The sequence below is a fragment of the Mauremys mutica genome, chromosome 2, assembly GCF_020497125.1.
Source record: "Mauremys mutica isolate MM-2020 ecotype Southern chromosome 2, ASM2049712v1, whole genome shotgun sequence".
Classification (NCBI taxonomy): domain Eukaryota; kingdom Metazoa; phylum Chordata; order Testudines; family Geoemydidae; genus Mauremys; species Mauremys mutica.
Window position 1 is genome coordinate 170,756,693 of NC_059073.1, and position 288,358 is coordinate 171,045,050.

Consider the following 288,358-nt stretch of genomic DNA (forward strand, 5'->3'; position numbering starts at 1 on the left):
CAACACCCCTCCTGTCATAAATACACAGATCAGGGTTAAGGTCTCTTTTCCCTGGAAAGCGTTAACAAGCTCAGTAACCTGAGAAACACCTGACCAGAGGACCAATCAAGGGACAGGATAATTTCAAATCTCTGTGGAGGGAAGCCTTTGTCTGTGTTCCTTGTTGGCTCTGTGTTCTCTTTTTGGATCTAAGAGAGACCAGACATGTCTCCAAGTTCTCCTGGAGTAGTTCCTACTATCCAATAGTGAGTATTAGTTAAAAAGGCGAATTAGTCTTTTGAGTTGTTTTCTGTATCTGCAATTGTGTGTTTGCTATAGAATTTCTTTAATTCTGTACTGTTATTGCTTTTACAGAGAAAGAAAGGAGGGGGGATTCTCTCCAGAGATTGATAAATTTAGACTCTGTGTATTGTTCCATCTGGGTATTACAGAGACAGTTACTTTCTTTTTATTCTTTAATAAATCTTTTCTGTTAAGGACTTGGTTGATCTTTCCTTGGGTATTCTCAGGATCCCGGTATCTCTCCTAGGAAAAGGGAGGGGGGAGAGAGAAGAAGGGGGGAATGGTTTATTTCTCCTAGGTGTAAGAACTCCATGGATTTGGGGCTCTTGGGATCCCCAAGGATTTTGGGGAAGGACTGTGTCCCAATACATGTACATTATTGGGTGGTGGCAGCTTTTACCAGATTTAAACTAGAATTTAAGTTTAGAAGGATCCATGCAGGTCCCCATCTTGTGAACTCAACAGCTCCAAGTGGGGGTGAGACCTATGACACCTCCATTAGTCTCTTTAATGTAGGGGGCACATTGCACAAGCCAATCGGCACATGGATCCATTTAAATAGCCCCCAAGGTATTGTTACAGCTGTGCTTACCTAGTCTTGGTCTTCCACCGCAACCTGGCAGTAACCAGATATCAGACTGAGAGTTGAAAACAATTTCACACTTCCTAACACATCCAGTGATTCTTCCACCCGGGCTAGTGGGTAGGCATCCTTAAAATCAACTCAATTTCCAGTAGGCACAGCAGAATTGCATCCCACCGTCCTTTTTGATTATAACAACTGCAGGCGATGTCCAGGGGCTGTGGCTTTCTTTAAGGACACTTTGAGCCATTAGGTCAGGGATGGGCAAACAATGGCCCAGGGGCTGCATCCGGCCCTCCAGACATTTTAATCTGGCCCTCGAGCTCCCGATGGGGAGTGGGATCAGGGGCTTGCCCCACTTAGGCAGTCCAGCCAGGGAGTGAGGTCAGGGGCTTGCCCACTTTGGCACTCCAGCCAGGGAGCGGGGTCAGGGGCTTGCCCCAATCCACGTGGCTCCCAGAAGCAGCAGCATGTCCCACCTCTGGCTGTGCCTGCACGTAGGAGCCAGAGGGGGGACATGCTGCTGCTGCTTCTGGGAACTGCTTGAGGTAAGTGCCTGCATCCCTGACCCCCTCCCACGCCCCAACCCCCTGCTCCAGCCCCGTTCCCCCTCCCACCCTCCAAACCCCTCGGTCCCAGCCTGGAGTACCTTCCTACACCCCCAGCCCCTCATCCCCAGCCCAGAGCTCCCTCCTGAACTCCTCATTTCTGGCCCCACCCCAGACCCTACACCCCAACCCCCAATTTTGTGAGCATTCATGGCCCGCCATACAATTTCCATACCCAGATGTGGCCCTCGGGCCCAAAGGTTTGCCCACCCCTGCATTAGGTCCTTGATGTGTCTTTTTACCTCTTGTAACACTTGCAGTGAGATCCTCTGCTTTACTGGGACAGCATTTCCGGTGAGTATTTGGTGTGTCACTGTGGTGGTGTAACCAAAGTCTCGCTCTGCCCTGGATAAGACCTCTTGATGTTTCTCTACTGGTGCCCACAAATGGCCAACCTGTTTAGGGGTTAACCCTTGGATATCTATTTGGACTGGAACTGGTAGCATTCTGCCCTGTGTCACTAGCAAAAGGATAAACTGTGCTTCCTTTTCCACCTTTGCCACTTGCAGTTCATCCCCGTCTTCCAGTGCCACCCTCCTTCAGGTCACTCTAGCTCTGGAACTCTGGTTCAAGGGCACATCTTTACGGCCTTCACACTTGAGTTTAGCAGCCTTAGTGGCACTTTTCCTTTGGGGACATTAGTGAGTACATTTGGAATGAAGAGCCCATTACGGAGTCTGGCTCCAGGTGTTGGCTCTACAAGTAGTCGGTACCCGACAGTGTTTCCTGGTACCTGGCAGCATCCATCAATAATCTCATTCCAGGGAGTTATAACCACCTTCTATCTTTCTGCCACTTTAACATAGCTGATTTCTCCAGTGGGACCCAGGAAATGACCCTGTTTCTCCACTTGGATCAGTGCCTGCTTCAGTGTAGCATCCTTCTTAGGTTGCACATGACAGTTCGTCTCCTGCATTCCTTCTCCTACTAGTAGTAATTCTTTCAGCTGTTTTATAATACTCATTCTTAGAATTCTCGGTACCCTATTCGCCATTAGAGTCTTCTCTAGAGTCTTTTAGGATAAAGATGCATTTCCCTAGGACAGTGGTCACCAACCGGTAGTTTGCGATCAACTGGTTGATACTGGAGCTTCTGACAGTTGATTGTGATCTCCAGCCACTAAAAATCTGGTACTGTAGCAGGGCTAAGGCAGGTTCCCTGCCTGCCTCAGCCCCACACCACTCCCGGAAGTGGTCAGCATGCCCCTGGGGCGGGGGGGGGGGCAGGGGCAGGAGTCTCTGCTTGCAGAACGGGGAACTGTGGCCAATGGGAGCTGTGGGAGTGGTGCTTTCAGGCAGGAGAAGCAAGCGGAGTCATGTGTCCCCCTCAGGGGCTGCAGGGGCATGCTAGCCGCTTCTAGGAGTGGCGTGGGGCTGGGGCAGGCAGGGAACCTGCCTTAGTCCCACTGTGCCACCACCCAGGGGTCACCTGAGGCAAGTGCTGCCTGGAGCCCACACCCCTCTCGCACCCCAGTCCCCATCCCTGAGCCCCCTCCCAGAGCCAGCACTCCATAGTCCCTCCTGCACCCCAACTCTGCCCCAGCCCAGAGCCCCCTCCTGCAGCCAACTCCCTCCCAGAGCCTGCACTCCTTCCTACACACAAACTCCCTCAGAGCTTGCACCCCTCATCCCCTCCTGCACCCCATCCCCTCCCTCCCTCCAAACCCCTCGGCCCCAGCCAGAGCCCGCAGCCCCTTCTGCCCCAGCCTGGTGAAAGTGAGTGAGGGTGGGGGAGAGTGAGCGACAGAGGGAGGGGGGATGGAGTGAGTGGGGCGGGGCCTCAGTAAAGGGGGAGGGTAGATTCTGGGTTGCATTTAAATTCAAAAAGTGGCTCGTGTGTAAAAAGGTTGGAGACCACTGCCCTAGGACTATTTGGCCCATGTACCCTACATCAGCTTCAAGACATCCCACTATCCATTAACTGCCATTAGCTGTACAAATTGGGTATTGTGTGTGGTCATCTCTCTCTCCTTTAAGTAATTTTGGCAGTATGATTCAGAAATGGTGGTGACTTCTGAGACAGTGTCTATCAAACTGTGGGTCCTCACCCCTGCTATGGTTACCTCCACTGTCAAGCAGTCCTTGAATGCTCAGCCACAGAAGTCGCTGAGCACACCAGCATCAGAGTTCTTCTTATTGTTGGCATGCACTGCCCTTTTCCTAGGGACAGCTGTAGAAACCCCTGTGTCCCTACCTGGATCTCTTGTTTCTGGTGCCCCTTTGATTTTGGGTGCCTGGAACTCTCGTCTGCTTCTCAGTGGACATTTTTGGCTAGTATGCCCAGGCATTTCACAAGTGTAACAAATGTACCTTCCCTGGTCATCCTGCAGCAGGGATCTTCGGGATCCCGGTGCCCTGGGATATTTTGGTGTACTAGTGGAAATTTTTTCTTTCATCACCTTGGTCATCATTTTCAGTATCTCCCCTGTTGGACTGTCAGTTTCTGCACGGCTTCATTTAAATTTTCCAGTGTTAACTGTGTTTTTGGCAAGGGCCTTTCCCCCAATAACTACATTCACTAGGCCCACATTTTGTGTATGGGGGTTGGGCATGGCCATCTCTTCCACAGGAACTTCCTCTCCTTCAGACCACATAATGGCAGCTTGCATTAGTTCATGGAACTTCTTACTGGCCTTTTCTTTAAACTTCTTCTTCATTTCATGGCAGAGGGAGTCATCCCAGAGCCCTAGCATTAATTACTCTTTTAGGACCATATCTGCATTTGCCACTCATTTAGGGTCTCACTGCTCCACTTTGCTTATTCTCTCCGAGGAGGTCATATATGTAAGCTTGGATAGTTTCACCAGACTCCTGTTTTCTCTTAAAGAACTCCTTTAGTCGTTTTCCTATAGGTACTTTGTTTCCAAAACACTTCTAGGAGAACATAAGAACATAAGAACGGCTGTACCGGGTCAGACCAAAGGTCCATCTAGTCCAGTATCTGTCTACCGACAGTGGCCAATGCAAGGTGCCCCAGAAGGAGTGAACCTAACAGGCAATGATCAAGTGATCTCTCTCCTGCCATCCATCTCCATCCTCTGACAGAGGCTAGGGACACCATTCCTTACCCATCCTGGCTAATAGCCATTTATGGACTTAACCACCATGAATTTATCCAGTTCTCTTTTAAACGCTGTTATAGTCCTAGCCATCAAAACCTCCTCAGGTAAGGAGTTCCACAAGTTGACTGTGCGCTGCGTGTTGTTTTAAACCTGCTGCCTATTAATTTCATTTGGTGACCCCTAGTTCTTGTATTATGGGAATAAGTAAATAACTTTTCCTTATCCACTTTCTCAACATCACTCATGATTTTATTTACCTCTATCATATCCCCCCTTAGTCTCCTCTTTTCCAAGCTGAAGAGTCCTAGCCTCTTTAATCTTTCCTCATATGGGACCCTCTCCAAACCCCTAATCATTTTAGTTGCCCTTTTCTGAACCTTTTCTAGTGCCAGTATATCTTTTTTTGAGGTGAGGAGACCACATCTGTACACAGTATTCGAGATGTGGGCATACCATGGATAGTGTGTGTTTGTTTGTGTTTGGGGGTTACTTGCTGTGTGCTGAGCTTGTGTTTGTCAGTCTGTTTGTTTGTTTGTTTGTTTGAGGGACCGTGTGCTCTGGCAGTTGGAGGCAGGTTTGAAAGCTCGAAGCCTCTGATAATTGGCTGAGCCTTAATCAGTGGGCGGGGCATTCACTCAGGCCAGGGCTTTATAAAGCCGCGCACAAGCAACCAGGGAGCTTTGCGAACAGGGGCTGCTAACAGGGAGTTTCGCAAGGGAGTTTAGAAAGGGAGTGGGAAGGGAGCGGGAGTCCCTCGCCGGCCGTAACCCCTTCCCTGTAGCCCCCCCCTAAAATCCTAAAACCTATAAACCAAACTACATTCAAAACCTCTTTCTTTAAACCACCCTTACATTAACTAGGAGACAATGCAGGCAGAAGCCCAGCAGCAGGGTGGGGGCTATCCAGTTTATTGCGCTGAGTGTTGCATGTATGATTACCTGCCCTGTGGGCGGGTGGCATATGTGTGCAGTCGATGCAAGGAGCTCCTGGCCCTCAAAGACCATGTACGGACTTTGGAGGCCAGGGTGGCGGAACTGGAGGAGCTAAGAAAGGCAGAGAGGTATGTTGATGAGGCTTTCCGGGACACTGTAGAATTGTCCCACCTCTGCTCAGACAGCTCCTGTGCTGTTGAGGAGGAAGAAAGGCCCAGGGAAGCAGAGCAGTCGATGGGAGCAGAGGGAAACCTTCCCGTAGTCGGAACCCTCCTTCCAGTTGGTGCTGGGGTTGCCTCTCGCACTGAGGTTGCCTCTCCGGGGGAGGGAACTTCAGTTTCTAGGAAAAGGCAGGTGTTAGTAATGGGAGATTCGATTATTAGAAATGTAGATAGCTGGGTCTGTGATGACCGGGAGAACCGTATGGTGACTTGCCTGCCTGGTGCGAAGGTTGCGGATCTCTCGAGGCATCTAGATAGACTTTGTGTAGTGCTGGGGAGGAGCCGGTGGTCGTGGTACATGTAGGTACCAATGACATAGTGAAGGGTAGGAGAGATGTCCTGGAAGCCAAATTTAGGCTGCTAGGGAAGAGACTGAAATCCAGGACCTCTATGGTGGCATTTTCAGAAATGCTCCCAGTTCTACGCGCAGGGCCAGGTAGGCAGGCAGAGCTTCAGAGTCTCAATGCGTGGATGAGACGATGGTGTAGAGAGGAGGGGTTCACATTCATTAGGAACTGGGGAAACCTCTGGGATGGGAGGAGCCTATACAGGAGAGATGGGCTCCACCTAAACCAAAGTGGAACCAGACTGCTGGCGCTAAACATTAAAAAGGTTGTAGAGCACTTTTTAAACTAGGAGATGGGGGAAAGCCGACTGCTGCAGAGGAGCGTGTGGATCGGACACAGACTTCTCTTAGGGGAGAGTCTGATGATAGAGAATCTCCAGGTTATAGTCAGGAGCAGAGGACTGAAAAGTATAATGTAAGGGCCGGATCAGATGATAAACAGTCACATAAAAAAGAATCTGGCACATCAGAAAAAGGCAGGCTAATAAACAGGGACAAGTTTTTAAAGTGCTTGTACACAAATGCCAGAAGTCTAAATAATAAGATGGGTGAACTAGAGTGCCTTGTGATAAAGGAGGATATAGATATAATAGGCATCACAGAAACCTGGTGGACTGAGAGCAACCAATGGGACACAATCATTCCGGGGTATAAAATATATCGGAAGGACAGAACAGGTCGTGCAGGGGGAGGAGTGGCACTATATGTGAAAGAAAGTGTAGATTCAAATGAAGTAAAAATCGTAAGCGAATCCACATGTTCCATAGAGTCTCTATGGATAGAAATTTCATGCTCTAGTAAAAATATAACATTAGGGATCTATTATCGACCACCTGACCAGGACAGTAATAGTGATGATGAAATGCTAAGGGAAATTAGAGAGGCTATCAAAATTAAGAACCCAATAATAGTGGGGGATTTCAATTATCCCCATATTGACTGGGAACATTTCACTTCAGGACGAAATGCAGAGATAAAATTTCTCGATACTATAAATGACTGCTTCATGGAGCAGCTGGTACGGGAACCCACAAGGGGAGAGACAACTCTAGATTTAATCCTGAGTGGCGCGCAGGAGCTGGTCCAAGAGGTAACTATAGCAGGACCGCTTGGAAATAGTGACCATAATACAATAGCATTCAACATCCCTGTGGTGGGAAGAACACCTCAACTGCCCAACACTGTGGCATTTAATTTCAAAAGGGGAACTATACAAAAATGAGGGGGTTAGTTAGACAAAAGTTAAAAGGTACAGTGACTAAAGTGAAATCCCTGCAAGTTGCATGGGCCCTTTTTAAAGACACCATAATAGAGGCCCAACTTCAATGTATACCCCAAATTAAGAAAAACAGTAAAAGAACTAAAAAAGAGCCACCGTGGCTTAACAACCATGTAAAAGAAGCAGTGAGAGATAAAAAGACTTCCTTTAAAAAGTGGAAGTCAAATCCTAGTGAGGCAAATAGAAAGGAGCACAAACACTGCCAACTTAAATGCAAGAGTGTAATAAGAAAAGCCAAAGAGGAGTTTGAAGAACGGCTAGCCAAAAACTCCAAAGGTAATAACAAAATGTTTTTTAAGTACATCAGAAGCAGGAAGCCTGCTAAACAACCAAGATCTTTTTCCTGACTCGTTGTAGCTAAATTAGCCCCCATCATATTGTATGTATAGTTGGGGTTATTTTTTCCAATGTGCATTACTTTACATTTATCCACATTAAATTTCATTTGCCATTTTGTTGCCCAATCACTTAGTTTTGTGAGATCTTTTTGAAGTTCTTCACAGTCTGCTTTGGTCTTAACTATTTTGAGCAGTTTAGTATCATCTGCAAACTTTGCCACCTCACTCTTTACCCCTTTCTCCAGATCATTTATGAATAAATTGAATAGGACTGGTCCTAGGACTGACCCTTGGGGAACACCACTAGTTACCCCTCTCCATTCTGAGAATTTACCATTAATACCTACCTTTTGTTCCCTGTCTTTTAACCAGTTCTCAATCCATGAAAGGACCTTCCCTTTTATCCCATGACAGCTTAATTTAGGTAACAGCCTTTGGTGAGGGACCTTGTCAAAGGCTTTCTGGAAATCTAAGTACGCTATGTCCACTGGATCCCCCTTGTCCACATGTTTGTTGACCCCTTCAAAGAACTCTAATAGATTAGTAAGACACAATTTCCCTTCAGATATCTTTTCCAAACCTTTCTTGTCACCCATTGCCATGAACTTTACTGTGGAATTGGCCTGGCCCTTGAGGTGCTCCTCTAAGAAGTACATGTGATCTTCTTTGGGTACTCTTTGCATGCACATAGCTGCCTTCACAGACTTGATCCTCTCCCCTACTGTAAAGTCTCCTGGTCTAGTTGGGAAATAACTGAACTCTGTGACCTTCTGCTCCTGTGGGACATTAATAGGGTTTTTCTTAGCTTCCACTGTCATAGAATCATAGAATCTCAGGGTTGGAAGGGACCTCAGGAGGTCATCTAGTCCAACCCCCTGCTCAAAGCAGGACCAAACCCAACTAAATCATCCCAGCCAGGGCTTTGTCAAGCCTGACCTTAAAAACCTCTAAGGAAGGAGATTCCACTACCTCCCTAGGTAACCCATTCCAGTTCTTCACCACCCTAGTGAAAAAGTTTTTCCTAATATCCAGCCTAAACCTCCCCCTCTGCAACTTGAGACCATTACTCCTTGTTCTGTCATCTTCTACCACTGAGAACAGTCTAGATCCATCCTCTTTGGAACCCCCTTTCAGGTAGTTGAAAGCAGCTATCAAATCCCCCCTCATTCTTCTCTTCTGCAGACTAAACAATTCCAGTTCCCTCAGCCTCTCCTCATAAGTCATGTGCTCCAGCCCCCTAATCATTTTTGTTGCCCTCCACTGGACTCTCTCCAATTTATCCACATCCTTCTTGTAGTGTGGGGCCCAAAACTGGACACAGTACTCCAAATGAGGCTTCACCAGTGCTGAGTAGAGGAGAATGATCACATCCCTTGATCTGCTGGAAATGCCCCTACTTATACAACCCAAAATGCCATTAGCCTTCTTGGCAACAAGGGCACACTGTTGACTCATATTCAGCTTTTCGTCCACCGTAACCCCTAGGTCCTTTTCTGCAGAACTGCTGCCCAGCCATTCGATCCCTAGTTTGTAGCAGTGCATGGGATTCTTCCGTCCTAAGTGCGGGACTCTGCACTTGTCCTTGTTGAGCCTCATCATATTTCTTTTGGCCCAATCTTCTAATTTGTCTAGGTCCCTCTGTATCCTATCCCTACCTTCCAGTGTATCTACCACTCCTCCCAGTTTAGTGTCATCTGCAAACTTGCTGAGAGTGCAGTCCACGCCATCCTCCAGATCATTAATGAAGATGTTGAACAAAACCGACCCCAGGACCGACCCTTGGGGCACTCTGCTTGATACTGGCTGCCAACTAGACATGGAGCCATTGATCACTACCCGTTGAGCCCGATGATCTAGCCAGCTTTCTATCCACTTTATAGTCCAGTCATCCAGCCCATACTTCTTTAACTTGATGGCAAGAATACTGTGGGAGACCATATGAAAAGCTTTGCTAAAGTCAAGGAATAATATGTCCACTGCTTTCCCCTCATCCACAGACCCAGTTATCTCATCATAGAAGGTAATTAGGTTAGTCAGGGATGACTTGCCCTTGGTGAATCCATGCTGACTGTTCCTGATCACTTTCCTCTCCTCTAAGTGCTTCAAAATCGATTCCTTGAGGACCTGCTTCATGATTTTTCCAGGGACTGAGATGAGGCTGATTGGCTGGTAGTTCCCTGGATCCTCCTCCTCTTTTTTTTTTTTTTTTTTTTTAAAGATGGGCACTACATTAGCCTTTTTCCAGTCATCTGGGACCTCCCCTGATTCCCCAAGATAATAGCCAATGGCTCTGCAATCACATCCGCTACTCCTTTAGCACCCTTGGATGCAGTGCATCCGGGCCCATGGACTTGTGCTCATCCAGCTTTTCTAAATAGTCCTGAAACACTTCTTTCTCCACAGAGAGCTGGTCACTTCTTCCCCATACTGTGCTGCCCAGTGCAGTGGTCTGCGAGCTGACCTTGTCCAATGACCCAGGGCTCCTTCCCAGGACCTGGATTTGCTGCCGTGATACCATGGGTAAGATACCTGCTCTGGTGGTGGCTACACACCCTCAGGTTCAAGATGGTGAGACCCTTCTCAGTATTGGCTCTCCTGTCAGGTTTGCACTCCCGCCCCTAGAAATCCAGCCTTCATGGCCCTCTTGTCTGACAATATCTTCCTGTGTTTGGCCCTCTTTGCCCAGGGTCCCCACTTTGCTCTCCCCAGCCGCTCAGTGTGCTCAGCTCCAGTATTACTTGTGGCATGACCAGCCTTCTGCTATCCTGGTTCTGGCCCTGCAGCTCCCCACTGTAGTTCAGTCCTGGCTCACCATCAGTGTGGCCGGTCTCTGCTGCTCTGGCTCTGGGCTGCTGCTCTGCATCCAGCTTAGATCTGCCTCTGGGCTGCAGCACTCTCCCTGGTTCTGCCTTACTCTGTCCTGGCAGCTCCCGCTCTGACAGAGAATGTGCCCTGGGCTCTCAACTCCCTCATTGATCTACCTGCCCTTTCAATCTGGCTGAGTTGGAGCACTCTTCCCATTGGCCCTGGGGACTGTCAGTCTCAGGATCTTGACTTCTCTTCAGCCCTTCCCCTTTCTCCATTTTTGGTTGGAGAGGGCCAACCAAAGTTTCAGTAAGGGGCCAACAGCCACTGTTAAATGTGTGCCTTATTAACAATTTGAATGCTTCCAGCCCTTGGATCTTTTTATGCCTTTGTCTGTTAGATTAAAGAATTCTCTACTATCTGAAATCTCTTAGTCACATAGATACTTGTAGAGTGTGATCAAGTCACCTCTTAACTTTATCTTGGATAAACTAAATAGATTGGGCTTCTTTAGTCTATTATTGTGAGGCTTATTTTCCAGTCCTTGAATCATTTCCAGACCTTGAATCACTTTTTTCTGAACGCTTTCCAATTTTTCAACATCCTTTTTGAAGTGTGGACACCAGAACTGGACACAATATTCTACTAATACTCACACTACTGCTCTCTATATAAATAATACCATCTTCTTACTCCTACTTGATATTCCCCTTTTTATACAGTACTTACAAGAATCAGGTACATTTCAAGCTCCCTTCCATGTTTCCTTTGAGGGTTTACACCAGTAAAGTATTTTGATTGCTGTATAGGGATTTAATTTTACATATTATTTAACATTTATATCCTTTCTGATTGTTGTGACCATTGCAGTTAATCAAAAACTTAAAGCAAAAAAGCAAAAGAAAACCAAACACTTTGTTGTGTTTTTTTTTTTAATTTGGCTTCACACTGAAAATTCAATTTACAGCCAAAGAGTCACAAGGAAAATGTCCCATTGAGCAAAATGAGCAGTGATTCCATAATGCACATTAACACTCATAAGGAGCCCCTGGAATAATTCATAAATACTGATGTCAATTCTCTTTTAGTAAATCAGCATACCACTCAAAGCATGGTTTAAACTTATGTAATTACATTGCTGCTTGGCTCAGTTCAGTTTATAGCACTTCATAGTCAATATCAAAGAAGACATATTTTCAATTAACAAGAAAACATATTTGCTCAAGTTGAGGTATTTCCTTTATGAAATTACTTACTGAACATCACTGGTATTATGAGGTACTGTTAGACTCAGACTGTTTAAAAATTGAGAAAATATACAAAACACAAATCCAGTTTTTTAAATATGCTGTTTTCCATGCATTTTAATAAAAACTATAGAATCATTTTTTTAGCACTGAAACTATACTTCATTTGGAAAAGGGTTAACATCTAGTCAAAGCACCTCCACTATCCGAACAATACATTTGATTACTTTCCTTTTTTAAAAAAATTATGAAATATAATTCAGTTCAGTTCAAAGATAATGGTCTATGTACATATATACCATAGAAACTTGCTTGTAGGGACATCTACAGCAGAAAAAAACATCAATATTATGCAGCACTGAAATTTATGAGAGTTTTATGCCATTGACTTCAACTAGAGGTGGAATGGGCCCCTAATACCTATTAAGTGGCTTCCTACACAACTGGCTTTCCTCAATAAGAACATAGGAACTGCCATATTGGCCCAGGTCATTGGTCCAATTAGAATTATTCTATTTATGGCAGTAGTCTATACTGGAAGCAGGAGTAGTAAAAATTTAAAAAAGAAAAAGAAAGAGACAAAGTTTTCTACCCCCCAATTTAAAATCTGTTTAAAAATTAATAATGTAATATGTCACAATAAATCATAACTCTGTGTTGATCCTAGTTTAATGGTTATTCAAGAGATTTTAAAACATTAAATATTTTGTTCTGAAATATTTGCAACTTGCTTGACCAGTCAACTTTTATTCTTCCAAAAAAAGATAACCCAGTATCAATGATCAAACTAGAAGTGTTTCTTAGACACCTGGAGGGACATTAGGAATTACAAAAAGGTCAGAAAATGGTCCCACTGAGCAGAATGTTGCAACACTGAAGTTAAATAGTATATAATACAAAGTTAGTAGATAGCCTTGGTCCTCAGAACATAAACTCTTCTACTTTAAAAAGATTACTACATTGTTTAGTTGTAATTTTCTAACATTTACTGATTTGAGAGGGGCTCTTAAAACCCCTAAAAAGTTATTACAGAAAGCCGTAACATTATAATATAAACAAATCACTAGACAAATTACTACGCAGACAAGCAGCTACAGTAGCTTAGCTTTTTTGTCTACCTAAATATGTATGGTTGCTAATAGACTCAAGTGTAACTTCTTTAAGGAATTTTATTCTACCTTTTTTAAAAAAAAAAAAGTTTCAGTTTTGGATTATTTAAAAACTGATTTTCTGGTTAGAAAAGTAGTCACAATACTGACTTGCTTAAACCTTCCCTCCAGCATATATACTTACAGCATACAAGAGCTTTACAGTTTATTTCTTCAGCATTTGAAATACAAAATTATTTTAATGCTAGTGAAAAAAAATGTATTTGCGATTTCCCATATAAACTCATAAACTTAGAAATTCCTTAGAAGTCAGATGAATTCCATTTTCAGTACTATGGTAACATGAAAAGTCTTACAGCTTCACCTTTCTCCAGCATCTGTGAGAAAAAACTACTTACTACATTGTCAACTCTTAGAGTAATGGGCACTCACCACCTAGGGTGATAATAGTAAAAAAAAAATCAAAAAAAAATCAGTAACTATTACACAAAATACACAACTTAAATTTTGTAGGTCACGTGTTTTTCTAAAAATCCCCAACTTCTTAAATTACACAAAACCTCTTTATATGCAAGCTGTAGATTTGGAATGATTTCAGGTGCTTGGTAAATGGGCATTTTCCTTCAGAAAAAACAACTGCTCTTAACTGATCCCTTTGTTATTTTGTTTGTTCCTAATGCTACATTTTTCTTATATCAGAATAACACTTCATATGTTTCTACCTATAGAGGATAGCAGTAACCTAAAGGTCTCCAATCAAATAAGCTGAAAAATTACTGGAGAGGAACTAACTGTATGTCTTTGACGTGGTTTGCAAAGGAGAGCCATTCTAACATCTGATATCTTGTCCTGCATAGAAACCAGGGATTTCTTATAGGCTCTTGTGACTCACTCCACTGAACACATATGCAAGGCTTGAATGTGTGTGTGTGTGACTCTATAAACACAATTAGCCATTTGCCTAGGGCTCTGCCTCCCAAAGTCCTGTGATGGCATCAGAGCCTCAGCTTTCATTTCAAAAGTTTCTGATCATCATGGTTGTGAAGAAAAGTTTGTAAACATGATCTGAGTATAACAGTTGCAGTGATGTCTCAGCCTGAACAGTGCCAACAAGATCCAGGATGGAAGAAGCCTGGGTCCCACATTAGCACCCTAGCAGACCAGGTCGCCACTAGGCCAGACTGCTCAGTGGGGAGGCACAGATGTTGTATTGGGCCCTGTGGGATTGGTTCTGTCTTTGTGGGGCTCAGAAGTCCAACCAAGTCATCCTCTGGCTTTTTGGCTCTATAGGTCAAGATTGGAGTGGAGAAAAGTGATGTTACTCTCAAATGCCACCCATTCCACAGAAAATTAAATTTAAGATGAACTTTCTGAGACAGAAAACTTAGTCACATTAGAAAGCAAGCACTACCCTGCCACCCAAGTCTGGTCCCATTGCATATGATGAAAGAAGCCCTAAAAAATGTTGAGCTCCCTGCAAAACAAGGAACACTCCTGTCCCCCTGACTGGTGAAAGCCAAACAGAACTCAATTCAATGCCATTGAAATTATTAACATCACCTTTACAGAAAGCAAACCTTCCAGTCTTCCTGAAAAATGCAATAGTCTACTTGACCTTCACCAATACTTGATACAGGAAATTTCTACATGGACACAAGCCTTGATAGTGCTAATAGATTATCTTCTCATGGCTATAATAGAGACCCAGTCTCAGTGCTCATACTGTTAAATCTCTGAATCTTTTCACACAATTGATCACAAGTGCTTTTGATCTATTTGCATGATATGGCTAGAGTACATACACCAGTATTACAAGGGCTCTAGTCATTCCTCCCACTAGGTTCCAGAGGGTCATACCTCTTTAGGAACATTTCCATGTGGCGACCCAGAGAGGTCTAATCTGTCTCCTTCTTTTCAATATATACATGAGGCTACTTGAAGACATGAGAAATCTCAGACTATGGTCTCAATGACCTCCAGCTGTATAGTTCCTTTTAAACAGACACAGCAAGTTGCCCTCACAAGATGTCACAATGCCTGAAAGAGACTGGCAACTGAACAAAGAGCAGCTGGCTCAAACTGCACACAGGCAAGACTGGAGTAACGCTGCCTGGAATTAGAAGAATTAGCTGACATGCTGTCCTCATTGTGACATCCACCCTTCATTTGTCAGTAAACCAAACCATGGGGCCTTGCTGGACTCATCAACCTAGTGGTACTGGTCAGAAATGCTTACCTTCACTTTCAACTTGCTAGGAGCTTTTTCTTCTTCCTTTCAGAGGAAGGAAGGAAAAGCCACATGGAAAAACGAGGCCATAATGATACATGATCAAGATTTTTAGAAATAGCTCAAGTTAGGCTCCTAAATTCATAGTTAGGCACCTAAAATAGGTGGTCTGAGAGACAAAAGGGCTCGGCCCAGTGGGGCCTGCAATTTTGAAAATCAGACCATTTATTTGTGTCTAAATATGTATTTAAAACCACAACTTTAGACTCTAGTTTTCAAAAATCTTGGTTCATGTGTTTATCACCTCCAAGCTGAATACTGAAATACATTATACCCGACTGTGATTCTCAAAATGGTCAAATGGGACTCGGGCACCTAAATACCTTTAAAAATCTGGGCCCTAGAGCAAATCATCCCTGAACTCTGCATCCTACATTGGCTCAACCATAATTTCTGATTAAATTCAAAGCCCGGGTCCTCATCTTCAAAGCCATGAATGGAGCAGGACCCTAGTACATCAGTAGCGGCCTTTCCATCCACAACCTGCGGTTCTCTATGCTGATGCAACTAACAAAATACAGGCAAAGTACATGGAAGCTGGAAGTAACATGATGTCAGCTGAGAGAGTTTTTTTAAATGGAATGAGCAACCTGAAAATAAAGACAGCCAAAGTCTTGACCTATTATAGAGCATGCCGGAAGACCCAACTATTTGTTAAAGCTTCCACTCCATAACTAAAATGTTTACAAAAAATAAACCTTTGTTTAAAAAAAAAACAGACCTTCCTAGCTTTGCAGCACTTTAGATATTACTTTAATGTGCTCTATAGAAAATGATAATACAGGAAGGTAGATAAGGAGAGCTGCACAGTAATTGCTATGTTCAATATTGCTTTTGAGGCCTTAGAGTTCTTTTCAGTACATTAATCACATTTGATCTGAATCTAATACGTATTGTATGTTCTTATAGTCACTACAAATTAGAAGAATAAGAAAATCAAGTGATCAATAAGTCATTTGGGACAGAAAATTAAAAATTCTTTTTTATTTCCATGGAATGGGGTAAAAATAGTGTTTTAATTATGGAAATATTTAGTATTTTGGTGTAATAAAATTACAGTACTTAAACAATGAGAAGTCCTTGTGACACCTTAGAGACTAACAAATTTATTTGGGCATAAGCTTTTGTGGGCTAAAACCCACTTCATCAGATGCACGGAGTGAAAAATATAGTAAGCAGTATAAATATTACAGCACATGAAAAGATGGGAAATTAGTGCTGTACTTAATATATGATAGCATAATTTGTGAAAATCCTTTTAATGAGGAGATTATCAAAGGTGAAACAGTACAGATTCTGTCTCAACTGAACATAGAGATCATTTGACTTTCTTGATCAAGGCAACCTCTATGTTTATTGTTTGGAATATTTACTAGAACTACTTCAAGCAAACATCAAAATACAACCATTTTTTCTACAGAAGCATATCTACTACACGCTACTATGAAGTGAACAATGTGCAAACTTATTTATGTGTAATTTTGACCAACTCTGGGAGTGAATCAGTTTACAAATGTGATGAGCACTAAATATGAACTGAGGTCTTGCTCTACTCCTACAAGCAAAACCAAAACCTACTCCTACAAGCAAAACCATTTTATTTACTTCTCTTGGTAGTTATTTTGCCTCCTGACAGGAAGCAAATCAGTTCCCTATCACCCAGTTTTTTCCCCATAGAAGTAATTTTGTGGCTTATGAATATAGAATTTTATAATGGGATTAGTAAACGTGGCAGTGACAGAAGACTGTACTCCCTTTGAGCACAGAGAAACAAAATTCTGACTACAGATTATAATATACACTGGAAATGCTATGGTATGAGACAATTTCTGATTTAGTTTACAAACTAATCTCGCAAAAAGGCATGCTCAGGAATTCCTTACAATTTTTAAAAATTGGAGGAATAAACATTTGCTGTGGCCAATATAGTCTATTACAAGTAAATAATGTAACTTGACTGAATCTCCCAAGATCCACATGTGGGGTAGAACTGCTTGCAGTGAAATACATGGTTGGTTTCCTCCATATTTTACATGACATATCTTTTACATGGCATACACTCTTTCTCTGAATGTGGTGGAAGGGACAGAAGGAGGATGTGCACTGTGCCCCAACCAATACCACTGGGAATTTACCAAAAAGTTAACGCAGCCTCTAGCTGTGGCTTCCAATAGTATTATGTGAGAATACCACATATAATTTTGGTTACTTTAGGTGCATAATTATTCAGTTACTAAAGTGATGAGCACAATAGAGAAAGGAGAGAGATAAAGAGGAAGGCCATGGAAGTGGAAAGAATGGGATCCATTCCCATGTAGAATGATAGGTCTGCTGAAGTCCTTGCTCCCCATAGCATTTTAACTTACAAAAAATCTAAGGAAATTGTCAGACAAAAACTTAACCTGAAGTTCTGATTGAACAGACCAATAAAGTTACCATTTAAAAAAACCCCTAAACTTTGAAGTCCTTGGAAAGATCCCAAGTTAAGATTCCATTAAAAAAAATCAGTGGAAGGTACAGAAATACCTCTTTAAAGTCATCCAGCCAATAACCTTAATGAAACCGTCCTCATCAAAACAAGGGGAAATTTAGATACAAAATTATTTCCCATGAGCAAATAGGTAATCAGTGACCCTAACAATTAAGAACCATCTCTTACTAGATTACTCCACTTTTAATTTTGCAGGACCAGATTATATCAACTTTACAATGAGTAGTAGTTTGCTCTGTATGTAATCCCATTGATATTAGTGGGATTGCATGTGGAGTGAAGAATTAGTCAACATAAGTAAGGGTGACAGAATCTGGTCCCCAGTGATTACATAAGGTACTATTCAAAGATAAACTGGATTTGTTTACATCACTGACATCAGGATGACATAAACAACATATATAGTCCACTGTTCCCTGAAGTTAATATGTAAGCAATTGTGCGTGATTAGCCATAGAGCTCATCTTCCTACCTTGGCACCTAAACCTGATTTAGGTGCCTATGCCTGGGTTTAGGCACCTAAATCCCAGTTTTAGGATCCACTACAATTCACAAAACTCCCACTAAATCCTCTAGACACTTAAACTCACTCGGCCTATATTTTCAGGGTAAAAGTTTCCTTGCTGCCTAAGTTTCTGCCTCTGGCCATAAGCACTGCTGCCTCCCTCTAGGCATCTAGATGCCTATTTCCAGCCTAAGCCCCAGAGCAATTCAGAAAATGGGGAAGATAGGGGTTTATCTGCCTAACTTGTGTGCAGGGCCTGATCCCATAGGTGTACTCAGAAGCTACCTACTGGATCGGGTCGCATTCAAAATCTGGCTAGTGGAGGTAAACTTACAACTTTTATCTCAATGGTTAGAGCACTCATCTGGGGGGCCCAGGTTTCTCATTCCTCTTTGCTAGACAGGGAGAAAGGATCTGAACAGAAGAGTGATCTAACATCTGAGCTATGGGAGAGTCTGCTGCAGGGATTCCTCAATCTCTGCTGGTAAAGTTGTTCCACTGTGTATAAATAATTAGAGTCACTAGGAGCAGGCAGACTTGACCCTGGCTATCTCACCTCCTAAATGGTTGCCCTAGCCAGCAGGCTATAGAGTCATTCTCTCACTCTCTGGCCCACTAAGTATTTATCCAATATGGAATAACTTCGCCAGGAGAGACTGAAGGAACCCCACATAAGAATATTCCATAACTCAGTAGTTAGAGCACTCCCCTGGGAGGTGGGCAACCCCTCTTCAAATTCTTTCTCCCCTTCTCCCCGCATGGCGGACAAGGGAATTGAACATGTATCTCCCATATCCCAAGTTATAAAATGGGTGGTGGTGGCAACACACACGTATGTTTTGTGTGGAGTGAAGCAGGTGCTTAGCTAATTCTCACAAGCAATACCATATGTGCCTAAGTTGCCTGACTCCAAGACAGGAGTTCCCAGTTGTGACTCACTAGCAAACATAGGCAACTGAATCCAGGCAGGCACCTATCTCCATGAGATGAGTGGGCTTTAGGACACACCCCTCTCATTGGCATCTCCCGCTGACTAGCTTAGGTCAAGCCCTATCTAGTAAGCAGGCTTTTGTAGATCTCCCTGTGCACTGTATAGGGAGCCTAACCACCTAAATCAGACTTTGCAAAGTGCAGTGTTGTTCTTGTGATTTTCAAGGGGCCTAAAATTTAGGAATTCCTTTATGTATCTAGCCCTATTCCCTCAGCCTCTATCCCTTACTTAGGGGGATAAAAGGGAAAGGTGAAGAATCACACATGGCATTAGATGTATAAAACCAAGACTATACAATCCATGTTATATTGGCATTTCCAAATGTAAGAATCACAGACACAGGCTAGCCTTTTTAAAGTCTTTACAAAAATGAAAATTTTAATTAAACATTCAGGAAAAAGTACTAATTAAGAGATCACATCTTACATGGCAGGTATGTAAGGAAAGAAGGAAGGCTGGAATATGGAAATTGGTAACAGTAGCGGGCTAGAGTTAAGATTCTTTGGGAGATCTTCACTAAGCATTTCTATACCTTCTAATGTTTTTCAGGGGCGGGGTGGGGGGGGAGGTTACAAGTGGAATATTTGGATAGCTTGGGTTTCTAAAGTTTTACTTTTTTTTTTTTTTTTTTTTTAGGGATTTTCCAAAAAGGTTTGTTATATAACTTCAGATTAATGAATCTTTGGCTGAGTCTATAGCTATCTTCAGTACATAATACATGATCATTTAGTCTGCTATAAGGGCTTTATTGGTATAAGATTAGGATGGCAGCATTACTAACAACAGGAAAAGCAATAAGCCAGGGGTCTCAAACACGAGTTATTTGCTGCAGCCTGCCAAGCTCCCCCCCACCCCCAGAGTTATTTCCTGTGGCCGCCAAGCTCCCTTCCGCCACCATGCCGTTTTCCCGCTCCTCTGCCTACCTCCAGGTGCTTTCCACTGCCAAACAGCTGTTGCTTTCCAGGAGGAAGAGAGGAGGAGTGGGGAGCCGCATGCTCAGGGGAGGAGGCGGGGCAGGGGTAGGGATTTGGGGAAGGGGTTGGAATAGGGGCAAGGAGGGAGCGGAGTTGGGGTGGGGACTTTGGGGAAGGGGTGAGAAGAGGTGGGGCAGGGGCGAGGCCTCATGGAAGGGGTGGAGTGGGGGTGGGGCCAGGGCGGGCTTTTGTATCTTTATATGAAAAGGTATCATGTGGCCCTCGTGGTGACTTGAGTTTGAGATCGCTGCAATAAGCAATTTATGTAGGTCATCACAAATGATTCCTGATAAAAACATTAAACCTCATTGCACCATGTATTCTGTATATCCCACGTGTCACAGAGAAATGATTTTAAATTAAAATTATTGGAACGTTTTTATATTCCTCCACCTGTAAATCTAGGTGCTGCAGAGAGCATTAGCCCAAATGTAAGAGTGCCAGAAGGTGCCAAAACAACATCTAAAATTAACCCAGAATATTTTTTCTTGTATTATACCTAAAAATGTCAAAATTTCAATATTTTTCAAGCATCTAAAAACTCTCATTTTTAGCCCTGTCTTGCTGCAAGTTACTGGATTTTAAATCTGTCAGTGTTTCAGGACCGAATATTGTTCACTGTGTTTCTCAGTCCACTGTGGCTTCAATGTGTCGGTAGAATTCCCTATCTGGGGAAAAGAAGGAATTTTTTTCTCTCAGGTTAATTTCCTTTTAAAAATGGTGGCTGGTTGAAGCTGCTCAGAAATTTATAATGTTAGAGCAAGTCCTGGGGCTGGGAGTGGGAGGGGGAGGAGGATAAGTAAGCAAAATGTAGGTTAGGCATTAATTAATATTACGGTAATTTTACATTTTGTTACACAATATACCACATAGAGAGAGCACGTCCACATATACAGGAGAACTTCAAAGTTACAAACACCTCGGGAACGGAGGCTGTTTGTAGCTCTGAAATGTTCATTACGCTGAACAAAACATTCTTTCAAGTTTACAGCTGGACATTGGCCTAATATAGCTTTGAAACTTTACTATGCAGAAGAAAAATGCTGTTTTTTACCATCTTAATTTAAATGAAATAAGCACAGTTTCCTTACCTGGTCAAATCTTTTTTTAAAAAAAACTTTCCCTTTCTTTTTAGTAGTTTACATTTAACACAGTGCTGTACTGTATTTTTGTGTGTGTCTCTGCTGCTGCCTGATCGCGTACTTCTGGTTCCAGATGAGGTGTGTGGTTGACTGGTCAGTTTGTAATTCTGGTGTTCATAACTCTGAGGTTTTACTGTATGGTATGTATAGTATGTAGCATACCATACACACCAATGTGCTACTTGTATGATAATTTGCATATATATGTGCAATAATTTATTACTTACTTTTAATGAAATCATCTGCCCTCCACATGTTAATATGTCTCTCCAGAACACATTCGAAACCGTAACCAGTTTCAAGCAACTGCCATTTTAAAAAACCAACCTGCCAGAGAAAGGTTTCCTCCTCCTTCTCTCTCCCCTCTCCACCCATGGCCTGAAATTAGCACGGTTTGTTGGCCCAGGATGGACAAAATTCAAATCCTAAGTCAGTGGCTGCTTTTCTAGTTATAAAAATGCCTGAGTTTTAAAGTCTGATATAGTGCAGCTCTACAGGGTTAGTAATGGGGTTACTAACCGTGCAGGATTAAGAATTTTTACCATTAAGGAGAGAAATTCCTTTGGTCCCATTGGGACCCAGCATTACTTCTAGCCCTTAAAGGCACATTTTGGGCTTTCAACTTCTGATGTTTTTATATTCAGAAAAACTACATCATTTTGGGAATTTTTTTATATTAGTTTTGATTTCTCTCTCCCTCTGAGCCCTGCTCAGTTTTATTCCTTGTAACTAAAGTACCTGGATTTACAAAAGGAAAGAAATAAGAAATAGTGCCAATAACATTTTTTAAAACTTCTGTAAAACATTTGTAATTTTTTTTTGGGGGGGAGGGGGGTAACTTCTGCATCATATAGAATATACACCATGGTAATATCAAGTTTTAAGGCATTCCTTTGGGATGTCTTATATAACTCACTTATGGCTTTGCCACTCCTAACTAATGCAGTCTTTCCAAATTCATGCTGATACAAATTATTATTCCATATTACAACATGTATTTGACTGTATATGCACACATGTGCATGTGTATCTGTTGTCAGATTTTTACCAAAGAAGCTGCACCTGTGTGATTCCTGGTTAATATCTAAATTATATACATAAGCAATTAGTTTATAATAAATTCCTCATATAGTTAATAAGTGGAAATATTTGAATAATTTTACAGAAAAACATGGAAAGCATAGTTTGCCACACATTTGTACACATAGACATATCATGTCTGTTTTGAAAGCATTCCATATTTCACTGTGTTCTGCAGATAAGTATATGAGAATAAATGTATGAGAGCTAAAGCCCCTTCCCTTTTGATTCTACCATGTAATGGACTGAAAGACAAAGACAACTTTATCATTTAACAATAAAAATAAAAAGCAAGTAATCCTTGGTCAAAAAAAAAATCATAATTGTTTCTTGCATTATTTACTGAAACCAACACAAGGGGCCAAAATGTGCTTGCTTTTCTCATGAGAATAATCCTACTGAAATTGGTGAGACTGCTATGTGAATAAGGACAGCAAATCTGGCCCTAAATAAATATCTTCCTAAACAGGGAAAAAAACTAATCACCAAAGTGCACTCACCACCATATTAGCTACAATTCATTATACATGCACACTTTGTGCAACATTCTGTACATGAAACTAACCAATCAAATATAAATAAATATGTAGCTTCCCTTTAAGTATGCACATTAATAATGAAGCACATCACATTATTGGCTTTCAAAGACCTTTCTGAAAAAAATAAAATAAAACCCATCTCCTGACAATTAAACTTGAAGATATTGATAAATACAGCATGTGGGAATTAAAGAACAGTATTAAGGTAGTAAATCTTTCACACACAAAAGTTATAGTTGCTGTATAGTTGGAGTGACTATGAAGATTCCAGGAAAGGAAATATTCCTCTCACCAGGAGAGGAGTAGGATGGCTGCAGTATTAATTCAGTTTCTTCTGCAGGGGATTCTTTTTATCGTCAGCATTTTCTGGGCTGAAGTCAGTACAGAATCCATTAGGGGCTGGAAGAGAAGTCTTCAAACAATTCTCAACTTCCATCTGATCATGGTACAGATACTCTTCTGCAAAGTCTGGATACATTTCTGTATATCTGTAGAAGTCATCTAAAAAACAGACATTTTTGTTACATGGAAGCTACTATCACTAAAACAAAGACCATCTAACTTTTGGATACTTAGAGCTATTCACATTTCACTGATAATTTTCTTCTACGAGAGGAAAACTGTCACTATTGTCCTCCTCCCCTTCCAATATCCAGCCTTCCACAACTGCTCCTCTAGTAAGAAAGTATATTAACAGATAATATATTCATTTACTAATTCAACTAAAACATTTCACTTCGTAAGTACAGTTTTCCTCATTGTGAAATGCCTGATTTTTATTTTTTTCTATTGAAGTGATGATGGAAAGGAAACAAACAAAACCTCTTTGTGAAAAAGGGTTTCCTTTTCATGCCACAAAAGCTTCTGTTCTGTATTAATTAACTGGCACTGGCACCTTGCCACAAAGTGTTGTGCTCATATTTACTCAGACATGACTTGAACTGTAAAATACCTTGGAGAGCTCAAGTCATAAGAAGCAATTTTCAGATCATAAAGAACACTGACTTTGGAGGCAGCAAAGTGCAAATTCTAGCAATTGCTATATTCACACTATGCCTCGTAGTATTTTACATACAAATATGCTATATTAGGGATCCTTAACCTTTGGCACGCGGCCCATCAGAGAAATCCACTGACGGGCTGGGATGGTTTGTTTACCCGCAGCGTCTGCAGGTCGGCCGATTGGAGTTCCCACTGTTCATTATTCCAGGCCAATGGGGGCTGCGGGAAGTGGTGTGGGCCGAGGGATGTGCTGGCCACTGCTTCCTGCAGCCCCCATTAGCCCAGAACGGCGAACCACGGCCAGTGGGAGCTGCGATCAGCCGAACCTGCAGATGCTGCAAGTAAACAAACCATCCCGGTACGCCAGTGGATTTCCCTGATGGGCCACGTGCCAAAGGTTGCTGATCCCTGTGCTATATTAACAGTACTTGAATATGTCAGATCACTGCACCATTCCAGAAAAGCTTGGGGAGGGATTGTGCTTCATTTCCCTGGAGTGCTAGGTGTGTGAGGGCTGCACTATTCTTTAGGGAAGGTCTATCCTACAGCCTAAGTTGATAGAACTTATGTCTCTCAGTGGTGTGAAAAAGCCTGTCCCCTGAGCAACACAAGTTTTGTGCTGTCCACACCGGCGCTATGTTGGTGGGAAACACTCTCCTGATGACACAGCTTCCGCTTCTTGCTGAGGTGGAGTAATTATGCTGATGGAGAGCACTCTCCCATTGGCATAGCGTGTCTTCACTAGACATGCTACAGCTGCATCAGTACAGCTGCGCAGATGTAGCACTGTAGTGTAGATTTGTGTAGATTAGCGTACAGCAGTCTTTCATTGCACTGATATCTGAACACATCCTCACACCTTGCTAAATCAATTGAAAAACCTCATTCTGTCTAAAACATCTATTTAAAACAGGGTTTAAAAAATTCTAATTAAATGCAATTAAATATTTAAAATTTTTTAATACACATTAACTAATCTATCAGAACTGGTTTACTACACTCAACAAACATGATCGTTACAAGAATACTAATAGCCGAAAGCTGTCACACAGGTACAATTCATACTCACGTGAGTAAAGAGGCTGAAAATGGCAGAGAACTTAAAAATTGGAGGTTAACAGATTATGAATCTCAGTGATAAATGAATTTGGTGATATTCTAAACACAAAGAGCACTCAACTATGCTTGTAACTGTTTCTATCACTTCACAGTGACTCAGACATTCTAGGCTTCAGAGAGATGTTTGGGGTTATTTTGTGTGCTGGCTGTGTTGCTGTGTGGGTTACTGTGTTGATTTGTGTCTTGGGGGGTTGTGCTGGAACAGTTGTGTGGATGGTAAATGAGGAGTGTCTGCTGTGGTGAGGGGCACGCATGTTTGTGGTTATTGTGTATGCTAGTTGTGTTGCTATGTGCGTGATTGTGTTGCTTTGTGCAGGTGGCAGCTGGACACATGGGTGTGGCAGCTGGGCCAAGTAATCTACCACCTCTGCAGTTTTCCTCACACAACCAATGAAACTGTGGCATGCAAATAAACTACAGAATAAGGGTGGTGACTGGCTGAGTTACCTCTGATATCATAATAGTCTAGGACTCTTGGCATGGCCTTACTGTAGCTGTACACTGCAAGGATGTAACGTCAAAATGTCTGAGAATGTAAAAATCAGACAGTAACAGACTATGAAACCCAGTGATGATTGAACCTGGTGATATTCTGAACAAAAAGAGCTCAGCCATCCCTGTAGCTATTTCCATTGCTTCACACTGACTGACAGATAACTGGCTTCAGAGACAGAGTGACAATCCTGAAATCTTATTATATAGGTATAATGAGACACATGGAAGATAGGACTTATGTAATGCAAAAGAAGGCAAGAGAACACGAGAAGAACCTAAAAGAATAGCAGTCCCATTGTTGTAGTCAAAATTTGCAGGAGTCCCCATCTTCATTCTGCAGCATAGGAGGTCATAACAAGATATACGCCATTTTTTCTGGGGGGGGAGGGAGGAGAGGTTTAAAGTCATCTTCATCTTCTATGTTGTCCATTCTGCTCTCCCTATGCTTAAAAGGGAATAAAATTGACCTATACGTCAATTTATGAATCACCTGCACAGAGCACTTCAGATATAGTTGCTTTAACTTTATTGCTAGCACTCATAGCAAAGTGCGGAAAGGCAAAAATAGAAAGAGAGGTTTTATGAGGCTGAATGATTACTTATCTTGCAAAAACTTGTTCTTAGAGATATTTTGTCTATGTCCCACTTATGGAGTGCATGTGCCTCACATGTATGACTGGAATTTTTTGACGAGCCTCCTGCGTGTCCACATGCCCTCTGATCCAAGGGCATACATGGTAGAGTGGCCCTGACCCTTGCTAAATCATAAACCCAGAAGAAATGGACTCTGATGGAGCAGGGATGAGGGCAGGTCATGGGACTCAGATGGAAAAAAAAAATTTCAAAGAACAAAAGTTACTGGTAAGGTAAATAACCATTCATCGTTCAAGGCTTTGTCTGTGTGAATCTCACTTATGGTAATGAGGTAGCAGTTGCCAGATTAATAAATGGTTCTGAGGAGTTGTACCTACAGTTATCTAAATAAGGACTGCAGAAATAAGGATTGATAGAAATAATGGGTAGGCCCGATAGCTTCAGTTGAAAGCTGCAGTTCAAAATCTTGGGAGTAAGGTCTTCTAATAGATTTGCAAAATGTAGTGAAGCCGAGATGGATTTTTTTTTCCCCACATGGAACTATACAATAATTTTGTAGGGACTTCACAGACTCACAGAGTTTAAGGCCAGAAGGGACCCGTTAGATCATCACGTCTGACCTTCTGTGTACCACAAGCGCTTAAATTTCACACAGTTACTCCTATATTGATCCCAGTAACTTGTATTTAACTAAAAAATAAATTCCAGAAAGGCATCCAGTCATGGTCTGAAGACATGAAGAGCTGGAGAAAAGACAGTTACCTTTTCCATAACTGGTGTTCTTCGAGATGTGTTGCTCATGTCTATTCCACAATAGGCATGCCTGTGTGCACTGGTGCTGGAAGTTTTTCCCTTAGCAGTACCCATAGGGGAGCGCCCCAGCGACCCCTGGAGTGGCACCTCCATGGCATGGTATAAGGGGTGCTGCGTGCTTCCCCCCACCCTCAGTTCCCCCTTGCCAGACAACTCCGAGAGAAGGGAAGGAGGGCGGGATGTGGAACAGACATGAGCAACACATCTTGAAGAACACCAGTTACGGAAAAGTAACTGTCTTTTCTTCTTTGAATGATTCCTCATGTGTATTCCACAAAAGGTGATTCCAAGCTATATCTGTTGGAAGTGGGTAGGAGTCCACAAATTCTCAGGACAGAGCACAGCTCTGCTGAACCTGGCGTCATCCCTTGTCTGGGAGATGATCGCATAGTGCGAGGTGAACGTGTGAACTGAAGACTACGTGGCAGCCCTACAAATGTCCTGAAGGGGGACATGGGCCAAAAAAGGCAGCTGATGAGGCCTGCGCCTGAGTCGAGTGCACCTTTACAATTGGTGGAGGGATTCCCACCAGGTCATAACAGGTACGGATGCACGAGGTGGTCCAGTTGGAGATCCGCTGAGTGGAGATCAGCTGACTTTTCATGTGCTCAGCTGAGGCAATGAACAGTTGGGAGGACTTTCTGAACGGCTTAGTCCGCTCCAGGTAGAAAGCCAGAGCCCGTCTCACATCCAGCGTGTGGAGGCAGCGCTCCTCACTGGACGCATGAGGCTTGGGGCAGAGGACCGGCAGAAAAATGTCCTGACCCATGTGATAGGCAGAGACCACCTTCGGGAGGAACGAGGGGTGTGGGCAAAGCTGGACCTTATCTTTATGAAACATCGTGTACGGGAGCTCGGAGGTCAGGGCACCTGACGTGATTGCAACCAGAAAGGCCACCTTCCATGAAAGGTGGAGGGGGAGGGATAGCTCAGTGGTTTGAGCATTGGCCTGCTAAACCCAGGGTTGTGAGTTCAATCCTTGAGGGGGCCACTTAGGGATCTGGGGCAAAAATTGGTCCTGCTAGTGAAGGCAGGGGGCTGGACTTGATGACCTTTCAAGGTCCCTTCCAGTTCTAGGAGATTGGTATATCTCCAATTATTTAAAAAAAAAAAAAAAAAAAAAAAAAAAAAAAGTGTGACCAGGAGCACATGGCTAGCAGCTCAAACGGGGGCCCCATGAGGACCCAAGTTTAGGACTCACTGCTGAACTGGGGGCCTAACATATGGGGAGAGATGATCCAAACCCTTAAGGAATCGGCCAGTCATAGCATGGGAGAATACTGTGTGGCCCTGCACCGGTGGATGGAAGGCCAATATGGCCACCAGGTGCACCTTGACTGACGAGGGCACCAGGCCCTGGGCTCTAAAGTGAAGGAGGTAGTCCAGGATAAGCTGGATTGGGGTGGCCACTGCGGAAACGCACCACTTGTCCACCCACCTGGAAAACCGAGACCACTTTGCCAAGTAGGCTTGGCGCATGGAGGGCCGCCTACTTTCTAGGAGGACGCGCTGAACCCCTTCCGAGCATGTCCTTTCCTACCTACCTAACCACTGAGCAGCCACTCCGTGAGGTGGAGTGCCACTAGGTTGGGGTGGAGGAAGCAGCCCTGATCCTGGTGGGACGGCAACGGCCATGGCTGTCTGGATCATGCCGGGGCAATCAGAAGGACCCGGGCCTTGTCCGTCTTTATTTTTTCCAAGACCTTGCCGATCAGCAGGAACAGGGGAAAGGCATAAAGAAACTGGCCTGACCAGGACAGGAGGAAGGCATCGGAGATAGCGCCCCATTCCAGCCCCACCCCTGGAGTAGAATCGGGGACAGAGACGGTTCTGACGAGTCGTGAACAGGTCCACCTGAGGAGTTCCCCACACTTGGAAAAGTCTGTGCACCACCTCTGGGCGGAGAGACCACTCGTGCTGAGAGGAGAAGTCCTTGCTCAAGTGATCCACCCTCTTGTTCCGGGCGCCCGGCAGATGGAAGGCCTGCAGGCGGATGTCATGGATTATACAAAAGTCCCACAGCCTGAGGGCTTCGCAGCAGAGGGCAGAAGATTGGGCCTCGCCTTGCCTGTTGATGTAGAACATTGAGACTGTGTTGTTCGTGAGGACCCTGACCTCCTGGCCCTCCAGGTGTGAGCGGAAGGCCATGCACACCAGTTGTACCACGCTGGGCTCCATGACATTTATGTGGAGGGTCAGAGCCTGAGCTCATCACAGACCTTGGGTATGAACATTCCCCACATGGGCCCCCTATCCCAGGTCTGACACGTCGGACACCAGCTCCAGGGCTCTACCCCTGAAGCATGTTTCTCGGGGAAGACCACCACCATAGGGAGATGATCACTGGTTTGGGTACCGTGAGGACTTTGTCCATCCTGTCCCTGGCCTGGGAGAACTCCGAGTCCAACCAGAGCTGGAGGGGCAGAGTCTGGCATGACGGATCACATATGTGCATGCCAACATATGACCCAAGAGCTGGAGGCACGCTCTGGCCGTTGTCACTGGAAACCTTGTGACGAGTTGATGAGCCCCTTCAAGGTCTTGAACCTGTCCGGTGAGAGGGAGGCTCTGGCCGATGAGGTGTCCAGGACCGCCCCAATTAACAATATGCATTGAACCGGGACTAATGTGGACTTGGTGTTGTTTACCAACAGGCCCAAAGTGGGGCACATGGACTGAAGGAGTGCCAGGTGATCCCATACCTTCGACCGGGAGCTGCTCTTGACCAACCAGTCGTCCAGATAGGGGAAGGTCTGGACCTTCGGCGCCTGAGGTGGGCCGCCACCACCAACATACATTTCATAAATACCCTGGGGGCAGTGGATAGGCCAAACGGGAGGACCATAAATTGGTAGTGTTCCTGCCCCACCGTGAAATGGAGGAAGTGTCTATGCCCCTTGAACATATGAATGTGGAAGTACACATCCTGCAGCTCGAGGGCGGCATACCAGTCCCCGGCATCCAGGGAGGGGATGATGGAGGCCAGGGAGACAATGCGGAACTTGAGCTTCATCATGTACTGGTTTAGGCCTTGCAGGTCCAAGAGGGGCCTGAGCCCCGCTTTGGCCTTCAGGATAAGGAAATAGCAGGAGTAGTACCCCTTGCCTTTGAACTCCCCGAGTACCGCTTCCACCGCTTCTAGGCCCAGGAGCCGTCCCACCTCCTGCTTGAGCAGGACCTTGTGCGAGGGGTCTCCCAGGAGGGATGGGGGTGGAGGGTGGTTGGGCGGGGAGGAAGTAAACTAGAGGATGTAGCCCTGGGAGATGGTGTTGAGGACCCATCAGTCCGAGGTCAGCCACAACCACTCTGGGAGAAAAGTGCACAATCGATTGGAGAAGGGAAGCTTTATTGGGGGTGGATCCCTGATGAGAACTGGCAGGGTGCCCCCAGCTGTCCCGTCAAAACTGCCTTTTCCCCACCTGCTTGCCCTTGGAGGACTCAGGCTGTGGGGGCAGGGTGAGACTGCCTCTGTGGGTGCTTCTCATAGTCCTGCAACTTCTTATAAGTGGTCTCATATTTTGGGTGGGTGGCCTGAGTGAGAGTCTGCTGCAGCTTGAACTTAGGTTGAGCTGGAGCCGGAACATAGAGACCCAGAGTCTGGAGGGTCCTGTGGGAGTCTTTCAGGCCATGCAGCTTTGTATCCCTTTGTTCCACAAACAGAGCTTTGCCGTCAAATGGGAGGTCCTGCCGGGAGGTCTGTGCGTTGTTGGACAGCCCAGAGAGCAGGAGCCACGACGCCCTTCTCATGGACACTGCTGAGGCCATGGACCGTGCAGCTGTGTCCGCTGCATCTGAAGCTGCCTGCAGGGTTGCCCTGGCAGCTGCTGTACCCTCCTCTACCAGCACTTTGAACTCTTTCTTGTTGCGCTGCTGGAGGGAGCCCTCGAACTTGGGCAGGGAGCCCCACAGATTGAACTCATACTGGCCCAAGAGAGCCTGGTAGTTCGCCACTTGTAACTAGAAGCTCGAGGACCAATACATTTTCCTTCCAAATGAGTCCAGCCTCCGTCAATCTTTATTTTTTGGGGTAGGGGCTGGCTGGCCCCGCCGCTCCCTGTGTTTGACCGACTCGACCACCAGGGAGTTAGGAGCAGGGTGGGCGTATAAGTATTCATGTCCCTTGGCGGGTACAAAATACTTGTGTTCTGCTCTCTTGGAGATGAGGCCAGTGAGGCCGGTGTTTGCCACAGGGCATTTGAACATTTTGCCCACCCCCCCCACCCCCCTTCATGGAGAGGGAAGACCACCCTGCCTGGTGCCGAGGAGGACAGCACATTAAACAGGGAGTTGGAGGGCTCCTCCATCACCTCTGCTTGGAGGTGCAGGCTTGATGCCACCCTTTTTAAGAGTTCTTGGTGAGCCTTAAAGTCCTCCAGCGGAACAGAGGGAGGCGGAGGAGTAATTGCCTCATCTGGGGAGGGTGAGGAGGCCGGCGCGGTACCTTGGATGTCCACTGGCACCGGAGGTTGGTCTCTAGGCACAGTGCTGAGGATGTACGTTCCACCGACTCCTTCCTCAGAGGTCTGGAGAGGGAGGCTGATGGCCCTTCTGAGGCTCCAGCCACCAAGGTTCCCACAGGTATCATTGGGCTGGCTACGGGGCCCAGTGCCAGTGCACCTGCTGTGGCACCAGCGGGGCCAGCTGTTCGGCTTGGCCCATCGATGGACAACTACGAAGGGAGGCCGGGTTGACATACGACCTGCCTCTGTGCCCGGACTGGGAGGAGCGGCAGCGCCGACCACAGCACCGCGATCCTGACATGGAGGACTGGTACCATCAGTAACAGGTGCTCCATGATTAGCTCCGGTGGGTGGACCTGCAATGATGAGATGCCGGCGACTGACGCCCAGGGCTGCGGAGGCGGTGCCATGGCGGGGTTCTGGAGTGGGACGCCGAACAGGAACGACATCGACGTCCGTGCTGTGACCAGCTACGATAATCCCTCCGAGACGAGGACCATTGGCGGCATCTACCTCGGTCTCATCGGTGCTCGCTCCTCGAGGTGGAGCGGTGCCGACAGTCTCAGTCAGACGGAATCCAACCAGACACCCTGGTAGGCGTCGACAACGATCCATGCAGACTTTGCCCTGACGGGTCGCTGGGCTGCGAATGGTGTCGAGAATGTTCCCGAGACCGGTACCGAGTTGGAGGCGACTCCAGAGATCCCAGTGGTGGCTTACCTCTGGAGCACGGGGCCGACATCAGCAGTGCTCCTGGTAGTGGCATGGACATAACATCCCAGGCCGCCTGCAGGACCTCCAGAGTGGAGGGCACCTGGACATCCGGGGAGGCCTGCTCCGAATGGGCCAGGCTACTCCGCTCAACTTGAGTGGGAGGCCTAGTGGTTGGTTGGGATCGAGGACTGCCTGACATGGGTCTAGCCTCTGTCCCGGATTTACTCCAGTGCCGCGGCAAAGAAGGCCTCTTTCTAGCCTTCTTGGCGTGCCCTGTGGATGGGGAGCAGTGCCGACTAGTCGATGGCGCCGAAGTGTCGCCACACACTGACACTGCAGTGCCCGGTGCTGACTTGGAAAGGTGCGCCAGAGTCAGCGCCGACTCCATCAGAATAGCCCAGAGCCTAATGTCCCTCTCTCTCGGTCCGAGGCTTAAACGACTTGCAAATCTTGCAGCGATCGCTGAGATGGGTTTCCCCCAAATAGCACAGACTGTCTGCGTGCAGATCACTCAGTGGCATAGAATGCCTACAAGTGTAGCACGACTTAAAACCTCAGGCATGGGGCATGCCCCGGCCCAGGTGCTCTAGCTAAACTAAACTAACTAAAGGTACCATACACTGAACAAACAAGCAGTTTTGTGGATGAGCTACAGCAAAGCTGGAGCAGAGCAGTTCCGAATCACCTCCACTGGTGGGAAGAAGGAACTGAGGGTGGGGGGAGTGCGCAACGCCCCTTGTACCGTGCCATGGAGGCACCACTCCAGGGGTCGCTGGGGCGCTCCCCTACGGGTACTGCTAGGGGAAAAACTTCCGGCACCGGTGCACGTGGCGAGCATGCAAACCTATTGTGGAATACACGTGAGCAATCACTCAAAGAAGAATTCACCACTTCCCTTGATAGTTTTTTTCAATGGTTAATCACCCTCACTGTTAAAAAATTGTGCTTTATTTCCAATTTGAATTTGTCTGGCTTCGGCTTCCAGATGCTGTTTTTTGTTAGGCCTTTCTTTTTTAGATTAAAGACCTCTTTGGTATAGTCTAAATACCTGCTATTTTTCCCCATGGAAATACTTATACACTGCAGTCAAGTCATCTCTCAATCTTTTTGATAAATTAAACAATTGAGCTCTTTAAGTCTTGCGTCTTGCAATGCAAAGCATTTTCTCCAATGCTTGCATATTTTTTGTGGTTCTTTTCTGCACCCTCTCCAATTTTTCAACATACTTTTTGAAACATGGACACCAGAATTGGATGCAGTATTCCATTATCAGCCTCACCAGTGCCCTATATAGAGGTAAAATAACCTTCCTACTCAGCACTCCCCTGTTTATACGTATAAGTATCATATTAGCCTTTTTCCCCACAGCATTATATTGGGTGCTCATGTTCAGCTGCTTATCCACTATGTCCCATAGATACTTTTCAGTCACTGGTTTCCAGAATACAGTTCCCCATTCTGTAGGTATGGCCTAAATTCTTAATTCCTAGATGGATCCCTTTGCATTTGGCTGTTTTAAAATGCTTCTAGCTCCATAGTACCCAGTCAGCCAACTTCTGAGCTTACAACTCAGATGTAAAGACGTTGTGTTTGGATAGAGAATTTGTTTCTCTGGGCTCCTGGTTTAGAAGAGTGAGGACTCTTTCTGAATTTCTCTGATCTCTCCTGTTCCAAGGAAGATGATCAGTGCCATGAGTTGCCATCAGAGTGAAGCTCAGATTTGCCCTGCCATGAGGTGGTGGAAGCATTAGTGGGCTTCAGTGCTGAACTCCTAACTAGTACCAAACTTGATTTGGAGGACTGAGGATGACCCATTGAATGAGTTGAAGATCCTTTCTTGGCATCTGCAATGGGAGCTTTCAGGGTAGAGACTCTGCTTACACAGATGCTGAAGGAGTGGGTTCTTCGAGATGAGACTTCCTTTTTGGAGTTAAAAGAATGTCTTTCCAAATCCGACACTCCTCTCAAGGATTGCTCCTGTAAGCAGAGTTTTAGCCAGTTCTGGAATGGTAAATTCTGATGAAGAAGGATCAGCGTATGGGGTAACAGTCCAGAACGTGGCTTTCATCCAAGCAGAAAAGGGGTGGGGGCACGTGCCCTCCCCAGGTGACTCCTCCTTGCCCCCAGCCCCACGCTATTCCCGTCCCCTCCCCATGATCCATATCCATCCTCCTGCTGCGCTGGAGGCTTCTGCTGTACAGGCCCTAGGCAGGAGGACTCAGGAGATGCAGCTGTGTGAAAGGGCTGGGGGCGGTACACCCACGCCAGAGACGCTGCCGGCCTGGGGCTGCCCAGTGACCCCAGGTTCTGCTCCTTTTGCCACTGCAGTTCCTGGCAGAGCCTTGCCCTTCCATGGAGCTGTCTCTCCTCCATCTGTACAGCAGCCCTGCTGAAGGGCGGGGCTGGGGGCAGTACAGCTGTGGTTCCCAGCGGGGAAAGGTGCAGAATGCCAGCAGCTCCGTCTGCAGTTGTACCGCCCCCAGCTCCACCCCACCCCCCAGCCCTGTCCTCTGGTGGGGCTGCTGTACAGATGGAGGAGAAGCAGCTCCGTGGAATGGCTGGGTATGGGCTCCTCCCCGTCTTTCCGTTACACCATGCCAGCTATAAATATCTTACTGGTATGGCATACCGGACGTACCACCGTACTTGCACCACTGGCGCAGAGTAGTAGTCAGAAGAAAGACAACAATGTTGGGGGGGGGTGTGTGTATGTTAACAGGGCACAAAAATATTTCTAAACTAAATAGATTATGTTAAATGCTAACATGTAAAAATATTTACAAAACTGATTGTGGGTATCAAGCACTACCTGAAATAAGATCACAATGCCCCCGAAGTCCAAGGAGCTAGGTCTACAGAGGGATTTAGGTGGTGCAATACTTCAGACACCTTTAGGCTTAGCTGGCAACTGAGCAAGGTTTTAAGGATCGCAGCGATGCCTAAATGTTAGACTTAGGTACCTAAAGTGGAATTTAGGTGCCAAGGTTCTTTTGTGGTTTAGTCCAGGCCGACTCTGCATCTCTGACACTGGCAATAGTAAGTACAATGCAGAAAAATACCGTTTTTGTCTTATTTATATCCTCACTTAAATGCAACTCCCTGCTTTCTCCTCCTGTATATTAATGCCCTTCCAACTGCTTTTCCATCTCATCTTACCACATCATGCACTTCACCCACAATCACTGTCTAATCTCATTCTCCATCCTTGTCAACTGTAGCTCCTAAAACTAAAGCTGGCACAGTGAGCAAAGCCCCATTCACTGCACTCTGCTTCTCACCCTAAAGACCCAACAGCTCAAAGACAGTATACCACTAATAAGAGGAATCAGGAGCTCTTTAGGAGACTCTTTTCTTTGGGGAATAGGGAGGATTAGTTCCCTGAACCTTCTGATGTGGAGAGAGAAAAATCCCTAGCCCCTAACAAATGGACAAGAAAAGAACGATGTAATCAAACTGCTTAAAGAATGTCCTTCTGCAGTGGTTGGGTGAGGGGGGAAGAGGAGTGTGGAGTTCAAAGAACAGCTTGAACCAAGGGTCCTTGTAGCAATTCTTCGTTATCCTCTGTATTCTGTCCACTATCTTGGGAAACCTTAATGTGGAGTGGATCTTCTGTAGAATCCCAAAGCCAAAATACCTCACAAAAGGTTTTACTAACTTGAAAAGATATTGGGACAAACTATTACATTTTAACCCCAGATATTACTCGGACACAGCTCTGTCCAAGTGAATTCTGCAGAAGTTTATCCAAGAGATCTGGTCTAGTCCCAGCTTCTGAACTCTATACTTAAGGTGGCAGTAAGGAAGGCTAATCTATTGTGAGGGTAGTCAGGCATAAAGAGGAAGGCAAATAATGTTTCCAAACATGTCCCTGAGATTGCCAACATTTCTTTCCAAAAACTGAGCCATACTGCAAGCTGAGCCTAAATTCTATCTTCTGATACAGACAAAAAAGCTGTAGCAATTTCATTTAAATTTTAAAATGTAGGTTTTTAATTATGTACAAAAATGAATAATACAGTCTCTACAGCAGCCCTTATGTTATTTATTTTTACATTAAATTGAATGTATTCTATGCGGTCCTATTTTCAATTTAACAGAGATGAATGGGACAGTTCATATTTCTCTGAGGTATGGTTACAGGCTTTTTGGAGATTCAGGAAGACAACATTGCATCACTTTATATTTCCTTTACAGTTTCAGTATTTTTTTCACAACAATGAGATCTAAAACATTGAGAAAAGACATCTTGTATTTGGAGCCTAGTTGTGTGGCAATGGGGTAGATTCTATGTAGTCCAAATTCCACACTAGAAGACTACCATTGGACTCTGTAAATGAGCTGCAATCGCAGTGTAAGGTTCACTTCTACAGAAACTGTTACCCTTCAAAAGAGGACACCCACTGATATCAAACAGGCTACGGGTGGCTTTTACAACTGGAAATACCCCATATCTGGATTGAGGAATTCCCTTTACTTCCCTATCAGAAGTCATTTTTCTGCATGGAACCAAAGAAATCTGTGAAGGACATGAATTCTGTTCATGCACAATGATGGAGAATTCCTCCAAGAATAAATCATCAACAAAAGGACTAAAGACTCTTATTGTTGTTCTGCTCTCCTCCTGTGAAGATGAGTCATGCAAGTGGGCTCTTCCCATCACCTGAATTTGCAGCTCAGAGGACATGGCACGAGGAGGATAAAAATCAAAACCAAAAAAGAAACAAAGATCTCTATGCTGCATGGACTTGGGAGTGGTGGTGGTGATTTGCAAGGTGTTTCTGGCCATAAGCAAGATATCCCCAGCTGCTTAGCCTAACGGACAAATGGAGCTTGTTGATTACAGAAGCCCATATTACCTTTTGAAATTTAAGGCTGGAACTCATTCGAGTATCTATGTTTGCTTGCTTTTGTAAATAACTCTCTAACTTCCTTTTCCTATTTAAAAACCCTCATACAGTTTACTATAGGATTGGCTACATGCATTGTCTTTGGTGTGAGACCCAAAGCACATCTGACCTGGGGTAAATGACTGGCCTATTGGGATTAGGAGTAACCTGAATATTATTGTGATTCGTGGCATAAGAGGCCACCTATCACAGAGATACAGTCAAACAGGGGGTGGGGTGAGGGGGAAGGGAACAGACTGGAGTACCCAAGCATACTGTGTGCATCTGTGTTAAGGCTGTTCATGTGCCTGAGGAATTTGCACTTCGTGCATCTGGTTGGTGAAATCTAATCCTCAAACTCACAACCAATTTGAGGTTTGTGCCCTGGTTAACAGCCTGCCTTGAGGCTGGTACTCACGTGCTTGCGCCACTGTTGGGAGCATCATACTGGCATAGTTGTGGCAGGTTTCGCATACCACAGGTCAATTAAATTTAGAGACCATAACCCCGCGCTGTTAAAATTTAAACTTAATATTGAGAATTTTAAAAGGCAAAAGAATAGACATAAGAAGTGAACTGGAGTTCACGATAGGAAAGATCCTTTAAAAGGAAAACTCCAGATCAGGAGCTGAGAACTTTGCTCGTAAGTTTTGATCAGGTGCAAAGGGAAGAATATGAGATGGAGTCAGATCCAGAGTGTGAGAACCATCCTATCTCAAAGCCCACAGAGGCAATTGGGCCAAGTGCAGAACCCGAGAGCCAAGGAAGAACATGAGCACCAGAGACTGATGGCAGAATTGCAGATCAGGGAGACTGACTGCATAGAAGAGTACCTGTCCTCCTTTGAAAGATTGTATGGGATGCACAATATCCCAGTGGATAAACAGATGCCTATCCTCTTAACCAGATTAACTGGGAAAGTGAGACAAATTTTTAATTATATGGAGAAGGGTGATGCTAAAGTTTACAAGAAATTTAAAGAAATTGTATTGAAAAGATTTAGGATTACCCTTGAAACCTATTGATTGATGTATAGAAACCTCAGCCTATTAGACAATATTGCTCATATTGAATATGTGCATAAAATGTGTAACTTTATAAGAAAACAGATAATGGGGGTAGGGGCTGAAGGTGATTATGGAAGAGCGTCTGATCTGATGGCCCAGGAGCAATTGTTATGGATAGTTACAGATGAGGTAAAAGTAGCCATCTGTGACTAAAAACCATTCACAGTTTTATAGACTGCAGAAATTGCAGATCAATATGTAGTATCAAGGGCCCATAGGGGGTACAAATCCCAGAGGAAGGGAAATCCCCTTGTTACCCAGGTTAAGCAAGGAGAAAGGATTGAAAATAAACCTAACCGTATTGGGGAAATTAGGTTTAGGTTTTATGATGACCCAACCATTCCCAGTCTTTATTCAGGACTAATCTGATGGTGTCCAGTTTGCAATTTAATTCCAGTTCTGCAGTTTCACGTTGGAGTCTGTTTTTGAAGTTTATTTTGTTGAAGAATTGCCACGTTTAGGTGACCAGGGAGACTGAAGTGTTCTCCCACTGATTTTTGAATGTTTTGATTCCTGATGTCAGATTTGTGTCCATTTATTCTTTTGTGTAGAGACTGTCTGGTTTGACCAATGAACATGGCAGAGGGGCATTGCTGGCACATATCACATTGGTAGATGTGCAGGTGAATGAGCCCCTGATGATATGGCTGATGTGGTTAGGTCTTATGAAGGTGTCCCTTGAATAGATATGTGGACAGAGTTGGCAACGGGGTTTGTTGCAGGGGTTGGTTCCTGGGTTGGTGTTTTTGTTGTGTGGTGTGTAGTTGCTGGTGAGTATTTGGTTTAGGTTGGGGGGCTGTCTGTAAGCGAGGACTAGCCTGTCCCCCAAGGTCTGAGAGAGTGAGGGATCATTCTTCAAGATAGGTTGTAGATCCTTGATCATGTGCTGGGGAGGTTTTGGTTGGGGGCTGTAGGTGATGGCTAGTGGTGTTCTGTTACTTTCTTTGTTGTGCCTGTTTTGTTGTAGGTGACTTCTGGGTACCCTTCTGGCCCTGGGAGAGGCTGGGTCATTACAAAACCTAAACCTAATTTCCTCAATATGAATTTCCCCCTACTGTTACTCACACCTTCTTGTCAACTGTCTGAAATGGGCCACTCTCATTACCACTTCAAAAGTTATTTTTTCCTCCCTTGGTATCCTGCTGTTAATTTAATTGGCTTGTTAGACTGACCTCACACTTGGTAAGGCAACTCACATCTGTTCATGTATTTATACCTGCTCCTGTATTTTCCACTCCGTGCATCTGATGAAGTGGGTTCTAGCCCATGAAAGCTTATGCCCAAATAAATTTGTTAGCCTCTAAGGTGCCACAAGGACTCCTTGTTGTTTTTGCTGATAGAGACTAACATGGCTACCACTCTGAAATCAGTCAAAAAGTGTGTGGCTGTGTCTTGCTTGGCTTGGACTGCAGGGAGGATGGTGAGGGGATGCAACTCAGAATAATACCCTGGCTGGTGTAGATTTTTTTCTAGAAGGAGGTTTGTTGCACAGGGAGGCTCCGGTAGGGACAAAGACACACCTGGTGAGGTTTTCAAGCAGCTGCTTTGTGCCTGTTAAGTACAGGACAGAGTTGCTGCAGGTAGCTCATGACTGTCCCTTTGCTGGGCATTTAGAAGTGGAGAGAACTTGTGATAGGCTTAAACAGAATTTCTACTGGCCTCACATGTTTGAGACAGTAAAAGATTAGTAAAAACAATGAGGAGTACTTGTGGCACCTTAGAGACTAACAAATGTATTTGGGCATAAGCTTTCGTGGGCTAAAACCCACTTCATCAGATGCATGGAGTGGAAAATACAGTAGGAAGATGTATACATGGTGCATGAAAAGATGGGAGTTGCATTACAAGCAGGGGGTCAGTTCTAATTAGACAATTCAATTAAAGTGGGCTATTATCAACAGGAGGAAGAATCACTTTTGTAGTGGTAATCAGGGTGGCCCATTTCAAACAGTTGACAAGAAGGTGTGAGTAACAGTAGGGGGAAATTAGCATGGGGAAATTAGTTTTTAGTTTTTGTAATGACCCGTCCACTCCCAGTTTTTATTCAGGCCTAATTTGATGGTGTCCAGTTTGCAAATTAATTCTAGTTCTGCAGTTTCTCGTTGGAGTCTGTTTTTGAAGCTTTTTGTTGAAGAATTGCCACTTTTAAGTCTGTTATTGAGTGTCCAGGGAGGTTGAAGTGTTCTCCGACTGGTTTTTGAATGTTATAATTCTTGATGTCTGATTTGTGTCCATTTATTCTTTCGCGTAGAGACTGTCCGGTGTGGCCAAGGTACACGGCAGAGGGGCATTGCTGGCACATGATGGCATATCACACTGGTAGATGTGCAGGTGAAAGAGCAACTCCCATCTTTTCATGTAATATGTATATACAATCTTCCTACTGTATTTTCCACTCCATGAATCTGATGAAATGGGTTTTAGTGCACGAAAGTTTATGCCCAAACAAATTTGTTAGTCTCTAAGGTGCCACAAGTACTCCTCATTGATTTTGCTGATACAGACTAACACGGCTACCACTCTAAAAGATTAGTGTAAAAGTTGTTTTATGTCAAAAGCATAAGAGGTTACGGGGACCCTGCTAGGCACCTTTGCCCATCATTAAGGAGGTGTTTTCCAGAGTGTACATAGATATTGTGGTACCCCTACCCAGACCATCCAGAAATGAAAAGAAATATATATTGGCTGTGGTGGATTCTACCACCAGGTACCCTGAAGCCACAACTCTAACATAGAAGCTGAAACCTTGGCTACTCCCTAATTACCATTTTAGCAGGGTATGTTTTCCTATGGAAATCTTGTCCGACAGTGGTGCAAATTTCTTGTCTATGGTTTTCAAGAAGTTATGGGAGTTGTGTGGAGTACGGCATATAAAAGCCACCCCTGATCATCCAGAGACCAGTGACTTGGTAGAAAGATTCAATGGAACATTGAAGTCTATGCTGGGAATGTACATCATTTGGTAAGAAAATGACTGGGATGTGTTAGGGTAGGTCTATACTTACAGATCTTTTGCACTGTAAGTTTCACCAGTGATAGAGAACTGGTGAAAGTAAAGCGCTGGTTTGTGTACTCACTCAATTCCTCAGGCGTCAGAGTGTTTACACTGCCAGCACTTTCATCACCAATGAGAGCAGTGCTATAGGGCAGCTATCCCACAATGTAGCTCTCTTGATAGGTCTTGTGGAAAGCGGGGTTGAGTGGAAGGCATTCTGGGTCCCTGCTCAGTGCCCCGTGCTGCCCAGCTTCATGTCCCAGCAGCCCCATTACTTCCTTGTTCCTTTCGTGGCATTTTTAAAAAAAAAACCCTGCTGTCTGGCTGCTTTCCCTGCCATATCTACAAACAAAGGGAAAGGGAGTTTTAAACTTCCCAGGGCTTACAGGGGGAGGGGCCGACATCTGTTTACTTGGCGTCAGAGCAGTGGAGATGCTAGCCAGTGCTCACTTTTGGAACTGTGGAATATCCTTTGGAGGCCAAAAGGTGTTTACACTGGTAGACTGTGTATTCGCTTTCACAACAGTGCAAAAAGAACAGCGATAAGAGCTGTATGCCTCTTGTGAAGGTGGTTTTCTTTTTGCAGTAAAACTTCTGAGTTTTACTGCAAAGAGTCATTAACAAGTATAGACGTTCCTGCGGTTTTAGCACAAAAAAGGGACTTTTTGCGCTTTAAATGGTAGGAGTAGACATAGCCTTACTGCCTTATTGTTATTCACATACAGCATTGTCCACACAGTTTGCTCCCTTTGATCTCTTTTACAGGAGACAGAAAAGGGGACCCTTAGATTTAATTCAAGGATTATGTGAAGGTAGTACAGAAGATCCAGGTAAGCCTGTAGGAAAGTATGTGACTTGTTTTAAAGACGATTTGAAGGCTATGTTAGACGTAGGTGCACCAGAACCTTCAAAAGAATCAGAACCCTCAGAAAACATGGTACGACAGACAAGCTGGAGAAACATCTTTTGATATTGGTGACCTGGTGCTATTGTTGACCCCAGTGAGGAAAAACCAATATGTAAGACTATTGGGAGGGATCTTTTGAGGTGATAGAGTGAATGAGATCACTTACGATGTAGAAAAGCTCTATGGCAGGGGAGCTTTGCACATGGTACATGTCAATAGGTTAAAAACTTATCATGAAAGAGAGAGATGGTGGTGATTATGATTTGTTGTCCTGATGAGGGAACATTTACTAGCCTTTAATTAATTTAGTCAGAAAGAGTAAGGAACAGAATCCCCTAGACAACATTGAGGTTTGGGAGTGGTTGGACCCCACCCAAAAGCAGGAGATGTCAGCCCCCCTTGAAATGCCACAGACAAGCATTTTCCAACCTGCCAGGTTTAACTAATAAAATGGTGCATTCCATATGTCCTCTGTCCCTAGCAGAGTATACTGGGCTAAAGGAGAAATGGGAAGACAATTTCAAGATGAGGTGGACAGCATGCAAGTTATGGGGATGATTACTAAATCTAATAGTCCCTGGACATCTCCCATTGTAACGGTACCCAAAATAATTAAAACCATGAGGTTTTATGTAGATTTGAGAAGGGTAAACGCCATCCTTACCTCAAACTTCAGACAGAGGACCCACTGAGTGGGGTGTGTGAACAAAATTCATAAGTACTCTAGATTTAACTTGCAGCTATTGGCAAATTCCCTCAGATGCTGATGCCAAGGAAAAGTCAAGTTTTATGTGGAATCTGACCTGAGTTTAAAGCAACGCCATTTGGACTGATTGATGTGGCGGCTACCTTTCAGAGGCTTATCAATGAAGTGCTACAGGGTTTGCAAGCATTTGACTGGGCCTACACAAATGACTTAGCTATTTTTTGCAACTCCTGGTAAGACCATCTGAATTGTGTTGCAGAGGCTTAGCGAAGCCAACCTCACTGTCAAAGAATCCAAATGTAAGACAGGGTCCAGAGAGGTACCTTATTTAGGAAGGAGGGGGAGGGAGGAAGTGGGTTTGTTTGCCCTAATCCTTTAAAAATAGAAGTTATTTGGAACTGTCAAGCAAACCAGGAAGCGGGTCCAATACTTTATAAGCCTGGCCAGCTACTACCTAAGGTTTGTAAAGGGATTTAGTGACATTGTGGTTCCTGACCTTACAAAAAAGAGGGAACCAGACAGTGTGAGTTGGACTGAAGCCTGTAAAAGAAAGACTTCAAGGACATAAATGGCTTTGTCTAAATAGCCAGTTTTAGTCAGCCCTGATTTCAGCAAACCTTATGTGCTGTGTACTGATGCTTCTAACATTGGGTTAGCCACAGTACTTATGCAGGCTGGGGAAAGGCACAAGAGGCACCTCATTGCCTTCTTAAGTAAAAAGCTGACTTCCATTGAACAGAACTATGTTGTCATTGAGAGGAAATGTTATGCTATGATTTGGGTTATTAGATAACTTAATCCATAATGATATAATAAAAAGTTTAAGGTTCTAATGGGCCGCTCCCCACTAACATGGTTGCACAGGACCACAGGGATCAATTCCAGACTACTATGTTGGAGAGTGGCTTTGAAAATAATCCATATCAAGGGAAAAGAAAATGAAGTGGCTGACACCTTCTCAAGAATAGGGGGACCCTGAGGTGTATTCAGGAGTGCTGGTAACATCTCTTCCTACCCCATTTTTGCATTGGTGTAATGCTGGCAGGCCAGGTGCCAGCTCATGCCACAGCCCCATGTCTCAATTGGACACTGACAGATACATAGCTGGAATCTGCCTTGATCACTTGTGGGTTAATACTGATAAAACAGGTATTAGAATTATAAGGAACAGTTTAGTGTTTAGACTATCGAATGCTTGTGAGCTGCTGCATGCATTCATCTTACTTGTAATATTTGTATTCCATAGTGTAGTGTAGTGTAATATTTGAGTTGGTGTATGAATTGCCACTACACAGAAGAGGCACATTAGACCTGGTCTACACTACGAGTTTAGGTCAAATTTAGCAGCGTTACCTTGATTTAACCCTGCACCCATCTACGTGACAAAGCCCTTTTTTTTCGACTTAAAGGGATCCTAAAATCGATTTCTTTACTCCACCCCCGACGAGGGGATTAACGCCGAAATCGGCCTTGCCGGGTCAAATTTGGGGTAGTTTGGATGTAATTTGACAGTATTGGCCTCCGGGAGCTATCCCAGAGTGCTCCATTGTGACTGCTCTGGACAGCGCTCTCAACTCAGATGCACTTGCCAGGTAGACAGGAAAAGTCCCGCGAACTTTTGAATTTCATTTCCTGTTTGGCCAGTGTGGTGAGCTGATCAGCACAGATGACCATGCAGAGCTCATCAGCAGAGGTGACCATGGAGTCCCAGAATTGCAAAAGAGCTCCAGCATGGACCGAACGGGAGGTACGGGATCTGATAGTTGCATGGGGAGACGAATCTGTGCTAGCTGAACTCCGTTCCAGTAAACAAAATGCCAAAACATTTGAAAAAATCTCCAAGGGTATTGTGAAAGCTATTTGGGGTAGCCACCCACCCCACTTATTAATAGTTTTTGCAAACAGCCAGTAGGTGGAGGCAGAAGCCTCCAAAAGGCCTCACGTACACAGTCCCTTGAACTTTGTAACTAATCTTTTCTGCTTGCTGTCGGAGACAGAAAAAGATTCCGCTTCAAGCCAGTCTTTCTTGAACAGATAACGGTATTACGGGGCTTGACACCCACCAATGAAGTGTTAACACGGCATGGTCTTTGTCTGAAAGTGTATAAAAAGCTTGTGAAACTTGTGTGCAGTAGAGTTTTCTGTATTTACTACAGGGCTCTCCTTTCTTTTGCAGAATAAAGCATTTTTCCTTAACCCTGTCAGGCTGTTATTGGCTCTCAGTTAGGCAGACCCGATATTTCGGTAACAGCATGAAGGACAGAGGCTAGAACAGGGACTCACAGCAGTGCCGCGTGAAAATTATGGAGCTCAGGCAAACCTACCAAAAAACCAAAGAGGCAAACGGCCACTCCAGCTCTCAGCCCCAAATATGCCGCTTCTATGATGAGCTGCATGCCATTCTAGGGGGTGCAGCCACCGCTACCCCAACCCTGAGCTTTGATTCTGTCAATGGAGTAGAACACAACACAGAAGCGGGTTTTGGGGACGAGGAAGATGATGAGGAGGAGGTTGAAGTTAGCTCACAGCAAGGAAGTGGAGAAACTGGTTTCACCAACAGCCAGGATCTGTTTCTCACTGGGGACCTGGAGCCAGTAACCCCTGAACCCACCCAAGGAGGGCTCCCGGACCCTGAAGGCGGAGAAGGAACCTCTGGTAAGTGTACCTTTGTAAATATTGTACATGGTTTAAAAGCAAGCGTGTTTAATGATTAATTTGTCCTGGCATTTGGGCCAGTACAGATACTGGAAAAGACTGTTAACATGTCTGGGGATGGAGCGGAAATCCTCCAGGGACATCTCCAAAAAGCTCTCCTGGATGTACTCCCAAAGCCATTGCAAAAGGTTTCTGGAAACGGCAGCCTTATTCTGTCCTCTATGGTAGGACACTTTACCACGCCAGGCCAGTAGCACGTAGTCAGGAATCATTGCAGAACAAAGTATGGCAGCGTATGGTCCCGGTGTTTGCTGGCATTCAAACAACATCCGTTCTTTATGTGTTATCCTCAGGAGTGAGATATCATTCATGGTCACTTGGTTGAAATAGGGTGGTTTTATTAAGCGGACATTCAGAGGTGCCCATTCCTGCTGGACTGTTTGCCTGTGGCTGAACAGAAATGTTCCCCACTGTTAGCCACGTGGTGGGGGGAGGGGTGAAGGCATCATCCCAGAGAATTGGGTATGTGTGTGGGGGGGTTAGTTGGGTTTGTGCTGCACGTTAATCTGGAAACCGCAGCCCCTCCTTTTAAACTGCCAACCCATTTTAAATGGCTAACCCAACGGGTGCTTGGTATGGGAAATGAGGGCGCTGCTGTTTGAAACCATTCCCACATGTTATAAAGGTTAAAGAAGCCAAAAGACTGTGGTTTATCGTGACTGCCTGCAAGCCGAATTCTGTTGCCCGGCCCTGCGTGAGTGATCTCTCACACCAAACTGGCATAGCCTCAATAAGAGGCAAAATGCGACCTTGTAATGAAAGCACATGTGCTATGTAATGTTAACAGCAAGGTTTACTGTGAAAGAGTGTACCCATTGTTCTATAAAAATGTGTCTTTTTAACTACCACTCTCCCTTTCTTTTCCTCCACCAGCTGCATATGTTTCTCCTTTGCAGAGGCTAGTGAAGATTAGAAGGTGAAAAAAAACACACTCGGGATGAAATGTTCTCTGAGCTCATGCTGTCCTCCCACACTGACAGAGCACAGCAGAATGCATGGAGGCGGACAATGTCAGAGTGCAGGAAAGCACAATATGAATGCAAGGAGAGGTGGTGGGCTGAAGAGAGTCAGTGGCAGGCTGAAGATGATCGGTGGCAGAAGATGGTTGGGAGATGTCCAGGTAATCTCCACGCCAGAATTTAACATACAGAGGGAAGAAAACGAAGTAAGAAAGGATACAGCCATGGGCATGAGAATGGACATAAGGAGGAAGGGTAGTGTAGATACTAGTCTAATAGGTGATAGAATGTCTGTGCCTAATCGGGTAAAGAATGTCAATGAAGCCAAACAGCAAAAATTAAGATGTTTGTACACTAATGTGAGGAGCCTAGGTAACAAAATGGAGGAACTAGAGCTACTGGTGCAGGAAGTGAAACCAGATATTATAGGGATAACAGAAACATGGTGGAATAGTAGTCACGACTGGAGTACAGGTATTGAAGGCTATGTGCTGTTTAGGAAAGACAGAAATAAAGGCAAAGGTGGTGGAGTAGCATTGTATATCAATGATGAGGTAGATTGTAAAGAAATAAGAAGTGATGTGGATAAGACAGAGTCTGTCTGGGCAAAAATCACATTGGGAAAGAAAGCTACTAGAGCCTCCCCTGAGATAGTGCTTGGGGTGTGCTACAGGCCGCTGGGATCCGATTTGGATATGGATAGAGACGTCTTTAATGTTTTTAATGAAGTAAACCCTAATGGGAATTGTGTGATCATGGGAGACTAACTTCCCAGATATAGACTGGAGGACAAATACTAGTAGTCATAATAGGGCTCAGATGTTCCTGGATGCGATAGCTGATGGATTCCTTCACCAAATAGCTGCTGAACCAACAAGAGGGGATGCCATTTTAGATTTGGTTTTGGTGAGTAGTGAGGACCTCATAGAAGAAATGGTTGTAGGGGACAACTTTGGTTTGAGTGAGCATGAGCTAATTCAGTTCAAACTAGATGGAAGGATAAGCAAAAATAGATCTGGGACTAGGGTTTTTGATTTCAAAAGGACTAACTTTAAACAATTAAGGAAATTAGTTAGGGAAGTGGATTGGACTGAAGAACTTGTGATCTAAAGGCGGAAGAGGCCTGGAATTACTTCAAGTCAAAGTTGCAGAAACTATCAGAAGCCTGCATCTGAAAAAAGGGGAAAAAATTCATAGGCAGGAGGTGTAGACCAAGCTGGATAAGCAAGCATCTCAGAGAGGTGATTAAGAAAAAGTAGAAAGCCTACAAGGAGTGCAAGATGGGAGGGATTAGCAAGGAAAGCTACCTTATTGAGGTCAGAACATGTAGGGATAAAGTGAGAAAGGCTAAAAGCCATGTAGAGTTAGACCTTGCAAAGGGAATTAAAACCAATAGTAAAAGGTTCTATAACCATATAAATAAGAAGAAGTGGGACGGCTAAACACTGAGGATGGAGTGGAGGTTAAGGATAACCTAGGCATGGCCCAATATCTAAACAAATACTTTGCCTCAGTCTTTAATGAGGCTAATGAGGAGCTTAGGGATAATGGTAGGATGACAAATGGGAATGAGGATATGGAGGTAGATATTACCACATTCGAGATAGAAGCCAAACTCAAACAGCTTAATGGGACTAAATCAGGGGGCCCAGATAATCTTCATCCAAGAATATTAAAGGAACTGGCTTATGAAATTGCAAGCCCATTAGCAAGAATTTTTAATGAATCAGTAAACTCAGGGGTTGTACCATACGACTGGAGAATTGCTAACATAATTCCTATTTTTAAGGAAGAAAAAAAAAGTGATCCGAGTAACTATAGGCCTGTTAGTTTGACATCTGTAGTATGCAAGGTCTTGGAAAATTTTTTGAAGGAGAAAGTAGTTAAGGACATTGAGGTTAATGGTAATTGGGACAAAATACAACATGGTTTTACAAAAGGTATATCGTGCCAAACCAACCTGATCTCCTTCTTTGAGAAGGTAACAGATTTTTTAGACAAAGGAAATGCAGTGGATCTAATTTACCTCGATTTCAGTAAGGCATCTGATACGGTTCCACATGGGGAATTATCTAAATTGGAAAAGATGGGGCTCAATATGAAAATTGAAAGGTGGATAAGGAACTGGTTAAAGGGGAGACTACAATGGGTCATACTGAAAGGTGAACTGTCAGGCTGGAAGGAGGTTACTAGTGGAGTTCCTCAGGGATCGGTTTTGGGACCAATCTTGTTTAATCTTTTTATTACTGACCTTGGCACAAAAAGTGGGAATGTGCTAATAAAGTTTGCAGATGACACAAAGCTGGGAGGTATTGCTAACACAGAGAAGAACCGGGATATCAGATAGGAAGATCTGGATGACCTTGTAAACTGGAGTAATAGTAATAGGATGAAATGTAATAGTGAAAAGTGCAAGGTCATTCATTTAGGGATTAATAACAAGAATTTTGGTTATAAATTGGGGACACATCATACAGAGGAGAAGGACTTCGGAGTATTGGTTGATCACAGGATGACTATGAGCCACCAATGTGACATGGCCATTAAAAACGCTAATGCGGTCTTGGGATGCATCAGGCAAGGTATTTCCAGTAAAGATAAGGAGGTGTAAGTACTGTTATACAAGGCACTGATGAAACCTCATCTGGAATATTGTGTGCAGTTCTAGTCTCCCATGTTTAAGAAGGATGAATTCAAACTGGAACAGATACAGAGAAGGGCTACTAGGATGATTCAAGGAATGGAAAACCTGTCATATGAAAGGAGACTCAAAGAGCTTGGCTTGTGTAGCCTAACCAAAAGAAGGCTGAGGGGAGATATGATTGCTCTTTATAAATATATCAGAGGGATAAATATCAGAGAGGGAGAGGAATTATTTAAGCTTAGTACCAATGTGGACACGAGAACAAATGGATATAAACTGGACATTAGGAAGTTTAGACTTGAAATTAGACAAAGGTTTCTAACCATCAGAGGAGTGCAGTTCTGGAACAGCCTTCCAAGTGGAATAGTGGGGTCAAAAGATATAGCTGGCTTCAAAACTAAGCTTGATAAGTTTATGGAGGGTATGGTATGATGGGATAGCCTAATTTTGGCAATTAATTGATCTTTGATTCTTAGCAGGTAAATATGCCCAATGGTCTGTGATGGGATGTTAGATGGGGTGGGATCTGAGTTACTACAAAGAATTCTTTTCTGGGTGCTGGCTGGTGAGTCTTGCCCACATGCTCAGGGTTTAACTGATCACCCTCCTGTACTCTAACCGCCCTGGTGTCTGGCTGCACGTAATCAGTGGCCAGGCGATTTGCCTCAACCTCCCACCCCGCCATAAACATCTTCCCCTTACTCTCACAGATACTGTGGAGCGCACAGCAAACAGTAATAACAATGGGAACATTGGTTTCGCTGAGGTCTATCCGAGTCAGTAAACTGCGCCAGCACGCTTTTAAACGTCCAAATGCACATTCTACCACCGTTCTGCACTTGCTCAGCCTATAGTTGAACAGCTCCTGACTACTGTCTAGGCTGCCTGTGTATGGCTTCATGAGCCATGGCATTAAGGGGTAGGCTGAATCCCCAAGGATAACTATAGGCAATTCAACATCCCCAATGGTTATTTTCTGGTCTGGGAAGAAAGTCCCTTCCTGCAGTTTTTGAAACAGACCAGAGTTACTGAAGATACGAGCGTCATGTACCTTTCCCGGCCATCCCACGTTGATGTTGCTGAAATGTCCCTTGTGTTCCACCAGTGCTTGCAGCACCATTGAAAAGTACCCCTTGTGGTTTATGTACTCGATGGCTTGGTGCTCCGGTGCCAAGATAGGGATATGGGTTTCGTCTATCGCCCCACTGGGAATCCCATTGCGGCAAAGCCATCCACTATGGCCTGCACATTTCCCAGAGTCACTATCCTTGATAGGCTTGTGTAGCCTAACCAAAAGAAGACTGAGGGGAGATATGATTGCTCTTTATAAATATATCAGAGGGATAAATATCAGAGAGGGAGAGGAATTATTTAAGCTTAGTACCAATGTGGACACGAGAACAAATGGATATAAACTGGACATTAGGAAGTTTAGACTTGAAATTAGACAAAGGTTTCTAACCATCAGAGGAGTGAAGTTCTGGAACAGCCTTCCAAGGGGAATAGTGGGCCCCTTGATAGCAGCAGCTCTTTGATTGCACTGGCTACTTGGATCACAGCAGCCCCCACAGTAGATTTCCACTCCAAATTGATGCCCGAATGACCAGTAGCTGTCTGGCGTTGCAAGCTTCCACAGGGCTATCGCCACTTGCTTCTCAACTGTGAGAGCTGCTCTCATCTTGGTATCCTGGCACTTCAAGGCAGGGGAACGTAAGTCAAAGTTCCATGAAAGTGTCCTTATGCAAGTGAAAGTTTCGCAGCTACTGCGAATCATCCCAGACCTGCAACACTATGCGGTCTGTGCTTGTTTCCCGGGCCCAGAATCGGCGTTCCACGCCATGAACCTGCCCAATTAACACCATGATGTGCACATTGCCAGGGCCCGTACTTTGTGAGATGTCTATGTTCATGTCCTCATCACTCTCCTCACCGGGCTCCTTGCCTGGTTTCACTTTTGCAGGTTCTGGTTCTGCATATCCTGCTGGATAATGCATGTGGTGTTTACAGTGCTCATAATTGCCGTGGTGATCTGGGCAGGCTCCACGTTCCCAGTGCTATGGCGTCTGTGCTGAAAAAAGGTGTGAAACGATTGTCTGCCATTGCTCTTATGGAGGGAGGGGCGACTGACGACATGGCTTACAGGGTTGGCTTACAGAGAATTAAAATCAACAAAGGGGGTGGCTTTGCATCAAGGAGAAACACAAACAACTGTCATACAGAATGGCCCCCTCAAGGACTGAACTCAAAACCTTGGGTTTAGTAGGCCGTTGATTTCACAGAGGGAGGGATGGAGGGAGATGGGAGTAAATGAATACAAAATAAATCTGGTCTATTTCTTTTTTTGATCCACTCCATCTGTCTTATACATCTTAGGCTGGCAGCACACGGTGCAGTACGACTGCTAGCCATCGTCATCTCCTGGGTGCTCAGCAGAAGATGGTGCATTATGATTGCTAGCCATCATCATCTCCTGGGTGCTTGCCAGAAGACGGTGCAGTACAATTGCTAGCCATCATCATCTCCTGGTTGTTCACCAGAAGACAGTGCAGTGTGACTGCCGGCAGGACTGAGTCTCCATGAGATGAAACTTGAAAAGGGAACGACCTGGCTGAGTCATTACCATGTCTGCCCAGGCACCCCGACCGACCTCACTGAGGTCGGCTAAAAGAGCACCCAGGAGTACGACGACCACTACCAATCGTAATGCACCGTCTACTGCCAAAAGGCAATGAGCTGCTGCTGTGTAGCAATGCAGTACCATGTCTGTCAGCACCCAGGAGACATATGGTGACGGTGAGCTGAGTGGGCTCCATGCTTGCCGTGGTATGGTGTCTGCACAGATAACTCAGGAAAAATGGCGCGAAACGATTGTCTGCTGTTGCTTTCATGGAGGAAGGGAGGGCCTGATGACATGTACCCAGAACCACCCATGACACTGTTTTGCCCCATCAGGCATCGGGATCTCAACCCAGAATTCCAATGGGTGGCGGAGACTGCGGGAACTCTGGGACAGCTATCCACAGCTACCCACAATGCAACACTCCGGAAGTCAATGCTAGCCTCGGTACTGTGGACGCAGTCCGCCGACTTAATGCACTTAAAGCATTTTATGTGGGGACACACAATCGACTGTATAAAAACGAGTTCTAAAAAACCCACTTCTATAAATTCGACTTAATTTCACTGTGTAGACATACCCTTAATTAGTGTGAAGAGCTGCTCTACTACAAAAATGGTTACCCCCTGCCCTGAAAGAGGAGACTGGGTGATTACCAGAGAGCTATAGGTAGATCTTACAATGGGAAACTCCACATATATGGATTGAGGAATCATCAACAAAAGGACTAAAGACTCTTATTCTTGTGCTCTCCTCTCTGTGACTCAATCACCGGAGTTTGCAGCTCATAGCACTTGGCAGGAGATGGATAAAAACTAAAACAAAGAGGCTGATAAAGGAAGTGCTGTCATCATCATGAACAGGTCTGACTACCAAAAGGAGGCCGCCAGACAACTCCCCAATACCAAATTCTACAGGAAATCCTGGACACCCCATCATCTTGGGTATTGGCATGCTCACTGAAGGACCGTCCAGATATGTGGACTCTCTACTCAGACCCTACACTACCAGCACTCCCAGCTATCTCCGTGACACCACTGATTTCCTGAGAAAACTACAATGCATTGGTGACCTTCCAGAAAACACCATCCTAGCCACCGTGGATGTAGAGGCTCTCTACACAAACATCCCACACACAGAGGAATACAAGCTGTCAGGAACAGTAACCCTGATGATGCCACAGCACAACTGGTAGATGAGCTCTGTGACTTTATCCTCACACACAATTATTTCAAATTTGATGAAAATATGTACCTCCAGACCAGTGGCATCGCTATTGGCACCCGCATGGCCCCACAATATGCCAACATTTTTATGACTGACCTGGAACAACGCTTCCTCAGCTCTCGTCCACTCACGCCCCTTCTCTACGTATGCTACATTGATGACATCTTCATCATCTGGACCCATGGGAAGGAAACTCTGGAAAAATTCCACCACGATTTCAACAGCTTCCACCCCACCATCAACCTTAGCATGGACCAATCTACACGGGAGGTCCGCTTCCTAGACACCATGGTGCAAATAAGTGAGGGTCACGTTAACACCACCCTATACCGAAAACCCACCGACCGTTATGACTACCTTCATGCCTCCAGCTTCCTTCCCGGACACACCACGCGACCCATTGTCTACAGCCAAGCACTGAGGTACAACGGCATCTGCTCCAACCCCTCAGACAGAGACCAACACCTACAAAATCTTCACCAAGCATTCTCAAAACTACAATACCCACACAAAGAAATAAGGAAACAGATCAACAGAGCCACACGTGTACCCAGAAGCCTCCTACTGCAAGACAAGCCCAAGAAAGAAACCAACAGAACTTCACTGGCCATCACATACAGTCCCCAGCTAAAACCTCTCCAATGCATCATCAGTGATCTACAGCCCATCCTGGACAACGATCCCTCACTTTCACAGGCCTTGGGAGGTAGGCCAGTCCTCGCCCACAGACAACCCGCTAACCTGAAGCATATTCTCACCAGCAACTACACACCGCACAATAGTAACTCTAACTCAGGAACCAATCCATGCAACAAACCTCGATGCTAACTCTGCACGCATATCTACACCAGCGACACCATCACAGGACCTAATCAGATCAGCCACATCATCACCGGTTCATTCATCTGCATGTCCACCAATGTAATATACACCATCATGTGCCAGAAATGCCCCTCTGCTATGTACATCGGCCAAACTGGACAGTCCCTACCTAAAAGGATAAATGTACACAAATCAGATATTAGGAATGGCAATATACAAAAACCTGTAGGAGAACATTTCAATCTCCCAGGACACACAATAGCAGATTTAAAGGTATCATTCTGCAGCAAAAATACTTCAGGACCAGACTTCAAAGAGAAACTGCTGAGCTTCAGTTCATCTGCAAATTTGACAGCATCAGCTCAGGATTAAACAAAGACTGTGAATGGCTAGCCAACTACAAAAGCAGTTTCTCCTCCCTTGGTGTTCACACCTCAACTGCTAGAAGAGGGCCTCATCCTCCCTGATTGAACTAACCTCGTTATCTCTAGCCTGATTTTTGTTGCATATTTATACCTGCCTCTGGAAATTTCCACTACATGCATCCGACGAAGTGGGTATTCTCCCACAAAAGATCATGCTACAATACGTTTGTTAGTCTATAAGGCGCCACAGGACTCTTTGCCGCCTTTACAGATCCAGACTAACACGGCTACCCCTCTGATATTTAAAACAAACAAGGATCTCTATGTTGCTTGGACTTGGAGGGGGGCAGGCGACGCAAGGTATTTCTAGAGATAAGCAAGAGGTCCCCAGCTGCATAGCCTGGGTTAGCTCTAAAGGACAAAGAGGGCTTGCTGATTATAGAAGCCCCTATTACCTTCTGATACCTATGGCTGTAACTCATTCATGTGTCTATAGTTGCTTGCTTTAACCTTGTAAATCTCTCTCATTTCTTTTTCTTGTTTAATAAACTTTCATATAGTTTACTATAGGATTGTCTACAAGAGTTGTCTTTGGTATGAGATCTAAAGCACAATTGACCTAGGGTAAGTGACTAGTCCATCGGGATCACGAGTTATCGGAATATTGTTGTGATCGTTGGTGCCACTGGAAGTAACCACAAATAACACTGCCTTGTCTTGCTTGATTTTCCTCGGGACTCTTGGCAGGAGGGGAATCGAGGGGAAAAATGCATATAACAGTAGTGCTGATAATTGGACAAGAAATGTATTCTCCACAGAGTGCTGGCCCCAACTGCCCTTGAACCAATACTTCTGGCACTTCTTGTTTTTGTTTGATGCAAAATGGTCCTACGATGGATGGCCTCGCTGCTGGAATATAACCTGGTTTACGTCATCCAGCTCCCATTCGTGGTCTCTGGAAAAACATCTTCTCAGACTATCAGTAAGCATGTTTTGTGATCCAGGTCGGTGAACATCAGACAGGGGGACATGATGGCAAATACACCCGTTCCTGATGTTGACAGCCTCTATGCATAAACAAGAGTATCTTGTCCCTTCATGCCTGTTGATATAATAAACTGTTGTCTGACATAACTAATGTACATAAATCCAGATCAACTGCAGACAGGGCTTCCACACTGAGCACTGCACATAGCTCCAATACATTGATATGGAGACTATGCTCTTACAGTGTTCAAGCAGAGTGGATAAAAATTGATTATTTTTAAAAAAAAATCTAAAAAAAATTTCAGATTTTTAAATTAAATACAGGTGTATTTTTTTAACCCTATTTAAAACTAAATTTAAAATTGACAACCTATGTTAAAGCCTAAACTAATTATCATCTATTCAAATCATGTAAACACACACACAAAAATATTAAATACATATTACTGGCTGCCAACTAGACATGGAGCCATTGATCACTACCTGTTGAGCCCGATGATCTAGCCAGCTTTCTATCCACCTTACAGTCCATTCATCCAGCCCATACTTCGTTAACTTGCCGGCAAGAATACTGTGGGAGACCGTATCAAAAGCTTTGCTGAAGTCAAGGAACCATGGGGGGTCCAGAAGGGGTCCACAAAGTGTCTAGTTAGTATACCACATCACACTCTCCTCTGTAGCAATGCTGTGCCTATGAATAAAATGTATTCAACTAGTTCCCCACCTTTTCAGTGTTAACTAGATGCTTTCCAGTTGAATGATGAAATATAATTTGGGAGTTTTCTTTTTCATTATTTCATGGGTCATGGGATATTCTTATAATTGAAATGGAGGATAAAAGAACAGGACCATCTTAGTCTGATAAGTGGTTTGGCGTCAGTTTGTTTAGTAGCAAAAATTTTAATAAAAGTCAGTGCCTATATTATATCCCTTATTATAACATCTGTTCTATAGATAGCTGTTGATTTTGTCCTCTTCCTACATTTTAACACCGTTATATTTCTAACCAAATGTGACAATTTGGGGGAATCTGTACAATTTAACAATTGTTAGACATATACAGAGTTCATAATCTCAATGTCAGACTGTAAATTCTATTTTGAGTGTGCATCCTCTCAGCCTTCTCTATTGGCTGATTGTCTTCATTTTTGACTGAACTTTCAGAGGCTCATGGCAAAAGAACAAGAAATGAGGGTCATTGACGTAAAGTGTTCTCCTTATTGAAATGGAATAGCTCTAAACAGACTGGCTCCCAATCAGGAGAACTGGTTTATCAGGAGAGAGGTTGCCTTGGCAGCAAAGTCACCTGCTGAGACTCTGGTCACCTAAGGATGACGAGGGAGTCACTTGACTGAGGGACTGGAATGTTATAAAAAGAGCAAAAGCTGCTCTTTTTGTTCTCTGTTCTTCTTTTCTCCAGCTCAAGTGGAAGAAGAAGAAATAGGTGCTTGATGAGACCAGAGATCCTGCTTACCTTCCTAACACGGATGGACTTCCAAGGGAAGTGTGCGCTAGGGAGGGGCATTTCATTTAGGAAATTTGTTTTGTTCTAAGTGATTTGTACTCTCTTGTGAGTAAATAAAAGAACAACAGTGTTAGAATCTGTGCAAAGCGTCTGTATCTTATATGCTTTACAGCTACCATGTGGTCCCTGGAAGAGGTAACTGAGAAGGCTCACACCTTTCAGTAGAGTTCTGGAGGAGGGAGTGTTCAAGCAATAGGGGGTGCCAGGAACCCAGGTAGCTGAACAATGGGTTCAGTTCTCAGGAAGGGATGCCAGACAGTGGGTATGTGCCCTGAGATTATGCTTGCGGATACAAGTGACGGGCAATGGCTGGGCTCCATTCAGGATCTGCAGGCTTAAAAACACCCAGCAGCTGGGTCGCATCATAACAGTCTAGTTGCGTGGCCATCTATATTAGGGTTTTCTTTGATTACTCCTATTTAAAGGTTAATGACTGATGACATGTAATGAAGTCTGCTCCAGTGGCCACAATTCTGTAGCAATGCAATACATTTTAAAATTAAAACGTTCTTAAAATAAACAATTTGAAAAATTATTACAGTAAGAAATTATGTTAATTAAGAAATCAGAATAGCAAAAATATGTGCAAGTCACAATCACTTCTATTTGGGGGATGCTGCTGCCCTTAGGTTTGCAGGATCCAAACCATATCTGAATCAGTCACGGGTAGGTTGGGCTGTTTGATTATTATTATTAATTCTTCTTCTTCATATAAGTAGTGCCTGAAGGTCCCAACAAAGATTAGGGATTTATTATGCTGAGCAATGTACATACACATAGCGAGAGATATTCCCTGCTCCAAAGATCTTACAGCCTAAATGGACAAGACAGACAAAAGGTGGGAGAGGAAATAGATAGTGATTTGCCCCAGGTCACAAGTAGAACCTGGAATACAACTTGAGTCCCCTGACTCCCAGTGCAGTGCTCTGTCCATGGGATTACACTGCCTCTCTGCTGCACTGTTCTCTCCAGGTTATCTTGGTTATGACTAGAGCTGAACAAATAGTTCACAACAAATTTATTCAAAAGCGTAACCTTTTTTCCTGAACTGTTCCTGAACTGTCTACAAACAGATGGGGGGGAGTTCCTGTGTCCCCACATCTCAGACGGATGAGAATTCAAAGACAACAGGTAAGAGATACAAAAGCAAAAAATAGAGGGAGCAGTGTAACACAAATAAAAGAGGACAAGAGGAAAATCAATCACAGAGCAGGTGTTGCCTAAGAGCTCATCCATGATCACCTAACCTAAGGTAAAGAAATTAAATAAATATTGAAACTGAAACACCTAGTTATGGCATTTGATGTTTTAGACACATACTTTTGGCCTAAGTAACTTGGCAAAAACACTGCAAATGACACATTTTTAGCTATTATAAAACAAAAGCAAAAGAAAAAAAGTTAGCAGCTACATCCTTGATAATCCATAGTTGTGTAGAGATTTTCAAATCCATTTAATTACTTACCATATGTGATTTCCCCTTTTTCTTCTGCATCTATAGCTTTAAAAAGGTCTGTTACATTAAGCTCTGACACACCCAAGGAAGTCTTCAGAATGCAAGCTAAGTTGTTTTCTATTATGGTTCCATTCTGTGATTCATACATCTATGAAATAAGGCAGGAAGACAAATCATTGCAAAGCCAAGTACTAATTTTCAGAAGAGCAACACATTTAAAATTATTTTATATGGGTAAGATTTGTTTCTGAAAAGTCAAGTTAGTCTCAAATTGATAATGATCAAGTGAGAGCTTGTGGGTGGCCTATCCGAAATAAAGGGTAGACACAGCCAAGTCATTTCTGAACCACTGTGTACTTAGTGAAAAGATTGTGATTAGTCTTTCCCTGCTAGATGCTGAACTGATGATCTTTTATATATAAACAGCAGCAGCTCTACCACTTGAAATAAACGAAAATGGCTAAGAACTGCCAATAATAATAAAAATAAAATAAAATAATAGTAGTAAATCTTTACTCACATACAGTGCTTTCCATGTGAGGCTCTCAGAATACTTTATAGTCATTAATGAATAAAGCATTATAAAAATTTGTAAAGTAGTTGATTATGCCCATTTTACAAGAAGGAGGCATAGACTTTGGAGCCCTGCTTGAAATGCATTGGGCCTAATTTTCAGGCCTATCATAAAGATATTAAAAATAACAAATGGGTTAGAGAAGCAGATTGGAAACTTCTTTTCAGTCTTCTATAATACAACAAAATGGGGATAATCAATTAAGCTAAAAGTTGGCAAACTTTATATGGATAAAAGGAAATACTTTGTCACACAAAAATTAGCATGTAGAACTCATTGCCGCAAGACTTCAAAGGCCAAGAGATTAGTAGGATCAAAAAGGATTAGCCATTTTATGGATAACAAGAATATACATACCATATATACTTGTTCATTAGCCCATTTGTTTATTAGCCAACCCCACAAAATGGATAGGTAAAAACAGCAAAAACTGTATGACCCTTTTATAAGCTGATCCTATATTTCAGGGGTTGGAAGCCGCTGGCGGGTTGGGATGTTTTGTTTACTTGGAGCGTCTGCAGGCATGGAGCCCTGCAGCTCCCATTGGCTGGGAACAGCGAACTGCGGCCACAGGGAGCTGAGGGGCTCCATGCCTACAGATGCTCCAAGTAAACAAAAACAACAATGTATTAGATATTCAATTCAATGATTCCAGAGTTTAAAATAATCAAATTTTGGTGTAGACCTGTTTATACGCTGACTCCCGCTCTTTGATGTGTCACTTTTTTACCAAAAACATTCGGCTTATGAACGAGTATATATGGTAGTTACAACAGCATTCTTGCACTTTCTCCCTAAGTAACTAGTACTAGCCACCGCTGGAGACAAATTACTGCAACATAAAAACTAGTTTGATGTAATTCCTGAGTGCTCAGAGGCCAATACTGAAGGTACGGGTCCCAAGCACGGTCAAGGGATATCATCCTGGGGATTGATTTCCAGCACCCCACTCCTTCCCTAGTAACTGAAGGAGAGAGGGCCTTGGATTCACACTAGCATGCTGCCCCTGGACTTCAATACTGAATCTCTTCCCACCTTTTGGGATTGCTGTATCTAGCAGGTTTCAATCTCTGGCTGGTAAGCATATGATAAATTTTTCAAGTCCTAAAGGAAAATATTAAAACCTTTCACTTTAAGAGATTATTCAACTAAATTATATCAGTAACACAACTGATCACACACTAATACGTGTTAGCACATGGCTGAGGACGATTGTGCAAAGACACATACTCAAGGATCAGTTGAAACATTTTGACAATCCCAACAAGCTGTGCAAAGATTTAAATCCTCATTTAAATTACCTAGGTTGGGAAAAATAATTAGAGCGGTGGCAGGGGGGCATGAGATTGAATATAACTAGCTTTGGCAGAAATCGGAATGAAGACAGGAACAGGTGGGTGAGAGAGGGAGGATCAGAAGGAGAAAGAGGAGAAATTATTGCCTGTATTTCTGCTTCTTTGAAGACTTCATCTAGTAGGTGTCTCACTCCTGGAGTTGTATTTTCTAGAATACATCCAGCAGAACTTCCATAGCTCAAGTCTTTTGGCCTTTTAGGGCAGCAGTAACAGGGGAGAGTGTGAGCCAGGCTTCTTACAGGCTGTTGCATGTCACCCTTTCTTAGGCTATATTATGAAATTACTGGTCGCAGTTACATAGTGAGGGCAGAGTTTTGCCCTTGACACAAGGCTTCAACCATTTCATTATTTATTTAAAAAACAAAACAAAACAAAACAAAACAGTGTATCCTCCCCAAATCTTACTCTTTGAATACAGAATGAGAATAGAGAATTTTGTGAAAAGTTACAGTAAATCGGTTTATAAATTAAAATTAACTTTAATATGGGTCCTTTAAGAAATTTAGCACCAGGTGTGAAAGCTTTTCTTTCTCCCAAATAATCTTGCTAACAGAATAATGCAGAAACTGCAAAATTCCTAGAAATCTTGTGCATCAGCTACATCGGAAGCGTATTTATCTATCTAGGCTGAGCCAGCCCCTCAGCCCGACAGTATTAGCCTTCACACTTGAAATAGGAGTTGAGAACCACATCTGTCTGAGCAAACATAGAGCTATGAGGCTCTTCCAACCCCTTCTGCCAGAACCTATGTTACCAGAAGGATTCATGGGAAGATGTACAGCAGTGTTCCTCCACAATTAATGGAGAAGGAATTCCTTACTAGAATATTGAGGTCCACCTGACCTAGGCCTGGAGGTATCCTCGGGGGTCCTTCAACCTTTACAGTTAGGTTGGTTTATGCATCCTGATTGACAGCGATGGGGGTCCAAAACACCAACCCACATTGGGAGGGGGCTTTGGCCAACAATGCCTACCTTAAGGTGGTGTAAGATCATTCGCATGCATATTAACCTTTCCCTGTAAGTGGGGAAGAGAATTATTAACTAACAGGCTAACATATTGGGGTCCTATTGCTTCTTCTCACATGTGGCTGAGCCATGCAGCACCCATTCACAGATGAAACTGATGCAAGGATTCATCTTTAGGTTAGATAAAATTGCTACCCCAGCTTCCTCTGGGGGCTGCGTGTGTTCCAACAGGGATACTATTTCTTTAAAGGCTTTTTGCCCTGTCCTATACTCTGAGGGTAATGTACTCCACAATGCTTGGTCAACAGTGAGCTGTAAGATTTTAATGCAATCATCTTCAGGCAGCGTAAACACTAAACCTGTCTCTTCTACATACTGTGTGCACACAGCGATGGAAGAATTTTCCACTGGGCCAACCTGTTTGGCCACCAAATCTAATGTTTAATGTCTGTGACCACTGCAGTGGGGCATGGGGTGTCAGGAGAATTGCTATCTCCAGAGTGCTCCTCAAAATATAATTCCTGGAGGTGCAAGTATTGGTGGAATAATCCCAACTAAGCACAAACTCCTCATTGACAGCATCCCCATAGCAGTGAAGGACGACTCCAATTCAGTGATAGGACGAGGCTGAGGTGGGTACAAAGGGTACAGTTTGGGTAAACACAATAGATGGGGAAAAAGCCTGTGTGGTCTGGGTGTAGGTATTGGCCATGACTAAGTTGCCAGTATCCTTTGCAGGCCAGGTGGCTGCAGGTGACCACCTCCTTGGTGAGTCCTGAAGAGGCTGCATTCTCCTGAGCTGGATGGCCCTAACTCAAGAGATGAGGATAATGCTCCTAGCTTTGTCTTGCCCTGTGGCACTAGGGTGGGAGTGTTTCTTTTTTTATTGGTTTTAGTCAAGAAATCCCAGCCTCTCTTGCAGTGGATGTCTGTGACACTGCGTCTTCTAATCCCATAACAAAATTGATTCGGGGGGGGGGAGGGGAATATATCGATTGGTCCCCCCTTTACTTTACTACTTTACTTGGTTGAAAGTATATGCTGCTCTTTAATCTGTCTCTGCCCCCAAACTGAGCTCCAGCTCCGTGTCAGTCTCCTGACTCCCCTCAGAACTTCCCTCTTAGCTATCAGTCTCCACCTCCAAAAGAACAAGTTGGGTTCACTTAATTCCTCTTCCACTTTTGCTGTACTCAGGCCCCCCTGTTCTGTTTGCGAGTGACCTATCACTTCAAAATAATCCACTTCCTCATTTAACTTCCCTTACTGCAGGGGAACTTCTCTGCTCTGTAACTGGTAGCCTTCCAGTAACCTTGAGCAAGCAGAAGCCTTAGCCTGCCAACAATGCGCTCCGTCCCAAACATCCTATGTTTGAGTCTGACTTCATTCTAATCTTTTCTCCAATTCCTGTCTCTCAGTAAAGAGTCAGCTGTTCCCCTGTAGAGGAATGCAGCTGGTCTTTTAACTGCTGAGTAACTTTTCTCTCTTCCTCAAGAGTCTGTGGTGTCTGGCTAAGCTGATACACTCTCCTTTTTAACTTAAGTGCCAACACGTTAGATGCCACAAACAAACATTAAATCAGTATCCCTTTCAATTCTCTAGCCTGCCTTCCCTTCCTTTTTCCTCAGACACCTGGCAACATCTCATGGGTTAGGATGCTAAAAAATTGTTTGACTGTCCTTCAACTGCATCAAGTCTCCTTCATAATTCTTAACGTTCCTTTTCACAAAAGTCTCTAACGCCTTGTTGAGGGTGACCATCACTAGCTCTCCAGAAGTCTCAGCTGACTCCCTTTCCCATTCCCTAGCTAATAAGCTTCATCTCACTTGCTGAATTCTAAGTCTGTACAATATTTAGCACATAATATGGACATCCTTTCCAAAATGGTAAACCTCTTATCTAGTTAAGCGGTTATAACATTTACTCAACTCTGAACAGTCCCGAAGGCTAAACTGGCTCCATGCCTAGTAGAAGGTACACAAGTCCAGAATTAACCTGTAGAAGGATGGGGGTTACTTCCTTCTCCTCCCTTGTTGGCTACCATGCTCTAGCAGCTCAAGAGGCATTTACCCTGCTTGGGCCCACCGGGCACTGTGGCTGCTAGGGGTAAGCTGGCACAGTCTTTCCACAATGTATGCCTCAAGGCTGCAGTCTGGAGGAGCTGTGGGACTTCTGTTAAACTCTGCCAGTCTACTCACACATCTTGTCAGGTGCCAAACTGCTGCGGCCTATTGGCAGCTAAAATAAAATCAGCTCCCTTGCCAACTCAAAGTGTGGGTCACCAGGCCCTGATGCTACTGCTTATTCAACTTTAAGTACCTTTACTTAGTTTCACAACACAATTCAACTTACAAAGCCACCTTAACACATGTATAAAGCTTCAAACAGCATGAAATCCACCCCCACTCTTACTGATTATATTCATTTTAAAAATTTCCACTTAGTCACTGATTAAAATGTGAGGGTTTTAAAAGGTTCTAGTCCCAGAACCAGGCACAACAGAATTAAGTTCAATATCTGGTTGGAAACCCTGATGTACACAGCAGCAATACTCATACTGAGGGCAGAGCAAAATTTAAATACATTTAGTAGCATAATTATTAAAAACACAAATGCTTCAACCCAAATGAAGGCATAGTTATAGTGCAGTATGAATGGTGTCCTGCACCATCCCTTACATATAGTCACAGTCCTCTCAAGGAGACCTAGTAGTGGGAGACAGGTTGTGTTCCATGATGGTTTAACCCTGCCTCTGGCATATCAAACAAGTCTGATGGTCAAGATTTCAAAGCTTACGTGGTCGTTTCACCTATTATAGGGCCTTGTGACTGCCATGAATATTCATATAAACACCTGGCCTTCTTTGTCCATAACTGACTTACTCACCCTAATAACGTTGGGGTGTCCTTATTCTATAGGCTAGTATATTAATGATCTCAACTCATCATATATGTCAATTTGTTGCCAAGGCAAATTTGTGGTTACACACCTGCTGATGTTCCTATCCTAAAATGTTGAAAAGCTGGTATTAGTTCATATTCCTGCAGTTACCTGGTATCATTTTATACAAAAATTCCTGTAACATAATATTTCCAGTTCCCCGGTAACTCAGGGTCTCTGTTGGGTAACTCACTTATGCTAAAGCTCATAGACCTCAAAGCCTTATGCTAACTTCTCAAGCTAGATTACAGGATAGAGGCCTATAGGTTTCTTCTGTTACAGCTACATAAAATACCTTTAAGCTTGCTCTGTGGGCTACCGGTCTTTTCTCAGTGCTAGAAGCAGAGCACTGGAAGTTTCTCATTCAGTCTGGTGTCAGACAGGCACTTGCAGTTTGCCCCACCAGAAGAAATTCTGATCTGCCACACGCTAATCTGTGCATTTCTTACAAGGAACTATAATGGATTCACTCAGTGTCTGAGATTGTGTTCTCGTTCTCTGCCAAGTGCATGGCAACTCGGAAAGATTTGTGGGACCGAGTCCACTCCTGCAGCTGCAGGAGTTTCTCACACAGGGGTGTGACTGCTACCTCCCTTCTTATAAAACATGGTGGCCTAATTGTCCTTTGACTTGGGACCTTTCAGAGACCTGGTATCTTAAAAGTCCTCAGAACGTACAGGACAGCCTCATCTCCAGAACCTACTATGTGCAGCAGCTACTCCTGGAAAGACCATGCCCCCTGGATGTGAAGACTTTCTGCATGATCTCATCAGACCAAACACATCCATAGTCACCACAATATAGACCAGTAGTTTTTTGGAAATCCAATCCTAGTGGTAGATTGTCCCTGATTGCTACCAGACCTGAGAAACCTTGAGACTTATTAGGATGCAACACAAAGAATCTCTGAAACCATTCCATTTGGAAATGTATCATGGGAACAACGAAGTCAGCCCTGTTATGGCCAACAGTCTCAATGTTCATAGCATGGCCTAAGCTGTCACCTGCTGTCTCTTGTTTATTCTTTCTACCAGAATGGAGATATCTTGGATTCTGCGCCAGGGCAGGAAAGATTACAGTTTTGAGTACAAAGCTCTACTAGACATACCTAATGTCTAATAGGAATAAATTAGGACTTTGGGAAGTTTATTATGAAACCTAATGACTTCAGCACCTCAATGGTGACATAACTGATCTTTCTAATCTCTCCCAAATGCTGCCCATCAATCATCTGAGTAAGGAAATGTGGATTTACAGCCTTGACAAGAAGGATATGAGTGCTTCCTAGTACTTCATGAAAACAAAACATTAGACAAAAAGGGAAAAAAAACCCAAAAATTGACAATCTGAAATGCTTGCCAAGCACTGGAAGTCTATTTGCATGTGTGTGCCTGAAAGTCCAAAGTCCACATTGACTTTCTTTAAAAAAAAAAAGGGGGGGGGAGGGGGGGAGTGCTGGCTCCCAAAATGATTGTCTTGACTTTTTATTTTTTTCTACATACTAGTTCAGTTTCCCAATATCTAAGATTGGCCAGTGCCCTCCTGCCTTTTTGACGATCAGAAAGTAACTAGATTAAAGCCCCTTATTTCTTTTGCGCAATGTCATAGGCCTGATGGCTGTCTTTACTAGGAAAGATCTATTTCCTGCAACATCACTTCCTGATATTGAGGTATCTAAAGAAATTGCAGGGCTGGGGAGAACTGGAGAGTTGTTTTTATTTTAAAAAAATCCAAATGTATTGTCCAACTAAACAGTGCTCAGGACCCATGTTTCAGTGATGATTGGTGGGGAGTGAGGGAATCACTGGGACTAAAAGCCTCAAAAAGTCTGATCTTGAGATAGAGTTGGCAGGCTGTCCACAACCTCTCCAAAGCACTTCAAATTTTAATGCTTGGAAAAATGGAGCTTAAGAGCCTTTGCCTTATGTTAGTGGTGAAGCCAAGTGTCCTGACAACGGGGGTACTGAGCTCCCTTGAAGACAGTCATAGATACGAAGGATGGATTTCAAAGAGAAAGCTTTTCCCGTCTGTCCTTTAGAGGAAAGCCATGAGGGATGAGACAGACTCGAAAGAATGTAATGAGGCTTTAGCATATTTTGAATTTTGTTATGATGCTTCTATCTTCTGCCAGTGAAGCTCTCCTTGCTATATGGAAGCTCCTGGAGCTTCTTCTGGACCTATAATCCAACCGCCTACAGCCAAGACCATCCCTGTGGAAATCCACCTCTGAAGTAGCAGTCCCTTCCACACTGACATCAAAGGCTATCCAAACTTGATACTAGGCCAGGTCTATACCCTCCATAAGATTCTTGAGTTTTTGTGTGCGTTTCTCCTTAGGGAAAGGAATTAACCCAGGGAAGACCTTCACAGTTTACATGTGTAAGCCTGGTAATCCACAGTTCTGAGGCTGCAACTGCAGACTGATAAACCATCTTTGAAATGGATTTCAGTTTCGCAGGTCTAAAATCTGAGGTGCACAGCACTGGGCATAGACCTATAGTTATAACCATCTCAAACCACCAGGCTGTGTCATCTTTGCAGAGGCTACATCTCATCCGAGGTACTTGAGCTCAGTACCATCAACTTTGAATAGTGGAAATAAAAAACAAGGACTTTGAGGAGCTTTGAGGGTGACTGTGCTGGGTGCTCTGGAATTAAGGCTGCCTCATGGGACTTTGCAAGGGGAGGGTGTGACGTTATCGGATTAAATACAACCATGTAGATCACTGTTGCTACAACTGTTATAGAATTGCAACAAATCTTGTACAAATGATGTCAAGTAAGGTGTCTATGGAAAGGTTAAGATTTGCTGAATATGATTATGCTATTTGTATGCATGTATCAATTTTGTATTTGAAATTATGAGCATTGGCTCTATACCTGTATTTCAAACTTGTTTGCTCCTGGGATAATGCCCACAAGCTATTTAGCCTGCACATCATAAAGGGACTGTTCAAATTAAGTGGCCCATTAAGGAACACTTAACTCACAATGGACCATGGAAGATGTCTATCTACACTTAATGGACTTTCCTATGATGACTAAGCAAAATCATGCATAGACATGTGACTTGCCCATGGGACTCCAAACATCATCTTGCTGCCTGTAATTTTCCACTGTGCTGAGGGCTTTGTTTGAAACAACAGATTTCCCTCCAAATGGCAGAAGCTATAAAAGGCCTGGGAAACACCTCCATTTTGCCTCCTTCCTTTGGACTATGAACTTATACTAATGGGACCATTCTAACCAAAGGACTGAGGACCTTCCATTGATTTGTAAGCAACCAGAGACTTGACTTAAGCCAGACGTTTATTCCATCACTGCTACAAGCCTGATCCAAGAACTTTGCAATTATTGTATGTATTCGATTCCTTTAGCCAATTTTAACTCTCACCTTTCTTTTTAAATAAATAAACCTTTAGATTTTAGATACTAAAGGATTGGTAACAGTGGGATTATTGGGTAAGATCTGAGTTGTATATTGACCTGGATGTGTGGCTGGTCCTTTGGGATCAGAAGAACCTTTTATTTGATGAAATTGGAACCATTCATCTTTAAGTCTACTGTTTCTGGTAGTGATACAAGGACTGGAATACCTAACAGAACTGCTATTCTGACTTCTGGTTAGCCAGTGTGGTGAAACAGAAGTTTACTTTTGTTGCTGGTTTGGTATATCTTATGGGAGAATAACCACCAGTTTTGGGGTGTCTGCCCTATTTCTCAGCAGTTTGTCCTGAATTTGATATTCTGAGTTGTGACCCACAAAGACATGGTTACAGTGGCATAGTCAGCAGGATCCACAGAATCAGGTTAATTAAGCTTTGGATCAGAACCCCACGCTTTTGAAATTTGATATTGAGAGTTTTAAAGGTTAAAGATCAGTGACCATGAGCCAGATGGCATCAGCAGAAGCAATCAAACTGCAAGCCCCAAGAGAGAGCCTGTGTCTTGAACATGAACAAAGACTGGCAGAACTTAGAATGCAAGAGAAGAAAGCCTTGGCCCAGCTGGAAGAAGAAGCTGCAAAGAGAGCCAAGCAAGCTGAAGAGAGAGCCAAAGAAACTTACTAGAGGCAAATGGAACGGCTGGTTGCTGAGGAGAGGGCTCGCTAGATGCAACAAGAAACTGCCAGACTTAAGATCCAAATAAAAAAAGCAATGGAAGAACAGCAGAAACTGTATCCTCTTGGAAGTCCAGTTTATAACAATGCTGGTATGTTGTATGACTCTAATCAGTTGTCTGTGTTTAACCAATTATGCTATGACTAGGGAGACTGTCTCTCTAACCTTGGGGAGGTGGAAAATAGCTGTTTGTACAAAAAAGCAGTTTATATGTAAATTAAGTTTCTGAATGTCTGTCTACTATCTCAGAAGTGAATCTGGAATTAGATGAAGCACAGAGAGAACTCATTGATCAGGAAAATGTTTCTCTAGAGCAGATTAAAGTTGATGATCAGGTTAAAGTCCTAATTGAGGAAGAAAAGGGTAGGTTTTTTTTTTGTGGGTGAAGGACTGTTGGCAAGTGAAGTTTGTGAATGTAAGCCCAAACAAGGTAGAAGTAATTTATTTAAAGTAGCTCGGTGTAATGAGACCATCTGTGGAGAATAGCAGTTTATCTGTTGGAAGTGGCAACTTGCCTGTAAAGGAAGCTGTCTCACTTTCCAAGTATATGTCTGAAATCAGCCATGGGTGCTGGGACAAGGGAAAGGATATCTCCAATTGTTTGTCTATTGAGAATAGCAGCACGCCTGCTGAGGAGAAGTTTTTCTCCAAATCTTTGTCTGTGAAGCAGACTGAAGAAGTCTGTCAACCTATGATGACTGAAAATTTATCAGCTGCCTCAGAGTTGGTTCTGGATTTAACTAAAGCCCAGGAAGGAAATGTTCCTAAGTTTGTGTCTGCTAGGGAGAATGACATTGTAACTAGGGGTACGTCCAGACTACCCGCCCTATCGGCGGGTAGCGATCGATTTTTCGGGGATCGATATATCGCGTCTCATCTAGACGCAATATATCGATCCCCGAACGAGCTCCCGTAACCTGCATGTTGCCAAGGAGGGAAGCTGTAAAGGGAAAGAGAGTGCCTCTAACCTTTTAACTATGGAGTCCTGTAGCTTGCCTGAAAGGGGGTTGTGTAAAAATCCTCCTAATAGGCCAGAGATGATTCTGGGTGTAACAAACTCAGGAGTTGCTTGTGGCTCAACAGAGCAATGCTTCTGTGAAGCAAGATAAAGGTGAATTGTTGCTAAAAGAAGCTCCTAAGGAGAAGAATCCTCATTCTAGTTTTTGCAAGCAGTTTGCTGTAACTGAGGGGTGTGGAAGTGAATTAATTGAGGTAAATCGGAAAGAATTTCTGTCTGTAGCAGGCAACAGTTAATTATTGTTGAGAAATTTGTTTTAGTTCCTAACTGCCAAAGTCTTTCAGATGTATATGAACTCACTGAATTTGCTTTGGAAAAATCTAGTGTGGATAGCTTAAAACAGGGGTTCGGACCCCTCAGAGGGCTGCAAGGTTATTACATGGGGGGGTCGCGAGCTGTCAGCCTTCATCCCAAACCCCACTTTGCCTCCAGCATTTATAATGGTGTAAAATACATAAAAAAGTGTTTTTAATTTATTGGGAAGGGGGTCACACTCAGAGGTTTGCTATGTGAAAGGGGTCACCAGTACAAAAGTTTGAGAACCACTGGCTTAAAAGAGGTTTAATTAACTGATATTATGAACAGTTTATGTCTCAGGTTCAAAAGAAAGGCTGGATTCCTGGCTTTACACAGTAGAGCAGCCTTGTGAATAAACCCATAGATGCTTTGGATATGTCATGTGATTTCTTAGTAAGCTCTGAGGCATCTAATGCCTTGTGGATACAGAAATTTAGCTGAAAAGCAGGAGAACTGTAGTTCAGACATGACGATAGAAAATGGTTGTCTCTCTTTAAGGCATGGTGTCTACGCAAACTACCTAGCTGGTAAGGAAGGAACAAAGTTGCCCTTAACTGTTAGCAGAGAGGACACACCTAGCCAGCCAATGGATTTTGTTAAGCAAGAAAGCTCAGAATTTGACCCTACAGGACAGGGAGGAAGGGAAAAACTTAATCCTGCAAATGGAAGCCACAGATTAACGCTAAAGTGCCAAAACCCCAAGGGTATTGAGCCAAAGGCATGGCATGACAAAAATTGCTTGTAAATGTACACTTGTAATGGATTTGATGTTAATATTAATGATAATATTAACTCTTGTGACTAATGTGTTGCTGATACCAAAAACTGTATAAAAAAAAAAAGTACAATGTGCATGAGCTTTTGGAAAAACCCTTGAACATGTTGGGAGTAATACATAAGAACTCACTATGTGCTAGAAGCCTTTATGGTTTCATTACATGACAACATACTTTATGTTAAAAGGTCCTGTGATACTGATATTTCACAGTTAATGCCTGTAACCAGTCTTGAAACTGTACACAGAAGAAAGGAAATTACACACCTAATGTCCTGTATGAAAAGGGAAACTGAGGCACACTACCATGTTGCTTTCATGGCTTAATGCCAAAAATCCTACACCATGAAGAACATTAATATCTGATTTGATGTTATTGGGTTCCAAACATTTGTATGAATAAGTTAGCTATTTTTATAGCTCATGGCAAGATCACATGAGACATGCAGAAATTATGCTGCAAGAGGAGATCCAATCCATTACTGGTCTAGCCAAGTTTTACCTTGGATTTGTAAAGGGATTACATAATATTGAATTAAATACGTGCATAATGAACCTTACAAAGAAAAAGCCTGTTTTGATCAAACTATGATTTTGATAAAGCATTTCTGTTATATACTGATACTTCTAATATTTGGTTAGAAGCTGTAGTAATACAGGACCAAGAATGGGAAGTTCCTATGATGCATTCAGCAGTGTCTGGGACACTCCATCCTGCATCAATTTTGTGTTGGGGGTGTGATGTTATCTGATTAAATATGACCACGTAGATCATTGTTGCTACCACTGTTACATAATTGCAACAAATCTTGTACAAATTATGTCAAGGTTATGATTATGATTTGCTGAATATGATTATGCTATTTGTATGCATGTATCATTTTTGTATTTGAAGTTATGATCATTGGCACTATACTATATTTTAAATATGTTTGCTCCTGGGGTAATGCCCACAAGGTATTTAGCCTGCACATCTTGAAGGGACTATTCAAATTAAGTGTTCATAGTGGATATAAAAACCAAGGACTTGGAGGAGCTTTGAGGGGACTGTGCTGGGTGCTCTGGAATTAAGGCTACCTCACGGGACTTTGCAAAGGGAGGACCCCAAGTCTGCACATGTGCCACTGGTCTTGGCACTCAAGTCTGAGCTGACTCAAATACATGCTTCAAAGATCCTTCCTTCATTGCATTCTTGACCAGCCTCATGAGAAACTTATGAGAATCTCTGTGGTGTGTTTCAATCAGGGAATGGAGATGCTCACCATGTTTCTTGGGCATGCAGGGAGGTATCTCTTGATGTATATTGCAACCACGCACATCATGAGGCTCCCAGCCAGAGAACACAATGGGTACAGCCATCCCTTCTTGGACTTGGTTCTATCAAAGAGATAATTTTTGAAGCCGAACACCTTTTTTCTTTCCTTCTTGGAAAACATCATGTTGGAAAAGAAAAAATACAAAACCCTTCTAATTAAATAATGCACCAAAGCAGCAACAGTGAAACCTGAAGATGCTGAGGAGGTACAGGAGTGAAGAGACACTGATGTGCCAAACTGAAAGTACTGAAGATTCAAGATATCAAGTATACAAGATGCAGGCAAAAAGAGATCAAAGCCACAGAATACCAAAGGAGCAGTGCAAAGTGCTGAGACAGCAGTGCTAAAGTGCCATGGCAAAGGTAATGAATCAGTGTACTGCAAGCAAAGCTGCTGGAGTGCCAAACATTAAGGAAGGGGAGTGAAGTGCAGATGCACTGAAACAGGTGGCATGGAGGCATGGAAAAACCTACTTGAGCCCTGAATGAATCAACTTAAGCAAAACTAGTTGTTGACTAGGAAGGTTAGACAGAAATAGATACCACTGAGCTTATCACAAAGATGACCATGAAGCAGGGCACTCCTCTACTGCCTGCAGCCAAGGAAGAACTGGCATAGAATGTCCAAGCAACGGTGACATAGTCTAAGGCAGGGGAATGTAATGCAGAGGCCTGGATCAAGCTCCATCCTGCTATTGTTGCCCTCAGTGGACAAGAAATCTGACTTGTGGGAGTTGGAACTGTTTTGCGCTAGATAACACAAACCTAAGAGTGAGAACACTGTACAGATGTCGTCAACTTCTCCCTCATCTCAAAGTGCCAAACTACCATTTCAGCAGTGGTTTGGAGCTTCCAACCACTTATTACCAGCTTTCTATTCAGCAACTAAGGACTTGTCTACATGGTAGAGTTATGTGCTCTATAGGGGTGTGATTTCCAAAGCACACTAATGTGCTGCACATTAACTGGTCTGTGTAGATTGTGCTGGTGTGCACTGAAGGTTCCCTAGTATGCTTCAACGTAGAATAAATAGTACCATGTTTAGGTGTAGTAAGGAACCTTTAGTGCATACCAGCAAGGTCTACACGGACCAGTTAATGCACAGTGTGTCAGTACACTTTGGAAATCACACCCCTGTAGAGCACATTACCCCACCGCATACAGAAGCTCTGAGACTGGTGTCTGTTGGGACACAGAATGCTAGTAAAAAGCAGCTGTGCTTCATATAGGAGGAAGGAGAACTGGTCCAAAAGGGTCAAGAAACCTTAAGAAAAAGCAAAGAAGGATAACAAAAATAAATTTTAAAATATTCAAAGTAGTAGGGAAAAGGAGTTTCTAACATTTCCCCTACTATTATCTCTTATCCTTTTGCGGGGAAATATTTTCCATTTCCCCTCTCCAAACTAAAGGCGTATTTTCTTTTTAAAATAAGGCATTTTAATGAATAAGCAATGCTTCCGAAGATACAATCTATTTCAGGATCTGTATTAGTAGCCTACTTATGCATTTCTCAGATGGATGAAGGTACTTGGCATTTAGTTTTGGTGCTAACTTGGGCTTATACCTATAAGCCTACTAATGCAAACTGTTGTGTATTATTGGTATGGAAGGAAATGGTGACTATATCATTTACAATATCAGGAAGGGCATCGTTCTTTATTCCACTGAACTATGTCACAATACCTCTTTCTAAAACCTGCAACATTTTGACTGCAGCTAAAGCAGACAATGCTGCAAAGCATCAAGTTAACAAGAGAGTGGTTTAAGTTAAAAAAAATAAAAAAATAAAAATAAAAATGGACAACAGCCCCCAGTTCACATTATTTCCAGCTGTATGCTGCATCAAGTGGCGGAATAGTAATTTCTTTCTTATCTTCTGAAACACACTTTGCTCTTTAAGAATTTGCAGTACAGCTGTAATCCTTACATGGGTCAACATATGACACTAGAAGAGCTGTTGTAATTAATCTAGACTTTACAAGTAGATACACATTACACAGAGAACAGGATAAAAAAAAATAGAGATGTCATGTAAAATACTTACAATGATATAACAAAGTCTATAATATACTTTTACTCTGATCATCTTTTATTCCTTAGCCACTCATGCTCATAATTCATATTTAGTTATGAATGCAAGACTTGCAAAATTCAACCAGAGTAACAACTCTAAGAGTACATCTTTAATTAATTTAAGTCCTGAATAGCGACATCTCTTGCTTAAGGGTGTGGGTTGTTTTTTTGCAAAATTTGTATTTCACTTAGAGAACTGATATAAGTGATACCATCAAAAGAACTCTTTTGCCAGTATTAGCTGCATCTACATTAGCAGGGATTGATGGCATAGCTATACCGGCAAATATTTTCTAGTGTAGATCTGGTCTTGGGATAACGGAGGACAAATATTAACCCCTCCCAATTTCCCCTATCCCCTCCCCCCAAAAATAAAAAAAGCCTGTTGAATTTCATTACTTCTGCCCCTGACAAATGCAAAGAAATCACAAATAGTAAAATAAATACATATGGGTTATTTCTTTACCACAGTCTCCCTTACAAACAAAGTCAAGTATACCCCAGTATACTCTCTCTTAGAAACTAAGATAGTTATAACTGGCCAAGTCACACATATGGTGTAAGCCGCTAACTGCCACCCTTATAAATAAGAGGGACTATTAAAGAAGCTAATGTATCTTGGCTCTGACTGATAAGATCACAATATGACACAGAGCTAGCTAAAGACAATACTATATCAAATGAAGTATTAAGTTATCCTTTTTAATTAGAATGCAATGGAGAAAGTCACACCAACGCTGCAAATATGTACCACATATTTGGTACACAAATAGACTAATGTGGATTTATTTTTAAACCCCTACAATATATCATTATTAGTGGATCTGACATTAAAGATTTCCCTAATGTTTAATATATAATGCATTTTACTAGGACCTCAGAAGGTGAGCAATGATCTCCAGTCAGATAAGTTATTTTCCCTGAAAGACTCCAAAAAGTGATCCAGACTCTGCCAGCCCCTTCTCAGCTCAAGTCTATCCCCGCCTCCCCACTTCTGTCCCCACTCTCTTCCAGATCTTGTGCTAGTGTGGTCTATACTGGTGGCTCCTGTGACTTACAGGAGTTGGGGGGTGGGGGGGAGGAGAAGAGAGAGACTGGCAATCAAAGGTATCTCAGAGAAGAGCACCCCTGTGAACCACAAGAAGCACAAGACCCTGGTGGTAGGGTTGGGGATGAAGGGAGCAGTAGCAATCTAAACAAGGAGATGAGGGAGAAAGGTGAACTCCCATGAATCAAACATGTAAAATTTCACCCCAAAACGTAAGAGTTTCAGAAAATTTTAATCATGGGGCGGGGGGGGGGGGGGAAAGAAAGGTTACAACCGAAACACATTTTAATAAGGCATAAGCACAAGGGATAAGGGGTAAGTTTGGAGGTTTGAACATAACGGCTCCCAGTCCTCCAATGCAACATGCTAATGCAGACCCCCGTAGAGACCCACCAACTCAATGGGTCTCGGCTCATGCAGAGGAAAGCATGCTACAATCATATGATGGGACTAGTGCCTAAATCTGTATTTAATTATTCTGAGGTGCTTGATCTCTGAAACTAAGCAATGTATTAAAGCTTTTTTTAAAAGTGTAAATGTGAATTAGAAGAATATATAGAATAAAATTCAGTTAAATCAAATTGATTTTTAAAAAAATAGTTCTGTATTTTCTACATATTGTAAGAAGAACGTTGTAAGAAGTTGCTACTTGCCTTAAATGCCAACTGAATTGTTTCTAAAGTTTTGGATGGCCTACATACTACAGATAGAGCAGTCACATATTCCCGTAGATCAATTACACCATCTTCATTCTGTAAATAAAATAAAATAAATCAGAATTCTTTCATCTGCCTCAGAACTCCATAAACATTTAACAGCTATTAAAGGAATGTTAAAGATTATTAAATATACTAAACACATAAACCCACATGAAGATATTCTGAAAAATGTTTGTAAAATTTAGAGGTTGAGATTTTTCAAAGATGACTAAAGAGTCAGATGCCCAATTCCCACTGAATTCCACTGAAAGAGGGGGGCCTAACTCTCTTGGTTTTCTTAAAAATACCAATCAGAGGGTATAATTCTATGCCAAAATTTGCATTTCTAACTTGGAGTGGAGTGGACTGGACTGGAGAATGAAATGTACCATAGAAAGATATATACTGATCATATATTTTCTAACTGACACACATGAAGCTCAAATTACTATGATCAAAATTCAGTCAAAAAAGTTTTAACAGTGAAAAGATTTTATTTTATTTTATTTTCTACCACGTATGGAGAATGGTCATCTTCCTAATACCTTGTTTGGAAATGGATGTCAGTTACAGGGTTTGGTGCTGTTTTGAACTTGTATGGCCAAAGATGTCCTTATGGATCTGATGGAATAATCTCTATTTCTTCCAGGGGATAAATATACCTTGTTTTGAAGGATAATTAGGCAAGTTAAGATTCAATTAGCTAGAGTACATTTTGATACCTTGTCATCTTTGTAATGGAGATGTTACATAATGCAGAGGCTATGGACTCCTACCCAGATGTGTTGTGTTAAAACCTGGTTATAGCATCCTGGAAAAACGTGCTGGTACTGTCAAATGCAATCCACTCCTGGCATCCAAATGGAATCACTCACAGTATATTATGCAAATCTTCATAATATGATTGTTACGTTCTCTGACCAGCAGTGAAATAGCTGACCTTTAAATCATCATTGCTGGGCATATGACTTAACAGTTCAGAGAGATGGAGAGGTATATACTTCAACTTTTCAGCATTTCCAAGAAAACCAAAATTATCCATCCATGAACTAGCAGACACAGTAATCACTGACATCAATGTCTTGGCCCAACAACCCACCTTTCCTTGCACTGACCTAAAATATCTCTATGGTTCATCAGTGAATTATGGCAGATGAAGCATGCAGTCAGATTCAAACTCTAGGATCGTAAAACCTGATTTGAACCCATCTGCTGGGTTTAGTACAGGATTATGCCACTTTGCTAAAGGAAGTGAAAGTCCCTGTCCTCTGCCATTACGGCTGCAAAAATCAGCAAAATTATTTTGCATAATGAACTTGGAAGTCACTTGGCTTACATAAACCAAACATCAGACCGGAATACTGATCACCGAAAAGAGCTCTCTTCCCATTCCATAGAAAATTCAACAAATATAAAATGAACTTTTTGAAACAGAAAACTTAGTCAGATTAGAAAGCAATAATCACGCTGCCACCCAAATTTGGTCCCATTGCATATGATGAATTACAAAAAGCCCTGAAAATTGTTGAGTCATCACTTGCCAAACAAAACTTCCACCCCAACTGATGAAAGCCCAACAGAACTGAGCTCAATTCTATTGAAATTATTAACACTTTCTTTAGAGAAAGCAAACCTGCCAGCCTTCCTGAAAAATGCAGTACTCTGCTGGAACCTCACCAACACTTGATACTGGAATCTCTCTTTACCTCCCTTTAGAAAAGACGGTTACTCACCGTTGTAACTGTTGTTCTTCGAGATGTGTTGCTCCTATCCATTCCAGTTAGGTGTGCGCGCCGCACGTGCACGGCTCTTCAGAAGATTTTTACCCTAGCAACTCCGGCGGGTCGGCTGGGCGCCCCCTGGAGTGGCGCCGCTATAGCGCTAGATATATACCCCAGCCGACCCGTCCGCTCCTCAGTTCCTTCTTGCTGGCTACTCCGACAGTGGGGAAGGAGGGCGGGCCTGGAATGGATAGGAGCAACACATCTCGAAGAACAACATTTACAACGGTGAGTAACCGTCTTTTCTTCTTCGAGTGATTGCTCCTATGCATTCCAGTTAGGTGATTCCCAAGCCTTACCTAGGCGGTGGGGTCGGAGTGAGACGTGGCAGAGTGTAAGACTGCGGAGCCGAAGGCTGCATCGTCTCGAGATTGTTGCACCAACACGTAGTGGGAAGCGAAGGTGTGGACAGAAGACCAGGTGGCCGCTCTACAGATGTCCTGGATGGGGACATGGGCCAGGAAGGCGGAAGACGAGGCTTGCGCTCTTGTAGAGTGAGCGGTGAGGTGGCTAGCTGGCACTCGAGCAAGCTCGTAGCATGTCCGGATACATGATGTTACCCAGGAGGAAATCCTTTGAGAGGAGACCGGCTTGCCTTTCATGCGATCAGCAACCGCCACGAATAACTGGGGCGAACGCCAGAAGGGTTTTGTTCGCTCTATGTAAAATGCGAGGGCCCTGTGGACGTCGAGGGTGTGAAGCTGTTGTTCACGACTTGAGGCGTGTGGCTTCGGGAAAAAGACCGGGAGAAAAATGTCCTGGTTTAAATGGAAGGCCGACACCACCTTAGGGAGGAAGGCCGGGTGTGGCCGAAGCTGTACCTTGTCTCCATGGAAGATGGTATATGGTGGACCAGACGTTAGGGCACGAAGCTCGGAAACTCGTCTGGGTGCTATAGCGGCGCCACTCCAGGGGGCGCCCAGCCGACCCACTGGAGTTGCTAGGGTAAAAATCTTCCGAAGAGCCGTGCACGCACGGCGCGCACACCTAACTGGAATGCATAGGAGCAATCACTCGAAGAAGAATCATAGAATATTAGGGTTGGAAGAGACCTCAGGAGGTCATCTAGTCCAATCCCCTGCTCAAAGCAGGACCTACACCAACCGAATCATCCCAGCCAGGGCTTTGTCAAGCTGGGCCTTAAAAACCTCTAATGATGGACATTCCATCACCTGCCTAGTAACCCATTCCAGTGCTTCACCACTCTCCTAGCGAAATAGTGTTTCCTAATATTCAACCCAGCCCTCCCCGACTGCAACTTGAGATCACTGCTCCTTGTTCTGTCATCTGCCACCACTGAGAACAGCCGAGCTCCATCCTCTTTGGAACCCCCTTTCAGGTAGTTGAAGGCTGCTATCAAATCCCCCCTCACTCTTCTCTTCTGAAGACTAAATAACCCCAGATCCCTCAGCAGCTCCTCGTAAGTCATGTGCCCCAGCCCCTAATAATTTTCGTTCCCCTCCACTGGACTCTCTCCCATTTGTCCACATCCCTTCTGTAGGTGGTGGGGGGGGACCAAAACTGGACGCAATACTCCAGGTGTGCCTCACCAGTGCCGAATAGAGGAGGATAATCACTTCCCTCGATCTGCTTGGAATGCTCCTACTAATACAGCCCAATATGCCGTTGGCCTTCTTGGCAACAAGGGCACACTGCTGACTCATATCCAGCTTCTTGTCCACTGTAATCCCTAGGTCTTTTTCTGCAGAACTACTGCTTAGCCAGTCAGTCCCCAGCCTGTAGCGGTGCATGGGATTCTTTCTTCCTAAGTGCAGGACTCTGAACTTGTCCTTGTTGAATCTCATCAGATTTCATTTGGCCCAATCCTCCAATCTGTCTAGGTCACTCTGCATCCTATCCCTACCCTCCAGCGTATCTACCTCTCCCCACAGCTCAATGTCATCTGCAAACTTGCTGAGGGTGCAATTCATCCCATCATCCAGATTATTAATAAAGCTGTTGAACAAAACCGGCCCCACGACCGACCCCTAGGTTACTCCACTTCATACCAGCTGCCAACGAGACATCGAGCCGTTTATCGCTACCTGGTGAGCCCGACAATCTAGCCAGATTTCTATCCACCTTATAGTCCATTCATCCAATCCATACTACTATAACTTTCTGGCAAGAATACTGTGGGAGACTATATCAAAAACTTTGATAACGTCAAGATATGTCACATCCACCTCTTTCCCCATAGCCACAGAGCCAGTTACCTCATCATAGAAGGCAATCAGGTTGGTCAGGCATGACTTGCCCTTGGTGAATCCATGCTGACTGTTCCTGATCACCTTCCTCTCCTCCAAGTGCTTCAAAATGGATTCTTTGAGGACCTGCTCCATGATTTTGCCAGGGACTGAAGTGAGGCTGTAGTTCCCTGGGTTCTCTTTCTTCCCTTTTTTAAACATGGGCACTATATTTGCCTTTTTCCAATCGTCCAGGAGCTCCCCCGATCGCCACAAATTTTCAAAGATAATGGCCAATGGCTCTGCAATCACATCAGCCAACTCCCTCAGCACCCTTGGATGCATTAGTTCTGGACCCATGGACTTGTGCATGTCCAGCTTTTCTAAATAATTCTTAACCCGTTCTTCCACCATTGAGGGCTGCTTACCCCCTCCCCATACTGTGTTGCCCAGTGCAGCGGTCTGGGAGCTGACCTTATCTGTGAAGACCGAGACAAAAAAAAGCATTGAGTACTTCAGCTTTTTCCACATCTGTCACTATGTTGCCTCCCCCATTCAGTAAGGGTCCCACACTTTCCCTGATCACCTTCTTGTTGCTAACATACCCGTAGAAACCCTTCTTGTTACCCTTCACATCCATTGCTAGCTGCAACTCCAATTGTGCCTTGGCCTTGATTACATCCCTGCATGCTTGAGCAATATTTTTATACTCCTCCCTAGTCATCTGTCCAAATTTCCACTTCTTGTAAGCTTCCTTTTTGAGTTTAAGCGTTCCAAGGCAAAATTATCGAGAAAGTACTAAAAGCCAAGCTCCAGATAAGACACAAATTCAGTGGAAATCTTCAGTCCTCCTGTGATTAGACTTTAAACTTGATATGGCATGGACCTCAGCCCTTGTAGTTCTATTCGATTATCTCCTCATGGCAATGAGAACCCCCGAAGTCTCAGTGGTCATCGAATCATAGGACTGGAAATGACCACAAGAGGTCTTCTGATCCTGTCCTCTACACTCATGTCAGGATTAATTATTATCAAGACAATTCCTGACAGGTGTTTGTTTAACCTGCTCTTAAAAACCTCCAATACTACTACTTGATAGTACTATCATACTACTTGACCCCTGCAGCTTTTGTCAACGGATCACTTAGATATATAAGTGGGTAAGTAACATTAGTGTAAAACTCATGGAGTAGAGACAAGAACAGGTTTATTGTCTTGCACTAGTAATGTTTCCCTCAAACTGAAAAGAGATCACTCTGTATAACTGACCTGTCCTCTTAGTTACAAATCCACCAATCTTAGTGTCATATGCAATGATTTTATACTTTCTTCTAGATCACTGATAAAGATAGTATTGAGAAGAACATGCGAAACCCCCTCCCCCCCACACACAAGGAACACTCCCTCTATGTAATATACTTGGGCTTGTATAAGGCATTTGACTTGGTACTGCATAACATTCTCATTAAAAAAGTCAATGCTATACAATACTAATAAAGCACATATTTAATGGAATGAGAAGTGGCTCAAAACGGGGGTATTTTTAGTGAGATTCCACCTGAGCTCTGGACCGGATTAGCCAGTCATTGAGATATGGGAATACATTAACTCCTTTTTTTGAGGAAAGCCGCTACTACTTCCACACATTTGTTGAAGACCTGTGGGGTGGCCGACAGGCCAAATGGGAGAGCCACAAACTGGTAATGGGTCTGGTTCATGGCAAATCTTAGGAACCTTCTGTGGACTTTAGGAAAATTGATATGTGGAAGTATGTGTCCTTTAGATAGAGGGTGGCATACCAATCCCCTAGATCCAGCAAAGGAATGATGGCGCCCAAGGAGACCATGCGGAACTTCAAGCTCTTGAGATAGCAGTTGAGATGATGCAGGTCTAGGTTCCGTCTGAGATCCCCTTTGGCCTTTGGAATCAGGAAGTAACGGGAATAAAACCCCTTTCCTCTTAGATAGTGTGGAACCTCTTCCACGGCTCCCACCCAAAGGAGGAACTGAAATTCTTGTTCCAATAGTTGCTTGTGAGAAAGATCCCTGAAGAGGGATGGGGAGGGGGCGTGGGAAGGCAGGGTGGATAAAAATTGAAGGATATAACCAAATTCTATTGTGTTTAGAACCCAACAGTCCAAGGTAATGTGGGTCCAAGCACTGAGGAAGCGGGAGAGTCGTCTGGAAAACAAAGAGGTAACTGGATCCAGAACTGAGGGAATTGATATGTCGTCCTCAACAGTCTCGTCAAAACCAGTGCTTCTAACTACCTGAGTGTTTAGGGACAGAATACATCAACCCTGAAGAAGAGATTGGTGGAGGGGTGTCTACGTCACAATCTTTGCGCTTCCTCATCCGCTGGTCCTACCAGGCAGGTTGCGCAATATAGTGTCCTGTCTGTTGAGGCCTGTACTGTTTTCTGGACACTGCCGGTGTATACAGACCCTGAGATTTTAGGGTTGCCTTGGAGTCCTTAAGTCCATGGAGTTTGGCATCTCTTTGCTCTGAGAAGAGCAAGGGCCCTTCGAATGGGAGATCCTGGAGGGTTTGTTGAACCTCTTGAGGAAACCCTGAAGACTGTAACCATGAGCTTTTGTGCATGGTAATAGCCATAGCCATTGATCTGGCCCCAGAATTGGCAGCATCCAAGGCTGCCTGGAGGGACGCCCAAGCTACTGTCTTCCCTTCTTTGACTAGCAAAGAGAACTCCTGTTTGGCCTCTTGAGGGAGCATGTCCTTAAATTTCTGCATCACCTCCCACATATTAAAATCATAGCGACCTAGCAAAGCTTGCTGGTTCACTATTCGGAGTTGTAGCCCACCTGTTGAATATGCTATTTGGCCAAACAAGTCCAGCTTTTTGGGGTCCTTTGCCTTGGGCATGGGGTCTGTTTGACCTTGATGGTCCCCCTCATTGGTGGCTGTTTAGTTAACTGGATTTATTTAGACTTACTAGATAAGAAAAAAGCACAAGGATGTCAAGACTGGGATTTTAAAAAGTGCTCAGCACAGGCTGTACTCGCTCATAATGAAGTCAATGAGTGCATTTTTTAAAATCCCACCGGAAAGACAAAAGAATTAATTTTTAATTCTCTGTAACATTCTGGTATTTCTTACCTCGACAAAAAGAGCAAACATGTTTTCTAATGTGTCAGAAACTGGGACTTCCAAGTATGCAGCAAGCTCTTTAAGACTGACTCTTTTCCCTTTCATTTTCTTGGCACTTTGAGAATATCTATCAAGATCTTTTTCAAGCTTCTCTGGTTTCAGCCTACAACAACAAACAAACAACAAAAAAGGAAAACATTTGACATTTTCAGACTACTTTAAAAGGAATATTATGGTCTACTTCTAAAATCATTAAATGTTCCTTGCATTGTGTAAAACAGTGAATGACAGCACTATAAGATATTATGCAAGAACTCACTTATCCTGATTCATAATTAACCAAAATACCCGGGGCGCCATAATTAAGGCTCCAAAGCCAAATCACCCACTTAGTTTCCAACATAGCTCAAAAACCTAATATTCAATATTATTATTTGTATTAAGTGTAGTGTCTAGGAGCACTATTCATGGACCAGGACCCCACTCTGCTGATTCTTTACCCTTTCATGCAACTGTCAATTGCAGACTATTAGTAGAAGAGTGACATAAATGAATAATTATTTCCACTCTTGCTAATGTTACTGAATGAGAAAGACCTGATGCATGTTGTTTAAAACCAAGATTACTAATAGTGATTACACTCTTAATCCTGTTTGTCAGAGTCATCACTTTTCACATCCTACCCTGCAAATGCAGTCACTGATAGTATTTGGGGCCACCTACCAACAAGCAAGGAGGCCAAAAGATCCATCAGTTGAAGCTAGTTAGTATATAATCATGAGTTCACTCATTTCCTTTCCAATTACAGAGCCAGACCTGGTCTACACATACATTTTGTACTGGTATAACTGTTTTGATTAGGGGTATGACTTTTTAACTATATTACTATTTTAATTAAAGTGCTAATGATGGAAGCTGAAGGCTTATAAAATGTTATAAGTTCTGTACCCTTCCACCATAGCATCCACAAAATCTCAACCAGCAGATTTGTTTTGAATGGTGGATAGCCAAGTTAACTCAGGACAATGTGGCCTTTCCAGTCAGAGGGCAAATTTTTATTTCCAAAAGGCAAATGCAATCAATACAGTTGGGCAGTTTCTATGCCCTAGTTTGTTCCCCTTTCTGCTACTGAGGCAGCACATAAAGGGAGCAGGAAACCCACTGGGGATTCCCCCCATGTTGGGGCAATTATGGGCGGTTTACAGCTGGCACAGTCAGGTCATGCAACTCCTTTCTTCCTTGCAGGCCCTAGTGTTGTGGTCTGGCTATCCCCAGTGGCTCAAGTCAGAGCAGTCCCTATCCTGGATTGGAGGAGACAATCAGGAAATCAGAATGGGCTATTGATCCCCTGCAACTCTCCCCCTTTCCTGGCTTGCCCAGGATTGCTGCGAGGAGGGAGAGGGGGTGATTCTTGGCACTCCTCAACGCTCTGCCAGGGGCTGTTGAGCTCCTATCCAGCTCTCTATGAGGCCCACCACTCATTAAGGGAAACACACAAAACAGCCAGACCTATTCTCTCTTCCCTTCCTATGATGCAGTAATCAGTCAATGGAGGATCTGCAGCAGGGAAGGGAGAATAGCCACTCAGAGTGCTCTAACCTCAGACCAGAACTGTTCTGAGGCTGCAGTTGAAATTGAAGGAGGAAGTTAGGGAGACAGTGCCCCTAACCACTTCTCTACAGCTATATGGCTAGTTCAAACTCTTCAATTTAAAAATTACAGGATGTAATTTAGGAAGTACATTTCAATTCATAATCCAATACAAATTTCCTTCTTAGCACCATAGTCTTAATGGCCACAATTTAGAGCATCAAGGGCCATAAGTGTACCACAGGCTGGAAACCACTAATCTAGAGATTTTGGCTGTTGCAGTCTAATTGCACCAAAGTACTTGAAGCAAAGGTCTCAAAAATGTAGAGAACTGACCAGACCTGACTGGAATGGAGGATCTGAAAAGGATATCTGATGAGTTATTTGGATTTAGGAAACAGCTAGTGATTGCCAATGAGATATTCCCGCAACCAGCTCAAGGAATTGACTAGAGTGTTTAGAAGCCAGAGTTCATACTTAGGAGGTGATGTGTATTGGCCAACAATGGGCCTGCCTCGTGCCTTACTCTGTAATCATTAACGGTAAGAACCAAACTTAAGAGCCAAGGGAAATGTGTCAGTTTCATGCTACACAAAGGTAACCTGGACAACTAGGAGGATCTTACAAGTGAGACTCCTAAATAGGTGGTATTTTTAGAGAAGAGCACTTTCAAGGGTTGTCTGGACACCACCATTATGAGGCCTACATTAGTAGGGATAGTCTTTTCTGACTTCATTCAAGGGAGATGGAAGCACCATTGCCATATATTGTGATTTAACTAGATGCCTAGAAATCTACAATCCCACAATCACATACAATTGGTTAAAAAAAAATCCTAGTTTAGAAGGGAAGTGAAAACAACCATAAAAATGTATAGAGACACGCAGAAAAAAGGTGAAGTCAATAGCAATGAATATACATTAGAAGTTAAGAATGCACAAAATTGGTAAGGGAAGCTGTAACAGGGTGCTGGCTAGGAGATCCAAGCCAGGCCCCTGTTAGTCCAGCTCTGCTTAAAAGGGGGGTTAGGACTCACCCTAATCACCTGAGGGGATGCACCTGGGGGCCTGAGTGGCCAGCCTGCTATATAAAGCTGGCTGGGAAGAAGCAGAGGGGGAGAGATAGGAAAGAGAGGAGCAAGGAGCTCTAGATCCCTGCTGGCAGGAGAAGCTAGCAGTCTCCTGGGTGTTGGTCTGTAAGATATGTAAATAGTAGGTGGTGGGGATAGGCATGAACAATAAAAAGGCACTGGTGCATGTACTTTGGAGTGGTCTGACTGAGTTTGTGGAGGGGCTGGGAGAAGGCACCACTACACGTGGGGGCTTGTCCAGGATTTGGAGCCAGCGACCGTGATTGGCAACCCTGGACATAGAGGAGACCCTCAAATGGCTGGTGAACCAGGAGGAGGGAATGCAGCAGGCTCTGCGAAACATCCAGCTGTCCCACCAGATGGAGAAGCAGACCTTCCTGACGCGGCAGGCGGAACGGCAACAGAGTTAGCAGGACTTTATCAGGGAGCAGACCAACGCACAAGCACAGCTCCTACTGTGGGTGGTGAGTACTGCAACTGGCCAAGGCACCCGACCCCCGGGCTGGGCACTGTGTAAAATGAGCCCAGCGGATGACCCAAACGTGTTCCTGGGGACATTTGAGCGGGTAGCCATGGGCATCGGGTGGAAGAAGACAACCTGGGCCCTCCGGCTTGAGCCGTACTTGATGGGAGAGGCTCAAGCGGCCTACATGGCGCTGAGTGAGGAGCACGCCTGGGATTATGAGACCGTACGAGCTGCCATTTTGGACTGCATGGGCCTGTCGGCCGAGTGCTATAGGCAGAAACTCTGGGCCATATGGAACCATTCAAGTAGTGGCCTTGCCAATGCCATATACAGGAGTAGTAGAACCTCCATATCCCTATTTGATATTTCCTTGTTTATACATCTGGGGTCTGCTTTCGCCACAACATCAAATTGAGAGCACATGTTCAGTTAGTTATCCACCATGACCCCCCAGGTCACTGTCAGAGTCACTGCTTTTCAAGATACAGTTCCTCATCCTATAAGTATGGTCTCTGTTCTTTGTTCCTAGACTTAGCTCTGTTAAAGTGCATGTTGTCTGACTGTGCCCAGCTTACAAAGTGATGTAGGAAACTGTTTAAATGGCATGTCCTTTTCATTTCTTAGAACAAAGCTTGGTGGAGTAGTATCTGCAAACTTTGTCAGCAATGATTTTATATATTCTTTCAGGCCATTGATAAAAATGCATAACAGCATTTGGTGAAGAAACAATCCCTGCAAGACCTCATTGGATATACAGTAATTCAGTGATGATTCTCCATTTACATATATATTAGGAGATTTATCATTTAGCCAGTTTCTAATCCATTTAATACAGGGATAGTCAATAGGTGCACTGTGGGCCAAATCCAGACCGCCACATGCTTTGAACAGACCCCGAAATCTTTTTATTTACTTATCATTTTTTTATTATTTTCTCTGTAGGCTGGACCTTAACTATATCTTGACTAAGAAACTTGGACTTTGACAAAAAAAATAATTGACTGTCCCTGATTTAATATGTGCTATATTGATACTGTATAGTGCTAATTTTTTATCAGGATGTCACATAGTACTAAGTCACAAGCCTTACAGAAGTCTTAATATATTTATTTCAACACAGTACCCTTATCTATGAAATTTGTAGTCGGAAAACAGTATTACTCATACCAAAGTGCCCCCTTTGTTCTCTGCAATGTATTTTTTAAAATATTACCCTCCCCTTTTCTCCTCCCGCAGGGGCAAATGTTTCAACGCAGCCCCTATCTACTCCGTCCCAGAGGCTGGTCCAGATTAGAAGGCGGAAAAAATGAACTCAGGACAACATGTTTGCTGAGCCCATGCAGTTCTCCCGCACTGATAGGGCCCAGCTGAATGCATGGAGGCAAACAATTGCGGAGTCCAGTAAAACATTACAGGAACACAAAGAGGAGGGAGGTGCGCGATGAGAGCAGGCAGGACGCTATGGTCAAGCTCATGGGGGAGCAAATTGACATGCTCTGCTGTGGATCTAATGGATCTAATGCAAGAAAGGCAGCAAAACCACAGACTTCCATTGCAGCCCCTGCATAATCAAACTCCCTCCTCCCCAAGTTCCATAGCTGAATTACAGGATGAGGAACTGTATCTTGAAAAGCAGTGGCAAAGATTGTGAAGAGAATTTTTTTTTTCCAAATACTTATATAACTATGCCAAACAGGACATTCTCATTGATGAGAAGAAATGTAACATTAATTGGCATTTCAGAAAGCTGGTGGAATGATTAACGATTGGAATGTTAAAACTGCTGGTTATAACCTGTTTAGGAAGAATAGAATGGGTAAAAGAGGAGAGGAGGGTGGCACTCAATATTAAGACACCATTATCTGTTTTAGAGTTATTGATAACTCTTCCACAAATCTTGAATGCATATGGCTGAACGTGCTAACTAACAGAGCCCAGGAAGGGATGAAGGCCTATAGTTACCCAGGTCATTCTGCTTGAATATTGGCACAACATTAGCATTTGTCCAGTGTTCCGGAATTTCCCTGATATTCCAAGGTTTATTAAAAATGAACATCAGCAGGCCAGAGAGCTCCTCAGCCAACACTTTAAGGTCTCTTGGGTGGAAGTTTTTCAGGCCTGCTCATTTAAAATTGTATATCCCTATCTGATGTTCTTTCTAGTCCATTAATAACTAAGTAGTATGTTAAAGTACATCATCCTCATGTGATTAGCCTGACAGATCTTGGGCAAAATACTGGAAAAGTTGCTACGAGGTTTAATTGATAAAGAATTAAAGGATGGTAATATAATTAATACCAGTCAATGTGATTTTATGGAAAGGAAGTCTTGTCAAACAACCCCTTTATTTCATTTTTTGATGTGATTACAAGTTTGATTGATAAAGGGTAACTGCATAAATGTGTTAGCACTATACAATATGAATAATTAAATGAATTGTGTAAATGTAGTATACTTAGACTACTCTAAGGCATTTGACCCTAGTACCACATGACATTATGATTAAAAAATTAACACTATCAATATCAGTTAATCACACATTAAGTGGATTAAAAACTGGTTAACTGACAGATCCCAAGAAGTCATTTTCAATGAAGAATCATCACTGAATAGGGTTGTTTTTAAGGGGATCCGCAGATACCAGTTCCAGGACTTTTGCTGTTTTTATCAATGATCTGGAACATAAAATCACTGCTGATAAAGTTTGCAGATCAAATTTCAACAATGACAGTGGAGTGGTAAATAATGAGGACAGGGCAGTCACACATGGTGATCTGATGAGCGTTGGCCTGCTAAACCCAGCGTTGGTAAAATGAGCCCATCCAAACAAAATGATTTTTAATGCAGCCAAATGGAGGGTCATACATCTAAGAACAAGGAATCGAGGCCATACCTACAGAATGGGGGACTCTGTTCGAGAAAGCAGTGTTTCTGAAAAAGGTTTACGGGTCATAGTGAACAAGCAGCTCAATATGATCTCCTATAGTCCTTTTTGCCACAGCATCACAAATATATGATCCTTTGATGTATAAACAAGGGGTCATGAGTAGGAGTAAGGATGTGATTTTAACTCTGTACATGACATTGGTGAGAGTGATACTGGAATACTATGTCCAGTTTTGGTGTTCACATTTTAAAATGGATATTCAATAACCAGAGAAGGTGCAGAAAAGAGCTACAACTATTATTTGAGGGCTAGAGAAAATGCTTTACAGTGAGAGACTTACGGAGATCAATCTGATTATCTTATCAAAAAGATCAGGGAGTGACTTGATTACAGTGTACAAGTACCTTTACAGGGTGAAAATACTGGCTATGAAAGGCTCTTTAATCTGGCAGAGAAAAGCATAACATGGCTGAAAGCTGGAATCAGATAAATTTCAAATCAGAAATGAGGCACACATTTTTAACTATGAGGGTGATTTGTCATTGGAACAAGCCACCAAGAGATGTGGTGAACACTCATGATGGCTTCAAAGCAACGTCTCTTGATGTCTTCAAAGCAACACCGGAGGCCTTTCTGGAAGATATGCTTTAACCAAACAAGTTACTGGGCTTGATTTAGGGTTAACTGAGTGAAATGCAGTGGCCTTATAATACACAGGAGGTCAGAATAGACGATCTAGTGGTCCCTTCTGGCCTTCAAAATCCACGAATCTATGAAAACAGAGCAATTCAATGTAGCAGACAAAGCTATTACATGATCAAGTGACAGGAATTCAAAGCTAGATAAATTCATACTGGAAATAAACTGTAAATGTTAACTGGAACAACCTACTAAGGTATGTGGTAAATTCTACATCATTTGAAATCTTTATAATTAAGACTGGATATCTTCCTAGAAGTCATGCTCTTGTTCAACCACAAGTTTTTGGGCTTGATGTAGGAATTATTGAGTGACATTTTAGGAGGTCAAACTACATAATTGCAACAGTCCTGTGGAGGCCAAGAATTAATTAATAAAGGTTTGAAGGGATCTTAATGTATGTTAGCTAATTAGCAGAGGTTAAGCTGTTACCCTGTATCTGGTGCAGAGTGAATTGTGTGAAAAGTCGTACGTTTCTGGCCTTTAAATCAATGAATAAACTGCATAGTGACTGCACCTCAAGCAAGTGTATGTTGAGCGTCCCACTGCAAACTACATTCCACTATGCAAAAAAACAGGATTGCAATCTTCCTATTAGTGGGGAAAAGCCAAGAACAGCTGAGATTTTCCATAATGTACAGATGCCATGGTGGATAAAAATCCATGATTTAAAAATAAATGATTTTTTTTTAATTTAAATCAGATTTTTTATTTTATTTAAATTATATTTTTTCTTTGTAAAAATAACCCTGTTTAAAATTAAGTATGAATTCAATATAAAACATGATATGGCCTAAACTTATTATAATCTCTTAAAATATATAAATAAAAAATAAAGTATTGGGGGAAAACATCTAACTTTTGAGGTTTAGTTTTATAAATATGGTCAGCCTAAGTCAGTCAGGAGACTGTCTCATTTTCAAAAAACTTATGCGAATAGGGACTTAAACTCCAGTCCCTTTCACTTAGGTGTATTTGAAACACATTTCCCAGGATGACTTGAAATAATCAGTTTAATTCACTGACTACAATTAATCCCTCTGTTTAATAAATAATTTAGTTATAAACGTGAAACATGTTTTGATAAGAAAAATTTACTTATCCAAAATATTTAAGGTTTTGTTTAATAAAAATAAAAAAAAAATGTATATGTGGTTTTTTGTTTAATTAAATTCCAGTTACCATCCTAAGGCAGCATGACACAAAGAATGAGCCAAAAGTTAATTGTCTAATAAACAAGAAATATATCATTCAACATTTATATAACATACTAAAACTGTACAAATAATAAGTATCTGAAAATATTAAGCCATATCATTGCTTAAATAAATGTATATAGTTATAGGGTACCACACTAGCTAGCAAAAAAGATGTCCCAAATATAGTATAAAGGCTCTATTGTAAATCAACATTTTTTAATGCTTATATCAATCACTGAGAACGCACCCTTCTTTAGAAAATAACTGGAGTACAAATGGAAAATTTGATTAAAACTAATTATTTAAATCAATGCTTTCCACTTAGTGATTTAACTCAATCCATCCTGATAAACACCTAAATTCAGGGAGTCTATCACCTTGATAGACACCCAAATCAGGGAGTCACAGAGCCTCTGAAAAATCAAGGAAAAATGCCCATTTAGCAGAGTTTCATAGTTGGTTTTGGCAACAGACACTAACATCCAGAATTCAAGAGGACATAAATTGGGCGAACAGCTTTGAGGCTGACTGGTAGCCTGCTGAGCAGGCACAGAAGCCAAGCAATGTTGCAAGGAGACTAAAATGAGCCCTAGGATTAGCACCTGCATACTAAAGGAGAGGGGTTTACTTTGAGTACAGGTCAGCTCAGAGCCTTTACAGATAAATTTGGTGTGGAGAACAGAACGTTCCTGCTGACTCCCTGTAGCATTCTCTATTGTCCTGTTGGAGATCCTTTTAGGTGCAAGGTCTCTACAGAAAAAGCACTTATCCTTACTGTTGGTCTTCTATCTTCCCTACACTAGAAATTATTTTCTCCTTTCCTTCCTCCTGTGTACAGCTGCTGGAAGATAAAGGATTAATTAGTGAAAGGAAATAATTAGAGTTGGAAAAGGAAACATGAGGCTATAGTCCATGCCTCCAGGTGAGGAGGCAAACAAGAAAACTTGAAAGAAAGTTGCCAGATTGGTGTCTCAGATGATGAAAATGAATATGCGTTGGTCTGCACTGCTTTGGATTGTTATTGAGTAGAACCCGTCATCAGCATTGATGCATATTCTTTGGAATGGTGGTTGAAGCATGAAGGGTCATGTTAATGTTTAGCACATCTGGTATGTAAATATCTTGCGACACTGGCTACAACAGTGCCATGAAAACACCTCTCTCACTTTGAGGTGACATTGTAAATAAGAAGCAGGCAGCATTATCTCCTGCCTTGTTTGTCTGAGACATTGGCTGAACAAGAAATAGGACTGAGTGAACTTGTAGGCTCTAAAGTTTTACATTGTTTTATTTTTGAATGCAGGTTTTTGTTTTGTTTTTTTTTAACATAATTCAACATTTGTAAGTTCAACTTTCATGGTAAAGAGATTGCACTACATTACTTGTATTAGGTGAATTGAAAAATACTGTATTTAGTTTTTTACATTGCAAATATTTATAATAAAAAATAAATATAAAGTGAGCACTGTGCACTTTGTATTCTGTTATAACTGATATCAATATATTTGAAAATGGAGAAAACACCCAGAAATATTTGAATAAATGGTATTCTATTATTAACAGTGCAATTAATCGTGACTTTTTTTAATCACTTGACAGCCCTAGTGCTTACACATCAGCCTTAAATCAACATTGGCAGAAGACAGAACCATAAGCTGTCCATAGCTGCTTTTTCTAGGCATGCTGGGAGAGGAGCAACCAGTTGAAGCACTGTGTACATTTGTTGTCTTATAATACAAGATCACCTGAGACTTGTCTGAAGTGTAACAAGTGTGGGATTTTAAAAATAAATCCAGTGAGATAATTCCAGGCACTTGAGGAAGACAGACAAAACACTAATAATATTGTTTAGCTAGGCCACACCTTAACTAAGTAACACATCTGGGAACTATTGAGCAACAAGACATCTAGTGCAGCTCATCCTTCTTTCTGTAAGTTGTGCCACCCAGATGTCCACTACTGGCACCCTCATATCTTTCTTTACTACCGAGGGAGGGCTGCCCCCAGCCCACTCCCCCACACAGTGACCCAGCACTGTTTGCTGCGTTCTGACTGCTATTCCCTTGTATGAAAATTAAGGGAAGAGGGGCTGACTCCTTGCCATACAAGACATTAGGAGCCCCAATTCCATTTCCCACTTTCTTTAGGGGATGCCTTCTAATCTGCAGTGGAACTGGACCCCCTATCAAATGAGTATCCACGAGGCATTCACCAAATTGTGACAACATTAATTTTACAATCTGACCGAACCCACCAGTTCCTTGGGCTGCTCAGGAGAAAATGAAACAACCCCATACTGTATCCAGGCCAATCTGGCAGTGAGGGAAAAATTCCTTCCCAGCTTCCCAAAAGATAACTAGGATGATGCCCAAAACCTGGATATCCTGCTCTCATCCCAAGAGGAAGAGCTTTGTTCAGGGTGCAGAATGACACCTCAGACAGGGGGAAGGGCTTATAAACTGACAGCTGATGGCTCAGGAGCCAAAAGACTAACACTGCAATCTTCTGTCCTTAAAGGAGCCAAAGATTTTATTTCACCTACTGGTCCAGACAAAACTTCTCCAACCTTGGAGGGTGCAAGGAGGGGACCTCTAGTGAGGTACTTCTTGAAATATACATTAGTGCTTCCTGTTTGTAATATAAAATTCCATTTTCTAGTCATAAAGGTAACTAAGACAGTTGGTTTGTATAAATGTTAGTAAATAAAAATCATTTTATATGCTCACCCAAGGCTTCTCACAAGCTTTGCAAATTCTAAAAGGCAGGTGTTTGAAGGCAGACGAAGTTGTCCTTCAGCCAAAGCTAGCTGGCAATCTTCAAATGTGTAGTCTGTTACTGAAACTCCCAAGGCCCTTGAGTAAAGAAACCCGATACAGTAAATATAATCTCTTTTGATACACACAAATCTATCGCTTACACACACCTCTACCCCTTTATTACCTTGGCTGTGTACAGCATTAAACCCTATACAAATATATCAAAGGAAAAATTTAAAAAGTGAATAGCCAACGGAGAAAATGCTCGTACAAAAAACGAAAGATACATTCTATGGAGACCTGCTGCAGAATGTTTACTTTGACTCTTCAGATACAAGTCCAAGGAGATACAAAAAGAACACTAAGGATAATATAAAAGGTGAACAAAAATAAGGAAATAAAATTCACATAAAAGCTTCCTGAAATATGATACAAGGAAAAAGTAACACTGACCTACAGGGTCCCAGAGCCTGAGCTCCAGCCCCAGCCCAGATCTCTACACAGCAATGAAACCACCCCACAGCCCGATCCCCTGTAAGCCCGAGTCAGCTGGCATGGGCCAGCCATGGGTTTTTCTTTGCTGTGTAGACATACCCAGAAACTGAGGAGGGTGGTGTCCTAAGGTGAAATTTGACACATGAAAACCAGAGACTGTGAAATTGACCAGGCATCCCAGAGCTGAAGTAAAATTGATGAAGGCTCCTTACTCATAGGTGAAACTGACAAGAATGCTTGTGAAAGTGATGATGGCAGCCTATGAGAAGGCAACATCTGCTGTTTATGATTGAGATCACTTGATCATTGCCTGTTAGATTCACTCCCTCTGGGGCACCTGGCATTGGCCACTGTCGGTAGACAGATACTGGGCTAGATGGACCTTTGGTCTGACCCGGTACGGCCTTTCTTATGTTCTTATGTTCTTATGACAAAACATTACAAAATGGATGCAAGAGTGGAGGACCTCAATATAGCTGCTTTGCAGATTTCCTCATGAAAACTGTATTTCTCCCTCCTTTCTCACTCCCCAAAAAGTTAAAAATAGGTCTTGTAGAGAGAGCTTTTATACTAAGAAGAAATGTTTTCTCTCTTATAAGAATTAATAATTGCTTCTCAGACATAGTAGGCAATAATTGCTTTTGAAGCTTGAGACCTCAATTCATGCCAGCATAGGTGATTAAAGAAACACTCGTTTTTTGGAAATACTTTTTCTGCCTAAGTAGAATTTTATAGCTCAACAGATTTAGGTAATGCCATCTTACTTCCTTAGGAGGATTAGAGCAGAATGAAGACAGTGTAATCTCTTGCTTTAGATGATAAGGTAACACTGCTTTAGGAAGCAATGCAAGTGTTCTCCAAAGAACTACATTGTCAGGAAAGAAGTCAAGGCTTTCTTAAAGGATAAGGGAAGCAATTCACTGGATCTTCCTTGCCCAAATTATGACCCCAAAGAATGCAACTTTAAGTGACAAGAACAATAAAGTACCCACCATTGATTTAAAAGATTATTTCCTTAACCATGCCAGTTCCACGTTAAGCTTCCAACTAATAACAAGTACTTTAACTGGAAGAGTAAGTTTTACCACTGCTTTGATGGATCTGAACATGTGAGGGTTAGAAACTAAACTCTTATTTTGGATGAATGGAGGGCCTCCCGCAAAGGCAGTCAGTATAAGGACCGATAAGATGCCAAGGTTCAGATATTTAATGAGGCCATCAAATAAGAAGCAAAGTTAGGTTAGCATATACTGATTTTGCAGTGAGGCCATATCCAGATAAATTCATCGAATTCAGGTAGACAGAGTCACATGATGAATGAGAACCCTTTCTGGAGGGGTCTCATCAGGATATATATTATGAATAGCTAGTAATAGGTCTGCTATGACCGCCCCTGGTCTAGGCTCTAGGGATTTTGCTGCCCCAAGCACGCCAGGCAGGCTGCCTCCGGCGGTTTGCCTGCGGGAGGTCCACCGAAACCACGGGACCAGCGGACCCTCCGCAGGCAAATCGCAGAGGCAGCCTGCCTGCCGCCCTCGCAGCGCCGGCAGAGCGTCCCCCGCGGCTTGCCGCCCCTGGCTATGACCAATGGAGCTGTGTTGATTAGGGCAAGGGGAATAATTTTGGCTGGTAGGAGGGGACTTACCCCAGGTAACTCAAACATGCCTGGAGAGTATCCTTTGGTCTACTTCCGTTGCATGACAACAGACCCTAACTTTTTTCCATGGTCTTCTAGATTTTCTCTCCTGAGGGACTAAAGCTTCTGGTGGCCAAGGTCTGGTGTCAGCAGACACTCTCAGCACCCAACGCAACCTCTTCAGAGGGACATGTGATGGCTACAACTCACAGATGCAAGAGAAAGAGGGAGGGAGGGGGAAACTCTAAGATCTGGAGTCCAGCTTGTGATGGGTCAAGAGGGAGAAATGCGCATTGGTAGACTGAACCCAGAGTGTACATAGTGGGAGCAAATGGGTGCTAAAACTCTGATCCATCAGTACCTATGGGAGTGGCTGGTCTATAGTCTTTCACACTTACAATGGATTGCCAATGATTGGAAATTAACTTCTAAACCTTATGAAATTTGCTCAACATTAGAGCTCACAAGAGGAATCTAACCAACATTTTTATGAAGTACAGGAATCCATGTGACTAATAAGCAAGCAGCAATTGCTATACACAAATTTTAATATTCCTGCCTCCAGTGGTAAGCAGAAGCAGATACCCAACAATTCCCTGGACAGGCAGAAGGCAAATACATGAGAAATTTAAATTGCAAGTGCAACCTTATTTTCTTTAGTTTCATGAACGTAGAATCATATAATCGTAGGACTGGAAGGGACTTTGAGAGATTATCTAGTGCAGTCCCCTGCACTCATGGCAGGACTAAGTATTATCTAGACCATCCCTGACAGGTGTTTGTCTAACCCGCTCTAAAAATCTCCAGTGATGGAGATTCCACAACCACCCTAGGCAAGTTATTACAGTGCTTAACTACCCTGACAGTTGGGAAGTATTTCCTAATGTATAACCTAAACAGCCCTTGCTGCAACTTAAGCCCATTGCTTCTTGTCCTATTCTCAGAGGTTAACAAGAACCATTTACCTCCCTCCTCCTTGTAACAATCGTTTATGTAGGTGAAAACTGTTATGTCCCCCATCAAGTCTTCTCTTCTTCAGACTAAAACCCAATTTTTTCAATCAAGGTCATGTTTTCTAGATCTTAAATCATTTTTGTTGCTCTTCTCTGGATTTTCTCCAATTTGTCCAAATCTGTCCTGAAATGTGGTGCCCAGAACTGAACACAATATTTCAGTTGAAGCCTAATCAGCACAGAGTAAAGCAGAAGAATTACTTCTTGTGTCTTGCTTACAACACTCCTGCTAATACATCCCAGAATGATATTCGTTTTTGCAACGGTGTTACTCTTGACTCATATTTAGCTTGTGATCCACTGACCCACAGATCCCCTTCCGCAGTACTCTATCCTAGGCAGTCATTTTTCAGTAGTAGCTGAACCGACGAGGGGGGATGCGATTTTAGATTTGGTTTTGGTGAGTAGTGAGGACCTTGTTGAGGAAATGGTTGTAGGGGACAACCTTGGCTCGAGTGATCATGAAATAATTCGGTTCAAAATAAATGGAAGGATAAACAAAATTGCATCTGAGACTAAGGTTTACGATTTCAAAAGGGCTAACTTTACTAAATTAAGGCGACTAGTTAGGGAAGTGGATTGGACTAATATATTTAGGGATCTAAAGGCGGAAGACGCCTGGGATTATTTCAGGTTGAAGTTGCAGGAGCTGTCAGAGGCCTGTATCCCGAGAAAGGGAAAACGGTCCTTAGGTAGCAGTTTTAGACCGAGCTGGATGAGCAAGCGTCTCAGAGGGGTGATTAAGAAAAAACAGAAAGCGTACAAGGAGTGGAAGATGGGAGGGATCAGCAAAGAAACCTACCTTATTGAGGTCAGAGGGTGTAGGGATGCAGTGAGAAAGGCCAAAAGCCGGGTAGAGATGGACCTTGCGAAGGGAATTAAAACCAATAGTAAAAGGTTTTTTAGCCATATAAATAGGAAGAAAACCAAGAAAGAAGAAGTGGGACCGCTTAAAACTGTAAACGGAGTGGAGATTAAGGATAAGCTAGGCATGGCACAATATCTAAACGAATATTTTGCCTCGGTCTTTAATGAGGCTAATGAAGGGCTTAGGAATAGTGGCAGAGTGACTGATGGGAATGAAGGTGCGGGGTTGGAAATTACAGTATCCGAGGTAGAAGCCAAACTTGAACAGCTTAACGGTAGTAAATCAGGCGGCCCGGATAATCTTCATCCTAGAATATTAAAGGAATTGGCGAGTGAAATTGCAAGCCCGTTAGCGATAATTTTTAACGAATCTCTAAACTCGGGGGTTGTACCATTTGACTGGAGATTAGCTAATATAGTTCCTATTTTCAAGAAGGGGAAAAAAAGTGACCCGGGTAACTACAGGCCTGTTAGTTTAACATCTGTAGTATGTAAAGTCATGGAAAAAATATTAAAGGAGAGAGTAGTTACGGACCTTGAGGTCAATGGCAATTGGGACAAATTACAACATGGTTTTACGAAAGGTAGATCGTGCCAAACCAACCTGATCTCCTTCTTTGAGAAAGTAACAGATTTTTTAGACAAGGGAAATGCGGTGGATCTAATATATCTTGATTTCAGTAAGGCGTTTGATACGGTACCACATGAAGAATTACTGGTTAAATTGGAAAAGATGGGGATCGAAATGCAAATCCAGAGGTGGATAAGGAACTGGTTAAAGGGGAGACTGCAGCGGGTCGTATTGAAAGGTGATCTGGCGGGTTGGAGGGAGGTTACCAGTGGAGTTCCTCAAGGTTCGGTTTTGGGTCCGATCTTATTCAATCTATTTATCACTGACCTCGGAACCAAAAGTAGGAGTGGGCTGATAAAGTTTGCGGATGACACGAAGTTGGGAGGTACTGCCAATTCGGAGAAGGATTGGGATATCCTCCAGGGAGATTTGGATGACCTTGTAAACTGGAGTATTAGTAATAGGATGAAATTCAATAGTGAGAAGTGTAAGGTCATGCATTTAGGGATGACTAACAGGAATTTTAGTTATAAGCTGGGGACGCACCAGTTGGAAGTAACGGAAGAGGAGAAGGACCTCGGAGTCCTGGTTGATCGCAGGATGACTATGAGTCGGCAATGTGATGTGGCCGTTAAAAAAGCTAATGCGGTCTTGGGATGCATTAGGCGAGGTATTTCTAGTAGAGATAAGGAGGTGCTAGTCCCGTTATACAAGGCGTTGGTGAGACCTCATTTGGAGTACTGTGTGCAGTTTTGGTCTCCCATGTTTAAGAAGGATGAATTCAAACTGGAACGGGTACAAAGAAGAGCCACTAGAATGATCCGAGGAATGGAAAGCCTGTCATATGAAAGGAGACTTGAGGAGCTCGGTTTGTTTTCCTTAACCAAAAGAAGGTTGAGAGGAGATATGATTACTCTCTTTAAATATATCAGAGGGATAAATACCAGGGAGGGAGAGGAATTATTTCAGCTCAGTACTAATATGGACACAAGAACAAATGGATATAAATTGGCAGTCGGGAAGTTTAGGCTTGAAATTAGACGAAGGTTTCTAACCATCAGGGGAGTGAAATTCTGGAACAGCCTACCGAGGGAAATAGTGGGGGTGAAGGACCTCTCTGGCTTTAAGATTAAGCTTGATAAGTTTATGGAGGGAATGGTTTGATAGGATAACGTGATTTAGTCAATAGGTCAATAACGTGCGACCACTGGTAATTAGTACAGAGGGTCAAATGTTGGGATATTGAAAGTCTTTTTCCTGAGTGTCTGGCTGGCGAGTCTTGCCCGCATGCTTGGGGTTCAGCTGATCGCCATATTTGGGGTCGGGAAGGAATTTTCCTCCAGGGTAGATTGGCAGTGGCCCTGGAGGTTTTTCGCCTTCCTCCGCAGCATGGGGCAGGGGTCTCTTGCTGGAGGATTATCTGCTACTTGAAGTATTTAAATCAGGATTTGGGGACTTCAACAGCTGAGTCAAGGGTGAGAATTATTTCAGGAGTGGGTGGGTCAGCTTTTGTGGCCTGCATCTTGCGGGAGGTCAGACTAGATGATCATAATGGTCCCTTCTGATCTTAAGTTCTATGATTCTATGATTTTGTACATGTGCAACTGATTGTTCTTTCTTAAGTGGAGTACTTTGCGTTTGTCCTTACTGAATTTCATCCTATTTACTGCAGACCACTTCTCCAGTTTGTCCAGATCATTTTGAATTTTACTCCTACCCTCCAAAGTATTTGCAACCCCTCCGAGCTTGGTACTGTCCGCAAACTTTATAGGGTTACTCTTGATGCTATTAACTAAACCATTGATGAAGATATTGAACAGAACCAGACCCAGAACTAATCCCTGTGGGAGATCCCATCCAATATGCCCTTCCTGCTTGACCGTGAACTATTCTCTGGAAATGGTTTTCCAACCACTTATGCACTCACCTTATAGTAACTCCATCTAGGTTGTATTTCCCTAGTTTGTTTATGAGAAGGTCATGCAAGACAATATCAAAAGCCTTAATAAAGTCAAGATTACCGCATCTACTGCTTCCCCCCATCCACAAGGCTTGTTACCCTGTCAAAGAAAGCTATTCGGTTGGTTTGACATGATTTGTTCTTGACTAATCCATGCTCACTGTTAATTATCATATTATCTTCTACGTGTTTGCAAACTGATTGCTTATTTGCTCCATTATTTTTCAGGTACTGAAGTTAAGCTGACTGATCTGTAATTCCCCAGGTTGTCCTTATTTCCCATTTTAGAGACTGGCACTATATTTGCCCTTTTATAGTCCTCTGGAATCTCTCTGGAATCCATGACTTTTCAAAGATAATCGCTAATGGCCCAGATACCTCCTCAGTCAGCTCCTTGATTATTCTATTATGTATTTCATCAGGCCCTGGTTACTTGAAGACATCTGACTTGTCTAAATAATTTTAAACTTGCTCTCTCCTTATTTTAGTCTCTGATCCTACCTCATTTTCACTGGCATTCACCTTTTTGGGGGTGGGGGTATAGTCATTTAGCACCTGTTATTGTTCCACACCCTCCCATCCTCACTGAGTAACGGGCCTATCCTCTGTGACAAAGTTCCTCCTCTACCTTGGTGGATCCTGCGCTTATTGGCAGAGTTTGCTCACCTCAGTGATCTTCCCCACAATCTGGGTCAACTTCTCCTGTGTCTGATCAGGAGTTGGGAGGTTTGGGAGGGAACCCGGGCCCGCCTTCTACTCCGGGTTCCAGCCCAGGGCCCTGTGGATTGCAGCTGTCTATAGTGCCTCCTGTAACAGCTGCATGACAGCTACAACTCCCTGGGCTACTTCCCCATGGCCTCCTCTAAACACCTTCTTTATCCTCACCACAGGACCTTCCTCCTGGTGTCTGATAATGCTTGTACTCCTCAATCCTCCAGCAGCACACCCTCTTACTCTCAGCTCCTTGCGCCTCTTGCTCCCAGCTCCTCACACGTACTTCCTCTCCTCTGGCTCTCCCATCCCTGACTGGAGTGAGCTCCTTTTTAAACCCAGGTGCCCTGATTAGCCTGCCTTGATTGGCTGCAGGTGTTCCAATTAAGGCAGACAGGCTGATTAGTTCTAGCAGGTTCCTGATTACTCTAGTGCAGCCCCTGCTCTTGTCACTCAGGGAACAGAAAACTACTCATCCAGTGACCAGTATATTTGCCATCTACCAGACTCCTGTACCCCACTGGCCTGGGTCTGTCACACCTCTTACTTCTAATGTAGAATGTTCTATTGTTGCCCTTTATGTCTCTAGCTAGTTTATTCTAATTTTGTCCCTACATACTTGTGTTTATTTATATTCATCCTTTGTAATTTGAACTAGTTTCCACTTGTTGTGGGACTCTTTTTTGAATTTCAGGTCACTGAAGATTTCCTGGTTAAGTCAAGGTGGTGTCTTGCCATACTTTCTATCTTTCTGATGCAGTGGGATAGTTTTCTCTTGTGCCCTTATATACCATATGCCATTTCTCAAATATAACAAAGCATCATACAGTGTTTTTCCTATATCTTCATATACACACAAAATACCTTGCAATTTTTTTTCATCTTGCACCTTTTCCTCATCTTATATACTTAAATTATTTTAATAGTTATAATTTTCTGGTGTACCTTTGACTTGAGCCTAAGTTTTCAGAAATGACTAGTGGTTTGAAGTACCTCAGTTTGTCTGCTCAGTTTGAGACATCGTTAAAGGAGCTTGATTTTCAGAGGGCAGGTGCTAAGCATTTTAAAAAGCCTTTAAGATGTCTCAAGTTGGGAACCCAAAAATCAGTAATCACTTCTGAAAAATGTGTGTTCCTGCACTCCTCAGAGGTTGCAGGCTGCAATTATATCCAGCCTTTATGCAGGCTGGCAAGCGGAAGTAGGCTCATTATGACCACCCTCTCTCCCTGAGCCGTTCTCATTGTAGACAGTTTAGAGCTAAATATTTATCAGCTTCCTCACCCGCTGTACACCATCTAATCTGCACATAAATATGATTAGAGTTCCTGTGGAATAAAATTTGTGATCAAGAAATTAAAGACCATATTGTTACAGAAAGCGAAGATTAATTGACAATATACATTTTCAAACTTTTCAGTACTTCACTTTACAACCTAAACATTCTTTTAATGTAGTATTTTCTATGGATTATATAATCTAATAAAAATACTTTTAGTGAAGCATTAACATTTCCAGTAGAATAAAGTCTTGAAATTTGGTACAATTAGTTCATTATGGGGTTGCTGAGAACTTTAAAAAAGAAATGGAATACTGACTTTTTAAAAATGTTTGCAAACTATCACAATTTACAAAAATTTCTGTTTCTTTCATAAAGTGGTCATCTTGGCTGGAGGCTGTGACAGATTTGGAGCCCCTCTATAATACTTTATGAATATGAATAGGGTTAAAAAAAACCTAGATAAATTCAAGGAGGATAGGTCCATCAATGGCTATTAGCCAGGATGGGCTGGGATAGTGCCCCTGGCCTCTGTTTGCCAGAAGCTGGGAATGAGCAACAGGGAATGGATCACTTGATGATTACCTGTTCTGTTCATTCCCTCTGAGGCACCTGGCATTGGCCACTGTCAGAAGACAGGATACTGGGTTAGATGAACCTTCAGTCTGACTCAGTATGGCCATTCTTATGATATATTCTGTTTCGTTGACCGTTGTAAGGATGTGTACTGTATATATATACACCGAGTTAATTCAATAGCAGGATCATCAGGAAATACATCAAAAAAACAGAGTGGATCCTGATATACCCTTCCCAGCAAACACTTGACAATACCAGAGCCATCTCCTTTGCAATTTCACTTCTGACACTCTGCTGAACTCAAACTGGTTTTGAGTAGCCAGTCTCAGCTGGATTTCCCCTCAAGGGGGAAAGACAAGGTTTTGAATTAAGGTGAAACCAGACTTCAAAAATTGGGCATTTTGGGGATGTTGTACCTACCATGGTCCTCATGTGAAGAATGGTTCAACTCTAGGTAAGATGTGTGTGTAGCCCTTTTGATGTTTTAAAAAGCCTTTTCTCTTATGTTACACTTTACTCCTAGTGTTAAGATTGAACAGTGGCATAATTCAATGGTTTGTGTTATTGAAGACTAGATGATCATAATGGTTCCTTCTGGCCTTAATTTATGAAACATACTTCATTATTACAGTATCTCCCAAGTCCTTTTTTCCCAAAATAATAAAGAGTTTAAAAAACAAGTGTTATAGACATACATACCACCTCACCCTTTTGGTGGATACATATTGCAACTCATATGAGAGATCATTGTTGAGCTATACTAATGAGAAGCACTCTAATATGTATCTGCACCAAAGGGTGAGTTATGGCACGGTTTCCAACACCTGGGGTCCTGTCCTAATTCATGAGTGCAAAGAGGAGAAATAATGAGGAAAACTGCATGATGTGGAATCACTCCACATGCCATTGCAACTTTAGTATCAGATTTGCATGTCAAGCAGTTCCTTGAAAAATACCTGTGTCAAGGTGTCACCCCCACTCTGAACTTTAGAGTACAGATGTGGGGACCTGCATGAGATAACCCCTAAGCTTATTTATCAGCTTAGATCTAGTAGCTGCCACCACCAAATAGTTTAAACAAACTTTTGTGGGAGAGTCATTTGGAAACTCTGTCTTCCCCCAAATATTTCCCCAGTCTTTATCCCCCTTTTCCTGGCAGGATTGAGACTGATTCACCTCCCACCAATTCCTGGTGAGTACAGATCCAAAAAACCCTTGGATCTTAAAACAAGGAAAAAAATCAATCAGGTTCTTAAAAGAAGACTTTTAATTAAAGAAAAAGAGTGAAAGGAATACCTCTGTGAGATTAGCATGCAAGCTACCCTCACAGACAACAGATTCAAAACACAGAGGATGTCCCTCTGGGCAAAACCTTAGTTACACAAAGAAACCCAATTTGATTCTCCCTCTATGCAAAAAGTCACAAAAGAAAATAAACATAATCTAATACATTCCTTCTCTAAACACTTACTACTTTTAAGAAATGTTAGATGGCTGATTCCTGGTTACTTCACTCTGGCACAAACTTTTCTGAACAGACCAAAGACTGATTTCCCTCCTCCCTCTTTGAAAACATCTTGTCCTCCCATTGGTTCCTTTGGTCAGGTGTCAGCTAGGCTATGTGAACTTCTTAACCCTTTACAGGTAAAAGGGGAATTAACCCGTAACTGTCTATGACAACTTGCCTATAATTGGCTGCAAAATTTGCTCATGTATAACAACAAAAAACACTACAAAAAGTAATTGTGTTGATACTCACCCCTTCTTGTCACCTGTTGGGAATGGGCCACATCTACCCTGATTGAATTGGCCTTGTTAGCACTGACCCCCTGACTTGCTAAGGCAACTACCATCTTTTCCTGTGCTGTATATTTATACCTGCCTATTGTATTTTTCACTCCATGCATCTGATGAAGTGGGTTATAGCCCACAAAAGCTTATAACCAAATAAATGTGTCAGTCTCCTCATTTTAACAAAAAATAAAAGCGGGCAACACATTTAATAATTGGGGGGGGGGGGGAAGGATTAAACATTCAGAAAATACAAGACGGAAAAAAAGCCAAGAGAAAACAGGGAGCAAAACAGGAGCCGCAATTGTGGAGGGACTTACCACAAAAAAAATTAGAAGCCACTTGCTTAGGCAGAACTTCAACAATAACTCAGTCACTTGGCTTTCACTGAAGTCAGAGACTTGCAACTTTAAATAGTAAAATACTTTATTTTATTACATAAAACTAAAAGTACAAGAATTCCAAGTGTCTTTAAATGTAAGTAACTAAAAATAGGGGAGAATTCAGTTACATTAGGAAGATTTTAAAATTAAAGTAACGGACAATATAATAAATAACCTAATGAGTTTGAAACACAAATAATACAGGTATCTTACTCCATTTCTAATTTTAAAAAATGACTGCATCACAAGCCCTCCACTAAATCACAGTCATTTGCACTGGTTTCCATTCAGACACAGCTAGATAGGAACTATGTCCAAATGTTGTCCAAAGACAATGGATTATCCTCATTGGGGACAGTTAAGAGTGGAGAGAACACTCTGCAAGGGATAAAAGGACAGAAGGATAGTGAGCTGTCTTCCTGGAGCAAAGACAAGACATCACCAAAAGACTGGCGAGGAGCATAAAATCAGCAGGGAAAGCTCACAAACGTATGAACAGACGACCAAAGTGGCGGCCTGACAAATTTCTTGGAAGTCTGCCGAAGATGCCTGCGCCCAAGTCGAGTGAGTTATCACGATTGCCAGTGGGGGCACTTTTGCCAGCTCGTAGAAATAGCGGATGCAGGCCATGATCCAAGATGAGATTCTTTGGACTAACTTATGGAATGGCCGTGTTCTGTCAATGTAGAAGGCCAGTGTCCGTCTGAGGTCCAGAGTATGCAACCTGCACTCCTCATCTGATGCATGAGGCTTTAGACAGAGGACCGGTAAGTAAATGTCTTGGCCAGTGTGGAACTGGGAATTTACCTTGGGCAGAAAAGCTTGTCGACCTCCTGAACCAGGAGTTGTTCATGAAAGGGGTCCCTGAAGAGGGACAAGAAGCCGGGGGGGGGGGGAAGGAAGGAGGGGTATCCAAAAACTGCAGGGTATAAGTCCCGAGCTATTAGGTCCAGGACCCAGCAGTCTGATGTAACCTGCGACCAGGCCAAGAGATAGGGAGAAAGGTGGTTGAGGAAATGATGGGCAGGATCTGGCCGGATGACTGTGGTGTCACTCTCGAGCACACCCTCAAAACGATCGATTTTGGCCCCCCTTGGATGCTAAGTGGGTCCGGGCTCAGATGGCAAGCGAGAGTAGGAAGGGTGGCGATGGCTAACTCCAGCATCCCCCCTCTTCTTGCAGATCCCTGTCGGGCTTGCCAAGGCCTTGACAGCGGCGGAGACTGAAACAGCTTTCTGACAGACTGTGGGGTATGCATGCCCAACGAGCGAAGGGTAGCCTTAGTGTCCTTCAACTGGTGTAGCCTGGTGTCTGTCTGATCAGAGAAGAGCCCAATTCCGTCAAAGGTCCTGAACAGAGGCCTCCATCTCCTGGGACAGGCCTGCTTGTCCGGAGGCAGGGGCTGCATTGCATGACCACAGCCAATGTGACCACCATTGCCGTCAAGTCCGCCAATTCCCATGCCATTTGCAAGGAATATCTGGCAGCCTCAGTCCCTTCCTCTACCAGGATACCAAACTCCTGAGCCTGACCCTGAGGAAGAGAGTCCTGGAACTTTTGGAGACTGTCCCAAAGATCAAAATTATAATCAGCCCAACAGGGCCTGATGGCTTGCCACCCAGACTTGTAGGCTGGCTGTTGAATAAAGTTTCCTGCCAAATAAATTGAGTTTTTTGGCTTCTTTATTCTTGGGAGTAGCGGCAGTGGGTACCTGCTTCTTCTTTTCATTGGCTGCAGATACAACCAGTGAGCCTTGAGGTGGGTGAGAATAAAAGGTATTCGAAACCTTTGGCTGGCACAAAATACTTTTTCTCAGCCAATTTTGAGGTGAGCGGAAGGTGGATGGGGTCTGCCACAGCAATTTGGCGATCTTGAGGACCCCGTTGTTTACGGGCAGGGTGACCTGGGCAGGTGTGGAGGCTGAGAGGACATTGAAACAGGCATCCTCCTGCTCTGTCATCCCCTGCTCCTTGAGCCCCAAGTTCTTGGTCACCCGTCACAGAAGGACTTGATGTTCCCTAAAGTAATCCTGGGGGCTAGTCCTGGAAGGCCCCACAACCGCCTCATCTGGGGAAGATGAAGAAGACTTGGCCACCAGCGGAGGTGCTGGAGGCTCGACCACCACTGGAGAGGGAGGTTTAGGGGTGGGTACGGGATCATCTACCCCGACCTCAGAATGGCCTTCCAGCACTGGGCCCAGTGCCGGTGGAGCCACCGACCTTTGCTCCGACGCAGCCCCCAAGGTGCGCTGCAAAGGGCACATCATCACCGGAACGCCCATGCTCCCCAATATGGCCACTGTGTTGGCCACTCACCTTGCTGCCATTGCGGTGCCATGGACGGCGGAGCCGATTCCGGTGCCCAATCCTGTCGCTGAGATCAGGGCGATGGGCTGAACTGGGCCTCCGTGCCAGAGGAACCACCTTTCAGCGACCAGGAAGGGGCCATTGACACCTGAGTCTGCTTACTGGTCAAAACTACCGGTGTTCGCTGGCCAGGCATAACTGACTGGTGACTGTACAAGGGAGAGCGCTCCTAGTGCCGGGTGGACTGGCAATAAGATGAGGAGTGTTCCCGTGGTGCCGGCGATCAGGACTGACGTCTAGTGATAGATCGGCAAGAGGGTGAGTGATGCTGGTGATAGTATGGGGGGGGCATCGACCCCGTAGTGGAGACTAGCACTGAGGAGACAGGGAGCAGAGTCTGGGCGACTGACGATGAGATTGGGACCTGCCTCGGGATCCTCCACATAGTGGAGATCATCGATTCTTGTCCAGCGACTGGCAGTGCTCCCCCACCCCGAGGGGTCTTAACAGCAGGCTTGCTGTCTCAGGAGCCTTAGCCTGCTCTTGCGGCACCAAAGGCATCATAGGGGCAGAGACCTGTGCTCTCTCTGCACCTGGGCTTGGAATGATGATGGTGCAGGCAGGGTTGCGGGTCCCATACCGCTCCCAGGAATCGTTGGCGGACCTTTAAGGGGGCTAAGGGGCCTAGTCATGGAGGCAGGCCTGGGTCCCTTGCTGGATGTTCCCTGATCCTGGGCCTTCTTGGTTGGTGCCGGAGAGTGCTTCTTAACCCTCTCTTTTGGTACCAGCGATGGTAAACGGTGTCGGGAAGAGGCCAGTGCCAGCGGCACGCTGTGCACAGAGGCCGAGGTGCTCGGTGAGGCCTGCATAGAAGGCTCGGAAGCCAGGCAGAGGGTGGACCTCCATCAGGAGAGCCCTGAGGTTAATATCCTACTCCTTTTGGGTGCAGGGATGAAAGTTCTTGCAGATCCCGGCAATGGTCCTTAATGTGTGACTTGCCCAAGTACTTAAGGCAGCTGTTATGTGGGTCACTCATAGACATAGGCCTGCTGCAGTCTGAGCAGGGGTTAAACCTGGGAGCCCAGGGCATGCCCTGCTGTGGGGCAAAGTCCCCACTGGGACCCTAACTGTTAACTAACACTTAACTACTTAATGCTACCAGCAATGGTACAAGAGGCACGAAGTCCCAGGGAAGAAAAACCGCTAGCTCTTGTCAGGCAAAATAGGTGCTCCGACTGACCACCAAAGGCGGTAAGAAGGAACAGAGAGCATGTGGGCCTGCAGCTAATATACCGTGGCATGAGCATGGAACTCTAGAGGGTGCCACAGCTGGCCCTATGGGTACCGCTAAGGCAAAAATCTCCAACTGCTGTGCACATACCTAGAATGGAATCGACATGAGCAAGCACTCGAAGAAGAAAAGGTTAAGGAGTAACTTGTTTACAGTCTGTAAGTATCTATACGTGGAACAAATAATTTATAAAGGGGTATTGAATCCTGGTCTGGGCTACACTAGTGGGGGGGGTTCGAACTAAGATACGCAACTTCAGCTACGTCGAAGTATCTTAGTTTGACTTACCTGGCCATCCTCACGGCAGCAAGTCGATTGCCGCGGCTCCCCCGTCGACTCCACTTACTCCTCCTGCTGAGGTGGAGTACGGGCGTCGATTAGCGGATCGATTTATCGTGTCCAGACGAGATGCGATAAATCGATCCCCGATACATCGAACACTACCTGCCGATCCGGCGGGTAGTATAGATAGACGTACCCCTGCAGAGTAAGGTATAACATGATCTAATGGTTGGAAGTTGAAACTAGACAAATTAAATCTGGAAATAAGAAGTAAATTTTTAGCAGTGAGGATAATCACTCACTGGAACAATTTGCCAAGGGTTGTGGTGGATTCTCCATCCATCCAGCTATGCTCTAGGAATTATTTGGGGGTAAGTTCTATGCCCTGTGTAAATAGGAGGTGAGTGTAGATCATCACAATGGTCCCTTCAGGGCTTGGAATCTTTGAATCTATGAAGTTTTCAATGAGCGCTGTACACACAGGTGCAACATTTCCCACCTATTTCTTTAACAAACAGAATTTAGTAGAAGGCTTAATTTGTTGTCCAATCACATGTGCATCTGAATACACTATTATTTAGGACAACACCTATATTCTTTGGTGCCTAATTTTAGGCACCTAAATCCATATATAGGCACTTAAAAAAGAAGCCTGTCTGTTGAAGATGAGAAATCAGAACTTCCATCAATTTTAACTTGTCATGGACCACAAAATAGATTGAAATCAATAAGAAGTGCATGTCCCTAACACCCTTAAAAATGTCAGGCTATCTTATTTAGCTTTATATGCATCTAAATCCATATTTAGTTTTCTGAATATATGTTGAGGACCAAAATGTTATCTAAATATAGTTCCCTAATATGGATCTACATGCCTACCTTAAGGCACCCAAGTCTGAAAGTTTGTTTTATTGTAAAATGTCAATTTTAATCAAGTTTGAAGACTATTATTCACTTAAATAGTTTAAATGAATACTACAGTGCCCCTTATCTCCAACTTAGGCAGCAACCACTTCCCTCCTTCCAAGCTCAAACATCAGGAGGTTAACCTCAGTTTCCCCCTTCCCTGCTGAAACAATCCCAGAGATCTGCCCAGCTACCAATTTCAGGTTTATTTAATGTCTTACCTTCACAAGTTCCTGTGACAGAATATACCTATGTTCACTCCCTACACACCTTTGTAATAATGTTTGTACAAAATATGCCTTGTGAGATATTTAAAAACTCATAATTTGCTGGTCAGTACTGTCCTGTTAAAATGTGTGTGGCAACATTGTATGTGAAGTTATAAGATTCCCCTGTAGGGTGTTAACAACACATGCTCCAAACTCCATAGCTCTGCCCAGGCACAAGTTGGGAAACATTTCTGTCCTAAACAAAGGAATGTGTACTTGCCTGAACTGCATTTAAGTAGTGAAGGGAAGACAAAGCAAGTTCAACAGGTGAAAAAAATTAGCAGGGAAAATCCTTCCACACAGAGACTCTTTGGCTCCTGGTTCTCAGCTGGAAATGTTTTTCAAGAGAGAGACAAACTATAACAAGGAGGGACAAACACCCATTGGCACCTTTATCTCTCTCTGTCCATCGCATTCAGTGCATCTGAAGAGACAAAGGAAGCAGCCATTTGATGCTAGGGGAGGGGTCCTGACCTAAAAAGTCTGGTTAGTGAGACTGCTGAAAGCACATGGTGAGAAAACTTTGCTTTGAATCAAATATAATTTGTTAAGTTAGGCACCAGTAAGCAGTTTATCTTTGTATTTCTTGTAACCTTTCTTACTTATATGCCTCATTACTAGTACTCACTTAAAATCTCTCTTTGTAGTTAATAAACTTGTTTTATTGTTTTATCTAATCCAGTGGGTTCAAGTTGAAGTGTCTGGGTAACTCCATTTGGGCTAACAAGTTGTGTGCATATTATTCCCTTAAAGGAATAACAGACAACATATTTGTATTGTCCAGGAGATGGCAGTGCCATACAGGACATACATTTCTGGGGGAAGATCCTCGACTGGGGAGGTTATTGAGGGTCACGCTACAGCATAACCAGGGCTGGCTGGCTGCAGCACACACAGGGATATAGCTGGGAGTGACTTACATGCTGGAGGCTGTTTGTGAGCAGTCCATACTCAAAGCTACAGCAGCAAGGCATTGTAAAGGGCAACCCAGGTTACAGGGCAGGGGTGACACAGCTGCTCTTTAGTCTGGATCGTACCCTGTTATTTTACATTTCCTCAATAATCTAACAAGTTTTTCTGTCTCCTCATAGCAAGGCACCTGACAATTCCTGCTGCCCTTTCCTCCACAGAAAAATCAAACCAGCTTCTCTACCTACTGCAAACACATGTCCAGTTCTCTCAGTTACCCAACTTGATTAATTTCTCCTGAAAAAAACTGGTTGTAAGCTTAAAACAGGAATCAAAGGGCTTGGCTACACTTGTGAGTTAGAGTGCATTAAAACAGCCCGGGCGCCCTAGCTCACTACTCGTCCACAATGGCAAGGTACATAGAGTGCTCTGACTCCAGGGCTAGAGCGCTCCTGGTACTCCACCTCGGTGAGAAGATTAACACTTGGGGCGCATTGGCTGAAACGTCCGGGCGTCAGTGTGAACGAGGTGTTGCATTACTGAGCTCTGATTAGCCTCTGGAAACATCCCGTAATCCCCTTAAGTCAAGTGGCCACTCTTGTCATTGTTTTGGAATCACTGCAGGCATGCCAATATGCCCTTTGAAAGCTCCGTTTCTGACAGCCAGCATGCTTATCTGCTCCAAGACAAAGCAACCACTTGTGGAATGCTGTGTGTGAGAAAGAGGTGCAGGGGGAGGGGGTCTGCTGCTGTCTGAACTTACAAGACACCATGCTAACATGCTCTCAGCCCCCCAAAAACCCACTCTCCCCCCCCACATACACACAACATACTCCTTGTCACACTCCACCCCACCCCCCTCATTTGAAAAGCACGTTGCAGCTACTTGCATGCTGGGATAGCTACCACGATGCACTGCTCTCTGTGGCCATTGCAAGAGCTGCTAATGTGGCCATGCCGGTGCGCTTGCAGCTGTCAGTGCGGATAGACTGCAGTGCTTTCCCTACTGCACTCTACGAAAGCTGGTTTAACTCAAAGTGCTCTACATCTGCAAGTGTAGCCATGCCCAAAGAGTAGTAATAAATGATCGGTTTTCACAATGGAGAGAGGTAAACAGCAGGGTCCTCCAAGGATCTGTAGTGTGACCTGTGCTGTTCAACATTTTCATTAATGATCTGGAAAAGGGAACGACCAGTGAGGTGGCAAAGTCTGCAGACAATCTAAATTATTCAAGATAGTTAAGTCCAAAGAGGACTGCAAAGAGTTAAATGGTGAACCGGGCAACAAAATGGCAGACAAAATTTAACACTGAGAAGTGCAAAGTAATGCACATTGGAAAAAATCCATACTATACATATATAATGACAGGTTCTAAATGAGTTCTAAAAGTAGTCTAGGAGTCACCGTGGATAGTTCTCAGTGCACAGCTATGGTCAAAAAGACTAACAGAATGTTAGGAACCATTAGGAAAGGGACAGAAAGTAATATAGAAAATGTCATAATGCTACTACATAAATCCATGGTGGACCCATGCATTGAATACTGTATCCAGGAAATAATTGAACTGGAAAAGGCTCAAAGAAGGGCAAAAAGGATCATCAAGAGTATGGAACAGTTTCCACGAGAGGAAAGGCAAGGCATGTTCATCTTAGAAAAGAGACAAGTGGGTATATAAAAGAGGTCTATAAAATCATGAATGGTGTGAGGGGAAAAAATTAATAGAGAAGTGTTATTTACCCACAACACACAAACCAGAAGTCACCCAAATAAATTATTAGGTAGAAGATTTAATACAAACAAGAGGAAGTAACTCATTGCCATGGGATACTGTGATGGCCAAAGTATATTAGGGTTCAAAAATAACTAGACAAGTTCATGGAGGATAAATCCATCAATGGCTATTAGTCAAGATGTTCAGGGATGTCATCCCATGCTCGGGGCAACCCTAAACCTCTGATTGCCAGAATCTGGGAGTGGAAGACCGAAGTGGATCACTCCAGCTGCCCTGTTCTGCACACTCCATTATAAGCTCTGGTACTAGCACTGCCAGAAACTGGATGCTGGGCTAGATGGACCACTGGTCTAATCCAGTATGACAGTTTTTATGTTCCTAATCAATTCCCCGACACCCTTACTTGCTCAAAAAATCTCTGTCCCAGGTGAACCTTCCTCTTATGCTCACTTCTTGGACTGAAGGTTCTTTACCTTTTTCATATGAGATGTATGGTTTTATGTGAGAGTTGGTGTAAAGCTCCAGAGTTCTCCTTTACTCTTCCCACTCCACATTACCCCTGTTACCCTCTTGTCAGGAGCAGAGTTTTGGGAATGAAGTCTCTAAAGCAATGGTTTTCAACCTGTGGTGCATGGGCAACTTTTTTGTGGTCTGCCAGTTTGTTACCCGAAAATTAATCTTACAAATCTTTGAGGCACTGTGACTGCTATTATGAGAATCTGTACCCTCATTTTCTTTTATGTCAAAGAAAGCAAACATTAAAACTTGTAACAGGCCCTCAGCAGGACAGGTGACCACCTTTTTTCCTTGAATTGTTAAACACCCCAACTCAGTTTATTATAGAGCCAGTGCCCTCCAAGAAGCTTGCAATGGTCCAGAACTGCTTACTAGACAGGTTGGAAGAGTACCCTCACCGTTTTCTCAATTTGAACCTTCACTACACTTAAATGATTTCCTATGGAAAATTAAGTGAAATGACATGATGAAGATGAAGGATCTATGACCCTTTGGTTCTTTCAAAGAGGAATTTAGTGAAAATTTTCCCTTGTAAGTTACTAATGATTAAAGAATTACAAATCCTTTTGTAAATGCTGAAAGTGGAAAATCTGTAGTTCTAACTAATAAAGAAGAGGATTTACTAGAACTACTGTAAGAAAATTCTTTGAAATAAATTATAAGCATGATATTTTGCATTTAAAGCCTACTTTATGAATGGAGTATCCAGGACTGTCAAAATAGAACTATGAAATACGTAACATTTTTGATAATGTATCTGTGTGAAAAGGGGTGCATTCAAATCAAAATATAGGTGCATGCCAGCCATCAAGATGGTTTTATTGCTCAACCTATCATCAATCACTCATAATATTTTGATGTTTGTTCTTATGAGATTCTCAAACATCCCACTAAAGACAAAACTTTGCAACTGACTGCACCAGACATCTTTCCTATTATTAGTGTTGCTGGATATTATAATAAGAGTAATTAAAGTAGACGCTACTTTTAAGGAGGCATCTACCAGACACTTAAATGTGAACTTCTGAAGAACAGGCAATCTAAGCAAAGATGTGGAACAGAAAATGAAACCGATGGAAAGAATATGGATGTTAAATAAGCCCTTGTACAGTGGTCTGAAAAGGCTTAAGTGATGCAACTTTATCAGTACCCTACAGAGCTCTGGAACTACATAGCAGTACAGCTGAGGATTATCATTTGTGATGTGTAAGACAGTACATTAAGTGGTTATTAAGTGTTTGGGGTAGTACACAATATTTTCCTAAGTAGCTCAATATCATCAAGAAGGCTGACAAGCACCATTTTTAAGTATACAAGCACTATATTTTTATCCCACAGAAGAACTGTAGTATCTTGTTATCATTAAAGCTGGAGGGAGAGAGAGACAAGGACAAGAAATGCCATTTTCTTGCTCCCAAAGGAAGCATGGGTGGAGGTCCTTTCTGTTGATTTTGAGTTCATTCTGTCCTTATTCCTATTCAGGCAGAATGTTGCACGTTATTATAGTGAAAAATAAATGCAGCTGGAGATGGCAAGTGCCAGAGCCCTTCAGACACTCAATCGCAGCAGAAACCGTAAAGACCCAATAGAGGATGTTGGTAGAAACATTCAAAATGCTGCTACAACACTTTAGACAAGTACTTCACTTTGGTTTGCCTCCATAGATGCCAATGAAAAAGTCAGATGGAGCTCTGTAAACAGTCCAAACAGTTCTTTGAGAACTGGACGTATACTACTTTCCTTCAGTTCATTTTAAAATAAGTTTAAGAGTTTGAATTTTCTCCAGGACAGTGGTCATGTCCAAATGCCTCATTCAAGTATCACAATGGCCCAGGAAACTCATAGCAATCATCTGGCAATGACAAGTTTGTTACGTTCACAGAATCATCAGGAGACATACACAAATGTTGACATCAGTAGAATCATGTATATCTCCCTTAGTATCCTACAGGCCATATTGATATTAAGAAGAGCTGATGCTTCTCAAACTAGGGGAGAAGATGGAGGAGGGATGGAGAGAGAACTTGCAGCCAGAACAGAAAGGAGAAGCAAACAGATGCAGGCATTTGAGGTGACCTTTTACAAAAGGCCATTTGCTCCCATGTGCAAAACTATATAGATCATTATCAAAGCACAGTGTGGGTCTCATTGGAGACATTCCCTTCCATCCTGGAAGGAGAAGAGCTATCGTTATAGGTGGAGGAGTCTCTGACATAAGAACTACCTAGGGCAATATCAAGGTCTTTCCCACTTGGTAGCTAACTCAACTCAGATAGCTCTTGGATACTAGCCTCAGCACAGAAAACTCTCCTGTCTGAATCAATATGAAAATACATGTCAGTAATCTCTACTGGAGAGGACATAACAGGAGTTGACCACTACTTGGATCTGGAGTGGTCACTGGACAGAGAGTTCACTGATCCACAGAAGTACTTCAAAAGTGATGCTGCCATCCATCTCCATCCTCTGAGTGAGAGTGATCACTTGATCATTGCCTGTTAGGTTCACTCCCTCTGGGGCACCTGGCATTGGCCACTGTTGGTAGACAGACACTGGGCTAGACGGACCTTTGGTCTGACCCGGTACAGCCGTTCTTATGCTTCTTGCAACCTCTACTAATGTTGCAGACAAGCATTCTTCCAGATGGTGTTGAAAAGTCAACAGAGCCATGACTCTTCCTTTTGCCTAAAGGGGAGGAAGAAGATTGTGATTTCTCTGTGATTCTATAGAGGAAAGCATCAGCCCATACTAATCAAATGGGTCCATGACACACAAACCTTGGGACTGCCACCAGTTCCTGTAGCCAAATGCCCGAGGGTTCAGTCAACACTGAAGACTTTGGCACTCAAGACAAGGTTGACTTGAGAACTGATCTAGAAGTTGATGTTCTGGACCTCTAGAGACACTCAGCTCTAAAGCAGGTGGATCCAATTGATTGGGCCTTCAATGATTCCTCTAAAAAGGAAGGCCAGTAGACATTTATAATCTTTATGAGCATGAGAAGATGCCACCACTGACTAAGCACTTAGCAAGAAAGTAATCCTCACCAAGACATAAGCAGCAGAAGAAATATTGTCCAGACATTTTACTGCCATCCAAGGCACACCTGTTAAAGCCTTTTTTGTCCAAGCAACTCTCGTTCAAAAAACAACAACAATGAACTGGTTCTATTTAATAGGGGTCTCCTGCAGGAGCAGCAGCTTCCCTTAAGAGTCACAAGCCCAAAAGTAGGTGGGTTTTTCTGAGGAAAACTGCATTTTCACCATCTCATAACTATTTTCAGAAGTTATAAGGATCATTTGGGGGGCATACTGCAATAAGCAGAACCTTACATTTCAAATTTGACAATAAAAATACCTACAGATACTGAAGACAATCTTTTGTGCACAGCATATGCTTTGCTAAGCTTCAGAAAAATGTGTTAAAAAATGACACCCAGGCAAAAATTGCCTTTCTATTTTAGCAAGAGCCTGGATGTGCTGTGCATGTATGTGCCATGTTAATTTTGGTGCCCAGAGCTATTCTAAATTAGTCCAAAATTCTAGACAAGCTCAGGAATAGTTTTGGGAAATGGATAATTCTCTTTATGTGTTGATCTTTGCCCAAAAATATTTCCTTGGCTTGATGGAATGAACAGGGCTGAGCCGGGAAGCCTTGAGCACTGCTCCCACCTCTTCCACAGAGTAGCTTTAATATTCCTTTACGATTCACAAAACTTATTTAGTAAGGCTTTTCACCACTCCATTAAGCTGTATGCAAATAATACTACTTCCCTCTGAGTAACTAAGACATACAAGTGAAGTGACTCACTCAAAGTCATGCAGAGAATCTGTTGTAGACCTGGTATTTGAGCCAAGACTTAATATCTATTAGATTAGACCAGAGAGCACATAAGTGAACTGCTTAAAATCTCTGGTTGAGATTTTGAAATCTGGCTAGGGGAGTTAGAAACAAATCTTCCATTAATTTTAATGGAAGATTTCCTCTGAGTGTTAATTAAATCTGTCAAATGGGATTAATGTTTACCCATTTTGTAAATAACTTAAAATACTGATGACAAAGCGCCCATTCGGGTGGTTCTCCATAATACTCCCACATCAATAAGCAGTTAAGCTATTTACAAAGTGCTACTCTTCACAGCCTCCAAATGCTTACCTACTAGCACTAAACAGGATATTTTTCTAAAAACACTGCTGTTCTGTTTTCCCATTAGCAGGGCCTGCTGTGAACTACTCATCTTCTCCACTTCTAACAAAGGGAAGAGACCTGTTTGCTGTGCATCAGAATGGTAGCCGTGTTAGTCTGTATCAGCAAAAACAACTAGGAGTCCTTGTGGAACCTTAGAGACTAACAAATTTATTTGGGCATACGCTTTCGTGGGCTAGAACCCACTTCATCAGATGAATGGCGTGGAAAATACAGGAGCAGGAATAAATACATGAAAAGATGGGAGTTGCCTTACCAAGTGTGAGGAACTCCCATCTTTTCATGTATTTATACCTGCTCCTGTATTTTCCACACCATGCATCTGATGGAGTGGGTTCTAGCCCATGAAAGCTTATGCCCAAATAAAATTGTTAGTCTCTAAGATGCCAAAAGGACTCCTCACTCTTTTAGCAGACAGGTATACACTCTTGGGCACGTGTCACAGTAAAAACCTCCTAAGGGAAGTTTAGGGAGTCGGAAGAGATGTAGAGGCTGGAGAATACAGACATACTGGTTTAGGGGCAGCTGCAATGTGTTTAAAATGGAGAAAGGTGTAAAGGGGCCTGCAAAGTACAGAGAGGAGGAAGACAGAGGAAGATAGTGGAGATAAAGGTAGACAGGATAGCTTGAGGGAAAGATTTAGAACCCATTTAAAATACATAATCCATCATGTTGTGGGAGAGAACTCATTTATAGCATGGTAACTTCCCTGACAATTAACCGTGGTCTTTTAGTATAGATACCTTAAACTGTGCTAGAGCCTTTGAACTTTTGCAGGATTGTAGCATAAGTGAAGAATATGGTTAAATCACAGTTCACAGCTGCCTATGCTTGTAAAACCAAACTATAATCAGTTTTGGGGAATGTATAAAATTGGGATCCCAACCCTGTAATTTTAAAGTGCAGATTTCAAAGAAGGGAGAGATAAACATCAATTGGTGGGAAAATTAAAAACAGAAGAAAATGTGAAGAGACGAAAGAAAGCAGAAAAAACAAGGAAGAAGCAAAGCTTATTGATTCGTATAAAATTAGATGTCAAAATGTTACAATACACACACACTGTATGATTGTTTTTTTAAATCACATCAGGGGACTTCAGGGACTCTGTTGCAGGAGGGTGCTTCAGAGACCGAGGCTAGTTCCTTTGTATGGAGATGAGGTAAACTTAATTTGATTTGGTTTGATTTCCACATTGTTGATGCTGGCTATATGAATACTTATATACAATTTTTAAAGAGTTCACTTGCATGTGTGAGAATGCAGACACATGTATTTGAACTTTTCAAGCATTTACACCTGTTCAGGCAGTTGATAACTGCTTCAAGTGTTAGTGCTTGCAAAGTATGCATCCAGGTATCAGCACTCAAATTTGAACACAAAAAAATGTGGCTGGATTAACTCCCCTTCAAGTATTACATCCTTGATACAAGTATGTGTGCCTGATAGTTACCTTAATACAGTATTCTAGCTACATACAAGTGGGAAATGACTAACACAGTCACAAAGACTGTGTTCTGGGGAACATCCTTGACAAAGGTGGAATTGAGCAAGGGGAAGGAGTCTTCCATGGGATTAGGCAACACAGTGAATACATGCAGCAGAGGAGAATCTGTACTTCCCAACGTCATTTACAGGAGGCAGAGTAGACAAGTGGCACTGGAAGGGGAAACGATAAAGTAGATGCTTCTCCTCTCATTCCCTTCTCCAGGACTAGTGAGAAACAGTGGAGAGAACTGTTAATCAAGCACAGGGATGCCACTTGGACTGGGGAAAGATTACCCTCTCAGTGCAAGCTGAGACAAGTGGTTACCCAACATACCTTTCTGTGGGGCTGGGGAAGGCAATGAGACTGGGCACTATGGCCGAATGCCCTCTCCCCAAAAAAACAGGGAACCAGATGCAATATCAGGCAGCACTGGGAGGAGGTAACAAGTATCACAAGAAGACTGCAGAAGTAGATTTCCATCTTTCCTTTAACCCTTCTGCAGGGTCAAGGCAAACTCAAGTTGTACCAAGGAAGAACAACCTTACCCAAGAGTCTCTCTATAAAGCCAGACAGAAAGAAGTGCTGGGAATCGAACTCAGACTCTTCCATCCCCCACCATTCCCAGCCATCCAGAGGAGCAGAATGGGGGAGTAAGGGAAAAAGATTTCCCACAACCCCTTGGCATCATCCACACCAGGCAGAAGTGGAAGCAGACCTCTTCCAGAGTACCCCTGCAGGACTCCAGGAAGCACAAGGAGGAGTCCCCCCATGGGACCTCAGGAGACACCTGGTAGTGGGATCCTCAGGGCACGGGAGAGAGATTTAACCCTCTGTGCTGGCATACATATGGTTTCACAGCTACATTACCAAATGACATTTCAATAGCTGTCCCCACTTCAATTTTGTTTAATAATACATCTTATTGTAAATATACTATGGCTTTCTTATACTTATCTCATGGAAAAGCATACATTTTATGGCAATTCTATGGAAAAATCAGTTTTCATTTTATTTTTTGTCTAGTTAGAAATATATACAACCTTTAAATCAGTGTTGAGTATAAATTCTACACACATTCATATGTCAAATTAAAGCAACAGCTTAGAAACATTTTAGAACACATCCAGTATTTGGATAAATATTTGAACTTCCTTAAGACAGTTTGAGTATAAGCCACAGGAAAAATACATATCAGATATATTTCTATGATAGCAATACCATCAGACAAGTAATCATTAAAAACATACATCAATACAATCCTAAGCAAGACCAATTATTTTCTTTTCATATATATATATATATTTTCTTTTCATATATATATATATATATATGAAAAGAAAATGTGTGTGTGTATATATATAAATAAAATAAGGACATAAAATATCCTGTTAAATGTAAATTACAAGGTTGCTGACCAAATTAAGATAAATATATAGAAAGTAAGACAGGTATTACAAGTTTAAGTCAAAAGAAACACTGGACTATTATGACAGGGAAATTATGTAAGAATTATAAAGGTGCTATGTGTGTATTGCTGCATTGGTACAAAAGAAATAAGAAATAAAAAGAAACTTGAGAAATAAACATGTGATTGTGTACCTACACTATCAGTGCATAAACATAATGGAACAGTGTTAAAGTTTGTGCATTTCATGAATCATGAGTCCTTAACTGTACAACATTATTTGCCTTTGGAAATAGTGTTTCCCATTTAATCAGTATTATATCATTAAGACAGACTGAGCTCACTATCATGAACCTCTTTTTAGATTTCTGTATTTTTACTTTTGAAATAATGTCAGACAGAAAAATTATACATACATTTATAATCCTAGGTGTAACCTATTTTTTCCTCAATTTTTTTTAAACAAGTAAATTATCTTACAAAGCTTAAACTTCAAGTTATAGTCACTATTTCTTTTTGCAAAGTTCTTACACCATAACAAAATCTGGTAAGTGCCAAGTAAAGATCTGAGGTACGTAGACAGCTAAAGGAACTACAGTAAAGGCAGTATAGTGTTGCTATAGTACTTGCTTTCTGCCAATCATTGCAGTTTCTTACTTTTCTCAAATAATAAAATACATCAGAAAGAAAAAAGTTAACAATATGTAAAGTTTTAAATACCTCATTATGAAATATAACCTACATTTATCTGCAGGCAGGCAAATACTGATAACCTTCAATACTTCTTTTTGATACCAAAGTGAAATCAAGCATCTATTTCTAGTCTATAATTCAATATATTATCAGCATACTTACTCTGCCATTACACGTCTGACATTATTTGCATACAAAGATGGGTTTTTCTTTTCCTCTTCTGAAGGTATATAAACAGGTAGGAACTGTACATAGAAAACTAAATTATAGCAAAGTATTTAACATTTAAAAATATTTGTATTACAGCATTACAGTGAAAAATAAAACAGAACTGCTTCTTATATTTATAGGACTGCAACAATAATATCAAGTTGAAAGCAATCAAAAATTAAATTGAGAAAATTAAATCTTCACACCCTGAGCGAAGAAAAGCCACATCAAATGCTATAGATGACCATACAGCTATGACTCTGTTTATTTCTACCTTACAGACACAGATTAAGTGATGTTTGATTTCCTCTTCTGAGTTGGGGGCAGGAAGATATTAACTGTTTTCCCAAACTCAATGATTCTCCATCTTCATTCTGTACACCATTTCATAAGAGAACATTTCTTTTATGGACCCTGCCCATACCTCTAATCTTTCAATCCCCCATTATCTGGTTCCTGGTTTGTTTGTTCCTGGCTGTGTGGATAACCAGGAAGAGCAGTGACCACACCAACAGTGGTAGTGATCCATACATTGTTTTGAGAACTTAGATGGTTCTAATTCATTAGGCATACTTACTGGTTTCATTATCTATTTTAGGATTATATACTGCTGTTTATCCTAACATCCAAACACCTTTCACATAAAACACATTAAGAATAGTGAAGATTTTAGTGGACATCATGGAGTTTCTGTTTTTTCTCCCTTTTTGGGTACTGTGACCGAAAGCACCACGTATACACATCCTCCTCACGACTGTAATAATCTTTGTACAAAAGATACCTTGTGAAAACTAACTCGCTGGCCAATAATATCATGGTGAAATGTATATAGGAACACATGTAAAGTTATGAATTCTCCTGGCTTGACGTTCTTAGCACATGTTCAAAACCATGCAGCCCTACCCAGGCAGAAGTTTTCTGAACAAAGAAATGTGTGTTGACCTCAATTTATATATACTGCATATACTCGTTCATTGCCCCATTCGTCTATAAGCTGACCCCCCAAAATGGATAGGTAAAAATAGCAAAAACTGTATGACCCTTTCATAAGCCAACCCTATATTTCAGGTGTTGGAAAACTTTGGCTCCCGGCCCGTCAGGGTGAGCTGCTGGTGGGTCGGGACGTTTTGTTTACTTGGAGCGTCTGCAGCCATGGAGCCCCTCAGCTCCCTGTGACTGTGGTTCACCATTCCTAGCCAATGGGAGCTGTGGGAAGTGGTGCACCACTTCCCGCAGCTCCCATTGGCTGAGAATGGCGAACCACAGCCACAGGGAGCTGAGGGGCTCCATGGCTGCCGACGCTCCAGGTAAACAAAATGACTATGTATTAGATATTCAATTCAAAGATTCCATAGAGTTCAAAATCATCAAATTTTGGTGTAGACCCATTTATAAGCCGACCCCCACTTTTGATGCGTCACTTTTTTACCAAAAATATTCGGCTTATGAACGAGTATATACGGTAAGTAGTAAAGACGGTCTGTGAGACAGCAGGCAGAGGAAATGGCATTTGCATTTCACCAAACACAAGTGAGAAGAAAGAGCATGGGAGCCTCCTTCACCACCAGACTCCATGTCAACTTCTTTACTGTTTGAATAAACTTTGCTTTGAGGGGTAACCCTCAGAAGAATCCACTTAAAAGATTAACTGGACTATACGAGAAAGTGACAGAAAACCCCAAACTCCCTCTCACTCTTTCATCTAAGAAAACAAAGGAACCAGCCCTTTGATTTTGGGGGGAGAGCCTGACTAAGAATTTGGTCAGCCATGTTGTTGGAAACATATGGTAAGGATTTTACCTTTAACCATATTTAGATTATTAAGTTTTAGCTATGAAAAAACATTTCATCTTTATTTTTCTTGTACCCCATTTCTGACTTTAATACCTGATACTGGAATTCACTTAGAATCCTATCTTCTTTTGTTAATAAATTAACATTTTTTAATCCAAACCAATCCAGTGCTGTGTTTAAACTGAACTGTTTGGGAATTCCAATTAAAGTGGCAAACTGTTGAAGGGCAACTGTTTATATCTGAACTATCCAGGAGTGGCCAAGTAGCAACCAAGGCTGGTGGAAGCCAGAGTGTGACTGGTGTGTTGCTGACAGGCTGCTGGACCAGGGTGGTAGCTATACACAGTCAGCGTGTGACCTGCATTATAATAGGTTTTCTGTGAATGTCTCAGGTTGGGTGCTACAACATCAAAGCATTGTGAGGCACCCAAGGTTGCAGGGCAGGTGGTGACAATCCCTCACCTATCTGAATTGCAACAGGTGTCTAATAATGAAAATTTAACAGCATGACAAAAGAGTATTAAAGTGCCTTATGAGAAAATGACTTGCTTGTCAGAGGTATACAATTTATGACCGAAGTATCTTGTAACACGTGCTCTGAAAGTATATCATCCGATTTCATTCTTGGGCTACCGGTGCAGTAAACCATAAATTTTCCTCACACAAAGTTTTTTGGGAATCTCTGTGGTACTGGTAGCTATAACCTACAGTTTTCTTACTATTCATTAGTACCTCTTCTCTTGCTAAAATTTTCTAAATCAATTCCTTTATCAGTGGAAAGCAATGGCTCCTAAATTTCAGTCAATTCAAACATACCAAAAAATCTAGATGTATGAATAACATTTCAACTTTTAAGAGAGTGGGAGGCCTGTGATATGCTGGGTCAACTTCTCAAATCCAATGAGGCTGCTGATATAATGTGTTACTAAAGCTGACTTAAGCCAGCAAAGGGACACAATGAGAAATTTATGGCAAGCAGAGTTAAGGACAATAAGGAGGTTGTATTTATTTATTTTAAACTATATCAAAAACAAAAAGAAATCTTAACAATGGTGTTGGTCCATTCCTACACAGACATAGTAGAATTGTCAATCATAATGCAGAGAAGTCAGAAGTGTTCAATAAATATTTCTGTTCTGTATGTGTGTCAGAAGCAGATGTATATAGCATATGAAGAAATATTTTTCATTGTAACAGTAATTCAGTCTGACATTAAACAGCAGCCACTAATAAGTTAGACACTTAAATCAGCAGGTCCAGCTAACTTGCACCCTAGAACTTTAGAAGAGTTGGCTGAGGAGCACTTTGGATCATTAATGTTGATGTTCAGTAACTATTGGAACACTGGGAAAATTCCAGGGGACTGAAAGAAAGCTAATAATGTGCCAATATTAAAAACGGGAAAGCAGGAAGATCTGGATAACTATAGGCCTGTCAGTCTGTTATTAATCCTAGGCCAGCAGTTCTCAAACTGTGGGTTGTGACCCCGTTTTAATGGGATCACCAGGGCTGGCATTAGACTTGCTGGGGCCAAAGCCCAAGCCCCGTCGAAGCCAAAGCCCACCACCCCAGGCTAAAGCCTGAGCCCTATCACCTGAGGCCGAAGCTCTTGGGGCAGTGGGGCTTGAGCTTTGACCCCCTCCTCCCAGGGTGGTGAGGCTCAGGCAGGCTCAGGCTTCAATCCCCCGTCCTGGGGTCATGTAGCAATTTTTGTTATCAAAAGGGGGTCATGGTGCAATTAAATTTGAGAACCCCTGTCCTAGGCAAAACAACAGAGCAGGTGATATGAGATTCAATTAATAAAGATTTAAAGGAGAAGAATATAATTAAATGCTAGTCACTATGAGTTTATAGAAACCAGATCTTTTCCAACTAACTTGGTATCTTTTTACAAGATGATAGGTTTGATTGATAAAAGGTAATATTGATGTAATATATTTAGACTTCTATAACGCATTTGACTTGGAACTATAAGACATCTTGATGAAGAAACTAGAATACAAAATCAACATGGCACATATAAAATGGGTTAAAAGCCAGCTAACTGACAAGTCTCTAAATGTTACTGTAAATGAGGAATCAGAGGACCCCACAGCAATTGGTTCTTGGCCCTACACTAAGGAAAGAAACAAAATCATCACTGATAAAGTTTGTAGATGACACAAAGATTAGTAGACTGGCAAATAATGAAGAGAGCAGGTCACTGATATAGAGTGACCTGGACCACTTGGTAAACAGGACACAGGCAAACAAGGTGTTTCAATATGGCCAAATGTAAGGTCATACATCTAGGAACAAAGAATGTAGGCCATAGTTACAAGAGGGGAGAGACTATCCTGGGAAGCAACAACTCTGAAAAGTCATAGTCAGGGGTCATAGTAGATAATCAGCTGAACATGAATTCACAGTGCAATGTGTGAAAGTAGAATGAATTATATTGTAAAAATAGAAAGGATTAAAGAAATGCTGTCTATACCTTTAAGCAAAATTGCTGGAATGCTGCAATCCAGGTGTCAGGAATACAGACATTAACATAGAACAATTGCACCATTTAAGGGGAATTGGTGAAGCATTAGCCTTAGATGGATAAGAGTTAGTAAGGAAGTAGGATATGCATGCTGTGCCCCAGGTGAATTTTACTGTTTTGCTCTCTTTGTCCCTTTGTTTAATTCCCGCTCTTTTATCTGTATAAATAAGACTGTTTGGGTCTTGCATGGCCACTCACATTATCTGGGTGTTATTGGCAGAGCGCTGTGCTAATAAAACAGAGTGGTCTGACAAATTGTGAGTCCTGATTCTAACAAGGGCTAATGCGAACTTTGGGTTTACAAATGGGAATACTGAGTAATGGTTGAAAGATTATTTTATATTTGTATTTGGCAATGGAGTGACCGTTACACAAATACTGTCTAGTTCTGGTGTCAACAGTTCAAGAAGGATTTTGAAAAATTGGAAAGGGTTCAGAGAAGAGCTGAAGAATGATTAAAAGATTGGAAAACATGCCTTAGAGTGATAGACTCAAGGAAGTCAATCTATTTAGCTTATCAAAGAGAAGGTTAACGGGTGAGTTGATCACAATCTATATGTTCCTTCTTGAGGAACAAATATTTGATAACAGAAGGCTCTTCAATATAGCAGACAAAGATATAACGAGAACCAATGGATGGAAGCTAAAGCCAGGAAAATTCAGACGAGAAATAAGGCTCACCTTTTTTAAAAAAAAACAAAAACAAAAAAACAGGGAAGGCAATTAATCAGTGGAACAGTTTTGTTAGCTCCAGTTTTCCACTGCTGGCAATTTTAAAATGAAGATTAGATGGTTTTGCAAAAGAAATACTCTAGTTCAATTACAGCTATCGGACTTGAAGCAGAAATTAATACAACCATGTCCTATGGCCTGAGTTATAGAAAAGGGCAGACCAGACAATCACAATCTGAATAAACAGGCCAGTATGAGGATGATCCTTTGGTAGCCCAGAGTTGATCTAGGGGGGTTTAATCTACAACCCCCTTATCCCTTCTGCCAGGGTAGCAAGGGAAGCAAGTGGTCAGACTGCTACCTCAGTCCTCCACTGTTTTCTGCCCCACATGGACATTGCAGCTCAGCATGATGAAAGTAGCCCAAGAGCCCTCAAACACACTGCAAGTTGATCAGAACATATAAATATTAACTGAAAATATCCTTTGCACTACCATCCCTCCTGGCTTGTGTTCTGTGCAGTTTAGCTGTAATGGAGAATCTGGTCTAGTATCTTTAGATAACAAGAATTACAACACCTTTACTTCCTCTAAAAGATATAAAAGATGCTGCAAACTAGGCATCAGATATGGAGGCCAAAGTGACGGGAAAATGCAGTATAAAAGCATATGAATCACCCAAAAACTGAAGTGAACAGACATGAGTATCTATGGGCATCACAGCTTTCACCATTGTATTGCCTGCATCAATGGGTATCCAACATCTTGGGCCAGGCCAGGCCTAGCCTATACCTGCTAAAGAAACTTTTTTGAACACTAACTTTTGCTGAAGACATTCCACATGACTAAATTATTTAGCTAAATAGGTCTGGTAGTCTGCAACAGAGTACTGTGACTCTTTACTAGCAAGACCTTTCACAGTGGTCTCAGTAACCACTATTAAGTTTGTGGGTGCTACGTACAGTAACTCCTCACTTAACGTTGTCGTTATGTTCTTCAAAAAGTTACTTTAAGCGAAACGATGTTAAGCAAACCCAATTTCCACATAAGAATCAATGTAAATGAGGGAGTTAGGTTCCAGGGAAATTTTTTTCGCCAGACAAAAGACTATACATACACACACAGTATAAGTTTTAAACAAACAATTTAATACTGTACACAGCAATGATGATTGTGAAGCTTGGTTGAGGTGGTGGAGTCAGAGGATGGGATATTTCCCAAGGAATGCCTTGCTGCTAAATGATGAATAAGCATTCGGCTGAGCCCTCAAGAGTTAACATGTTGTTAATGCAGCCTCACGCTCTACAAGGCAGCAAGAATTGAGGGTGAAGACAACATAGACACATGGCAGTGGCTGCAAACATTCCCTGCGGAAACTGAACGTGATGATAATCCCACACTATCCCAATGGAGCGCACCACTCCCTCAACTTTCCAAAGTACCAAAGAGTGCAGGTGAAAGAGACAGACACACACCGTGTGTGTGTGTGTGTGTGTGTGTGCACGTGCGCATGTGAGAGAGAGAGAGAGATGCGCATTGCCCCTTTAAGTATGTTGACTCCACCCTAAGTACACTGCCTTTTTAAGTAGATCAGCAAGTTGAGACAGCTGCTGCTGCCAGCAAGCTCCCTCCCTCCTGAACCCTGTCGGAGATGGGGTACAGGAGTAGGGGGCAGGAATGAGAGGAGGGGGACATCCTGACATCAGCACCCCTATTCCCCTACACAGCAAGCAGGAGGCTCCCAGGAGCAGCTCCAAGGCAGAGGGGCAGGAGCAGCACACGGCAGTAGGGGAAGGGACACCTGAACTGCCCAGCAATTGATAGTCTGCTGGGTGGTTGCTGCACAGAGAACATAGGGGAGCTGATGGGGGGCTGCCAGTCCACCCTGGTTCCAAGCCCCCACCAGCTAGCTGCAAGGGGCTGCTCTTCCTGCAAGCAGTGGACAAAGCAGGTGGCTGCCAAACAACATTATAAGGGAGCATTGCTCATCTTTAAACAAGTATGTTCTCTAACAGATCAGCAACGTAACAGTGAAACAACGTTAACCGGGACGACATTAAGTGAGGAGTTACTTTAATAAGTTTGGCCAATTTATCTTCAAGCCAAAGCTATCTGAAGCACCAAACTCTCCCATGGGCTTTGTGCAAAATCCCATGCATTTTGAAAAGTACTCAGAATGGCCTACCTCTGCTTCTATTGAAGTTCATGGTAAAACTCAGACTGATTTCAATGGGAAGAGAGTTAAACCAAAGCTAAACTCCTGAAAATCCACTCAATATTTGAACTGTTGAATACACTGGGAGAGTAGAGTAGTTTGAACAGATTATGTTTTCTTAAATCCCATTTAAAATAGAGTTCAAGGAGACAATTTGTTTTGGAAGCCTATCAAGTGATTTCTACTTCCTGGATAGGTATCAAATGGAAGCTGGCAATTTTAGCCAGCCAAAGAAGAAACTGGGACAACACTGGATATTCCAGGGGCAAATTAAAATGTGTCCAAGGGATGTGCTGGCCACTGCTTCCCGCCGTCCCCATTGGCCTTGAGTAGCGAACAAAGATATAACCAGCAAACCTGCGGACGCGGCAGGTAAATAAACCGGCCTGGCCAGGGCTTTCCCTGAACAAGCGGCGGACCGGCTTTGAAAACCACTGATTTAGAGCACCATTTCCCAACAACAGGTCCATGGATCAGTGCTGGTTCCTGAGATCTCCCTGACACCATTTAGGAAGGCAGCAAGCCAGTCCCTAGTATCAAAAAGGTAGAGAAACACTGATTTAAAGAACCAAGATACCTTTGACAGCTAAGAGTTCCTTGCTGTCTTACATTGGAAGCCCAATATCCTTGAGTAGACACCCAGTGCATAATGTCTGTAAAGAACTTTAAAATGTAGATTTTACTAAAAACCCTTTAACGCGGTCTACTTGTGAAATATATTTTATATAAAAGTTACTTTATCTCAATTAGTAGCAGAATTTTTTCATTTTATTTCAAATACCCAGTTGTGAAAGAGATGGTTGTTTGGGTCTCAATTTTTCTTTCTTTCTTTCTTTCTTTCTAACACTACCTGATTAAATATTATTATTCTACTTTGAAATCTGGAAACCTTCTCAATCTGTTAAAGTTAAGTGCACCAATATAAAATGGTTAATCCTTCTTTGGGACAGGGAGTGTGACCTTCTCTCTGTTCAGAACCCCATAAAGGCACATTTTTCTCAGTTACAATTGTAGAAATCTAAATGAATTCCACTGACAATAAATAAATAAATTAAAAAAGGAGTACTTGTGGCACCTTAGAGACTAACAAATTTATCTGAGCATAAGCTTTCCTGGTCTACAGCTCACTTCATCAGATGCTTATGCTCAAATAAATTTGTTAGTCTCTAAGTGCCACAAGTACTCCTGTTCTTTTTGCGGATACAGACTAACAGGGCTGCTACTCTGAAAACTGACTTAAAAGTAGTTATCCCCGCGTCACTTTATATAACATATAAAGCTCAAGATAATAAAGTGAGCATGGGTTGAGAGAAGGTTCCTGCACGCCAAGAGTCTGATTCTGCTGCCCTTAATTTCTCCGAGAAGCGATTTACTGTGTAAACAATAATACTGATTTTCCATTCAATTTACCACATAAACATACATTTGGACTAAGGGCAACATAAGATACTATGCAAGAATGACCAAGGGTAACAGAACCAGTCCCTTTATAGCCTGTAGATGTTGTAAAGTGAAAGTAATTGAGGTAGTGTTCCTATGCACATTATGGAGGTATACAGGAGGGAGCTCCACTCTAATGTACCTTAAGGAATAAAATGTCATCCCCTGCCCCATAACTTTTAAGCTCACCTCTCTATGAAGTGCACAAGAATGGCATAGGACAAAGATTCAGTGCTTTCTAGTTAAATAGTTCCAGACTTATTTGCCAATTTTTGTAAGCCAGCAGAGTTCTGAAGCCCTGGAGGGGAACTACTTTTTATCTTTTCACCAAAAATCTGGGAAATTAATTTAATTATGCTGAGAACATTAAAGAACACATGGTTAAGCACTGAAAAAAATCAGGAAATGCAAAAGTTAACTGCATGCAAATACTCCAATAAAATATTGTGCAAGTGTTTCTACAACCTGAGACAAATTTGTTTAGCAATGTGTACTGTGTACTACCCTATTTATGCCATACATTGTTTTTAAAAATAACTTATACTTAACCAGTGGTACATTGTGTAACAGAGCAATAGTAAGTGTTAACTGCAAACTAACTGCCTCATCTCCTCTACTAAATTATTAGATTAGATGATCATGATGGTGCCTTCAGGCCTTAATCCATGAATCTACTGCACCTAAGGAAGGTTGTGGTGTTATGAGAGAAACAGCTGGTAAGTTATTAAAATATGTACCTGAGAGAAGAAAACATAAAAAAAACAAACTATCAAAGATACCCTGGACAATTATGACAATCAAAATAGTATAAGCATTCAAGAATAAAATACAGTACAAAGTGCTACAAAATACATAAGCAATGCTATAGAAAAATGTATATTAAACTGTATCTTTTGAGAAAAATAGTATGTTATCATGTAATAGAAGAATATTGTAGTAAAAATGCACAAGAGAACAAGTTAAGGGTTATACATGAAATCTTAACTTTTGCATTTCCTGACTCTTGTGTGCTTAACTGTGCAACTTTAACATTTGAGGCATAAAGTAAGAGTCTGTTTGGATGAGAAGAAATTGTATGCAGTTAATTTTACTCCTGAAGAAAATCCTTAGTTGCACATCAATACTAACATCCAAAATAAAATACATAGTTACTATGATGTTAACTGGAATGACCATAAGCCCTTTAGAAAGCAGTCTTATGCATAACGGTCCCTTCGGAGACAGAATTACATGGTGATTAAGAGGTTAATCTTGTAAGTGGAGAGGAAGGCTAGTTCTGCTGAAACTTTGGTGAGTCAAGCTTTCAAACAACAGAACTATTTATCCAAAATGTGAGTCGTATTCAGCCTGCGTGCAATGCAGTGTTAACATTTTAAGTCTGATTATACATTTTAATTACACTGTTTTGCTGCAGAAATAATATTGTATCATGTATACACAGTCTACAAGAAATGAAGTTTAGTATTGCCTAAAATAGAAAGCATTACTGCTTTTATACTAACCTCAATTTCCACAAAATTGTGAAACTGACACAAGGTAAGCCACAGAATTTCCAGCCTAAAAAAATAAAAAAGACAAGCTTTGAATGTAGCAAATAAGCAATACACAGAATGCTGAACTCTTCACCTAACATTATGTTTTTCAGGTAAGACACGTTTTTAAAAAATAAAACTACTTTTGGATTCCACCTTTGTGTGTTTTTACTGGTTTCTGTGACCATCTAAGAAGGTTTATTCCAAAGTTGCATATTAAAAAAAAAAGGCAATAAAGTAGGAAATCTGAAGCTGTAGAAAAAGTGGCATTCATTATGTAACAAGTCCACATTTACATACTTTTAACAAAGTAGTAAATTTGCTTTAAAAAGCATCACGGTCAACACCTATGTCATTTAAATAAAAAAGTCAGAAGGTGCTGAGACTTTTTGTTTTGACTTGTGGAACAAACTATTATCCACCTTTATTTTGAAGTTAGGTGTAAAAGCACAAGACCTGTTTTATTAGTCTAGCCTTGGAAAATAACAGAACCAGTTCAGTTTCAGACGGCACTGAGAAACTACTCTTCAGGCAGCCGATTAAGGATTTAGTAGGGTTCTAAAATATTTTGTCTTCCACTATAGCTACAGAAGTCGCATAGGCACTAATTCACCAAGGAACTGAAGCAGATGAGGAACAGCCTGGTGAATCTGAGTTACCTCCAATCAGTAGCAGAGTTGTATATGTTTTGTGTTGTCAGGAGTTTTCAATGTACTTAAGACTGCCTGGATTCAGAATGGATTGTTTGCCTTTAGGAAAGGGACCCTTTTCTGGTGGGGGACAGACAAATGTAGAGTCTTCTTTGCTTGACATTTGGCTAGTACCATGTTGAGTGAACAGAGCTGTATGGAGGAAACTTTCAGAAGTATCAAGTGTGGCAGCCCACTTAGAGATATTTTCCCAGAAAACATCTTACATCTTAGTCCACATTGGTTTCTGATTCAGTTTGAGGTGCTGGTTTAAACCTACAAAGCTTTAAATGATTAGAGTTCTGGCTGCCTGAAAAACAGCCTCTTATCTTGATGCTATATTACAGCAGGTAAGATCAATTAAGGCACTCAGCTAATAGCTCAGATACAGGAGGAGGCTAATGGCAGGGCATTTTCCATAGAATTCACTTTTCCTCTTGGTCTACAAGATTCAAAATCTGTCATTCATTTCTTATTCAAAAACCTCTATCTCCAGACATTTTTTTGAGCTAAAATATTTGAAAGCACACTTGTACGATTTCATATAACAATACCAAACTAATTCAGGAAAGCAACTGCAGCACAAAGGGAATAAAATAGGATTGACTTACGCTCCTGGACCTTGCCAGGTCCAAGTGATCGTATCCTACAAAACAAACAAAGATGCATTGCAAATTCAATTAATTTGTATTGTAAACTCTTTCACAGCACAATGCATGGCACATGCTCTAAATAAGGGGCGGGCAAACTTTTTGGCCTGAGGGCTGCATCAGGTTTTGTAAATTGTATGAAGGGCCGGTGAGGGGAGGGGGTCATGGCCCGGCCTCCACCTCCTATCTGCCTCCCCCTCCTCCCCCCGGACTCCTGCCCCATCCAACTCCTCCTCTCATTCCTGACGGCCCCCCCCGGGGGCCCTGCCCCATCCAACCACCTCTTCTCCCTGTCCTCTGACTGCCCCAAGAACCCTTGCCCCTGACTGCCCCCTGCTGCCCCATCCAACCCCCCCTCCTTCCTGACTGCTCCCCAGAACCCCTACCCCCATTCAACCCCGTCCCCCCCCAACCACCATCCACATCCCCACCCCCTGACCACCACCCCGAACTCCCATGCCCTCTATCCAACCCCCCCTGCTCCCTGCCGCCTTACTGCGCTGCTTGGAACACCGGTTGCTGGTGGCGCTACAGCCAGGTCATGCTGCTGCCACCGCCACCATGCAGCACAGAGCACCGGGTCAGGCTGGGCTCTGCAGCTGCGCTGCCCCAGGAGCTCACAGCCCCGTCGCCCAGAGCATTGCGCCAGCAGCAGAGTGAGTGAGCTGAGGCTGCAGGGGAGGGAAGACAGCAGGGGAGGGGCCAGGAGCTAGCCTCCCAGGCCTGGAGCTTGGGGACCGGGCAGGATGGTCCCGCAGGCCAGCTGTGGCCTGCAGGCCGTAGTTTACCCACCCCTCCACTAAATTTTCATGGAAATCACAATCCACTATTTTAAAAATCTACCTTACATTAAAAGTAAGCCTGCTAAGACAGGCACTTCAATCTGCCTTTTATACAGCAACAAAACAAATATCAGTTAAGCCCAGCTTTTACACACAAAATAATCAAATTTATAGCCCACTTACAGACCCAGAAATCCCTCAAAAGACAGAACATTGAAAAATATACTTCGAAATAAATATGGTGCAGATTCGTTTCCCTAATTAGCAGATTTTTCACATACAAAAAACACTGTCAGCATCCTTGACTTTTGCTTAAAAGAACAAAACAGTAAAGGAATAGAATTACATTGTCTCTCCTCCGACTCTCTATATTGTCTTGAACACAAAATATTTCTTTTTCTCTGAAGAAAACCAGCCACAGAAAATTGAAGATGCAGTACACGCACGCACACACACACACACACACACACAAAAACCCTAAAGCATTATAATTACTCCACGGACTCTGCCCTGTAAATTTTTCCTTAGTTTAATCTTGTTGGAGGTCTGCGCTGATTTGGGACAAGAGAACTGCCAGGAAAGGCACTCATTTATACAGCAAAATCATTCATTATATGGTAGTAGTGTACAGATATATAGGAAGCTACAGTTTGTACCATGAAGAACTTCTAATCTAAAAAGACAAAACCAGTGAAAGATGGGAGAGAAGGATGCAATATACAGAATGGTCAAGGTAATGACTGGCACAAATGTTATTAGTTCAGTGTCTTCCATTTTTGTTACACAGAAATAAAGCCATTCTCAATACCACCTCTACCTTGCCAATATGAGTTGGCTACCTTTTTGTTGGCATTATAGCAAAAGTGGGACTTTAAGAGGTATTTGAAACAGGAGAAGGTACTGCCTTTGCAGACTAGTTCAGAAAAGACTAGTTTCATGTGTAAGGGGAAGCCTGGAAAAAAAAGCACAGAAATTATTGAGGAAGAAGTGGACAAGCTAGGCATGAAGGCTATCAAGGGTGGAGTAAAAGGAGTGAAACATGGCATAAGAGAGAAGGGTAGAAAGTAGAAAGGGATAATTATGCAGGGCCTAGAAGAGGAGACCAAGAAGCAAATTTGATCCAGTAAAGAAAGGAATAATGGGGAGATGCAATATTTAGATCAAGTGAGGAAGGTTAATAGTAAAAGGGTAACAACATGGGTGTCAGGGAGGCAAGAAAGGAGCAGGTGACAGCAGCCAAAAGGGAAGACTATGGGGGCCTATAGAAAAAAAGAGTTTTAATTGTGTGGATTGGGGGAGGGGGGAACAGAACGTTAGAAATGCTGGAGGAAGAAAATGAAAGATTTTGCAAAGACCTGGATTTGTGATTTGGGGGGGGGGGGGAGGAGGAGTTTATGATGACCAGGGGCGGCTCCAGGCACCAGCACGCCAAGCGCGTGCTTAGGGTGGCAAGCTGCGGGGGGTGCTCTGTCGGCACCGCGGGACCAGCGGACCCTCCGCAGGCAAACCGCCGGAGGCAGCCTGCTTGCCGTGCTTGGGGCGGCAAAATCCCTAGAGCCGCCCCTGACGATGACTTCCAGGTTATGGGCTTGAGCAACTACATAGATGGATAATGGAAAATGGAGGCGTAAAGAGGGTTTGGAAGAAAGATAAGGACCTCAGTTTTCAAGAAGGAAATATCAAATAGATAGTAATTTAAGCACTACACCCTCCTAACTGTATGTTTCTAAATTTGATGCTTGGTACCAAGCTCAATTCAGAATCAATAAGATTAAGAGTCCCAGAATCTTGAAAGTTATGGACAATGTCAAAATCTTGCTTTAATACCTTCATCACTGCTTAAAACAGAAACAGAATAAAAGAAAGTAGCATGTACAAAAACCACAAAAATCAAAGTTAAATATGCTTAAATGAATCTGAAAGGTCAGCAGCTAAGAAAAAGAAATAGTGAATTGACTATAATGGCCAAAGTTAAATCTTTAAATATGTTATATGAAAAGAAAAAGGGACACTTTCCACCATAACCAATGCTGGAATGTGACTTAAGACTCATCCTACTTCTAGGGTGATGTGGCAACTTCCAATAGCCAGTTGTAATCTTCCATTGCTAGAAGGGCTGCTATTGGTGATCCTAGAGCTGCTAAAGTACCCTGGGACTGCAGACCTATTAAGTCTGGGTTTCTTTTATAGGAGTCTTTCATTTTCAGGAATTCTCCCTCAGGCATCTGAGTGTTGCCTGAATCGCTCAAATCAGAGTACACCTATGGCCTAGAGCAGCAACCATAGTTCTGTAGATAACCAGAGAAATCAAGCCTCCTCCCTAGATTGCCACTATTTGACCAGCAAATAGGACAGTCGTTTCTCAAAAGTGGGCAATGTCATAATACCTTGTTTCTGGGTAGTGATCTCATTAGGTAATGAATTCAACTCAGCATTCTGGCCACCATTTTAAGCAGCGGATATGACCTCTCTGACCTGGGAAATTCTAGCAGTTTGTTGCATCTGTTAACACTCCTGGGCAAAAAATTCTCAACACAAAAGTCACCTCAAGCAGTTGTAACTCATGTGTCCCTCCCACCGCATATGTGGATTAATGATCAGTCTCTATTTTGGAAGGTGGGGTTCCTGGCTGCAGGAGACAGACTGGCTGAAGTTTATAATAGGCTCTCACTACCCTGTTATGTAAACACAGACAAGGAGTAGTGCCAGAAAACTGATGTTATCTGTGGCTGATGTAGATGCTCTAAATATTTATAATAGCTTCCAGCTCTCACTCATGGATAGCACTGATTATGATATGGTCATAGCACAGGTTGAAGCTTGTGTACCTAGAAAGTGAAACCTTTGAAAGATTCCTCTTCCACACAAGAGTGCAAAAGGAACAAGAAAGTATTGAAGAATATGTCACAAGCTCAAGGCTCAAGAGCCAGCCTTGCAATTTTAAGCCCCCGTTTGAGGATTTCCTGGTAAGAGACAGGCTGATGGTAGGCTACAGTGATGAGAAAGCACATATTTACAGAGAAATTGTTTGCTGACTGGAGAACAAGCCATGGAAATCTGCAAAGCAATGGAATAAGCAAAATTGTTGCTGTAGGCTTTAAATAAGGACAAGGGTCAAAAAACCAAAGGAAATTATCATGCAGCAGAATATGAAGGAGCATGAAAGGAATACATGAGGAAATCAGATGGTATTAGTGCTGTGGAGCGTTGTTAAGGCTGTTAAGTTATTAATGCTACTAGTCCTGCTGTCCAGCGTTAGCTGCACTAGCAGAGAGCGCAGCTTGCTGATTCAACAACCCTTGATGTTATTAATAAAGAAAGACCAGAAGGTCCGGTTTGATGGCAAAGGCACTCAGCCAGGTTTGTTGTTGAGAAAGCACAGTACAAGTGCCTCATAGGAGCTACAGGTATACTAACACATGTATGCCTGCAACAATGGTACCAGTTCAATCAGGACACTAGGATTCTGTCCCATAGACTAGCACAAAGATTCCCCTCCTATCACTTCTCCTTTTATATTTTGATACAAACAAGTTAGCAACTACACTCCAGTAGGTGTTAGTTACCACCCTAATCCTCATACACGTGAGTTCGAACAAAAGATCCTTATCCATTACCCTGTCATCCCCTCCTTATTTTTACAAGGGGTCAGTGTATTCTTGTATCATCTCTTATGAATGCTTTTAAATAGTTACTTGAGAGATCTATGCCCATCCTCTCCAGTCAGGAACGTGCTTACTTAGTTAGCTGATACCCAGTGAATTACTATTCTGCTGAGGCGAGTCCTACTCTTGTTCACAACCTTTGGTTCACGAAGCAAGTTATGCTTAGGGCTCCTGCAAGGCCTACAGTCCCTTCCTGTTTGTCGTTTTATGGGCAGGATGTTTACCCATCATCCCAGAAAAGCATAGTGAATTAACTGAAAATGACACTGCGGACTAAATACTGTTACTTGGCCATTTTGCTTTACTCATCCGTACATTCATTCCCCAAGTGTCTAATGGTCAACACATTCCCTTGTACAATCTGTGGACCGTTCCTCTTTTCTAATTGTTCTTAGTTCCATCTAGTGGGGCTGGCAACATCCAAAAAAGTAACACGTCCTATTACCCTTAATCTGCAGAGCAAGCTGAACTTACCAATTTGTTCGGATAACGCAAAACTACTGGCTGGACAGGAACTCCAGGAATAAATGCTCCTGGAAAGCACACATTACACATCATTAGTCTTTGGCATATTTTCTTATTGTCAGATAAATGACTCCTTACAAAAAAGATTATGTGATTATTGGTTACGTCGTTAGTCTGGTGTGTACAGTAGCAGAAATTCATAGCATGCTAGTGGAAAGAATACAAGATCTGGACGTTGCAAAATATACATCAATATTCCACAGAAAAAGTCATTTAAAAAAATGCAGTGTTGGTAACTGACAACAATGTATATACCTATCTTACTTAGAAGATACACGCATTTAGAAGAATGGAAATATAGACATTCAAAATCCACCAAAACCTACATAAATCATAATCAATTGTGAAGACATTCATATTACAGCCGAATCCCTAAATTTGACTCATGGTCAGGATTGTTGATTTTTTTATATATATTTGTTGTTTCTGCCTTTTAACAGTTGTTGTCAGATGTGGATTTCGTAAAAATCTGGTAGTCAAGTATCTTGTAAAAAGGTCTCACAAATGAATTTGATATATTTTTATGAAGTTACCAGTTTTGTTGATAAAGGTAACTGTGTTAACATAACAGACTTCTGTAGGGCATCTGACTTTGTACTACAATACATTCTGATTAAAAATAGCACTCTAAAATATATCACATAAAAGATTAAAAACTATTGTACAAAATGTAATTATTAACGTGGATTCACCACCACTAACTGAAGATACTTTGAGGGGGGATCAAGCAGCAATCTGTTCTTGTCTCAGTGGTATTTAATGTCTATCAGTGGTCAGGAAGAAGATAAACAATCTCTACCAGTAAAATTTGCAGATAAAGATCTGTCAAGTGGTAAATCAGATAAACAGATTACTCACACAAAGTAATCTGGAGTCCCTGGCAAAAACAGCTCATATGAACCATTTGCCTGTATTAAAGTGCATCTGGAAGGTCAACCAGCTAGGAACAAAGAACGTAGGCCATACAAAATGGGGCAATGTATCCTGCAATGTAATGACTCTGAAAAGGACTTTTGGCACCAAGAAGCAAGTGGGAAAGTCAGAGGCAATAAGATTTCAGAGGAAGTGGGTGAAGGGAGTAGAGACTAAGACAGCTAGGACCAGGGGAAGTAGGGAAGTTGAGTACATTTGCAATGGGGGTGGAGAGCAGAATGGGCTGGATCAGTGGAAAACCGGAAGTGTGGGTGCAATAAGAACTTAAGGCAGTAAAGGGATTTTGTAGCATGTTTCTGGGTGGTCTAGAGTGCAACAGGGAGCAGGAGAGCCAGCAAACTCTCCTAACATACACACATTTATATTAGTATAGAAGTGCTTTTGCTGGTATAGCTAATACTCAGTTGACAAACTATGCCAAATAAGCTATACCAGCAAAAGCACTTTGGTACTACTATAACTGTGTTTACAGTAGGGCTTTTGGCAGTACAGAAATGTTTGGGGACGGGGAGGAGAAGGGGAGTCCTCCTAACTGATATTACTATATTGCCAGAAGTCTTGGCATAGGCCTGGCCAGAGGGCATCTCCGCTGAAGAACATGTGTGGCATCCAATGGGAAGAGGACAGTCAACTACAGACTGCGCAGCAAGTATTGTAGCAGCCTCAAATAGTCACAGATGTACATTGATCCCTTAGACTGCATGTTTCAGAGGGGTGCTAAGACCGCTCCAGCATCATAAGGAATGCAAAAATTCAGTAGGAAAAACACTCATCTTTCAGATTCTTATACACATTCCAGAAAACAGTCAAAAATGGTAAATTTAATTAGATGCAAGTTTTGTGTAATGATAAAACTAGAGTCCATCTATAAGATAAAAAAATTCCACTTCAACCGCACCTTATTACCATTTTTTTTATTCAAATTCTATAACTGCAAACCATTTACAATGGCAACCAATATATTAAAAAATATATACAATATGAGAACATTCTGTAAAGAAAGCTATGCTTCATACCTACCAGGCTTGAAGGTAATTAGACAAGATCGGTTTGTGCAAGTTCCTTCTGGGAATATCATTATCTTGGAGCAAAAACAAAATTTACTGTTACAGAATATTTGTTGTATTTACATCTTTTCAAAACCAATATTAAAACTCTTCACATCTGAGTTATACTAATTTAAGAAAAAGTAAGCAAGCTAAAGAAAATGTTTAAATGACAGCATGGTCTTTTGAAGTCACGAAGACTTTCAGATGCATGGAATCTGACACATAAACTGTGGAATAGGATATTTTATTTATTCTTTAAACCAGTGTTTTCCACGGCACATGGTAGCATGAAGGACTAGCTGGTGGGAGAACAGGGGGAACAGACTGCCAAACTATTTTCCAGATTCTCAGTTTCATTTTAAAAAACACATGAACCATGTGTAACTGATAGAGAGAGGCCTGCTTGAGTTTGAAGACAGCATAACACAACCAATGTTTCTCAGATGTAACTGTTGCATTCATTTCAATAGATGCTAACTTTGCAACGATACTTTAAATGTCAACACTGATAACTACTTCAGTATTCTGGATCTAGACTGTTCTCAGTGGTAGAAGATGACAGAACAAGGAGTAATGGTCTCAAGTTGCAGAGGGGGAGGTTTAGGTTGGACATTAGGAAAAACTTTTTCACTAGTAGGGTGGTGAAGAACTGGAATGGGTTACCTAGGGAGGTAGTGGAATCTCCTTCCTTAGAGGTTTTTAAGGTCAGGCTTGACAAAGCCCTGGCTGGGATGATTTAGTTGGGTTTGGTCCTGCTTTGAGCAGGGGCTTGGACTAGATGACCTCCTGAGGTCCCTTCCAACCCAAAGATTCTATGATTCAGAGCATGTAAGAAAGGATGCACCACTAGTGTTTCCCAAAGTTGTTTTTATTTGAGAGAGGTGACAATGTACCCATGTCCACTCCCTAGACACTACTGTAATAATCTTTGTACAAAGTATGCTTTTAAGATGTCATTTGAAAACATATAATTTGCTGGTCAATACTGTCCTCATAAAATGTGCGTAGCAACATTGTATGTGAAGTTATATGGTGTTATTAACACATGTTCCAAACTGAGGTTGGCAAACAAGTCCGTCTCAAACGAAGGAATGTATGCTCTGCTTAATTTGCATTTAAGCAGTAAACAAAGTAATCAAGCAGCAAGGGAAACAAAAAAATAGGATCCAACAGGTAAGGAAAAGCAGCAGGGAACATCCTTTCCTATGGAGACTGTCTCCTGAATCTCAGCTGGAGATGTTTTCCAAGAAAGGGAACGATACTATAAACATGAAGGACAAACACCCCAACGCACCCCTCCTCTTTCTCTGTCCTTCGATTCACTACACCAAAAGGAACAAAGGAAACAGTTATTGAACTGGAGAAGGGGTTCCGATGTTACCCATCAGTTCTGTGTTCTTGGGGAACCAGGGCGCAGTATCCAGCCTCTCGGATTCGCGAAGGACCCCACTACCCCAGCCTCTGCTTGAACCAAAACTGACCAGAAGAAAGACTTACAAAGAGTGGGAGATACACCTAAATCCCTCCGGAAAACGGTGACAGGAAAGCAACTCCCCTAGCCTTATCTGCATTGAAGATGGAACAGGGAGGCATCTCCATTAGCATACAGAATGGAGAACAGAGGTTCCAAGGCAAGAACCACACTGAACTCTGGGACCAGAAAAGCAGGGAAGCATTGCATGATGGGGGATCTTTGCTCCAGATGTTAATGAACCTATGCCTGCACACACCCAGCTCAATAGTTATCAAACCAAATCTAGTAATAAATCCTTTATTGGTATCCAAAATACTGAAGTTGCCTAATTGCGTTGTGAACTCCCTTGAAGGAACACCGCCTATAGCCAGGAATGATCAGTTCCTATTGTCTAGCCTGAACAAAACAACTTTGGTATACTCCTCTGAACCATCAGTTTACCCATTAACAAATCTAGAGTTCTCCCTTGAACCATTGTTGTTTCCCTACAAAAACCCCTACTCACACTCAAGTAAGGGTTCTGATGCCTGGATCCAAAAACTGCATCAGTTCCATTGGGACTTCATCTTCTCCTGACTGATCATGCTGTGGGCTCTGCCTGTCTCCAACACTCCAGACCCTCAGCTACCACCACCACCTGGGAACCCCGACCAGTTCAAGCTTCATGGAGTGGTGAGAACCCAACTCTCCCTCCCTCTCGCTATCTTTTTTTTTTTTTTCTACTCTAGGTATAGCTTTCCAACCCTGACTTGGGCGATCAGGTATAGTTTTCTAAACCTGACTTTTGTAATTAAATTTAAGCTAGATTTAATCTTGTAACTGTTTTGTTTGTTTGGCTCTCCTTGCATGGTTACTACTAGGCAATAAATAACTTTTATGGTTAAGGTGGTTGCTTCCCTCCCTCCCTCCCTCCCTCTCTCTCTCGTGTTTTTGGCTTCCCCATTTGCTCTGCAGCAATGCTCCTCTTACCTAAGCTAAAGATCCCTGCAGTGCCCAAAAATCCTGTGAGGTTTGCTCATCAAGTGGGTTACTACCAGAACAGTTGTAATGTGAAAGTGGGGATAGGGACGTGCTGAACCTGTGGCATGTGAGGGTGGCAGCTTGGAAGTGCTGCTCGACTTAGTTTGCTCAGGCGTACTCTATTCTGGTGTAGTGCCTGTGGCACATGAGGGTGGCAGCTTGGAAGTGCTGCTCGACCCAGCCTGCTGAGTCCAGGGGCATATAAGGGTGGCAGCTTGGGAGTGCTGATTGACCTAGTCCGCTCAGACATGCTGGGGGGGACCTAGGTCCTGCGGGATAGCTCCTTTGGGAGGGAACTTGCAGAAGGGAGAAGTAGAGCTCCGTATGAAAACAAGTGACACAAGCAGTAAATTGATAGAATTACAGAACCTTCCCTCCCACACCCAGAAGAGTAACCCTAATAAATGAGCATACCCCAAAGTAATGGGCAAATCTGGTAACACTGACCTAAGAAGTTTGGTCAGTGAGACTGCTGAGAGAATGTGGTGAAATAACTTTGCTTAACGTAGTCTGTTAAATAAGGCACTAGTTAAGTTTTATCTTTATTTTTCTTGTAACCATTTCTGACTTTAATGCCTCATCATTTGTACTCTCAAAATCTCTTTTTAGTTAACAAACTTGTTTTATCTTATCTAGTGTGTTTAAACTGAAGTGTCTGTGAAACTCCATCTGGGGTAACAAGATGTGTGCATATCAATTCTATTAATAAAATGTGGGATTTTATATTAGTTTGTATTTTCCAGGAAAGAACTGGGCGGTACAGAACATACATTTTGGGGAGAAAATCTAGGACTGAGGATACACTGCAACATAACCAAGGTGGGGCTGGGCTGGCTGCAGCACACACACAACATAGCTGGGAGTGACTTACATGTTGAAGGCTGTTCCCAAGCAGTCCTGACTGGAGGCTACAGCAGCAAAGCAGTTTAAAGGGCTCTCCAGGTTAGAGGCCACGGGTGACAGCTACTCAGTCTGGATTGTATCCTGGGTATGTCACGGGGGAGGAAGGAAGAAGGGAAGGGGACACAAAGGACTTGCCAACAGGGCATGGAAGATGTGCAAGTTAAACTATGAAGGGGAGGGATAGTTCAGTGGTTTGAGCATTGGCCTGCTAAGCCGAGGGTTGTGAGTTCAATCCTTGAGGGGGCCACTTAGGGATCTGGGGCAAAAATCTGTCTAAGGACTGGTCCTGGTTTGATCAGGGGGTTGGACTAGATGACCTCATGAGGTCCCTTCCAACCCTGATATTCTATGATATATAAGGTATTATGTTCTCTATATTTTCTGGGGGGGGGAGGGAGGGATAGCTCAGTGGTTTGAGCATTGGCCTGCTAAACCCAGGGTTGTGAGCTCAATCCTTGAAGAGGCCATTTGGGGATTGGTCCTGTTTTGAGCAGGGCGTTGGACTAGATGATCTCTTGAGGTCCCTTCCAACTCTAATGATCTATAATTCTAAGGCTATGAACAACACACAGTAAGGGTGCAATTAGTTTCATTTTGCTGAATAAGAGCTTGGCATTGAAGAGACTGGAAAACATTGCTTAAACTATACCATTTATATTTTAATCACGGCAGTAAAAAAGATTGCATTACATTATATTTTGACTTGAGCTGCTGAGCAAAGGCATAGGATCAAGTATTAAAGTCCCAATCTTAAAAACACTTACAGAGGTGAGTGACTATCTTATGCCACTGACGTATTCTGTTTCTTATTCATGTTGACTACAGGATTATACCTGGTGTGCTTAAGAAGAGCTATAATTTGCGTTGCTTAATATTTCATTCTATAGGTCTTTCAACAATTTGCGAATTTTCATCTTTCAGGTACCTTGTCTCTCCCAAATTAGGGTTTTTGAGTTTAGGGTTTTGTTTTTTTAGTTTGAGCCAAACTGGTTCAATTTTTCTGAATGCGAATGCAATGGATCGGAAAAGAAAAGGCAAAGACCACCCACCAACACCCACCCTCTTTATATCAATTGGAATGCACTTTTTAATGCACAGGTACTTTGTGATGGTACTTTGTAAGGCTCCAAGCTCTTCTCCCTTGTTGTGGGTGCTAATGGTATAGGAAAGGGAGTACATGCCAAGTCCTCTCTCACTGAGGGACTCCACAAAATCAGGAACTACTCTAATCGAAATTTATGTCTATTTAAAATCTACTTGTTTGCCGGATTATGCTGGCACATATGCTTATCAAATATGACTTATTAGCAGTTACTGAGAAAAGGGATTACATAGATGCACATCTAGTGCTAAGACTAAAGCCAGAGACTGGCTATCTTCAAAAAACAGGAGAGTTTTTAATATGCTTCAGATTTTAAAATAAAAATGCACATACTTCTAAAAAGTTTAGGGCTGAAATACAGTAGTCATAACCGTCCCTCCTTTTCTATTTCCTCCCTCCCCCCAAATTCAAGTGCAAGAACCTCAGCTGCTGATTAAATTTAAAGGCTTCAGATGCTACTAACATTTTTGGTCCAATGGAAATTTTCTCCAAGGACTAAAAATTTTATAATATAACTTAAAGATCATGCTAGCAATGTGTTGTGCAAAGAAACATTTTAAATCTTGCATTCATGGAGAAAAAGCATGTAGGTCTAGTATGTCCTCTATGGAGGAAAAAAAAGACTAAAATTTGCTTCTCAAAGCCAACAAATGTCAAATATCACATAAAAGAGGTTATACTATACCTGTGGCCACTTGCCATCAGATTGAGCACGTCTCTTTATCTCTTCAACAGTTTTTCTGCGAGAATCTTGGTCTGACCGAGATACAAATACTGGTCGTATATATTTTATTAAAGCTGAAAAGAAACAACACAAATTTTTCATAGAACTGCTTTAAAAATCGATGAATCTATGAAATATTCAAGCACAGAAGGGACCACTGTGATCATCTAGTCTGACCTCCTGTATAACGGGTCATAGAACTTCCCCTAATAATTCCTAGAGCATAGCTTTGAGAGAAAACATCCAATCTTTGATTTAAAAATTGTCAGTGAAGGAGAATCCACCATGACCTCGGTAAATTGTTCCAATGGTTAATTAAATTTTTATGCCTTATTTCCAGTCTGAATTTGTGTAGCTTCAATTTCTAGCACGTGGATCACATTATACCTTTCACTGCTAGACTGAAGAGCCCATTATTAAATATTTGTTCCCCGTGTAGGTACTTACAGACTGTAATTAAGTCATCCTTAAATCTTTTCTTTCTTAAGCTAAATAAATTAATGTTATATCCTTTGAACAAGAGTCCTTGTTACAAGCAAATAATGACTCTTTTTGATTGGCTTATACACCTGTACCTCGATATAACGCTGTCCTTGGGAGCCAAAAAATCTTACCGTGTTATAGGTGAAAACGTGTTATATTGAACTTGCTTTGATCTACCGGAGTGCACAGTCCCGCCACCCCCCCCCCCAAGCACTGCTTTACCACGTTATATCCAAATTTGTGTTATATCGGGTGGCGTTATATCGAGGTAGCGGTGTATTATATTATTTCAATGTAAAATTAAAGCAAATCCTTGAACCATTTTCATTACCTAACTTGAGAGAAATGCAAAAAGTAAAATGAATAATGAAAAGTAAATTAAATTTTTTAAATGCACTTGTAATAGACCAAGACCTTATTTGTAACAGGAGACTATGTGAATGTGATTCTAAAATACAAATTTGACTATCGTTTAAAGCACACTTACTTTTTGGGACAGCAAAATAGTTACGTTTGACCACCCATGGGCCAGAACATTTCCTCCTGTGACTTAAGGGAGGAGAACCTCTGTGAGCATCTCCCTCATTGAGATCCCCCTCACAATCCTACAGGAAAGCAGGATTTCTTCTGTTGTGCAGTAATTCACAAGGCACACCCCAAACCTGGCTTGGTAAAGGTGTTTGGAACTTCAAGTTTCTGCTTTACAAGTCTCCATTAAGCCATGCTGCTGAAGCATTTCTCCCCATAGGCAACACATCATCTATTTGATTTTCTGGGCTAGATTAAAAAGACCTTTAGTAAGCCAGTATTCTCTCCTGTGAAGGAATTTATACATCATAATTAAGTCACCTTCTAATCTTTTTGACAAGCTAAAGTGATTGAGCTCCCAAAGTCACTTCCTGTGCAGTGGTGCCCAACCTTATTACACAGGAGGACCACATAAACCTAAGCACAACCTTGTGTGGGCCAAACAGATTCTACATTCACCTCTACCCTGATATAACGCAACCCAATATAACATGAATTCGGATATAATGCGGTAAAGCAGCGCTCGGGGGGGGGGGGAGAGAAGGGCTGCGCACTCTGGTAGATCAAAGCAAGTTCGATATAATGCGGTCTCACCTATACCACGGTAAGATTTTTTGGCTCCCGAGGACAGCGTTATATCGGGGTAGAGGTGTATTTTAATAAGATGTAAAGTCACCTGTATTATTTATATTTTAAGTTCAACTTGCTTCATATGTATTTAGGTAGGTTGTTTCTAGGTACAGTATTGTCTATTTACACATTTATGTAAATTAAAATGTAAATATGACAACAAAATGCTAACGGAATGGCTGTTAATATACTGTGTTGAAGCAGGCTGCGGGTCTTAAGAAAATGCTCTGGTGGGCCATATATGGCTTGCAGGCCGTTGGTTGGGCACCCCTGCTGTAGGGCATTGTTCTGCAGCCCTTAAAATCACTTTGCGGTTCTTTTCTGCACCCTCTTCAATGTTTCAGCACCCTTTTAAAAACATGGACACTAGAACTGTATGAAGTATTGCACAATTGGTCTAACCACGCCATATACAAAGGTAAAAAATCATATCCCTACTCCTACTCACTACTCCCCTGTTTATACATACAAGGCTTGCATTAGACATTTTTGCCACAGAATCACACTGGGAAAGTGTTGAGTTACACGTGCACTATGACCCCTAAATCCATTTCATTGTCACTGCTTTCCCCATTCTGTAGCTCTGGCCCCAATTCCTTGTTCCTAAATATGTAACTTTGTAGTAAAAAAATTTATTTGGGTGGCCTCAGGTTATTAAGTGATCCAGATTGCTCTGCATGACTGCCCCGGTCTCACCATTATTTACCATTCTGCCAATCTGTTGGTCATCCACAAATTTTATCAGCAGTGATTTTATTTCCAAATCATCAATGAAAATGTTGAATAGCATTGGCCCTAATGAATCCCTGTGAAAAATCCCACTAGAAACATCAGCAAAGATCCTGTGGCACCTTATAGACTAACAGACGTATTGGAGCATGAGCTTGCGTGGGTGAATACCCACTTCGTCGGATGCATGTCGATGAAGTGGGTATTCACCCACGAAAGCTCATGCTCCAATACATCTGTTAGTCTATAAGGTGCCACCGGACTCTTTGCTGCTTTTACAGATCCAGACTAACACGGCTACCCCTCTGATACTAGAAACATCCTCATTCAACAATGATTCCTCATTGACAGCTACTTTTTGAGATCTGTGAGCTACCCATTTCTTTATCCACTTAACATATACTTTACTGATACTGTATAGTGCTAATATTCATCAGAATGCCATGTGGTATTTACTCAAATGCCTTTCAAAAAATCTAAGTATTTTACATCAACCAAACTTGTCATCGCCTCAAAAAATTAAATCAGGTTTGTTTGAATAGACTTATTTTCCATAAAACCATATTGACTGGCTTCAATTATAGTCCTATTCTTTAATTCTTTATTAACTGAATTCCACATCAGTTTTTCCATTAATTTGCCCAGAACTGATGTCAAGCTAACTGACCTAACTAGCCTTTTTGAATATTGGTACATTAACTGTCTTCCAGTCTTCTGGAATTTCCCTGGTATTACATGGTTTATTAAAAATTATCAGCAGGCCAAAGATCTCCTCAGCCAGCTCTTTTCGAGGTGTTGGGTGTAAGATATTCAGGCCTGCTGATTTAAGACTCTTTTGCCTTAATAGATGCTAATATACTCCTTAGTTACAAATGGACTGGAAAATCACTCTCAGATGAAAGGAGTGTATCGTCCTAGTTTTTTCCAAGTACAGGACAGAAAATTTATTGAACTCTTCTGCCTTTTCTGAATCATTTGTAACAATTTACCATCTCTATCTAGCAAATGGACCTTTACCATTACTAGGATTTCTTTTGTTCTTAATATACTTTTAAAAAACTCACTGTCCTTAGCCCTTGTCAGACATGTCAGTCCCTTATCAATTTTCTATACTTCATAATTTATATAAATTACTATCTAGTTTCCCACTGTTATATATTGCTTTATTTCCAATTGCTACCTTCAATGAACCATATTTTATACATATTTTCTTGGTTATGAGGGTTCTTCATTTGCCCATATTGAATTTAAATCAGGTCATGATCACTAGTCCCTAGGCAACCACCAGCATCTATTTCAGCAATTAATTCACCTTTATGTGTCACTCTTGTGATGGGTGCAATATCTCTTCTGTTAGAAAATTATCTATACCTTTTAGACATTCTAATGGTGTTCTACTACTGTCTGCATGAGACCTCCAGCAATCCCCCATAATATCACAATTACTTTCCAAACATTACAGACAGGTGCTTAAGGAGAAACTCATTCTGTTCTGATTTGATGGTCTGTAGCACCCCACACCACCAATACCCCCTTCTGGGCTTTGTTTCCACATTGATCAATATGCATTTCAAGATGCTGTGGTTCAGAGTTATCAAAAACTCTAAAACAGGTAATGATATCTTTCATGTAAATTGCCACCCACCCCACATACTGCCTTTTTACACATGCTATCCTTCTTAAAATATATATATATATAACACCACTAATTTTAACATTCCAATCATGCAAATTATCCCACCATCTTTCTGTAATGCCAGTTATAGCAAGTGTCTTTTCAATGAAAATTTCCAGTTCTTCTTGTTACTCAGACCTCTAGAATTAGTAAGTGAAAATTTTCTTCTGTTCACATTCTTTGCCACCTTGATTCAAGTTTTTCGTGACATTGAATTTGTACTGCACATGCCTTCTTAGCACCCTCCCTTCACATTGGGGGACCCTCCCTGCTCCAGCTAATCTCCAACTAAGAAGATTAGCCACTATGCTTGTAAGATGCAGGCCCATCCTGTTTATACAGCCCCAGATCCTGCTGTAACTTGGCCTAATACATCGAAGAAACCAAAACCTTCAGCTTCACATCAGTAACGCAGCCAAAGGTTCACCTCCAATATTTTCTGCCTTCTCTCTCATGAGACCGGAAGGCTCTTCAATAAGATGACCTTAAAAGGGGAGGGATAGCTCAGTGGTTTGAGCATTGGCCTGCTAAACCCAGGGTTGTGAGTTCAATCCTTAGAGGGGGCCATTTAGGGATCTGGGGCAAAAATCTGTCTGGGATTGGTCCTGCTTTCAGCAAGGGGTTGGACTAGATGGTCCTGAGGTCCCTTCCAACCCTGATATTCTAGGATCTTTCCTCTTCTTCTGCTCTCCCAAGATCTCTGAAATCTTCTCTAGTGTGTCGAGTTCCATGTGATGACATGATTCCAATGTGTATCAACACCAGTGGAGACTTGCCAGATGACTTCATAATCCCATTCAATCTTGCAATTACAGCTCATATTTTCATTCCAGTGAGTCAGCATACCATCCTGTTGTCCTTTCTGAATTCTCTCTCCATGGTAACTAGTCATCACTGATGATTGCTTATCTTCTTAGGATGGCTGAAGTACCTCTCTTGATAGGAGTTTTTGTGAAGCAAGCAGCTATCAACCACGTCACTGTAGCTGGTATGTTCTATTCTCCATATAAACACACTCCAGTAATTGCTGAATACTTGGTAACAGTTGGTATTTCCAGCCAGATTGAATGACTCCTGGCTCTTTCCCCTTGTGCTTACATATAGTCACATATGTACGCCTTCCAGTTGCCTTATAACTGAATCTTCTTCCAAGTCAGACTGGCAGCGAGCTTGGGGCATTTTCGCCTTCTTCTGCAGCACATAGTGATGGATCACTTGCTAAGATTATCTGGGTATATCTCACTTAATCATTTCCCTGCCATTGCGGGGGCCCTCGACCAGGGGTCGGCAACCTTTCAGACGTGGTGTGCCGAATCTTCATTTATTCACTCTAAAATCAGCTCGCGTGCCGAAGGCAGCACCGGTGCCATAGGTTGCCTACGCCTGCCCTAGACACTGGTGCACCTTCAAATCATAGAATCTCAAGGTTGGAAGGGACCTCAGAAGGTCATCTAGTCCAACCCCCTGCTCAAAGCAGGACCAATCCCCAACTAAATCATCAGCTTCGTAAAGCCTGAACCTTAAAAACCTCTAAGGAAGGAGATTCCACCACCTCCCTAGGTAACCCAGTCCAGTGCTTCACCACCCTACTAGTGAAAAAGTTTTTCCTAATATCCAACCTAAACCTCCCCCACTGCAACTTGAGACCATTAGTCCTTGTTCTATCATCTGATACCACTGAGAACAGTCTAGATCCATCCACTTTGGAACCCCCTTTCAGGTAGTTGAAAGCAGCTATCAAATCCCCCCTCATTCTTCTCTTCTGCAGACTAAACAATCCCAGTTCCCTCAGCCTCTCCGCATAAGTCATGTGCTCCAGCCCCCTAATCATTGCCCAAAACTGGATAGTACTCCAGATGAGGCCTCACCAATGCCGAATAGAGGGGAATGATCACGTCCCTCAATCTGCTGGCAATGCCCCTACTTATACAGCCCAAAATGTCGTTAGCCTTCTTGGCAACAAGGGCACACTGTTGACTCATATCTAGGTTCCTTGGTTCCTCCTATTCTCTGTCTATGGCACATAACAGCCGTGTCTCCTGTGTGCTGAAATATTTTGGTCTAATTTCAGTTGTTGGGTTTACTGTGCTGGTGGTGGCCTGTGCTATACAGGAGGTCACACTTGATGATCTGGTGGTCCCTTCTGCTCTTATGACTTCCCCTTGTGAAGTCTGCAGCAAGCATTTCTGAAAATGGTTGTCCAAGTTCTCAGAGGTTACACAGTGTTGAAAACTTGCACTTCCAGATAATATATCTTTTCCTGCAATATAGCCACCAGTTTTCACTTAAGCACATCTTGTGTCTTTTGGTAGAAAGGAAAAGCATAGCACATCTGTGACAAATGAAGGTGGGGGGGAATAGCTCCCTTTTATGGTCACCCAGCCAGCCAGCAGCTATAAAACCGCTCTTAGTGGCTGTTCTCTAATTGCTCTACCTGTAAAGGGTTAAAAAGTCTCACTGCTATGCATAGGTAAAAGGAAGTGAGTGGACACCAGGCCAAAAGAGCCAATGGGATGGCTAAACCTTTTTCAAATTGAAAAACAACTCCCCTTTTGTCTGTCTGTGGTTGTTCTCCTCGAAGAGGCAGACAGGGCTGCAGTTATGCTGTAAGAAGCTTTGGGCCTGGTATGAAAAATCTTCAGTATCATACCTAGAAACTACTCATTTAAAACTCCAGATATGTAAGTAGATCAAGAAATATCTAGGAAGATGTGATTAGGTTTATTTCTTTATGGCTTGTGGATTCCTCTGTGCTAACCCCAGGTGTTTTTTTCTCTTGCTTGTAACCTTTAAGATAGACCTCAACAAAGCTATTCTTAATGCTTAATCATTGCAGTTGTCTTTTCTTTGAGGGAGTCAATAAGCATGTGGACAAGGGTGATCCAGTGGATATAGTATACTTGGACTTCCAGAAAGCCTTTGACAAAGTCCCAGACCAAAGGCTCTTAAGAAAGCAAAGCAGTCATGGGATAAAAAGGAAGGTGATTTCATGGATCAGTAACTGGTTAAAAGATGGGAAACAAATGGCTAGTTTTCAGAATAGAGATAAACAGTGGGGTCCCCCAAGGCTCTGTACTGGGACCTGTGCTGTTCAACATATTCATAAGTGATCTGTGATGGGTCCCCGGGCTACAACCTGGACTGTGGGATCACTAAGCCCTCTGTTCCACCAACCTGGGCTGCCTCTCACACTGTGATGCTGATGTCAAGCTACAAGCACTGCACTTACGCAGACATCCACAGGCAGGGACACACTCAACTGTGTTACGTGAATGATCTTGCAGCCACTCATGAACCATCAATAGAGAGCCTCAAGCCAATTCCCCGCCCACCAACTCCCCAGCCTTGCACCCCCAAACTGTACTGTCATGCACTGGTCAGAAGCCAGACCAGTGTATGTTGATTACTTAGGCATGGTGTACACTGTGGGGGGAAATCGATCTAAGTTACACAACTTCAGTCGACGTATTTAGATTGACTTACCATGGTGTCTTCACCACAGTGAATCGACTGCTACCACTCCCTTGTCAACTCTGCCTGAGCCTCTCACAGCGCTGGAGTACAGGAGTCGGCATGAGAGCGCTCGGGGACCGATTTATCACGTCTAGACTAGACGCAATAAATCGATCCCCGCTGGATCGATCGCTGCCCACCGATCCGGCTGGTAGTGAAGACATACCCTTAGTTTGCCTCGTCTTCATAGGAAAGTGGCCAGGCACCAGCCTTTGTAATCTGAGATGAGATTTCCCAAGCACTTCCACAAAAACACAGTTTTAGGTAAATTATAAAACAGATTTATTAACAAAGAGATAGATTAAGGGTAGGTCTATACTTACCTGCCAGGTCGACGCGTAGCGTTCGACTTCTCGGAGTTCGAACTATCACGTCTAATCTAGACACGATAGTTCGAACTCCGAACGCGCTCCCGTTGACTCCGGAACTTCACCACCGTTAACGGCGGTGGCGGAGTCGACGGGGGAGCCGCGGACTTCGATCCCGTGGCGTCTGGACAGGTAAGAAGTTCGAACTAAGGTAGTTCGACTTCAGCTACGCTATTCGCGTAGCTGAAGTCGCGTACCTTAGTTCGACCCCCACCCTAGTGTAGACCAGGCCTAAGTGATTATAACTAGCAGGCATAGAGATCAAAGTTGGTTACCCAAGAAACAAAAATAAATTCACAATCTAATTCTAACTTTAGCACACTAAGCAAGATTTAAATCAAACAATGTCTCAGCCTAACAGATGGTACAAGCAGGTTATTGTTCCTCAATACACAGACTCAACTCCCTTTCCAGGCTGGGACCATTCCTCCCCAGTTCAAAGTTTTTTTCCTCCAGAAATTCTTCCAGGTATTGAGATGGGGTTTCAGGGAGAGAGGCCGGAGGTAGAGAGGCCAAGTGATGATATCACTTTCTCTTTTTATACCTTCTTCCAACTGCTAGAAAGATCCTTGCTGTGACATGGGGGTCAGTGAGTCCCCATTAGTCAAGCAGTCTCCATTGTGTATGTGCCTTCTCTAAGGAGCCTCTGGGATAGTGGATTGTTTTCTTGAGGGGCCATTAACACTATCTGAGCCCTCCTTTGTTGCAATTGGAAGGCTGGTTGTGGGTATTCCCAACCTCACAACATATTTCAGTAACACATATAGAAATACTTCATAACTGCGCATACAATAGTGCATAAAATGCAACCGGATATTGTTCAACAGATCAAGACTTAAAAAATGATATCTCACAAGGCAAACTTTGCACAAAACATATCATAGTCATATCACAGCAGTGAATATGGGGGTTCCAGGGTACTACTTGGAGACACAGTGTCACAAGAGGATTTTCCTCGCATTAGCTAATTGTCAGGAGGGGTATATCAATGCCTTGAATGTCATAAGTGAGCAACCATTAGTATCATTTGTTTGGCGAACCCCTTTAGTGCTGTGGACAGACCAAAGGGTAGAAATGTATACAGGTAGTGGCTGTTTCTCTACTACTGAATGCAAGTATTTCCTGTGTGGTGCTGCATGAATTGCCAGGTAAAAATAGGTGTCCTCAAGGTCGAGAGCTTCCCTGGATATGGTTAATGGTGGGACAGCTTCCCTTGATATGGTTAGTGGCAACACAATTATGGGCACGGTTAGTAAGGGAGGTCTCAGGAGTGATTGTAGAGCCAGGCTGGTGACTGATTTGGAAGGTGTGACTTTAGAAGAGTCATGGACCTGGTGACCAATTTTCAATCTATGTCAGCTGGTAATGCTGATCAGCTCTCTGAGGCCTTGTCTACATTACTGCAGTAAGTCAACCTAAGTTACGCTACTTCAGTTACGTGAATAATGTAACTGAAATCAACGTAGCTTAGGTCAACTAGCCGAGGTGTCTACACCGTGCTGTGTCGACAGAAGACGCTTCTCTTCTTGGGCATTTGGAGAACCAGAGTTGATGGGAGAGAGCATCAATTGCAGCAGTATAGACATGGCCTTAGTTGTGGGAGATATACAGGATGGGTTTGCCTTGACAGGCTCAAGCCCACCATTGACTGGCATAGCTAGTCTGCCAGCTGCAGAAGAATGAAGGTGATAAAAAAATGTCATCGTCTTAGACAACTTTGAGTTGTATGTCCAGAGTGTCAGCACTATGGCTCAGATGATCTTGGAAGAATTTCAAGTCATCTGGAGGGGAAAGGATAATTGGAGTTCCAGTATCCTCCAGAATGGAGGAGGCAATAGTGAGGGAATTGCAGGTGGATTAGAAGGGACATCTTCCTCTTAGTAGTCAACACTTCCCTCTCCTTCATCCTCTTGGGCCTCTATTCCTGTCACCCATGTTGGATCAGATGGCTTAGTTGTGCTTGAGAGTCTAGCCAGAGAATGAGATCTGAGTCTTGATCCTGTGAGGATGAACAAGGGATGGGTTCAGATGATGGCTCCCTAACAGGCTGAGGGGGAGGAAGAGGTGATAGAGTAGATGTCAAAGTGGAATCAGATTTCCCTGGTGTTACTGGTGCTCTAGGATGAGGGGGCACTAAAATGGTATTGCGGGTTTTGGTATCATAATTGGTGCTAGATTTAGGATTCTTGTTGCCTACTTAGAAGAACCCACTGATATTGAAAATGTGGTTGGTACCACTATGATTGGTATCAATGATGCAATACCAAGACTGGCACAGAGGAAATCAGTACTGAAGCAGGAGAGCTTCCCTGGATATGGTTAATGGTGGGACAGCTTCCCTTGATATGGTTAGTGGCAACACAATTATGGGCACGGTTAGTAAGGGAGGTCTCAGGAGTGATTGTAGAGCCAGGCTGGTGACTGATTTGGAAGGTGTGACTTTAGAAGAGTCATGGACCTGGTGACCAATTTTCAATCTATGTCAGAAAGGAAGACTGATGCTTGGAGTCAGTTTTGGAGCTGTGCTCCTTTTTGCCCTAGCTAGAAAAGCTCAAGGCAGTAATGGGGGCCAGTGCTGAGCTTAGAGGTGTCCGGAAAGGCAGCAGACGTTCGAGCCACATCCAAATCACTGGTAGCAGTGGCTCAAGGTGATCAGAGTCCCAGCTCACAGGGGCACAGTCCCTCTTCTGTTTGCATCTCACTCACTGTAGAATCTGCTGCTCCCAGCGAATGCTCTAACAGGAAAAGATGGAGGCTAATATCCCTGGATCTATGTCCTTTCCGAGAACTGGCAGATGGAGCACTGATCTGGGCTATGGTTTTTATCAACAAGGAAAGCACTTGATGTGTTCATCATTCAGGGGCACAGAAGCATCACAGAAGGATAGACAGGACTCAGAGTCTAGAGATTTTGCCTCAGCAGCAAAGGCGTAAGTAGCCCCAGATGGTGGAGAGGAAGTATTTAGTTGCCAACCGGTAAAGTTGGGGGAGGGGAGAACTAAAGAAGAATTTTAAATAAATAAATAACTAGTCCTAAAACTGAGGGCTGAATCTGAAAATAATTTTTACGAAATTGAATTTTGAACTTTAAGATAAGTAAAAACAAAAAAGAAAAAATGTTTACCATTTGTAACTTAAAAAAATAAACAAAGTAAAAGATACTAAATATGGAATACATTCCCAATTTGAAATACTGTACTATCAGAAAATGCAGGGAATGATATCTGCTGAAGATCATACTCTCTACTTCTTCTAGTCATGTGATGATATGCACTTGAATTTTGTAGTAAAAATGACATTTACGACTAAGTAAACAAAGTACTTTTCAAGTATTTTTGATACATGAAGGAGTTAAATGCACTGATAGGGATTACACAAAGAATCGTACACAACACAGTATGATATAGTTATTTCCATAAGTTCTTCTCTTTCAAAAATATAAATTATTATTAGCTAATCATTAGCCGAAACACTAATCTAACCTAACCAGCTTTTGCTTACAGTGTAAATGAGTTGAGTATTGATTTGGATACCTATAGCATGGCATAAGATACATACTAGCAAATATTTATTATGTATTCAATATTCATGTGGTAGTTATTAATTAGAATGCCTGATGATGAAAATAAATATAAAGATCAAACATGGATACAATCTTGTACCTGAAGTATCCCTCAATATTTATCTTATGAACACTGCATTATTTGCCAACAATAAGAAAAGGATATCATTTCTGCTTCTAATGAACAGGTATTGGCTACGCAAGATGAAGTCAGGGATTTCCAAAAAAGGAATTCAATTGACAGACTCCAAATAGCTTTTCCATCTGAATGCAGACATTTATCAATATAAACAGATAAAGGTAAAATTAGCAGACTTCGTAAATCTGTTGGAAGCTACTTCATCAACCAGTAAGGGTGAACTGCAAATCTAATTTTGTGTTACTATCACCAAAACCTCAACAGTGCTTCAGAATAAGGGCCTCCCAATGAACTGGAGTCTTTGAATTTTCTGTCAGGATAGAAGTTTCAAACAAAAACTTCTTCCTGTAACAACTGTGATAAAGTTCCTCCTCTACCTTGGTGGGTCCTGTGCTTATTGGCAGATTTTGTTAGCCTCAGAGATCTTCCCATGTTGGATCAGGAGTTGGGAGGTTTTGGGGGGAACCCAGGCCTGCCCTCTATCCCGGGTTCCAGCTCAGGGCCCTGTTGACTGAAGCTGTCTAGAGTGCCTTCTGGAACAGCTACATGACAGCTACAATTCCCTAGGCTACTTCCCCATGGCCTCCTCCCAACACCTTCTTTGTCCTCACCACAGGCCCTTCCTCCTGGTGTCTGTTAACACTTGTACTCCTCAGTCCTCCAGCAGCACGTCCTCTCACTCCCAGCTCCTTACACACACACCTCACTAACTGGAGTGAGAGCCTTTTTATACCAGGTGTCCTGATTAACCTTAATTAATTCTAGTAACTTCCCAATTGGCTACAGGTGTCCTAATTAGCCTGCCTTAATTAGTTCTAGAAAGTTCCTGAGTGTTCTGGAATAGTCACCGTTATCTTACCCAAGGAAAAGGGAACTGCTTAATCTGGAGCTAATTTATGTACCTTCAACCACTCTTTTGTAGCCATCTGGCCTGACCCTGTCACACAATGTTCAAAATGAAAAAACAAATACTTGAGGCAGCAGAGTACGAACATGAGCTCAGTCTATATATAGCTGGTCTAAGTGACCTTATAGCCTCAGAAGGGAACTGTCACCCAACTGCTATAAGCATTTCTTGAGAAAAGTAATAAAAACTAAGCATCAAGCCCCTCATAGTGGAATTGACTTGGCAATGGTCTGGCTTAGAAATGAGTTAAAGCATTGAGCAGAAAAAGGCTGTGTTCTGGAACTTTCACAGGTATGTATTCATTATGGTTTTCTCTCAAATGAAACTGGTGGAAAGGTCCCAAATTCATCTGTAAGTCATATGGCAACCTTCAAAGAAAAACTTGTTTTACATCTTGATGATGCTTATGAGTTCATTTTCTTACGTAATCAACCTGTTTCAGAGACAAACATTATTAGTGCCTGTCAAATTCCATCGCATCTTCTTCTCAGGTAGATCTGGAGCACTCTCAAGAGTGCCTCAATGCCACTGATAAAAGAGGAGAAGAAATTAAAGGTATTGGAAGTATGGCCTTAGCACTCAGCAGATGGGCTCTCTCCTATAGTCTATGTACCCAAATTGCAATCCAAACCAGCAAATCGTTAGGTCTTGGACCTGATCTTCAAATGACGTACAATGAATCAACACCAGCAAGGTGATCACGTTGACGAAAATAAAGAGCTAATGACACTTCAAAAATTCAAATTATTCACTAGTGAGCCAGCCTCCAACTCACTGCAAAACATTACAATGAAAGATTTGGCTACAAAAGTGACCCACAAAGCTCTCCTGAATGAGGAAATATTTGGCCAGGAGTAACTGAGGCCTGGTCTACACTACAAGGTTAGGTCGAATTTAGCCGCGTTAGGTTGATTTTATAATGAATGCGTCTACACAACCAACCCCATTCCACTGACTTAAAGGGCTCTTAAAATCAACTGCTGTACTCCTTCCTGATGAGGGGAGTACCACTAAAATCGACCTTCCTGGGTCGAATTTAAGGTAGTGTAGACGCAGCACTGGGCAATTCGATGGTATTGGCCTCCAGGAGCTATCCCCCAGAGTGCTACAATGTGACCGCTCTGGACAGCACTTTCAACTCCGATGCACTAGCCAGGTACACAGGAAAAGCACCGAGAAATTTGGAATTTCATTTCCTGTTTGGTCAGCATGGCGAGCTCAACAGAAGAGGTGACCATGCAGTCTCAGAATCACAAACAAGCTCCAGCATGGAGCAAACAGGACACACTGGATCTGACTGCTGTATGGGGAAACGAATCTGTGCAGCCAGAACTCTGATCCAGCAGAAGAAATGCTGATATATATGCCAAAATTGCACAGGGCATGGTGGAGAGAGGCTATACCAGGGATGCACAGCAGTGCTGCGTGAAAATTAAGGAGCTCAGGCAAGCCTACCAAAAGACAAAGGAAGCAAATGGTTGCTCCAGGTCAGAGCCCCAGACATGCCAATTCTATGATCAGCTGCATGCAATTCTAGGGGGGGCCCTATCAGTACCCCCAACACTCTCTCTGGACACCTGCAAGATGGCAGCCTCAGGCAACACGAATGAGGATTTTGTGGATGAGGAGGAGGAGAATGCGCAGCAGGCAAGTGGAGAATCCGTTCTCCCCGGCAGCAAGGACCTTTTCCTCAACCTGGAGCCAATACCCTCCCAGGGCCTATTTTTCCTGGACCCTGATGGCGGAAAAGGCACCTCTTGTGAGTGCACATTTATAACTACACTACAGGGTTAAAAGCAATTGTGTTTAATGTTTGATTTGCCCTGAACAATTGAGATGCATTCGTGGCCAGTACAGCTAATGGAAAAGTCTGTTTACGTGTCTGAGGATGGAGCAGGAATCCTCCAGAGACATCTCCATGAAGCTCTCCTGGAGGTACTCTGAAAGCCTTTGCAGAAGGTTTCTGGGGAGGGCTGCCTTATTTCATCCTCCACGGTAGGACACTTTACCATGCCATGCCAGTAGCAAGTGGTCTGGAATCATTGCAGCACAAAGTATGGCAGCGAATGGTCCTGGGTTTTGGTCACATTCATACAACATTCGGTCTTTATCTTTTGTGTCAGCCTCAGGAGAGAGATATCATTCATAGCCACCTGACTGAAATAGGGGCAGTTTTGTAAGGGAACAGTAATCCCCTGTGTTTAGTGATCCCTGACATATTAGACCCCGAGCATCCTGGGCTGTTTGCGCTTTGCTAAAAGAGATCATCCCAGAAAATAGCCACGCTGGGAGGGAGGGGTGTTTTGCACATCCACCCCAAAATCGCAGCCCTTCTTTTTAAATGGCAACCGCAGCCCCCTCCTTTTAAACGCAGCCCCTCCTTTTAAATGGCCAACACAACCGGCACTGGTTGCTATGGGAGAGGAGGGTGCTGCAGTTTGAAAAGATTTCCACGTTATGAACACGGAAGAAGCCAACCCCACGTACCCTTTTGCTTACCATGGCTGCCGGCAAACCAATTTCTGTGGTCCAGCCATGTGTCACCATACCAGCAGGTGCTCAATATAAAAGGCAAAATGCAACCTTGTACCTAAAACACAGGTTCTGTCTGCTGTGAATTACTTGATTCATTGTGAAAATCTCCCTTTTGATCTTCTGTAACGTCTACTCTCCCTTTTTTCCCCCTGCAGCTGCAAATGTTTCTATGCTCCCCGCATCAACTCTGTCCCTGAGGTTATCGCAGATTAGAAGGCGAAAAAAAACCACACATGCAATAACATGTTTTCAGAGCTCATGCAATCTTCCCGCACCGATAGGGCACAGCTGAATGCATGGAGGCATTCGGTGGCAGAGGCCAGGAAAGCTTACAGTGAGCGTGATCGTAACACTCAGGAGGAGATGCTGGGGCTAAAGAGGGAACAGACAGATATGATGAGGCATCTGGTGGAGCTGCAGGAAAAGCAACTAGACTACAGACCCCCCGCTGCAGCCACTGTGTAACCACCTGCCCTCCTCACCAAGTTCCATATCCTCATCACCCAGATACCCAAGAACATGGGGGGGGGGGGGCTCCACGCACCCTGCCACTCAACTCCAGGGGATGGCCCAAGCAACAGCTTTCATTTGTAGTGTGGCTACAATAAGCAATGTGGCCTTGTCCTTCCCTCCTCCCCGACCCCACCCTGTTATCAAACCCTTTGTACACCAGGGCTTCTTTTGACTAGTCAGCATTGCCAGTGATCAAGTTTTTTTAAAATAAATAAAGAATGAATTGATCCAGAACAATAGGGACTTTATTTCCTGTGCCAGCTTAGTCGAAGGAGGGATGAGGACTGCCTTACAGGGAAGTACGTTCACCAAAGGGGGCGGCTTTGCATCAAGGACAAACACACACAACTGTCACACCGTAGACTGGTCAGTCATGAAATTGTTTTTCAAAGCCTTTCTGATGCATAGTGCGCCTCAGTGTGCTCTTCTAATTGCCCTGGTTCAAAATTGGCCGCCAGGCGATCTGCCTCAACCTCCCACCCTGCCATAAACATCTCCCCCTTACTCTCACAGATATTATGGAATACACAGCAAGCAGCAATAACAATGGGAATATTGCTTTCGCTGAGGTTTAACCTACTCAGCAAACTGCACCAGCACCCTTTTAAACACCCAAAGGCATATTCTACCACTATTCTGCACTTGCTCAGCCTATAGTTGAACTGCTCCTTACTGCTGTCCAGGCTGCCTGTGTGCGGCTTCATGAGCCATGGGAGCAAGGGGTAGGCTGGGTCCCCAAGGATAACTATAGGCATTTCAATATCCTCAATGGTAATTTTCCGGTCTGGGAAGAAAGTCCCTTCTTGCAGCTTTCCGAACAGCCGTCAGTGAAATGGCCCTAATGATCCACCAGTGCTTGCAACACCATTGAGAAGTACCCCCTGCGGTTTATGTACTCTTTGGCAAGGTGGTCCGGTGACAAGATAGGGATATGCGGTCTGTCTATTGCCCTACCACAGTTAGGGAACCCCATTGCAGCAAAGCCATCCACTATGCCCTGCACATTTCCCAGAGTCACTACACTTCTTAGCAGAAGAGTATTGATTGCCCTGGCTACTTGGATCACAGCAGCCCCCACAATAGATTTGCCCACTCCGAATTGATTCCCAATTGACCAGTAGCAGTCAGGCGTTGCAAGCTTCCACAGGGCTATCGTCACTCGCTTCTCAAATGTCAGAGCAAGTCTCATCTTGGTATTCCTGAGCTTCAGGGCAGGGGAAAGCAACTCACAAAGTTCCACGAAAGTGTCCTTACACATGTGAAAGTTTCGCAGCTAGTGGGAATCATTCCATACCAGCAACATTATGCAGTCCCACCAGTCTGTGCTTGTTTGCCGGGCCCAGAATCGGCATTCCACTGTATCAACATGCCCCAATGCTGCCATGATATCCCACTGCCACATCCTGTGCTTTCAGGAATGTCTGTGTCCATGTCCTCCTCACAATCTTCCTCATGCTGGCGGCTCCTAGCTAGACTCTGCACATACTGCAGGATAACGCATGGGGTGTTCGCAGTGCTCACAAAAACAGTGTACAGTGCATGGATAACCCAGGGGAAAAGGCACAAAATGATTGTTTGCCATTGCTTTCAAGGCGGGAGTGGAGACTGATGACATGTACCCAAAACCACCCACAACAATGTGTTTGCCCCATCAAGCATTGAGGGCTTAACCCAGAATTCTAATGGGCAGCGGAGACTGTGGGATAGCTACTCACAGTACACCACTCTGAGAGTCGATGCTAGCCACAGTATTGAGGACACACTCTGCCGACCTAAGGCGCTTAAGTGGGGACATGCACGATCAACTGTATAAAATCGGATGCTAAAGATAGACTTCTATAAAATCGACCTAATTTTGTAGTGTAGACATGCCCTTAATATTTTTGTTCCGGAAAGGCTCATGACACCAAAGGAAGGAAGTGCCCATACCAAATTCCATGACCTACTGAAAAGGACAAGGACTCTGACATTTTCCTCCCTCTATGCAGCTGGAAAGGAAATGAAAAGCAAAGACAAGGTAGTCACAATAAAGGCTGATCTTCTGATACTAAGTGCATAGTTACTGCCTATAATGACAGTGGATTTGCTCAAAATATTGTGTCCTGAGCTAATGGTAGTTCAATTTACTCTTGCTGAGGTAAACAAGTGTCTAAAGTTAGAAATAAGCCTGTTATGATAGACATTTTAACCAGAGACATCCTTCTCCTTGTGAGATAACTCTTGATAGTACATCCTCTCTGGTGATGGTTAGCCAAGCACATGAAGTGGCACTAGGAAAACCTCTTCAATATACAATCATTGGAGACCTTGCAAACGTTGTTGAGTGAGTTCATCATTCTGGACAGCATTTCAGCAGGACTATACCTTTGACAGGTACAGACAGGGTTCTATTAAAGGAATGATGCAACAGAAGCTTCTATGATTGAAGACAAATCTGTTCCACTCAACTGCTCACCAGACCACTTGACCCATCCCAAAAATAAAGCTGATCTGGCTTCTCTCATCTCTGAAAAACTCCTACCCACATACCAATGTGCCACATACCAAAACAATTTTCATGTCTGGAGGGTTCAAAGAAGACAGTTCAGTTAAATCGAACCCAGCTGTGGACACAAGTGAGTTACAAAGCTGACCATGAAGAGGCAGACACCAGGACTGTACTGCACTGTATGCATATATCAGAGGGGTAGCCGTGTTTGTTGCTTTTTACAGATCCAGACTAAGAGTCCTGTGGCACCTCACAGACGTATTGGAGCATAAGCTTTCGTGGGTGAATACCCACTTTGTCAGACACATGTGTCTAACGAAGTGGGCATTCACTCACGGAAGCTTATGCTCCAATATATCTGTTAGTCTATAAGGTGCCACAGGACTCTTTGTTGCTTTGTATGCATATAGATGTTGATTGTGTCATCGTGTCAGTGCAAGAAACTGAGGTTCTTCTGGTAGTGGCACACTGACAAAATGCCTTGCAGCAAGTTGCGTTTGGGTTTTTTGGTGCACATTCTTGTGCATACTGTCTGAATGAAGCCTGTACTTCATGAAGCAGACAAAGGAACAATACTCTCCTTCCATGTACTGACAGGCTGTGATACAGTTTCCCATATTGCTGGGCACAGCAAGAAAATGGCTTTGACAATATTCATGGAGAAACAGGGACTTTAAGGAACTTGGTTCATTCTGTAGATCATCCTTCCCATTTCAGCAAAAGATTTGCTGATGAGGAAGAACTGTGACAAAGCATGGGTGATATTCTTCTTCAAGTATCTATCACCAAATGCTATGTTCCGAACTAGACATGCACCATGCTATTACATCCAAAGAGCTCACTTTCAAGCCATGGTCTGGAGGCAGGCAAATGCAACAATCCCACTGGAGAATATGGGTTGGACCAAACACAGTGGAGAACTGATACCCAAGCTTATGTCAATGCAGCCAATACCTGACAGCTGTACAGAAATTACCACCTGTGAATATGTCAAAGAGTGCATATCACAATGCTGTAGCTGCAGAAAATGCCACACTGGCATAGACTGCAGCCTGTAAATGCAAGGAGCGTGTTGGCATACGTAGGAACTGTTAAATTATGCTTGTCTAAACAATGTGTGGAATATATAATAACTGTATGTAGTGGAATAAAAACCACAGAAATTTACTAATTTTTCAAATTGTATTTAAATTTTGATCTCCAATTTAGAAAGTGAAATGTTCAAACTTCATCCTGGTAAACATTTTTTTTCAGTTTCAGCACATTCAAATGACGAAAGATAACTTATCTATTTTTCTCCAAAAATGCCTCCTACATCCTATTTTACAGCAACATGCCCAGCCTAGAAGCAGCCATAATGATAAAAGGTTGAGGCCTCACATACTGGTCTAAAGATATGAGATGGAAATGGAGCTACATTTCTTTGTATCACAATATTCAGCTCTGCACAGAGCATACATTGCTTTCCACAGGATTCTGGCCATGGATGTGAGAAGTTCAAGTCCTCCTAAGAGTAGGGATCCACACTGAATACTTAAATTGAAATTCTTCACAGTTAACCGCTTGGTTTTGGTGTTACCAATTATGTAAAATTCAGTTACTCAGAGCCAGAGATATTTGGGGACCACCCTTCCTAAGATAGTCATCTGTAACTTCTTACTGCTCTGCAGAGTTGTGAAGTATCAACGAAACTGTAAAAGCTAGAAATTTGTTTGCAATAAAACTACTGCTAAAAATCCCATACTACAAAGCCGTAAGAATCCAAAAACAAATTTCAGACTAAATTATTTCTAGGTCACAGCACTGATAAAATACACATAATTAAGCCTTTCAACATGTTCATTAGTTTCGAAGTAATGTACTTAGATTATAAAAAAAATAATCTCTGAGAATCAACACTGCAATCCAAAAAATATATGGGACCCAGTTTTGGTGGATCATAAACAACATAACTCCAATATGAAGCATATCCAAAGTAAGAATATAGATAGGAACACAGGAATTTCCATTCTCAATCAGACCAGTAGCTCCATTTACTCCAGTATCGTTCAGAAGAAACAGCCCTACAGGGCAAGTTTCCTCCTAAAGCCCAAAGGTTAGAAGTAGGTTTATACCCTGAAATTTGAGGATTTACATCCCGTTCAAAGCTCTTATTTATTTTTCAAATACTTGCTATTGTAACATTGGCCATTCTTGTTATTCATATAAATGTCTAATCCTTTTTTGAATCCTGTTAAGCTCTTGGTCCCTTTAATGACCACGGTACATGTTGTATTTCTTTTTACCAGTTTTGAATTTGCTACCTTTCAATTTTACTGAACATTCCTTAACCTTTCATTACCATAAAAGGTGACTGTTACTGATCAAACTCCTTTTCTACTATTCACTAGAGAGGAGATGAATAGGTGGCACATAATAAAGTGAACAGTTCCAATCTTTTCTCTCTTTTCCACGTTTCTAATCAGTCGTATTGCCCATATCCGAACACCCTCCAAATCTGTTGTTGTGAAGATGGGGGTGACAACTGAATGCAGTATTCCAAATAAGAATGTACCATTGATTTACATGATGGTATAATGCTTTCCATATTTTTCCATCCAATTTCTTATACATTCTAGCATTAGCGATTTTTGACAACTGCTGGACATTGAGCAGAGGTGTTCGTGGACCTGCCTTTAATAATCCTCAGGGATTAAATCCTGGCCCTGGGGAAGTCAATGGGAATTTAGCCTTTTACTTCAACAGGGGCAGGATTTTGCTCCAAGTCTTTTTCTTAAGTCAATATAGATCATTGAGAACCCAGTGAGGTTTATAGAGGAAATGATTTGAATTACTCAGTGTGCATTACTTTGTATCTGTCAAATTTGAATTTATCTGCAATCTCTGTATCCCCACAGATTCAACTTCATGATCACCTCTCCTTAGAACTTCTCTCACTATGTAATCTTTTAGATAGAGTTACTCTCTCACATTCAACACAATCTAGACTTCCTTTGCGGAATTTAGGCAGACATTATATCCCACTGATTTTTGTCATTCCACCACATTTCAGTAATCACTATTATAGCAAGGTCCTCTTCCACTTTCAGACACTATTTTTGCTTTTAGGCTTCATTCATTTGTATTCAGAAATTTGTAGATTTTTGTTTTTAACCATGTGTCTACTTCTACAAAACTCTTATATTCTGAGTTGACTTAACAGAATTTAGCTCTGTGACCTTGATGTTTCCTGTTCTGTTGTAGTTCTCTGGCCTATCCTTTACTTGATACAGATACACATCCATATCACTGACTTCTCTAACAGATGTCTTCATGAAACTTGATTGCTCAACACTTGTCAGTTCTGCTCCAACTTCTAGTTTAACCAAGTCCCCAAAACTTTATTATTCATGTCTGTCAATAGTCTGGTTCCTCTTGATTAAGGTGGAATTCATCTCATTTGTCTAGGCAGTCTCTACGCCAAAGTGTTCCCCATCCAGTGTCTAATTTAAACCCATTCTTTCTATAGGTCTTTATATCCGTACATTGAGATGCTGAGCTCTGTCTAGCTGACCCATGCATGAAACTAGTAGCTTTCTCTGAAATGTTTCTAACCATTGACCTCTGACCCTAAATCTTCCTAACAATCTGAATTTAGCTTCCACAACCTCTCTCCTACACCTTCTTATGTCATCAATATGTACCACAACCACAAGCGTCTTCCCACACTTACTAGAAGTTTGTTTAGCTGTTTGCAAGATAGCTAAGTAAGTGGTATCTCAGAACCATCTATGTTTCTAATGACCAACCCCCAAGCCACTCCAGTATGCCTCCGTCTCAAACTGTAACCTCATTGCCTAGAACCACCTCCTTGATGCAGGAGGGACGATCAGCCTCTCAATCAGAAGAAATGTGTCCCTCCATTCCATCTGGGTCTCTTCCTTTCACGAGACCAGCTTCCCCAAGTGGAAAAATCAGGACAGGAATTCTGGGTGGACTTGTTCTACAGTGTCCCTAAATATCAGAACTTTAAATAGTTGTCTCTCTCTCTACTCTTACAGTCCACACTCTGCCCTCAGGATGTAGTGACTTACCTCTGGATTCTGTGGAATTATTTGGTTTTGCTTCTTACAGTCATTTACCTTTTGGAACAACCGTGTCATACTTTTCAGTTAACTCATTTAATAATCAAAACAGCCCTGTAAAATTTCACTTCCTCACTTGTTCTAACTTAACTTTGTTGCTTTGCTTACGGTCCATCCCCGCTCTGCCAAATTTAATATGCAGTCATGACATTTCTAGGACTTTATTTTTAATCTTACTTGGAAAATAAAATGTTGACTAACTGAACTTACTTCCCCATACAGGAATATCTTTGCTTTCTGCCTTCATCACAATGGAAGCCATAGTCATGGTCACAGGAATGGCATCGAAGTATGAGGAATGTGGAGCCAGAGTTAATATTGCTGCTTCTGCTGGTAAAGCCTGTCTGCCCTTTACATTTATCCAATGGAATCCTCCAGCAAGCCACATTGTTCTCATGATTGCTTTCAGCAAAAAGTCCACTACTCTGTAAATAATTTAGATATAATGGTTACACTACTTCAGTAATGTAAAAGTGTTACAAAAATAGTTTTTAAATAAACGTGTTGTGTATATTCAAAAAATTAAAGCTTTAAACAGTTAAAACACAAATTTTCAATATCACATCAAGATATACAAAGTAAATATCCTTAAGACAATAAATATATTTTTACTATCCATTTGCTATTCCATTTGTATCAAGCTTTTTCTTACTTTGCTTACATGCAAATTTTGATTATCAATGGAAATGTTTTTATTGATTTGTGTGTATATGGTGAAATTGACGTTTGCTGACATTTATCAATAAAAATCTAATCTTTCCAAACCTCTGTTTTTTTGAACCAGAAACATTTAATAAAGGTATTTTGTTCTCACTTTCTAAACGTGTAAGCCATTTGCAAACCAACAGCATCTAGTTCAGTTATATTTTATTTAATTCCTGAGTATTATAGGCATCTTTCTTACCCAGAAGTCCCCAATTTTGAAACAATGAACACTAACTGATTTTGGTTTTGACCACTAAGAAAACCATCTCTGGGTATAGACCTTTAAGATTATTAAGAACGTTTTCTATATATAGTGTCATCTCAACTTTAGCAGAGACCTTAATTTAAAAATTACATAACTGTTGGTGGTTTCCTAATCTTTCCAGAAAACCTCCTTTGCAGTAAGGAGAAATAGATATTTATGAAAATAATGCAAGTTAAAGATTATTAAAATGAAACTGCACAAATTGTGCTTTACAAAACTGACTTAAATCCCCCTCTATCTCTGCAATCTAAGGGCCAACTGATAATGCACATATGTATTCAGTCAAGTCACATATTTTTAACTTCTCATTAGGGAAAAATGTGTAAGTGACAGATTTTACACTTGTCACAGATCTGCCTTCCCCATATTAAAAGGAAAACTGTCTAGTACTGTCAGGTTATTCCAGGACTTCTCTCCTCGAAGCTGAAAAGTTATATAATGGTTATCTATTTATTGTACCTCAGCGCATGCTTTACCAAATCAATGAATGCAGTGACTCACTTTCGCCACCAGGAGAGGGGCTTTTCCAGTTCTCTCTCAGCAGATCCCATTGAAGCAATGAATGCAAAAGGCCAGGCCAATAACATCATAAAAGCAGCAAAAAAGAGTCGGATAGGGAACAAAGTCAAGGTCATGAAGGCAATCTGCAAAACCCAAACAATTTTGTTATTTTAATATGTAATCTAGACTGATGGAAAAAAGTTTACTATTTTAAGAAACTTTAAAAGAACAAACAACAAGGTATTGTTTTTGCTGATACAAACTAACATGGCTACCATTCTGAAACTTAAAAAGAATGTTAGTTTAAAAAAAAAATCCATGCGTAAGGATGAATTCTTAACTTTTTTTTCATTAAATACAGTTTGAGACAAAAAGGATCAATCATTTGAAAAATTAAAATATATTTTGTCATATGAAATATATATAATGATATATTACACACACAAAGTTACGTTAAAAGTACATTGAGATGGGATTCCCAGGGTGCAGCCTGGGACTGTGGGACCACTGTGCCCCCTTAATTCTCCAGCCTAGGCTGTCTCTCACAATGCTTTGCTAGTGACAAGCAGCAAACCCCTCCAAGCACTGTTACCACTCGGCACAACAGCATGTGGAGCCCCACACCCAGCTAGATTGCATGAATGCTCCCAGAGCCACTCGTGAACTCACACAGAGAAAGGCACCAGCCAAATCACACCAAGTCCCAGCCTTGTACCTCAGGATTATATCGTCTTGCACTGTTCAAGACCCTTTCTTGAGTAATGCAAGTTTATTAATTGGTTCACCACTTCATCAATGGAAAGTGGATATACACCAGCATTTGTAAACCTGAGCAGATTTACCAAGCACTTCAGGCAAACTCACTGGTAAAGATAAACAGTAAAATAAATTTATTGATTACAAAATACAGATTTTAAGCAATTACAAGTGATAGGCAAAAAGTCAGAGTGGTTACCAAAAGAACAGAAAATATAAGCACACAGTCTGAATTTTAACCCTTATCACACTAGACAGTATTTAGATCAAGCAATGTTCTCACCCCACTGGATCTTGCAGTCCTTAGTATACAGGTTTGTCTCTTAAACCTGGACCAGTCTCCTCTGTTGGAGTCTTCAGTATTCTAATCATCCTTGTTGCTTGCAGCATAGGTAGGGGGAGGAGAAAAGGTAAAGCATAGGGCCATTGTGTTCTGTTTTTTACCCTTTGTCCATGTGCTTGGAGAAGAGAAGTCCAGGCATGTCTGGTGGGCATGGCAAGGTTGAGCAATTCCCCTAGTGTGGCCTTATGTAAGTTAGTCATTGCATTCTAGCTCCCTTGTTGGACAATGTCTGTTGACGGTAGTTCGACACCCGCCCAGGCATTGGTTATCCCCCTGGTTAATGTCTTTGGGAAGCTAGTATCTGGGCACTTCCCAAACCCACAACACATTTTAGTGACAATCATACAACAATTCTCATAACTTTATATGCATTAATAGCAGCAAAGAGTCCAGTGGCACCTTATAGACTAACAGACGTATTGGAGCATGAGCTTTCGTGGGTGAATACCCACTTCGTCGGATGCATGTCGATGAAGTGGGTATTCACCCACGAAAGCTCATGCTCCAATACGGCTGTTAGTCTATAAGGTGCCACAGGACTCTTTGCTGCTTTTACAGATCCAGACTAACACAGCTACCCCTCTGATACTTGATATGCATTAATGATATACATATTTAGATGGAGCAATGGGTTTCAGCAGATCATAATCTTTCCCCTGTTAGCAACAAGAAGTAAGTCAAGGAAAGTGTGGGCCCCTTACTGAATGAGGGAGGCAACCTAGTGACAGAGGATGTGGAAAAAGCTAATGTACTCAATGATTTTTTCCCTTCTGTCTTCATGAACAAGGTCAGCTCCCAGACTACTGCACTGGGCAGCACAGCATGGGGAGGTGGTGACCAGCTCTCTGTGGAGAAAGAAGTGGTTAAGGACTATTTAAAAAAGCTGGACGAGCACAAGTCCATGGGGCCGGATGCGCTGCATCCGAGGGTGCTAAAGGAGTTAGCGGATGTGACTGCAGAGCCATTGGCCATTATCTTTGAAAACTCATGGCGATCGGGGGAGGTCCTGGATGACTGGAAAAAGGCTAATGCAGTGCCTATCTTTAAAAAAGAGTGGAAGGAGGATCTAGGGAACTACAGGCCAGTCAGCCTCACCTCAGTCCCTGGAAAAATCATGGAGCAGGTCCTCAAGGAATCAATTCTGAAGTACTTAGAGGAGAGGAAAGTGATCAGGAACAGTCAGCATGGATTCACCAAGGGTAAGTCATGCCTGACTAACCTAATTGCCTTCTATGAGGCGATAACTGGATCTGTGGATGAGGGGAAAGCAGTGGATGTGTTATTCCTTGACTTTAGCAAAGCTTTTGATACGGTCTCCCACAGTATTCTTGACAGGAAGTTAAAGAAGTATGGGCTGGATGAATGGACTATAAGGTGGATAGAAAGCTGGCTAGATCATCGGGCTCAATGGATAGTGATCAATGGCTCCTGGTATCTAAATCAATGGCAGCCGATATCAAGCAGAGTGCCCCAAGGGTCAGTCCTGGTGCCGGTTTTGTTCAATATCTTCATTAATGATCTGGAAGATGGCATGGACTGCACTCTCAGCAAGTTTGCAGATGACACTAAACTGGGAGGAGTGGTAGATATGCTGGTAGGGATAACATACAGAGGGACCTAGACAAATTAGAGGATTGGGCCAAAAGAAACCTGATGAGGTTCAACAAGGAGAAGTGCAGAGTCCTGCATTTAGGATGGAAGAATCCCATGCACTGCTACAGACTAGGGACCGAATGGCTAGGCAGCAGTGCTGCAGAAAAGGACCTAGGGGTTACAGTGGACGAGAAGCTGGATATCAGTCAATAGTGTGCCCTTGTTGCCAAGAAGGCTAACGACATTTTGGGTTGTATAAGTAGGGGCATTGCTAGCAGATCGAGGGACTTAATCATTCCCCTCTATTCGACATTGGTGAGGCCTCATCTGGAGTAGTGTGTCCAGTTTTAGGCCCCACACTACAAGAAGGATGTGGAAAAATTGGAAAAAGTCCAGCGGAGGGCAACAAAAATGATTAGGGGCTGGAGCACATGACTTATGAGGAGAGGCTGAGGGAACTGGGATTGTTTAGTCTGCAGAAGAGAAGAATGAGGGGGGATTTGATAGCTGCTTTCAACTACCTTAAAGGGGGTTCCAAAGAGGATGGACCTAGGCTGTTCTCAGTGGTAGCAGATGACAGAACAAGGTCTCAAGTTGCAATGGGGGAGGTTTAGGTTGGATATTAGGAAAAACTTTTTCACTAGGAAGATGGTGAAGCACTGGAATGGGTTATCTAAGGAGATTCCACCACCTCCTTCCTTAGAGGTTTTTAAGGTCAGGCTTGACAAAGCCCTGGCTGGGATGATTTAGTTGGGGATTGGTCCTGCTTTGAGCAGAGGATTGGACTAAGTGACTAGATGACCTCCTGAGGTCCCTTCCAACCTTGATATTCTATGATTCTATGATACCTCACATGGCACGCTTTATATGTAATAGCACAATTATATATAGATGAGGCATACGGGGGGTACAGGGAACTCTCCCAAGGTATAGAGCAGGCCTGCACAACTCGTAAAGTGGCGAGGGCCATATTACTCCAAAGAGAACAGCTGAGGGCCAAACCCCCCCAGCTCCCCCAAAACACCCCCCTCCACAGCTCCCCCGAAACACAACACACACACCCCAGCACCGCCCACCCGCTCAGTTCATCATCCCCCATGAAATAAGGGGAGGGGAAAAGGGGGACAGTGTGAAGGGATTTTCTGGGGCTGTGAATTAAGGGGAGGGAAAAGGGGGGCAGTGTGAAGGGATTGGATGTGACTGTCCAACACACAAACACAGGGAGCCCTGCGGGGTGGGAGCAGTGTGATAGGGGCCAGGGAGGGGGAAGGTCCCTGGACCAGGGAAGGGGGCAGCAGTTGGGGCAGGACAGGTGCAAAACAAACACACACACACACACACACACACGCACACAATCTCCCCCGGGGATTTCCTGGCTGCCCACAGACAGTTAAATCCCCCCAACACTACAGAGACCACCCTGGGAGCAACCAGCGCAGTAGCCGCCCCACCCCTAACCGAAGGGTGGGGGGGGTCTTGGCCGAGTCCCCCCGCCTTCCCCGAGCTGCGGCTCGAGCCCAGGCCGGGCACTCCTCCCCTTACTCAGCACTTACCGGCTCTGCCTCCTGCCCAGCGCTTCCCGCCTCAGCAGGTCCTGGAAGTGATGCACCCGCTGTATGCCAGGCTGGGGGAGCAGGAGACGGAGACGGAAACACGTGCGCTTCTGGCCGTTAGGGCAGTTGGCATGCGACACGTGCGCGGGGCTGTGAGGTTACACACAAAACCCAACCCATCCAACCCTCCCCCTGCTCCCTGTCCCGACTACTCCGATCCCTCTTCACACCCCCATCCGACAGCCCCTCCCCGACAGCCCCCCACAAACTCCCAACCCATCCAACCCTTCCCCCACCCTGACAGCCCCTCCCAGAACTCCCAACCCATCCAACCCTGCCCTTGCTCCCTGTCCCGACTGCTCCAATCCCTATCCACACCCCCACCCCGACATTCCCCCAGAACTCCCGACCCATCCAACCCTCCTCCTGCTCCCTTACTGCCCCTCGGGACTCCCCTTATCACCACGCCGCTCCAGCTGCTGGCTCCACGTGAAGCCAACCAAACAAGCAGCCGAGCACACAACCCCTCCCCTGCAGAGTGCTGTAAGGTGACGCTGAGGCAGGGGAAGGGGGCGTACCGGGGAGGGACTCTGCCTGCTGGAGACTAATGGGAGCAGCTAAATCAGGCCCAGGTGCCCAATCAGCCACGCCACACTCTGCGTGAGGGGAAGGGAGGGGAGGGAGGAAAAATCCCAGATGGTTGCACCGGCCCTGGGCAAACCCGACAGTCCCACCCCGCCGCTTGCCTGCGGGCCGTACAGTGAGCCCACGCGGGCCCCATGTTGTGCAGGCCTGGTATAGAGTGTCACATACATCATGGTTGCAAAGCCAAGCACTCAAAAATGATAATATTCCAGAATTAATTTGGATCCCTTGTGCATATGCATTATGACACAGTCTTTAATTATATGATCACATATTACGTTTTCCCATAGGGCCCCTGCCTCATTCTGTGCATAGAATGGACAGTGTGTATTTAATGAACAATATATTTTATCATTATTGTGGCGGCTCTAGGCCTTATTTACTGCACATTATTCAAATCCTGCTCTGAAGAATTATTGATTCATGGGCTTTTCTATGGCTCTCATCAGTACAGTACGAGTGATTCACAAATAATGTATTTTCACAACAACCCTGTGAGATAAAGGGGTAGTATCCCCATTCTCACAATAGGAAACAGAGGCACAGAGATATTAAGGTAAAAAGTATCAACTAATTTTCGGTGCCAAATTTGAGATTGAAAGAACCAGAATATTTCAGAATACTGAGCATTATATAGCATGTTTCCCTCAGTTTTTAAAAAAGCAAACTGAAAAAACAAATTCCATCAATTGGCACCATACTGACATCCATCTGGGTCATCTGCAGAGTTTGAACCTTTAAATCCACTGCACCACCTGACCTAATGGAGTAAGTGACGGTAGTCGAATGTTGTCTTCTATGTGGACTAGCACTAGAGGAGGGATGAGTCACACACTTTGCCAGTGGGTTTCCCAGATATTTGCTGATAGCAGAGCACTGGTGAGACTCAGGAACTTGGGTTCCATTCCAGGCTCTGGAGGGGAGTATTCACTAGTGGACAGACTTCTGCCACTGCCCCAAAGCTAGACCCAATTCTGCCCTATCCCCTCTAATCTGCCCCTGTCCCAGTCCTGTCTCTTCCTCATCCCCAGCTCCTTGTCTCAGTCCCATTCACCTCACCTACCTAGTCCCAGTCTGATCCTAGTCCCAACTTCCCCCCCTCCCAGTTTTTCTTATCTGTCAATTCCTGCCAATGGCCTCCAGTTGCCACCACCATGGCCATATTCCCTATCACTACCAGCTCTTATGCCCAGTATCCCTCCACAGACTCCTTGTCCAATTCCAGGGTCTCCTTCCCATGCGTCTGGCTCTTTGTTCCCATCTCCCTGCCCAACAAGCAGGGGTGCTGGAACAATTTTTTATTGTGGGGGTGCTGACAGCAATTGAATCAAACTGTAAAACCTGCATATAATGGAAACCACTTCAAGCAAGGATGTATGGCAGCACCCACGCACCTCTAGTTCCAGCACCTATGCCAACAAGTCCTTTTCTCTCTGCACTCTGGCGCCTTATATCTGTCTGCCACCCAGCCCTGCTGGTTTCCAGTCTTCACCCCACCACAGGTTTCCAATATCCATCCAGTTTTCCTGGCAGAAAATGTCCTGCCTGATGTGGAACTGGGATACCACCTTGGGCAGGAAGGCTGGGTGCGGCCTGAGCTGTACCTGGTCCTTGTATTAGACTGTGTAGGTGGGGGGTTGGAGGTTAGCGCTCTTAACTCTGACACCCACCTGGCTGATTTGATGGCACCCAGAAAGACCACCTTCCATGAGAGATACAGAAGGGAACATGTAGCCAATGGCTCGAATGGGGCTCCCATTAGTCTAGCTAGGACCAGATTGAAGGTACCGGTGGGCTGGACTGTGGATATAGCTGTTCCATGCCCTTAAGGAAACGGCCCACCAGAGGGTTGGCGAACACTGAGCGCCCAACTCTCCTGGTGGAACGCTGAGATGGCTGCATGGTGTACTTTGATGGATGATCTGGCCAGGCCTTGCTGCTTCAGGTGCAGTAGATATTCCAGGATGAATGGTATAGATGCCTGAAGTCAGGGTATGTGACTGCGATCGCACCAGCACAAGAATCTTTTCCATTTGGCCAGCACCTTCCTCACCGATTCCGTGCATTGGTGCTCCACTGGGTTTAACCTTGAAGCTTCCAAGCCATGAGACGGAGGGACTTGAGGTCTGGGTGAAGCAGGCAGCCGTGGTCCTGTGTAATAAGATAGAGGAGGAGCAGCAACACAATCAGGGTGTCCACTGACAGCTCCAGAAGCGTGGAGTACCAATGTTGGCACTGCCACACAAGAGCCAGCAGAATTACCTCCGCCTTTTCTCTGTGGACCTTGAGGAGAACCTTGTAGACAAGTGGTATCGGAGGGAAGGCATATAGTAGATGGTTTCCCCCAAGGTATCATGAACGTGTCCGAGATAGAGCCCGGACTGTCCTTTTGGAAGGAGAAAAAAGCTGGACATTTCCTGTTGCTCCTGGTGGTGAATATGTCTATCCAGGGAAACCCCCACCTTTGGAAGATAGAATGTATGACATCCATCGGGATGGACCACTCGGGCCTGTGGAATGACCTGCTGAGGTGGTCCTCAAACTCGTTCTGTGTTCCCGGGAGATAGGATGCCTCCAGGTGAGTGAAGTGGACTATACAAAACTCCCAGAGGTGGAGAGCCTCCTGACAGAGAGGAGAGGAGCAGGCTCCGCCCTGCTTCTTTATGTAAAACATGGCAGTGGTGTTGTCAGTCAACACCACCATGCACTATCCTTGCAATATGGTATGGAAGGTCTGGCAGGCTCTCTCACCGCTGTGAGTTCCTTTATATTGATGTGGAACGGGATCTTGGATTTCGATCACCTGCCCTGAGTCTGTAGGTCTCCTAGTTGAGCCCCCCAACCCTTGTCCGATGCGTCCATTACTAAGGTCATGCATGGTTGAGGGGTGCTGAATGGGACTACTTCACAGACCATGCGAGGGTCCAACCACCAGCCTAGGATATCTACGACTCACAACAGAACTATTACTACTGAGTCTAAACTGTCTTGATCCGGGCGATAAGCCGCAGTGAGCCACCCCTAGAATGGTCTGAGCCTCAGCCTGGCGTGCCTGACCACATAGGTGCATGCCACCATGGTCTCAGGAGACAGGCATGCCCTCGCGGTTGTAGTGGGGTATTGTCTGAGTCTGAATGACGTTTGACATTGTTTGTAATCTTGGCACTGGCAGAATGGCTCTTGCCTGAACCAAGTCCAGCACCGCCCCAATGAATTCTATTAGTTGGGTGGGTGACAACGTCGACTTGTCCACATTGTCTCTGGAAAGTCTCTGATTAACCGGACCTGGGACTCCACCTGCTCCCTGGAGTGCCCCTGCAGAAGCCAGTCACCGAGGTAGAGATACACCTGCCTCTTGCGGAGAAAGGCCGCAACCACGGACATGCACTTGGTGAACACTTGGGAGGCTGCTGATAACCCGAATGGGAGCACTGTGAACTGATGATGTATGCGGTTGATGACAAACTTCAAGAAATGTCTGTGGGCCGGCCAAACAGATATATGAAACTAGGTGTCTCATGTCAAGGGCAGCGTATCATTCCACCGGATCCAGTGAAGGAATAATTGCGCTCGGGGAGACCATGCGGAACTTCAACTTAACTATCAACTGATTGAGTCCTCACAGATCTAAGATGGATCTGAGATCCCCCTCCCTTTGCCTTGGAGATTAGGAAATAACACGAGTAGAGTCCCTTGCCCCTTAGCTCCTGAGGAACCTCCTCCACTGCCCCTATAGCGAGGTGCAATTGCACCTTCTGGATAAGGAGTTGCTCATGAAAGGGGTCCCTGAAGACGGATGGGGAACAGGGGTGGAAAGGAGGGGAGGAGCAGAATTGAAGAGCACATCCCACCTCTACCATGCAAAGAACCCAGCAGTCTGATGTTATATGGGACCACACACGGTAGAAGTAGGATAGATGGTTCAGAAAGCGGGGGGGAACGATCCGGGATAGCGGCTGGTATGCCGTCCTCAGGCGTCCCTTCAAAATCCTTGCTTGGACCCCGACGATGGCTTGGTCGGGCCCTGCCTTTGGTCTGAGGGGGAGTTAAAAGGTCTATGTCTGTTATTCCTGCTCCATGGTGGTATGTATCCTGCCTCGGGCGGGGTTGGTATTGCCTCTGCTGTTGTTGGGGCTGAGACTTGAAGGGTTTTCTCTGGGTAGCAGGAGTGTGCATACCCAGAGATTTCATAGTTGCCCTCAAGTCCTTTAGGCTCTGGAGCCTCGAGTCTGTCTGATCCGAAAACAGACTGCAACCTTAAAGGGAAGGTCCTGCAGGGTCTGCTGAACTTCCGGTGGAAGCCCGGAAGCTTAGAGCCATGCGGCTCTTCACATGATCATCCCAAAGGAGATGGTACATGCTGCAGAGTCAGCCGAGTCCAGGGAGGCCTGAACGGATGTCCTGGCCACTGCCTTCCCCTCCTCGACCAGAGCCGATAATTCAGTGGGAAGCAATTCCTTGTATTTGGACATGGAGTCCCACGAGTTAAAATTATACTTGCTGAGGATAGCTTGTTGGTTAGCTATCCTCAGATGAAGTCCCCCTGTGGCATAAACTCTCCTGACAAAGAGGTCCACACATTTGGCCACTAGCCTTGGGAGCCAGTGCCTGCTGCCCCTGGTGCGCCTTCTCATTTACTGCTGAGACCACAAGGGAGCAAGGGTGTGAGTGGCAGAATAAGAATTCATATCCCTTGGAGGAAACAAAGTATTTTCTCTCCACACCCCCAGTGGTGGGTGGAATGGACTCTGGAGTCTGCCACAGGGTACTATAATTATTGCAAATAGTTTTAATGACCGGCAACGCCACTCTGGAAGGGCCTTCCGGTGCAAGACTCTCCACCACTGGATCCTCTGACTCGATGACTTCTTCCGCCTGTAGGCCCATGTTATGGGCAATGCAGCGGAGCAGGTCCTGGTGCGCCCTATAGTCAACCTGAAGCTGATGCTCCTTCCACTGCCTCATCAGGCGAAGATGATAAGGAAGCCAGTGGAGATACAGGATCATCGTGGCCCAGTATGTGCCCAGGTTGCTCCTGGGTAGCATTGGTGTCCAGTGGTTCGGCATGGTCAGATGTGACCTGGGCTATGGGTGGGTCTAGAGCCGGTTCCGTTGCCCCCTCTGTAGTATGAGGGGGCAAGCCGGATAGGGCCGCCTCTGTAGTACGAGGGGCAGGTCTATCCGCCAGTGACCGTGCAGAATGATGCTCCGATGTCATGGACCTAGAAACCCTGGAAGGGGTACCCTGGGCCTGATGGCAAGCCCAGGGGGTCCAGAAGGGCCATTGTGCAGCAGGTGACCACTGTGGCTGCCAGGTCAACTGTGTGTGTTTCCGGCGCTTATCCAACCTGTGCCTACTGCACCACGAGTAGCAGGAGTCAGCCTCAGAGACCGAGGATCCCGAGGGAGACGACCACGGCGGTGCCAACTATCCTTGAGCCGGCGGTCAGTGCCAAGAACAGGAATTCAGGGATCGGAGCTGCAACTATCGTGTAGAGGATCGGTGCCAGCTGTCCCGCGACTTAGACCCGTGCCAGGAGTCCGGTGCCGGAGAACTGCTCTTGTGTTCCAGTGCCGCCCCCTTGGTGCTGGAGACAGATTGTCGCACTCCCTGCGCCAGGCGATCTTGTACCGAGGCCGGTGCCAGGGAGTGTTGTGATGATGTAGGCTGGGAATGGTGCCGGTCCGGCAATGAAGAGGGCCTCATCATCACAAACTTGCCTCTAGATGGCACCCATCTGGGCAGTGCCAGAGGCTTTTCTCTAACAGCAAGTGGCTGAGGCGCAGTATTTTCTATAAGTTCCTTTGCAGCCTCCAAAGTGTCTGGGGTGGAGTGGGGTTCCAACTCCTCCACCAAACAATGCCCTGCTGGAGAGCCACTGAGTGCCAGGCTCAATGGTGCCAACTGGAGCATCAGCTTTGAAGGCACAACCCGTATACATATCTCGTAATGACCATCAGGTATAGGACATTACAAGTTTCACAAATAAACTTAACTCAACATATTTTAACACACAATAATTTTGTCTACAGCCAATTGGTTCAATTGCTTATTTTTAGGGACTGAGACCCCCTGTTTTCCCCCTGTGGTGTCTGGACCCTGACTGTCAAAGCCAGGGTCTCCTTCTCACTGCAAAACAGGCAAGTGTCAGAAGACTCCATGAACCACGTCAGCCACGCACCTGTGCTCATGGCTCCATCGAGAGCCGTAGGACTACAGTGGAGTACAGACTGGCCCTCCGCTTGGTATGGAGTACAAACGCACAGAGCTGTTCCTGGGGCATGGTTCAATGAAAGACCAGCTGGATGTCATTTCAGCTTGCTCAAGTGGTGCATCAGAGGCATTCAGCGGAGCGAAAGAGGGGCTCCTAGGGCAACACCTAATGACAAGCTCTGGAGCACCAAAAGTGAGGGATGAGCGGGGAATGCCCTATTCAAGATAAGCGAAAGAGGTAGGGGTCAAGGCTACTCTCACCTCCTGGAACATAGAGTACAGAAGGTACAGGTAACCCAATGCACTGGCCAAGTGCCACAAGGTTCACCCAGTCCCTCCAACCATAGTCCTAGTCTCCGATTCTGGTGACGCCAGCCAGAACCATCTTTCAGTGCACCAAGAGGGACTCTACTACCTGCACGCCGAAGTGTGTATTTTGTAATAGGGGGTCTGTGAGGAGATCTTCCCTGTCAGTGACCACTACAGACCTAGTCACTGAAAATAGTTTCCAGGTCCTGAGAAAAGACTAGCAACTCTGAAGTCTCAAGAGAGACCTCTCAGGGGCAAATTAAAGAGCTGGGAGTGAAACTGGAGCCCGCAGAGGAAGGCATGTGCCATAAAAGAATCTCTGAAGGGCCTGAAAGCAGAAAGTGTGGACCTGGCTGCAGCTCTAGATCATGGCCTGCCCATCCTCCCCTACAGGGAGGCTCAAGACACCCACAGATCTCCAATGATTCCCCAGACAGAACTCCAGGATCTTGCTCTGGAGTTGGCTAGAGTCCCCGGAGGCAGGCTCTCAGTGTTGAACTGGTATCAGTGCATGGACAGGACGAGCTGGTTGATAACCAGCACCCTCCAACAAAGGGAAAGGTACTGGAGTAGACCCATCCATTTCTGCAGACAGTCAGACAATTTTCCACAGTGGGAAGGGTTTAGTGGCAGAAAAGCAAACACCAAGAGAGTGGCAGAGGAAATGGAGGAAGGGCTCAATGATATTGGCATACAGTTAGTCACATAGAAGGCAGCCTGAACACACTTCTTGACTGAAGATGTCAGGGTACAGTTGAGCTTGACCAAACACTCCTCAGAAGTATACATCACCTGGAGGAATCTGAACACCAGCAGAATGTCCATGAGATACCCTGATCCCCCATGTCAAACACCCTCTTCTGACCAAAGGAGAGGCGGGCAAGTAACAGACTATCCCTACACACCACATGAAGAAGGTCCTGGACTAGATAGAGATTACTGAAGATGATCTGTCCCAGAATAGCATAGGTCTGCTTGGAGTGGGCCTTGTCCACCCATATGGACTTCAGCCATAGCGACACAGCCTTCAATGTGATCTTGCAATCTGTGCTGAGTAGCAATATCAAACGCTAAATCATCAGGTCATCAAGGTCCCCCTTCTTTGGCAGCAGGGTGAACAGGACAGGTCCAAGACAACATATCCCAGCACATGTGGCACAACTCCATCCTTAGCCTACCAATACCCAGAGATTTATTGGTGGGCATCAGACAAAGGGTTTCCAAAAACTTGGCCAGAGTGAAAGGAAGATCCAGCCAGTCCCTGTCACCTACATTGACCACAGGGATTTTACCCCACAGGACTCTGTAAGCATCAGCATCAGTCAGATGTGGGGAGAAGTAGTTAGCATGGAAAGTGCTCGACTTTTCACGCATCACTACTTGTCAACCCCTGCCATGAGATGAGATTTTTGGCACTGCTCTTCCTCTCCAGGGTATAGAAAAAATGGGACTCAGAATCCATCTCCTGAAGGAGGTGGATTCGCAACTGAACAAAAGTACCTTTGGCCCATGGTAACTTAGATCCCAGAGCCCACCCCGCTTCTCCCAAAACACTCTGTAGATGGATGGATCTCCAGGGCAAACAGCCAGGTGGTCCTCCAGCGCCAAAACCTCCCGTTCCAAATGCTCTATCACAAAATCCCTCCTCCAATTGGCTCCCTGGGTGTAGTCGTGGCAGAAGAGCCAGGCACCTACCTTCCCCCCATCCCACCACCTCTGCCCCTAGGGAAAGGTGTGCCTCTGCCCCCGCAAGACCAGCCAGAATTCCCAGAAAGATTCCATGAAAACCATGGCTTCCAGCATGCTGTTGTTGAAATGCCAGTTGACTGGTCCTGGCTGCTCAGGAGTTAAAGAGACTGTCACAACCACCAGGTGGTGGTCCAAGAAGAGGGCCTTGCTGATGCTGGAGAAGTGGGCCCACAAGATGTTAAAACAGGAGACGTAGAAGTGATCCTGCTGCAAATGGCATGATAGAGTCTCCTCCACCCAGTGAAATTGGTAGAGTTGTCTGGGTGGGTGGATCAGGAAGTAATGGTCAATGATCTTCATGAGAATATCCACAGTGGTCTGGGACTTCTATCTCCCAACATGGTTGAGCATGTTCAAGATGGAGTTAGAAGCGACAAAGTCCTGTGGCACCTTATAGACTAACAGACAGATTGGAGCATAAGCTTTCGTGGGTGAGATTCTGTCGCTTTTTACAGATCCAGACTAACACGGCTACCCCTCTGATACTTGACAGGATGGAGTTAAATTCCCCACCTAGGACTAGACACTTGCAAGGATCCAAGATGCTGAGGAAGATGGATGCCTGCAGATAAAATCACACCCGGTTCAGGCTCAGTACCAGAGTAAATGAGGTTGAGCCCCTCCCACCCAGACGCAGATATGCGGCAGGTGACCTAGCACGTCAGCAACCCCCAGCTGTCTAGGGACAACAAGGTTGTCAGGCCACCTGAAAACTCAATGAGTGGCTAAAGTACAGCCTGTCCACCATCTCCAGCCACCATCTGGCTTCAGTAGCTGGAATGGCATCAATTTCCTGAGGAATGTCATAGCATCATAGGGTACCCCCGACTCAAAGGTCTCGAGTAATTGGCACCTGCAAAGACTCAGGGTATGCCATCAAATCGCCATTTTTGTTAAAGACAGGGGCAGAAACAAACAGATCTGCATTTTAGCAAACAGCAGCATGGAAACACTTTCACCATCAGACTGCTTGACTCCAACTTCACAGCAGGAATTACCTTTACCTAGGGATAACCCTCAGGAAAATACATTTCAAAGGGTGACTGAACTAAAAAGAGCAATGGGCAAAACTCCCCAAGGTATCTCTCCCTGTCCATGTCTCTCCTTTTCACCTAGGATGACAAAATAAACAGCTGTTGGACTTTGGGAGCAGACCCTCCCCTGAGAATTTGGTCAGCAGTGTTACTGGGAAAACAGGGTAAGAGACTTCGCCTTGAACCAAGTCTAGTTTGCTAAGTTAGTACTAGGAAGTGTTATCTTTATTTCTCTTGTAGCCATTTCTGAATTTAATGCCTTATACTTGTACTAACTTAAAACCTAACTTCTTGTAGTTAAATAAACTTGTTTTAATCTTTAATTAAAAATAACCCAGTATTGTGAGTTGTCTGGGAACTTCATTTAAAAGTAGCAGACTGTTGTATATTGATTCCTTAGAGTTGCAACAGACTAAGGTTCCAGGAGAGGGTTGGACAGGGCAGAATACACATTTTGGGGGGAAATCTGTGACTGGGTTGGTGTCATCCCGCAAGTGGTAACCAAGGCTGGTGGAAGCGAGAGTGAGACTGATGTGTGGCTGGCAGGTTGCAGCTCTACAGAGACACTCAAGGTGTTACCTACAAGGTTGGGAGCTACAGCAGCAAAGAATTGTGAGGTGCCCCAGTTTGCAGAGCAAGGGTGACATAGCCCCTCATTGGTCTGGACTGCACCCTTGAGTTCCATAAAGAGGAAAGGTCAGGAATGAGATTGGGGTCCACAGTGGCCATACTGCTGAGGGCAGCACCATCAATCACAGGAATTAGAGGGACAGAATCAGGGGGCTCCTCCACAGCACCAGGCGTGGGCACCACAATGGACTCAGTGCCTGTAGCCTTGGTAATAGGAGTTATGGTTACTGGGTTAGGACCCATGAGCTCCGGCAGCACCCCCAGAGCTGGTGGAAAGGACAGAAGGGTGGAGGGGGAGCCGCAGCTGACAGCAGAGCAGCAGTAGTAGCAACCACTGCTGCAGAAGGAGCCTTCTGGGCGGACTCTTCCCTTTTATTGTGTCATGGTCCTTCTTGCTGACTGAGGGGGCTCCATAGATGGTCACAGTCTGTGTTTTCTCCAGCCTTCCTGGTGGAGATGACGACAACACTGGAAAAGGTGCTGGTTGTAGACCTGGGGGTAGATGGCGGAGAGAGCCAAAGTGGAGTGATGATAGTGGCCAGGGATTCTTTCGCAGCACCTCCCTTCCCTCCATAGACAAAGCTGCTGGAGCAGAAGCCTCACCCATGGCTGTTTCCAGGTCCGCCATCAAGTTCAGGTGAGGGGAACAGCCACCAGAGGAGGAGAGGGGAAGAGGCTAACCACTCCTCCCCACTAGCCTGCGTATGCGTAAAGAAGGCATAAATGCAAAGTTAATCAAACAAATGATAGGGAATAGAGCAAACAATATGTGGGGAAATATGATCGACTCAAGCTGCACTGAGAGTGAGGGAGCATATATAAGCAGATAAGTGCAGTGGATGGGTATGACGCTCTGTACCTCGGGGGAACACCCAGCACCCACATGTTCATCTTTATAAAATGATTGTGTGGTATCCAATGCAAGTTTGTCACGTTGGGTATCTTTGAAAAGATCATGATGCACTGAGCAAGGCTGTTACAGTGATGTTATAGTAAGGTTATAATTTCATGTATATAGTTATGAGGCAGAAAATGTATCCTCATGGTTTAAAGCACACCCATGCAAAAACTCTCCCAGAACAGAGAGGCAGTTCACACCTAGTCAGGACAAACCCAGCCCAGCCTCACAGGAACAATGGACACTGGCTTAGGCAACAACAAAATAATCTGTTAGATCCTCAAGGGCAGTTCCTTTGGGCAGTTTGGGACTGCGATGAGGTAATTCTCACCTGACTCTGAAGGGGGATGGGGGCAAAGTCAGGAGGAAAGAAAGCACATGATAAAAGGAGAAACATTTTGCCATGCTCTCTCTCTTTTGCCTACATCTAGAGACACTACCACCATCACCAAGCGATGGAAGTGCTGATCAAAGGAGAGAGCCTGACTGAAAAGTAACCAGCCAGCCTGTGGTGAGAAGAATCTAAGTTTGTAAGGACACTGAAAGTGTTAAGATCAGCTTAGAATGTGTTTTGCTTTTATTTCATTTGACCAAATCTGACTTGTTACGCTTTGACTTATAATAATTTAAAATCTATCTTTGTAGTTAATTTTATTTGTTTATTCTACCTGAAGCAGTGTGTTTGGTTTGAAGTGGGTCGGAGACTCCATTTGAGATAACAAGCCTGGTACATATCAATTTTTTTGTTAAACTGACGAACTTATATAAGCTTGCAGCGTCCAGTGGGCATTATTGGACACTGCAAGATGGAGGTTCCTAGGGTTGTGTCTGGGACCGGAGATATTGGCTAGCGTCATTCGCTTGCAAGTAGCTGGGAGCAGCTTATATGCCAGAGGCTGTGTGTGAACAGTCCAGGAGTGGGGGTTCTCACAGCAGAGCAGGGTAAGGCTGGCTCCCAGAGTCAAGGATTGAAGGGACCTAGCAGATCACTGGTCCAGACACCACCACAGGGGAAAATCACAATGGAAGGGAGAAACAAGCACAGGCATGCACAAATACACAGGACAAGTGGGCTAGGAATGGCAGTCAGCAACAAACAGTGAGAGAGGGAAGATCACAAGAGGCACCACACAAGATGGGCAGGAGCAGCGAACCACAAGGGTGTGTGGGAGGACCCATATGAGATAGACAGATGGGAGCACTGAACCACAAAGAGGCAGGGGACCCATGGAAGCAAACTACAAAGGTGGGGGGACCCACTTGAGACAGATGGGCAGGAGCAGAGAGCTGCAAAGGGGACAGATCTGCCTGAGACAGACAGGTGGGAGCAGCAAATCACAAGGTTGGGAGGGTGGACCAATGCAAAATGGGTGAGAACAGCGAAATACAAAGTGGGGGGCATGGGCTGGTGGTCAGGCAGCCCAGTGCAGGCTGAGGGAAGAAAGGGGTGGAAAGTTCACGGGGAAGCACATGTACCCACATGCATTTTGCAAGGAAACAGGAAGTTATGCTGCTATAGCCCCAGGCAGCTGGAGGCATGCAGTCAGTTAGCAGAAACAGTTGGGGAGTGGATGGGGTGGAGAGAGCGCTCCACACCACTTCCTCTCCCTCCCAGCAACAGCTAAGCAGAAGCCATGCAACAACACCATCAGTCTCCTCCTCTAGCACCAGTGGGAACAGGACAGCCCACCCACAGAGCCGTAAGAAGGTACAGAATGAGGCCAGACAGAGAGTGTAAGAAAGAAAAGGTTGGTTAAAACATCTGAATCCACCCTAAATTGAAATCTGTCCTTGTCAGTGCCTCACAGTTTCTATGTAATACTGAGAAAGTGACTTAAACCAAAAACTTTCCACAGGTGGCATCATCTGATGATTGTTTAACTTGGGACATATTGGGGCCTCATTTGCAGAAGGACTGAGCCTCATATCTACCACTTAAGTACCTGTGAGCTGTATTTTGGACACATAAAAAGCTATAAAAAAACTAAATACTATAAAAAAAAATCAAGCTCAAGGAATGTCAGCTTGCGCATCCAAAATCAGTGAACACTTTATGATCTTGGCAAAGACTCTTATCTTTAAATTAGGAAAAACACCTAGAGCTCCTTGAAATTTTTTTGTCAAAATGCTTTTCTGCCGGAAAATGTCCTTTTGTCAAAACCAAAATTTTCTTAGAGAAAAATTTCAGTTTTCCATTGAGAAAATAGAAATGATGGCTACATGGCTGGCTGCCTGCCTGAATTGCTGCTGTTAATTTCACTTTCTTCCAGTTAAACTGAAAAGATTTCCAGGAGGACTAGCTCTGGGAGAAAGAGAGAGGCAGAACACCAGGGCATTTGGCCTTGCCTCCCCACCTCCTCTTCAACTTCGGGGGAGAGAGAGGAAAAGAAACCAGGTGGTCTGCCTCTTTCCCCAGGCCTAAGGAGGAGGTGGGGAGTCAAAGTGCTGAAGTGCTCTGCCTCTTCAGCAGCCCAGTGGAAGGCTCTTGTCAATTTAACAAGTGAAAGTGGCAACAGCCTGGGGGAGAGAAGAGGCAGCCAGAAAATTCTGGTTCCACTCGCCCTAATCAAGATTTTGCTTTAAATCCCATTCCATAAAAATAGTTCACATTTTCAGCAGTATTTAAATGCATGTTTTTTAAAATGCAACATTTTTCACAGAAAGGGATTCCCTTTTTCAGCCAGCTTTAAAAATAACAGCTTACCTGACAGGGATATTGTGAAGATTAGTTTACTGTTTGTGAAAACTCAGATATTAGTAACGAATGCTTTAGGAAGAGAAGGCCATGAGGAAATTAATTTAGCGCAGTTTGAATTGGCAGACCATTAATAAAACCTGGAGCCACACACTGAATGACAGGGATAAAAAGAAATAATGAATAGCTAGTCATTCAGTGAGCACCATCCGTCTTATGAACTGAATGAGGCTGGGGTCCAGTGGAAAAGACAGTAAGCAGTCATGTTATCGAAAGCTGTATGCTCACAAGGGCACTGAATTAAAGTTGCATAGGCTACCTTAGTTCTGGCATTTACTTACTTCTGAATTCTTGACTTCCCATTTGAAAAACATTATACTTGCACCCAGGAGGAATATATAATTTCTTAGGAAATTAAGAATATCTCCTTTTAAAATTTTACTAGGAGCAACCAAACAAGTTCATTACTTCCAATGACGATATTTTGTTACCATGTGGTTACAATAACAAAACAAAATCATTATTTTCATGATCTATTAACTTCCATGTCATGATGACCCATCTGCTGCATGGATGGCTCACTCCTTTTTAGTGAAATGCATTACTCAAACACCATATCCTTAAACTTAAAAAAAAAAAAAGGCTTAACCAAGAAAGAACTTGCAAACATTCAAATGTCACCTTAGTCTACAGCTTATGAAAGGCAATTCCCCCAACTGTCCTCAAATCATACAATCCCCCAAAACCCCATCCCCACCTCCAATCTAGAAAAAGGTCACTTTTAATTTGGAAACATTTGTTTCTTGTCATTGTTTTCTTGTCTTGGGATGTATTTTGAATGCAAAAAAATACATACCGTACATGATCCATGCACTCAGGGAAATTTATGAGCAATGTGGTAGGCATTAATGCAGCTAGCCCCTCACAAATATGAAAACCAAACCATGAAGAAACGTATTTATTTCACTGCGTTAAAACTTGCACCTCCAAGTTACTGCTGACAAATGTTGTATAAAAAATTCTTACTGGCACACAACTCCTGTGAATATAAACGAGCACACAAACAAGACTTTTTTTGCCTGTTAAAAGATTTGTTGAATGATGTTCGTTTCCAAATTTCCCCCTTACTCCATTTATTAAGCAGTTCACGTAAACTAGCGGTTCCAGGCAAGTCTTTCCCCTGGGGCTCGCACTGGGGCCAGCGCAGAGGATTTGCCAAGTGCCCCGGGCCGGCAGGGGCCTGGCGAGCCAGGCGGGTCCCGCGGGGAAGGCGGCAACGCTTCGGGCGGGCAACAGGGTAGCGGCTCAGCCGGGCCACGCGCCCTGTGACCCCGGCGGGGCCCCGCCAGGCACCAGCGGGGATCCCCGCCCCGGCGCGGCCAGAGGGGCGCAACCACCCCGGCGCGGGGGCACCCACCTTGGCTTTCTGCAGGGCGCTGAGGCGCAGCTGGTGCACGAAGGGGCTCCGCGGCGGCGGCGGGGGCGGGCCGCGCTCTCTGCCACCCGCCGCGCAGCATCCCCGGCCGCGGCTGCTCAGCCTCATCGCAGGGTCGGGCGCGCACAGCGGCCGGGCTGGTCCGGGCGGGGGCGCGGGGGGCGCGGCGCGAGACGCTGCGCAGCCCGAATCCCACCGGCGGCGGCGGCGGCGACGGCAGCAGCAAGAGGATGTGCGACCAACGGCGCCGCTCGCCTGCCCCGCCCTCCCGGGGACCCGCGCATGCGCCTGCACGCCCAGGCGGCGGCCGCTGAGCTCGTCTCTGCGCGTCGGGGAGGCAGCTCGCGGCACCCGCCGGGAATCGGGAGGAGAGACGCCCCCGGCATCACCCCCGCCCCGCAACACCGGGACCCAGCCCGCATCACCCCCCCCCCCGCCGGCAACTCCCGGACCCAGCCCGCATCACCCCCCCCCCCGCCGGCAACTCCCGGACCCAGCCCCCCCGCAACTCCGACACCCAGCCCGCATCAACCCCCCCCCCCCCCCGCGCGCAACTCCGCCGCCAACACCGGGACCCAGCCCGCATCACCCCCCCCCGCCGCCGGCAACCCCCGGACCCAGCCCCCCCCCACGTCCGACACCCCGCCCGCAACACCCCCCCCCCGCGCGCAACTCCGCCGCCAACACCGGGACCCAGCCCGCATCAACCCCCCCCCCCCGCCGCCAACACCGGGACCCAGCCCGCATCACCCCCCCCCCGCCGCCGGCAACTCCCGGACCCAGCCCCCCCGCAACTCCGACACACAGCCCGCATCAAACCCCCCACCCCCCCCTGCGCAACTCCGCCGCCAACACCGGGACCCAGCCCGCATCAAACTCCCCTCACCCCGCAACTCCGACACCCAGCCCGCATCACCCCCGCCCCGCAACACCGGGACCTAGCCCGCATCACCCCCCCCACCCGCCGCCAACACCCGGACCCAGCCCCCCGCGCAACTCCGACACCCAGCCCGCATCAAACCCCCCACCCCCCCCTGCGCAACTCCGCGACCCAGCCCGCACCGGGAGCTGAGGTCCAGCTAAAAGCTGGGGCACCAGCAGGAGAGGAGGGAAGGCTGTGGCTGCCTGCTCCATGGCACCTGCCAGAGCAGCAGCTGCCCCGGCAGAAACAGCAGCAGGCACGTTTTCCCACCAATAGCGGTTACCTACAGAGCCTGCTCAGTTTGGGTGAGCGTGACCAGTACAGCCTAGATAGGAAATTCTGCCAGGGAGCTGTTTGTGCCACCACACAACAGGGCTCGGGGATTCAGCCCTGTGCCTCCCCGGAGTCCCAGCTTCAGCCCCATGGGGGGGGCCAGGGATCAGGGCTTCAGCCCTGCGCCTCCCAGCTTCAGTCCTGCAGAGGGCGCTGGTGGGGATTGGGGCTTCAGCCCCATGGGGGGTGATAAGGCTCGGGGTCTGGGTTTCAGCCGCAGGGCCTCATGGACCCCCACGGGGCAACAGACAGACAGTTGAGAACCGCTGTAGTAGATTATACAGATCTGTGATCCTTTTCACATTTCTTACATACTTTGAAATCAGTGCAATAGTTAATATTGACATTTAAATTATAATTGAGTATTTGAGTTCAGTGGAGGGGTTGTTTCCCTGGGGAGTTGGGGGTTTGTTTTGGGGGACAGAGGAGGCTGTCTTCTGGTGGAGATTAAGGTTTTGTTTTTTGGGGGATGGAGAAAGCTGTTCCAGGAGTTTGGGGGCTGCTGTGGGGGTATTGGAGTTTTGAGGTAACTGGGCAGTTTACACTTCTCAGAGCTATTGTTTCAAATGGTTTAGTTTCAGGCACACATCATTGAATTGGTTACATTTGTTCTGTTTTCAAAATTTTCTGTGCAATCATAAGAGCTAGAAATATTTTTAAAACTTTTTTTTTAAATGAAAGCTAAGATTCTGGAAAAAAAGATAGCATCCTCAAAAAGAAGTGCTGGACTGCCAGCCTATTACCTGGCCCATTCTAGGGTCAAGATGGAAGATAATTTGAACCTGAATTTTGATGATGCAGACAGAAAAAGGGCTGGATCTTGTAAATGTGAAGGAAAAAGCAGCAAGATTTTGGACATGCCCTGTCTAGAGACAGGATAGGATAGAATAGAAGATGGTTAAATATGACCATGGGAATTGCCATTGGATCACATCAATGATCCTTCTAGTCCTGTTTCCTGTATTACAGATGCCAGTACCAAATGTTTCAGAGGAAGGTACAAGAAACCCTAAATTTGGCAGCTATAGAATAACCTGTGTGGCTATTCTTGGGCCACCCAGGGCAGAGAGTCACCGTGTTACCTCCTCCTGTCGCCAGCAAAACAGTGTTGTGTGTGGTGTCTGGGCGTTAGCTCCCTTGTACCACCAGCCTTTCAGCCACTCAAGCACTCTTCTCTGGGCAATGCCAGACTTGTTTCTTGCAGATTAACAATAGGTGCACCCCAGTCCCAGAATCACTTTGAATCATTCCTTTGTGATATCCAGCCCCTTTCCCTGGCTACTCACAGAATTCCCAGATCCTTAGCACTGCCCAAAGGGTGGTGTACTCAGTTTACCAGTTTAAATCACCACTCTTGTATAACACACAACACTGTTCAATACTTATAATAAAACAAAAGAAAGAATTGAAGAAAAAATGAGGAGTTGACTAGAAACAGGAGAGAATTGTGGAAACAAATGGTTAAAATACAAAACAAAACAAAATAATAAAACACAAACTAGGGTCTACAGTTATTAGTCACGTTTCCTAAGGAATAAAGTAGACAGGCTTCACAGGAACCAGATCCAATTTTTTGAGAGACTGTTCCCAATCCCCAAAATTAAAGGATACAGAGTGCTTTTCCAAACCCTCTGTTATACGGAAATAGTCCTTTGTATTTATTCCTATGCAGGGAGATTGTTATATTACTTTATCTCCAAGTGGTTTCAGTTGTTTCTGATGGTTTTCCATTGTTAAGCCTTGGGATGGAGCAAGGCAAGCTAGACCATTAAGCCTTGCATTATATCATCAGCTGAAGAGAACAGAGTGACAACTCCCTCCTGCATGAATGGGCCATCACTGAGACATTTTATCCCTGATTAACTTTTACTCCAAGTCCATAAATTATATTGTCAGCATAATTAGATTATTACTTAAATGTTACCCATGCATACATCTCACAATGATTATGAATCTTAAGTTACAAGCTTTCTGTAGATACCTTACATGCTATCCTTTATGGAGAAATATCCTGCAAGACATGTCTGGTGTAGTGAGTTTGTTAGGTCTGAGGTGAGAGTTGTTTGCAAAGAAAAGGGGACCCTTTGCCGAGGAACCTCTGTATCATGTCTTGACCACAGGGCAAGCTTCTTCCTAACCAGCTCAGTTAAAGGTTGCATTATGCCTATTAGTGGTCCTCTTACTCATCTCCATTCTAAAGAAAAGAGTCTCTGTCTTTTCAATCAATCTTCATATGGAAATTTTCCATTCCTCTAATCATTTTCATTGCCCATCTCTGAATGTCAATTTTATAGGAAACTCTTCACTATAAATATTTCTTAATGAGTAGTAAAAATTTGGCCAAAAACCCATTGGATCCTGATGTCTTCAGTATTTTCAGAATTTTTATTGCATCTGCACCACTGTGTTAACTAACAATGCCCAGGAGTGTGTAATTAAAGACCACTGAACCAAACCAGAGATCAGGATGAGTTACTCCTTAAGTACTGGTCTATAATTTAGGGGGAGGGGGGGAAATATGGTGTTATATTCATTCTAAATGAATACACAGTCCAAACTCAAAGGGTAAAAAGTGTTTGCGTAACCCAGTCACTGTCCAACATTAAACTGTGTTAAGCAGGGTTTGGTATAGAGAGACCTCAGCCTGCTTAATACTATGGCAAACACACAATTAAATATCATTTTACCTTTTATTAAAGATACGGAAAAAAAAGGAAAACAGTTAAAGCATTTGAAATGGAAAGTATTAAGTAAGACTTTCATTTTAACAATATCCTTTGTTGTCTTTACTTGAAGAGAGTTTTTAGAAGGAAAAACCCTCCTTGTTTGGCAGTTTCTTGGGTGTTATTAAATATGACAATAACTGTCCTTTTGGGGGAAAAAGAGAAGAAGCTAGTTGGAATGGGTTCTAGCTGTCATTGTTGCTGTTGTTGTTAAAGATCCTGTTTCCCAAAAGACAAAACAAGACAAACACACACAAAAGAGGAGAAAGAATAGCACACATAGGCCATGTCTACACTACCAACTTTGATTGACGCAAATTACATAGACATAAAGCTGCTGCAGTTAGTATATCGCTGTTATGATTTGAGTTTCAACCCAGACAAGTTGTGTCACCACCTGCCCTGTAACCCTGTGAGCCTTAAATGCTTTGCTGCTTTTTCTCACAGCCTGGACACCAACAACTCGCAGACAAGCATGCAGTTCCCTGAATGTTTGCTATGCAGCCTGGTTCAGCACTCTGACCCCAGCAGTTTGCCTACAGTGTAACAGCCCCACCCAGCTCTCCACCAGCCTTGGTTACTACTTACAGGATGACCCCAACACACACCTAGTCCTGAATTTCCCCTAAACCTTATGTTCCATAGTATCCATCCCTCTCCTGGAACACTTAGAGAATTAACAAGGTTTGTTGCTCCTTTAAAGAGACAAAAACTCAGATTATTACTTTAAACTGAGTTAATCTGTGGAGGTAGCCTCTGCAGGAAGTCCACACAACAGGGCCTGAATGGCAGCCCCTGACAGCCCCCTGATTGGCTGATCCTAGTATTTAGACTAGGAAACCCTTATAGGGAGTTGTCTGAGGGCTGGTCTACACTACAGGGGGAAATCGATCTAAGATACGCAACTTCAGCTACATGAATAACGTAGCTGAAGTCAAAGTATCTTAGATCGAATTGCCTACCATCCTCATGGCGCGGGATCGACGTCCGTGGCTCCTCATGTCGACTCAGCTACCGCCGTTCGGGTTGGTGGAGTTCTGGAGTCGACAGGAGCTCATTCGGGGATCGATATATCACGTCTAGATGAGACGCGATATATCGATCCCCGAGAAATCGATTGCTACCTGCCGATACGGCGGGTAGTGAAGACGTACCCTGAGCAACTGTGCAGCCAGCCTGTTTGCTTCTGCTTTAGACCTTGCTGGAAACCCTAGACTCTGGCTTCTGACCCTGGTTTGTTCTCAACTTTGTTATTGGCTTGTTGTCAATAACCTGATCCTGATATCCTGACCCGCCTCTACCCCAACTCTACTATTTGCTTGCAACTTGGTGTCTCACCCTGACTTCCTGGCATTCTGAACCTACTTGCTTCCAACCACTCTACTCAGCCTGACAGCAACTTAGCAGCTGACCTGTGCACACAAGCTGCCCCTGGCCTACCAGTTTTCTCATACTGCTTTCAGCTCTCCCTCCCAAAGATGATGAAAGGGGCAGGTGACCCTCTGACCAGTGGCTCTGTGATAGTGCAGGAGCAGGTGGAGAACATTGAACTTAAGGACCCAAGCTATACAGTGTGCAATTGAAGCACAAAGCTTATATGAGTAGTTAGTCCTGGTGCTGATGCAGGAAGCACAGACCATATGTGAGCAACTAGCATGCTCACAGGGAGAAGCAGTGACACTACATGCCTGAACAGAGCACCTATCCCCTGAACTGGTTCCTACTGTGGCACTCTCTGAAGGGTTTGGTGGGGATCATTGGAAATTCTGGGGATTCCTGAACCAATATAGGCTGCATTTCCAGTTCTACCCCACACACCCCAGACAAAATGGGGAAGCTAGTAATCAGCCTGCTCTTTGGTAAAGTGCTTGGAGGGAGGGGAGGAATGAGGAGGGAATTGTTCAGTTGTATCAAATAATAAAACTTTACCCCTATTTCTGTAGGTATGAGTGCAAGACAATAGCACTAAAGCCATGGCACTCTTTTCCCACAGGCAGTGGTGATTTTACCTGATCTCTCACCCTTCAGGGTAACAAAGGCATAGAAAGCACAGTTGCTGATGGCATCCTGAAGATGGCTGGGCCAATATTCTGCTATCATGTTTTGGGGAGAAATCCAGACCAGTGAGAATTTGTGTCACTATCTGCCCTATAATTCTGGTTACCTTAAAATGCTCTATTGCTGTAGCTTTCTTTTCTGGCTACTCCCAGCCAGCATACAAGCATGCACTGAATGTCTGTAATATGCATCCCTGGATCAGCAACTCTGACTCCAGCAGCCTGCTTGTTATACCACAGCCACACTCTGGTCTCCAGCAGCCTTGATTACTACTAGCCAACTGACTGAAACACACCCCCAGTCCTGAATTTCCCCCAAACCATCTGCCCTGAAATATCCCACCCTCCCTTGGACCATTCAGAGAAATAATAAGGTTTGTTTGCATCTTTAAAGAGATAATACTCAGCAGTTTGCCACATTAGTTGGAGTTAACAATTCAAATACAACAGTGGGTTGGTTTTGATTAAAATAAAACAAGTTTATTAACAGGACATAGATTAGGTGATACCACAAAAAAGAAAGAGGTAGAGATGGTTATGAGCAAATAAAAGTGAAAACACTCAGTGTGATGGGGTGTACCAGCATCGTGTTGGTGCAGCAGGGGTTCATCCCTCGCTTTGGGCTGCGGAAGGCCTGCCCCATCAGCTCTGCTGGGCATACTCCAGCTGAATCCAGGATATAAAAGGAAGCAGTGCAGCTTAGTTTGGGCTGATCTTTAATGAGGAAGGAGATGCACTGTTGGCTCCTGTGGAATGACTGCCTGTACTCCAGGAAACAGATGCCAACCAGCTGGAGATGACCCACGACCCCTAGGCTTAGGATTCTGCAGAGGGAGGAAAGGCTGTGGGGATCCCGAGATGGCTAGCTGTGGAGAAATGGGTAGGAAGTGCCCCAGGGAAACTTTGCGCAGACTAGCTGGATGTGTTTTGGCAGGATCCCTGCCAAGCTGGTGGGAGGCAACCCTGCCACCAACAGGGCCCTTGTTTGGGACCTGGTAGAGCGGGAGGGTCTGCTGCATTGGGGTTTGGTGCCATCTGTACATTTAAACATTGGAAATGCATAAACATACTTATCTGAAGTTCCTTCCCCAGCATCAGTCTTGCCTGTGCTCAGGGGCAGCAAATGACTAGACTACTGAGGTAGAGCCTCATACAGATCCTGGCTCACAACATAGCTGGACTCCCCGGTGACATGTCTCACATCTTCCTCCTCCTTGCTGTTCACAGCAGGGGGTCTGTGTCTCTGGCTTCTTGGAGATATTTATGGGGCTCTGTGCATCGGTGGTGGAGTCTCCACTCAATAGGGCATGCAACTTGTTGTAAAAGTGGCAGATTGTTGGCCTTCTGGTATGCCTGCTGCAATTCCTTCATTTTCATGCAGCATGGATGCTGATCCCAGTCATACCCCTTCACCAGCATTCCCCGTGCAATCTGCTTATAGATGTCCATACTTCTGTAACTGCTCTGTAGCTGTGCCTGCACAGCCTCTTCTCCCCACAAGCCCAGGAGATCCAATATCTCCTGTCTACTCCAGACAGGAGCATGTCCGCAGCTGGCATGGTTGGTTGGGAAGTTGTACAGAACAAGGGAGAGCTGCTAGGTGTGCTCACCAAGCTGGGCAATCAGGAAAAGGCATTTCAAAAATACATGGGGTTAGAGGGCTTCTGGTCTCCACTGGGCAGTGGAGTTCACAACTGTGAGCAGAGCTGTAGGACAGCTGCTGGAGAACTGTTAGGATTGATGTAGGTCACACATTATCTACACTCACAGCAGGTCAATCATAGCTCAATACCATTTGGGGAGGTGTTGCTGTAATGGGGTACCTACATCAATGGGAGACAAATGTATGTAGATATATGCACAGCTAGGTTGAGACAAGGCAACTTACATCAACCTAACTTTGTAGTGTAGACTAGGCCATAGTGTGATGTTGCACTCCATATGATTCTATGAAAATATGCTAATGAGTGTGAATATAATGTAACTGGAATATGCTTCATGCAAAAGGTCTCTTGTATCATTACAAAGCTTATAATCTACTGAGTGTGGTCATCCTATTTGTATAAATGTATCATTCTTGTATCTGAAACTAGAAATATGAAATATAACTCTGAGGTCCTACTGTAATTATGCAAAGTGTGGGCCATTAATGGTGGTTTGGAATCTCGATGTCTTCCATCAACTAAGACAATTGGTGTAAATGGCTCTGTTTACTTGCAAGCCTTCCTGTGAGTCAGGCTAGGAAGAAAGACGACTTGGGGGTCTCACAGGACATGTGTGTGACCATGTCACCTGGTACTGGAATCCATCTTAAACCTGGTGCTTTTCCATTTAGAAGGAGGGGTGGGGACCCAGAGAGACAAAAGATTCCTGCCTTGTGCCAAAGCTATAAAAGGGGGTGGAACAGAACAAAGGGGGCTGCCAATCATGAGAAATCCCCTAGCTACCACCTGAGCTGGAACAAGGTCTGTACTAGGGGAAATGATTGGGCCCAGACTAGAAAGGACTGTAGTCTGTGAAAGAAGTTCATTGGAACATCTCTAAGGGTGAGATTTTTATCTGAAATCAGTTTCTTAATGTATTAGGCTTAGACTTGCATGTTTTGCTTTATTTTGCTTGGTAACTTACTTTGTTCTGTCTGTTATTACTTGGAACTACTTAAATCCTTCTTTTTATACTCAGTAAAATCATTTTTGCTTATTATTAGTCACTAACTCTGGGTTCAATACCTGGGGGAGCAAACAGCTGTACATATATATCTCTATCAGTGGACAATTTATGAGTTTACCCTGTATAAGCTTTATACAGAGTAAAACAGATTTATTTGGTGTTTGGATCCCATTGGGAGTTGGGTGTCTGGGTGCTGGAGATAGGAGCACTTCTTAAGTTGTTTTCAATTAAGTTTGCAGCTTTGGGGATGTTGTTCAGACCTGAGTCTGTTTGTAGAAGGCTAGCATGTCTGGTTCAACAAGACAGGGTTCTGAAGTTCCAAACTGGCAGGGAAAATGGGCTCAGAGGTAGTGTCAGCACATCAGGTGGCAGTCACAAAGGGGTCTCTGTGACCGAATCATCACACATAGAAAATTCAGATTCTGTCTCTAGTGTCGATCCCCTCCTTGTAGCCTCGCTGCTGGAAAAACACACAGCACAGTCTTTTCAGACACTCCAAGACCAGACAAACTTTTACCAGTAGTGGGCTGTTTAGGGCATTGCTTTCAATTGTCTTTTTCTGGGCACAGGCTTACAGCAGTGTTGCAAAATATGCAGTCTTGGCCAGCTAAGATAGACTCTTATTAGACCTGGGGTTCTCAAACTGGGGGTTGGAACCCCTCAGGGGGTCACAAGGTTATTATATGGGGGGTCATGAGCTGTCAGCCTGCATCCCAAACCCCGCTTTGCATCCAGCATTTATAATGGTGTTAAATATATAAAAAGGTGTTTTTAATTTATAAGGGGGGGTGCACTCAGAGGTTTGCTATGTGAAAGGGGTCACCAGTACAAAAGTTTGAGAACCACTGTATTAGACAAAAGGAAAAAGAAGGGAGTTAGGAAAGAGGATGAATAAGGTAGGGAAGGAAAAGGATACATTGTGTGAGGGAAGAGAGACAAAGTTTCATATCCCAGGTGGTTGTTGGGATTCAGCTAGAGGTGGTGATTTCATCTCACTCCCTCTCTCTCTCTAGCCTAGTCAGGACATCTTTCAGGATTAGGATGATGAAGGGTCCAAAGAACACCCAATTTTCATTCATTTTTTTATCTAAACATTTACACCAGTCAATTTCTCTCGTAATTTTTCTTGTCTTTGGAAAGCATCGTGTGTATGTATGTATATGTGTGTATGTGTATATATATAAACAAACTAGTTGGGACTGTCCTCTCTTTATCCACATTGAATGTAATCAAATCTTGATCACTCACCAATCCAATGATTAATTCATCTTTATCCATCATAATGAGGTCTAAAGTAGTATCATCTCATGTTGGGTGATAACTTTCTAACAGAAAAAGTTTATCTATAATTTTTGGCACTCTGATATTTTACTACTGTCTGCCTAGACCTCCAGCATTTGTCTCACAAATTGAATACCAATATTGTATTGTTGTAAATTTGTAGGTCCAATAATTACCCTAATTGTGAATTCAACTGTAAAAGGTGAGTGTAAGTTCATAAGATGTCATAATAACCTATACAAACAGATTTTGGAAAAAGGTGCAAAAGCAAGACAGACAGACTGAATTAGTCCAAACAAAAAGGCCTCCTGATATAATTCAAGGATGGTGTTAAAATCATGGTTGGTAAACAAAACAGTGAACCAAAATTGGTGTGTCGGAAATTAGCTCTAATTAGTGGAAAAAATAAGGAGGGGATGGGCTATTCCACCTATCTCTCCCTTTTGGGGTCCTTAAAAAGAGACCTTGTGGGAGAAAAGTTAGCTAGTAGAATGACCACTAGGTCAGGAGCCAAGCATACAGTCTAGAAGCCAGTAACCAGAGCCGAGGGTTTAGAGTCAGAAACCAAAGCCTGAGGGCAGAGCTGGAGTCAGGAAGGAAGCAGGGCTGGAGAGGTCTGGATAGGACAGGATCAGGGCTGGAGCAAGGCTAGAGTCAAGCACAGGAGAGAATGCAGCTGAAGACATGTACATTGAACAGCCAGAAATCAGTTGTTGCTGTTCAGCTTAAGAACAAGTTTGCTGACTTCCTTGACCAATCAGGTGGAGTGGTTGATCAGATGGCCCTGCTGCAACTCGGCTGTGCAGCAGGGCCATCTGCAGAGGCTGGGCAGGTGCAGCTGCAAGTCCTCATTCCTGACATTATGAAGTGTAGAAGATTGCTAAAAGAAGCTAAAGAAATTAGAGGAAAATTCATGGATGGCAGCACTAGAGACAAGAAGAAGGAGTTTTAAAGTATATTAGGAACAAAAGAACTCATAGCAATGATATAGGCCCATAATTAGATGGAGATGTAAAATTGTTAATGATGATGCCCAAAAGGGGAAGTGTTCAATAAATATTTCTATTTTGTATTTGGAAAGAAGCAGGATGATGTGCTTGTCACATAAGGATGATGAAGTCCCTTCCAAGCCATTAGTAACCAAGGAGGCTGTTAATATCTACTAAGGATACACATTTTTAAATGAGCAGCCTGTATAACTTGCATCCAAGAGTCCTAAAAGAGCTGGCAGATGTGACTTTTTAATAAATCTTGGCATACCAGGGAAATTCCAAAAGACTGGAAAAGTGCTAATGTTAACTATGTAGAGGTAATACAGTTAGACTTTTGTAAGGCATTTGACTTAGTAACACATGACATTCTGATTTAAAAATTAACACTATCAATATCAGTAAAGCACACATTAAAGGGATTAAGAACTGACTGTCAGATCTCAAAAAGTAGTTGTCAATGTGGTATCCTCATCAAGCAGGGTTGTTTATAGTGGGTTACACAGGGATTGGATTAGTGTTCAACATTTTCATCAGTGATTTGGAAGTAAACAAAATTACTGCTGATAAAATTTGTGGATGACAAAGATTGGTGGAGTGGTAATGATGAAGACAGGGCAGTCATACAGAGTGATCTGGATGTGTTGATAAGATGGACCCATTCAAACAAAATGCACTTTAATACAGCTAAATATAAAGTTATACATCTAGGAACAAGGAAAGCAGGCCATATCTACATAACGGGGAACTGTATGCTGGAAAGCAGTGACTGAAAAGGATTTAGGAATCACCGTGGACAAGCAACTCAACATGAACTCCTAGTGTGATGCTGTGGCAAAAAGGGCTAATGCGATCCTTGGATGTATACATGGAAGTAGCTAATAGGTGTAGGGAGGTGATTTTACTTCAGTGTATACAGCATTGGTGAGACTGATATTGGAATACTGAGTACAGTTCTGGTGTCATGTTTCAAAAAGGATGTTGAAAAATGGAGAGGATGCAGAAAAGAGCCACAAAAACAATGTTAAGAAAATGTCTTAACAGTTGCAAAGCTTAATCTGTTTTGCTTATTTAAAAAGAAGATTCAGAGATGACTTGATTACAGTGTATAAGTTTTTTCAGAGAGAAAATACTGGGTAGTAAAGGTCTCTTCATAGAAAAAAGCATAACAAAAACCAATACCTGGAAGCCAGACAAATTCAAATGGGAAATGAGGCACAATTTTTTAACAGTGAAGGTTTTTGGAACAAACTATGAAGGGATGTGGTAGATATTCATTCCCTGATGTCTTCAAATCAAGACTGGCTGCCTTTCTGGAAGATATGCTTTAGCCAAACACAAGTTGTTGGGCTCAAAACGAGATAACTGGGTGTAATTTCATGGCCTGTCATAAACAGATCAGACTAGATGATCTAATGATCCCTTCTGGCTTTAGAATCTATGAATCTATTTCTTCTCAATTTTCCTAAGCCAACAGCTGCTTCTGAAGTGAGGTGAAATAATTTTACATTCTTCGTATAAATGCTTATGGCATTTGTATTATCTTCTAGAATTGTGGTGTCCAGTGAGGGAGGTATAGACATTTACAAGAAATAATTAGAGTTCATCTACTACTTATTTAGTATTTATACAAAGTTTTCCTTTTAGAATTGTTTGTAACTACGGTACCCTCATGGCCAAGATAGAATGTGCTCTGTGGAAGGCTCCAGCCAAGAAAAGACACTCCCAGAAGCACAACGTGGAAACTCCCTTCCACCTCAGGGGCACCCGTTCCAACCCCCCTGAAGTAAACATACACACCCACACACACTGAATAGTGCAACAAATATAGCAAAGGGAAATATTTATTTACAGAAGGATGAATGGAGAAAAACTACAGGAGGAGAATATCGGGAAAGTGATTAAAATAAGGTCACCTACACGACAAGGACTCACAGGACTAGTGGTATCACAATATAAAAGCATAGATGTCACGCAATGTGTCTAGACTTAAAGCTCAGGAATCCACAGCCAGAGTTCCAGTCCAGCAGGGAGTCTTGGGTGCTCCTGGTCATCTTCGGCACCAATAAACTTTCCCCAACAAAACCCCTCCGGTGCCCTCTTCTGCTGCTCTCTGCAGCAGAAGCAACAATCTACACAGAGCAACAATCTCTCCACTTAAATAGCTACAGCCTACCTCCTTATCCCAATGCAATTCACAAGCCCCAGTATTCATGGTCCCATGCAGTTCTTGGCAACAGTGATATTGAGTCTGGGTCCAGTTTGTCCCTCTCAGATGTTTCCTGCCTGTCACTGGTGCTCTTCCTGGCTCCTGTCCTTGGATGTCCTCAGCTAGCAGCTCTGTCCCTCCTGGACTTTGGGCTAGTTCTTGGCTGCTTTGCTACAAGAGGGGTTGTTTGCTAAAGGCCATCTGGTCTGGAGCTCCAGACACACCATGCCCCTGTCACACTCTCTCTCCACTGTCCTTCCCCTGGCACAATCAGCACTTCTGCCTGGAACAACCAGAATTTCCTCTCCCTCAAGATGAGGTTTTCAAGGGGCCATGCTCTTTAAAACCCAAGGGAGTTACACTTTAGTAAAGGCTATGTGTGTCTTATATTTCTTTGTATTATTAAATTTGCAAGTATTTTGCTGCATTTATTGCTATTTTCATAGCATGTTTGTGTATTATATGTGAGATTGGTAATTGCTTTGACTGTTACAAGGAAGTAAATGAGGTTTTTATAAGGTTCTGGGATTTTATATGTGATTACACAGACTCTTATGGAAGTTTCAAATGCTCCCCCAGAGTATGACTGCCAACTGTGCACAACCAGATTATGTTATAGGAGACATTAACTGTGCATTTTCTGTTTTTTCTTAAATTTGAGGGAAGGGATTCTCCCTCTTGTTATGGACCCTTGACTTTGTGGCAGCAGAGAGAGACTTTAAAAGCCCTGAAGACAATTGCCCCAGTGCAGGCATTGAGTAAGGCAAGGCCTCTTCCACAAGTTCTAGCATAGGGGGCATGCAAGGGGAAGGCTTGAGGAGAAGGTGAGTGCTGCTGTCCACAGTCAACTCAGCAGTAAAGCCATTTTAGCTACCCCTTCCCCTAGATTGGACTGCAAGATTTCACCTGATGTGATTTTTTTTATTCTTTTATTTTATTTTTTTATATTTTTTTAATCCCGAAGCAGGCAGAGGAAAGGTTGTGCAGGTATACTGCCAGGATGGCAATATTTTAACTGTGCTGGTTTTCAGGAGTTCAGTTCTGGTGTTTTGTAGTCCCATATCCCAAAAGGTTACATGATATAAATATTGCATGTTAAATCAACCTTAGCATAGTTTTTTTGTAAGTAAAATTGAATTTGAATGCAATCATTAGAGTATAAAACAGCTTGTAGTCCTGCTTTAAGTGAAAAATCACAATGCAACCATAAATATGGAGTTGCTATCAATAATGTAGTTTGCCTAAGCAATGACTTAAGCAGAGTACAAATAATTGAAGGATGTACAGTAAACACTAAGAATAGAGAATACTTAGCATACAAAAATGAGATCTAAGTAGGTGCATTATGATGAAATTAAAAAATTAGACTGAATTCCTGATAAGATATATTAGGTTATGGAAAAACCTCCCAGGAGAGACTATGGGATTTAGAACTTTTAAAACTAGATTGTTTTGACCAATGTAATACTGTGGGAGCCATCCTGCACTGGCACAAAGCTGGGCTGGATGATCTAATAGGTCTTTTCCACACTAACCTATGTGATTTATTTTTATCTATCTACCTACCTACAAATAAAAGCTGTACAAATAATAGTACTAAGTCAATATTTGTGTGCTTTTTATACAATGAAGTACATCTCAGAGCCAAGAAGAGGGGAGAGGACACTTCAATATTTAACATCCGAACCCAAAGTGCTTGTCTTTAAAAGTAAATCAAACTAACCTTTATAAAAAGCAAATACAGTGTCTTACCAGCATACTGCACACGAATGAAATATCCTTCACACCAGAGAACAATGAGTCTTAGTCCTTGCTTTGATTTTTAAGATGGTAGTTCTTGACTTTCTTTATATGCAGTAGAACCAGTTGCTCCCTCTCAGAATCCCCTTCAAGTGAGGGTGTACTCTGAAAAGTGAACTTTTCACAGTTGATAACACAGAGTCCCATATTTATTTTCTCTCAATGACTCTGTAAGGGTCCGGTGTGGGGGCTCGGCCCTCTCAGGTGCGGCCGGGAGTCAGGCCGCCTCACTACACAGCCTAAAGCAGTAGTTCAGTCTCCGAAGGTCCAAGCCCTCAGTCAGGGCGGGGCAACAAACAATAGTTCAAGGGGGCTCAGACCCTCAGGCAGGAGCTGAGCAAAATAAACAGTAATTTAAGCCCAAGCCCTCAGTCAGGGCGGGGCAACATGCTGTAGTTCAAGAGCTCGGGTCCTCAGGCAGGAGCTGAGCCACCACACAGTAGTTCAGGGGCTCAGGTCCTTAGGCAGGAACTGAGCAACACCAACAGTTAGTGAAGCCCAGCCCTTGGTCAGGGCGGGGCAACAGACAGCAGTTCACAGGCTCAGATCCTCAGGCAGGGGCTGAGCAAACAGCAGGTAAGTCCAGACTTCTATGCCTGAGCCCTGGTGTGAGGGGGAGACTGCCACCCGTGAGTGGGGTGGCAGGGGGGGGACACAGGCCCACCCACTCCACTGTGTCCCAGCCCGGGGCCCTAACAGCGGCAGTTAGGGCCTGACCGCAACACACAGACATCGGCTCAAAGTCTGCTGTAGCCAGACTGGGGTCAGCTACCCCCGGGCTACTTTCCATCTCCCCCTACATGGGTACCTGCTCATCTCTGGTGTCCAGCGCTGGGTCCCACACCATGGGCTCCTCGACGTGCTGAGGGCCGGCTAGCTCGGGCTGCTCCTCGGGGCGAGGGAACGCTCAGGCAGCTCCTCGGGGTACCGGGCTCGGGGAAGGCTTGGCCAGTCCTCCTCAGGGTACCGGGCTCGGGGAAGGCTCGGTCCAGCAGGAGCTTGGTCAGGAGCGTCTGTCCTCTCTGGCCGCCAGGCAGCAACTGAGTGCTGGGGCCGGGCCTTTATACTTCCTGTCCCGCCCCTTAACTTCCGGGGGCGGGGACAGGCGGCAGTGGCTCCGCCCACTGCAGCGGCGGCTGTTCTGGCTCGACCCTCTCAGGTGCGGCCGGGAGCCAGGCCGCCTCACTACAGACTCTAATTGCAAATTTGTTCAGTGTATAAATCAAAGGCTGTGTTTTCAAAAATCCTTAACGGCAAACTCAGTTTGGGAACAGAAAATCAGAATGTTTTTATTTTGCGTTCCCCTGGGGCAGCTCTAGGTACCAGCGCAGTAAGTGCGTGCCTGGGGCAGCAAGCCACGGAGGGTGGCCTGCTGGTCACTGTGAGGGCGGCAGGCAGGTGGCTTTTGGCGGCGTGCCTTCAAGGGGGGGGCTTCAGCAGCAATTCGGCAGTGGGAACACCGATGGCGTGGCACCGGCGGACTGCCCACAGGCGCGCCGTCGAATCCACATGACCAGCAGACTGCCTGCAGGCGCGCCACCGAATCAGCGTGACCAGCGGACCACCCGCAGGCACGCCGCCAAAAGCCACCTGCCTGCCGTGCTTGGGGCGGCAAAAAACATAGAGCCGTCCCTGGCATTGCCACCAGTAATACAGATTCTTCAATAAGGATTTATTAGCAATTTTGTTGAGGGAGAATAGAATCTAGCTAATTTTTTAAAGATTATTTCTTAATGACAACATAGGTGAGCTCAGTGCTAAAAGACTGTAGTAATAAAACTATTTGGTAGTGCTAACTGTAATAAAACTTCAAAAAAAACTTTTTTGCAAATGCAATAACATAAGCAACATTTTTTGTGCAAATTAAACATGCCAGAAACATAGGAAAAAAGATTGAAAAAGAAAAATGACAATTTTAAACAATCCCATAGTTTGAATTAAACTCTAGTTATAATTTGTAATTATTAACTTTTGTTCTGTGTCTTGTGTTGTGTATTGAAGACGGTGTTGGAATTGCAAGATATTACTTTAAAAGAAAGGGGATTTCCTGGTCCTGCTTGCAGGTAAAGGGGCTGTATGGAAATTATGTGAGCGGAGTTAGTTTGAAAAGAACTAGCTTAAAGCAAAGTAGTTGAATTGTGCCTCACTGCCTTGGGGAGTAACCTGTTTTCTTTCTCTCTTTCAGTTCTGTTGTTATTCTGAATGATAAGGAATAAAGTAGTGTATAGTGCGTTGGGGGGAATGGCTCCTCCTCTTCCAGGTCTGTGGGCAGCCAATCCACCCCACTACGTCTCCAGGGGTCGCCTAACTTGGGGAATCAGCAGGGCAACAGGAGACATGAGCTTGGGCCTGTGGCCAGGGCGGAACAATAAACACAATTATAGAGCCCCAGCCCCTGGGCAGGACAGGGCAGTAAAGAGTCTCACGCTCAGGCCTGTACTCACGCTGGGCAGCAAACAGTTAGCCCAATCCTTTGATCAGGGTGGGGTAGTAGAGAGTCTATGGGCTCAGGCCTGCACTCAGGCTGAGCAACAAACAGTCAATCAGCCTAGACTCTGGTTCAGAGCAGGGCAAAACAAAGTCTCTCAGCTCCAACCTGTACTCAAGTGGAGCTGCAAGTAGTTAATGAGCCCAGGCTCTGGTTCCTTCAGCTAGCCTGAGGAAGGGGGAGATTGCCACCCACCGCTTGGGTGGCAGGAGGGACGCAGGCCCTCCCACTCCATTGTGTCCTGGCCCAGGGCTCTAAGGGTGGTGGAGGGGTCTGTCACTGCATCAGTGGGGATCCAAGCCGCAATACGCTGACTCCCCCTCTGCCAGCGTTGCAGCCAGACAGGGTAGTCTACCATCCCTGGGCCACACTCCCCCTCCAAGGGTAACTGCTGATCCAGTGAGGTGAGGTGATTGGCAGGGCCTCAGTTGCCAGAAGAAGCTCTGCCGGGGTTGGACCAGCTGGCGGTCTGGGCCAGACATCTGTCTCCTAGGTGGCCAGGTTGTCCAGGGGTCTGGGTGGTCCCGGCCAGCCATCTGTCTCCTAGGCGTCCAGGTTGTCCAGGGGTCCGGATGGTCCGGGCCAGTCATCTGTTTCTTGTGGGGCCGGGTTGTCTAGGGGTCCAGGCCAGTCGTCTGCTTCCCCCGGGGTCAGGTCAGTCCAGGCGGTCTGGGCCAGTTGTCTGCACTCTGCGGGCCTGCTGCCACCTCCCAGCGTGAGAACTCAGGGGACGCATCTGTCCCCGCCAGTGTCTGGGCCTGAGTAAAATTCCGGGTCCCACCTTTATACTTCCAGCCCCACCCCTTGACTTCTGGGGGTTGGAGCTAAGGGGTAGGGCTCTGCCCATGAACGGGTGTAGCCACCCTCTATATCTATGTCTGAGGAGGGCCAGTTGACCCCACTACACGGTGTTATGTTGCAACCTACTTTTATCTCATTTCTCTGTGTATGCTGTGAACATAACACAGAAAACTGGTGATGAGGATTATTATATTAGAAAGAGTCTAATGAAAAGGGGAAGATTTTCTGACCTATATTCAGAGACTTGAGTAGTGTTTTTATGTAAATACTATAGAACACGCTTATAAACAAAGGGCTGTTTTCCTAACATTGGTGGGCAAACAGCACTTAGAGTGCTTAACAACAATTTATACGTTTCCACAAGAACCGGGTGAACTGGGGTATAATGACATAATAGATTCTAAAAAAAAAATTGTGCCTACCACCCATTTTTTAACAGAACGATACAAGTTTAATCTAAGAAACCAAATAGAAAGAGAAAGTATCTCTGAATTTTTGGCAAGCGTGAAAAAACTGTCTGCTACTTATTGTTTTGGTAATTTTCTGAAAGAGGCAGAGAATGTTGTGTATAACAAGGAACTGCCACTAAATGGGACTGAGGAGACTGATCTGTTTGAATCGACAAAGAAAAATGAGCCACAATTTGACAATAAACTGGTCCCATTGTGCCATGTATGGGAAGAAAGGACTCAAGCAGGAGGTGAAGAAGATATTGACACAGCTCAGCACCTCTGACAGGTGACAGAATGGAGAGAGCCATGTTTCCACTGTTTAGGGACATCACATCGCAAGGAACACTGTGCTGCTGCCCAGGCTTGCCAGAGTGCACCATGGCATAAAACCATGTGCCAAGAGAAAGCTGTCAGTGCCTAAAGCTAGGAGCCACTGCACTATTTATAACAAAGAGGAGTCCTGTGGCACCTTAGAGACTAACAAATTTATTTGGGCATAAGCTTTCCTGGGCTAAAACCCACTTGATCAGATGCATGGAGTGAAAAATACAGGAAGCAGTATATATCTATAAAAAAATGGGAGTTGCCTTACCAAGTTGGGGGGGGGGTCAGTGCTAAGGCCAATTCAACTAAGGTAGAAGGGGGAGGAATAGCTCAGTGATTTGGGCATTGGCCTGCCAAGCCCAGCATTGTGAGTTTAATCCTTGAGGGGACCACTTAGGGATCTGGGGCAAAAATCAGTACTGGGTCCTGCTAGTGAAGGCAGGGGCTGGACTTAATGACCTTTTAAAGTTCCTTCCAGTTCTAAGAGATAGGTATATCTCCAATTATTATTATATTTATTATACCATATTCACAGTCCATTTTGGTCAATTTCACAGTTCTAGGATTTTAAAAATAGCAAATTTCATGATTTCAGCTATTTAAATCTGAAAATTTTCAGTGTTGTAATTGTAGGGGTCCTGACCCAAAAAGGAGATGGTGGAGGAGGGTCACCAGGTTATTGTAGCACTACTACCTTTACTACTGCGCTGCTGCAGACTGCAGCACTGCCTTCAGAGCTGGGCAGCTAGAGAGCAGCAGCTGCTGGCCAGGAGCCCAGCTCTGAAGGAAGAGCCACCGCCAGAACCATTGCAGAAGTAAGGATGGCATGGTATAGTATTGCCATCCTTACTTCTGCACTGCTGCCTGCAGAACTGGGCCCTCAGTCAGCAGCCACCACTCTTTGGCTGCCCAGCAGTTACAAGTTACCTCATAACTATTTTTAAGTAAACACCTTTATTTTAAGGACAGAAGCATCACAGAGAAAAAAATATACATATCTATTATCAAACTTATCAACATTAATCAGTCCAGACATTGAAGTGGGTTTGGACAGAAAACAAAAATAAGGCTTTTAAGGAAGTGAGAAAGAAACTGAGTAGTTCCAGCTTTTGGGGACATTGTAATCCAGAACTTTACTTAATATAGCCTGTGATGCCTCTCCTATATGAGCTGGGGCTGTCAATTATATTTGTAAAGATGGGAGTGAAAACCCTTAACTTCCATAACAATTGCAAAAGATGAGAAACTATTCACAGATAGAAAAAGAGGCTTTAGGCACCAGTTTGGGGGTTATTAAATTCTATGCATACCTGTTTTTTTTTTGGAGGGGGGGAGTGGAATCCCTCATCACTGAGCATAAACAATTGTTAAAAAATACCCAAAGGTATGTGTTCCACCAATAGCAGCAGGTAGGTTTCAGAGCTCAGCTGCCTACCAGTTTGACATTTATTGTAGATCATCAGAAAAACATACTAATGCAGATGCACTGTCCAGTTTGGCCCTTAACACAGGAAAATATAGAAAGGAATATTCTTTCCTAGATGAGCTCCCTATTATACGTAAGGAAATTACTTTGGAAACAATAAAAGAGCCCATTTTGGTTAAGGTGATTCATTATGCAGTTTCAGGGTAGCCTCATCACATAACTAAAGAGAATTTAGGCCCTTACATTTCAGGAAACTGGAGTGATCCATGGAGGATGGTTGTTGGCTATGACTATTAATACCAAAATGTTTTCGGAAAAGGATGCTAGTGGAAATACATGACCAGCACCAAGGGGTAATAAAAATGGAAGGCTACAGAAATTGAAAGTAGCCATTGAGACTCCTGTCATAGCCATTGAAACATGCCAGAAAAGGCACCATGCTACCTATGGAAATGGCTATGAAGCCCGTACAATGGCTGCATGTTCTGCACTTTACAGAAAAAAATAAGCATATGTATTTAATGGTTAATGTAAATACGTATTTAATAAAGGTTGGTGGGTGGGTTTACCCATATCTGGTGGTGTGGGCCCTGTGTAAGGGTCCTAGAAACCCTATCATTTTCCTTCTTCTCTTCATTATATAATAAAAAAGCAAATTTAGACTCAACTGAGAGTCTTGTTACATAATATTTTTTTCAGGGGGGAGGGATAGCTCAGTGGTTTGCACATTGGCCTGCTAAGCCCAGCATTGTGAGTTCAATCCTTGAGGAGGCTATTTCAGAATCTGGGGCAAAAATCTGTCTGAGGATTGGCTCTGCTTATTCTCAGTGGCCAGAGGTGGCAGACACAACAACCTCTTCTACAAAAAACAAAATGCTTCTCAAGGATTTCCACCTGTGGGTAAAGTAAGGAGTTTTTTGTCTTTTTCCCCTCCAGATAGTGGTCCACAACATATTTCTGAGGATTTTCAGAAACTTGCATGGCAAAATTGTGCAAAATATACTAGGTTGGCTGTCTATCACTCAACATAAAATGTATTGGCAGAGTATTTTGTGCAGATGCTGAAATGAGCATTACACAATAATGATAGGAGATGTATGTACTTCTTGGCAAGAGCCTTGCGTGACGGGTTGAATCACAGAAACCCCCTTGGGAACTGCCAAGTCAGCTCCCAGACTACTGCACTGGGCAGCACAGTATAGGGAGGAGGTGACCAGCCCTCTGTGGAGAAAGAAGTGGTTCAGGACTATTTAGAAAAGCTGGATGAGCACAAGTCCATGTGGCCAGATGTGCTGTATCCAAGGGTGCTAAAGGAGTTAGCGGATGTGATTGCAGAGCCACTGGCCATTATCTTTGAAAACTAATGGCAATCTGGGGATGTCCTGGATGACTGGAAAAAGGCTAATGTAGTGCCCATCCTTAAAAAAGGGAAGGAGGAGGATCCGGGGAACTACAGGCCAGTCAGCCTCACCTCAGTCCCTGGAAAAATCATGGAGCAGGTCCTCAAGGAATCAATTCTGAAGCACTTAGAAGAGAGGAAAGTGATCAGGAACAGTCAGTATGGATTCACCAAGGGCAAGTCATGCCTGACTAACCTAATTGCCTTCTGTGAGGAGATAACTGGCTCTGTGGATGAGGGGAAAGCAGTGGATGTGTTATTCCTTGACTTTCACAAAGCTCTTGATACGGTCTCCCGAAGTATTCTTGCCAGCAAGTTAAAGAAGTATGGGCTGGATGAATGGTCTATAACGTGGATAGATTGTCAGGCTCAACGGGTAGTGATCAATGGCTCCATGTCTAGTTGGTAGCCAGTATCAAGTGGAGTGCCCCAGGGTCGGTCCTTGGGCAGGTTTTGTTTAATATCTTCATTAATGATCTGGAGGATGGCGTGGACTGCAATCTCAGCAAGTTTGCAGATGACACTAAACTGGGAGGAGTGGTAGATATGCTGGAGGGTATGGATAGCATACAGAAGGACCTAGACAAATTAGAGGATTGGGGCAAAAGAAATCTGATGAGTTCAACAAGGACAAGTGCAGAGTTTAGGTTGGATATTAGGAAAATCTTTTTCACTAGGAGGATGGTGAAGCACTGGACTGGGTTACCTAGGGAGGTGGTGAAATCTCCTTCCTTAGAGATTTTTAAGGTCAGGCTTGGCAAAGCCCTGGCTGGGATGATTTAGTTGGGGATTGGTCCTGCTTTGAGCAGGGGGTTGGACTAGATGACCTCCTGAGGTCCCTTCCAACCCTGATATTCTATGAAGTGATGTGCCAAGACTACTTCTGCCCCTGCCTTCCCTGCCACCCCAGCACCCTGTCTTGCTGAGCCAGACATGCCCTTCTGCTCCAATACAGACCCAGAGTCTGAATTACTTGCCCCAAAGCTGCAGATGTAACTGAAAGCAGCTTACGGAAGGGTTCTTGTCTTTAACACTCAGATGCCCAACTCCCAGTGGGGATCTTGTTGTGTATTTGGTTGTCATGGTTTTTGTTGCTATGGCAACTGAGTTATATTATTATGGGTTAGCTCAGCCGGTTTCAACCGGCTGGGTGAGCTCTCTGTCTCTGAAAATAAAATGGAGGTTTTGGTTAGCTGTCTGCTCTCTGGCCTCAAGTGATTGCTTCCTACACCGGCTGCCCCAAGGACATAACACTGGCGACGAGGGTGAGACTCCGGTGCTGCTCCAGTAACAGAAGGAAGTAGAAGTTAAGGTAAAGAACAAACAAACAAAAAAAGCTGCTTGTTTGCACTGACTGTGAAAGTGAAACTAAAATCATGGCTACTCTGACCAGGCCTCTGGAGCCTTTTGATGAGAATACAGAGCAGTGGCATGTGTATACTGAGCGTTTTGAGCTTTTTGGTATTGCAAATGACATTACAGAAGCGAAGAAGGTGCCAATATTCTGAACTGTTGTAGGGGCTAAAACCTACTCTCTGCTACGCAGCTTACTACACCCTGTTAAGCCTGAGACTAAATCTTACAGTGACATTGTGGAAATCCTGGGGTCTCATTTCTCCCCAAAACCACTGGTAATTGCTGAAAGATATAGGTTCCACAAAAGAGACCAAAAGGAAGATGAAACAGTTGTACAATTTGTAGCCATTCTAAAAAAGCTAGCAGAACACTGTGAATTTAAAGAAATGTTAAATGATGCCCCGCGTGACAGGTTAGTGTGTGGCCTGTACAGTGAAGCTATACGGAAGCGCCTACTGACAGAGGCTCAGCTTACCTTACAGAAGGCTGTTGATATTGCTGTCTCCATGGAACTGGCTACAAGGGAGGCACAATACATCGGTGCACCCCCTAGGGTGCAAAAAGTGTCACAAGAACCGACCCACAAAACTGTGCAGAGTCAAGAATGTTACCGCTGTGGTAAGCCAGGACACCAGGCATCAGAATGCTGGTGTAAGGACCTGGAGTGTCGACACTGTGGCAAAAAGGGACACATTGAGTATGCATGTAAACAAAAGAAAAAGAGGCCTGTGGTCTGGCCGACAAAAAGAGGAACCTTGCATACTCTAGAGCAGACCCAGGATGATCAAGGAGACACCTCATCACAAGAGGAAGTGCCACTGCATGTTTTGTCTTTGGCAGCGGGCTCACATGACTACTGGGTAACCCCCTTATTGGAGGGCAAACCTATACGCATGGAACTAGACACCGGTGCAGCTGTCTCGCTGGTTCCTGAGACTGTGTATAAGGAAAAGCTACAGCATCTTCCGCTTAAGGCAACAAAAACTGTTCTGAAGACGTATACAGGTGAAGCTGTGCCCATGTTGGGCACTATTGATGTTAAGGTGGAGCTCAATGGACAGGCGGCTAAATTGCCACTGTTTGTGGTGAGAGGTAACTACCCAGCCTTAATGGGTAGGTCTTGGCTTGGGAAGATTCAGCTGAACTGGGCAGAAGTGCACCGGATGACTAAAGAAGAAACCAGTCTAACCCCTATACTAAGGAAACATGCTGCTGTTTTTGGAGATGATTTGGGAAGTATGAAGGGAATCACTGTGACATTGAACATTAAACCTGACAGTCCACCAAAATATCTGAAAGCCCGAACTGTGCCATATGCCATCAGGCCAAAAGTTGAAGCAGACCTGGAGCGCCTGGTCACCAATGGAGTCCTAATACCAGTTACCCATAGCTCATGGGCCACTCCTATCGTTCCAATCGTGAAGAAAGATGGCTCTCTCCGGATTTGCGGTGATTTTAAAGTCACTGTCAACCCAGTGTTGTGTGCAGAGCAATACCCGCTTCCCCGCATCGATGACCTCTTCGCAGGCCTGGCTGGGGGACAAAAGTTCAGTAAGATTGATCTGAGTCAAGCATATTTACAGATGCACGTCGATGAAAAGTCCCAAGAGCTGTTGACTATTGTGACTCATAAGGGGCTTTATCGATACTGTCACCTACCCTTCGGAATAACATCTGCTCCCGCCCTGTTCCAGAGGGCTATGGACCAGATCTTGTGTGGCTTGTCAGGAGTTCAGTGCTATCTGGATGATATCCTGGTCACTGGAAGAAATGAAGAGGATCACTTAAAGAATTTAGAGGCTACCCTACAAAGACTGGAAGAGTATGGCCTACGAGTTCGCAAAGACAAGTGTGAATTCTTCAAGCCCTTTGTTGAATATTTGGGACACATCATTGATTCTGCAGGTCTTCATAAGGCCCCTGCAAAAGTTAAAGCTATTGTGGAGGCTCCCCCACCTCGAAATGTAAGCCAGCTGCGCTCGTTTCTAGGACTCCTGAACTATTATGGGAAGTTCATCTCACAGTTAGCCACACTGCTAAAACCACTTCATGAGCTCCTTGGGCAGAACAAGGCCTGGAAGTGGACTGAAGCCTGTGATGTTGCGTTTAACAAAGCTAAGGATGCATTGCTAAATTCTGAAGTTCTAACGCACTTTGATCCATCCTTACCCCTGCAATTGGCCTGTGATGCTTCCCCTTATGGAGTGGGAGCAGTCGTGTCACATATTATGCCTTCAGGAGAAGAGAGACCTATTGCTTTTGCTTCACGCACTCTAAGCAAAGCAGAAACTAACTACGCCCAAATCGAACGTGAGGCATTAGGAATTGTTTTTGGAATTCGGAAGTTTCATCAGTACCTGTTTGGGCGAAAATTTACTCTTCTCACAGACCATCGACCTCTGACATCAATTTTTGGACCCTACACAGGCATTCCCCCATTAGCTGCTAGTCGTATGCAACGTTGGGCATTGTTACTTTCAGCACACACATATGAAATCAAATATCGGAAATCCACTCTGCACGGCAATGCAGATGGCCTTTGCCGGTCAAGGTTGCCTTTGCCGGTCAAACACCAAGATAGTGCCCAAAAGGAAATCTTCTACTTTGAACAGGTAGAGAATACACCCATCACTGCTACTCAGATAAAGAAGGCAACTCGCGTTGACCCAGTATTGTCTCACGTTATGGACCTGGTGATGCATGGAAAATCTCGACAAACCTCTCCGGTCTCATCCGACCTTGTTCCCTACATGTCCAAGCGGACGGAGTTATCGGTCCAATCTGGTTGTTTGTTGTGGGGGAGACGTGTCATTATTCCACCACCACTGAGATCACAGATGTTAGAACAGCTACATTCCGGTCACTGTGGAATAGTGCGCATGAAGGAAATTGCACGAAGCTATTTTTGGTGGCCTGGACTGGACAGCGCTATTGAAGAGAAGGCAAAAGCTTGTATGTCATGTCAGGGTGTGAGGAATGCACCCCAGTGGGCACCCCTACACCCATGGGACTGGCCTGAAAACCCGTGGCAACGTATTCACGTTGACTTTGCTGGCCCCCTTGAAGGAAGCATGTTCTTGGTGGCAATAGATGCCCATTCTAAATGGCCAGAAGTCTCTATAATGCAGTCCACTTCTGCAGAGAGTACTATCCAAAAACTACGAGGACTCTTTAGTCGTTTTGGTCTGCCAGAACAACTTGTGAGCGACAACGGACCGCAGTTCGTTTCTCAGGAGTTTCAAAATTTTATGAAGGCAAATGGGATACACCACATCACGTCAGCACCATATCATCCGTCCACCAACGGATTAGCTGAAAGATTTGTGCAGACAATGAAAAACGCTTTGAAATCAGCAAGGGGACAACACTCCATTCAAAAGCGTCTGGATACCTTTTTACTTTCCTACAGAAACACACCTCATGCTATGACCCACGCATCTCCGGCCTTTCTAATGATGGGACGACAGCTGCGCACTTGCTTTGATCTGCTGAAACCTTCTGAACCCCGACAAATTGTGCAACATCAGCAGCAATATCAAGTCATCAGACGGGCACCCAGAGCAAAAGACCGAACCTTTAGCCCGGGACAGCCAGTTTTGGCTCGGAATTATACTTCCAAAGCTAAATGGGTTCCGGCCACAGTCATCACTCAAACAGGACCTATTTCCTACACAGTCCGGACTGCAGAGAATCTTACCTGGCGGCGACATGTAGATCAGCTGTTGCCAGGTCATGCCAGTCCTCAGGACCCATCTGCAGTTGAGGGGTCTGACTTCACCTCTTCTGGTGAGGGACCGAATCACGAGTCACCTGTTTCTGACTGTTCTCCTCCATTACTGCCAGCGGCTGAGATACCCCTTTGCCCAGCACGAGCTGATACCACCTCCTCACCTGTTCGTGCTGCGGACCCTGAGCCCCTAGTGCTTTCGGGTGCAATAACACCAGAAGTTCGCCGTAATCCACCTAGAGACAGAAGGCCTCCTCATCGGCTGGATCTTTAGCTAGGGCGAACCCACGGTTATGGGGCAAAATAATCCCCAGGGTTTAGCCGGGAATGGAGGCAGTCTACCCTCCTTCTCTAGTCTAGTGTGTGTTTTATTTAGGGGATGTTCTTATTAGGGGGGGGAGGAATATGTTGTGTATTTGGTTGTCATGGTTTTTGTTGCTATGGCAACTGAGTTAGGTTATTATGGGTTAGCTCAGCCGGTTTCAACCGGCTGGGTGAGCTCTCTGTCTCTGAAAATAAAATGGAGGTTTTGGTTAGCTGTCTGCTCTCTGGCCTCAAGTGATTGCTTCCTACACTGGCTGCCCCAAGGACATAATAGATCTAAAACCAAATAAAGCTGTTTTACCCTGTATAAAGCTTATACAGGGTAAACTCATAAATTGTCCACCCTCTATAACACTGATAGAGAGAGATGCACAGCTTTTTGCCCCCCCCCACCCCCCACCCCAGGTATTAACACACACTCTGAGTTAATTAATAAGTAGAGTGATTTTATTAAATACAGAAAGTAGGATTTAAGTGGTTTTAAGTAGTACAGAAAGAACAAAGTGAATTACCAAGCAAAATAAAATAAAACATGCAAGTCTATGTCTAATACAGTAAGAAACTGAATACAGGTAAGATCTCACCCTCAGAGATGTTTCAATATGTTTCTTTCACAGACTGGATGCCTTCCTAGTCTGGGCACAATCCTTTCCCCTTGTACAGCCCTTCTTCCAGCTCAGGTGGTAGCTAGGGCATTCCTCTTGATGGCTCTCTCTTTTCTCTGTTCCACCCACTTATATAACTTTTGCATAAGGCCGGAATCCTTTGTCTCTCTGGGTCTCCCCCCATAGGAAAAGAACTAGGTTAAAGATGGATTCCAGTTCAGGTGAGATGATCACGTCACTGTAAGACTTCATTACCTACTTGCCAGCACACACATATACAGGAAGACTTACAGGTAAAACAGAGCCAGCTGCAGTCAATTGTCCTGGTTAATGGGAATCATCAAGATTCCAAACCACCATTAATGGCCCTCAGAATTATATTTCATATTTCTAGTGTCAGATACAAGAGTGGTACATTTATACAAATAGGATGATCACACTCAGTAGATTATAAGCTTTGTAATGATTCCTTACAAGAGACCTTTTGCATGAAGCATATTCCAGTTATATTAGCATATTTTCATAAAATCATATAGAGTGCAACGTCACACCGTGGCAGCCTGAGATGGGTCCCAAACAGGGCTTGGGGGGAGGGTGGCACTGTGGTTCCCTTCTTCTCTTCTCTTCCCTCACACAGTTGTGTATTTATGTGAATAGATAAGTCTATGAATGAGGCTAAGTCATGAGAGCCTCCATGCAGGCCAACTCCTCTTTGACCTCCTGTCCTGAATAGCACAGCTGGGCTGCCTCACTTCACTTGGTATCAGCAAGAAGCTCATGGAACTGTGTAACATATGTGCTAGCCAACCATAGTTCTTGCCAGGAGTTTCCAAATGGTAGCCTCAGCTGAGTGGTCATGGTGGGGATCATCAAAGATGGTGGAGGCATTCCAGTTGGTCAGCATGTTGCTGCAGCAAGGGGGAGGCCCAATCTAAAGCCTCTCATGACAGCAGACTTATCACCGGCCCTATTTTGGCCTGATTGGTTGGGTAAGTTTGAGGGAAGATTATAAAAAGTAGGTGGCACTGATTTAAGAAGTCTCTGAACTTCTGCCAATCCCTGTCAAACCATTCTGGAAAACGCACAGTGGGGCCTTGTTCTGGGGGCAGGTTAGCACCCTGAGCTTGGAGCACGGCGTTTCTCACTTGCAAATAGGCTACCTGGTCATGAAGGATTTGATTTCCTGCCATCGGCTATGCTATTTGAGTCCTCAGGGCCTGATTTTCCACCTGCATTTGATTGACCTTCTTCTGCATGTCCAGAACCCCTTGGGATTCACTGGGTGCCAGAATGCCTCCTGTTTGCATTCTCTCACTGTGGTGTTGGATGTGGTGGGGTTTGGTGAAGCAGGAGACAAAGCTAAGTCAGAACTGAATATCAGCACCAGGAGATAAAACCAAGGTCAGGAACCAGGGCAAGGAACCAGAGTCTTAACAGCAGCTAGCTTAGATTCCACCTAATTGCACAGTCAAACTTCCTGTATCCTTCTCAGGCTTAAGTAGTATGCTTGGACCAATCAGGAATGTCCTGTCAATTGGGCCCTCTGTGGGCAGCATGTCTTGTTAGGTTTGTGCATCTTTGAGGTTCATGCCAAGTGTTTCCATAGCAAGAGCTGTTAAATGGTGACATGGAGATGGTTGCTGCCTGGGAAATCTGCAGACCTAGACATTACTGTAGGGCTTGGCTGTCTGTACAGCTCTCTCAGCCTATCTGTGGGTAATGTGGGCTGCTAGTAATACTATCATAATCATATTATGTTTGGCATTACTTAAATTCCACTGCCGTAAACTGGTAGGTGGTCTGTCACTAGTTGTTCAGGAATATGAAATGAACAAAAGTTCACTTCAGTTTCTTGATAACGTTGTGACACTTTATGTCTTTCAAGAACATTATTTCTATATATCTGGAAAAAATGATTCACTATGACCAGGTAAAGATGTCTTCTGAATTCACATTAATCTGCAGCTAGTCTCTTTCAAGGCCTGTCTGGTAGAGGTGCCGTTATGAAAGGTTCTTTGGGTTGTGTTGATCTGTAAATTCTTCAGTATTCACATGCAGATCATTTAGTCTTTGTTTTTGCTGATGCCCAGCCACCGCACTGACTGGTTGGCCCATTCACAGCATTTAGTTAATCTTTGATATCCTTTATAGATGAGGTATAGCATTTCTCCTCTCACTGTGTTTGGAATTACAATGCAATCACCTTTAATCATGGCTCTGTTTGACTCACTTAATTCTCTGTGTACCGCAAAGTAGTATCGTGGCACTTCCTAGTGTCCTTTAGATACCTGGGCCAGTCAACCCTAATGTAACTTAGAACTACTTGAAGTTGCATGTCTATCAAGGTTGCTCTTTGTTACTTGTGTTGTCTTTTATGACCGTGGTCTGTATGTGCCCACAGTGTCCATGTACACCTGTATGTCATCTTTGAGCTCATGGGTAGTTGAGTGCAATGTTAAGCTCTATGACCATGTACGCTACTACCAGATTTTACCCAGGAACATATTTAGCAATTGGGTTAAATCACATTAACCTGATCAAAAGAGATTGGCATCTCAGTTTGATCCAGGTCTTTTCCACTGATGAGGGTTTCAAGCAATTTATGGTTTGTTATCAGTGTAAAAGAATCCAATCTACTCAGCTATCTGTAAAAGTTCTCACATATCCATGTGCTGGCAGACACTCCTTTTTCAATCTGTGCATATTGTTTTTTTTTCTACTTCTGTGTGTGTGCACAAGAGAAAAATGTAATTGGCTTCCACTTAGATCCATGTTGTTGCAACACCTAGGCCATAGCTGCTTGCATTCTCACTAACCACTGTGGGTTAGTTCACATAAAAGTACTTGACTGGGGCTGTTGAGATAATTTTTTACCTTTTTGAAAGCAGTCTCCTGATGTGGCCCCATAGCCACGATGTGTTGGACATTTAATAGTTCATTCAATGGTTTTGTCACTGTAGAAAGGTCTTGTAGGTATCAAGCAAGGTAAGTTCTGGTATAATTGTTGATTTATTGAATCCTCAAATTGCTTTTTCTTTCTCTTGGCTAGGATTGATTCCATCTGTGTTTGTCTGCCCCAAAAACTCAATTTCAGGTAGGCAGAAAATGCACTTTTCCTTATTTAGCTTCTGCCCTTCTGATTGACTAAGCTTAGAACATTGTTGAGACTTCTGTTGTGTTCTTCCATAGATAGGGTGGCCATATTTCCCTATGCAGAATACGGGACACCTGGTACAATTACTCATAATCAAGCGAGTTCAACGGCAATCAATCAAAACTATGCAGTACAAATGTTCAAATTAGCATCAAGTTGACTAAACACCTGTTAAAAAAATAATGCATAGTTGGATTCTTTTTATTTACCTTGTTATCTTTAAAATGTCACACTGGGAGAGGAAACACACACACACACACACACCTCTCTCAGACGGGGGGTGACCAACTGACCCAATCCTCCCTGCCCAGTGCTCTCCATGCCTGGGTGGGCCCCTGGGACGGACCCTCCTCTCCTGTTACCTGGCGCCATGTCTTCCCAAGGCAATATATTGGAGGGCACTCAGAGTCATATGTCCTCCTTCCCCAGATTTCTGCCAGGGTTCACACCAGAATGTTGCCAGCAGCAGGCTTTCCGCACTGTGTGGGAGGGAAGGGACAGGAGCTGCTTCCAGCTGCAGGGGAGGAGGAGTGGGGGAAGGGATGACCAGGCCCATGTCTTTGCAGAGCTCATCTCTTCCCCACTGCCCCCCACTCCACTTCCTGGTGGCTGGAAGAAGCTTATCCCTTCCTGCCCGCACAGTGTCGAAAGGTAGCTAACACCTTCAAGCTGCTGGTGGCCACTGATATAACCCAGCCGCCTCCTGTCTCCCGCAGGGCCGTTGCAACCATTTAGGTGACCTAGGCAGTCACCTAGGGTGCTGGGATTTGGGGGGCACCATTTTCTTCGGCAGGGACTGCGGCGGCCGGATCTTCGGCTGCCCCGGTTGCCTCTGGCATTTAGTTAAGCAGCCACGGCGTGCTCGGGGAGGAGGCGGGGCAGGGGTGAACTGTTTCACTTCTCCTGCCTCCCAGGCTTGCGGCGCCAATCAGCTTAGGTGCCACAAGCCTGGGAGGCAGGAGAAATGAAGCAGCAATGGCGTGCTCGGGGTGCTCGTGCGCGGAGCAGGGGTGAGCTGGGGCGGGGGGGTGCCTCAGGGTGGAGGGTGGGGGTGGGAAGCTGCTGCAGGGGGGGCCTCAGGGCGGAGGGGGGGAGCTGCCGTGGGGGGGGGCACCTCAGGGCAGGGGCGCGGGGGGGTGCAAGGTGGAAGTTTCACCTAGGGCGCAAAACATCCTTGCACCGGCCCTGGTCTCCCACTATAGCGCAGGCAGAAAGGGGTTAAGCCCTAAGGATGTATTATGCACCAGGGCCCAGGGAACCTGACTGTAGGGGCTTCAGTGAACCCAGCCAGAGAAGTGGCTCAGCAGGGGAGGGGGTGTGTGCGCGCCTAGAGGATGGAGCAGCCCCGTGCTCCCTGGGGGCAGAACAGGACCCAGGGCCGGGGCGGGGGACACTGGGGGAGGGTGCTAAGCCTCTGCCCTAGAGTTACTAGGTGTCCAGTTTTTGTCAGGAATGCCTGGTTGAAAAGGGACCGTAGTGGCTCCGGTCAGCACTGTCGACAGGGCTGTTAAAAGTCCGGTTGACGGTGCTGCAGGGCTAAGGCAGGCTAGTCCCTACTTGTCCTGGCACCATGCTACGCCCTGGAAGTAGCCTGGGTCCTAGGCAGGGGGGCCACGGAGCTCCACATGCTGCCCCTGCCCTGAGGAACGGCTCTGTACTCCCATTGGCAGGGAACCACATCCTGTGGGAGGTGGGGGTGCCTGCGGGTGAGAGCAGTGTGCAGAGCCTCCTGGCCCCCCCGTCTAGGAGTCAGACTTGCTGCCCCCTCTTGCACCCCAAACCTCTCATCCAGGCCCCAGCCCAGAGCTCGCAACCCCAGATGGAGCCTTCATCCCCTCCCACAGCTCAACTCCCTCCCTCAGATGGAGCCCCCTCCCACACCCTGAACTCCTCATTTCTGGCCCCACCCCCAAGCCTGCCCTCTCAGTTAGAGCTCTCACCCCATCCCATGCCCCAACCCCCTGCCCCAGCCCAGTGAAAGTGAGTGAGGGTGGGGGAGAGCAAGCCACCGAGGGAGGGGGAATGTCACCCATTGGCATCCCCATTCACCGCTGGTGGGAGGGCAGCTGGCGAGCAGGGATCTGGCTAGCAGCAGGACCCACCAGTACCGATGGGGGAGAGACAGAAAATATGGGACAGTTTGCCTGTTTTCAAGAAAATCGGGACACCTGCAGGAGGGCTTAAATACAGGACTGTCCCTTTAAAAACACGATGTCTGGGCACCCTGTTATTAATGTATAAGCACCCAGACCCTTATTAAGGAGATTTTGTGGGTAAAAACACTCTTTGTCTGGCATTAAAGCTCTCTGGAGCCTTTGTATTGCAACCTAGCCACACAAAAGGTGGGTAATCCCCAGGTTCTCCTTTTAAGGTTACGTAGTCCCTGAGGAGGAGCTTTGAGCAAGAAGGGTAAAGTTCAGGACAGGCAGTGAAAACTGTTTTGGTAAGCTGTTAGATGTGTGTGAGGCCTCAGAGGGAGACAGATGCCAAGACAGCTGTTTCTTGGGACTGAGCGACTGTCCCTTAGCTTGTGTGCTGTTTCTTATCACCACTGTACAAGGAAGTAGGACTTGGGTACATTTTGTATATAAACATATCACTAAGAAAATACCTGACTATGCATCACCAATTTCTGCTCCAAATGAGAACTGATCTGCAAGGTCCCAACATCTAGTACCACTCAGTAAAGGGTTAACCAGATGCTAATTGCTGCTGCATGCACAAAAACATTTAATGCAAAGTATTGCAAGCAAAAGGAAAGTGGATTCAGCTGCCCAGGGGACTATAGTAGTATCCCCAATAGTTCTCTCTTCCGCCACTTTTCTGTCTTGTCCTTCATCTACCTCAGTGCAAGCAGGTGAAGCAATGCTGCTAGTTTCTATGCCCCCTCCCCCACCACTCAGGAACTCTACCTGTCTTGCTTTCCCACACCCTCCACTAACCCATCCATCCTATAGCCTTCTGCTGTAGAACTAACTAAAGGGCTAGATCAGAAGTGGGCAAACTATGGCCCGTGGGCCCGTCCTGCCTGCCCCTGAGCTCCTGGCCGGGGAGGTCAGCCCCCGGCCCCTCCCCTGCTGTTCCCTCTCCCGCGCAGCCATGCTGCTGCATGGGCAGCACTCTGGGCGGCAGGGTTGCGTGCTCCTGCAGGGCAGTGTGTCTGGCTCTGTCCGGGTGGCGCAGCTGCCAGACTGCTCTGAGTGGCATGGTAAGGGGGTCGGGGGTTGCAAAAGGGCAGAGGTTTGGGGGTGAGGGTTGCATAAGCATGGGAGTCCTAGGGGGCCTGTCAGAAGGCAAGGGGTGTGGCTAGGGGTCAGGGAACAGGTTGGGTTGGATAGGCATGGGGTACCGGGGAGCCTGTCGGGGGGCAGGAGTGGGGATAGGGGTCAGGGAACGGGGTGGGGGGGAAGTTGGATAGGCATGGGATTCCAGGGGGCTTGTCGGGGGGTGGGGGTATGGATAGGGGTCAGGGGGGGAATCAAGGGACTGGGAGCAGGGGGGTTGGATAGGGGATGGGGCCCCGGGGGGCAGTTAGAGGTGGGGAGTCCTGGGAGGGGGCAGTTAAGGGACAAGGAGCAGGGGGGTTGGATGGGTTGGGGATTCTCAGGGGGGCGGGAAGTGGGAAGGGGCAATAGGGGGTAGGGGCCAGGCTGTTGCAGGCCTCCATACAGTTTTGCAACCCCAATGTGGCCCTTGGGCCAAAAAGTTTGCCCACCCCTGGGCTAGATCCTCAAAAGGATTTAGGTGCCTAACTGCTACTTTTAAGCACCAAAATCCAAAATTTAGATCCTCTCAACCCCTGCTCAGATGCCACCTAACCCTATAGGTGCCTAAATTCCCTGCATGCCTAAATTTCTGTTGGTGGGCATATACAAAACTGCCTCATTCCAGACACCACTGAGCTGTTTGACACCAGCCTCTCACGTGTAAGCCTTGGTGAGATTCACAAACTAAGTGTTCCTCGGTCTGGCTTGCTTGGGGAGTCTGATCTGGTAGGCATGGTCTGAACACATGTAAACTGCACAAAAGACAGCTACCATCCACTACTCAGTACATGCACTTAAGATGCAGGAGACCCAAGTTTAAACCATTGCTCCGCCTGATTCAGGTTGGAGATTTGAACTCAGTTGTCCCAGGTAAGTGTCCTAACTCCTGGATTACAGAAGAATCACCTAGGGTTGGTTTCTTTTCTGTTGAAGTTCTAAGCATGAATTTGCATGAAATTCTTAAATAGTCATTGGGGGGAGCAAAGAAAAAAAGTTAGACTGACTGTATATCCTGCTGGTGTTGGGGGCAGACCTGGGTGGGTTCAGGTTCCTGCTTGAATGAATATCTAATTATTTTATGATAAATGGAACAGCTTCAATAGGAGAAAGAGAGTTCCATATTTGGCACACCTCTACCAGGGAGCTCTGCTCTAGCTGTGAAGCAGTCACAAATTAACCCTCTGTGAAAGGAGTGCATAAATGAAGACTTTTGAAGAGCTCAGCACCATGTCCTAGCTATGTCCTGCATTATAAGATAGGGGTGTGATACCACTGCTCATGCACACATACTCGCTCCAGCTCTCATCAAGCTAGTACGAGCATACACGACGAGTTCCATACCCATGTGGTGCTCAGGCACCAGCAATATTCAGAACCAGGGACCCAGCTCCAGCAATATGTGGAGCCAGGTGCCCCCCCAACGCATCCCCCGAGTGTTCCGCGGCCCCGACTTGCTGCCCCCGGGCCCTGCCCCCCACTCGTCTTTCCCGGGCCCAGGAGCAGAGAATCACTGACTATCTCTTCCCTGAGCAGCTCCATGTTGCCTCCCAGCAACTGCTGCTGCAGGGTCCTAGTGCCCCCCAGATCCACAGCCAGGACAGACTGACTGAACCTGCCCTGCCCCCTCAAACCCTTCCCTTTTCCGGCAGGACCCTTAAGCAGCACAGGGGGGGGGGGCCCTCTGCCCACAGTCACCACTCCTGCCCCATGCAAGGAGGCAGCCCCATCCCTCACCCCCAGTGAGGCTACAGTGACAGTGTGCTGCTGGGGAGCAGGAAAGGAGGGCTCCTCCCCCAGAGCTTGCTGCTGCCTGCAGGGAAAGGGCTGGGGGAAGTCCTCTCTGGCCCCTTTCCCAGAGCAGCCTGCCTGCACCCCAAACTCATCCCCAGCTCTGCCCCACCCCAGAGCCCCCCCCCCGCACCCTCAACCCTCTACCCTAGTCCTGAGCCCCTCCAGCCCCCCAAACACCTTATCCCCAGTCCCAGCCAGAGCCCTCATCCTGCCGCACCCTGACCCTCTGCCTGAGCCCCAAGCCCCTCCAGCCCCCCAAACACCTTATTCCCAGTCCCAGCCAGAGCCCTCATCCCCCACACTCCCACTCTTGCCCTGAGCCCCTCCCACACCCCAAACCCCTCATCTGCAGCCACACCCCACAGCCTTCACTCCTGCACCCCTCCCATCCCCAAACTCCCTCCCAGAGCCTGCATCCTGCATCCCAATCCCCTGCCCCAGCCTAGGGTCTGCACCCCAGACCTCCTCCCTCACCCAAACTCCCACCCAGAGCCTTGGGCAGGTGGGGGGCGGAGTTTGGGGGCAGGGCAGAGTTTGGGCAGGGGCAGGTTCTGGGCACCACCAAAATTTCTACAAACATGCCACCCATGAGTATGAGTATAAATAAAAGTGTAGCTATGGTAGCACTAGTAGCAGCAGCAGAGGGGCATCTGAACCATGCTGAGTGCAAACCAGCCTGAAACTGGTGGGTATGAACTCGGTTCAGTGATGCTTCCATTGCTGCTACTGTGGCTACTTTGCTATTTATACTCATGCTAGCTCCAGGGAATTACACACCTCACTCATAGTGTAGATGTAGCCTATGAAAAGTTTTGCTATAAGGCAAATTAATTTTAAAATTTTTAAACAATAAATATTTTTCAATAAATTAATATAGCTGTAGTTGGCTTTATTTGTAGCCTTTCCTTTTTTCTCTTCATAGACCTTACCTTTTCTTCATGACTCTGAATTTCTTAGCAGTGGGCTCTGTTTATTTTTTTTTTAAAAAAAGCTTCTAGCCCCAAGGGAAAAGCTCAACCTAGGGAAATAAAAATGCCATAGTTTTCTCCTTTCACAGGGTGAGCTGCATTTGTAAGAGGTAAAGGACCCAATCACTGGCCTGTAAGTCATGTGACAGCAGCCCAGAAGTGGCACCTCCCATAAGCTGGGCTGCTGATTCACAGGGAGTAAGAAGTCTCCTGTGGTAGAGCCAAGAGAGTGGTAGCTGGGGAAGCTTGTCAGGACAGAGATAGAGCCCCTAGAAGGAGAGCTGTGGGGGATCCTGCAGCAAGAGTGAACACTTGGGGTATGTCTACACCCAGGGCCGGCTCCAGGCACCAGCTTAGCAAGCAGGTGCTTGGGGCAGCCACTCCGGAGAGGTTCAGGTATTCAGTGGCAATTCGGCAGAGGGTCCCTCACTCCCGCTCAGAGCGAGGACCTCCTGCTGAATTGCCGCAGATCGCGATTGCGGCTTTTTTTTTTTTTTTTGGCTGCTTGGGGTGGCAAAACCCCTGGAGCTGGCCCTGTCTACACTACAATTAAAGACCCACGGCTGGCCTGTGCCAGCTGAGTCAGGCTTGCGTAGCTTGGGTCAAGGGATTGTTTAATTGCTGTGTAGATCAGTGGTTCTCAAGCAGGGGTACACATATATCTGGGGGTATGCAGAGGTTTTTCAGGGAGTACATCAACTCCTCTAGATATTTGCCTAATGTTACAACAGGCTACTGTAGTGAGGTGGTCTGGCTCCCAGCCGCACCTGAGAGGGACGAGCCAGAACAGCCTCCACAGTGGGCGGAGCCACCGCCGCCTGTCCCCGCCCCCCCGGAAGTCAAGGGGCGGGACAGGAAGTATAAAGGCCCGGCCCCAGCACTCAGTTGCTGCCTGGCAGCTGGAGAGGACAGATGCTACGGACTGAGCTTGGTACCCTGAGGAAGGCTGGCTGAGCCTTCCCTGAGCTCGGTACCCCGAGGAGCTGCCTGAGTGTTCCCTCACCCCGCATCCTGAGGAGCAGCCTGACCTACTCAACACCACGAGGAGCTCATGGTATGGGACATGGCGGAGGATGCCAGAGATGAGCAGGTACCCATGGAGGGGGAGATGGGATGTAGCCTGGGGGTAGCCGACCCCAGTCTGGCTACAGCAGACTTTGAGCCAATGTTGGTGTGTTGCGGTCAGGACCCCACTGACACAGCTGCAGACTAACTACTGCTGTTAGGGCCCTGGGCTGGGACACAGTGGAGTGGGTGGGCCTGTGTCCCCCCTGCCACCCCACTCACAGGTGGCAGTCTCCCCCTCACACCAGGGCTCAGGCATAGAAGCCTGGACTTACCAGTGTTTGCTCAGCTCCTGCCTGAGGACCTGAGCCCTTGAACTACTCCTTGTTGCCCTGCCCTGACTGAGGGCTTGGACTCTGGGGACCGAACTGCTTGCTAGCCTCCTGTAGTGAGGCGGCCTGGCTCCCAGCTGCACCTGAGAGGGCTGAGCCCCCACACCGGACGCTTACACTACTGAAAAGCAATAGCGAAGTCAGGACAAACTAACATACAGGTGACTTGTATATACTGCTCTATATACACTGAAATGGAAGTACAATATTTATGTTCCAGCTGATTTATTTTATAATTATATTATAAAAATAAGAAAGTAAGCAATTTTTCAGTAATAGTGTGCTGTGACACTTGTGTTTTTATGTCTGATTTTGTAAGCAAGTAGTTTTTAAATGAGGTGTAACTTAGGGGTACGCAAGACAAATCAGACTCCTGGAAGGAATACAGTAGCCTGGAAAAGTTGAGAACCACTGGTGTAGATGTTTGAGCTTGGTCTGGAGCCTGGGCTCTAGGACCCTGTGAAGTGGAAGGGTCCGAGATCTTGGACTGCAGCCCAAGCCCAAATATCTACACTGCAATTAAATCACCCCTTAGCCTGAGCCCAGTGAGCCTGAATCAGCCACAGGTGTCTAATTGCAGTGTAGACATACCTGTGGAGTTGCAAATACTGTACCATTATACTGTTCTTAGCAACTTCTGGGTGGGAATCTGTGAATAACAATATTTGTAAATCTAAAGATCTGTTGACTGAGGTGGAACATATATTCTCTTATAAAAAAAAATTATCCATAGAATTTAATCAAAAGAAGCTCTTTCTCAGTGTCCTTTGAAGTCCATGCACAATTACAAATTAGCTAAAATCGCACTTGTATAACATTACTGGTTTATTTCTGCAGCTTGAAATAGTAAATACTATGTCAATATTTTCCATCTTAAAGAATGTTACTTTTTCCAGAACAAATTATATAATTTAGATAAGGACGTCTTAAGCTTTCTGCCGACTTTATAGCTATATCTTTGTGTAAATATTACAAAATCCTTTGAATTCCAACACATTAGAGCTTTTAACTTGCATATGTTCTCTTCTAGTCTACTTGCCTGATAGGAATTCTCATTGGTAAGTTACGTTATTTGCTTACCTAGATTTTTCATTACACTAGCTTTATTTAAAAAGCAGTCATTTAAGTAAAGCAGTTGCTCAAAATGGCTCTTTGATTATTTAGGAGTTTTGTTTATTATTAATGTAAGAACAGCCATACTGGGTCAGACCAAACGTCCATCTAGCCCAGGATCCTGTCTTCCGACAGTGGCCAATGCCAGGTGCCCCAGAGGGAATGAACAGAACAGGTAATAATCAAGTGATCCATCCGCAGTCTCCCATTCCTAGCTTCTGGCAAATAGCCATTGATGGACCTATCCTCCATGAATTTATCTAGTTCCTTTTTGAACCCTGTTATAGTCTTGGCCTTTACAACATCCTCTGGCAGAGTTCCACAGGTTGACTGTGCGTTGTGTGAAGAAATACTTCCTTTTGTTTGTTTTAAACCTTCTGCCTATTAATTTCATCGGGTGACCCCTAATTCTTGTGTTATGAGCAGGAGTAAATAACATTTCCTTATTTACTTTCTCCACACCAGTCATGATTTTATAAATCTTTTTCATATCCCCCCTTAGTCGTCTCTTTTCCAAGCTGTAAAGTCCCAATCTTATTAATCGCTTCTCCTACGGCAGCTGTTCCATACCCCTAATCCTTTTTGTTGCCCTTTTCTGAACCTTTTCCAATTCCAATGTATCTTTTTTCTTTTCTTTTTTTTTTAAGATGGGGTGCCCACATCAGCACACAGTATTCAAGATGTGGGCTTACCATGGATTTATAGAGGCAATATGATATTTTCTCTCATCTATCCCTTTCTTAATGATTCCCAATATGCTGTTTGCTTTTTTGACTGCCACTGCACATTGAGTGGATGTTTTCAGAGAACTATCCACAATGACTCCAAGATCTCTTTCTTGAGTGGTAACAGCTAATTTAGATTCCACCTTTCTGTATATATAGTTGGGATTATGTTTTCCAATGTGCATTACTTTGCATTTATCAACATTGAATTTCATCTGCCATTTTGTTGCCCAGTCACCCAGTTTTGTGAGATGCCTTTGTCAGTCTTCACAGTCTGCTTTGGACTTAACTATCTTGAGTAGTCTTGTATCTGCAAATTTTTCAGATTATTTATGAATGTTGAATAGGACTGGTCTCAGTACAGACACTTGAGGGACACCACTATTGACCTCTCTATTCTGAAAACTGACCATTTATTCTTACCCTTTGGTAACTGTTTCCTATCTTTTAACCAATCTATGAGAGCATCTTCCCTCTTATCCCAAGTCATCTTACTTTGCTTAAGAGCAGTGGCGCTGGAACGCTTTTCATAGTGGGGGTGGTGCTGAAAGCCAATAAAACTATCCCCAAACTTTTTACCTCCCGTGCTTCCCTCCCCTTTCCAGAGCTGAGCCTAGGAGGAGAGCTGTGTCTCCAGGAGGGAGAGATACAGACAGGGATATGGGGCTGAGGCTGGTGCCGCGGCTGGGGACAGGTGTGGCCCTGCATAAAATCTAGGGGTGCTGCAGCACCCTCTGCACCCTTACTTCCCACACCCATGCTTAAGAGCCTTTGGTGCAGGATCTTGTCAGAGGCTTTTTGCAAATCTTAGTACACTATATCCATTGGACCCCCCCCCCCTTGTCCACATGCTTGTTTACCCCTCAAAGAATTCTAGTAGATTGGTGAGGCATGATTTCCTCTACAAAAAACATGTTGACTCTTCCCCAACAAATTGTGTTAATCTATGTGTCTGACAATTGTATTCTTTACTACAGTTTCAACCAGTTTGCCCAGTACTGAAGTTAGGCTTACTGGCCTGTAATTGCCAGAGGATCACCTCTGGAGCCCTTTTTAAAAATTGGCATCACATTAGCTATCCTCCAGTCATTTGGTACAGAAGCTGATTTAAATGATAGGTGACGGACTATAGTTAGTAGTCCTGCAAATTTCACATTTGAGTTCCTTCAGAACTCTTGGGTAAATACCATCTGGTCCTGGTGACTTATTACTGTTTATCAATTTGTTCCAAAATCTCCTCTAATGACATCTCAATCTAGAACAGTTCTCAGATTTGTCACCTAAAAAGAATGGCTCATATTTGGGAATCTCCCTCACATCCTCAGCCATGAAGACTGATGCAAAGGATTCATTTAGTTTCTCTGCAATGGCCTTATCCCTGAGTTCTCCTTTTGTATCTCGATTGTCCCCACTGGTTGTTTAGCAGGCTTCCTTTTCTGATGTACTTCTTTTTTTGCTATTACTTTTCAAGTCTTTGCCTAGCTATTCTTCAAATTATTTGTTTGCCTTCCTAATTATATTTTTACACTTCACTTTCCAGAGCTTATGCTCCTTTCTATTTAACTTCCACTTTTTAAAAGGAAGCCTTTTTGCCTCTCACTGCTTCTTTTACTTTGTTTAGCAATGGTGGCACTTTTTTGGTTCTCTTACTATTTTTTAATTTGGAGTATACATTTAAGTTGAGCCTCTATGATGTTGTTTTTAAGAAGTTTCTATGCAGCTTGCAGGGATTTCACTTTTTGTCACTGGACCTTTTAATTTCTGTTTAACTTACGGCTGGTGTGGGTGTTTCAGGCAGAAGCCCAGGGCAGCCTGCTAAAGAGGGTGCCATGCACAGGGTGTGCCTGATTCCTATCTGACCTGCTGAGAGCCAGCTGGGCTGATGGAGGTGGCAGGCAGGTGGAGAAGCAGCAGCATCTAGAGAGGGGGGAGGGACCTGAGGTGCAGGGGGCAGTTGGACAACCAGCCAAGCCAGGTGACTTCTCTGCTCCATTGCCGTATGCAGGTGGAGCATATGCCACTGCTCCCATTTCTCCCCCCCATTCCTTACCTGGAGCTGCCCCTGGCCACTCTGGACTGGGATCGTCCTCCTGTCTGCTTTGTGGGGAAGGGAAGCTGATGTTTGAGTGTTCCCCTCCTCCCACCCATGTACCCGGTCTCCATTGAGTTGGGGTGACGGGATAGGAGGAATTTGTGTGCTTTTGACGCCTCTCTGGGTCCAGGAGCTGCTGGCAGCTGCTTGTGTCTGAACAAACCTTCAGGCGCCTGATCCTGAGTGCTTCCTTAAAGAAACTGTGTGCTCATACTCCCTCTCACTCACTCAGAGTCCCCCAAACACACACACGAGGGCTCCCTGTATCCAGGTCACCTTCCCTACCTGGGCTGTGCTGTGAGGTGAGCAGCAGGAGTTGCTGCTCTCCTATCCCCTCCTTACGCTGCCCAGATGGGGAAAGTGACCTGGATGTAGAGAGCCCTGATGTTGCTCCTCACTCCTCCACTCACAGCCCCCTAGCGGTGCGCAGGTCGGAGGAGCAGCAGTTCAGTGGGGGAGCGAGCAGCAATGCCAGCTGCTCCATCTGTGCATCCAGGTCAGCTTTCTCACATGGCTGTAGGAGAGAGATGCAGAGATTAGGTGTAAAGGGGCACAGTGCAGGGCTTAGGGGTACAGGAGGGGAGTGGAGGTATTAGGGGTGAAGAAGGCACAGTGCAGGGGTTAGGAGAGGAGTGGAGGGGTTGGTGCAGGAGGGGTTTGTGGGGATTAAGGGGTAGAGTGCAGGAGAGGGTAGGGGATAGAGGTGAAGGGGCACAGTGCAGCAGTTAGGGGTGAAGGGAGGGTGGGGAGCCCATGGGGGCCTGGGGCTGTTGGGGGGGCTACGCCATGCCCACAGGGGACAGATGCACTAAAATGCAAGTTTGCCCAAGGTGCCATTTTCTCTAAAGCTGGCCCTGACTAACTTCCTCATTTTTGTGTAGTTCCCCTTTATGAAATTAAATGCTACCATATTGGGCTGCTGTGGTGTTTTCCCACTCACAGGGATGTTAAATTTAATTATATTCTGGTCACTATTAACAAGTGATCCAGCTTGGATCAGGTCCTGTGCTCCATTTAAGACTAAATCAAGAATTGCCTCTCCTCTTGTGTGTTCAGGACTAGCTGCTCCAAGAAGCAGTCATTTAAGGTGTCAAACTTTATCTCCACATCCTGTCCTGAAGTGTCATGTACCCAATCAATAAGGCAATAGCTGAAATCCCCCATTATTGAGTGTTTTTAATTTTAATATTCTCTCTAATTTCCCTGAGCATTTCACAGTCACTATCACTATCCTGGTCAGGTGGGCGGCAGTATATCGCTACTGCTATATTCTTATTCGAGAATTCCTGCTGGGGGCATTCCACACCAAAAGATTAAAAATTCTGTGCACAATATTTTTAAAATTTGCAGAATTCTGCAAATGTTGTTTGTAAAAATACTATAAACTTACACCAGTTTTAATTATTTTGGTAATTTTATTTCAAAGTACATGTCAGCAAGTAGGTCTGTAAAAATACAGAAAGACGCACACACAATTTCCCCCAGGAGTAGAGTGTTAAAGAAACCCCTATAACAACCCAGTTTTCTCTGCCCCATTCCTCTCCCCCCCCACCCCCGAGCCCAGCTGGGGGAGCCAGGTACCCACAACCCTTCTCCCCACATACCTTCACCCTCTCCCCGCACAAGCCAAGCCACGGGCCCCCCTCCCCAGAAATATACACCAACTCTCCCCCATAGAGTCCAGCCATGGCCTACCCTGTCCCAAGCCCAGGGATCCAGAGGGAGAAACAGCCTGATGCTTGGTTCCAGGCTTGCATGGATTTTTCCTGTGCCGCTGTCTGCTTCTCTCAGGGCATTCTGGGAAATGCAGGTGCCAGAACTAGAAACCCTCTAGTTCACTCCCCACCCCCAGTCTTTTGTGTGCAAACTGGGCTTTGCTGGTTTAAGCAGCCCCTAGCATCACTGCAGCTGATTTCTGTGGGGGAAAGGAAATAATGCCTTCAGGTTAATTTCTGCAAAATTCTGCAGTGCACAGTGGTGCAGAATTCCCCCAGGAGTAGAGCACGGAATGACTATCCATAGAGATTCTATGGTACAATTTGGTTCATTTAAGATTTATTTCATTTGATTCTACACTTTCAGACTAGCCTAGTGAGAAGGCACATACACAGGTGGATTTGTGATGGTTTCTTTGTTTTATACCTCTATAACTAGCTAAGTGATAAAAATACACCTAAGTTCTTAAAGTACAGGCCTTTACAAGCAGGCCTGAATATCTAGATTCTAACACTGGCCAGTGCCCTGGGCTGGAGGGTCTTGGGCTTTCCCAGGGCATCAGCCCAGCCAGACGTCCCTATGGGGTTGCGGGGCCAGAGTGGAAGTGACGGATTAGTGTCTTCCGGGACCAACCGTGTCTGCCAATCGCGCTGGCCCACGGGGCCCCCCAAAGCGCAGGGCTTGGAGTGGTTGCTCTAATTTGCCCTATCCAAGGGACAGCTCTGCCTGCTGGCCAGGCTGTTGGTGAACTGAGCACTCCCACAAGAAGCTGCCTTTCTGCACAGCACTGGGAGTGGGACATGCCCTGCTGGGGGGAAGATGGAGGAGTAGAAGGGCTGGAGCGCGGTGAAGGGGCAAAGCAGGGAGAAGACACTGAGAGGGAGCATGTAAAGGGCCTGTGGGTGGGCAGCAGAGGCGATATGTAACCAGCTGCTGTCTGGCACCTGCCCTCACTCACCAGCCACCACAACTTGCAGCGCACCACCTGTGCCAGCCAGAAATGCAATGGGGCAGGGCCCTGCTGGCCGAGAGATGGCAGGCAGTGGGGACAGCGGCCAGTGCTGCATGCTGTGGCTTTGTCCTGCCACCAGCCTTGCACCCCCCACCCCATTGTCAGCCACTGGAACCCCCACTCACCACCAGTGGGTGGGCAGCTAGTGAGCAGGGATCTGGCTAGCAGCAGGGCCTGCCAGTACTGGAGTGGGGGTGGGGGAAATCAGAAAATGAGACAATTTGCTCATTTTTAAGAAAAAGTTGGGACACCTGCAGGAGGGCTTAAATACGGGACTGTCCCTTTAAAAACAGGATGTCTGCTCACCCTATCCATAGAAGACCCATATTTCAAAATATCATCCAGGCAGAATACAACTCGATTTGTGTTCGTTAACAGTGGTGCCATCTTTCTTTGAAAAATTTCAGCTGCATTGGTAATCCTAAAAGGTAATGGTCAAAAGCAAAATCTCCCAAAGGGTGTAAGAAGGGACTCACAGTTTAGCACTCACTTTTTGGCTAAAGGAATTTGCCAGAATCTGCTTGAGAAGAATACAGTAGCTCTGTTCATTTTTGGGAGGAAGTCATCCAGTGTTGGAGAATATATTTTTCTCTTGGAATTGTAAAGTGCATTCCTGGGCATGTGGGTTCATCTTGGATGGAAAAAAACTGAAATTACACAGTAGGATGAGGTCATATCAAGGTTGCAAAGGGTGGAGAAGACAAATATTGTTTAACCTTGTTGGGTCAGACACTTTCAGTATGGGACACAAAGATGTTATGATTGGCTAATGATCTGCTTAGTACCAAGAAAGGTTACTCCAGTAGGGGGACAAGGTAACTTTTCCAGTTTCCTAGCATGAATTCACAATGTATCTGCTGATGACCCTCTGACTGGTGGTGCCCTAGAAACTGTGATACAGCTAAGACAAGTCATACCACCATTGCATTTAAATGTGCAGGACTCAATAAATAGATGCCCAGAACATTTGTTGACCTTAAGACAGCATAGTCAAAATATTTTTGTAGCAACATAGATACAGTGGAAAATACCCCAAGGGTAGGAGTTAGTGTAAAATATTGGAGAACATCCGTGGATGCTCATGATATCAGTAGGCTTTGCAATTGTGCATACCATATTAATGGTGATATTGCTTTCATGGAAGGTTAGGAGCTTGGTTAAGCAGCTGGGAAAGAGAGATGCATATGAATTACAGACCTTAATGACTCCTTAGCAAATTACTAGACTAAATTGTGACAATAGCCTATTTTTTTTTCCTGTGTTTGAGTGGAAAGAGTGTGGTGTGTTTTTGTTAATTTAATGACTTAAACAGATATGAATGTGTTCTGTATTTTGTTTAAATGGTATTCTATTTAGCAGTGTGATTAAAAATGTGATTAATAGTGATTCATTTTTTTAATTGCTTGACAGTCCTAGAAGTAACATTACATATCTAGAGGGTAAGGGCAACATAACCATGAACAATAGGCAGCATCCATTTATGGGGAAAATTGGCAGACAAACTTGATTGCTTTCTTGATAGAATTAGTGTTAGTGAAACTACAGAATCCTATAGATTTGTCTTTCAGAAGAATACTGGCTCATGCAAATTTAATAATTAATGCAGATTAGTTTTGGTAAACCCCCAGCTCAGAGCAGGACCAATTCCCAACTAAATCATCCCAGCCAAGGTTTTGTCAAGCCTGACCTTAAAAACCTCTAAGGAAGGAGATTCCACCACCTCCCTAGGTAACCCATTCCAGTGCTTCACCACTCTCCTAGTGAAAGTTTTTCCTAATATCCAACCTAAACCTCCCCCACTGCAACTTGAGGAGATTATTCCTTGTTCTGTCAGCTGGTACCACTGAACAGTCTAGACCATCCTCTTTGGAACCCCCTTTCAGGTAGTTGAAAGCAGCTATCACATCCCCCCTCACTCTTCTCTTCTGCAGACTAAACAATCCCGGTTCCCTCAGACTCTCCTCATAAATCATGTGCTCCAGCCCCAAAATCATTTTTGTTGCCCTCTGCTGGACTCTTTCCAATTGTTCCACATCCTCCTTGTAGTGTGGGGCCCAAAACTGGACACAGTACTCCATATGAGGCCTCACCAATGTGGAATAGATGGGAATGATCACATCCCTTGATCTGCTGTCAATGCCCCTACTTATACAGCCCAAAATGCTGTTAGTCTTTTTGGCAACAAGGGCACACTGACTCATATCCAGCTTCTTGTCCACTACCTGTCTATTCCAGTATTCTAGCAGTGATCGCACCAGTGCCAAATACGGAGGTAAAATAACCTCTTTACTCCCACTTTAGATTCCCCTGTTTATACATCCAAGCATTAACCCTTTTGGCCACAGCATTGCATTGGAAGCTCATGTTTAGCCAATTATCCACTAAGATCCCCAAGTTTTTTTCAGAGTCACTCTTTCCCATCCTGTATGGCCTTCATTCTTTGTTCCTAAATGCATAACTTTACATTTGGCCGAAGGTAACCCATGCTTGGTCTCAGCTTACCAAGCGATCCAGATCATTCTGACTCATTTACCTGTCCTCTTCATTATTTACCATTTTCCCCAATCTTTGTGTTTGCAAATTTTGTCAATGATAGCTGGCCATGGTCTCCAGGGTTAAGGATTGTCCAGGCAGTGGTATGGTATAACATGGCATGATCATCCGGCATTGTAAGATGGTGCCACCCTTCCATAAAGAAGCATGGGTCCATAGACAGGACAAATCCAATTGTTGGAAGAAATAATTTAGACAATATAGCATAGCAACCACTACTCTGCTATTAAAATATGTCAAGCCCCTGCAACTCTCTTGCTCTGTGGTCTTGTAAAGCCTTGAGAAGGGAATTTACAGGAACTGAATTCCAGTCATGCCACTTAGGCTCCACCTATCACAGTAATGCATGCCAACACCAAAAGGGGTGAATATCTTGCTTATTAGTGATCATTAATTAGGGTGACACATTTCCCTATGCTGAATACAGGACACCTGGTAAAATTACTCCCATTCAAGCAAGTTCAATGGCAATCAATCAGAACTATGTAATACAAACATTCAAATTAACATCAAGTTGACTGAGCCTCTATTAAAAAGAATCCAAATACGCATTATTTCTTTTTATTTACCTTCTTATCTTTAAGGCTTTATGGCTCACACTGGGAGAGGTGACACACACTCCCGTACACATGTCTCACATGGGGCGGGGGGGGTTAACCAACCGAACTGACCCTCCCTGCCCAGTGCTCTCTGCCCTCCATGCTGGCTGGGCCCCAGGACAAAATCTCCTCTCCCATTACATGGTGCTGCGTCTTCCCGAGGCAAGGTGTGGGAGGGCAAGCAGGGTCAAATGCCTCACCTCCCCAGATTTCTGCCAGGATTCACACCAGAATGTGGCCAGCAGCAGCCTTTTGGCACTGTGTAGGAGGGAAGGGATGGGAGCTGCTTCCAGCCATGGGGGGGGGGGGGGGAGGAGAGGGGGAGGGATGACCTGGCCCATGTCTTTGCAGAGCTCATCTCATTCCCTCCCATTCCCCAGTGGCTGGAACCAGCTTGTCCCTTCTTGCCCACACCTGCTGCTGTTGGCCACCAATATATCCCAGCCGCTTCCCGTCTCCTGGCTACGGCACAGGCAGGAAGAGGTTAAGTCGTAAGGATGTATTGTGCATCAGGGCCCAGGGAACCTGACTGCAGGGGCTTCAGTGAACCCAGCCAGAGAATTGGCTCAGCAGGGGAGGGTGTCTAGGGGATGGAGCAGCCCCATGCTCCCTGGGGGCAGGACAGGTGAGGGGCAGACAGGCGAAGAGGGTGCTAAGCATCTGCCCTAGGGTTGCTAGGTGTCTGGTTTTCGAAAAAGGACCCTGAAAAAGAACCCTGGTGGCTCCGGTCAACACTGCCAATCAGGCCGTTAAAAGTCCGGTTGGCAGTGCTGCAGGGCTAAGGCAGGCTAGTCCTTACCTGTCCTGGCACCGCGCTTCTGGAAGTGGCCAGAAGGTCTGGCTCCTAGGCAGGGGGATGGGCACGGGGCTCTGTGCGCTGTCCCTGCCCCGAGCACTGGGAGCTGAGGGGGCAGCACCTGCGGGCGAGAGCAGCACACAGAGCCTTCTGCCCGCCCCCCCCTCGACTAGGAGCCAGACCTGCTGGCTGCTTCCAGGATGCAGTCCAGAGGCAGGGAGCCTGCCTTAGCCCCACTGCACCACTGACCAGGAGATGCCCGAGGTAAACCTGTGCCCCAATTCACTGCCCCCTCCTAGAGCCCCTCCTGCAGCCTGAGTCCCTCATTTCTGTACCCACCCTGGAGCCTGCACCCCCAGTTAGAGCCCTCACCCCCTCTTGCACCCAACCCTCTGCCCCAGCCCATTGAAAGTGAGTGAGGGTGGGGGAGAGCGAGTCACCGAGGGAGGGGGAATGTAGTGAGTGGGGGGTGGGGCCTTGAAGTGGCAGGGCTAGGGTGTTTGGTTTTGAGATCAAACGAAAGATCAACAATTACATTATTTTTTAATTTGAGTATTTAGGGCCAGATTAATTAGTATGCTCTGTTACTTTAATTGGGCAGTTAAACTGGATTGACTGTTTTGCATCACCAGGGAAGAAAGTATGGATGTGAGAGGGGTTGAGCGAAGCAGGGATGTTTGTAGATCATCCTGGAGGAATATGGTTGTCTTTAAGAAAGGTAGCTGAGTTAAGGAAATCAAGTGACACTACATGAAGGGGTGGTCTGTGAATAGGGCACCCCAGTCACTAAGTCCTAATGACTTTTTACCTAGTGCTACTGCCTCAGTTCCCGCTTCCCTGTTACCTCAGTGGAGCTAAGGCAACAGTGCAAGCGAGTGTGTGGCTATAGAGCAGTGAAAGATGGGCCAAGTAACCTACTAGTGAGAACTCTTGATGTGAGTCCAGTTTGTGGACTTATTACAACCAATACAATTGTAACATTTCAATTAGCTGCAAAGATTCCTAGATTCCAGGGCCAGAAGAAACCATTGTAGTAATCTCATTTAACCTCCTGTATAACACAGGCTATAGAACTTCCCTGAAATAATTCCTGTTTGAACTGGAGCAGATCTTTTAGAAAAACCAATCTAGATTAAAAAATTTCCAGTTAAGGAGAATCTACTAGAGCCCTTGATAAATTGTTTCTATTGTTGAATATACTCAGAGTTAAAAATGTACTCATTTCCAGTCTGAATTTGTCTAGCTTCAACTTCCAGCCATTGGATCATATTATACCTGTTTTGAATCTGAACAAAAACTTGAAATTTCAGATTGGAAATGTAAAAAATAATGTAACTTTTGATCAAAATGAAAAATTCTGTTTTGAATCAATATTTGAAAAGGAAAAATATTTCATTTAAAATTGTCAATTTGAAACATTTTTTTGTTTCAGTTCTCCCAATCAGAAAATGTAAACATTTTGTTGAAATCCATGTTTTGATAAAACCGTATTTTCCAACAGAAAAATTTAATGTGTAAAATTTTGATCAGCTCTAGTTAAGTGACCTGAGTGGTTGTCCTGCCTCTAGGTATAGTCATAACAATGAGATAGAACAAACTTAGTTTAGCTACAATCTACTTTATTCAAATGTTGCTTATGCACAAGATTTCAATGTGTTACTCCATTATGGAGATAATTGGAGACAGAAGTACCAATTTTTAAATTAATATAAAATAATAAACTGATTAGTGGAACTACTTGTAAAGTCTCACAAAATTGTGTGAGACCAGGTGCTATTATTTTTAGGGAGATAAAGTGTATTCCTAGTATCTAATAAAGAGGCTGAATTCCAGCTTTAAGTACAAAATTTAGTTCAGCCTTAACTGTGGAGTCATGGACACTGCTTCCATAATTTCATATTATCAGGACAATCTTAATGTCATTGAAGATCCTTCAATCAGCCATTTCTTATGCAAGCTTCTATCTTAGGGCTTGTCTACACTTATAGTTGCACTGCTGTAGCGCTTAGTGAAGATGCTACTTACACCAAAGGGAGAGCTTCTCCCATTGACATAAGTACTCCTCTTCCTCCCTGTGAGGCACTAGCCCCCTGTGAGAAGCTCTCTATCCATTCCCCCGAGTGACCTAGTTATATCAGCATAAGCTTGTAATGCTGACCAAGCCTCAGCTAGCTACTGGGAAAGTCACTTATCTATCTTCACTGAGTCTAATGGAGACAGACCTGGTTCTAATTTGCATATAGAAAGCAGCCCACACCACTTCACTATTACTTCTAGTGGCTTTACACATTGACCAGGAGAGGTGTATGTGCAGTAAACAATTCTTTGTACAGTGCCTAGCAGGGCACAGTCCCTGATCTGTAATTGGTACCCCTGGGTCCCACTGCAATGCAAATAATAGTAATAATTAATAATACAGTCTCTTAATGCAGGCCTGCACAACTCGTAAAGCGGCGAGGGCCACATTCCGCCAAAGAAAACAGCCGAGGGTCAAAACCTCCCGGCCCTGCAGAAACACCCCGCCCCAGGGCCGCCCAGCCCTGCAGAAACACACCCTCCTTCCCCAGCACTGCCCCACCAAAACAGCTGTGGGCCAAAAAGGAAGGTTGGGGGTGGGGAGGTGATACTTTATTTTAAATCAACCGGGGGCTCCTAGCTGAAGAGGTGGCTGGGAGCCCTCAGGGTCAAATTAAAGGGCTCGGGGCTCCGGCGGCTGGGGGAACCCAGCAGGGTCGGCTCTAGGCTTTTTTGCTGCCCCAAGCAAATAAAAATTTGGCTGCCCCCCGTCCCAGCCCTGGGCTCCCCCCTGCTGCCCCAATCCTGGGCTCTCCCCCCACCAGTGCCTCCCCCCTATACACACCTCCTGCCTCCCCAGCCCTGGGTCACTGGTAACGCTCCCAGGGCAGGTCATTCAGCAGGAATTTTGGATGTGAACAAAACACAGACAGGATTGGTTCCCATATGGTTACAGAGTGGAACAATTTTCAACTTGTGTGATTGGAGGATATCTGGATGCATATTATAAGACTGTCTTCCATAAATGAGGAAAAGTTGAGGTGCCTTTATTGTTCTTTTGTTCCACTCTTTCTTTCTATGGGGAATTTGCCAATGCAATATCACTGTCTTCCTTAAACAAACAAAGGCAATGGCTGTTGAAAATAGCAATTCCAGTGCTAATAAGCATTTCTTGCTCAATTTTATCCTGCTTTTTCTACGGCAAGTTAGAGTGGATCAGTATATTTGATTTGGGAGAAATGACGTAACAGCTGCCCAAACTGAGCTTGAGCACTCCTGAATTTTGAGGTGTTCAAATCTGGAAGGCAGGTGCTTGGGGGGAGGGGGGGTTGTGGGCTCCATGAGGGAGCATGGCAGCAATGTGTCTGGAGCTGCATGGAGCCAGACACACTGGTCTGAGTGGCACGGTAAGGGGGTTGGAGAAGGGGTAGGGAGTTCCAGGGGGCAGTCAAGGGACAGGGGTGGTTGGATGGGGCAGAGGTTCAGGGGGGCAGTCAGGGGACAGGCAGCAGTAGGATAGGCATGGGAGTCCCAGGGGTTTATCAGGGGACAGGTAGGGGGTGGGGTCCTGGGGGAAAGTTGGGGGGGGTCTCAGGAGGGGGCAGTTGGGGACAAGGAGAAGAGAGGCTTAGATAGGGGCTGGGGTCCCAAGGGGCAGTTGGAGCAGGGGTCTTGGGAGGGAGCAATCAGGGAACAAGGAGCAGCAGCATTTAGATAGGGGGTGGAGGTCCTGGGGGGCAGTTGGGGCAGAGGTCTGGGGAGGGGGCAAACAGTGGCTGCATGCCGGGATTCAAACGGCTCTGGGCTGCCTGCAGCCGTGGGGAGCCCTGAGCCCTTTAAATCCCAGCCGTGGCCGGGAATCTCTGCAGGCAGCCCAGAGCCCTCTGACTCCCGGCCGCAGCTGATATTCAAAGGGCTCTGGGCTGCCCGCAGAGCACCATGTGCGGGGGATTTAGAATTCCCTCGCGGGCCGCACAGTAAGGCTCCACATGCGGCCCTCGGGCCGCATGTTGTGCAGGCCTGTCTTAATGTGTTAGATACATTTTAAAAGTTGTTTACTAGAGTCAGGAAATCTGGCTAGTGCGCTAATGTACTTACAGACATTTTGGGCCAACTTCTTGGGTGGAATGTGACTTTCTGGTGCCACTGGTAGAATCTGAAGATAAAGCTAGTACATATGGCCTTGGGAAAATCACGTCAGGGGATCTTCTGATGACACAGACCTGGCATGGTGGCTCTTAAACCTCATTCCTCTCTGCTTCTGGACAGAGCAAAGGGGCATGTCTGGGGCATACCTAAGGTCTGCCAGTCCCTTGCTGCCATTTTGGTTGCTTGGGACTGTTGGCTGCTAGAGCAGCATCCAGTGCTAGAAGCTCTCCAATTTAAACCATGGAAGCAGCCTGGCATACAGCTTTGCCAAAGAATGGGAGTGTATAAAAGTGAGCTTTATGCCGTCTACTAATCTTTTTTTTATCTCAGTCTCAGCAGTTCATATTTTTACCTGCATATGGTATTAAATAAAGCTAATAGTACCACCTGGTGGCCATCTAATTTTTTGTACTTGCTCAACCAGCAAACAAACAATGCAAGCAACATTTTACAGGATGATAGGAGAGAGGGCTCTACTTCACAATTTTTAAAAAGTGAATATAGTAATTTAGTGTTAGATCTACTGTTTCCAAAGATTAAAGGAGATTAGTTCAAAGTAAAGTCACAAAAGGAATACAGAATAAAGTCTATTGTATAAAACACAATGTGCTTTTATTCCATTACTTGCTCCTTTCAAATTATTATTATGTAAGTGCCACATGTCGTCGTTTTATATTGAACTCTTTTAAATGCCTTGGATTAAATTTTGGTATGTATTTAATATAATATATTAGAGTATTACTCACAGTCCTGAGATGCTAGTTTAGATACCAATTTTAATGATGCTGTATGAATGTTTTATCTAGGATGGATGTAAAGGACAATGGTGTCCATTTTAAGTATAAAAGGGATGTTGTAAAATTTACCAGTTTATATTTAAAACAATCTAGAAACAATAGAGTGATAACAGAAATTTCACAGTAGCTATAAAAATAACTTACAATACACCAGAATTAGTGAGATATTGAATCTGCATTAGTTATTGTTAAAGCTCTAAAAGCTGGTTTTTAAGGTGCATAACATCACTAGATGACTGCAGAGTAGTTTTGCTTTGGGTTAGTGAAAATGTGTCCTTTTCTAACAGTTTAAGGTTAGTATACGATGCACTCAGCTGTGACCGTGACCTACTAATTTTGTTATAAGCATGCTCATAATTTATAAAAACATTGCTATTTCTGTAGGAAATTTTCCATTCTTCTTTTCTGCCCAAAGCTGTCTTATTGTTGGAAATTTGAGTAAAAATCTTTTGGTTGTGCTAAAATTTGGTGTGGGTACAAAATAATATTTTTTCCCCATGAAAAATAAATACATAAAAACTAAGTTTTTTAACTAGACTGCAGCAAAATATAAGTGAAGTTTGAACTTGAAATTTCACATGGAGATAGTTCTAATTTCTTGAATTTTAAATAAATTTGGTTTTGTTTTATGAAAATGTGCCATCTGAGGCCCTAATCCTGTAAAGGCTCATGCAAATAATTAACTTTATGTCTATGTGTAAGCTTTTTGACTTCAACAGGAGCAGGGGTGGCTCTGTTTTTTTGCCACCCCAAGCACGGCAGGCAGGCGGCTTTCGGCAGCATGCCTGCGAGAAGTCCGCTGATGCAGTGCCATCAGCGTCCCCGCTGCCAAAGCCACGGGACTGGCAGACCTTCCGCAGGCGCGCTGCCAAAAGCTGCCTGCCTGCCATCCTCACAGTGACCAGCAGGCCGCCCCCCGCGGCTTGCTGCCCCAGGCCTGTGCTTGCTGTGCTGGTGCCTGGAGCGCCCCTGAACAGGAGTACTCAGTATCTAAAATTAAGCACTGATATAAATCTTATCAGGGCTGTGGCTTAAGTATGCATAGCAGTTCTGTTAAATTGATAAATATACACACCTTGAGACACATAATATACACAACTGTGTATTTTAGAATAGGAGCAGGGGCAAACGTTTGGGTTAGTTCTTCTGTTGCTTCTGCATTTAACAGGCAAGTGTTCTCCCATTGGAGCAATTAAGAGGCAGGAATAGCCATTTGACTGACATGTACCTATTTCACAAGATGAATGTATAGTCCACAAGGCCAGGAAAGATTGACGTGAACATAATTTTCAATGTATAATTGCTTTGTTAACTTTGCATATTCACAATAAGCAGTTCTGTGAAACTGTCAGCTGTGCACATATGGATAGGAAGATGAAGTGTACATGTGTAACCAGGCAAGTGATCAAACCCAAGGACTCCACGCTGGGAGCTGCTGCTGACCCCCTGCTTCAGACCGACTTTTGCTGTGACCAAAGGGTGGATCCCACCCTCAGTCGCGCTTTTGAGCTACTAGCCACTGTTGATGGGGCTGTAATTGACCCACACCAGGCAAAGCAGTGGCCACACTTCGAACTACATCAGGATTGGCTCTATTGGGTAGAACGGGACCCACACACTGGAGAACCCCAGACCCAACTACTTGTGCCTCGATGTCATCGGCGAGCGCTAATGAAACTCGCCCACGACATCCCTGCTGCTGGGCACTTAGGCCACGAGAAGACTCTAGCCCAGATACTGACGTGGTTCTTCTCACCCGGCATGCATCAGGAAGTGAGGAACTATTGTAGTTCCTGTCCAGAATGCCAGCTAGCTGCACCCCTGCGGACCCTGCTGGTCCCCATGCCCATAGTCAAAACGCCATTGGAGCGTGTGGGCATGGACCTAGTGGGCCCCCTCCCAAAAAGCATCACTGGATTTCAGTATGTATTGGTCTTGTGTGGATTATGCCACACATTTCTGGGAGGCAGTATCACTACAGAGTATCACTACCTGAACTGTCGTGGAGGAGCTCGTGAAGGTCTTCACTCGTGTAGGCCTGCCCCGGGAGATTCTTACTGACCAGGGCACCAACTTTACCTCCCCGCTGCTGTAGCAGGTGTTTGGGTTCCTGGGGATCAAGCAGTTGTGCCCCTCTACCTACCATCCACAAACCGACTGCTTGGTCAAATGGTTTAACTGTACTCCAAAGGACATGCTGAGCAAGTTCCCCTCAGAAGAACTACGCCGATGGGACCAGCTACTCCCACCCTTGCTCCTGGTGATCTGGGAGGTGCCCCAGTCCTCTACGAAGTTTTCCCCCTTTGAGCTGCTGTATGGTTGCCGCCGGCAGGGGCTGATGGACCTAATGCGTGAAACCTGGGAGCAAGCTCCATCACCAACCCAGGGCCTCTTGAAATATGTCCTCCAGCTCCAGGCTGGAGTCCTCACTCAGGAAAACTTAAGGACCACCCAGGAGGCTCAAGCACAAACCTATAACTGAGATGTGTGGAGCCGCAACTTTAAACCTGGTGATCGCATCCTGCTTCTCCTTCCCTTGAGTGAAGGAAAGCTGCTGGCAAGGGCCCTATGAGGTGGTTCAGAAGGTCAGGCCCATCACCTATGAGGTTAACAAGCTGGACTAATGTAAGAAAACCCAGCGGTACCATGTCAACCTCGTGAAGCCCTGGCGGGCTTATTAATTAACTCCTACCTGCCAGAATCAGAACTGGGTCCCTGTGCACCCCTGACTGAGGACCCAGAGGGGCCCCAGCTTGGGGAGACACTCACCAATGAGCAACGTAAGCAAACCCGGTGCCTCCTGCAGGCATTCCCATGAACCTTTACCATCCAGCTGGGCTACACAACCCTGGTTTGTCATACCATTCAGACAGAACCTGGGGTAGTGATCTGAGAGATGAACAGGCCCTTGCCGCACCGAATGCAGCAGGTCGTCAAAGAGGAGGTACAGGCCATGATAGAGCTGGGAGTTATTGAACCCTCACAGAGTGAATGGTGCAGTCGGGTACTGCAGGTACCCAAGCCCGATGGGACGTGGCGTTTTTGCATCAACTTTCAATGCGTCAATGCTATTTCCAAATTCAACGCATATCCGATGCCTCATGTAGATGAGTTGCTTGGCCAGTTAGGGGTGGTTCGCTTCTTCATCACACTCTAACTCAGCAAGGGGTACTGGCAGATCCCCCTCAACCCCACTTCCAGGGAGAAGACCGCATTTGCCACCCTGATGAGACTGTACCAATTCACCCAGATGCCCTTTGGCCTCTATGGGGCCCCAGCCACATTTCAGTGGCTGATGGACCATGTCCTCCAACCTCATTGAGACTATGCGGCCGCCTACTTGGATGATGTGGTCATCTGCAGCTGTCATTGGGAGGATCATTTGGTATGGGTAGTCCTGTGAACCTTGTGGGCAGCCAGGTTGACAGCCCACCCAAGAGACTACTTATCTTGGGTACACCACAGGGAACAGACAAGTGAAGCCCCTCATGGGAAAGGTCCAGGCCCTGGCAGCCTGCCCACCACAAAGCGTCAGGTGTGATAGTTCTTGGGGCTCACCGGCTACTATCGGCACTTTATTCCCCAATTTGCGTCCATTGCCATCCCTTTGACAGGGCTTTTAATCAAGGACAGCCCTGGATGTGTAGTTTGGACCCAGAAGTGCAAAGACGTCTTTCAGGAGCTCAAAACAAGTCTCTGCTGTGAACCAGTCCTTTATAGCCCAGATATCAACTGGGACTTCATCCTCCAAATGGATGCCTCAGAGGTAGGACTGGGTGCCTTTCTGTCCCAATAGATCAATGGAGAAGACCATTCTGTCTCATATCAGCTCTTCTCCCACAGAAAAAATTTCCAGCTATGTGGTGGTAGAGAAGGAGGCCCTCACAGTGAAATGGGCTTGTGATGCTCTACTTTACTACCTTCTTGGGACCCCGTTCACATTAGTCACTGACCACGCTCTGCTCCAGTGGCTAAAGAAAATGAAAGACAATAATGCAAGAATATTACGTTGGTACCTGGCGTTACAACCCTATGCCTTTACAGTTCACCATAGGGCAGGCAAGGACCATGCTAATGCTGACTTCCTGTCCCGCCTGGAACTTGCAGCCAGAAAGAACGGCAGGAAAGCCAGAGAATATCACCAACACCAGGAAGAGGCCGGCCTACATGATTGGTGACTCCCTACTAAGAAGAACAGACAAGTCTGTCACCATAGCGGATCCTGAGAAGACAGGGTTTGCTCTCTGCCAGGAGCTAACATATGGGATGTGTATCTGAGGCTGAAAAGAATCCTAAAGGTAGCAGGAAAGAACCCACTGATTGTCCTTCCTATAGAATAAATGATATAACTAGATCAGAGGTGGGCAAACTATGGGCTGCAGTCTACATCCAGCCTGCGGGACCCCCCTGCCCAGCCCCTGAGCTCCTGGCCTGGGAGGCTAGCCCCTGGCCCCTCGCACACTGCTCCCCTTCCCCCACAGCGTCAGCTCACTGCGCTGTCAGTGCAATGCTCTGGGTGGCAGGGCTGAGAGCTCCTGGGGCAGCACAGCTGCAGAGCCCGGCCTGACCCGGTGCTATGTATTGCGCGATGGTGTGGCTGGCTCCGGGCGCCATGGCTGTAGCATCACCAGCCACTGGTGCTCCAGGCAGCATGGTAAGGGACCAGGGACGGGGGGGGTTGGATAGAGGGCAGGGGTCCTGGGGGGGCAGTCAGGAAGGGCAGGGGTCCTGGGGGGGCAGTCAGGAAGGGGAGGGGGTTGGACGAGGCAGCGGGGGGCAGTCAGGGGCAGGAGTTCTGGTGGCAGACAGGGGACAGGGAGCATGAGGGGAGCTGTCAGGGGGCAAGAAGTGTGGGGGGGGGGTCAGATAGGGGACAGGGCTGAGCCATCCCTGGCTGTATGGGGAGGCTGTGCCCTCCATACAACTTCCAAAACCTGATGTGGCCCTGAGGCCAAAAAGTTTGCTCACCCTGAACTAGATTCTCGCTGGAATGCATCAAAGGAGACTATGCCAGGCTGGGGAAGATGCTTAAAGAAATGGAGGCTCAGGTGGTCTTCAATGGGATTCCACCTGTCCCTAGAGGATGAGACCAAAGGAGAGACAAGGTTACAATGTTCAACAGATGGCTCAGGCAGTGGTGCTATAAGGAGGGCTTTGGGATGTTCGACCATTGGAGGCATTCATGGACAAAGGACTGTTCTCATGGGATTGACTCCACCTGAGTAGGGAGGGAAACAGATATTATAGGGATAACAAAAACATGGTGGAATAGCAGTAATGAATGGAGTACGGGTATTGAAGGGTACATATGGTTCAGGAAAGAAAAATAAAGGTAAAAGTGGTAGAGTAACATTGTACATTAATGATAAGGTAGACTTTAAAGAAATTAGAGAGGGAATGGATAAGACAGTCTGTTTGTGTCAAAATCACTTTGAGGAAGAAAACTACCAGAGGTTCCCTTGGGATAGTACTCTGCGTATGCTACAGATCACCAAGATCCAACTTGGATATGGGTAGAGACCTCTTTATTGTTTTTAATAAAATAAATACTACTGGGAACTGTGATTATGGGAGACTTTAATTTCCCAGATATAGATTGAAGGACAAGTGCTACTAATAAAAGTAGGGCTCAGATTTTCCTGGATGTGATAGCTGACAGATTTCTTCATTAAATATGACTGGAGAATTGCTAATATAGTATCTGTTTTTAAGAAAGTGGGGGGGGAAAAAAGGTGATCCAGGAAACTACAGGGCCCATTCGTTTGACCTCAATTGTATGCAAGGGTCTTGGAACAAACTTTGAAGGAGAAAGTACTTAAGGACATGGAGGTAAACAGTAGTTGGGATAAAATACAACATGGATTTACAGAAGGCAGATCGTGTCAGACCAACCCAATCTCTTTTTTTTTTTTGAGAAGATATTTGTCTAAAAATCAGTTAAAAGGCAGCAGATCTAATCTATCTGGATTTCAGTTAGGCACTTGATATAGTTCCACACAGGAAACTATTAGTTAAATTGAAGAGGATTGGGGGAATATGAGAATTGAAAGGTGGATAAGGAACTGGTTAAAGGGGAGACTACAACAGGTCATACTGAAAGGAGAACAGGCTGGATGGAGGTTACTAGTGGAGTTCCTCAGGGATCAGTCTTGGGACCAATCTTATTTAACATTTTTATTAATGACCTTGGCACAAAAAGTGGGAGTTTGCTAACAAAATTTTGGATGACACAAAGTTATGAGATATTGCCAACATGGAGGACCAGAATATCATACAGGAAGATCTGAACGACCTTGAAAACTGGAGTAATAGAAATGGGATGAAATTTAATAGTGCAAGGTTATTCATTTAGGGACAAACAAGAATTTTTGCTATAAGCTGGGAATTTATCAGTTGGAAGTGACAGAGGAGGAGAAAGACTTGGATGTATTGGTTGAACTCAGGATGACTATGAGCTGCCAATACGATGCACCATGAAAAAGGCTAATGCAATCCTAGGATGTCAGGAGAGGTATTTCTAGTAGAGAGAGCAAAGTGTTTAGTACCGATTACACAAGGCAGTGAGACGTCATCCAGAATACTGTGTGCAGTTCTGGTCTCCCCTGTTTAAGAAGGATGAATTTAATTGGAACAAGTGTAGAGAAGGGCTACTAGGATAATCCGAGGAATGGAAAACCTGCCTTATGAGAGGAGACTAAGAGAGCTTGGCTTGTTTAGCCTAACCAAAAGAAGGCTGAGGGGAGATATGATTGCTCTCTATAAATAAATCAGAGGGATAAATACCAGGGAGGGAGAGCAGTTATTTAAGTTAAGCACCAAGGTGGACACAAGAACAAATGGATATAGCCTGGCCATGAACAAGTTTAAGCTTGTAATTGGACAAAGATTTCTAACCATCAGAGGAATGAAGTTCTGGAACAGCCTTCTAAGGAGAGCAGTGGAAGCAGAAAACCTAAAAAAAAAAAAAAAAAAAACTGGCTTCAAGACTGAGCTTGATAAGTTTATAGAGGGGAAAATATAAGGAGATTGCCTACAATGGCATGTAGCTGACCTGCAACTGCTAGCAGCAAATATCACCAATGGCCAGTGATGGGACACTTGATGGGGAGGGCTCTGAGTTACTACAGAGAATTCTTTTCCAGGTATCTGGCTGGTGGGTCTTGCCCACATGGTCAGGGTCTAACTGATTGCCAGATTTGGGATCAGGAAAGAATTTTCCCCCAGGTCACACTCTGGGTTGTGTGTTTTTTTGTTTTTGTTTTTTGCCTTCCTCCGGCATGGGGCACAGGTCACTTGCATGTTTAAACTAGGCGGCTTCTCTGTAACGTGAAGTCTTTAAATCATGATTTGAAGACTTCAGTAACAGCCAGAGGTTATGGGTCTACTACAGGAGTGGGTTGGTGAGGTTCTGTGGCCTGCAAAGTGTAGGAGATCAGAGTAGATGATCCCGATTGTCCCTTCTGACCTTAAAGTCTATGAGTCCTTTGTGTCAAACTGTTTCATTACAACACAAACAAGAGACACTTTGATCTAGAAAAGATAAGACATGTTAATCAGTATTAAGTAGCAACTGATGTAGGCATTATCTTTTTTTTCCCAGTGGGTGCTCCATCCCAATTCTGCCCTGAGCCCCTGCCCCCACTCTGCCCCTTCCCAAGTCTTCCCGTCTGCTGCTCTCCACCCTCCTCTGAGGGCCTCCCACCAGCCACCAATCAGCTGATTGGTGGCCGCACTGAACAGCTGTTGCTGATGGGTGCTGAGCACCACCTACATTTTTTTCCATGGGTGCTTGAGCCCCGGAGCACCCACGGCATTGGTGCCAGTGGTTTCCACAGGAATTGAAATTGGGGGGGGGGTGGTGTTCAAATTTACGGAGGAGGGGCGGTGTCAGGACCAATGAGATATATAAAAGAGATATGAATAAAGTAAATGTTTTGTTAGGATAATGCACATTTAACATAAGGATAATGCAAGTTACACTAAAACATATAACAGGTCTAGATTTCTAAAAACATAATTTAAAAAAAAATGTATTTAATTTAAATTGACTTTTGAAAAGTAAGCCATCATGGGATAAGAAGGAAGTCCTCTCATGGATCAGTAACTGATTAAAAGATGGGAAACAAAGAGTAGGAATACTCAGTTTTCAGAATGGAGAGAAATAGATAGTAGTATCCCTGAGGGGTACCCGGTACTGGGACCATTACTGTTCAACATACTCATAAATGATCTGAAAAAATGGGTGAACAGTGAGGTGGCAAAATTTGCAGATGGTACAAAACTATTCAAGATTGTTAAGTCCCAGGCAGACTGCGAAATGTTACAAAGGGATCTCACAAAACTGGGTGACTGGGCAACAAAAATGGCAGATGAAATTCAATGCTGATAAATGCAAAGTAATGCACATTGGAAAATAATCTCAACTATACATACAAAATGAAGGAGTCTGAATTAGCTGTTAACACTCAAAGATCTTGGAGTCATTATGGATAGTTCTCTGAAAACATCCACTCAATGTGCAGCGGCAGTCAATGATTCCCAACATTCTGTTTGCTTTTTTAAAAAGAACAGGAGTACTTGTGGCACCTTAAAGACTAACAAATTTATTTGAGCATAAGCTTTTGTGGGCTCAGCCCACTTCATTGGATGTAGCCCACAAAAGCTTATGCTCAAATAAATTTGTTAGTCTCCAAGGTGCTGCAAGTACTCCTGTTCGTTTTTGTGGATACAGACCAGGGGTCTCAAACTCAAATGACCCCGAGGGTCGCATGAGGACTAGTGCATTGGCCCGAGGGCCGCATCACTGACATGCCCCCTTGCTGCCCCTGGCCCCACCCCCAATCCACCCCTTCCATGAGGCCCCGCCCCTGCCCTGTCTCTTCTCCACCTCCTCCCCATAGCGCACGGCTCCCCGCTCCTCCCCCCTCCCTCCTGGAAAGTGCTAAGCGCCACCAACAGCTGTTTGGCGGCTTGGTGGCGGGAAGCGCCTGGAGGTAGGCAGAAAAAAAAATGAAGAGTAATATAGTAGTATAGTATTAAAATATAGTATGCTATTAAAAGTCAATTTATTAACTTTTTTATTAACTTCTTTAACTGTAATGTGAAACATCAGTGCTAATTTTGACAGTCATTTCATTTTTGGCCACTTAGCTGGCAGCGTTTTGCATCATCCAGAGCATCAATATTAGGTTTGATATCCTGAGACGAAACCAATCTCAGTGTTGCTTGCAAATGTTCATCAGTGAGCCTTGACCTTAACACAGATTTGTTAATCTTCATGGAAGAGAAAAACTGTTCACATATATATGTACTTCCAAACATTGCCATTATCCTTGCAGAAGCAGAGAATAACATGGGAAATCTTTCTTGTGAAAGAAACCTGTAGAATTCTGGAATTCCAACATCTGTATACTTCTGCTTCAAAATCGTGTCACACTGAAGCTCCACTAACTCCATCTGCATTTCCTCTGCAACATTGTCAATTTCAACAGCAAATGGTGTGGAAAAAAGTTGAAAATGTGGTTCAAGTGCCTTGAAATCTTTGGTGTGCGGTTTAAACTGTTTGTGTAAGTTAGAAATGATCTCTGCATATTCTTTCAAGGATTTGGGTTCAACTTTTCCTAAGGAATTCAGAGTTGAGAAATGGACCAAATTGCCAGCAGTCAGCTGTTTCCCCCATAAAGTAAGCTTGACTTTGAATGACTTAATACTGTCATACATCTGTGTTATCACCTGTTTTCTACCCTGAAGTTTCAAGTTCAGTGCATTCAGGTGATCAGTTACATCTGTTAGAAAAGCAAGGTTGCAGATAAAAGTGGAATCAGCAAGCTGTGGAACCTCCTTGTTTTTCATTTTCATGAAGGAATCAATCTCCTCTTTAAGTGCAAAAAAACGCTTCAAAACATTTCCATGACTCAGCCATTTAACTTGAGTGTGATACAGAAGTTCCCCATATTCACTGTCCATACTTGCTAGAAAAGAAGTGAACTGTCTGTGATTCAGCCCTCGTGCACGTATAAAATTAACAGTTTTAACAACTACATCCATAACTTCTTTCATTTGTAGACTTTTACTACACAGGGCTTCTTGGTGCAAAATACAATGTATACTGGTGAAGCTAATTCCTGGTATATTGAGGCTGTTCAGTTTGGTCTTCAATAATCCAACCACACCAATGTTTTCAGAGCACATTGATGGTGCACCGTCCGTAGCCAAAGATACGAGTTTGTTCCATGGCAGCGCAGCTTTTTCAATGCACTCTTCCAATCCTTGAAATATGTCACGTCCCGTTGTGGTACCCTTCAGTGGCATTAAGTCTAGCAATTCTTCAGTTATATTCAAATTGCAGTCCACACCTCTAATGAACACTGCACATTGTGCGGTATCTGATACATCTGTACTCTCATCAAGAGCAATTGAAAATACTTCAAAGTCTTTTGCCATTTGAATCAATTGTTTTTGCACATTATCAGCTAAATCCGTTATCCTGCAGGCAACTGTATTTGCAGACAAGCTTATGCCGTCAAAAACTTTCTTCCTATCAGGACATAAAATTTCACTGGCCTTCATAAGACATTCTTTTATGAATAAGCCTTCTGTAAAAGGTCGCGATGATTTAGCTATCATTTCACTTATCACAAAACTTGCTCTTACTGAATCTTCGCTAGACTTGTTAATCCCTGAAAATAAATTTCTTTGCTTGGCAAATGCTGCTTTAAGTTGCTGAACTTTTTCCTCTCAGATTTTTCCGGTGAATGCATCATATTTTTCACGGTGCATCGTGTCATAGTGCCGACGCACGTTATACTCCTTAGGAACAGCAATCGTTTGCTGACAAATAAGGCATTGAATTTTATCTTTTACCTCTGTGAAAAAATATAAATTCTCCCATTTGTCTTGGAAAACTCTCTTTTCTTCCATGAGTGTTCTTTTTTTTGACGAAGTCATTGCCAAGCAGTTTTAATAAATATATACACTCAGTAATGCACCTCACTCAAAGGACAAAACACGCACTTAGGCAGTAAATCTAAGGCTCTGGGAGGGAGTTTGGGTGGGGGAGGGGGTCTGGAGAACAGGCCCTGGGCTGGAGTTTGGGTGGGGGAGGGGGTCTGGAGTGCAGGCTCTGTGCTCGGTGCAGGATCCAGGCTGCGGCAGGGGGTGGGGGTGCAGGCTTTGGGACGGAGTTTGGGGATAGGAGGGGGTGCAGGGGTGAGGGCTGTGGGGCTGAGGGTGAGGGGTTTGAGGCATTGGAGAGGCTCGGGGCATTGGAGAGTCTCAGGACTAGGGGAAGGGCAGCCTGCCCTGGCCCTAGTGCAGGGGGGCGCTAGGACCCTGCGGCAGCAGGTGATGCCGGAAGCCGGCATAGCGGAGGAGTGGAGTCAGCGTGAGCTCCCGGGCAGGCTCCCGGGCGGTGAGGGGGCAGCAAGTGGGGGCCGGGAGACACTGGGGGGAGGCGCGTGGGGGCGGCAGGTGGGGCCAGGGGAGAGACCCGGCCCCAAACATTGGGGAGCAGCGCGCGGGGAGCTTAGGCACAGAAAATAACTCGGGGAGGGGGGCGGGGGTGAGGGGAGTTTGGCGGCAACAGGAAGTAACTGGGGGAGCTCCGCAGGCCGCAGGGAAGAGCTCCAAGGGCCGCATGTTTGAGACCCCTGATACAGACTAACACGGCTGCTACTATGAAACCTTTGCTTTTTTAAGAAAGGGATAGATAATAAGACAGAAAATATATTGCCTCTATATAAATCCATGGTATGTGTACACCTTGAATACTGTGTGCAGATCTGGTCACCCCATCCCAAAAAAGATATATTGGAAATGGAAAAGGTACAGAGATGGGCAACTAAAATGATTAGGGGTATGAAACAGGAGGAGAAATTAAAATGACTAGGAATTTTTAGCTTAGAAAAGAGACAACAAAGGGGGGATATGATACAGGTCTATAAAATCTTCACTGGTGTGAAGAAAGTGAATAGGGAAATGTTATTTAATCCTTCACATAACACAAGAACTAGCAGTCACCTAATGAAATTAATAGGCAGCAGGTTTTAAAAAAACAAAAGGAAGTACTTCTTCACACAACATACAGTCAACCCGTGGAAGTCTTTGCCAGGAGACGCTGTGAAGACCAAAACTATAACAGGATTAAAAAATGAACTAGATAAATGCCTGGAGAATAGGTCCATCAGTGGCTATTAGCCAGGATGGGGAGGGATGCAACACCATGCTCTGAGTGTCCCTAGCCTGTTTGCCAGAAGCTGGGAATGGGCAACAGGGAATGGATCACTTGATGGTTACCTGTTCTGTTCATTCCCTCTGAAGCACCTGGCCATGACCACTGTCAGAAGACAGGATACTGGGCTATATGGACCATTGGTCTGACCCAGTATGACCATTCTTATGTAAAAATTAATTATAATAATAAAAATGTTTACTACAGAAACTCCCCAACATAATGACCTCTCAAGATAGCAATGATGTGAGATAACAACCTTGGCAAATACTGCATTTTAAAAATCGTGGCCTACTAGGACACATATTTATATACGTTTCCATTCCCAGTCACAAATCTAGCATTCTGGAGCAAAGTCACTAAAATACAGTCCAACAAACAAATGTTTATTTAACATGCCCCTTATTTAAGCCGTCAGAGGTGCTTTCACGTGAGTACACCTCCCAGGTGGGGGGCAAGAAGGGACCTTACTCGTTCCTCCAGCTGCTCACTCTTTGCTCTGGCCACAGCTGTTCGTTGTGCCATTGTTTACTCCACTACTCTGTTGCCAATGGCCCTGTGCAGTCACCTTCTGCTGCCACTGTGACCTCTGCGAGTCGGTCTCTTGAGGTTCCACCCAGCTCTCAGTGATTTCAGCTGAGCTCTCAGTGGGGGAACCTCGCTGCTAGTGCAGTCTGAGCTGTCTTTTACACAAAAACACTGTACACACAGGAACACTGTCCCCACAGCAGGACTAAGCACTTAGACCTGATTATCAGTGATTTCAGCTGCAGTGGTCACTTAATAGAACAAAAGACTATCTATGGAGCCTAATCAGCTCCGCCTTTAAACAGTGGACAGGTCCCCACCCTCTCTTTTCATGCCCTCAATCAGCACAGGCTAAGTACAGTTCTACTGCCCTTTACTCATACAATAAGAACAACAACATTTCATTCCCAACCTCACACACACATTCAAGTGATTTGTAACCCAACCCCAGCCAAAATCTATCACACACCTCTGTTTGCTGGATATCTAGGTAGATTAGGTCTGAATGTAAATACAATCTGGTCCTGAAGCCTTTCCCCCCAGCTCATCATTAGCTGTCAGGGAGAGCTCATTGAGACTTTGCTTACAAATCATCATTGGCCAACATCTCTGAAATGAATGCACTGACATGGTCATAAAAAAAACAGGTGTATAAGGATGCTAGTCTTTGTTCATACTTTTCAAATCTATTATACTTTCAGATACACGTATTTTATCATACACTGTATATGCTTTTAAAGTGTGTATTAATGTTTCAATTTCAATTCAAATTTCCAAATAGTCAGTAAATTGGCATGTTTCAGAGTAGCAGCCATGTTAGTTTGTATCCGCAAAAAGAACAGGAGTACTTGTGGCACCTTAGAGACTAACAAATTTATTTGAGCATAAGCTTTTGTAGGCCCACTTCATCGGATGCATAGAATGGAACTTATAGTGAGGAGATATATATGCATACAGAGAACATGAAAAGGTGGGAGTTGCCCAACCAACTCTAAGAGGCTAATTAATTAAGATACGCTATTGTGAGCAGGAGGAAAAAAAAATTTTGTAGTGATAATCAAGATGGCCCATTTAAGACAGTTTGACAAGAAGGTGTGAGGATACTTAACATGGGGAAATAGATTCAATGTGTGTAATGGCTCAGCCATTCCCAGTCTCTATTTAAGCCTAAATTGATTATTTCTAGTTTGCATATTAATTCAAGTTCAGCAGTTTCTAGTTGGAGTCTGTTTTTGAAGCTTTTCTGTTGCAAAATTGGCACCTTTAAATCTGTTACTGAATGACCAGAGAGGTTGAAGTGTTCTCCTACTGGTTTTTTAATGTTATGATTCCTGATGTCAGGTTTGTGTCCATTTATTCTTTTGTGTAGAGACTGTCCGGTTTGGCCAATGTACATGGCAGAGGGGCATTGCTGGCACATGATGGCATATATCACGTTGGTAGATGTGCAGGTGAATGAGCCCCTGATGGCGTGGCTGATGTGATTAGGTCCTTTTATGGTGTCACTTGAATAGATATGTGGACAGAGTTGGCATTGGGCTTTGTTGCAAGGATAGGTTACTGGGTTAATGTTTTTGTTCTGTGGTGTGTGGTTGCTGGTGAGTATTTGCTTCAGGTTGGGGGGCTGTCTGTAAGCAAGGACAGGCCTGTCTCCCAAGATCTGGGAGAGTGAGGGATCATCTTTCAGGATAGGTTGTAGATCTTTGAGGATGCGCTGGAGAGGTTTTAGTTGGGGGCTGAAGGTAATGGCTAGTGGCATTCTGTTATTTTCTATGTTGGGCCTGTCTTGTTGTAGGTGACTTCTGGGTACTCTTCTGGCTCTGTCAATCTGTTTCCTCACTTCCTGAGGTGGGTATTGTAGTTTTAAGAATGCTTGATAGAGATCTTGTAGGTGTTTGTCTCTGTCTGAGGGATTGGAGCAAATGCGGTTGTATCTTAGAGCTTGCTTGTAGACAGTGGATCATGTGGTGTGTCCTGGATGGAAGCTGGAGGCATGTAGGTAAGTATAGCGATCAGTAGGTTTCTGGTATAGGATGGTGTTTATGTGACCATCGCTTATTAGCACAGTAGTGTCAAGGAAATGGACCACTTGTGTGGATTGGTCTAGGCTGAGGTTGATGGTGGGATGGAAATTGTTGAAATCATGGTGGAATTCCTCAAGGGCTTCTTTTCCATGGGTCCAGATGATGAAGATGTCATCAGTGTAGCGCAAGTAGAGTAGGGTGTTAGGGGATGAGAGCTAAGGAAGCGTTGTTCTAAGTCAGCCATAAAAATGTTGGTATACTATGGGGCCATGCGGGTACCCATACCAGTGTCTTTGACTTGAAGGCATATATTGTCCCCAAATGTGAAATAGTTGTGGGTGAGGACAAAGTCACAAGGTTCAGCCACCAGGTTTGGCATGTAACTAGTTCACAAGACTGGGAGGGGTGTTGGAGAAATTCGGGGGGGGGTGTAGGGAAATCACTGGTCAGCGCCTATGCTGCCCTTAATGATTTCAAAAGACAAACAAAAATAATAGAAAATTTCAACAATTATATTGTCATTTTACGATGTCGTGAAATAATGTAAAAATTAAAAAACTCATACAATAAAATTTGAAATACATTTTAAAGTTATGAACAAAATTCTGAAATCTGAACAGAAATTTTGAAATGGCCTGTCTTACACATGAGGTCAGACTAGACCAGTCGTTCTCAAGCAGGGGTAAATGTACACAGAGGTCTTCCAGGGGGTACTCTAGATATTTACCTAGTTTTACAACAGGATACTTATAAAGCACTAGCGAAGTCTTTACAGACTAAAATTTCATACAGATGACTTGTATATACTACTCTATATACACTGAAATGAAAGTATATTTATATTCCAATTGATTTTATAATTGTATGGTAAAAATGAGAACGTAAGCAATTTTTCAGTAATAGTGTGCTGACACACTTTTGTATTTTTATGTCTGATTTTGTAAGCAAGTCATTTTTAAGAGAGGTGTAACTTGGGGGTACACAAAAGAAATCAGACTCCTGGAAGGGGTACAGTAGTCTGGAAAGCTTATATTAGAATATCAGGGTTGGGAGGTACCTCAGGAGGTCATCTAGACCAATGCCCAACTAAATCATCCCAACAAGGGCTTTGTCAAGCCTGACCTTAAAAACCTCTCAGGAAGGAGATTCCACCACCTCCCTAGGTAACCCAGTCCAGTGCTTCACCACCCTCCTAGTGAAAACGTTTTTCCTAAACCTCCCACACTGCAACTTGAGACCATTACTCCTTGTTCTATTATCTGCCACCACTGAGAACAGTCTAGATCCATCCTCTTTGGAACCCCCTTTCAAGTAGTTGAAAGCAGCTATCAAATTCCCTCTCATTCTTCTCTTCTGCAGACTAAATAATTCCAGTTCCCTCAGCCGCTCCTCATAAGTCACATGCTCCTGTCCCCTAATCATTTTTGTTACCCTCTGCTGGACTCTTTCCAATTTTTCCACATCCTTCTTGTAGTGTGGGGCCCAAAACTGGACACAGTACTCCAGATGAGGCCTCACCAATGCTGAATAAAGGGGAATTATCACGTCCCTCAATCTGCTGGCAATACTCCTACTTATACCGTTAGCCTTCTTGGCAACAAGAGCATACTGTTGACTCATATCTAGCTTCTTCCACTGTAACCCCTAGTTCCTTTTCTGCAGAACTGCTGCCTAGCCACTCGGTCCCCAGCCTGTAGCAGTGCATGCGATTCTTCCGTACTCAGTGCAGGACTCTGCACTTGTCCTTGTTGAACCTCATCAGATTTCTTTTAGCACAATCCTCTAATTTGTCTGTATCCTATCCATACCTTCCAGGGTATTTACCACTCCTCCCAGTTTCGTGTCATCTGAAAATTTGCTGAGGGTGCAATCCACGCCATCCTCCAGATCATTAATGAAGATATGGAAGAAAACCAGCCCCCAGACCACCCTCTGGGGCACTCCGTTTGATACCAGCCTCCAACTAGACAGGGAGCTCTTGATCACTACCCATTGAGCCCAATGATCTAGCCAGCTTTCTATTCACATTATAGACCATTCATCCAGCCCATACTTGTTTAACTTGCTGGCAAGAATACTGTAGGAGACCGTATCAAAAGCTTTGCTAAAGTCAAGGAATAACAGGTCCACTGGTTAAGAGACACTGGACTAGATGATCACAGTGGTCCCTTCTGGCCTTAGAATCTATGAATTTGAAATTCCAAAACCAAATATTTTCTGAAATTGAAATGTTTCAGAAATTCCAGTTCACTGGAAATTTCAAAAATACAAGTTGCTGTTCCAAATCGGGGGGAAAAAAAGGGAAATTATAAAATGTCAAGATATCATGTGAATTGGAAATTCTGTGTGTTGACCACCTCTGTCACGAACAGAGTGATTGTTAACTATTTTGCAAGTGGAAAATAAAAAAGGATTACATAAGAATATGACTAATTTCACTATTATGAATAGGCCCACAAATCTACTCTTTAATACCATGCACAAAGCCAAACTGTGTCCAGTTTTGGTGTCCACACTTTAAAAAGGATGACAACAAATGAAAAAGAACTACAAGAATTGTTTTACATCTTGAAAAGCTGACAAAGTTACAGACTGAAGCAGCTCAGTTGACTTAGGTTAACCAAGAGAAAGATAAGAAGTGTCTGTACAGGCAGAAAAGATTTCCGATAGTAGAGGGGTCCTTCAATTTAAGTGATAAAGGCACAACAAGACCCAGTAGTTGGAAGCTGAAGCTAGACTAAGAATAAATAAGTGAGGGTAATTAACTATTAGAGCAATTTACCTATATTGTGGATTCTCTATCACTTGACATTTGTGTGTCTTTCTAAAAGATATACCTTAATACCTTAGCTGAACCAGAAATTGTGTAAAAGCAGGAATCATTTCATGAAATTCTCTGGGCTGTGTTATGCAGGAAATCGACTAGATGGTCATAATGGTCTCTTTTGGTATTAAAATCTATGACTATGAAAAAACAATCTGCAGTTACAATGTGCTCATAAGGTGGAGAGAGTGGGGAATGGGACGATAGATTCACCTGCATCCTATTGTCTTTTTGTCCCTGCTTTAATGGTTGCTTTCTCAGAGGGCCACATATGTTGGTTCCATGATAAGGCACAGTAGCACTAGCTTATGCTCGACAACTCTGTTGCTCTCTCCATGCTGCACAGGGAGAGCAATGTGCCACTGAAAGGTGTCAGTGGTGGGGAATGAAACTGTAATAGAGTCAGGGTCTGTGTCAGATACTGTTGGGTCACTGATGAGGGCAAGATCAGGTATTAGTGGTTCAGAAATGTGTTCATTTGGTACTTCTGGCTCGGGGAGCATGTATGAGGACTCAGTTTGGGCCTTGCTCTCAGCGCATTATGATGGTGGTGAGGGAACAGGAAATGTTAGGGGAGAGAGTACCCCTTCACCAGTCCAGATACCTGTGACTGTTCACACAATATGGGGATGGAATGAAGTGGGAAACTGAGTTTGCTGACATGTCTAAATCAGTAACTATTTGACAGTTACCAGAAAGGGAATCTAAATTCAGCAAGTATCAGAGGGGTAGCCGTGTTAGTCTGGATCTGTAAAAGCAACAAAGAATCCTGTGGCACCTTATAGACTAACAGACGTTTTGCAGCATGAGCTTTTGTGGGTGAATACCCACTTCTTCAGATGCAAGTGGTGGAAATTTCCAGGGGCAGGTTTATATATGCAAGCAAGAAGCAAGCTAGAGATAACGAGGTTAGATCAATCAGGGAGGATGGGGCCCTGTTCTAGCAGTTGAGGTGTGAAAACCAAGGGAGGAGAAACTGGTTCTGTAATTGGCAAGCCATTCACAGTCTTTGTTTAATCCTGAGCTGATGGTGTCAAATTTGCAGATGAACTGGAGCTCAGCAGTTTCTCTTTGAAGTCTGGTCCTGAAGTTTTTTTGCTGCAGGATGGCCACCTTAAGATCTGCTATTGTGTGGCCAGGGAGGTTGAAGTGTTCTCCTACAGGTTTTTGTATATTGCCATTCCTAATATCTGATTTGTGTCCATTTATCCTTTTCCTTAGAGACTGTCCAGTTTGGCCGATGTACATAGCAGAGGGGCACTGCTGGCATATGATGGCATATATTACATTGGTGGACGTGCAGGTGAATGAACCAGTGATGGTGTGGCTGATCTGGTTAGGTCCTGTGATGGTGTTGCTGGTGTAGATATGTGGGCAGAGTTGGCATCGAGGTTTGTTGCATGGGTTGGTTCCTGAGCTGGAGTTACTATGGTGCGGTGTGCAGTTACTGGTGAGAATATGCTTCAGGTTGGCAGGTTGTCTGTGGGCGAGGACTGGCCTGCCACCCAAGGCCTGTGAAAGTGTGGGATCATTCTCCAGGATGGGTTGTAGATCCCTGATGATGCGCTGGAGGGGTTTGAGCTGGGGACTGTATGTGATGGCCAGTGGAGTCCTGTTGGTTTCTTTCTTGGGTTTGTCTTGCAGTAGGAGGCTTCTGGGTACACGTCTGGCTCTGTTGATCTGTCTCCTTATTTCCTCGTGCGGGTACTGTAGTTTTGAGAATGCTTGGTGGAGATTTTGTAGGTGTTGGTCTCTGTCTGTGGGGTTAGAGCAGATGCGGTTGTACCTCAGTGCTTGGCTGTAGACAATGGATCTTGTGGTGTGCCCGGGATGGAAGCTGGAGGCATGAAGGTAGGCATAGTAGGCCCCACAATATGCCAATATTTTTATGGCTGACCTGGAACAACGCTTCCTCAGCTCCCGTCCACTCACGCCCCTTCTCTACCTACGCTACATTGATGACATCTTCATCATCTGGACCCATGGGAAGGAGACTCTGGAAAAATTCCACCACGATTTCAACAGCTTCCACCCCACCATCAACCTCAGCCTGGACCAATCTACACGGGAGGTCCACTTCCTAGACACTACGGTGCAAATAATTGATGGTCACATTAACACCACCCTATACCGAAAACCTACCGACCGCTATGCCTACCTTCATGCCTCCAGCTTCCATCCCGGGCACACCACAAGATCCATTGTCTACAGCCAAGCACTGAGGTACAACCGCATCTGCTCTAACCCCACAGACAGAGACCAACACCTACAAAATCTCCACCAAGCATTCTCAAAACTACAGTACCCGCACGAGGAAATAAGGAGACAGATCAACAGAGCCAGACGTGTACCCAGAAGCCTCCTACTGCAAGACAAACCCAAGAAAGAAACCAACAGGACTCCACTGGCCATCACATACAGTCCCCAGCTCAAACCCCTCCAGCGCATCATCAGGGATCTACAACCCATCCTGGAGAATGATCCCACACTTTCACAGGCCTTGGGTGGCAGGCCAGTCCTCGCCCACAGACAACCTGCCAACCTGAAGCATATTCTCACCAGTAACTGCACACCGCACCATAGTAACTCCAGCTCAGGAACCAACCCATGCAACAAACCTCGATGCCAACTCTGCCCACATATCTACACCAGCAACACCATCACAGGACCTAACCAGATCAGCCACACCATCACTGGTTCATTCACCTGCACGTCCACCAATGTAATATATGCCATCATATGCCAGCAGTGCCCCTCTGCTATGTACATCGGCCAAACTGGACAGTCTCTAAGGAAAAGGATAAATGGACACAAATCAGATATTAGGAATGGCAATATACAAAAACCTGTAGGAGAACACTTCAACCTCCCTGGCCACACAATAGCAGATCTTAAGGTGGCCATCCTGCAGCAAAAAAACTTCAGGACCAGACTTCAAAGAGAAACTGCTGAGCTCCAGTTCATCTGCAAATTTGACACCATCAGCTCAGGATTAAACAAAGACTGTGAATGGCTTGCCAATTACAGAACCAGTTTCTCCTCCCTTGGTTTTCACACCTCAACTGCTAGAACAGGGCCCCATCCTCCCTGATTGATCTAACCTCGTTATCTCTAGCTTGCTTCTTGCTTGCATATATAAACCTGCCCCTGGAAATTTCCACCACTTGCATCTGAAGAAGTGGGTATTCACCCACGAAAGCTCATGCTGCAAAACGTCTGTTAGTCTATAAGGTGCCACAGGATTCTTTGTTGCTTAAATTCAGCAAGCATCTTTAGACTTTGCTATTGATAACTGTGCATTGCACATCTCTCTCAGAATTTCTCAGCCCGCACTGAACAATAATGTGTGTTGTGGAGAGAGCTAGATTACTCAAATTATCCTTCTCCCCAACAGACAATTATGTAAATCTATGAATGCAAGTTTCCTCAGACACCTACCATAATGACTAGGCATCTCAGCATGATCACATTATTTTCTAGTTCCATAAGGACTAAAACACTGGTGATGATATCATAGAAGAGCTGGGAACAGGTGCCTTTGATTTTTCTAACCCCTAAACATATGTGGAGCATAAAAGAAAGTCCGAACACATCATTTGCCTACCATTGTCAAGTTTTTTGTAGTCATTGCAGCAAAGGAGTTTTAAGGGTAGATCTGAAAGAAACAATGAAGTAGTGTTGTAGATGTTTACAGGGAGCTACTCCTGTTGTCAGATGCTACCGGTGTGGTGCTCTGTTCTGTTCCTTGTTGATATTACTCGGCTGTGTGCATGTGTTCCCTCTGTGTGCTGTCCCAGCTCTTCGAAGATAGCTGACACAGCAGACCCGAAGAGAACCCCCAATGACCACAGAGTCTAGTAAGGTATGAAGGCACGTCGGCCAGGTTTATTGCCGTATGGACACAATTGCAGTTCCCCCTAGATCGTTACTCTACAGGGCATACTACGGAGAGAGTGCCTCTTGGTAATGGACTCAGCTCAGTCAGTGGCAGGACTTTCCACTGCCCCCCCGGCCGGACAAAGACACCGCCCCAGGAATGCATTCTTATACACAGGTACAAACAAGTTATACATCACTCCTGACGTATTGAGGTGCAACCCTTCTACGTAGCAAGGTACAACCCCTCTACGTAGTAATGTGCCGCCTCTCACCTTGTACATGTTGGTTTGAACAAAACAACTCTATCCATCATATTACCCTTTTGGCCCTGTCATTGGGATGGGTCAGCCTGTTCCTTGTTATTTGTGTGGAATGTACAAGTATGTGAATGTTCTGATATCTAGTGTTCAGTACCTTTTAGGTATGTATCTTCTTGCAGCATCAGTCCTTTCTTTGCCAGCTTCTGTGAGCAGGGCCTGCCTCTGGCTCACAGCTTAACTTTGCTTTATGTTAGCAAAGTCTTGACCATTACTTTAGTTTAGGCCTCATACCAGGCCTCTGATACCAAGGTTTATATCTTAGGGCCTCCTTTTACTACAACTCCCATATAAAAAGGGCAGCATGAGAAAAAGTATGCAGCTGCTTGTTTAAAAATTTAACATGTGGGTGATAAAGGCCGATATTAAAACAGTAGTTATCAACTATTCCTTGGTGGAGACTGTTGAAAATGAGGTGGGTTGGGCCCAGCAAGGGATAAGATAGGAAATCCTTGTCCACTGTTACTACATCTAACAGTCAAGTGTGGCCCAGGGTTTCATGTCAAATTATTGCTGATGACTCCATTTTTTATTCTATTAAAGACAGAAAAAACAAAAAACAATTAAAACATTTGAAACGTACAGTTATTTATTTTAACATTTCTTATGGGGTTCTCTCAGGCTTCTTTTTAAAAAGGGAAAATGCCTGTTTGGATAGTATTAAAGGTGGCATTAATTGTCCTTTTATGGGAGAAAATGTAGAGTCTCTAAAATTATTGTCTTTGCTGTTGTGCTGCTGGAGTCCAATCCTGTTTTAAGACAAAACAGGAATGGGAGAGAAAAGAACAGCAAAGAGAAAAATGTAGCTTCTGTCTCTAATATTGACTTTCAATTGCTGCTAGAGAAACAGAGGCCCAGCACTTGGTCTTATCAGCAACTCCAAGAATGGCAAATTTGTATCTGCGTTGGGCCATTTAAGGCATTGCTTTTAGTTCCTTTTCTGTTCAAAAGCTCACAGTAGTGTTGCCATTTAAACCAGACACCTATTACCCAGAAGACAAAAAGGAAGACTTAGAAAAGGGGAGAAAAAGTAAGAAGGGAAACTGACAGACAAAGGAGAGGGTGAGAGCAGGATCCCAAGTCTCACATCCCAGGTATTGTTCAGGATTTAGCTGAAGCCAAAGATGATGTCAATGTCATCTGTTTCCCTTCTCTGGCAAGTCTAGACAATATGCCTTATAGGATCAGGATGACAGAGGCCCAGTGGTGTCATGGTAGATTCTGTGGCTCCAGGGAATGGTGGATGTGGTAGCCATAATGGTAAAGTCTGATCCTTCCAGTCCACATGTACCACAGCTCCCATTTAGTAACCCTCAGATAAACAGTCTTCTGGAAGAGGTGGTACCTTTATTCCATAGGAATTAACCAAACAAATGTTGGTTATTTCATATATAAACATTGTCTTCCTTTTCTGGAGTCTTTTTTAGTTTGTTCTTATGCTAACCCGTGACTTTACCATGATCCCCTTATCATAAGTTTTAACTTAAACAATTCAGATAATACCAGCCTCTTTGTCTCCCACTTTCAATGACTGTCACAATTTTATGTAACTGAGCTGGGCTTTTGTTTCATTGGACATCTGACAGTACAGGCCTCTGCACAGAAAAACTCACTTGCAATGGAGGTGAGCACTTCCCTTATGTCCCTTTGTGTCATGCTCTTGCATTCTTGCCCCCAACTTCCCCCCCCCCCGCATAATCTTTGAATTCTCTGTAATTTTGTTTTGCTTGCAATTTATTTTTTTGTGGCTCCCTCTCACTTTTTTTTTTTGGTGCCAGTCAGCAAGTGTGTAGTTGGGGGAATCCTTTTGTGGCTCCCTGTGGCCTGTAGCAGAGCATGGCAGGGCTCCCTTGGCCCTGCCTCTGCTAGGTCAACAAAGTCACTCTGAGGCCCTGGGCTTAGTAACCACAGGTGCAGTTTATTCATAGGCTTGTTCCCACCACAGTTGGCCCTTCACCATTTGCAGGCAGGAGGGAAGAGCTACCTCCCTGATTCCACTCCTTGCCTTTTTCCTTTCTTTCTGCTCTTCCTTTGGCTTCCTTCCCCTGTGGCTTTTATACAGCCCCAGACTAATTAGGCAACAGCTGTCTCTGCTTCCCCAATTAGGGCCAGGTTATCTCCAGCCATCTCTAATTTATTTCCCTAAATGGGAGTTAGGATGACAGAGGGCTGCATCAGCAACCCTTTGCCCAGCACCCTGTCACACACCTCACCCCCCCCCACCTCCTCCAATTGCCAGGTTCATCCCTCTGCTCCTCTCCTCCCTCTACAAGGCAGAGGGGTGGGGGTGGCTCTTCAGGGAGTCCCAGGGTTTGCTGTGTGGAGTTCCTCCATCTTCCATCCACAGAAACTACATTGTGTGTAGGGTGGATGGCACACCACAACCCACAGGTGAGGGGTTGAAGGCTCCATGAAAACCTACAGGTCCTTGCACCATTCACACCCCCCTAGGTGTTCCCCTGTTTTTCCCCCTCTTCTGTCAGGGGCTTGTCCCAGCCCTCTCCTGGAATCTCAGGGCTTACTGTCCCCAAAGCTCATCCAGCAGGGCTTGGGTCTCCTCCTTTGGGGGTCTGCTAATAAGGACCTTTGCCAGACCTTGTGCTCTGGTGTCGGACCCTGGGGTGGCTGTCTCACCAATAGCTTCCCTCTCCCTTCTCAGGCTCTGTGGTCTACGGGTTTTCTGCTCATCTTCAGGGAACCTCACCCTTTTCTTATCTTGGGCTGTCTCCCTCTGCCTATGTTCCCTCCTGGGAAGTGGTCCCAGTCTGTAGCAACTACCACTGGATAAGGCAGCCCTTTACTACCCTGACCCGTTGCCACTTAAACCTGCCCTAAATGTCAAGGGCACTGGGCCATAAGGTATTGCCTTCTATCCCCATAGACACATTCTATGTCCATCTACGCACTGGGAATCCACCAGTGCGGCCTCATCAGCTTGCCTTGTGCCAGAGAGCGGGCTGAGTCAGAGTCCACCAGGTCTTGCTTGGATGTCCTCCCCACCATTACTGGAATTGTGGACAGCTTCCACCCCTTCCCCTGCCCTTCAGCATTTGCCCAGCCACAAAACTCTGCCTACTTGCAATCCATGTGCAGGCAGTCCCCCTTCTTGTGTCCCGGTTGTCTGCACTGCCAGCAGACAACCAGTCTGGACCCCATGGGAGCCCCTAGGTGTCCTCCCACTTGTTCTCCAGGACTTTTCTGGGCATCGGTTCTCTGGGCATTCTCCTGGTATCCACTTCCTTGCTTGGCCCTCCCTGCTTCCTGGGGAAGTCTGCCTCCGCGTATTCCTCCCTAAAGCTTAGGGCTGCCTCAACCATATTTGGTTGGTGCCTCCTTACCCACACCCTTATGTTCTCAGGGAGGCCCTGTAAAAACTGCTCTAGGATGAGCATGTCCATAATCTCCCCTACTGTCTGGGCATCCGGCCTCAGCCAGTGGGTGACCCAGTCCATTAACTTTTGGACAAATGCCCAGGCCACAACCCGCCCCCCCATCCACCTCACCAACTGGAACTTCTGGGGGTACTTCTCCAGACACCTCCACCCGATCCAGGACAGATGCCTCGATTGCTTCATAATTGCTGGCTTGCTCTTCACTTAGGGCCATGTAGGCCATTTGGTATTCACTGGCTAAATACAGAGCCAGTTGCAGGTCCTAGGTTGTCCCATCTCATCCTGCCCCCGCAACTACCCATTAAAAATGTGTAGGAAGGTGTTGGGGTCATCTATTGGGCCAGTTTTACATAGTACTAAGCTCAGTGCCTGAACACCATCCCCCTCTCATGGGACTCACCACTTTCTGCAGGAGCTGCTATTGGATGCCAGCCTACTCTTGAATAAAGTCCTGCAGGCTCTTCTGCTGTTCTGCCTGCCAGGTGAGGAAGGCCTGTCTCTCCAGCTGGTGGGCTTGCTGAAAACTGCATTGCCTTCTACACCTCTTCCTGCTGCTTGATCAGCCATTACAGGGTCTCATCTCTCTCTGGGCTACCAAACACTTGCTCTGTCATAGGATCCCAGACAAGCCCCCATGTGTATCAGAACATAGCAGGGCCCCCTTGGCTCCTTCCTCTGCTAGGTTCACAAAAAGTCACTCTAAGACCCTGGGGTTAATAACCACTGGTGCAGTCTATTCACAGGCTTGTTCCCATCACCATATACAGTTGTCCCTTCACTGTCTGCAGACAGGGAAGAGATCCCTCCCTGCTTCTATTCCCTGCCTTTTCCCTTTCTTTCTACTGCCCCCTGCCAGGCTTTTATACAGTCCCAGGCTAACTAGGCAACAGCTGTCTCTACTTTCACAATTAAGGCCAGGTTATCTCCAGCCAGCTCTAATTTATTCCTCTAAATGGTAGCTGGCATAACAGAGGGCTGAATCAGCAAGCCTTTGCCCAGCACCCTGTCACAGGGCCAGATCATGTATGCTCTTGCAGTTGAGCAGAATATTAAAGGAGCAGAGGAGATAAGTCTGAAACAACTGGCTGGTGCTTGAGCCTGCAGTCCTGCAAATATGAATTGCTCCTATGTTGGCTTCATTAATGGCCCAAATAGGAACAGGAACAGGAATAGAAAGCAGGTGACTTTCAAAGAAGTACCCACAGTTTTAGCCAAAGTTGCAGGAGCATATTGGGATCTGGAGTCATGCAACTTTCTTCACCCACATTATTTTAAACTGCCCTGGGCTACCCCACAATCTCCAACTTGGTCTGGAGCCCTCACATAGGTCCCACCCATAAAATTTGGAAAACTTTGCATTAAAATACAATTAACATGAACATATTATTGAACCCAATTTATACAGACTGTATAATTCCATGAAGTCACACATTTATATTAATTCATTAATTAGTTAATATTTACTGTTCAGATGTTTCATTGGCAGCAGGAGTCAATTCATGACTGTTCTCCACTCTCAGGAGAATGTACTGATTCACATTGCAGGGTATCCTGTAATTGAAATTTACGGCTTTGCTTCCTAAATGCAATGTTTAGTGTCGCTTTGTTCTTTCAACTTAGAGTTTCATTTAACTCAGTTAAATTCATTTTAAATGTCCTTTTAGATATGTGTTTGAGGCACAAAACTCAGATCTGGTTTCAGCTCCAGATTTTGAACAAACTCAGAGTTTGAGAGGTTGTCTAGATCTGGAATTTTGCTTTAATACACTGTAGTAACATTCTATAAAATAAGTATAGCAATAGAACATTATGTTCATTTAAGGGTTATTTAAGAAAACAAATATAGAATAGCTGACCTATCTAAGGATTCTCTTGTGAGTAAAAGTTGCCAGACTGGGCCATAAATTTGGATAAGTAATTAATTCACAAATGCCTACACTGGGGGAAACATGCAAGTACTACAAAATAAATTATTTGTAACATTTTGTAAGCACTAAAATTAGTGTAGTGTGAATTTGTCACCTCAATGAAAAGTTATAGATTGTTGATATTATAATTTAATTTTTAATGTAAAAAATAGGAATCTTGCCCTTTCTGGCCTCTTGAGAAGCAAGAACTAGTGTTTCTAATTATCTGAACACTCAAGAACATAAAGGAATAGCAAGTAGTGAAATTATAAATCTGTTGGAACAACTCCATGTTTTCTGATTAAACTCTATTTCTGGTGGCGCTCAGCAATCATGTTCCTCCTATGTTCATAGTAATTGCATGTGTCAAAGCGGAAGCCTTGTGTAAACTGTACCAAATGAGTTACAATTTTAATTTAGAAGGAGATAACTGTATTTGCCCCTGCAGGCAGATTGCATCAGGTCAGAAGTAAACAACCAAGAAAGAAAGGGAGAAGGGGAAAGGGCTTCCAGGTTAATAATAAGTGGGAAATCTAATAAGGCCCACAGTTGAATTTTAGAAAAAAAATGTAATTTTCAAATATGAAGCTAACCCCCCACTACTATGTATATCCAATCAGTGGGTGTGTGAGTATATGTGCATGCATGCATATGTGTGGGTTTAAAATCCTCATGCAAAATTATGTCTAATTTTTTGTAGCTCAAGGGCACAATGCATTTTAACAATTGGAACTATACTGATGAAAAAAATATGACGTCTTTTGAGAAAGAACAGATTAAAAAAAAAACAACTTTGAAAACACCCAAGAAAGCCTGATGTATGTCCACTAGTTAAAAATGCATATATACATCTTTAGATTTATGTTTCTTTTCAGATTTCTCCTTTTGTAAACAACATATTAAATAATTATCTTGGGATTACACTTACTGAGCATTTGGGAAACGTTAGTGATCTTCTCCAGATAAGAAACTGAATCATTTGTCTAAATCTAATAAAAATTGCATTTTGATACTAAATACTAAATCTAAAAAACTACAAGCAATATATAGACCCATAGAAACTATTCATGATTAGCTATTCATTTTTGCTTCCACTGCACAAAGTCTAAAGTGTAAAAAGTCTAAATGAAAAATTATGCTTCTTGATCATGGGCTTATGGAAACTAAAAAGGAATACCTAAAATTTTTCATGGTGGAAAAGTCATGTTATCAGTGATCAGCTCCTGATGGTAAATCAAGAATTTGCTTATTGCTGGGGACTGTGGAGCAAGTCTTTACCAGAGCTTCTGCTCAGAGTTATAGGATAAACAGAAAGATTTGAGAAAGATTAATTAAATTAGATGCAAAGCAGGTAGTGCTGCCTATAATTAAAGCTGGCTAACAATTTCCACCATGAGACCAATTCCTTGCTTACATTTTCTTACAACTTTGCCATTTTTAAACTTTCAAGCTGAAATTTTTCAAGCTGGGTGTCTGCCTAAGTTGTGGTGGATAATCAGCTGCACAAGCTCACAGGGTGATGCTGTGGCCAAACAGGCTAATACAGTCCTTGGATGCACAAACAGGGGACTCTTCAGTAGGAGTAGAGAGGTTATTTTACCTCTGGAACGAGTCCTAGTGTCACCATCGTTGGAACACTGTGTCCAGTTCTTGTGTCCACAATTCAAGAAAGATTTTGATAGATTGGAAAGGGTTCAGGGAAGAGTTATGAGAATGATTAAAGAATTAGAAAACCTGCTTGATCACATTCTATAGGTAGCTACATTGGGAACACATACAGTTGAACCCTGTTATGTCGCCGGCCTAGGGGTTTGCCAAAAATAGCCCAGATAACCGATGATCGAGATAAACCCCTATCCACCCCCCGACCCCTGAACTCCCCTGCCCTCTCTCCAACACCCCCTCCCTGCCCCCTTACCGCGGTGCCTGCACGTGGCTGGATCCAGCGAAGCGGGACGGGGAAGCGGGGCCGCGGCCGTGGACGGGGACCCGGAGCCGGGCAGCCAAAGAAGCGGGACCCGGTAAGCGGGGCCGGGCGGCAGGCGAAGCGGGACCGGGTAAGTGGGGCGGGCGGGCGGCGAAGCGGGGACCGGGTAAGCGGGGCGGGCGGGCGGGGATGGGCAGGGACCGGGTATGCGGGGCCGGGCGGGCGGCGACGCGGAGCTGGGCGGACGGGCGGGCGGCGAAGCGGGGACCGGCGAAGCGGAGCCGGGCGGGCGGGCGGCAGGCGAAGCGGGGACCAGGTATGCGGGGCCGGGCAGGGACCGGGTATGCGGGGCCGGGCGGGCGGGGGCCAGGCAGGGACCGGGTATGCGGGGCCGGGCGGGCAGCGAAGCGGGGCCGGGCGGGCGGGCGGGGACGGGCAGGGACCGGGTATGCGGGGCCGGGCGGGCGGGCGGGGACGGGCAGGGACCGGGTATGCGGGGCCGGGCGGGCGGGCGGGGACAGGCAGGGACCGGGTATGCGGGGCCGGGCGGGCGGCGACGCGGAGCTGGGCGGACGGGCGGGCGGCGAAGCGGAGCCGGGCTGACGGCAGGCGAAGCGGGGACCAGGTATGCGGGGCCGGGCAGGGCCCGGGTATGCGGGGCCGGGCGGGCGGGCGGCGAAGCGGGGCAGGGCGGGGACTGGCAGGGACCGGGTATGCGGGGCCGGGCGGGCGGGCGGGGACAGGCAGGGACCGGGTATGCGGGGCCGGGCGGGCGGGCGGGGACTGGCAGGGACCGGGTATGCGGGGACTGGCGGGCGGGGACGGGCAGGGACCGGGTATGCGGGGCTGGGCGGGCGGGCGGGGACAGGCAGGGACCGGGTATGCGGGGCCGGGCGGGCGGCGAAGCGGAGCCAGGCGGACGGGCGGGCGGCGAAGCGGGGACCGGCGAAGCGGAGCCGGGCGGGCGGGTGGCAGGCGAAGCAGGAACCAGGTATGCGGGGCCGGGCGGGCGGGGATGGGCAGGGACCGGGTATGCAGGGCCAGGCGGGCGGGCGGCGACGCGAAGCCGGGCAGACGGGCGGGCGGCGAAGCGGGGACCGGCGAAGCGGAGCCGGGCGGGGGGGCGGCAGGCGAAGCGGGGACCAGGTATGCGGGGCCGGGCGGGCGGGGATGGGCAGGGACCGGGTATGCGGGGCCGGGCGGGCGGCGAAGCGGAACCGGGCGGACGGGCGGGCGGCGAAGCGGGGACCGGCGAAGCGGAGCCGGGCGGGCGGGCGGCAGGCGAAGCGGGGACCAGGTATGCGGGGCCGGGCAGGGACCGGGTATGCGGGGCCGGGCGGCTGGGGACACGGTGGGTCGGGGATGCGGGGAGCCGGGCGGCTGGGGACGCGGGGAGCGGGCAGCTGGGGAACCGCGCGGCTGGAGAGCCGGGGAGCGGGCGGCTGGGGACACGGTGGGTCGGGGACGCGGGGAGCCGGGCTTGAGATATTAGGGTTCGGGGAATCGACATAAGGGATGAGAAACCCATAAGACAAAGAGGGAGTTTGGCGGTTCCACTTGTAAAACGTCGACTTAATAGGGTTGGCAAGTTAACCGAGGTCGAGATAAATGGGTTCGACTGTATTTGATAGTGGGCTCTTAATCTAGTGGACAAAGGTATAACAAGATCCAATTGATGGAAGTTGAAGCTAAACAAATTCAGACTGGAAATAAGGAATAAGTTTTTAACAGTGAGGGTACTCAACAATTGGAATAATTTACCTAAGGTTGTGGTGGATTTTTTTTATTACTGGCAATTTTTAAATCAACAAGGAGCAATGGTCTCAAGTTGCATTGGGGGAGGTCTAGGTTGGATATTAGGAAAAACTATTTCACTAGGAAGGTGGTGAAGCACTGGAATGGGTTACCTAGGGATGTGATGGAATTTCCATCCTTAGAGGTTTTTAAGGCCCGGCTTGACAAAGCCCTGTCTGGGATGATTTGGTCCTGCTTTGAGCAGGAGGTTGGACTAGATGACCTCCTGAGGTCTCTTCCAACCCTGATATTCTATGATTCTATTAATTATTCTGTGCAAGTTCTATGGCCTGCATTATGCAGGAGGTCAGACTAGATGATCACAATGGTCCCTTCTGGCCTTGGAATCTATGAATCATTAATATTTTGGAAAGGTTGCGAAAAGTATCTTTTGTGGGTTATACAAGAGTTGAAATAGCTCACAATTTTATCCTTTAAAAAATGGCTGCAACCACTTTTTTCCAGGAGAGTTGCACAGAAATGACTGACCTTCACAATTTGAAATTTGTCATATGCATAAGCCAAAATAAGCACAAGCAGCATTAACAACTCAGTAGCCTTAACAACACTCTGCAGCACTAACAGAAGTTCATGCTGTTAGTGCTGCAGAGTGTTGTTAAGGCTACTGAGTTGTTAATGCTGCTTGTGCTGCTGTTCTTGCAGCTCTGATGTCAGTTGCACTAGCAGACAGTGCAGCATGTTGATTCAGTGGACCTCAATGTTATTCATAAGAAAGACCACAGATTCAGTTCAGTGGCGAACATGCTTGGACAGGTTTACAGTCAACAAAACATGGTCCTAGTGCCCCATAGCAGCTACAGGTTCACTAACACATGAGTGCCCATGTGATGCAGTGTATAAAACCCGCACTAGACAGCAAAGGGTTGAAGAGCAGCTCTGGGCTCAGGAGACTCCGCCTCTCCACCTGTGCCGAGCGTGCTCCATTTAGGAAGGGTTTAAAAAGGAGCTGGACAGCTCAATTGAGGTGGACAGGGCAGGGAGAAGGACTGACTCTGAGCTCTGAGGGTGGAGGAGAGGGGTGCAGCTGCATCAGGAGGAGGAGGAGGAGCATTGGCAAGCAGCAGCTCTTATGAGTTGGAGATGGGTAGGCAACCCATGAGGCAGTGCTTGCCAGGACAAACTGGAGCATGTTGCAGGAAAGGGGGAGATAGGAAGTGACCCATGAAGGCTCCAAGATGAAAAGCACTGGAGAGGCTTCACAGGGCCCTGAGTTAGAACCCAACAGAGCGAGAGAGCCCTGGTTTCCCTACCCCCATACTGCAACCACTAGGTAGTGGACCTGTTCACAACCTGCAACAAGATACCAGCTCAATCAACATAATATGATGCTGTCCACTAGACTAGACAAAGATGCCTGTCCTATGATTTCTCCTTTTATATAGTGATACAAACAAGTTACTTATTACACTCAAGATATTTCTACTTACCACCCTTATCCCTGTACCTGCTGGTTCGAACAAAAGATCCTTATCCATTACCTGTCATCCCTTCCTTATTGTTACAAGGGGTCAGGGTGTTCTTGTACCATTTCTTACGAATGCATTTACATAGTTATTTGAGAAATCTGTGTGTGTTTGTACCATCCTCTCTGGTCAGGAAAGTGCTTACTTGGTTAGCTGACACCTAGTGTGTTACTATTCTGCCTTTGGGTCATACTGATAATTATTCCTAAGACTCCAGCAAGGCATGCACATGCTTTACTAAATTTTCACAAAAAGCTGGTTATAAAAGTTGAGTTCTTGGCTGTTGAAAATCTGTCCTGGCACATGGGAATATTTTACAGCCAATTTGAAAGAAAAAGTAACTGAGGCATAGAGAAGTTAACCAAATTCCCTAAGGACAGAAAGCAATGCTGTGGATGAGCAGTGGACAGAACCCAGCTCTCTGGTTTCCCATGGCTTCTTCACTAGACTATAGTATCCCTAAATGCATTCCTTTACAGCCCTTAGCTTCATCTGTTGTATATAATAATCACAGACTTCCACCTGAGCCTGCAGTATCCTGCAAGGAAAGGTATTTCCACAAGGGTTCAGGCAACAGTTACAGCATTTAAAAGAGTGCTAGTATATCTTCATCCTCCAACTGCTCTGCCCACACTGCTAACCTAAGCTTGTGGCTACTTGCAGGGTGCAGAACAATAGGAGCAAAATTTAAAAAAAATCAAAACTGTTACTAGGGACTTCATCCTAATCTATTCAACCTTTACATCAATATCACCACTTTTCTCTTTTGTTCCTATGTGACATCACTTCACTCCCAACCTCTAACTGACCATTTGATTTATTCACCTCACTTTATCACCTCTAGTTCCCTTTACTTACATCTCATGATTTCTGTACATATCACACTGAATCAAAACCATATGCACAAGAAGGCAGAGTTAAGCTTATGCTGGCAATCTTATCTTTGGCACTCACTGATTTAAATCCTCTTCTGGCCTCATTCCATCCCTCTCTGGTATCACTGAGTCCCATACAGAGCCCCTTCCCACCCACTGCTCCTTCCCTCACTTCTCCAGATCCTGGAATCCAGCAGTAATCAGGCCACAGGACTGTTGTTTGGCTAGGGAGACACAGACATGTGAAGAAGCTAGAATCAGATACAGTCTGCCCAGAACTCTAAACTGCTGGGCTGAAGCATCAGGCTGTTCTCCTCTGTGATGAGACGATAAAGTGAACAGATGGAGAAAGAGGGAGGGAGCATGGATGAATGTCATGGAGAAGGAATGTGAGTGAGCTAGCTTTTATGCATGAGTGATGGATGGGGGAAAGGAAGAGAAACTATTGCATAGAAAATGGGGATAGAGGGAGGATGAGAAAGAGATGAATGTTTTGAGACTTTTTGTTTTTTAATAAATTTTTAATATCATGAGTCTGATTCTTAGCTTCCCCCCCACAGCATCTAACCCTGTTAAGGTTGTCTGTTTTATACTTACCTGTGTGGGCTTTTGTCATCTGCCCCTTTTGAACCTGTGACAAAGTGGGAATGTTCTTGCTGTGTTATGTGAATGCTGAGTGGGGAATTTTGACCTGGGAAGGTTGCAGGGGAGTTGGGAGGCCTGCCTTGGGGAAGGGAGCATACCTGAGCATGTAACCTGAGAACCCAGGAGGGGGGTTGAAGGCCAGGTGACACCTCTGCCCGGGACACTGAACAAAGGACACAAAGGCTGGGGGGAGGCTGATTGAGAGGCTGGGGGGAGTTTTCAGTTTGAAGCTGGCTGGGAAATGGAGAGGGGCGCCCTGACAAGGCTTGGGCTTCCCAACGGGGCTGAGGCCTCCCTGGGGGCCCCAAATGGACCTAACTAAAGGGGGTCCTGTTGTCTATACCCGGCAAGACCTGTTTTGGACTGTGTTCCTGTCATCTAAATAAACCTCTGTTTTACTGGCTGGCTAAGAGTCACGTCTGACTGCGAAGTTGGGGGGGGGGGGAGGGCAGGACCCTCTGGCTTCCCCAGGACCCCGCCTCCGCAGAGCTCACTGTGGGAAACTCACGGAGGGGCATATGCTGAATGCTCCAAGGGAGAGGAGGCTCCCCAAAGTCCTGACTGGCTTTGTGGGGAGCAGTTTCAGAGCATCGCCCAGGGACTCCGTGACAGAACCTTTAAAGCCCTCTTCACTGGGTTGGCAAACTGATGCATGAAGATGCCCTTCTCTTTCTAGGTCAGATGGAGCCTCTCTCTCCCCAACAGTACTTCTTCCTGGAACAGTCTCCAATGGCTGAAGTCAAAGCCCTTCTGTCGACACCATCTGCACAGTCATGCATTCATCTCCAGGATGCATCTGGCAATATCACTAGTGTATGTTTTCTCACACTTTAAATAGGGTTGGAAAAGATTATTTAACTTGATTAAAATAACATAAATTGGTTGTGAATTCTTTAACAAACAGTTTTGCTACCATTTTACTCTGAACTGAAAAATATTTCCACAGAATTGTCTTCAGAAATAACTATTAACACAGGTGTTTGTAAATATTTAGTCTTTTTAGGGACTGCTACAGAACACAGTGAAGTTGATTGGAGTCTTGTATAAACTGACTTTTTGAAAGAGCAATATTGAGGAAACATATATGGATCTACTGTAACCTCTTATCTCCACTATACCAGTTCAAACAAAAGAAAATTTATCTTTAACAACAAAGCCAGAATTTGTCTGTAACAATCAGGCAGCCTACCCTAGAGAATCCCAAACTGACACAACATGATATCATCTTATGGTTTTGCTGATCCTCTTTGAGTCTCAAAAGGACATAATTGAATGTTCATCCTGATCCATCTGGTCTATTATCAGATGTATTTCTGTTACAGCCAGTCCTTTAATTTTCTCAAGAACAAGTATTTGTCTAGAACAGGGGTCTCAAACAGGGGAGCTCCGCAGGGGCCCCCAAGAGAAAAGCGGAGGCTCCCGCCTCCGCCCCTCTCCTGGAGCCTCGGCGCATAGAGCGCCGAGTCTCCGTCCGAGCGCCTGAGCCCCGCCCCGCTCCGAGCCGCGTGGGGAGGGGGCGGGGCTGGGAGCTCTGGGCTGAGCGCTGCGCTCGGCGTGGAGCTCCCAGCCCGGCCCCCTCACCACGCGGCTCTGAGCGGGACGGAGCTCAGGCCTCGCCGGAGACGCGCTCGGGTAAGGGGGGGGAAAGCGGGACCCGCTGGGGCCGGGGGGTGGGGGAGGGAAGCGGGACCCGCCGGGCCGGGCCGGGGGAAGGGAAGCGGGACCCGCCGGGGCCGGGCTGGGGGGGGGGGAAGGGAAGCGAGACCCGCCGGGGCTGGGCCGGGCCGGGCCGGGGGGCATGGGCGGCAGGTTATATACTTGTGTGGGGCCCGGGCCCCAGCAATATTCAGGGCTGGGCGCCCTGCTCCAGCAATAGTTGGAGCTGGGTCTCTTCCCGCCCCCCCCCCCCGGTCCTGCCTGGATCGGCCCCGGCCACCGCAGGTCTCCCCCCGCCGCCGCGACCCTGCCTGGAGCAGGTCCCAGCCCCCGCCTGCCACTCCCCCTCCGCGTGTTCCCCCCCCTCCGCCGCGTTGTGTTGCGTCCCTGCCTGACAGAACGCAGCGCGCCTCTCCCCTGCCTGCTGCCCGGAGGGCTCCCAGCAGATTTGCTGTCTGCTGCCGCAGGGTCCTAGTGCCTGCCCTCTGCCAGTACTGGCAAGGCAGGCTGCCCTTACCCTGAGCCTCTCCAACCCCAAACCCTCAGCCCCAGCCAGAGCCCTCATTCCCCCCGCACCCTAATCCTCAGCCCCAGCCCTGAGCACCCCCACATCATGAACCCCTCATCCCCCTGCACCCTAATCCTCAGCCCCAGCCAGAGCCCTCATCCCCCCACACCCTAATCCTCTGCCCCAGCCCTGAGCACCCCCACATCATGAACCCCTCATCCACAGCCCTCACCCCACACTCCAAACCTCTTCCCTAGCCCTGAGCCCCCTCGCACCATGAACCCCTCATCCACAGCCCTCACCCCACAGCCCAACCCTCTTCCCTAGCCCTGAGCCCCCTCCTGCATCATGTACCCCTCACCCTCAGCCCCACAGCCCTCACCCCTGCACTCCCTCCTATCCCCAAACTCCGTCCCAAAGCCTGCACCCCCACCCCCTGCCGCAGCCTGGAGCCTGCATCGAGCACAGAGCCTGCATCCAGACCCCCTCCCCCACCCAAACTCCCTCCCAGAGCCTTAGGCAGTAAATCTAAGTGCGTGTTTTGTCCTTTGAGTGAGGTGCATTACTGAGTGTATATATTTATTAAAACTGCGCGCGCTTAGGGGAGGAGGTGGAGAAGAGACAGGGCAGGGGCGGGGCCTCATGGAAGGGGTGGATTGGGGGTGGGGCCAGGGGCAGCAAGGGGGCGTGTCAGTGATGTGGCCCTCGGGCCAATGCACTAGTCCTCATGCGGCCCTCGGGGTCATTTGAGTTTGAGACCCCTGGTCTAGAATCAGAGGAGTTTAATACCAAATGTAAATAAGTCTAAAAGAAGTCCCATATTAGAGTATATTTGATTTTTTATATGCACAGAAGACTGGACGATGTGGATGTACTATGTCCAAGAAAAATGCTTTTCAGCTTGTTTGCAGGCAGTGACTGCTTAGTCTTGTATTAAAAATTTTGGAAGTGACTACTTTGATTAATGGTTGTAATGCATTACTTCTGCTAAGAACAATAGGCCAGATTTTGCTCTTATGTCGTTGTAAAAGTGGAGTGATTCCAATGAGTCAGTGAAGTTAAAGCAGATTTACACCACCATAACTGAGAGTAATTTAGCCCAGTATTTCCCTGACTAATGGAACTCCTTCACCCTGCTTAATCCTACTTCATTTCAATGACATAAGACAACCTGTATTCTGAATGTTAATTACTGCTTTCTAGTCTAATATATTATATATATAATATAATATATATATGTTTACATGTGTCTGATGAAGTGAGTATTCACCTACAAAAGCTTATGCTCCAATACATCTGTTAGTCTTTAAGGCCTTGTCTACACTACAGGACTATTTCGAATCTACTTAATTCGAATTTGTGGATTCGACCTTATGAAGTCGAATTTGTGTATCCATACTAAATACACTAATTCGAACTTCTGAGTCCACATTAACGGGGCCGGCGTCGACTTTCGAAGCGGTGCACTGTGGGAAGCTATCCCACAGTTCCTGCAGTCCCCGCTGCCCATTGGAATGCTGGGTAGAGCCCCCAATGCCTGCTGGGGGAAAAAATGTGTCGAGGGTGGTTTTGGGTAACTGTCGTCATTGAACCGTCAACCACGCCCTCACTCCCTCCCTGAAAGCGCCTGCGGGCAATCTGTTCGTGCACTTTTCTGGTCAGTGACAGCGTGGACGCCACAGCACTGCAAGCATGGAGCCCGCTGCGATCCTCGCCGTTTTCTCCTCCTCGCACTTTATCGTCCACCTCTTCCACATTCAGCTGCTGAGAAATTGGGCTACTTTTCAATGGTTCTGCAAGCACTGGGGGACCATAGGGGCCTTTTTACCAACATGAACGTCGTATGGCCGGGCAAGGTTCCTGATGCATGTGTTCTCAGGAACTGTGGGCTGCTCAGACGCCTGCTGGAAGGTAGTTTCTTCCCGTACCACGAAATAACTGTTGTGGATGTGCATTTGCCTATAGTGATCCTCGGTGACCCAGCCTGCCCGCTAATGCACTTGCTCATGAAGCCCTATACAGGCGCCTGGGACAGCGACAAGGAACTCTTTAAATACCAGCGAGCAGCGTGACCTGTGACTGTTCAGTTTCTTTACAGAGAAGCTGAACCTGCCCCTGTTTCTTTACCCAGTTACTGTTGACTCTCCTCTTCGGTTAAATACCCCGTTCTCCCCGTTTCTTCCACTTCCAAGACACGTGTAAAAATAAAATACATGTCACACTGTTACTGAGGAGAGGTTTCTTTATTCATGACTTTTCGTTAAAGGGTCGAAACTGGAACGCAGACTGCGGTGGGTAGGGTGTGCGCTGATGTAAAGACCGCCTCTAAACTCAAGGAATGACAGGCTCCTGCTCCTACAGCGGTCCGCATTGCCAGACTGCTTGTTTCAACGGAGCCTGCCATCCCTCCTTTTTGGGATTCTGTGTGCGGGGGGCTATGTGGCCTTGTGGCGGAGGAGGACGGATACAGATTCCTCTGCTGCGTGACTCAGCGGTCCACGACAAGGACCGCTGTATAAGATCTGTACCCGCCCTCCCCCGCTAAAAAGTCACATCCCCACCGCCCACACAGAACCTGGAAACCACCTCCCATACCGACCACGGTGCCTGCTGACTGCACTGTGTGTGTTACCCGCTGCTGATCCGGCACCCGTGTCTGTACCCTGCGAAAGGTGTCTGTCCTATGCAATTAGCAACGCACTTCCCCACGCACCCCATTCAAACACAGTCTTCAGTGAAGAAACATGACGGAAACAGTACTTAACAGCAAAGTATTTTTATTACTTAAGTACACAGTTATGGGATGGGACTGGGATTGGGACTTGTTTGAGTCCGGAAGGGAAGGACTTATGCAAACGTAGGGTATGAGAGCTTTTGGTTACTTGAGCACTCTGCTGGGGTGCAGTGACAGTATTCACGGCCCAGGGCGGGCATCCTCCTGGTTATTTGGGGTGAGGGGGGTATGTGACTTTGTGGCGGGGGAGGGCGGTTGCAGAGATACTGCCAGGGGCTCTGTCCTGCAGCGGTCCTGCAGAACATACACAAGTCGCCGGAGCGTGTCCGTTTGCTCCCTCAGTAGTACAAGCATTGCTTGAGTCGCCTGCTTGTGTTCCTCACGCCACCTCTCCTCCCATTCGCTGTGTGAGCGCTGGTACAGAGAGACTTTCTCCCTCCACTGCCTCTGCTGGTCTGCCTCGGCTAGGTAGCAGCCCACACATTCATCGAAAATCGTGTCCCTTGTCTTTTTCTTTCGCCGCCTAATCTTCGCCAGCCTCTGCGAGGTGGATGCTGTGGAAGGTCTGGAGACAGTGGAAGCTGTGAGATGGGAAACAGTTAGTTAATTCCTTGCAATGATACTTTTTTGCGAACAATTAACTGAGTCTAGGCTGTCTCTGTGAATTTTTTGTTGAGACCCCTGTGCCTGCTGTTGCACAAATCATTTGCGCGGTGGATTCTGGGTAAATGTTGCCAGTCATTCCTTCCTCCGGGAAAGCAACGGCAGACAATCATTTCGAGCACGTTTTCCATGAAATGCCCTGGCACACGCCATAGCGTGGCAACAATGGACCCTATTTTGCCTTTTGTGTATGTTACCGTATGTGTACTGGATGCCGCTGACAGAGGCGGACCAGCAGCGCTACACAGCAGCATGCTTATGCTTTTGCATGACAGCAGCGATGGTTACCAGGCATACTGCACCGTCTACCATACCATGAACTGGTAAGAAGACGGTAATAAGATGGTCATGGTTACCTGTCCTTTTGCACTGCGCCATTTGGTGCTGTCATAAGTGCCCCTGGTCGATCAGCCAGGGGCGCAAAAGCAAAATTTGGGAATGACTCCCCGAGTCAATCCCTCCTTTCTGGGTATCTAAAAATAGAATCAGTCCTGCCTAGATTATGGGCAAGTGTACTAGAGAACCACTGTATCATACAACCAGAGACCACAGCTGCTCTCTGTCCAATCCTGCATAAATTTTGAGCTGAACGCTATTCACAGGGTGTGCTCCTGAAACAACCCCAGCTGTTCATTCCGTTCTTCCCCCAGCCTTCCTGGGTTCCAATACCATTGTCCCCCCACTTGTGTGATGAAGTAATATAGAATGCATGAATAAGACACAGGTAGTCGTTTGTGAGAAATGAGTGGAAGGAAGCCTCCAGCTGCAATGATAGTCCAGAGATGACATTAAGGGGTGTGGAGGAGGGAGCCACTCATCCCTCTGCTAGTCCAGGGGCAATTGAATCTTTTCATTACAATGAAGGGTGGGGGCTGATGGAGCTCAGCCCCCTGTTGCAATGATGAGGACGGTTACCAGCCATACTGCACCATCTACCATGAAAAATTAGCAACAGGCGGCCTTGACCGACCGGTCCCAAGCAAGTTGGTATGGTTGTCATGGTTACCAGCCCTTTTGCACTGCCCCATGTGCCAATAGGCTGATGGTACAAAAAGATGGAAATGCATCCTCATCATCAGCCATCCATAGCGTGGGGGGAGCAAGGATGTTGGTGTTGAGTGCTGCACCATCGCGTCTATCTGCAGCATTCAGTACAGATACGGTGACATGTAAAAGAGTCAACAGAGGATTGTTTTCCCTTTAACTTCTGGGGGTCGGGGGCGGGTGCGTAAATTGCCAAGCTATGCCCCGACCCACCGCGGACACTGTGTTTGACCCTAGAAGCATTTGGAGATCAGCCAAGAATGCAAATGCTTTTCGGAGACAGCAGGAACTGTGGGATACCTTGCGTCCTCGTTCCCCCCTCCCTCCATGAGCGTCCATTTGATTCTTTGGCTTTCCGTTACGCTCGTCACGCAGCTGCGTGCTGAGTCTGTGCTATGCCGTCTGTCCGTTTATTTATTAAAAATACTTTGGACCAGGCGTAACGTAACATTTCTTCCCCTACTTAGATGCAGGAGTCTCCGAGCGAGATCACCATGAGGACGGGCACTGAAGGAGATAGAGAGCGCATGCGGCGTGAAATCTAGCACGAACCACGGACCTATGCAGCCGTGCTCTGGGAGGCAGTGCTCCCTGAATACCGCATGAAAGCCTCGCGCGGAAAAGTGTGCTATCACGGAGCACCCAATAAGGCAGCTCTCCCCAGGAACCTCCTGCGGAGGCTTATCAATTAACGGCAGGAGAGCTTCGTGGAGTTCTCCCAGGAGGATTTCTGTTCTATCACCATATATACAGAGACCTCCTTTTCACACACTTCAGATTCCTGTTATATTAAGAATAAAAGTTAACATGGTTAAAGCACTTACCGACTGCTCCTACCCCTGATTCAGGATCCGGGTTCCTGGCCGGGGAGGGTTGTTGGGGGATCTCCGTGACGGTGATGAATAGATCCTGGCTGTCGGGGAAACCAGCGTTGTAAGCGCTATCGCCTGCCTCGTCCTCCACAAACCCTTCCTCATCTTCCCCGTCCGTGAACATCGTCGAGGAACTGTCCGTCGACACTGTCCCATCATCAGAGTCCATGGTCACTGGTGGGGCAGTGGTGGCAGGCTCCGTAGCGTCCGTTGGCCGCTTTGATTTTTTGGTAGCCTTGTCTGGGGTCCTTGATTTTCACGCGGCGCTGCGTTGCATGACGGCTGTATCCTCTGTCTGTATCATGGCTTTGGAGACCTTCTCGTAGGTCTTTGCATTCCGTTCGTTGGAGCGCAGCTCCGAAAGCAGACTACTCGCCCCCCACACCGATCAGATTGAAGAGTTCCCGGTCAGTCTATGCCGCGTCCCTCTTTCTATTCAGTTATTACATGAACTCCTCTGCTGGAGAGCTCTGCATTGCTGCCGGTGCTGCGGAGCTCGCCCCGATGTGCAACCAGAACGTCAGATTCAAACCGCCCAGACAGGAAAATGAATTCAAATTTTCGCGGGTCATTTCCTGTGTGGCTGGGCAGAGAATCCAAGCTCGGGCTGCTGTCCAGAGCGTCAACAGAGTGGTGCAGTGTGGGATAGCTCCCGGAGCTACTAAGTTCGATTTCCATCCACACCTAGCCTAATTCGAACTAGCCATGTCGAATTTAGCGTTACTCCACCTGCTGGGGTGGAGTACCAAATTCGAACTAAAGAGCCCTCTAGTTCGAATTAAATGGCTTCCTGGTGTGGACGGTTGAGCGGTTAGTTCGAATTAACGCTGCTAAATTCGAATTAAAGTCCTAGTGTAGACCAGGCCTAAGGTGCCACAGGACTCTTTGTTGCTTTTTACAGATCCAGACTAACATGGCTACCCCTCTGATACTTAAAAAATAAAACTTAATATTGAATCCACTTTCAAAGCTGCTTTAGAGCATTCATTACTAATAATTGCTGATGGTGTTTATTTTATATTTGGATTTATGTTGGTTTTACATGTATTTTTTCTGGCAAACCTACTGTAAGTGTTCAATAAACATTGGCATCATCCTTTAAATAAGTGGCAGCTAACTTTAATATTTTTTCCATAATATCATATATAATTTTTATAAGAAATAATGATTGCATATTAACTGTTGGAACAGCTTATCAAGGTTGTGGTGCATTCTCCATCACTCAAACATTTTAAATCATGAGTGGATGTTTTTCTAAAAGACATTCTCTAGGAATTATTTTAGGGGTGTTCTATGATCTGCTACACAGGAGGTCAGACTAGATAATCATAATGGTCGTTTCTGGCCTTGGAATCCAAGGAATTGTAAGTGCTGTGAGTTGTTCTTTTCTACTTTTGCTTGTATTAGTTTTAATGTAAAATACAGTATAATATTTTTGATAATATTATTAGAACTGTCAAAGGGAATGCTTGCTTCCTTTCCCTCTATTGCAGTGGTTCTCAACCAGGAGTCTGGGGCACCCTGGGAGGCTACGAGCAGGTTTCAAGGGGGCTGCCAAACAGGACAGCATTAGACTCGCTGGGGTTCAGGGTAGAAAGTTGAAGCCCCACTGCATGGGGCTGAAGCCCAGGACCCTGAGCCCTGCCACCTGGTGCTGAAGCTGAAGCCTGAGCAATGTACCTGTGGCATGGGGGCCCAGGCAATTGCCCTGGTTGCTATTCCTCAATGCTATCCCTGGCTTTTAGATGAGGAAAACCAGTTATTGTGGCACAGGTGAGCCATGGAGTTTTTATAGCATGTTGGGTGGGTGAGTCTCAGAAAGAAAAAGGTTGAGAAGCCCTGCTCTATTAGACAAGCCAGGACCTGTACAAGGACTAGAGCTGGGGAAATAATGGATTTTTTTTTGTTTGCTGGCAGTTCTGAAGAAATCAAACAATTTCAGTTTAATTTGAACCAAATCAAAAATTTTTTGGCAAATCGAAAAAATCTCTTTTAGGATGAACTAAGCGTTTTTTGTTCAACCCAAAATATTTTTCTGGTCACTTTTACAAGGGGAGAGTAAAAAAAAATGGCAGGTGGCGGAAGAACTACTTGTATAGTCATTGGGCTAGGGAGAGAGTGAGAGACTGACTCTGCAGCCTGGTGGTTAGGGCACTCATGTAGGGGACCCAGGTTCAAACCCTTGTTCTAAAGACTATTTATTCAAAGGAAAACAGCTTCAGTGGGAGAGATTGAGAGACCAATCCCAGAGTAGCTGTTAATCTGGTCGTTAGGGCACTCATCTGGGGGTGGAGGGAACCCTGGGCTCAAATCCTTGCTTCAGAGTGGGAATTTGAAGCAGGGTCTCCCATAGAATATCATAGAATCTCAGGGTTGGAAGGGACCTCAGGAGGTCATCTAGTCCAACCCCCTGCTCAGAGCAGTACCAATTCCCACCTAAATCATCCCAGCCAAGGCTTTGTCAAGCCTGACCTTAAAAACCTCTAAGGAAGGAGATTCCACCACCTCCCTAGGTAATCCATTCCAGTGCTTCACCATTCTCTGAGTGAAAAAGTTTTTCCTAATATCCAACCTAAACCCCCCCCACTGCAACTTGAGACCATTACTCTTTGCTCTGTCATCAGGTACCACTGAGTCTAGATCCATCCTCTTTGGAACCCCCTTTCAGGTAGTTGAAAGCAGCTATCAAATCCCCCCTCATTCTTCTCTTCTGCAGACTAAACAATCCCAGTTCCCTCAGCCTCTCCTCATAAGTCATGTGCTTTAGCCCCCTAATCATTTTTGTTGCCCTCCACTGGACTCTTTCCAATTTTTCCACATCCTTCTTGTAGTGTGGGGCCCAAAACTGGAAACAGTACTCCAGATGAGGCCTCACCAATGTCGAATAGAGGGGAATGATCATGTCCCTCGATCTGCTGGCAATGCCCCTACTTATACAGCCCAAAATGCCGTTAGCCTTCTTGGCAACAAGGGCACACTGTTGACTCATATCCAGCTTTTCGTCCACTGTAACCCCTAGGTCCTTTTCTGCAGAACTGCTTCCTAGCCATTCGGTCCCTAGTCTGTAGCAGTGCATGGGATTCTTCCGTCCTAAGTGCAGGACTCTGCACTTGTCCTTGTTGAACCTCATCAGGTTTCTTTTGGCCCAGTCCTCTAATTTGTCTAGGTCCCTCTGTATCCTATCCCTACCCTCCAGCATATCTACCACTCCTCTCAGTTTAGTGTCATCTGCAAACTTGCTGAGGGTGCAGTCCACACCATCCTCCAGATCATTAATGAAGATATTGAACAAAACCGGCCCCAGGACCGACCCTTGGGGCACTCCGCTTGAAACCGGATGCCAACTAGACATGGAGCCGTTGATCGCTACCCGTTGAGCCCGACAATCTAGCCAGCTTTCTATCCACCTTATAGTCCATTCATCCAGCCCATACTTCTTTAACTTGCTGGCAAGAATACTGTGGGAGACTGTGACGGGTCTGGCACCCCAGCACCCCCTTGTGGCAGGGGCGGGCTGGGGGCCTAGCGCCGCGCCACTCACTTGTCCTTCGGTCTGCCCCTGGTAGCCGGTGTATTACGGCCTACCGGCCAGAGTCCATAAACCCCCCCTTCGGGGCGGGGTAGCACGGCCTAGCGGCCGGAGTCCATAAACCCCCCCTTCGGGGCGGGGTAGCACGGCCTAGCGGCCGGAGTCCATAAACACCCCCTTCGGGGCGGGGTAGCACGGCCTAGCGGCCGGAGTCCATAAACACCCCCTTCGGGGCGGGGTAGCACAGCCTAGCGGCCGGAGTCCATAAACACCCCCTTCGGGGCGGTGTAGCACGGCCTAGCGGCCGGAGTCCAACAACCTCCTCCTCAGAGTGGGGTAGCACGGCCTAGCGGCCAGAGTCCATAACCACCCCCTTCGGGGCGGGGTAGCACGGCCTAGCGGCCGGAGTCCATAACCACCCCCTTCGGGGCGGGGTAGCACGGCCTAGCGGCCGGAGTCCATAACCACCCCCTTCGGGGCGGGGTAGCACGGCCTAGCGGCCGGAGTCCAACAACCTCCTCCTCGGAGTGGGGTAGCACGGCCTAGTGGCCAGAGTTCATAGACCCCCCCCCTCAGAGCGGGATATTAAGGGGTGGGGTAGGGGGACTCGGGCCCACCCTCTCCACCGAGCCCCGACCCAGGGCCCTGATTGTGGCAAGCTCTCCTTGCCGCCCGCTCGGCGGGGATCCGCCCGCAACACGCCGAGCGGTACTGCAGCTTTAAGGCTGTCAGTCTCGACAATCCCCCTGGGTCACTTCCTACCCTGTCTAGCCGGACGTCTGCGTTGTGGGAGCGGTTCCCCCGTAGGTCCCTCACGGCCGGCGTCCCTCCCCGGGGTCTCCGGGGCGGCCTCTGCTCGGCTGACGCCCCGGTCCAGGCTCATGAGCTCTCCTTCTGCAGGAGCTGACGGTCTGCATCCTTCTCCCCCGGTGGCCAGCCCAGACTGAGCAGACCTGCAGGCTTTTATACCGGTCTGCCAGTTGGAGCATGCCCAGCAGAGCTTCCTGGGCGTGGCTTCCTCTGCTAGCAAAGAAGGGTTAACCCCTGCTGTACCAGTGCGGGGCTGTCCCGCCCCGTCACAGAGACCCTATCAAAAGCTTTGCTAAAGTCAAGGAATAACACCTGCACTGCTTTCCCCTCATCTACAGACCCAGTTATCTCCTCATAGAAGGCAATTAGGTTAGTCAGGCATGACTTGCCCTTGGTGAATCCATGCTGACTTTTCCTGATCACTTTCCTCTCCTCTCCCACATCCCAGGGGAGTGCCCTAATCACTGGGCTAAAGGATATAAGGGGTGCCCCTCTTCCCGTTGTCTTATGAATAGTGCCAATTACTGAAACAGCATGCCTACTCCCTACTCTAGGAGAGGGCTGAGCACTATTGGAGAGGAGTTCCAACAGCAGCAGCCCTTCACATCCCCAGTAATCTCCTGCCTACATACGACACTTTTTACTTCTATCTGAATTTAGGACAAAGTTCAAAACGTTTGCACTTTTCCAACTACTCTGCAATGCCTGCTGCCTCATGCTCCCTGCCTTCAACGATCATTCTCTCTCTCATCTGAACTAGGGTGCTGCTGCACCCCCTGGCTTGCAGTAGTAATAACAACCCAAATACATGGTTTCTGCCTTCAGCACCCCCACTATTAATACTGTCAACACCATGGCTCTCATCCATTTTCTTATCTCTCCTTCCCTTAATCCTTCATCTCCTCTTTTCCTTATTCTCCCTTCCTCTCCTTTTGTTCTTCCTTCTCTCCTTCCTTTTAGCCATGCCATCCCCGTCTTCCCTATTTTCAATCCATAGAAACCCCCCTGAAGAGGTTTAATCAGAAGTTACGGGCTTCATTCAGGAATTACTGTGTGAAATACTATGGTTGCTGTTATGCAGACGAGACTGTATGGAATGGCTAGATATGACTGGTTTTGGAGACTATAGGTTGAATATTAAGCCTT

General features: G+C 44.8%; 1 protein-coding gene across 1 annotated transcript; it reads right to left on the minus strand.

Moving 5' to 3' along the window:
• Positions 1–21,218: 21,218 nt before the first annotated feature.
• On the minus strand, positions 21,219–187,770 carry LPCAT1 (lysophosphatidylcholine acyltransferase 1). Its single transcript, XM_045002927.1, has 14 exons — positions 187,525–187,770; positions 167,689–167,831; positions 166,428–166,642; positions 143,985–144,097; positions 138,772–138,832; positions 136,768–136,826; positions 131,808–131,842; positions 130,478–130,532; positions 120,281–120,363; positions 92,806–92,931; positions 82,158–82,311; positions 75,030–75,128; positions 57,905–58,043; positions 21,219–23,321 (listed from the first exon to the last, which is right to left on the minus strand). The coding sequence occupies exons 1-14, from the start codon at positions 187,648–187,650 to the stop codon at positions 23,140–23,142; spliced, it is 1,590 nt and encodes a 529-aa protein (XP_044858862.1). The 5' UTR covers positions 187,651–187,770; the 3' UTR covers positions 21,219–23,139.
• Between the last annotated feature and the right edge of the window lie 100,588 nt (positions 187,771–288,358).

Bases quoted from the DNA above. Each gene is read 5' to 3' on its own strand.
- LPCAT1 (XM_045002927.1), bottom strand. From the start codon at position 187,650: ATGAGGCTGAGCAGCCGCGGCCGGGGATGCTGCGCGGCGGGTGGCAGA. The intron at 167,832-187,524 runs GTGGGTGCCCCC...TGGGTTTTGCAG, and splicing joins GCGCCCTGCAGAAAGCCAAG to ATTGCCTTCATGACCTTGAC. The intron at 131,843-136,767 runs GTAAGTTCAGCT...TTTGTTTTGTAG, and splicing joins TGCGTTATCCGAACAAATTG to GATACGATCACTTGGACCTG.